The 244552-nt window shown below is 41.7% G+C and overlaps 5 protein-coding genes and 6 long non-coding RNA genes across 26 annotated transcripts in view; 7 read left to right on the top strand and 4 right to left on the bottom strand.

Annotated features, from left to right (window-relative positions):
• Window positions 1-15382, bottom strand: part of PDS5A (PDS5 cohesin associated factor A) — a 77790-nt gene extending 62408 nt beyond the window's left edge. The window contains exons 1-2 of one of the 2 annotated variants that reach the window (XM_059844962.1): window positions 15183-15382; window positions 14223-14393 (exon numbers count right to left, since the gene is read on the bottom strand). In XM_059844962.1, coding sequence (XP_059700945.1) covers window positions 14223-14393; window positions 15183-15209 — 198 coding nt within the window. In that variant the 5' untranslated portion in view covers window positions 15210-15382. The remainder of the gene's footprint in view (window positions 1-14222; window positions 14394-15182) is intronic. The other variant, XM_059844963.1, reaches the window with a different exon arrangement.
• A 9069-nt stretch (window positions 15383-24451) lies between these two features.
• LOC132326578 (uncharacterized) lies at window positions 24452-33094 on the top strand. The gene is made up of 2 exons (XR_009486268.1): window positions 24452-29431; window positions 32731-33094. It is a non-coding gene; the product is annotated as an uncharacterized LOC132326578 (long non-coding RNA).
• An 819-nt stretch (window positions 33095-33913) lies between these two features.
• N4BP2 (NEDD4 binding protein 2) lies at window positions 33914-69374 on the top strand. Of its 3 annotated transcripts, none has more exons than XM_059844960.1 (19): window positions 33914-34013; window positions 38046-38160; window positions 38457-38629; window positions 41114-41446; window positions 43252-44476; window positions 45321-45445; window positions 46577-46665; window positions 48208-48284; window positions 49825-49980; window positions 51278-53598; window positions 54998-55083; window positions 55791-55833; window positions 56820-57055; window positions 58476-58594; window positions 59887-60025; window positions 60129-60314; window positions 62526-62694; window positions 64381-64504; window positions 65270-69374. In XM_059844960.1, the coding sequence occupies exons 4-19, from the start codon at window positions 41230-41232 to the stop codon at window positions 65313-65315; spliced, it is 5358 nt and encodes a 1785-aa protein (XP_059700943.1). In that variant the 5' UTR covers window positions 33914-34013; window positions 38046-38160; window positions 38457-38629; window positions 41114-41229; the 3' UTR covers window positions 65316-69374. The 3 variants fall into 3 exon arrangements, with proteins under 3 accessions (XP_059700943.1, XP_059700944.1, XP_059700940.1); XM_059844961.1 differs by having other exon boundaries at window positions 43249-44476; window positions 60001-60025; XM_059844957.1 differs by having other exon boundaries at window positions 43249-44476.
• A 6095-nt stretch (window positions 69375-75469) lies between these two features.
• Window positions 75470-96131, top strand: RHOH (ras homolog family member H). Of its 7 annotated transcripts, none has more exons than XM_059844951.1 (3): window positions 75470-75547; window positions 79209-79313; window positions 91943-96131. In XM_059844951.1, the coding sequence occupies exon 3, from the start codon at window positions 92162-92164 to the stop codon at window positions 92735-92737; it is 576 nt and encodes a 191-aa protein (XP_059700934.1). In that variant the 5' UTR covers window positions 75470-75547; window positions 79209-79313; window positions 91943-92161; the 3' UTR covers window positions 92738-96131. The 7 variants fall into 7 exon arrangements, with proteins under 7 accessions (XP_059700934.1, XP_059700937.1, XP_059700939.1 ...); XM_059844950.1 differs by lacking the exon at window positions 75470-75547 and adding an exon at window positions 76918-78160; XM_059844954.1 differs by lacking the exon at window positions 79209-79313 and having other exon boundaries at window positions 75486-75611.
• Window positions 96132-120956: 24825 nt separating this feature from the next.
• LOC132326575 (uncharacterized) lies at window positions 120957-147147 on the bottom strand. 3 transcript variants are annotated; one of them, XR_009486266.1, is made up of 2 exons: window positions 146689-147147; window positions 120957-124877 (listed from the first exon to the last, which is right to left on the bottom strand). It is a non-coding gene; the product is annotated as an uncharacterized LOC132326575 (long non-coding RNA). The 3 variants fall into 3 exon arrangements; XR_009486265.1 differs by lacking the exon at window positions 120957-124877 and adding an exon at window positions 135820-139082; XR_009486267.1 differs by lacking the exon at window positions 120957-124877 and adding an exon at window positions 143778-146361.
• CHRNA9 (cholinergic receptor nicotinic alpha 9 subunit) lies at window positions 124282-132304 on the top strand. Its single transcript, XM_059844948.1, has 5 exons — window positions 124282-124351; window positions 126516-126661; window positions 127475-127629; window positions 128288-128820; window positions 130155-132304. The coding sequence occupies exons 1-5, from the start codon at window positions 124282-124284 to the stop codon at window positions 130709-130711; spliced, it is 1461 nt and encodes a 486-aa protein (XP_059700931.1). The 3' UTR covers window positions 130712-132304.
• On the top strand, window positions 140474-146555 carry LOC132326574 (uncharacterized). Its single transcript, XR_009486264.1, has 2 exons — window positions 140474-140650; window positions 146080-146555. It is a non-coding gene; the product is annotated as an uncharacterized LOC132326574 (long non-coding RNA).
• Window positions 147148-153260: 6113 nt separating the features above from the next.
• Window positions 153261-229396, bottom strand: RBM47 (RNA binding motif protein 47). Of its 5 annotated transcripts, none has more exons than XM_059844946.1 (5): window positions 229181-229396; window positions 161907-163066; window positions 160235-160441; window positions 156457-156659; window positions 153261-156088 (listed from the first exon to the last, which is right to left on the bottom strand). In XM_059844946.1, the coding sequence occupies exons 2-5, from the start codon at window positions 163033-163035 to the stop codon at window positions 155843-155845; spliced, it is 1785 nt and encodes a 594-aa protein (XP_059700929.1). In that variant the 5' UTR covers window positions 163036-163066; window positions 229181-229396; the 3' UTR covers window positions 153261-155842. The 5 variants fall into 5 exon arrangements, with proteins under 5 accessions (XP_059700929.1, XP_059700928.1, XP_059700930.1 ...); XM_059844945.1 differs by lacking the exon at window positions 229181-229396 and adding an exon at window positions 228121-228589; XM_059844947.1 differs by lacking the exon at window positions 229181-229396 and adding an exon at window positions 195009-195155.
• On the top strand, window positions 169324-171087 carry LOC132326573 (uncharacterized). The gene is made up of 2 exons (XR_009486263.1): window positions 169324-169500; window positions 170893-171087. It is a non-coding gene; the product is annotated as an uncharacterized LOC132326573 (long non-coding RNA).
• A 7381-nt stretch (window positions 229397-236777) lies between the features above and the next one.
• Window positions 236778-240855, bottom strand: LOC132326568 (uncharacterized). Its single transcript, XR_009486261.1, has 3 exons — window positions 240727-240855; window positions 237441-237510; window positions 236778-237205 (listed from the first exon to the last, which is right to left on the bottom strand). It is a non-coding gene; the product is annotated as an uncharacterized LOC132326568 (long non-coding RNA).
• On the top strand, window positions 237040-244292 carry LOC132326569 (uncharacterized). The gene is made up of 3 exons (XR_009486262.1): window positions 237040-237123; window positions 240730-241009; window positions 241148-244292. It is a non-coding gene; the product is annotated as an uncharacterized LOC132326569 (long non-coding RNA).
• Window positions 244293-244552: the final 260 nt, after the last annotated feature.

The following is a 244552-nucleotide window of genomic DNA, read 5'->3' as shown; positions in this document are numbered from 1 at the left end:
AAGCATTCTGGCCAGGATTAAGAGAGCACAAGGTAAGTTTAGAGTAAAATAGGTATTAATCTCCATCGACCTTCCCACAAATGTACCTGAATTTATTTGTGCTGGTCAAACCTTTGAACATTTGATCCACTGGTCATGAGTGGCATCAGTTACTTACAGATTTTTTTCATATACTATCAAAGACTTGCCAGGTACATTACAGATTTTAGAATCAAGAGTCACTTCAGGTCTCCAGAATTTATATACAAACAAAAAGACTGAACTCCAGGAATCCCAATTTACTACTCAGGTGTGAATATATGTAAAGCATGCCCATGCATTCATTTCTCAAGCATTATTTTGAAGTTTTCTGAACTGAAGAGTACCAATAAGAGCTTACTTCAATAATAATATAAAATGAAACAACTAAACCAAACAAGCCACAAACTAAACGATGTAAGATGAAATCAAATTATTTCAAAGTAAGGATTTGTATAATCAAAATTATCTACATACAAAAGTTTTTGGCAACATTCCCACACTATTTTCACAGAAGTTTCCATATACAAACAAATTTCTACTAGAAAAGTAGGCAAAATTCAGCTCTAACATTAGCTCAAGTTTGGTAACTACAGATTTTTGATGCATATAACCACTAAAATACTGCAAACTCCTTGCACACCTAGACTCTAAGACGCATAAACAAAATTATGTTCAAACATATTTCAACAGCAGCTAGATTTTTGGGACTCCTATCAAGGAGTCCTTAATACGTTCTGCACAACTCTCAGGTCCTGAAGTGTAAAAAATATTACTTAAATGAGTTAAAGAAGAGCTCTTATTTTCTATGAATAATTCAGGAAGTGCTTCACGTGCAAGAGTAAACTTGGAGTCTATTCCTGCTATAAGCCCTGTGGAATATAAATAACTGGCTTTGATATGACACACACACAAAAAGAAGATTCTACTACTTGCATTTTATCAGTTCATGCTTGAGGGAGAAAGCTATTTATGGTGCCTAGCTGCTGGATAGTAAATTTTTTTTTTTTTGCATTATGTGTGATTATGTGTTAATAAAAGATTCATCTCTGTCTACATGTAGGTATGCATGCAGTCACTCCCCTACAGACCAACACATCCTGGAAGTTAGCACACATCTTTGTTTAAAGAATGACTACAGCAGGCATTAGGAAGGGAAAACACATTAAGAATCAGAGCCAGCACGAAGACAAATCTGTTTGCAAGCACTGGCCTGTACCACCTACTCTAGTTCAACTCACAGCACAAGACTCAGTAGTTTGGATACAGAACAGGAGACCAGTCTAAACATCACAGACTGCATCTCATAACCATAATACTGGTACAGAACTGAGAGCCATCATGCTTACGGAGGCCTGAAAAAACTCTGAAACCTCAAATTCCTTCTTTTGTACAAATAGGACAGACAATAAAAGAGAAAACCAAACAATCCTAGAGAAATAAGAGGTATTATCTAAGTATTTCTCTCTACTATTACTACATCAATTCTGAATTCAAATATAAAACCAATAAATTTTAAAAGCAATTATGTATTAGGATGAATGGTATCTCTTACTGCAGCTACTCAGCTAAACATTAGAAAATTCATTGTGGATTTCCCAACATTCATGCTTGTTCAAAATTACTGGTGCCAGCAAAATCCACACATCTGTGTATAAACACAGCACTGATCTCAATTGTTTGTAACCAGAGAACATTCCCCTCTGTTTCTTAGCTTCCTTTTTCAGACATGGAAGGCCAGTACATCATTCACTGCACTGAGATTTGCAGCCCCCTGAAACAAGTGACACACTTCATTTTGTTTACAGATACTGCCTCACAAATAGAGGGCGTGGAGAGGTGTTTGTAGAATTTCTTACGGTGTAGTTTCAGGCTGTGAGTCAACCCAAATCTGCCAGATCTGTCCCTCCATTATGCCAGCCCGTAAATGGCTGATAAGTGACACTACTGAAAAATCCCATTTTCTCAGATATATCTGCTTCTTGAACCAGCTCATTACACGGCTGTAAAAATGACAGGGGAGGGTGAGATTACTTCAGCCCAATCTCAGGGTGCAGTTTAATGACTTGGAAGTTGATTTAGTAAGGTCTAACTCAATGAACACAGCGTCCCCAATTCAGCTGTCACTGCAAGTAATAGTTCACCCCAGTATTATCACAGAGCTTCTACGAAAGCAAGGAGTGGGTAGTAGGTGACTGCACAAGTCATGCTGATCCAAATGAAAATTTACCTGGAAAAACTGCTTTTGAATTGGGTCAATTCTACAATCCAGCACCCTGCAAGCCACAGATACACCTGGATAGGCATGGGGAAAAATATGGCCCACAAGTAGCAAGAGTATTTAACTGGCTCAAAGTGCTGGCTTTGGTTGTTTGTGCTTCCATACACCAGGGTTTGATTGAGGGCAATCCTCCACCTACTGGCGTAACAACTCCACCATTTCCATTTTCCCCTCTTTCCCTACAGTCACTATGTACCTCTATTTTTTTACTTTTTCTCCTCTCACTCTTCACAAACTTCATTTGTCTCTATGACTTTAGGAGTGCTGGTGACTCAAATAAAGGAAAATTACTTTGAACCATTATTCTTCCTGAACAGCAGTGAAAATTAGAAACTGTAGCTTCAGTAGCAGCATCACACTAGAAGTACCTGAAAGTATTTATATACAACAATGCCAGGATGACAAGCTTCTCAAACACAATTCTGGCAGACTATAAAGAAAACTAGCCTTTTAAAATTATTTATTTTTAAGATAAACGAAATTGATTTAGACTATGTTAGTATACCCACTATGCAGGTCAGCTCAGATCACTAAACTGACTTGCAGTACTCTACAAAACTAACAAGTAATTTCTTAACTCCTCCACATTGTTACATTCTTGACAAAATTTTTTTCCCCACAACTTTGTTTTTGAGCAGAATATTGATAAAGATGATGAAAAATTGTGGGAAAACTCTCAATCCTCTAAAACCACCAACAACTAATATTGTTCTTATTTCTAAAATTTTGAGGCTAGTTTTAAAATGAATTTTCTGGGGATCCTGCAGCATGCCAGGCTTTTAACAAAGTGTTGAGAGACATCAATTCAGATTCCGCACAGAAACAAATGCATGACAGCTCTCACACATACAGACTGAAGTTGGAGTAACTCTGAGGAGTCTCAAGACTGTGAATTAGGGCACAGCTCCACAGTATAAATTCTCAGGAGGCAGAGCCTGTGAGATAGAGTCCCTCAAGGCGTTTCTCAAACCAGCTCTACTGCTAGATAAAAATCTAATGGTGAACTCCATCCTCACAGACATACACAGGCATCAGAAACCAGTTTTAGCATCAAACACGGAGTGACACAGAGCTCCAATTCTTGAACGACTATTCTTTAATCTACATAGCATATCTAACTCAGGCCAGAATGCTCCAATTTGCACAAGAATCTAAACTAAGAATAGTATCTAAAAATGTCAAAGTGAAACAAAATTAAATGGCAGCTCTTTAATCTGTAATCTGACTGAAGATGATTTAACCTTTAAAGGGAAACATAGGCTAGGACTGAAAGACTGTAACTTTGGAAAACATTACACACCACCCCCGCTTTCCCAGTTGAGATTTAGAAACACAGGCACTAACTTGGTTTTTACTCCCATTTCAAAGTGATTTTTTTTATTAATGGCTTATTAAGTTTTCTACTGACCTACTTCCAGTTCTATTAATGTGTATATATTCTACAAAGATATCGTTTTTGGTGAACCCTCCATTTCCTAAAGCAAAATTCTCATAGTTTTACAGCAGTCTAGACTACCAGTTTCAAAAGGAACAAAGCTGAAATCTTATTTCCAGATTTCCCAATTTCCCTTCAGCTACAGTTATGCCTATTTTCATATTCTACATACATTTTCTAAGAAAAAAATGTTACTAACAGGTCACAAATGCAACTACTAGACCTTCATTTAGTGACTTCACATGAGCAAAAATAGTACTTCTTGCCACTGATATTCCACTGGTAATAGCAGAGGAAGGAGCTTTTGAGATGGATTAGAATTTTTCAAGAATAATGACACATGCCAACTACATTTATAAAGGATGATTGAATTAGGCATTCAAATAAACATTCATTTTCCAGGAAAAAAGCTTTAAGTTGCCTTACATTCTTTATTTGCCTTCTAGATAAATGAATGTTAACTCTGCAGCACCTCATTTATGACAAACAAACACCTGCTAAACCTCACACATATAGGGCCACCTCTCACAGATCACTGAGTTGTTTTCAACCATCATAACAAAGTACAGAGTTTACCTGCTCTATTTTTGTTACTGCAACAGCTTAAGAATTAAACCTCCTTCCACATACTCCACAATACATTCTGCCATTGTGCAAACAAAGCAGCAAAATTCCTGAATTATTTCTCTTCATGACTTAATGTAAACAAAGCTTCTAAAAGAAAAATTTTATCCTTCATGACTGACAGGAATAAGGCCCAGAGAAAAGCACTGCAGTCAGAGTTCAGCGAGTATCAGGTTTTACTCTCTTAAATCACAAGAAAAGAACAATTTTTATATTCTACAGAATTTACTTTCAAATAATTCCCAAATAAATTATGAATAGTTTGATTAAATTTCAGTAATGAGTTTATTACAGAGACTCATTACTGCATTTGGATAATTAAGTACATGCATGTATTTTCAAATGGTACCAGGAAAAAAGCACAGCTAAAACACAAAATTATGCTAAAATAACAGGATTTACTATACTTTGACTACCCTATGGACCAAAAGACAGAGTAAAAATTTTAAGATGAAATATGCAACCACATCCTTCCTTACACTGAACTTGTAACAGAAGTCAATTAGCTTATTTTTTTCAAGGAACAACTTATTATAACCAATTTCTTTTCATATCCACATACAAATTGGCATAATTTGTAACACTTTATATTAAGCACTTCCTAAGTGTAACTACAGTTTCATTGCACACATTCTTCTTCAGCACTTTTACCACAACCCTGATTCTAGTCGCCAGAAAAACCCAAAGAAGGTAATTACATAAAAAACCACTATACAAAACATCAATTAAAGAACTTTCTGTTTGTCTCTTGAGATTTTAAACTACTTCTGAGTGATTTGGGTTGTGTTGGGTTTTCAGATTAGCTTTTTTTATTATTACTTTACTCTTTCAGTGATACCATATTGTATACGCAATTTTCATCAAGCTGATCATGGAACACAAGTTTCATATTCAGTTGTTAAAAGCAACCACTTTTAAGTTTAAAAACTAGTAATACTTTTTAATACCACGAACCACCCACTACCAATTTGTGGGTTAAGAGAGTATTAAAAAAGCATTATTTTCCCTGTTTATCTCCTGTACTGCTGCTATTTGAAACTAATTTTATCACAGGCAGCAAAATTGCCACTGGCTGGTTGCCAATAGATCTCTTCCCCACCACTCTCCTCTCAGAGAGCTGCTGCATCCCTTGCCTTGCTCTCATCCTCCTGCACTACCTGTCCACTTTCCTTTGGGTGCCCTGTCCAGAAAGCTGGGGGGGGGGGCAGCAGATCCCCTAAAACGTTTGAAACATCCATGAAATGATTAGTTGAATTTATTCCAGCTAGGATATGAGCTGCTGCCTTTTGAAATGTTTAACAGTGCTGGTCCATGTTCCTTTGTGTAAACAGAATTTGGATGTCTCTATTCTGTTCAGCAGCAATTAGACAAGTGTTCCATCTCTGAAACCTTTGTCCAACTGCCAGCAAGTTTTGAACTAATGTAACTTCAGGGAAGATCAGTAACCAAAAAATTAGACTTATTTCATTAGAAAATAGAGATAAAAACATTTTCCCAGGCAAAGTTCTATCACATATACAAAATAAACTGAGACACACAAATGTTTCCCCCCAGTTTTTGAGAGACTGATTTTTGGGTACTTAAAACAATAGTAGTACGATTTCCATAGTAAGCACAAGTTTAGAGCTGGTCTTTTGATGGGCTTTCACACTAGATGAACAGATAAAACAGTTTTAAAAAATATTGTAAAATAAATAAGATAAAACAGTTTTAAAAATATTGTGAAACTGCAGATGTTAAGCTACTTCCTCATGGTCAATCAGGCTATTTCCACAGAGAGCCATAAGAAAGAGAGATAACAATTGCAGAAGAAGGGGAATTCTTTAATGACTGCAAGCAAATTCTACTACTAAATACTACTAACTACTAATCTAACTACTTTATCTTTAAGCATGCGCATTTTTCAGGTGGTGTAGACATCAAAGAATAGTGTGTGGGAAAACTCCAGAAATACAAGACTTCTCCAAAATCCCTTTTAAAAAAATGTTCTTTCTCCTTCTCTTTCCTCTTCAATATCTGTTCAAAAATTATTGGCAAATAGAATAGACATGTCTCTTTAATGCTTATGAATGTATTTTGCCAGTACAAAACCTTTTCTCTGTTGCAACAGTTTGGAAAGTTTTGGTAAATCTCATGGAGAGAGATGTCACAATTTCTACCATTAGAAACTGAAGACAGGAGGCCTAAAATGCTAATGACTACCAAACTGTATTCCAGTAAAACGTGACAGGCTGTACTCATGGAAGACAATAGAGTACCATTAAGATTAGGTAATATAACTGAACAACTAGAAAGAAACAGGAAATCACGCGAGGGTAAGACATTAAAAAAGCTGATCAGCCTTCACAGTAAATTTGAAAGCAAAACTGATCCTAACACTGACGCTCTGACACCTCCAACAGCTAAGTATGTACCTTCAGTCTCGCACAAGTAAAATGTATGTTTAGAATATCGCCATGCTATTCAGGTACCAGAAAGTTTTCCATCTTCATTCCTGAGCAGCAACTACATTGTGCCAATTTTATCTTTGTTTCTCCTTAGCAGTATTTCATCATGCTTAAGAGATCTTTACAACAGCCAAATTCTGATGTCAGCACAGCAGAGGGAATACGGTTCATTAGTTTACTGCAGCTGCAAAGCCAGCAAAACACACATTGCTTTGAGTAACACCAATAATAAGCATGTGTTTTAGATTTCTAGGTAACAATGGTGATTAACAAGATATTCCAGTCTGGGAAAAAACCTCCAGATACAAACAATGTTTAACATAGACTGGGGACTATGGAAAAGTCTGGTTTCTTTACCAAAATGGCTAAACGGCCATAGTATATACAGTGAACCAAAGATCTGCTAATTATTTTGTCTGTTGTTTTTTCTCTCTTCTCTCTTTATCATAGCAGGAGATGCACATTGACATTAAGCAGACAAAATAAATATGAAGTGATTCAAGTAGACAAGGTAGAAAAGTAACCACATATATATGTCTGATTTCCCTTTCTATCAGTCATCTCCATATTTCCATCTGCAAGCCCAGGGATAGTTTTTCTTTCACTTCATATCACTAGTAAGAGAATAACACTTCCTTTATGAGTCTTTGACCACAGTTAAAGCTCCTGCTGTTTTGCAAACTACAACAAACAAAGTCCTCATACGAATGCAGTATGTCACAAATTTTGTATCCAAACTTTATTTAAAATATTTAAATTCACAAAAAGTCTTCCATGTTGTACCATAAAAATACATACTGACTTGCATATCCACCTAAAGTGATTTATATGACTAAATCATGTCACTCATACTGAAGACAACATCAGTAGAGCTCTGGTCTGTCACAGACTTCCAGTATGCCCCTAAGTAATATTTAGCATTCAATAGTTTGTTTCAATTTTAGAAGAGGGGGACAAACTCAGAAATTTGTCATTTATTATTATCACAACAACTCTTAATCATCTCTTTTCCAAGGTAAATTATCCTGTACTTCTCAAACTTCTAGTCAGTCTTTGTAATACCAATGTTAATATAGTACTTGGTAAGATCACACACACACACAAAAGGAAACACCACAATCAAAATCCTGAAGCCATTACTTGGTTCCACTCACATTAAAAAACTTGTTCTGGAGTTAATCAAGGTTATTTAGTAGAGAAGTATTGCTCAAAGACCACCTTTCTTATTTATCAAAAATGGAATACTGTAACTGAAGGAAAATACTTGAAGAAAATTAATATTCTGTACTGTATTTTGAAATGGTAAAGTCTGAAGATTTGCATGCCAGCCTCCCACCTATTACAAAGTTACTATAAAATGCTTGCAAAACAACCTGTAAACAGTTTTCACAGAAAACATTTAGTAATTTTCTGGGGTTTTTAAGAGATATGATAAGGCCTCGTTTACAGAAGCCCTGGGCACTCAGAAATGTAGCTAAAATCTAAGAAACTTTCAGTCTGAACATATAAAGTACAAAAGAATACACTTCACTTCAGAAGACACAATTTAGAAATACCAAATCAGACATATGAAGCCAGCTTGTCTTTCTGGTATTAGGATTTGGTTTCTTCCTTTTCAGTAACTCTTCAGTTCCCCATCTCTTAACTGTGATTATCATCATGCCTCACAAACCTCAAGCATTAGCATAAGATTAAAAAAATCTTTGAAGCTTATAATAGAATAAATAAGGGCATAAAGACTTCTGAACTAGTCTGCTCTTTTCAGCGGTCAGACATCAGAAGTTATCATTTCTAATTCAGCAACCTTTTGGGTTTCCCCCCCTTTCAAATGGGGGCTTTTTTTCCTTTTCACAATACATTTAACTTGGTGTTGCTGGGATACCATTAGAATAATATTGTACATGTGAAATTGCCATTAATTACTGACGCACTTGTAACAAAAGAAAATTATCAGATACAAAAACAAAGGGTATCATCATCAATCAGTTTGAAATTCAGTAACATCTGGGTGAACTTCGTAAGCCCACATGGTCTGTTCCTCTAAGGCCTGAAAAAACTGGGACATTTACAAAGCAATTGGTTAATATTCCATTTGGAAAAAAAAAAAATCAGAACACAATTTCTTCTTCTCTGACTAGTGGCCTGTCCTAGTTAATGAAAAACTTGATTGTTACAAGACTCAAACTAATTAAAAAGATTAAACTATGAGCAAAATCAAATTAAAAATTTGGCTTTAGGCTTATGTGGCCAGCAATAGCTCAAGAACATTGCAACTTCAGTTTGCAGTTAAATACAATTAATGGAAGTTTAACATTATTAGAATAATTAACTGTGGATCATTTCTGTAACCTGGCTGTATGACCTCCAGAAAATTACTTAAAATTTTTAAATATAAGCATGTAAATACATGCAAGTCACCCCTGTCATACAAGACTTGCCAGCAAAGAGCATTTATTAGTTAATATACTATCCAACCTACTTACTATGTACATACCTTCTCCTCTCAAACATACCAAATTCTTGTGGGTGACACAACAGATTTACTTCTATCAGATGACATTTTAATTTGTATTTTCTAGTATTGTTTAATATAACTTCCTAGGTAAAATCCAGGTCAGATCAAAGGCCCATCTAACTCCACAACCACAGAGAACAGCCATTAACTTACGCAGAAATATCAGGTTTAGTTAAGAGAAACTTTTTTTCCACTGACAGCCTATTCCAAAACATTTAAATAGCATCAAGCAACCTTTCTCAATTTTAACATGATGTAACAGATGCCTAAAACTACCTGTGCATGATATGACAAATTGTTAGCATTACGTATTTCTAGTGGTATGGAAACACAACAGGCCAAACTACAAAACTACAAAGGGGCCAGTATCCGATAACCAGAGGAAGACACAGAAAGACAGTGGAAAGAAGGAGAGGGAGGGTGCTTGTTTCCTTCTCGCACAAATACATATAATCACTAAGAAATGCCAAGGGACAAGATGGGGAAGACCTCAAGGCACACCTGGAGTGCTAACTTCCCCAGATGATCATAAGCTAGGCCTCGGGGTGGGCATGGCAGGGGAAGAATTAGAGGATGAAAGGGTGTGGGGGGCATTGAAATCAAATGCAACTTTCACAGCAAATGCCTTGCCTGTCACCATGGAAAAAAGAATAAAACTATTGGACTGACTGAAAAACAAAAGGACAATCATTCCCCCAGAAAATCCAAACCCCCACAAAACAAAAACCAGAATCCTAACCCAGCCATGATACAGAACTTTATTTCCCTCGCTAAATTCTAACCTATAAAACTTAATTTCACAGAAACCTATTTAAACCCTGTGTTAAACCTTTGTTTAAAATGTCTATGCTGAAATAAATGTATTGCTTCTTTTCATTTGAAAAGTTTCAGAAAATTTTTTTTTACTTGTGTATATTTAGTGTCTGTTTAAATGTTTCATGTATTTGTGTTTACACTGATATGTCAAGGTAAAAGAAAATGCTGCACTGTAAGAAAATGCTTACACTGCAAGGTAAAAGAAAATATTGTAAGTATTTTCTTTTTGTCTACAGACTTTGTCTACGGTCTTACACTTTACCAAACTGTACAGTTTTTAGTACAAAGCTTTATCTGAACTCACCATCATGAATTCTGTCTTTTACATTAAAAACTCCAGCAGGCATGATGGCTTTCCAGAAACAATGTAAATGTCCCCATCTCTTCTCAAAAGAAAACATTTGCTAACTTTAACATTCGAATTGACTCTGAGGCTCCTTCAACACTCCAAGGCAGGACTGCCACAAAAAGAAGTTGGTTTTGCCCTGTGCCAGCCCAAGTATTTGTGAGTTTTCCTGATAAATTACATGAGAAAAGGGTTCAGGTTAAAATTAACTTAGTTGGAGAGGGTTGGGTGTTCTGTTGTTGGTTGGAGTTTTTTGCCCTGATAAGTTTTAACACGGTCAACCCTTCCATTTTGGTGCGCAGCAAACCAAAATGCTTGTAAAGAAGGTACAGAACAGAGGATGGGACAAGCACAAGAGAGCCCCACGTATTTCAGCAGATCTGGCTTTGCCTACAAGGGCTGTTTATGTCAGTCACTGAGAAAATCTGTCTCTATGCATTTTGGATTGATGGGGCTATTTGTAATGTTTCTGACAATTAAATACACTACTATTAATCTTACTCATAATGACTAAAAATGTTTTATATCAATGATATTTTATCATTCTCTTGTGATCAAAGTTATAGCTGAGATTTAATAGTTTACTGACAACAATATACAATTCTGCAGTTTAACATGGCAGTAAAATACAGTCAATTTTGAAAAAAATTTAATAGTCATAAAGAGGCTTTGCAGCAAAGCCAATGCCAAGATTCTAAAACTTCTTTCAATCCTCAACTATCTTATGGAAAGAAATATAATATTGCTAACAAAATTGCTCTCAATTTTTATTTAGGTCCTGGTTTGATCTTGGAACTGAAGGAGGGCTTCTTGGGTGCCTTACAATTGTTTGCCTTCTTCCCCTTCTATCACTTGGTTATGTCAAAGTTACCATCCCCCTTTAAATGCCTTACCCAAATTGTCAAGCATCTGACTTGCAGCTCTAAAATCAATCCCTACATAACCTGAACATCTGCCCTGTAAAGAGAAAAACTGACCTAAAAAAAAATTATCTCGTAGTCAAAAGTACGGTAAACCTCAACACTCTGCTACATGCTAGCTGCCTAGTTTGGTTAAACTTCCTTGGATCTATTGAATGGACACTTGACCCCAGCCACAGCACACCAGTTAAAATCAGTTCCTCAACAGCTGAAACTATACATCACATACTGTCCCACTCTAAGAAGGCACCAAATCATCAATGTAATCTAACACTCCAGAACCTATCTTTGACTCCATTAAGCACCTGATGAACTTATGTTTCATTTGCTATACATATGCAATCCTGACACATTTCCTTTCTACATCCCTCAAAAGATGCATGCTCATTTTAAAATTCTCAAGATTTTCATTTTCAGGACAATAATAATGTTATCATACAGACATATCAAAACACTTTAAAAGTATCTGGCCTACATTTTATTACCCACAACCCCAAGCAGAAGGAGGGAATGGATATAAAAACATTCTTTTTAAAAGTCCTTGGCACAAAAGCTGCTGCTCAGGCACTCTGGGACAGGTGCCCAGAACGTCTCAAGTTCCAATAATAAGAAAAGCTTTCATTAGAAGAGGTCTGGACAAAAAAATACAGATACAATACCAGAAAACTTGCTAATAAGGACACAAATTTGTAACCAGTTAAGTTGACCATGACTTCAACAAGCTAAAAGAACAAAAATTTGCAGGAACTGATCCACATCCTGGTGGTCAAAACTCTAAGTTGCAGGTTTTCTGTAAGAAACACCTTCTGTAAGAGCATCTTTGGCTGACACATGGTCAAGAAGACAAAAATCTACAGTTTCAAGAACTGATTCATGCCTGAGTTGGTACATTCTGTTAAAGCTGGCTTTTATCATTAAGTCACATTTAAAGTTCTGGAAAGTTATCTTTTGAAGAAAACTTGAACAAATTTAACAAAAGTTTTTCAAGCATTTCTATCCTAAGCACAGCATCATCATAATAGTCCACATTCCAAAATTAATTTGCTTTTGTAAATTAAGTTGATATAAAGAAGCTTGGACTTCATAAAGAACATACACATTATATAAAATCATAAAGAAAAATTTACTCGTTGGTTTAGTTCTAGAATGTACAGTACTTCCCATTTTCTTGATGCTTCAGTAAAGCCCATACCTGACAAAAAAAATTCCTCTAACTCAGATTAAACAGTACCAATACAGTAAGTAAAAAATCTTTCTCTGTCATTTCAGACAGAAAAAGAATGTCAGTAGGTGCAGTAGCAAAGTATTTGTTTCCATTTGAAGGTACTCTCAAATTTTTTGGCTGTCTGAATTCCGTAACAATAATTCATTAAAAAACAACAGAAAAAAATTCTGCTCTTAGCCTGGAAATTATGTCTAATACACACACACACAAACATGTGAATTCAGTAAAACATGTATACATGATTTTGAAGCTCCATTATTCCTATTACATAGGAATTACATAGTTCACCATTCCAAGTCCACTAACTGGGACAAAATAAAATACCTGTTTCAAGGATCAGCTCAAAACTGCATTCCTCTACATCCCACAGACTTTAATCTGAGGTATCTGTCTAAACAGTCACAACTCTAGTATCGTCTCCTGTAACTGGCAATATTCCACTGCAGTTTTGAAAATACTAGGCCAAACTTGTCCATTCAATAATTTTCAAAACTGTAAATGGACAACAAGGCTCATTTTCGAAAAAAAACCACTGATAGGTGCCTTGCTGCTTAAAAAACAAAGCACAAAGCCTATGTTCCCCTCACATTTATAGCAAAGAAAACTTTTCCATGTACTAACTGACCAGTCCAGACCATGATTTCTATTTTTCAGTCTTTGTGGAGTCACTGCTATCATAGGAAACAGATTATCAGATGATAGAATGTTTCACATCTCTAAAAAATATTACTCCACCCTGGGCATAGGACCAAATCCTAGGTTACAAAAACCTTTGGTCCAAAGACCATGGTGTTAACAAACGAGCTGTGTCAATATTTGATCAATGCTCAACTTAATTCTCTATTTTCAGCATAGACTTAAGAAATAATCCTACTGTAGCACAGTAACATTTAATTTTTTATCCACTGGAAGAAGGCATTAATAAAGTAAAAAAGAGGAAAAACTCGCACTCCCCCAGGATGCTGTCAAACAAGCAGAGAGGATGCTCCTCTAACAATCCCTTTCGCTCGAGAAAATCTAGCAATTTTGTCAATTATATTCAATAGGAAAAAAGCAGTATGCATTACACTAAGTTAAAAAATCTGAGGCAGGTTTTACATTTGAAACTATTTCGAAACTCCATCCATAAACTCCAGAAATTAAGCTTTATTTTCAACAAACAGTGTGATCTTTTCAATCAAAAATACCCCTATGTAGGCCTACTTGTTTCCTCCACTCAACTATACTTTCTTCAAATGCCGGAACCCAAAACACCACCTAGCTTGCCAAAAAATTTTGCTAGCATATCCTGTAATTACTACTTGTGATTCCACTTCAGACCTCTCCTCTAAACTGTGGATATGTTTCATGTACAAATTAGCAGTTAATGTTTCAATTCCAGCATTGAGAGAATGCACAAGAGAACAGTAATATATCACAAAAAATGGGAAAAATGGGTCCTCCACTTTTAAGGAAAAACAATGAAGTCATATTCCCTTAAAGGTCTGCAGGCAGGAAGGACAACAAAACTCTGGCAATTCTCCATTCCAGTGATAAAATGTTTACATTAACAAGCAAAAGTTTCAGAGAAGGGGATGGTGGTCAGAATTGCTCACCTTTAACCGTTTAACCACCTCATCGTTGGTAATTTTGTCCGTAATCTCCTTCACTCCAGGAGGATAGTAGATGATTTTACCGTCGGCAGCAGGTTTTGGTTGGGTAGCAGGGAAGTCCATCCTGGCGCTGCTGGTTATAAACTTTCCTTCTCCACAGTCCTCTACCGGCCTCTATCGGTCAGAAAACAAAAGTTCAGCAGAAAAGAAACGACTTTCTAACCCTCTTTTTCCATTCCTCACCCTCAATTCGCTGAAGGCCCCGGCTATCGCCCCGCCGGCCGCGCCCCCCAGCGCTGCCCCCGCCGCATCCCGGCGGGAGCGAGGCCCGGCCCGCCGCCGCTCCCCGCGACTCGGGCCTCTCCGCTCCCCTCCGGCGCCTCCTTTCATTGCGGGGCTGCTCCAGCCCAACACTGTTAGTTCGCAGCCGACGGTTTTACAATGAAATTTGGGGCCCAATCTAGGGACACCCCGCGGCCGAGGGCCCCTTACGGCCCGAGGGGTGGGCCGGGGACGCCGTTCCGGCCCCAGGCGGTGGTTCAGAGCCAACACACCGGCCCCGGAGCCGGGAGACGAGGCCTAAACAGTTAGGCCTCAAAACTATCGGGAGGCAGAGAAGCCAACAGGAGAGGGGGAGGGAGGGAGGAAAGGAGGGAGGCGGCGGCGAGCGCAAACAAAACCCCCCGGCGACCCCCCATTCCCTCAGAGCCCCCCACCCGCCCTCCCGCGCCTCCAGGAGCCCCCCCGGGGAGGGGGCCCGGCCACTCGCCACTTTCCATTTGTTCCCGCAACTTCATGTCCCCTCAGCCCTCGCCCCGCACCCCCCCCCACCCGCCCCGCCGCCCCGCATTCGGCCGGGCCCACAAAGAGCCCCCCGCAGCCCCGGCTCCGCGCACACACCCCCGCGGCCGTGGGCAGCGGGGAACGAGCACGGAGGGAAGCGGGACCCGGAGCCGCCTTTACCTCATGCAGCTCCGGAAGGTGCAGCATTGAGCAGCCTCCGTGCCGGGTGGTGCTCGCCGCTCCGCCGCCACCCCGCCGGCCGCTGCCCTAGGCGCTCCCGCCGCCTCCTGCTCCGCGGCGCGGCAGCTCCTGCTCGGGAGCGCTGGCTGGGGGAGGGGGAGCGGCTCGGTGGCGGCAGCAGCGGCGGCGGCGGCCGGGAGAGGGGGAGGCTCGGGCGGAGCGTGCGCCGCGGGGACCCAGCGCCGCTCTCCGCCCGCCCAGGGAAGCGCAGCCCGGGAGGAGCCTCCGCGCCGCCCCCGCCCCTTCCCCTTCCCCTGCCCGCCCGCGGCCGGCGGCGACGCCCCGCCAGGAGCCCCCAGCCCCCGCGCCGGGCAGAGGGCGAGGCCGCCCAGGAAGTCTGGCGCCGCGCGGAGCTCTGCGCAGGGTGTCGGGCAGTGCCGGGCGCGGGCAGCGCAGCGCAGCCTCAGCTTGGCGCCTAAAGCCCCGGAGCGGCCGGGTCGGGCAGACTCCTTCGGGGCGGCGAGGGCACGGCTGGCGCCGAGCGGCGATGCCCGGCTACCGGCAGTGTCAGCGAGCGAGCCTGCGGGTTCCTGGCTGCAGGGCAGGAAGGCGAGAGTTACTTTGCTGCTTCCTTACGGAGCCCGGGCCGCTCATGGCTGCGCGGGCTCGTCTGGCCGGTCCCTTAGGCATCTGGGGCCTGGTCAGCGTGATAGAGAAGACAGTGTGCACAAGCGGTGTGTGGGGTGGCACGGAGAGTGCGGTGGCAGGAGAGAGTGAGCAGTCCTTCTTCAGGCAGGTGAGGGTAAAGGGCAGTGTCGACACTTTGGTTATAAATCTTAAGGAGAAACTTGAATATGTAAACCAAAGGAGCCCTCGCCAGCCAACTCAGGAAATCCTTCCGTGCAAAATGTCTTTGTAATTTAATATTCATATTGCCAAGAGATGGGGTATGTCTGGAAAGTCAATAGCAAAGTGGGATAAATCTGTCTGGTTTGAATCTGCAGTATGTACCCTGTCTGAAGTGTAGGTGGCTATGAAATGTTTTCTAGATGCCCGTACTGCTCAGAGAAGGTATGTGACAGCTGAAAGATGACTTCTAGCTGATCAAGACTAATTTCGTGTCTTCAGCTGTTATTTTTGTTATTCAAACTAGCTAAAAGTATTATTTTTCTTTATTTTGGAAATCTCTAATGAATTTTCTTTAGAGCAAATTGAAGGTAGGAGGTCAGGACCAGCCTCCATGGGGGGGATATTGCTCTCTATGGGGGTTGCACGGGTAGCTAGGCACAGCAGCATGGTGGCTAGCATGGCCCGACAGTGGTGAAGGAAAGATGCAGGAGGGTGAGGAGATGAGAAAGGGGTAAGTAAGATTATGGTGAAGTATGCCAAATTCCAGCTTTATAAGATGTGGGTGGAAATTGTACAAAGACTGAGAAGCTCTTTGGAACTTTGGGTGTAATAGCATGTGAGTAGGAAATTGCTCTCCTGCACTTGTGTTCCTTGTCTCCCTGCAGTGTTGTCCTAGGGGAGTTAAAGCCTTGAATGTCCACAGCCACTATGAAACCAGCTTGGAAGGATTATAGAGAAAGTAACTGAGAGTTGCAATGAACACTTGGAGGATCTCAGACACTGATTTTGAAATTTAGAAGGCTGTCATCAGACCAGGCATTTAAATCTGGCTGTGGATCCAGACTTAGATGAAATTATTCTCTCCAAGCTTAAGGATCAATGGATTTGGGCATTCACAATAGACAGGTGACCCTAAGGTTGTACTGATTTTAGTAAATAAGTAAAGCCAATTCAAAGCATGTAATCTTTTTCCCAAATTTAAACTAAAGGGGCATTTAGATTTGCCTTAACGTTGAAGTACTCAGACTAGCTATCAACTTTAATTTGTTGTCAATCAAATAGGATGCAGTGTCAGAACTAATATACATTGAACACATTTGGGTCTTCTATCCTTAAATTTGTTACATAAGGTATTTCCTTCTCCAGTCAAATTACTAATATAAACCATTTGGTGTAGGTTCCTTATTTTTAATACACTTAGCATAATAAATTAGAAACAAATCCTAGAAGATTATTCTGTAACTAAATAAAGTATATATCAAAAACTATATGAGCTCATTTCAGTTTAAATAGAAAAAGATAGAATCTAAGTCAGTAAAAATAATGCAAGAAATAAATTTAAAGAGTCTGTTGCTAAGGTTTTTTTCATGAACCAAATATAAAGCTAGAAAGATGTTAGGCTGAGTCTTCTTTGGGCAGAATTGAAGTACTACAGGTTTTGCATTCCAGAAATTTCACCTAAGTCTCTGAACTTCATGGATTTTAATATTTGTTTTCAAATATTCTTTAGCTGTTATTGAAAAGCACTGTTTTCTGTATATCATTAGTGTGATCTACAATATCATAAGTTCTTGTAGTAACAAGGTTTTTTTTTCAAGCTTACACTGTCTTTACTTAGAGTTGTTTATACAATGGGTTGTGAGGTAGGACTAAGAATGTAATGGTCAAGGGCTACTCTCCCACAACTTGCTTTTAGTCTAAGTTAAGGACAAACACAGTGCAAAGCCTCTAGTATGCACTTCTAATCACTTTTATTTTTCACCAAAGAATAAGATAAAGTCTTGCATTGTAAGGAATATTTACATTGAAGGTAGCATGTAGTTAGACAAGGCAATTCAAAGATCTGACTTCAGAGTGCCAGGCAAGGTTTGCTCATTCAATTAAAATTCTGTTTCATCTTATGCAAGTTCTTCGTCAATCCCCACACTGAAGTTCTCTTGGTTGTGGACCAAGACCTCTCTGACTTCTTGCAGATTTCAGATAAACAGTGAAGTTAGAATAACACAGAAAGTCTTGAAAGGCATCAGTGGAAGGCTGACTATCAAGGACTTCACACAAGATTCCTGCTTTTAGGGGTAATGAGTGATTAGTCAGCAGTATGTTAGCCAGATTTGTAGTGTTTTGAGTGTCTTGGACAAATCATATCAGCAAAGTGGCTGAGAGGAGTGGTTGCAAATTCTGTGATCATGGGCTGATTAGGCAGTGGTTCTATCTTTTCTCAGAAGAGAAGCAGTGGGATTTGCACTTCTGCACTAAATTTGAAATTTTAAAGGGCTAAAACGGAGCATGTAGTTCTGATATCACACCCAATTAAGGGATGTATGAATGAAAACTTAACTGCCAATTAGCTTGAATATATACATGGCATTTTCAGAATGTAAAAACATAAAAGGTTTAGATAATCTGACCTGTGGTACTTCTTAATCTCAATAGTCCTGAAATCTGCTCTTATCAGATACAATTACAGCAGCTAGTGTCTGGTTTGTTGCTTTTGCTTGTTTGACCTTCACCCTTCTAATTTCAGCAAGCAGCTGAGATCTGACTTGGACTGTGCTTGTTCAGCTGTAGCCAGGTTCACATGATCCCTTGGGTTTTACTGGATGGCTCTGTCTAATAACATGACTGAGTCCTTTAGTCTTTACCCAGATTTTACTGTTTGCATCAGAATTTTATTACCTTCACTCACATTACTTATACTGGAATGTATTTGCTCCGATCTGCTCTTGTTTGTTTTGATTATATTTTAGACTACGATTGCAAGTGTTATTCATAAACAAACTGAAATAAAGGGTGCCAAACACCTGTGGGGCAACCTTGTGAGGTGCTTCTTTCTTTGTATTGTGATAGGACAGGTTCAAGGAAAGGATCAAGAAAGGAAAAATGTGTTTTTACTGGTAGGGAAAATAATGCAGCATGGGGTTTTCAGAACAAAACACTTTTTGGGTGAAACAGAAGAGAGTAAGAGGTGATTACTTGAAGCACAGAAAATCCTTTAATTCATGTTGATTAAATTAAGCTATGCTCACATGTTTCCAGGAGCTGCTTAGTGGTTCTCCTCAGGTCTTTATTAATACAGTAAACACGGATAGTAGCAATGACTAAGAAGTAACCAGTGACATTAAGACATGACACTGTGTTTTGAACTGCAATAAGTAGTATCTGTCATTGCAGTATAACATATCTTTGATAACACCACCTAATTGTTTTAACTGTTGTTTTAATTATTGATGTATTTTTCATCTCCTGTAAATTGAGGTGGGTCAGAGGTGAGTTTCTTGACAATGTGCATTGCTATAATGAAAAAGCTCCAAAAGGTGTTCCATTCCAGGGGATATTTACAGTGAAATTACTCTTAGAATAGCCTAGGAAGTGAGCTTTGTCAGAAAACCAGGGACTTGTGTATCTCCCATTTTCTACATTGCCAAGATAAAATCTATAAAAGGGGGCAGGAGGACTTATGTGTATTATGTCATAAAGACAATCAGATGGAGACACAAAGTGTTCCTGTGGAAGAGTCCCGCAGGTCACTGAGTCTTCATTGAGTAGTACCAGTTCTGAATAAAGGGAAGGACCAAATACTGTATGGATTATAAACTCTTTTCAAACTGATCCCTAGCCACGATTGTCTAAATGTTATTTTTGCTCTGGTTTTGGTAAGGAGGGCTTCTCCGTGTGCTGCCTAAAAATGTCTTTATTATGAATCATGCTTGGAAATAGGGCAGTTATCATAGGATTATATAATAGTTAGGGTAGAAGGGGACTTTAAAGGTCATCTAGTCAGTCCAGCCCTCCTGCAGTAAGCAGGGACATCTCCAACTAGATCAGGTTGCTCCAAGCCATGTCCAGCGTGACCTTGAATGTTACCACGGATAAGACATTCATAATCTTTCTGAGCAACCTGTTCCAGTGTTTCAGCACCCTCCTGGTAAAAAATATTTTCCTTATATCTAGATTAAATCTACACTCTTTTGGTTTAAAACCATCACCCCTTGTCTTATCTCAACAGGTTCTGCTAAAAAGTCTGTCACCATCATTCTTGTAAGTCCCTTTTAGGTACTGGAAGGCTGTTACAAGGTCACCCTGGAGTCTTCTTTCAGGCTGAATAACCTCAGATCTTTCAGCCTTTCCTCACAGGAAAGATGCTCCAGCCCTCTGCTCATCATCATGGCCCTTCTCTGGACCAGTTCCAAGAAGTGTCCTTCCTCTGCTGGAATCCCAGAGCTGGCTGCAGCACTGCAGGTGGGCTCTCACCAGAGCAGAGCAGGGGTGCAGAATCTGCTCAGCTGGGTCATGTCCAGCCTCTTACCCACCAGCATCCCCAAATAATTTTTGCGCAGGACTGCTCTTGAATCATTAGTTCCCCAGCATATATATACACACATATACATACACACACACACGCATATATGATACATATATCATACATTTTTTATATCTCTATCAAGACTATATATTCATTCAGAAATTGCGAAGCTTGTCACTGTACATAACATTTAAGCCATTGTGAAAAAGTATATATTAATACACTTTTAATTTACAAACCGCTCTATTGACAGAATGATTGCGCTTCTTTCATTTGCCTGCAAATGAAGTAAAATCAATTTATTGGCACCTACAGATTGGTGATTTCACAGGAGAATTTTTAGAAGCCTCCATGATCTATTGCTAGTTTTGAACATTCAGAAACTGAAGTTACAGCAGCCTACTGCATGTCATCTATCCACCTCCTTTCTAGCTGCTCTCAATTATGATGACTTGTCACCATTCACTCCATAATTACATTCTCAAGGTTATTTCCATCTCTGCTCCTGATGTGTCCAAAGCATATACATTTTCACCTATTCATTTCTGACAACCAAGTCTACTTTTCTCCAATAATATATTTAATATGTGCATTTATCATCCTTTCTGTCCAGAAGATATGTCTTTGCTTGCACCATATTGCAAAACCTTCAGTTTTCTTTGTCACAGTCAATAATTTCTCAAAAGTCACATTGATAAGTTGCTACAGCAAAAAATTAGGCATTTCACCAGTCAAATGTTTCTACTTCCGTGGTGATTTTTTTTTCCAGGCTTTTGTAAGGAAAGCTATGGATGGATCAACTATTCTTCAAAATTTTCTACTTTCTACTGGACAGATTCTGATTAGGTAAATTTGATCCCAGGTAAATTGAATTTAGAAACAGTCTCTACAGCTAGACCACTAATAATGAAGCAAGCTAATACACTTTTTTATTAAGTAAGGATATTTTATTTATGGCATACTCAAGAATACCCTGTGTTTTTCATTAGCCTTTTATTGTCTCTAATCCTTAGTGGACAGCAGATGTGGTTGTGACAGTGCTATGTCATCAGCTGAAGGTCATTTAAAAGAAGTCCATTTCAAACTCAACTTTTCCATTCTGTGAAGTCTTTCTGAGATATTTTTTTTTTGTCCCAGCCAGGCTACAAGGAAATTTGCAGTCACCTTCATTTTAATAGTAGCACATGGTTCTTTATATTCACTTCGTAATTTTTCAAATAACAAGGCAGATTTGGGGAAATTCTGAGTGTATGGGACTGCGTAGAGGAAATACTACTGGGAAAATTGGGAAAGTTTGGCAGTATATTTAGCCCATGGCAGCTGTTTTCTGGAGGTAAAACAATGAGTTTCTCCCTCTGCCTCTTTAAATAAGAACTATCCTATGATCTATTAAAAAATGAGAACATGTGTGGTACTAACAAGTTCTGATTAAGAGGCTCTTTTGTGAAAAGTATTGACTGTATTTATGATGCTGCTGTTGCTAATTCTTCTAACAGATATAATGTCTGCTGCTCGCAGTAAAGAAAAGAATGATATGAAATTTTACAAATTAATATGAACTTGGAATTTACCATTATGGTCAAAGAAAGACATTTGATGAATGGATGTGCAGCCTCGGAGCTGTGCTCTAATGACGGGGTCATTTCACATTGATGGATAGGTTATGTGGTGTATTCAGAGGCTTAAAAAAGGGTTGCATTTGTCAAACACAGGGAAGCATTGAAGTATGTGCATATGACTGTGTGAGCTTCAGAATCATTATAGTTTGCCTCTGAACAAAGTCAGGAAATATATTGATCATATAGGTTTATGCACTAGGGGAGCAACTAATGATGATCCAGTCAATGTGTTCCGTGAATGGCTCAAGGGGTAATCATTAAAACATTACACAACTATGCCATTTTGGAACCTGAATATGAAACCTGGAATTTCAAACCCTCATAAAGAACAATTTGCATTTAAATTTATGAAATAGAATTACTTCTTTGGTTTGTGCTGCTCCAGTCACTTCATCCTTACAATTCTACTTCAGTTAATGCACTGGATGTTCACATCCAGATCATTAGCCAGCATGACAGTAGCAGCACACTGACAACATAGTGATCCAGCAGCAGGGAATACTGAGTATCAGTGGAAGAAAATTTTCCGAAATTCAGGATATGTGGCAGCAGAGATGCTAAATAAGGTTATTTGAGCCAGTACTTGTGTGGGTGCTTAACAAAGCAGACATTGAATTGGTGTCTGAAGATAGCACAGAATATCAAGTATTGCGTAGACAAAGCCAGAAGTAACCCAGACAAGGCATGAGTAAATAGAGAAATGAGAAAAGTATAATCTTGGCAAAAATGCTTAGTAATATAAAAACTGTGTTAATAACATACAGATTTTTAGCCAAAAACTCTTCATGATGCAACATAAAAAAGTCCATGGTGATGAAGTCAACGAAGGTGATACTAATGCCAGCAGAGGGATTACTGTTTGTAAAGTAGACTGGTATCCACTTAGAATTTCACCAGCATGTAATACCACTATTTATAGGCTATCTGAATTTGGCAAGGCAGCTCATGTGTACTCTGTGTAATATACCATAACTACACTGTATCAAGCACATAAACACTTGCTTTCTTAAGTATATCTCTGTACTGTGCTTTTTATCATCCAGACACTGCATACTTATACCTAATCAATTATATTTTCAGGGAAGCACTTGCTAAAATTGTAAACTTCCTTTATCTAAATCCTTTAATACGGCAGGAAAAGACTTTTAGCCCCCATGTGAACATTTAAGTCACTGTTTTAGATGTAGTTAGGTTTTGTTTATGAAATGCCATTGACCTATATTTAATCATTTTTAAACCTTCAAGATCTACTCAGCAGCCACCTCTAATCCAGAAGAAAACTGGAGTGAACCATATTTTTCATCCATTTTCAATATCATTCAGCTGTCTGGATGCACTGTTAGGCATGAATTTTTTGATTTAAATGAAAAAACATGTTGACAAGTCTATCAGATTCTGAATATAGCAAGAACAGAATAATGTTACTTCTAGGGGAGGAAAGCAATAGATCCTTAAATCCCCTAAAGGAAGCTCCTTCATACAGCAGGTGCAAAATAACTCTAAAAGAAGTACACAAATGCTGACAAAATGTATGAGAAAAAAAAAACCCCAAAGTCTCTATAGTTTCCTGAATTTAAGCAAACTTGCAGTAATATTTTTTCTGTCTTACCAACACCTTATTTTGGTGTTTGTCTCTGTTCCTTTCTAAGAGATTTGTCCATTGACCTGCTGCTGGGTGCGGGAAATGGGAATTCAGGAAAAGGTATGAATGAACAGGAGAAATGGAATGAGCAAAGATGAACACGTGTTGTAGAAAATCTGCAGCTGGCTGGGCAGTAGGAGTTTCATGTGAGCAAATAAAAATGCAGAGATAGAAGGTGAAATAAATAACGCTGAGTGAATTGTAAGTATCTTTTAAATATCTTATTTGTAATCTATAAGTACAATTTTGCCAAATTCAAGATGAACTGGAGAAGCCAAATTCTAAGAACAATACAATTAAGTGTTCTGTTACATATCTTAAAATGAGTTACACCTACAGTTCTATTTACTTAATATAAAGGCTCTTTTCAATTTTGATTTTGGCTTTCCATATTTAACAGCCACTATAATAATCTCTTTGGAAACTAGCTGAACAAACTTGCGAGAAGATTTTTAAAAATAGAGCAAACTATTAAAATTCAAAGTTAAAATGAAGATTGTTGTGGATTTCTTTTGCCCCCTGTTTACATATGAAGGGGAGTTTCAGGTCAACTAGAGAGCTACATCAAAATATATTGGGAGCTTTTATTTCTGTATGTGTGTCCTGCTTGCTGTTCTGATGCTACATGGTTAGTCTTCTTGCTGAGACCTGGGAAGAACATATATGTGATAGTAGCTGCAGTCACTAAAGCAGTGACCCTGACAGTGTAAAGTTTTGAAAAATAAATGAAACAAGCTTTAATTATGGAAATGTTTGTTTTCTATTTCATCCCATTAATGGGTTTAAACAGAATTTAGATATGGATTTACTTGTATGCGCCTTTTATAACTGCTGAATTTGAAAAGTACATGTATAACCAGAAATAACTAGGAAAGTCCAAAAACACGTGTCTTTAAGAGTTGTCAGAGTCACAAACTGCATAATGCTGCAGAGGAAAATAATTACCAACATGTATATGGATGTTGTGGTTTAACCCCAGCCAACAACAAGTCCCACGCAGCTGCTCAATCTTTCTCTCACAGTGGAATGGGAAAGAGAATTGGATGGGTAAAAGTGAGAAAACTCATGGGTTGAGATAAAGACAGTTTACTAGGTAAAGCAAAAGTCTCACACACAAGCAAAGAAAACCAAGGAATCCATTTACCAGTTCCCATGGACAGGCAGATGTTCAGTCATCCGTAGGAAATCAAGGCTTCAGCACGTGTATTTGGGAAGTACAAATGCCATCACTCAAAATGTGCCCCCCTTTCTTGTTCTTCCCCCTGCTTTAAATACTGAGGATGGCACTGTATAATCTAGAAAATCCCTTTGGTCAGTTGGGGTCAGTTGCTCCCGCTGTATCCTTTCCCAACACCTTGTGCACCTCCAGCCTCCTCACAGAAGGTATCTTGAGTAAGGGCTGCTCAGCAATAACAAAACCAGCTCTGCTGTATTATCAACCCTGCTTCCAGCACAAATCCAAAACACAGCCCCATACCAGCCACTGCAAAGAAAATTAATTCTACCCCACCCAAACCCAGGACAGTGGTTGAGGGGGTAATTGGCAATTTGTTCTACTGAATGTGTAATATACAGTATAACTTTTCCTTTTCTACTCTTCTACCGTGTAGTATATTTAATTTATTTTTTTGTACATAGAAAATAGGCAAGTTCATATTAAAAACTGAGACAAAGACAAAACTTATTGAGTTTTAAGGTACACATTTTTGTGTCCTAACCATCACCACTGTACAGAAGAAGAAAGGCCCAACTGAGAAATTGAAGAACTACACAGAAAATATGAACTACTCCTCTTTCAATGTTCCTTCCAAGTTAGCTTGTTCATTCTTCCAGATCTTAGGCAATATAATCAGAGGAATAAAGCAGTTTAAAGAGTTCAGTGTTTGATCATCTATTTGAAAAAAGCTTAAACATGTTTTCAGGCTGGTTGTATCAACTTTTTGTTTAGGGTTGGTTTGTTTGTTTGTTTGGGTTTTTAATAAGTTGTCTATTACAGATGGGCCCAGATCCAAATGACACCACTTCTGCTCCATCCTGAATTGTGTGTATCAGGTTGCAGATACCAATCTGAATGTCATAAGCTAGAGCAGGGTGGAGTGGAGCTTGTCTTAAGATATGATTCCCTCATTCTTTCAACTTGGAATTGTCATGATTTTGACAGGTACAAGCTAATTATTTTTTGCATAGTCCTTAAATAAACTGGAAACTGTAGACTGTCCTGTTAGAAGGAGCAACTGTCCTTTTATGTCGCTGAAACTGTAAGATGGCCTGTGGCTTTCTAAATTTGAGTTTCTTTTGTTGCTGGTGTTATTCACTGGGAAAGAATGTGGCTCTGTTTCCAGTGAGAGAGGGTATGAAATGTTAAAAAATAGAAGTGATAGGTGGATTTTAAAGGGACTAAAAAACCCCAAAGAGGTCAAAATTTACAGGAAAGCAAAAGAAGGCCTTCCCCATTCAGCAACAACCAGCTACCTGTTCATTTCCTAGCTAAAGAATTAGATTCTATCATGTGACAGTTACAAAGAGGCACATAATAAACAAAGAATTTTCTTTAAAAATGGTCGTCTACACAGCTGTTTCTAAATGCACATCACTGACTTGCTGCTCCCTTCCCCCTCTCCTTGGCTTCAAGTTTCAGGATAAGACATCTGGCATACAAGTTATTCAAGTTCAGAAACTAGTTACTGAAATCCACTTAATAACTGCTAGTGGGTTTAGACCATAACAAGTTCCCTAATTTATTTTTACAAGCAGTTGGAGTAATCCACAGATGTTTATGACAGATGTCAAGCACAAGGATTGCTGTAACTAGCAGTTTTTGTGTAACAAATGGTGAGGTAAACTGATACTAAGCAGGATACCTGCAAGATATTTATATATTGTAGAATTTTGAAGCCATTGAGTTGTGGTATCAGAAAATTTTGTAAAATATTTATGTCTCAATAGGACATGTATTGTACATATCTGAACATGAGAATAAGGCCTCTATGAAGCTATTTTGGCAAAGAAATAAAATACATTTTTATATTGTTTGAATTTTCCATTAATTGAAGGTCAGTCACTGTGAAGAAAACAGGTCCTTAAATCACATGTGATTGGCAAGCAATTAACTTCTGGTAAATGAATTGCATGGGCAATGGAGTATAGTCTGTCTTGACAGGTAAAAGCATTTTTTCATTAGAGTAACATTAATAAATGATTGGAACTTGCCTAAGATTCAGCTTGTACTTAATATTAGATATACTTAGAAATTCTGTCCGGCAACCAGGTCCAATATTTTAACATTTAAAATTTCTGAATCAGAGCAAACAAGACATCTCGAAATTTCCAGTAGAATGAAAGTACTAGTTTTTGTTTAGAATCACTGAAGAATTACTTTTTTCCCAGAATTTAGTAAGGTAAAAGTGGACTGATAATTTAGTAAATGGACTGATAACTTGATATCACAAAACCTATAAAATACAAAATACATCAACTAAATTTTACTTATAGTATTACATAGTTGAAAGAAAATAACAACAGATAGGGGTTATTTTCTCCTTTTTCAAATTGACACTTTAAATTGTTTGTTTCCAAGTGTTTATTTCTGCATCTCAGGATGATGTGTACATTAAGTAAACTTGGGAATTAATATATTTGCAGAAATGCATCTCTTTTGCTTTGAGGAAAATATTTACTTTAGGAGATATAGAGTACCTTAAAGTGATAAAATACTAATATGAACAAGGTATTTTGTGGTTATTACATGCTATCTTGATGAAGATAAACAGGTAGGAGCATAAGATTATTTTAACCATCTAATACATATAATGAGATATTGTTCTAACTAAATGAAACAAGCTTCTTTTCCTTTCTGCCTCTACCCTAAGTTTTCCTTAGTGAAGACAAAGTCCAACATGGAATTGTTTGGATTCAGTTGCTATCACTTATGCTAGGGATCTGGCTCTTAGTAAGATATCCCAGGAGAAGCTCAGCTGCCCAAGAACATAAAATGCTGAAGTGTCACTGCAAATTCTTGAATTATATTAGTTCCGTCTTAATATAGAATATTTTAACCCAGTTCAAAATCAATGACATTTCTTCTGCAACTGTGCCTGTCCTCTTAACAACTGCCTGAAGGCAGATACCTTGTGGATTGGAAACCTGGAGATTTTCTGTCCAGGGGCAGTTTTGTTCTTACAACTCTGGCTTTATGAATGAATGGAGGCCATTAATGATACTGTTCCGTGGAAGTGTCCTCTATCTTAATCAGCAGAATATAATTGTTTTGTAAAAAAACAATAAGTAAATTTTCACATCCTGGTCAAATTCCGGTTTAGATAACAGCACCCTGCTGACAAAGTTCCTGCAATTTCAGATGGATAGTAACTGCCTATTAACGTACTCTGTATTATTGCATGGCATACTTAAGCAGCTGTTGCATTTTGTTTGATGTAGATGTATCAACTGAATCCTCCATGGTTTTGTTGTTTTGGTTTTTTTAACAACACATTTTGGGAATGATAGAAGTTGCAGAAGCATCAATGATTATTCATTTCTTTCCTGTTAGGTCTAATTCCTGCAGTGATATTCATGAAATCAGTTTTTAAAAAAAAAACCACAGAAATGCAATTTTACTACTAATCTTGTTCTTAAGCCATTTAAATATGCAGATCTCTAAGATATTTGATATTAAACTTACCATAGGATAGGATCAATGCAGTTTTTAAAAATAAAGTGGTATTCAACAGATAAAAACATGACAGTTACAATCAAAGTCAGCTTATTACTTTTTATCATATGCCAAGGTGGCATATTAAGGATTGTTTGTTCTCCATTTCTGCAGTTTAAACAGATTAGGGTGGATTTTTGGTATCTATTGAATTTGACATATCAGATTGATAAAAACAGCAGAGCAGAGAACATCCAATACAGGAATCAGATTCACCACAAATCAAATCTGTAGTGTGAGTTTATTCCAAATTCAGAAGGTCCTTGTAGCAGTGAGGATTCTCTCAGCTATATAAGCATGACGTCATTCTCTATGCCTGCAGAGAAGATACAATTAAGTACAATCCTTCAGTTCTTGGATAATAGCATTTATTGTCATTATCTCTCTGCACCTCCTTTCCTAAAATCCAAGGATCTTTATAGTTCATATATTCTGGAGATGTTTAGCACAACAGGTATAATGAGAAAATTTTATTTCTGTTCTGCAATATATCTGGAGTACCTCATTAAAGTGCAGGTACTTTAAATGAAGCCTAGTAATATGCTGCTTTAGCATGCGTTTAAACAAGAATTTGAAAATTTGCAACTATTAACCTTCAGTGGTAATGTTATAAACTCCTTGGATAATTTACTGATGGCTAGGTGAACCAAAGTACTGATTTGTTAAACGACTTCTTTAGTATTCATTAGTGGTAATGCTGGAATAGGTGTGACCTGTTTACTTAAAAATGCAATTCTATTGATATCAGCAGAATTTTTGCTATTGTCTAGTGAGGCAAAATCTGCCTAAATGATCTAGATTTCTGCTGCTTCTAAATACTGTTTTTACCTGTTTAAATTAATGCTGAAATAGAACCCTGTTTAGAGGGAACTGAGGCATTATTTTAATATAGATATAATAAATCTGCACTGTTTGGAATTAAAAAATGAATGTGTGAAATAACTAACATTACTGCAGTGATACCTCCCTGTTTCTTCAGTTAACTGTGCAATCGATCCCTATATGGAACAGAAGATCAATATCCTGCAAGTATAGAAGCCAGATATGGAGTTTCTTCATGGAGATAAAACACCAGCATTCACTATGCATTTGACTTAAATCTGGAGATGGGTGGAGAAGAGACAGGTATGTGAGATACTCTGCACACATTTCTTTTTATAAAACTTCTCCCTCTTTTTTTTTTTTTCTTAAGGAATTAAATTTCTACTTTGGACATCACATTCTGGCAGAGGGGAAGAGTTATCTTTTGTAGGAACACAAACTCTAAGATCATGGACAAAGTAATATTAACAAGAGACAGAGACATTCCAAGAAGCCAAGTTAAACATCTTAAATCAGCATGAAGGTAACTAGATTTAAAAAAAATAGGGAAGGATAGCTAACACTCTTTAGTTTCTGCAATGGTAAATGAAACCTAAAGCTGGCAATGAAATGTGGAAGGCTCCTTAGGAAGAGGATTACAGCATTGTGGGACTGGATCACCTTTTATGAAAATGGTTTCTGCAGGAACTAGATGAGGACTCTTTTCATCTCTCCTTTCTGAAGGAAGGAAGGAAGGAAAAAACCTATGATAGTTCAGGGCTTTAATATATTAATAGTCAAAAGTAAAGTTCTGAATAATTATAAAAACTGTACCTTAAGCTCCTGGAAAGGTAGCATATTTCAGATTTACCACAGCAGGCATTAATTTTTAATGCACACTTATTCCTCAGGCCTTTTCCTACAGTATTTTTTATTGTATATTCAACATGTTACTGTAAGTAATAACAAATCTTTAAAACTGGCAAAGTTAAACATGTCTTTCTTGCCACACCAGTACACTCTTCAAGCCAAAAGTTTAGCTGCAAATTGCTCTTGCAAATCAAAACCTAATTTTTCTTAAAACTAGAAAGACATTTTGAATGTAGGAGAAAGGAAATCACAATTTGCTGAGTAGATGTAGGCTGTATATAATCAGAAACATTACAAGGGACTTGCATTTCCTTGTTCTTTATGGCTCCACTCTGATAATATTGCTACTTTATTGTGATTTATAACAAAAGCAAAAACATACTAAAGTATTTTTTCTTTAAGAAGGCAGCACTAAAGAAATGAAAATGGAAATCTGTTGCTAAAGTATTCAGTGAAGACCAGACTAAATGCTTTAGCCAAACAGCACAGATTACATGCTGTATGTTCAAACCACTCCAAGTAAAAACAAGCCAAGTGTAGACATAAGGAGAGGAAAAGGAATGGAAAAAAAAACCAACCCAAACCAACAGCATATATAATAGGTGCTTATGGTGTTGTTTGAAAAAGTTATGTGAAAATTTTGAAGGACACAGATACTTGAAAGAGCCTCTATTACATGATTATAATTTTCTAATCAAAAATCCTTCCTATTTAAATCAAATCCCTCCTATTTACAGTGTTAAGTGTGACAGTGAGAAATCTGCCAGTGCCCAAATTAGTCTGGTATTTTCATGGTGTCAAATACTGTAATATGTACAACTGGCAAAGAACAGCATAGTTTCATGCATCAAGTGCCAGCAGCAACTCCCCTCTAGCAGTGTAGTTTAATGAAGGCTGTCAGACTAGAGCATACTGAAAACCTCTCTCCCTCTTTTTTTGGCAACCTTAAAAATATAAAGACACAGTCATTACACTGGAATTTACATGACCTATTTTTCCAAACGTATGATTAACACATTACCAGCATCACGCCCTTGAAGAAAAACGATTTTGTTTCTGATACTCGTCCAGACACTGAGCACGTGAAGTAAGGAAACAGCTCCCAGGACATGCATGAAACTGTCACTTGACATGACGCACACACACATAAGTTCCAATCAAGGCAAATTTTCCTCCAGATTTTTTGACTCATACAATGGCAGTGTATTGAATAATTATTTATTTTGCTTTTGTGAGTTATGGCAAGAGACAGCCTTTTTGAGGTTTATGAGCACATCCTCTGGATGACTATGTATAGGCTTTATGTATTGTATTAGAAGTGTAAATGTTTGTCCTTGTTTATTTAAATATTGCACACTGTGTCTCTACAAGATAAGTACTGAAATGGCAAAGTCGCAGGCAAACTACCAATGCCTAAATCAATTTATTTCCCAAAACATTAAATATTTTGAATACGAATTTCAAATTTTCTTACATTACTTTTATTGAGAAATATATACATTGAGAAATCCTACATCAAAAACTAATTTGCCTCTTTGTTGTTGTGCTACCAAATAGCCAGCACTTTGGGATTGTGATCCCTACAAGCTCTAGACAAATTACCCCAAGCAGCCTTCTGCAGTTTTCACAGGACAACTGTGTGGAGCTACCCATGTGTACATAGTTCACCCTAAAACCAAATATTATCTTTTGCACTTACTTATTCATTATTTGCCTTAAAAGTTACATCTATAGTGGAAACAGTAGGGTCCTGGTGGCAGAAGGAGGCTCCAGCAGGCCATTAAGGAATCAGAAGTGGGAGTATCTGTGATTGAGACACAAAGCTGCCAGTGACTTCTTGGTCTTTCTTGTGAAGCATCTAAGATTAGGTGCTAAATAAGCAGACCTTTAGTAATCTTCTGAAGGCCACATCTTCCATGTTTCCCTGTTTGAAGGGAAATGAAGGACAAATGAGGCTCAGGGATGAATCACACCATGAGGGATCTGCAGCTTAGGCGACAACCTTACTCCCCTCGTGGAGAACCAGGCATAAGCATGTAAGCATGTTTTGTCTCAAACATTCTGACTGTTGTGACAGGAAAGTTGAGACTGTAAAAGAGGGTCCTGTGGAGGTGGGGCCGTGTTGTATGAAGCCAACTTTCTTTGCTGCCTTGAGACTCATGCTTAGTGTGCCTGCATCAAGACAGGGGTTGAGTCCCCCACTACAAGGCACCTCACTACAAGGGGCTCCAGGATCCCCACAGAACTCATTTCCTGGAGGGCTCTAAAGGGCTTAGTATTGCATGCATGAACAAAAGAGTGTAAAAAATCTGTTTTATATAACACATGTGCACCAGATAAACTGTAAAAGAAAGTGGATTGGTCTGTCTCTTCCTCTTCTCTTACCCCTGATCCAGACCACTAGGGAACCTGAAATTTGTTAGGATTGGGAGCATCTTAAATTGTGAGTTCGTTAGCCAATACTTCCAAGACCTGAAATTTGTTGTGTGAGTTGGGAGCTTGCTGAAGTTTATTGTAAAAGTTAAGGGCTTGTTAGTCAACACTTATGAGACCAAATAGCTGGCTATTTGATGGAGTTAAGATGATGATACAGTATGACATAAAAGTTGCCTAACACATGGATTGGTGTGTTTGTTTAGCTTGATGAGAAGTCATAAAGAACATTGAGCACCCTACCAAGTGGGTCGTGACACCTCGGTTGGAGGGAAAGTGTTTCTCTCCTTTCACACAAGTGTCCTGTTTCTGTTCCCTAGGAAGATCACAGTGGCACATCTCCAGCAAAAGTCCTCCAGAGGCATTGTGCCCTGACGGGAGGCAGCTGCCTGCAGATGGCAGGGAGGTACCTCAAAACAATGGGGCACACGAATCCATCTCCTGAGAACTGGATGTTCAACATGAAGTAGTGGAGACCCTGCCTATTACCTTGCTGGGATAGCCATAAGACAGAGCCGACGAGGACGTGTATGGCAATGTAATGAAGTCCTGCTCTCAGACACCAGTAATGGGTAAACTTCATATGTAATTTTCCAACTATATTTTAAAGCCCATTTGGTGACAGTGAAATTTCTCAAATCAATGACCTTCTATAAAAACTACAAAAAAGTTCTCCCAGTAAAATCTTCTCAAGTGTTGTTTGGTTGGGGTTTTTTTGTTGTTTTAAAAATAATTTTATTTTAGGAGCTCTGCCCATAAAACCCTTTTGCACCTTACATATGAACACATGTTGATAAATTCAAAACTCTTGTTCACTTAGTTCCTCTCATGGTGACTTCACAACAGCTCTAATTTAGGGCTACTTATCATCATTTCAGTCCATCAAGAGCACATCTCTTTTTTTTTCATCTTCCACTGTCCATCTCCATCAAGTGTCAATTGCTTGTTGTAGACAAAAAGCTCTCTCCTCCTAATCAGCTGTTTTTCTACTCTGCTGCAGCTCGTAACTTCCACAGCAATCACTGATGCCAGACCTCACCAGACACCCCCCAGCTTCCTTGAAAACTCATTCTCCTCCGTCCTTTACAAGCCATTTGCCCCTCAGTATGAGCCTGCAGACCCACGGCATCATTCCAGACTGTAGGACCTATCCTCAACGTTTAAAATTGCTTAGTAAAACTGGGCAGCAGCAACTAAACATGCTTTTTGTTACAAGTGTGAAACCAGTCATTAGACGGCTGAGAGATGTCATCGCGCTAGCTGCCGGCGATCCCCCGCCGTTCCTGAACTCACCCCCGTAGCACCGTACCCAGCAGCGCGGCGCCCACCGCGCAGCTCTGCCGTCCCTCCCACGCAGGTTTCCCAGCCGGCTGAGCGGCCCCCAGCCGGCCGGGGCGGTGCCGCGGGCCCCGGGCGGGCAGCGGAAGGGCCGGGGGCGGTGCGGCGCCTCCTCCCGGGCTGCGCTTCCCCGGGCGGCCGGGGAGCGGCGCTGTATCCCCGCGGCGCACGCCCCGCCCGAGCCTCCCCTTCCCGCGGCCGCAGCCCCGCGCCCGCCACCGGCGGCAGCGAGCGAGCTGAGCTGAGCCGAGCTGAGCCGAGCGAGGTAACGGCCGGCGGGGTCTGGCGGCGGGACCGGGGAGGAGCTTCGCCCTCACCCTGCTCCCGATAGGGCGCGGAGCTGTTCGCCGCGGTCTCCCGGGGGCGGGAAGCGGGCGGCCGCCGCGACGCGTCCCGTATGGCGGCGGGCCCGGGGGACCCGGCCGCGGCGTCACGACAGAGGAGTTGCCTGCGGGTGGGAGGGGAGGTAGCGGGGCGGGGGCGGCGCAGCTTCACCGCCCGCCCGCGGCCGGGCTCTGGGCGCGGGTCGTCGCTGGCGAGAAGCGGCCGCGGCAGTGTGGTTGCGGGCGGGCCCTTCCGCCGCCGGGCTGGGGCCGCCGCTCGGGCCTGCTCTCCCCGGGGCCTTCGTGTGGGCTCGGCGCTCCCCGCCGCTGTGGCGAGCGCCGCGGTGCCGGCGGCCTGCCTCCCTCCGCCCGTCACCGAATTGCCCGGCCTTCTGCAGTAATCCCGACTGCTGCCCTGCCTGCAGCTGTGGCCGCTGAAGGAAGGGTCGGGGCCGGCGAGTCGGTGGAAAGGCTTCGGTCGCCCGCCCCGCAGCAAACAGTGCGGAGTGCTGGTGAACTTCGTCTCTTTGCGAAGATAAATTCACCCCGTTCAAAATGAAATCAAAAGATTGAGTGCTCTAAGGGCTTGTTCATTCTTAATAGTCGAGAGCCGCTGAAACGTGTTTATCGTGAGGTTGTTTGTGACCTTTGTAGCATAGTATCCCTCCGTGCTTTGGACAGGATTTGCACTTTTGCTTGTCAAGTACCTTAAGGTCACTGGGACTTTGGACGAGCCTGGCTTCAAAAGCGAGAAAAAAACCCCCATATTTACCAGTACTTCTCTTAACTCATCTACTGGAAGACTGAGGACAGCGTGGCTGTTAAGAGAGACTTATATGCTGTTTTATACAGTGCGTTGACAAAGTTAAGTCTGCATCTTAGTCTTGCAGGAGAACTTTACAGTGAAAAGTTGAGAGTAACTTCTTTAGAACTCCAAAGAACTCCAAGAGGAGTGAAAGTTTTAGATAACCCGTCTCTAGTTGTGATTGGAGAGCCAAAGGCTAAAATACAAACGGAGAAAATTAAAGAAAGGCAGAAAAAGTTAAGCATAGCATACGTTTCTAAGGTTGAAAGTTTTATCCCTCTATCTTCCCAGCACAGTCACCCTGACTGGGACGGGGCTTGCTTGTGTCACATGCTTGCAGCACGTGTTTGCAGTTCGGGTTCCTGTAGACTGTGTGAAGAACTGGTGAGGAAAATTTAACAGCATCAAAGCACGTGTTAAAATCCTGTATTTTATTTTTCAATAAATATAGGCTTCTTACTGTCTCTTGGTTTTTGTTTTGTTTTAGCTATGGAGTTGCTCTCTATTTCTTGTTGCCTTGTTTACACTTTTTTTTAAAAATCCTCTTAATTTGTTGAATTAACATTAATCTATTTCATCTGGGAAAGCCACTGATATAGAGGGAATATAAAAATGGTACTTTGGGGGATTTTAGGTCTGAGGTGTTGTGCAGTCTCTTGTCTTTCACTTCTGCCTGTGTACTAATTTGTAATCTATGCTAAATGGCTGACACAGTCGAATTACTATTTCAGGAATATTTATAGAGCTAAATTTACATGCAGAAGAACTCCATTAAAAAAACAGTCCTTGAATTTTAAGAGGTTGCTGCCTTAGTTTTTCTCACAGAGGCTCTGCTGCTATAAAAATGCCAGTAAGGCATTAATTAGTTGTCAGTTATAATGCCTGTGTAAGAACTGAGTAAAGCTGAGTTTTGAATAGTCTCTGAAAGCGTGATGTGGGCAAGTTGCAGCACTAGGACTTCTGGAGTTCTCTTTCCTCTTTCCAAATACCTCTCTGTGACTTGTAGTGGGGAGTTGGAATAAAATCTTAAGCATTAGTACTGATGTCAGATGTGGAATTGCAGAAGCACCAACATTACCACAAGATTCATCTTTGTTTCAGCCTGCAGCATCACTTCAGAGACTGGGCATAGGTCACAGTAACACAGCTGGGCTGTGTGGCATCTACACTGGGGACAGCCCAGGTAGCCCAAGACCTCAGCATCCTGGAAGGTCTCCCCTCAAAGCCAAATTTGCCATGGGAAACCCTTTCTTCAGCATGCTTTAGAGGGCTGTGAGCTATATGGGAGAAGGACATAGAAGGGAAGCTATAAAAGGATCAAATATCTCTAAATGCCCCTAGATGTGGAAAGATGCTTCCCAAGCAACATGCTGCATATCTGCACTTGCATAATACTAAGGCTACTTGCATTTTTTTTCGCCAAAATCCAAGCTTTGTCCTTCAGTGCCCAGCAAAAGGAAGTTCCTTTCAAGCAGACCTGGTGATGGAGAGCACGCTAGTGGGTTTCCTCCTCCCACTTCCCTGCTTTAATCGTGTTCATCCAGCAGATGTGACTGTCCCTTTCTGGGAGCTCTATGGAAGGGCTCTAGCAAGAGCAGCTTTGTGTCTTGAAAGTAAACTGCACAATGTGGAGTTTCACAGCTTCTATCGCCTGTGAAACCCCAGATGATTTCCACTGCAGGTTGACTTTTCATGACGTGGCGTGTGCAGAAGGGTTTTTGAGTCCTTCCTAGGAAACACAGCTGTGTTCTTCCTGCAGGCTGTGTTTGCTTCATAAGCATCTACTTTAGATGAGTTTGTGCTGGTTTTGTACTCTTGAACTTTATGTGTAGTTGGATGAAGCTTTTGTTTTGTTCTCAAAGGAGTACTTACTTTTTGCAACAGCATCAAAAGAATCTGTCTGACTTGGGACTGACTTAAAAATCACAAAAGTGGAAAAAAATCCTAGCAGAACAGATTGCATAAAGCAGGTGTATGTAAGTTAGGAATTAGACCTATTTGTCAGTGTATTGCACTTGGACAGAACTTGATATGACAGAGGAGGACCTTTGTTAAAACTGTTGAACGAGACCTTGGAACAACCCACAGAATGGAAGAAGAGTAGAAAAGATCCTTGAAGTGTTTCCAGAAGCACTGTCTTTAGCTGGGTATAGATTTTCACGTTCAATAATGAAGTGGCCTATTCCCTTGCTGACTGCTGGCAGAAATAAAAGACAATAAAAGGCTCCCAAACCATCTCCTTTGCTACTCCTACACTTACTGAGAAAAATCTGCTGGAAGGCATATCCTGGTTTTTTCTTTCCTTTTTTGCCTTCCAGTTTTTAGAGGCGTGACTCAAACATTGTCCAAAAAAGAAAAGCTTATTTTATAAATTCTAGAAAGCAAAATGAATTGCTGTCAGTTTGATTTCATTGGCTGCTTTTCCTCTTGTGCTTGTATTTAAATACTTAATAGTTTTTCTCCACTCAGGAAACCTCAAAGTGCAAATGAACAAATGTGGAAATTACCTTTGTTGGAAGGTTGTTCGGTAAAATAATTGAATGGCTTTTCAGCTTTTCCTGGTATGGTTTTTCTGAAGCCACTTTGTTGAGGTGAATAACTTTCTATGTCTGCAACATGTCCTTTGTTTTGTAAATTTGGATTCTCATCAAGTTCATGCTTAAGTGAAGTGCTTTGTGTGTTTTGATAGCAGTTTTTAATTCTTTGGAGCAGTGGAATGAAGTTAGATGTAAAATGTGAAATGGGTATCTCCATTTCTTGTGAAGAGTATTTAGGGCATCAACTTGTCATGTTAGGAGTGTGACAGAATAGTTGTTTCAAATTCTTTACCTAATTTAGGTATACACGTTCAGTTTGGTTTTGGTTTTTTTTTGTGCGTTTGGGTTTTTTGTTGTTGATGTTTATTCTTTATTTTATTTTGTTTGGTGGTTTTATTGCTGTTTGGGGTTTTTTAAAGTTTGTTTGGAAGCGCAAGACTTGTGAGGAGTAAGCTTTAGGCTAATATGTAAACTGGAATTGTCAGACTTTGAGTTGACCTAACGTCTTTGGTATGTACACAATGGATTAGGAGTTGGCAGATGCTTTGATGAACTGAAGTGCAGTTCTTTAGCATTAGTAGGACTTTACAAATAAGCTGTATAAGTAACATAATCTTACTTTGATGTGCCAGATTTTATTTGCCTAATTTCCCACATGGTGGAATGAAACTTGTCTTCACCAGCATGGATATGTAAACCTTTTCAAGATGGTTAAGAACTGTGGCGAAGAACCAAGTGGAATGACAAGTGAGGAAACTTTTATTTTACATTTATTTCTAGCTAATTCTTCTGCTATGTTATTTCCTTACCTGATGTAAGTCAGCTTTTTTAGATAAGAAGTCATCTAAAAACTAAATTCAGGTAGATGTTCTTATCCTTAGGAAAACTTACAGTTGAGCTCAGCTTGAAATGTTGGGTACTTATTTAAGATATTAGCTGTGCTTAATCTGGTCAAACCTATTAAATGTATTGCTCAGTGTTAAAACTGCTTAAAGTGACCAAAATACAGATTTTAATTTGTATTCTGATTATTCCTTTGTCAGGAGGAAGCAGCCACTTGTGCTGACATCTCATTTGTATATTAGAAAGTATGGTTTCCTGACAGAAGAGTGCATTATAGTTTTTAACAGCAAATCTTTATTAAATGTGCCATCAATGGTGGTTTTGGAAAGATGAGAAAGGATCCACTGTGGGGCAACTCAGTGAAGCTAAAGATGTAAGTCCTGTGCCATTACTATTTTATATGTATTACAAATAGGAATTTTTTTCCAGTCCCAGCTCGTAAGTATATATGTGCATGTGTTTGTTTGTTTTTTTAAAAAAGCCAGAAGGTTTGCTTGGACATTACATGATAAATATTTTATATAGCTTGAAATCAAGAAATTGTTCAAAAACCCCAAAAGTTAACCAGATTAAAAAGCTGTCACCACCACCACCCAACCAAAACCAAACCAACCTCTTTTATATGTTTGTAGTTAACCTTAAAGTAATCAGAGAAATTTAAAAATATACACAAATTGGGCAGCTTGATTCATATTGTTTGACTCTTGTGTTGTGTCAAGGCTAGAGACTTTCCTCTGTCCTTAAAAAGTGAAGAGAAGTAATATTGATAAATTTTTACCATTTGAACTTGGTCACAGTTAAACCAGAAGTGTCTCATGCTGCTTAATGCTTTTAGTAAACATTCAGTAGTGGTTAGGATACTTCTCTGATCTCTTTGCTTAAAAAATAAGGCCTTGTAATGACCTTGAAAAACTTTTATTTACTGCTGATGGTTTCCTAATGCAATCTTTTTGATTCAAAGAGTTTTGTGAATACTTGTTTGCTTCTTTTCCTATACCTGAGATGTGTAATAGGAATTGCAGTCAGAGTATGTTTTTCAGCAGCATGTCCTTACAGGATTGATCATTATAAAAGAGCTGGATTTAAACACTGGCAACACTTGAAGCATTCTGTTTAAGTCTGTTGCTGCATAGTAATGTCAAGGTGCATGAATAACTTCTCCCTTGCAGGGTCTTTCTTTTGTCAGTGAACCTCTTTGACTGAGGAACAATCACATTTTTTAGCACGGACAACATTGTTTAAGTTAGGGCAACCTTTTCTACTGGCTAGAGGATGAATCAATTAGATACAGAAGTTTGAAAAACAAGACCTACTGTAACTTTTTTTGTGATTGTTGAATACTTCTTCATGACAGTGAAGAATGGTGTAAGGATGGCTAATCAGACAAGCGAACCAAAAAAAGTGTGATGAAAAAAACAGCTGCAATTGTTCCAGCTCAGTCTGGCCAATTAGTATTTTCCACTATGGTTTCTCCTTTATTTTTGGAAGTCTGCTTCTTCCTTTTCCTGTGTATTGTTTTCCTTGTCCTGCATTTCAGACTTCCTTGACCTTGTTATTGTTTCAGACATCCATCTGGTTTGTCCGTCTAAAGTCCATATACACATAATAGAAACTCCGGGGATCCTAGAGTTGTCTGTTTTGCTTTCATAACTTTCTATGACTTGAGAACATAACAGTCAACATTCTGCTAAATGTTCAATCTCTTGGTTGTTGAAAGAGATGGAAAGAGGATAATGGAGAAGTGGTGTTTGAATCTGGCACTAATCTGGCATTGTCATTTGTGTGCCAGTGATCCAGGGAGGGAAGGACTAAGTGAAAATGGAAGTACTGCCTTTGATTTTTCTGCACATTTTGAATTGATCATCACTGGCAAAATACCTTATATAAAAAAAGGTATTTTATGGCTTACTCAGTAATTGTTATTGGTAAATAGTGACTCTGAAATTTCAGATTTCTGAGCCTTACTCAGGTTTGCTTCTGAGTAATTATTTGTAAAAAATATAAATTACTTTATGATGATCATAACAAGAACTCAACAGAGCTTTGATACTGATATAATAATAAAGGAGACCATGCTGCACTTCATGCTTGTATTTCAATTAATAAATGCTTTCCTTTTCTATACAAGATTTATGCAGTAATTGCAGTTATTATAGATGCTGTAATGTAACTAGATGTGTTCAAAGGCTTCACGGCAGAAGTGGTGGGGTGGACAGAGGCCTCTTCTTGCTTTATGGTTTATACAGTTGTAAAGTGTTTTTAACAATTAAAAAAAAAATCCACACAGGCTGTGGCACTTCTGGATGTCACTTAGTTCAACCCAGTAATCACATTAAGCAGGAGTGCCTGAAGCACATTACCAAGCCCTGAAATAGCCTGATTCAAGCAGGGCTGTTTGGTCAGGTTTTGAGAATATGTGGGGTTGCAGACTCCACAGCCTCTCTGCCAGTGTTTGAACACTGAAGAATGTCTTCCAGTACTTTCATAGGAGGAGAGTTTCTGAATGTTTACTGAATGTAGATGTTCCCTAATGTTAACTGATCCTCAGTAGCTGAGGAATATTTGTGAACTGGCCACCTGGCATTGCAAACTTTGCTTTTCTGGATTTCTCTTTTAAGTTACATTCTATTTGTTCTTTCTTCCAGATGCAGATTCCATGTCTAGTTAACTGGAAAATAAGGCTGTTCTAGCTGTTAGCCATTTGAAAAGAAAAAAGGCAGACATCTAGGAAATGCTTTCCTGTATGCTTATGTATATTTTTAATCTTTTAGCTACTTAAATAGAAGACATGGAAATGTGATTATGGATTTTATTAAAGTTTTTCTGTTGTTTTTTTTTTTTTTTTTTTTAATTTCAGGTCTGCAACTTCTATTCAGTCTATCCCAGTTAGGAGAGCTTTTTTTTGTGATTTTTAAGCTTGGTGCTGTCAGCCCCGTGTGAACAAACCAGAACAAAAAGCACACAAAAAACAAAATGCCACGGAAGAGGAAAACTGGTGGGAGTCCTTCTCAGAGGAATGGCAATTCTGACAGAACTGCTGTTGCAATATCCCAGGGGAACCCAAGCTACTTGGTGTCACAAGCAATGCATTATGTCAATAAGGAAGAGCTCTTCAACAGCATGTCAGAGATGTTTTCTGACTTAGATCCTAGTGTGGTTTATATGGTTCTGTCTGAATGTGATTTTAAAGGTAAATAATACACAGCTGGCATTACAATTTTGTTTCATGTGCAGATAGCTCTTAACTGGTGCAACACCAGGAAAGTTGGTGTGGGTGTTGCAATCATATTTGTGAGTTTAACTTTTTATAAGTAGGTGAGTAATAATGTTTTGAAGTTTTACAACCATGTATGATTCTCCAATTTTAACGATGTTTCTGTGAGCCTGATAAATGGAGCAGTGTGCTTCATAAATGGAGTTACTGTTTAGAGTGGATTGTTCTGTGACACAGAGCAGACAGTGGTGGAGTTGTGAGGGGAATCTGGTTTTTCTAATTAGTTTCTGTGCCATATTCTGCAAAATGCTTAAGCTTTTTCTGCGGGAGGGGTATTTTATGTTCTAGATCACAATTTTTTGATGGTATGCCATATGTGGTCCTGGCAGCATTTGCTTTTCCTTAAATACTGAGGTTTTGTTATACATTTATTATGCATTGTCATCTTGTCATGTCCACTAAGCATTAGTTTCTGCAGGATAAATTCTGTTTGCCATCTATAGTTTTCTGCAGCCTTGCTGGAACTAAAGCAAGGAACTAGTTTCTTTCCCTACATTCTGCCAACCTACATACCCAACTCTCCTGGCAGACTTTTTTCATATTTATGCCCAGTCCCTCCAATTCTTCTGTGGTTTTAAAATTCCTCTATATGTAAGGTCATTTGCTAATGATAAAAGTACTGCATGAGGTGCAGGGGAATAAGCCACATATGGAGCATTTAAATCAATTTGTATTCATATGATCAGATGGTATTAACTGAGATTATTGTAAGAATATGTACAAAGAAAGCAGATTTTGGCATTTTTTTGTATGTATGGAAGCTAGGTAACCATTAAAAGGACTGTTTTTATTCCCTAAATTGTACAGAGTTTAAAACTTAACAAATGTGAGAGAGTGCTGTTATAACTGTTGTTCATTTTAAAATTGAACTTGCTGGAATTACTGAGTCATGATTCGAACTCTTAATAAGATTCAACCTTTACCATAACAGTTTTATCTAAAGCTTATTGGAGAATGCTGTAAACATGTAGAATTCATAGTCTTGTACTGTAAGCAGTAGTTTAAAAATGGAAAGGTTAGCATATTTGAGTGCTAATAAGTTGTTTTCATACAGTACAGAAGCTGGAAGGATGACAAAGATTTTGTTTAATGAGTTCAGACAGAGTCATACTTAAATGAGCTTAAAGTTTTTGCTACACTTTCAGGAAAACAGAAGCTTAACATTAGGGCTCAGATGTTTGTGCTTGCTTTTCATTTTGTTCATGTTGATCACTGGTACCCTCTAGTCAATTCAGTGGCTTTACAAAGAATTAATGCAGATACTGGATTTTTCCGGGGATATTGGATAGGACATTTTAAAGTGGGCCATAGTGAACGTACTTTGCGTACTTCTATCTCTTTCATCCTTTGTAGAATTTTTAGTTCATTTTACACCATTTCAGCTATATGAGATAGATTAGAAATAAGTATCCATTTAAATATCCAGCTCTGACATTTTTTTCCAGTTAAAATTTGTAATTTTTAGACAGTATTTCCATAGTAATTTTTAAGTTTATTAGGTTGTTATTTTCAGTATGTCCATATTGAATTCTGCCTTTACTTCTAACGAAAAATGGATCAAGGGAGTTTCAGAAGTTGTGTTTAAAGGTGAATTGCTGAACTGTCTTTTGGTTGTTTAATTAGTTGTAATAAATGCTTCCTCAAGTGAAAAACTGCATGCACATCAGCTTGGATTTGTTTAGTTGAGTATGCTTCATTCTGTTTATCTTAACCAACAGTAGAAAACGCTATGGATCATCTCCTGGAGCTGTCCACCCATGCCAAAGGAGTAGCATCTTCAGAAACCTTGGGATTTGATTTAGCAGCATCATCATTACCTCTTGTTAATCAGCAAAGACCTGTTGCAAATGAAAGAATGGGGGAAGGTACTGCAGCACATAGTTATTGTGGAGCAGCAATAGAAGAGGTCCTGTCACCTGGTGTACAGCTGACTGGAGAACTGGATTCCCTTCTAGAAAATGCCTTTCAGAGTTACAGCTTGAGTGAGGAATTGCCTAATTCTGCAAATGACCAAATAGCACATGAGCACCCTATGGAACAGGATGGTTTTACCGAATTTCCTGAGTGGGAAAAACCTGATTCGGTTTGTGATGTCCTACTTTTTCCACAGCAAGCAGAGACAAATAATGAGGTTTTAGAAAACTGCTGTTCACAGCTGCCAGTGAGTCAGCTGAGCATCCAGACAAGCTCACCGTCTGCATCAGGCAGTTTTGCAGAGATACTGGAAGATTCTGATATGTTGGAAATACAAGTTCAACATGATGTGGCTTCGGAAGTATATAAACTATCAAATGGAGAAATATTGTGTGAAAATTCTGATCAGACACAAAATACTGTTTTGGATCAAAGTAGTATGACTGCTGCTTCTTGTGGGTCCTCCCAAAGACCTATGGAACTTGGAGCAGCTGTTTCTGGAGATCCTAATTCAAGGTGCCTGGAACAACATGAAGTTGCAGTGACTGCCTTTAGCAGTTACCAGAGTGCTTCTCTTCCAGAGGCGTGTATCTCTCCTGAAATATCCAGTTCCAAAACACAAAAACCTGCAGATAGTCAGCAAATTCAGCAGGGTTATAACTTAAATTTTCCTACACCATCAGGTCAATCTCAACAACACTGGAATCTCATGGCTCCCGTGTTTTACCCATCCAGTGGAAGTCACAGCTTTGTAATTCCTGTGGCTGCCAGTCCAGGGCAGTGGAGACCTGTTTCTGACTGTAGAACTTCGGAAAAAGGACTTTTTCTTTCCTCCCCAGTGGTTTCAAATGCCTGGGATGGCAGCTCTTCTCTGAAGGTATGGGGAAATCAAGATAGAAACTCAAAATTGAACCTCCCGCAAGCACAGCAACCACGTGTTTGTCACATGATGAGAAAAAAGATGCAACTAATAGGTCAAGTACTTGTTCTTCTCAGAGGTGTTCCAGGATCAGGAAAATCATATTTGGCAAGGTAGAACATTTATATTGTGAGCTTCTAAAAAACTTGCTTAATCATGTACAGGATTTGGCCTAGGCAGAGACAGTTTTTTTACAGTCTACTTGTAAATAGTAATGCACGAACCCTAATTGCAAGCTACGCAGTACATGCAGTGTGGTGGGTAATAATTGCTGAAAGCAGAGTTGTTTGCAGGTCCTTTCCTAGTGGAAATTGAAATAGGAATGATGAGCTTCAACTTCTGTCACTGAACAAAGGAGTTTGTCAGCAGAGCATCATTGCTGTAGTGTTAGGTCTTCTGTATTCTTTCAGTCCCAGTTTATTTCTAGTGTTTTCTTCAAATAACACTGATGGAAATATGCCAGCTCTTTACAGGCAGAAATTCCCCTTTCACTGTGTGACTTTTATTATATATGTATATGTTAAGCTTCTTGGGGGGAATTTTTGATTCCTTTTCTTACTCTCTGAAAGCCTAGATTGAACTAAGACTAATTTGACTGACACCTGAAACATGTGGTGCAATTAAGACAGGATATTTGTCAGTGTGAAGGTATGTCACTACATGTAGATGGAAAAATACTTCCCTTGATGTTTTGAAATGAGAGACATGTAGGGAAACTACATCAGCTCTCTCCCCTAGATAATCCTCAGCCTTTGGAAAAAACAAGGGAGGGAAATTATTATAGATCATATTGACTTAGAGGTTGATTTTTTTTTTCTTCCTCTTACCTACATTTGCTGCTTCCATTCTAAATAATTTTAGTATTGTGCAAGAGGCTAAAAAAATTATGTATGGTAGTTGACATTGCAGCTTGGGAGGAGAAGGGGAAAAAGCTGTTTAATTTTTGATCTCTCACAGGAATTTGCTTGAGGATAATCCAGGTGGAATCATTCTTAGTACTGATGATTACTTTTACAAACATGGACAATACCATTATGATCCTGATTGCTTAGGCGAAGCACATGACTGGAACAGGAAACGAGGTGAGATATAAATAAGGGATTAGCTTGCTCACAATTCAGTGCTTGTGTGCTGTTTAAAAATCTGCCTGGCTTGTTACATGACAAGTGTTTACCCCATTGTAGAAGTATTTTTTAATATGTGCAGAATAAAGAGTAAGAGCACAAACTCAGAAGTCATCTGTTCATTGAGTGTTTTGCAATTAGAAATGCTACTGTCTTTGTCAAGAGTATGTTTTGTCCTCAGATTTTATCATAGTATGTATTTTGGGTAGTGTCCCATTTCTAGAGTGGTTACCTACACCATCTCCCAGAAATATTTCTTCTGAGATGATCCATAATATACATATGTAGTAAGTAATGAATACACAAATAATACACAGATATCTTCCTACTCTTAGTTACCTTTTTTTTCTCTTGTACGCAAAACTGTTGTCAAATTTAAACAAAATTATAAGAGCAAGACAAAGTAAATTATTTTTTCCCCATTTCATAATTGGGTGGGGTTTTTTGACAGTGACCTGTGCTAAACCATAGAACAAGCTTTTAAACTTTTACTTGCTAAATTTGAACCATGATCCCTTTTCTGCTGTCAAATTTCTAGTAGTGGAGAAATGAAATAATAAATGTGGAATTGTTCAGACACATTGTAACATGTCTACAGAAACATGGTGCTGTGTCTCAAAGTTAGTGGCTCTATACATTTCATTATTGTGTATTTAAATTACAATAATTCTTTTGGTTTTTCATATTTTATACAGTTTACAGAGTGGACTAATCTTAAGACTGTTATAAAGCCAAGAATTTTGTATGCAACAAAGAAGTCCACTTTAAGGTGATCATGTAGTTTTTTTAGTTTAATTTACTGATTGATTAGTCATTTGATGCATTTTACATCTGCATTTTCATTCCTTGATTATCATACATATGTTAATTCAAAAGCTAATGCCATATCTCAGTAACTTTACATGTGAGGGGGGAAATAAAGGGCCTTGAAACAGATCAAGCTATGGCAAGAGTTGTTTACACAGTGGTTAATCATTATAGACTGTCTATGTGAAAATAGAAAAAATTTAGAGAATAAGTATTAATATGTTCACCCTATTGTAATGAAATTAACTGTATTACATTGTTTTGTGCATGTGTGTTTTTCAGCCAAAGAAGCGTTTGAAATGCAAATCTCTCCTATAATAATTGACAACACAAACATACAAGCATGGGAGATGAAGCCTTATGTTACTTTGGTTAGTATTACAATTTGACCAATGTGAAAAGAGGTTATTGTCTAGCATGGCAACAACGTATGTTTTAAATTGGGAGCGTCTTTCACAGTCTAGCTTCTATTCCACAAGGAAGTCTGGAGCAAAAAAGCCAGTGTTGCATGGAATCATATTGCCCAGTGTCATGTTGTGTTGCATGACTCAGTGTCATGTGGTATATGAGCATTAACCAGGCCCAGTTACCAAAAGCAAAAGCCAAGTGCTTTGTTCTTGGGGCCAAAAGCAAATGTTGTTGAAGAAACTGGATTTTGTTCCTCTTTTATATGATCAGTAAAGTTAGAAGCTGCTTTAGAAATGCAGTCAACACTAATGAACGAGTGATGTGTGATGCTCTGTAAAACTTGAAAACTCAGTTCCATCTCAAATATGACGTAGAGGCAGATACCAGTAGGAGGCTAGTGTTACCAAATGTTGCTAGCTTGCTTGAAGTTACGCAGATTTGCTTAATACTTTTTGTTGAAAAGATCCCACCTTTTCACATAATAGTTTTTAAATGGTCATCAACACTTGTAGAGTCTAGAGTGTATTTTGCTGTTGATCATTGACCATATTGGTTGGTAGTTAGAGCAACATTATTTTGTGAAATTGGTTCTGATTAACTGAAATAATACATTGCAAAAAAGTATTATAATGTAGATATGGGATTTCTCCTTGCCTGTTACAGAAACACAGCAGAGAGTGTAGTACATATAATTGACAGCTTTTGAGCAGATACCTTATATATGCTGCATGTGCAAATGGATTAATGAACAGTGAGACTTTGGCACACATCATTTTTGTTAATAAAATGTTTATTTTATTATCCTTGTATTTATTAGCAGCTGTCAGATTAGCAGTTCTTTTGTAAGTTATGTCTTTCATTTTGCTGTATACTGAAATCGAGATGCAACAAGAGTTCTTCCAGAAGTGCAGTGTTTGGTACAGTGATAAGAATTTTTTTCTGAAAACAAGAATGGGGAGAAACAGCACAGTACTTGCAGTGTTTCTCCTGATTAGACTTTAGGCTCCTTTTCTGTCATGATGAGACTGAACTATATAGAAACCATTTACTTGCAGCTTGGTCAAGTTCCCCATGTGGCAGGAGGGCTGTCCACAATAGCTGTGCTAATGTAACTGAATTGCTTGTTTTGGAGCTGGTTCACATCTGGTCAGCTCTGAATGTAAGCTGTGTGCTTTCCTCTGTCTTGGAGAGGCTGTGTAGACATGTGCATGCTGTATCTGGAAAGAGATGATGTTTTGTAGTATTGTCTCAGAGAAGACACGTCATGGCATACATTTAATTTTATGGTAAGAGATACATATATGTTTTTCTTTAAATCTCAGTTTATATAAACTGAAGTGCAACACTGAACAAAAATGTTTGTTCCAAATGTTTTATTCCATAGGTATCAAAAATACAAAAATCAGCTTTGAAGAAGCAAGCTTTGCATGTAGTGTGCTTTGTCATAGAAATAAGAAATGAGTGATGTGGCGTGTTCTGTTTCATATTACATCTCTTTTGTTCAGGCTCAGCAGTTCAAATACAAAGTAATGTTCCGAGAACCAGACACTTGGTGGAAGTTTAAACCAAAAGAACTTGAAAGGTAAGAATGTAAAGGAAAATAACATACTGGACAATACAAGCTATGGTTTTAAAAAAGGTGTTGTTTAGTACAATGGCTAATGAAGTAGCAAGGTATCTGTCAAAATTTTTGTGATAATAAGTAGCTTTTTAATGGTAGTTTGTGGACTTTTTTATGTATGTATTATAAGATCTTCTGTCACTTCAGTTACATTCAAAAGGTACTGTTAGCAATAGACACTGATGTTTTTATTATTAGAGTTCTTTGCATGTAAGGTGTAGTGACTGTTCCTTTGGGTCGCTGTGGTTGCAAAAATTATGTTGGGTTGGAGCTGGTTTTGCATAAAATATAAGAAAACATAATGAGAAAATTGGCTAGATGCCAGGTTCAAATGTTGTGTGTCCAAAGTGAAGGCCTATGTGTCTCTGGGGAGGGACTGCAGCTCTTAAATTCCTTTTTATGACTTGGATGCTGGGACAGAGTGCACTCTTAGCAAATTTGCAGTTGATATGGAACTGACCAAGAGTAGTTTATTCAGCCTTAAACAGAGATAATTAAAGAAGAATAATTGTGTTCTTTTCACTACCTTTTGAAACATTATAGAGAAGACTAAAAAGAGTTGTGCAGGGGTAGGACAAAACAAACATCATCAAGTTGGAGCTCTAGATTAGATAAAAGAAAAAACCCCAACATTTGCTTTAAAGGTGGTTAGGTACTGAAAGAATCTGCCCATAGAGTTTATAGACTTTCAGTCATTTTGGATATTCAAAATCAGACAAAAAGCTGTGGGCAACCTGATCTAGCTGTACTTCCTCTGAGTAGGAGACTGAAGTATGGAACTTCCAGAGGTCCCTTCCAGCAGAAGTTATTTTGTTATTTTATAGTATCTGTTGTCATCTGAATTTGCATGTTTAGCTTAAGGTTGGCTGCTTTTTAAGTGAGGTAAGGTAGATTATTTTCCTTCTTAAAATAAAAGTTAAACTTTTTCTTCTGTATTTTCAATTTCTCTTTTACTATCCTTGGCAAGATTCACTTGTTCTAGGTGTCACTGCAGCAGAATACAGTGCTAATTGGTGCTTAACAGAGTTAGTGAAAATTTCTGGCTGAAGGGTGTCTGGAATAATAGGTGAATAGGTTTTCTTCAAGGCTCAATGAGTTCTTAGTTTAGCAAAACTGAGGAAAAAAGGCTGAATTCAGAAGTCTTCTGTATCCTCTTTGGTATCGTGCATCACTGTCAGGATCTGATATAGTGTGTTTTCTGAAACTTATTTGAGGAAGATGCATTATTAGTACAGTTTTAGATTTTAGTACTATGCAAAACATCCAACTGCAGTACAGGGAGACCAGATGGGGTGGAGAAGTGGAGCAGCAATTTGTCTGATGTGTCCTCTTTGCAATGCCTTAGTGCACTGATACAGAAAAAATTGCTGTTTCACAGCTTTTCATCTGGCTCCCTGAATTCTTTGGTTAGTCTTACTGTAAATTTATTAAATTATTCTCCTTTGTCATTGTAATACAGAAATTTGAAATGGCTTAATTTTTGTTTGTTTTCAATTCATAGGAGAAACATTCATGGTGTATCTAAAGAAAAGATCAAAAGAATGTTGGAACGGTATGAACGCTGCCTCACTGTTAGATCAATATTGGATTCTTCAGTTCCAGACAAATCAGAAGCTGCTGGTTGGAGTGAAGATCCTTGTCAGGAGGAAAGCCAGAGGTTAGATTCTTTCACTAGCTTTGTAGCATCAAATAAAAGGCTAAAAATGTAGCCTTTTAGCTTCATAGCAACAAAACTTGGGTAATAATGTCAAACGGTGAATGCATTGAAAAAGACAGTTAAGAAACACAAAAAATCCCTACATAGTTTTTTAAATTTTTAAAAATTTCAGGATTTTCAGAAATGAGTAGTCAAGGGATCTAGTCAACTTTCCAATGCTTTTGAAAGCCTCCCATTATGTCTGTATTACTTTTCAAGAAGCCAATCTTGACTGACTGGCTGTTATCTTAGAAATGTATTATTGGGTGTATGCTATAGATACAAAGCGCTTAAAGTCTAGAAATTGTTTTTTAGAAGAATGTTGTCCCAAATAAGGGTAAATTGCTATTGCCAAGTTTGTATGTTGATATTAGATTATATCTTTGTGGTAGAAGGTGTATTCTCTGTGCAGTAGTAACAGGTTTTACTTGCTCTTCAGTATACTTGATTTAAACTTGCCTGGGTTTCCGTTGGCTGGATCCAGGACTGTTCTGTAGTTGCCAGTCTGGATTGTTCTGTGTATCTGTGTATTGTAGTGCACGGGAATGGCACTCCCCAGTTCAGTGCCCCCACTGAGGCTCCCAAACCACAAGCTGCTCGTTCGCTCCCCCTTCCTCTTCCCGCTTCTGCTCCAGCAGTAACGTGAGGTGGTATAGAATAACCTCTGTGTTCTGGCCAAAACTAGGACACATAGGAAATCAGATTTTATTTCAGTTATTATTTCACTTGGGTTTTGCATGTGTGATGTATTTGAAATGGTAATTAATGGAATGTAGTTGATTGTGAAAAACGGTTTGACGAGAAAAGGCACATTCTCTCCTAGTTAATGTCTAGATTGTCTTTAGCATTAAGCCCACAGGAGAGAGCAACAGTCATTAGTTAAAAGTATATTTACCAGACTTGCTGGTCTGAATGAGGAAGTGTCTGGCAGCAAAGTGCTTTGATACAAAACTGAATGCTGGAAATGGGATGGGGGGTGGGAGATTGACTCCTGAGAAAGTGTTCTTAGCACTGTGCTCTAGTAAGAAGAGCACAAAAGAAAGTTACTTAAGAAAGTACTTAGTAAAGAAAGTTCATCTTTGCTTAGCTCCTTTTTTGTTGAGGAGTGTTGGAGTTACAGCTAGTTATAGATTTGTTTTCCTTCTACTAGAAGTCTAACTAGGTTAAACTCTCTGTCTCTAACTGGAGTTTAAAATGTGGACAAATGTTTTAAGAAGGTTTCAAATGGGTTTATATTTCATTCCAATTTGTCTTTCAGAAAGAGAGAGGCACATTCTGATGTAAAGGAAGAAGAATGTTTTGCTTCTGAGGTGGAGCCTATTGAATTAGCTGAAGTTGATAAAACTTCTCCCAGTACTTCTCTAACATTAGAAAGTAGTTGTGACCCCGAGCATTTTCAGAAAGAGGAAAAAGAAATGGAAAATAACTCAGTGGAACACAATCCTGAGAAAAGCGCTGTTCAAGATGACTTGGAAATTAATTTATCAGATTGCATCAAAAGAGAGCTGCCCTTGGAGAAGAAAGAAGAAAAGGGATTAAAAACAGAAGAAGAAGAAAATACTGAAGCAGAAATGGATGAGGTTGATGTGATTCCAGCTGAAGAGACTGTGAACTTACACACAGGTGGAGCTGAGGAGCACAGTGATAACAGCAGTCTCAAAGTTCAAACTGCAGTTGAACAACTGGGCGGAATGTGTGTGGAGCCAAAATCAACACAAACGAGTAACATGGTGGAACCAAGCAGTTTGGCTTTTGATGCATCAGGAAAACCAGAACTACTAAACTTTCTGGGTGACTGGCCCATGGAACAAACAATGGGACAGAGAGTCAAAAGATCTAGAAGACTAGAAAAATCTCCTCTGAAGAGTGATAAGGAAGGTGAAACTCCCAGTCAGCAGCATTCTGAGATAGGTAAAGAGCAAGTGGGCCTGCCTGAGACATGTACTGTTGAGAAAGGACATGAAGATGAAAATCTACCCTGTAGCTGTTACTCTGTTAGTTCAGATAAAGTTACACCAGAATTGGAAATGTTAGGATATTGGCCTGTCTCAGCCTCATTAGAACAGAGACAGCTAAGGTCAAGGAGAATGAGAAGGACAAATTTAAATCAGTGTGATGAAGACAGAAATACTGAAGACGACACTAATATGAATGCTCTTGAAACTGTATGTGTGATTCATGGTTCACCTGTGAACACTGAAGGGCAACCAGATATAAGGAGTTTGCCTGTGCACCAAGAGGAAATAGTAGCTAGTGAAACAGTAAGTGAGGAAAAATCCCAGCAAAGTAAGAGAACAAAGAAATATCACAAATTAGCCCTCACTTTTACAAACAGCAGCTTGGCACATCCCAGAGAAGAGGACCACTTGTCTAAACTTAACCTGGCAGAAGAGAAACAGGAAACAGACTTATGTAGGCAAAAAAGTAGCCATTCACAGACTGAATCACAGGACTTTGCTCTTCTGTGGAGATTAGAAAAGAAAATGCTTTTTCCTGAGACAACAAAAATACTGCATGGCAGGTTAGATGGCTTCAAACCGAAAGACATAGATAATGTCTCAGATTCTCAGGATAAAATACCCTATCGAGTTACGTATGATAAAAGTACTTTTGTGGAGGAAAGTGAGCTTATCAATATTGATGAGTCTGAAAAACTAGATACACTCTGTAAGCTCTTTGAGTCTGTTTCATTTGAAGCTCTGAAAGATCTGTATGAAAGATGTAACAAAGACATAGACTGGGCCACAGGTCTGCTGTTAGACTGTGATGAAAAGTTACGTAAAGCTGTTGGTACTGAAAGCTTTCAGGTAAGCGAAGCTGAGCCAGTGGTCACAGATCTTGATTTCAAGGCAAGTAGAAACTATGATGAGAATCTCAAAGACTGCAAACGAGGCCCACAGCTCTCTGGGGCTGGTGATACCTTTGAGACTTTAGAAGGCAAGGACTCATCACTCAGCATTTCAGACAGTAGGGCTGCCAAGACAGCTGTGACAAGTGCTGATGTTTCTGACTCACTCACTGCTACCTCACTGGATAATTCAATGGAACTGAAAAATTCTGTGGATTCAGCCCCTAGAACCAACACAAGCAACTCAGCAGCAGGTGTCATTGAGCTGTCTGTTTCAGGAAAGCAGAAGGGAGGGAGTGAGAGTCCTCTTGAAGAAACTGCGAATAAGCCATCACTTTTACAACTTGATGCAGGTTTGCCTCATGATCCTAACACAACTTCTACCAATTTGAAATCTGAATTAAACAATGAAAGTGACAGTAACCCTTCAGAAAGCAATGCCAGAAATTCCAAAGGGACTGGTTTGTTACTGGAAATGGATTGTGCACCTCTGGTTGGTCCTAGGAGCAATAAAGAACTGGAGATGGATAAAGAAACTCAGGAGAATTCCAGGGAGATATGTGGTAAAGAAGAAGTTGACACTCCAAGCTGGGCTGCAACTAAAGCCAAGAGACAAAGCCCTATACCAGCATCACATGCAGCCTTCAGTATAGATTGCCTAGAACTAACATTGCCTCCTGAATTGGCACTCCAGCTGAAAGAGATATTTGGACCTGTTGGCATTGATGCAGGTATGATGTAATTATATAAATGTTTTTATGAAAAAAAATTATTTGGATAGGAAACCCTTTCTTTCTTTGCCTGTGCTTTTTTCCCTTCATGCTTAATTTTTAGGGAATAGATTCCTGTAATTCTTCATGATACTGGCAGTTGATGTTGTTATTGCAGAAATGAAACTGAACTAAGCATGGCATAAAATATAAGTGCAGTAGTGCTACCTTCTGCCTTTGTCTTTTTGTACATGGAGATACTTCAAAGTAAAAAGAAAATATATTGGCTTATTTGCATTCTGAACAACAGGCCTTTGAGCTTATATTCAAACTCTGAAGAGATATTTAAATGATAAGGAATATGCAAATTCTGGCTGATTAGGAAAGAAGAAAGGAAAAAAAAACCTTTAGGCATCACTTAAGTTGAGAACAAGAAGATGGATGGTTAAGGGAGATGAAGTTGGCTGTGTACTTAAAAGATGACAACAGACCCGTCTGCTGGCAGATTATGGTTAAGGAAGCCATAAACAGCTTGACCATGCTTCTCAAAAGTTAAAGAATGATAGAAAAAGGAAAAAAGGAAAATAGGAGGAATATACAGCTTGATGTTTTTCTCTCTTTTTCCCCCACACTTTTTCCTTTTTTTTCTTATTTCTGTCTTTCATCTTGAAGATTGCTTTATGTGAAATCCTGGATACCTGATTTATTGGTGGGTTTGAATACTGGCCTCTTTGCCTTACAGACATAGCTCCTTAAAAAAAAAGTTTGTTTTTTATAGCAGAAAAGTGTTTTATTGTGTCTGAAGTATGCCCAACATTTTTACTTGACACATACATACTTCTTGCTTTTTTTATTTTTGAAAGGGTGAGAAATACCCATTTTAGGAAAAAGAGCTTTTGTTATGATACCATGATAATTTCTGCTGTTTCCTTTAGAGTTTGGGGGGATGCCTGGAGTTTGTCTTTCTGAGTTTGTGTGTTGGAATGAAGGGACGTGGCTCATGTTGGGCTGTGGTGGGTATGTTGTACAGAAAAGGAGTTGCCATGTGGATTGCAATGGATCATGGGGAATCACAGTTTCATGGATGAAACTGTGGTTTTCAATCAACAACAGCTTTGTAAAAGAAAGGTCTGCTAGAAAAACTGAAAGCAGGAGGAAAAATACCATTGTCCAGGTAGTCATATTTCAACAATATACAGTTAATGTTAACTTGTTTCTTTCCTAGCCTTTCAGAGTTTTTGAACAGCTGAAAACAATTTCTGTGGAACGTGCTTTTTTGTTTAGGAGTTTTTTTTAGGCATGACCAGTTTATGTAAAATATCTAAAGTTAAAATTACTAAGTCTCGGATACTGTACTTTAATTGCTTACATAAGTTTTTATAGAATGCTTTTAATGAATATATTCTCTTTGTTCCTCAAGGTTCACTAACTGTTGAGGATTGTGTGGTTCATATTGATCTGAATTTGGCAAAAGTGATTCATGAAAAATGGAAAGAATCTATTCTGGTCAGTAGATTTCTTGCTTATGTTACATTGTGGCCTGCCTGTATTTTGTCAGACCATTTGTCTGCATAAGTCTTGGTCTAAAGGTGTTATCTTTGCAAGAACAATGATAAAATGTATAGTAGTTTGTAAATGAAATGTGTGGAGTGTATCAGTATGTCATAATCATTGGAGCTATTGAAAGATGTTCTAAGGGATGTTATGAATGCCTCATCATGAAAACAAGATTCTTAAAAAAGAACGATCATAGTGCACAATTTCACTACAAGATTGATGAAGAATTCCACAGGCCAAAAATCCTTATTGGTTTTTTGACCTGTAAAAACAATTATTTCATAAATTTTTGTGTATACAAAACATCTCCATGTGCAATAATTGAGATGAGTTCTCTAGCCTGTGTTCCTTTACAGCTCTATGAAATTTGGAATACCTTTTGGCAAAATTTTTTTTGGTTTATGTAATTAAGGCTGTGAAGTCTTAGCAGTGGGGCATGTTTCTCTGGTTTGATGTGTTTATAGAAAGATAATTCTAGCTTACAAATTCCACTTCAGAATTATTTTTCCTAAATATATTTCTTTTAAAATGCTGAATCTTTGAGAAATATTGCAAGACCTTATTTTGAAACTGCTTTAATTAGAAGCTAAGACTTGCAGAGTTTTCCTGCAGAATTCATAACTTATAGCATTCATGATTTTACTATTTTTATTTAGAAGCGTCAGAGGAGAGATGAATCATGTAAGTTGTCTGCAGAAGGTATGTTCATGTATTTCTTTTAATTGTAAAAATACTTAATGTTCATTATAAAAGCATTTAATTATTTGAAACTTAAAGTTGCAAATACTCCATCCATCGAAAAGTGATGTTTTTATTTATTGGGCTAAATTTCATTGCCTTTGGATCCATTTACCTATCTCTTATGATGTGTGTGGGGGGGGAGAGGAGTTAATTATAAGCAAATGACTAGTTACAGATAAAGCCTATAATTTTGTGTCATTCAGAAAACTTGGAGAAGCTCTGGTTGAAGCAGACAGTTGTTTGGTAGGAATTCTCTGTGGCAAGAAAAGGAGCAGGCAGAGAATTACTAGCAGAGTAAGATTTCTGCAGGTGAGGAAGGGAGGTCAGGAATACAACACTGACGTGTTGTTTGTCAGAGGTGATTTTAGCAGGAAGATGGATGCCTTGTTTAAAAAGTGTTAACATCTCTTGCAATCCAGTTTTCATTCAGCTCCCAGAAGAAATGTCCCTCTGTGGCAGAACCCCACCGCAGACTTGGACTGCAGTGTGGGTGCAAATTAGTGACCAAATAATGCTGTTGCCATTAACTTGTAGAAGTGGAAAACCAGATTGTTAAACATCTGTCCTTAAGTTGTAGAAGAAAGGCAGGTAAATAGATGAGTCAGTGATTATTTTATAAAAGCAAACAACCCCTCACTTAATGTGTGTGCAAGGTGATTTACAGCTGTAAGATACATCTTAGCACTTGAAAATTGGTGAGGAAGTCTGATGGTTTTCTTTTGTTTCATGAAATAGATAAAGATGATCAGACAGTCTTTGGAAAATGGAAGTGAAGAAGGTGGAAGCAATGTGTTGGTTTCTGGTTTAGCATTAATAATCTTGTTTTAACAAAATTCAAACTGTATAGGTTGAAAAATTTGTCTTAATTATTTTGGCATTGCATGTATATATAACATAATAAGTGTTTTGTCACCTTACTTTTACTGCTTTTGAATGTCCTACAGTGTTTCAGCAGATAGATACAGATGACTCAGAAGTGCTGCTGTCTCAGAATGCAGACAGCGAAATACAGAAGAAAAAATCGAGCTCGGCTGCAGACCCATCTAATGATATACAGACAAAAACCCCAGCAACGTCAGATGTTTTTCCATTTATGGATCACTGGAATGCTCAGATTCAGAAAGTTTCTCTCAGGCAAATAATTTCTGAGGAAATAGCAATGCAGGAGAGAGAGGACCTGGTATGGATAGCACCATTTTTAAAATGTCGTTTAGATTCATTACTTATAGTGAAATAGAGTATGTCTTATTTGGTAACTCATCCCTGTGCTGCTGCTGATTACAGCTTGAATTTCTGAGACAAATGCATGCCAATTAGTATTGTTGATAACTGTGATACAGGAGTGTGCTTGAGGTAGATGGTTCTGTTTGAAAAATACAGTCTCATTTAGAAAATTAAATTTTGGTTGTTTCACAAACAGATCATGCTGCATTTTACTATCCAAGTTAGCATTTGTGTTTGGTTTAATTGTTTTTTGGTTGCTCAGCTAAAACCAAAGATCAGTGTGATCTTCCATGCTTTTTATTGTGACAGCAGTATCCAAACAAGTCCTTAGTTGGCTTCATGCCTTGTTTAGAAGTGTACTGAATTGGTTGAATTTTTTTTTTTTTTTTTTTTGTTAGGAGAACCCACAACATTCCTAACAGATGAGACATTAAAATAAGTACTTGAAGTTAATCTCAAATAAGTTTCTGTACCTTCTTCTAAAGTAGTTCTTTAACAGATTTTACTAGTTCTTTGTTTTCCACACAGAATTCCTGTACCCTGCCTGTTTGGCTTGTGCCTGATACTGCCCTCTGCTGCCCCACTGATGTTCAGAACAGGCGTTCTTATTTGTAATAGTCTCTGATAAGCAGCTGTCCTAAAGTAGAGGAGCTCTGAACTGATGCAGAAAGTTGTATGAATTAGCCTATACTTGGAAAATGGCTTGTAGATTCTTTCTTTGAACTGCATGTATGTGCCCTACTGATAACAGCAAATGTCACGTCCACAGCTTTACTTTCAGTTTGAGTTCATGGAGCTTGGCTTTATTTTGATCACTTTTTTTTCTTTTCTTAAAAAAATCTGAATATTGGAATGACCAGTCCAATTGATTATAGGTTATAATTATGTCACCTTCTCAGATGACAAGAAAGAATATTTATTATAGACACAGCTTCAGATATATCAAACCGAAATTGTTTATGCTGCTTAATAATAAAGTATTGTTTCAACCCCATGCCCTCAGTATAGAGAAAATATGTGGACTTTGCACAAGCTTAGCACTGGACTGAATGGACTGGCAGGGAATAAATTCCAAAACTTAAACTCCTCCTAAAAATCTTCATTTTACTTTGTCCAAATTATGAGGGAGCTCCAGCTGCATTACTTCAAAAGACTGCAGAGTACTGCATGGTGTATGATACAACTCACCTGTCCTTACTGTATGCTGACTAGTGTGGCAGGCTGATATGGCACATTGTCATTGCTGTGGGTGCATACCAACTGAATAGATACTTTTAAAATCGTAACAAATAACAGAAAAGTTGGATTGCCTCCACCTTTACTGTATTCTTTTCTAATGAAGAACTTGTAATATATTTCTTTTGTCTTCTGCGTAGAATCGTGTTCCTTCTACAGCCAGGAAAGACTGTGCTGCTAAACTAAAGGAGAAGCAGCTTTTTGAGATGTTTCCAACTATTAATCAAAATTTCTTAATGGATGTCTTCAGGGACAACAAGTAAGAAATCCTTTTACTTCTTTGTAAAAGTGGTACTCAGTTACAGTCATAAATACTGAGAGTTAAGATACTACTAAAGAATGGCTTTTTGCACAGTAGCGCTTTTTGTTACTCTAAATAAACGCTAGCTGGTTTAAAGGCGAAAAGTGTATAAAACTCAGTTTAGACACATTTCTTTTTAGGGCAGAATAGACAGTTTGTTTCACTGGGAGAAGAATGTCTCTTGCTATTGACCACTGCCTGGCTGTCAGTGGAATTGCATATTTTCTTGAGATCTGGGGTTTAAATCTAGTGGGGAAAATGAGTGGGTGTGGTAATAGGAAATGGCATCTGCCCAAGAGGAAAACATGACCATCACCTGGTGTTACCTGTGAGTACTTTCCTGCTTACTGCTGCTCTGAGGGAATGAGCCATCTCTCTATGCCTTCCTGCTGACATTCTCTCTTCTGCATTATGTTTCTGGGATATATGTCTACCTTCTTAAATCCAAGTTTCTGAGAAGTGAACTTTTTTTTTTCAAGAGAAGCATCTTTTTTCACCTTGGCCATTTGAATGTCTCTCTGCATATGGGTTTGCATACCTGCTTGTCAGTCATGCTGCTTGTTCAGGTTGTTATAAAAATCTTTCCTGTTTAAAATACATCCTTCATCCATTTTTATAATTCAAACAGTTCACCATCTAATTTTTCACATTCAAAATTGTCCTCATAGTGTTGCCTTTCCCAAAATCTGTCTTTGCTTTTGATCAGTCAGCTCTTGTTAGCTTACTAAAGAGCAAGAATAAAGAAGAAAAATGGCTTATTAGAAAGCTCTTGGTAACTGATGTCTGACTTAATTAAATTTGATAACAAACTTTGACTAAAAATACAAGGAATTTCCCTCATTAGGATTTCAGAAAACTGAGCTAGTTTTAAATTAGTTTGAACTATCTAACCCTGACCAGAGAAGATTTGAGATTAACTATCTTACTCAGCCCAAAGGGCAGCATTTATTAATATCTCTTTGATTAAGGTAGGATGCAATTTATTTCAGTTATGTCATTTTCCTTTTAATGTTCAAGTGCCCCTCAGTTATGTTTCAGTCAACCAAGACTGCATGTTTGTTGATGCCAATAATGCTCTACAAGGAGCCTGCAAGCCTTTCTTTAATAAGCTGGAATATTCCATTCCAGTGTTTATTTTCATTGTAATCTAGTTCTGTAACAATATCAACATTTGTTATAATGAATTTAGTTAAATACAACAGCTATTAATATATATTTGTTAAGTCACAGATTTCATTTATCCTTTACAGCTACTCTTTAGAACAAACTGAACAGTTTCTGAACTGTGTTCTGGAGGCAGATCCTGTACAAACAGTTGTAGCTCAAGAAACTGCTCAGCAAAATGAAATTGTTTCTTCCTACAGTGCTGCAAAGAACCGTGAGAAGAAGGTATTTACATTTTTTTAAACCATAGTTACAAACATAGCCCAAACTGTGCTAATGAAAACAGCCTACAATGCACCGGTAACTTCAACAATGCGAATTCCTACAGGCAAAAAAAAGTAAGGAAGAGGATGATCCTTTATGTGAAATGTTTCAAGACTTTGAGTATCCACAATATGATGATTTAAGAGCAGAAGCTTTTTGTCACCAGCAGAAGAGACAGGAATGTTTGAAAAAGGCTGGAGAGGCCTATCGCATGGGTATGAAGCCTGTGGCGGCATTTTATGCACATCAGGTAAACAAAAATATTGTGCTTTTTGTCTGAACTTAGGGAGGTATTTAAACCCTGAATTGGAAGTGATAAGGAAAACATCTGGCCTGCTAGAGTTGATGAATTTGGTCACTGTTCCCTGTATGCTATATTGGCAATCACAAGTAAATTTGCTCCCACTAGTAATGAGAAGGAAGCTAACAGGAAGCTAATGTAACCAAATCTGGTGTGGGACCTCATGAAAGGTGATATCTAGTGCTTATTCACACATGCTTCTTTGTCTTAGATCTCACTCACATCACATCACATCCTTGTAAACACCAAGATTTGTGTCCAAGTGGTCTGGCTAGGTTCACTGGAGTGTGACATGGACTGCAACAAACATAATTTTTTTGAATCCTCTGTATATGTTGGTGCTGAACTGTTCTTAGACACATCTTCTGTACTTTATAGGAGTCAGACAGGTGTTAAGATGTCATCTTTTGCCACAGAATCTTGTTTGCTTCATCCTCCATAAATCTTGGGCAAGATTGCTGCCTGATGTCTTCGCTTCTTCATTCTATCTTTATGGCTACAGTCTGTCTTGGGTTGGGATAAATGAGGTGTGTATGTCATGCTTTTCACAATACATCTGGTTATGGATGCTAGATCTGCTGCTGATCAGTCTTGCATGCTCTGGCCTTGGAGCACAAGCTCTTTGGTCTTGATTCAGGCCCATTTCTTAGTATGCACCAGTTTGAGTACTGCTGATCAGTGCTGTTGATCCTACTCTTGGTTTTAAGTCTCATCTCTTTTTGTAATCAGAGTTCCTCTACATTGGCTTTTTAGTGCCTTCACAGGAGACCCCTCCCCAAATATCTTCAAAGGCTGTAGTTTTCCCCTGATCTAAGAGTATATAAAATTTCAGTAAGAATTCACATTATAGAAGCATTTAATTCTAAACTTTGATTATGACAGAACAAAAATGTAATACTAAATCACTTGAATTTGCTTATTCAAAAAGTTTTCATGCAGGTGGTGTAACTCTGAATGTTTAGATTGTTACTGTGCATGCAGGTAGTACAGATTATCAATTTTTATAATGATTTTTATGGTTTTTATGTGTTTTACTCTATTTCATACATTCTTGAAGTTTTGAGACAAAGATGTGTAGGATTTTAAATAGAAATATAATTTCAAGTCCTGTCTTACTTCTGTTCTTATCCATAAGAACAAATACAATCTGTTGTAAATCTATTGAAATTTATTTATTATATACTTTAGGTAATAAAAAGGCAAACTAAGCTACCTTTATTAATAAAAAATACTTTATGCTTGGTGGCCTTTGTCTTGGGAATCCTTTGCAAGTGGGTTACAGAGCTGCTGTCTTGGGTCTGACACTAACACACTTCAGGTGATCCACTTTAAAAAAGTGTAAGACAGATTTTCACTTTTGTTCTCTTGAGCCTTTGTCAGTCCAATACCTGGAGTTCCTTCCATTCCCTTTTAGACTGTGCCTACAGATCTTCAAGGACATAATTTGTTGCTTTGATCTCTCAGATATTACCATTGCAAGGTTCATGGGAAGGAGTTGGTACTTGTTCACATTGTAGTAAGGTGACTAACTGTACTGCTCCTCGCCCTCATTCCAGAAGAGACTTAGAGATGATAGACATCATCATCATCATCACTATTATTATTATTGTTGTTGTTGTTGTTGCTGTTGTTATTAATTATAATTATAATAATGTCATTTACCCTTGGCTTGTCTGAAGTTTTGGGAATGCATTCGGAAGAATTAACCTCAAATACAAATATCAGCAGGCTTTTCCTAATCTGTTGGGCAGTTTCTCTGACACTGTTTCATTATAATTTTAGCAAAATACTTGCAGGAAATAAAAAAATCTGTTGTTAGAAAAATAAATTTGCAACTCACTAGGCAGTGTAACTTTTTAGCTTATGTACAGACCTTATGATTTTGTGCCTTTTCTGCCTGTTTTTTCCTCCTTGTAAGGCTTTTGTTATAATGTCTTCTTTGTGCCAGCTTTGAGTAGTTTCTCACAAACAGATTTAATGAAATCTTCTGTGAGTAGGTCTCACTGAGCATCTTGCAGAAGTTCTGCTAGAATTATAAATTTTACTAGTTCAAACTTGAAGTAAAAGCACCCTGCCAGTGGTGTCATTTTGAAATCACTGAGCAGTGTGGAGCTTAAATTATTTCTTGGTGTGTAATAGTCACTGTGCTTATGAATAAAGGGTCGCCTTCATGAGCAGAAGATGAAAGAAGCTAACCATGCTGCTGCTGTACAAATCTTTGAGAGAGTAAATACTTCCTTGCTGCCTATGAACGTGTTGGATTTGCATGGTCTCCATGTGGATGAAGCTGTGAATCAGTTGTCCAGAGTACTGCAGGAAAAAAGTGAAGGTAGGGTTTAGGTAAAAATTCTTACCTCTAAAAATGATTCTCATTTTCTCTTAAGAAATCATGATACATGGCAATAGTAGAGGGAATTAATGTGCTTTAATAATATGTATGTTAAAAACAACTAGGCTTTGTGTTGTCTTGTTTTCAAAGTACACCAGTGGAATTGTTTTTCTTTGTCATGACAATGATTCTTGTTGCTTTCTGTCTTGCCCCCCTCCCCCTGCTTCTTTGTAAATGTTCTTTTTTGTGTTTTATCCCATTTTATTACTATTACTGAATACTTGGCCTGTCCTTCATGACATTTTTTACTGAGGTGATGATGCAAATATATGTGTCCCCATTGCATTGCTTTGTCACAACTATGTTACTTTTATAATCTTAAAAGAAAAATTACTGTGTTGGAATTCTAACAACAGTGATGATACTGTCTTCAACTTCTACATGAAAGTGTGAGATTTGAGCTACCTTTCAGAAACTTCAGTATCAGTTTGTTGGCAGCATCGCTTGAGATCAGAATATTGATGGTTCCAGAAATATCATTTTATGCAGTTTTGCTTGAGAGCTCATTTTTTCTCGTAGTGGAGAGTTCAAGTACTTCATGAGTGTCCATGCTGTAAAAAGATCAATTTTCTGCATTACTAGTTTACCCTCTAAATTTAAGCACACTGGGAATGCTTCTATAACAAATATTTCTTACGCAAGGTACTGCCACACAAACCGGATTTTTTTTGAAACAGTTCCTCCACAGAGTGTAAATAAAAGTGTTCAGTGAGGCTTTAGGTAACCCTTGTCTTTGAGTATGCATCAGAGATAATTAAATTCCATTATCTGGTGCAATTCCTGCAATGATATTTGTATAATTTAAACTGTAACCTAATGCTTTTTAGAACTAAATTTCCAGAACTGTACTTAAATCAGCAATGCTGAAATTGACAGTAGGGGCTCTCTGTTCAGTCTGTTTACCTAAATCTGAAAAAAAAAAGAAATTAATTTCACTGTATGTACAAGGGAAAAGGATCAATACTGGGAACTTTATTTTACTGGCAGAATTAACAGTAAATAAATATAAAACCTAAAAAAAGTTACGGTGTGGGGGAGAGTAGTTGAAAAAACACGTCATGTGAACTGATAATTCCAAACTGGCAGATCTAGTTGTGAGAATCCAATTTCATTTGTATTTCCTCTTTTTCAAACTCTTCATCAGTTTAGGTTGCTGTTATCTCTGGGAAGAGAGCAATTTCTTTTGTTATCATGGCTAAGTGCCCTAATAAAACTCATAGAATGTGTTGATCTGTTGATTTCCATGCTCCAACATAGCGGAAAATAGTCCAAATAATGTGGCATAAGTATCAAAAGCTGGATTTATATTTTATTTCTTCTAAATTTCTTTATTCAATAAAATGTTATTTCACATTAATTTAAGATAAAACAGTAAACCTTCTATGAAATTGGAAGGATTTTGTGATGATCACAATATGCATTTTGCAAGCAATCTAGATTTCAAAAGTTTGCCTTTTTCAGAATGGGGGAAAATTGCTATTTGTATCTAAAATATGCATATCATCATGGGAAAACAAAGCTCCAAATGAGTAGTGAGAGTTTTCAGAAGAATGCATGGAAGGCTTATACTGCATGCCAAGTCTCTGCTGAGGACAACTTTAACCGTTGCAATTCCTGCTGTTGCAGAGTACCAGCAGAGTGGTGGTAAACCATATCTCAGTGTTATCACGGGAAGAGGAAGCCATAGTCAGGGAGGAGTTGCTCGCATCAGACCAGCAGCAATCCGATACCTCACAAGCCACAATTTCAGGTGAGTTTAGATTTTTGTTACTGATAAATTTTTTTTTTTCTTAACCCACATTTAAATAACTGAAAATTAAAGTTTAGTTTTAGAATGCTGTTAAACTACTACACAGATGACAGCAGGTCTGCTGTTTCAGATTAAATTAACTCAGTTGTTTCACAAATCCAATGCAGTTGTGTTGCACCTATTAAATGTTAGATCCTTTCCTCTGAGATAGTTTAATTCCATATTTCCATTCAAGATCGCTAGCTTTACTGTGAAAAGTTGTTAATCCTGCTTTTTATTTGTTCCCAATACTTGCATTTTTGTTTATGAGGGATAGCAATTTAGTAAGTCTGGGCTGGCACCAGTGTGTTTGCTGCTTTTTATATAGAGCAGTGTAGGAAGGTGAGACACAAAACCAGCAATGACTTCCCATTTTCTTCTTGGCTTCTACAAAATAGAAGGATGAAAATCCATTTTGAAAGAAGAGGGAATGAAAGGGGAATAGGAATAGAGGAACAGAATTAATATAACCAGGAATATTGGGCAGCTTTTTCTTTGCACAAATCTTCATCTTAGTTTCTGCTTTTTCCAGGTCTTCATATTTCCAAACACTGATAAATCCTCCTTCAGTGTCACATCTGAGGACATAATGCTGATTTCCTGACTCTCACATGCACATACAATTTACTGAGGACCTTAGCACTTTCCATATGTTTGATGAGAATTGAAGGTGATGGCATCGCATATAGTTTACATGTTGAAGCTTTTTTTTTTCTTGTTTCATAGGTTCACAGAAATAAAACCAGGCTGCCTGAAAGTCATGCTGAATTGAGGAGTTATGGAAAGAGAAATACAGAAACTGAGGTGTCAGATGACTGCCGAGTAACAGAAAAAAAAACCCTGTTTTGAACTGCACTGGTATTTTTTAGTCTGTTTTAAAGGATGATATTTTATTAGAACTGGTCTCAATTTACAGCAAGTGGATTTGTCAGTATGTTTCCAATAAATTTTTGTGTGGAATAGAACTTTTTTTGAACCTGCAAAAGAAAGATACTTAAAAGGATTTGAAATCTCAGAAATGCAGATTAAGAATTTTGCTGAGAAATATATGATGTTTTTAACAGAAGTAAGGTACAATTTTTAATACAACTGTCTTCTTAGCATACCTAATCTGCCTCTTGACCCTTGCACTTCTTTTTTGCTGTGGCTTCTGTACTTCTAAAACATATTATCTTGTACAAAGTTATTTTGTAATTCAGAACTTTGTGCTAAACCCTTCAGAAGAGCAAAGGAGAGGCTGAAACTGAGCAACTACTGGTATTTCAAATCCAGTTACATCTGAGTGCTGAGTATTTCCAGGTTTCTTTAAAAATCTGGTGTCTTTTTAGTGGTTATGTTATGATTTGACCAGTTCTGTTATCCTTACTTCATTCTAAACTTCTCCAAATACTGAAGGAGGTGGCATATAAGGCCTGTGCATTAAGGCCAGCTGTGTGTTTGGTAATTTGGCAGTGTGATCTCTTAAAGAGATGCTGTTATTCAATCTCTTTTGGAGATCCACCTACTGGATTAAAATTGTTTCTTTCTTTGTGGCTTTTTAAATTCAGCAAATGCAGTACTATTTTACTTTACAAGTGTCTAATAATGATGTCTTCATTCTCTGTGTATTGTTTGGTGATTTCCTTGTAGAAAATATGATTATGAGACGTTTTAAAAGTATTTTTAACATCAAAGTGAATGTTAATATTGCAGAAGCAATTGCCTAACTGGAAAATCTGGGAGCACAAAAGTTACTCTGATTTCAGTGGTGTTGCATCAGCATCTAGAAATATCTATGTAAAAAACCAAAACGACATAAAAAGACCCCAAACAAAACCGTTCAAAAATTAAATACAAACATCTCTACTTATGCAAGTGTTTTCAGTAAACAATCAGAACACTTTTTTAATAGGAATATCTTCTAGAATACATCGCTATTTTTATTTATATCTTTGCTTCCTGAAAGGCATATGAATTTTTGTTGTACAGCTTTTTCAGAACAGCTGTGAGTTGTGTATTAGGAATAATATTAATGGATTAAGGATTAATGTGAGGAATTTTTAAATTTTAACCACTTTGCAGTAAATTTTATTGAGGAACTACATGCACATAAAATTTGTATATGAATCCATATGTGTGTGCAAGTTCTGCAGTTTGCATACATGAGTACCAATAAACAAAGAACTTGTGTGAGAAAAGCTATCCACAGAAATAGGTTTCACTTGAAAACGTGTCTGTATAAGTTGCAGACAGCCTGAAAGACGTGATGTTTCCTGAATATATCTGTATTTACTCTAATACATGCACAGTGACTGTGATGCATTGTAGACTTAAAAATAAGTTTGTCATGCTTCAGCAGATAGAGTAATCTTTTCCTGGTGATTTCAAGTGGAAGAATAGCTTGAGTAATACTTAATCAAAGGGATTCTTTCTATAATAATAGACTGCCATAATAAGTTTTATATTTTTTATGGGTACTTAGTTCATCTGAATTGTGTCCTTTCTCTGTTTCCTTCTCTCTGCCCTGCTCTGGGAATCAGTGAGTGAAATACAAAAGATCTGTGGTCCCCATACAGCACTAACAGAGTTTTTTCTGCCACTGCATGATGTCCTGTGTGAAGTCCACACTCCATCCTCTGTCACAGTGCCTAAAATGGATTGAGATGCTGTTTAGGCACTTGGCCTCAAGACAGCAGTTCAGACTATCAGCTGTACAGGGTTACAAATGCTAGAATTATCTCACCGGAGCCAAAATCTTTGTTTTGGACCAAGGGACTTCCTTCTGTTCCTGAACAGGTTTTCCTTAGTGCTGCTGTTTATACCAAATGGAATTGCAGCTCTCTGGGACAGCTCTTTGCAGTACAGTCCCTGTTGGTTGGCCTGGGTGGCTGTTGTGTGTTGAGCTGCTTGGGTGCCCAAGCCCTACAGAGATGTGCCTGTAAACAAGGAAGTGCCAACACTTCTGGTTGTTTTGGGAGGCAGCCTGATTCACTCAGCATATTCACACCATTCCTGACATGGACAAAGACAGCTTAGATTTCAGTTCAAAAGACAGGCAGAAAAAGTTGTCGTCTTGCCCATCTGTTCATCATAATCTAGTTGACAACTTTACCCTGGAGATGAGAAACACAGCTTTTTGCCTTCTTCTGGCTTAGCAAGTGGATGATAATGATTGAACTTGACTCTCACTTCCCCAGAACATGCTCTGACCAACATGCTGAGGAATATTTTTGAAGTTGCCACTTCCTGAGCCTCTTTCAGAATTACCACTGCACACTAAAGGGCAAGCTTAAGGGGACAAAAGAGATTAAAGAATTAAAAGTGCATACAGTGTCTGGGAGTGGGCTAAGACTTTTCAGAAAGGAACTGTTCCTGGTGAGCTTCAGTGTCCTTTCATACTATTTTTTCATCCTTTAGTCCTATTTGGATAAATACATTAAAAATGTTCAGGGTAAAATCAGCCTTTCCCAGTGCTAGGAGAATTTTTCTTCAGTCTGTCAAAGTGAGCAGAGAAATACACAGCTCAAGAGCCATCTGGAATACTTTCCTCTCTTGCTCTGTTCACTGGCTTTCCTTGGGGTGGAGGTTGAGGTTCACAAACGTACTCTGAATGCCCTGCCTGGGGTAGATTGGTCATTCACCTAGCATGTGTTGTTTGACTACCAGCTGAACTTTGATGGAGATGATGGCTTAAAATCATAACACTGGCAGAACCACTCTTGCCTCTATCTGCTTCAGCAGCTCAAAATAAGGCATTGCAGTTCTGACTCTGAGAAAATGTAATGATCCTCTGAAGGATCTCAAGCACTTGCTTAAAAGCTGTGCTGAGCTGGATATAGAATAGGTCTGAAGATCAGTGCACGGAGTAAAAATAAGTCGTTTTATCAGTAAGGCTCTCCATGCCTTCAGCTACTTGCCAGTATTTCAGAAAAACAACACCAGAGTTCTTGTATTTCTCTGAGTTATTTTATAATGTATTCTGGGATTAATTCTTTGAAATATAATTATTTCAAAATGGTATTTCAAAGTAGGTTATATTTTAGAAGTTCCAACCATTCTGATGTCTCTTGCAATGAGAAACCTGAGGTATCGTGTAAATTCTGTATCGTCTTAAAATTAAAATAGCAGTATTGCCACCAGCACTCTGAAATAATGTACAACTAGTTTGTGTAGCACTTTCTATTCTATTCTTCAGCAGCATGTGATGGTGATGAATGGTAGCCTTTATTATGTGACTTTTTGTGTCTTCTTTTACAAAACATTGTAATAGTTATTCCAAATTTTAATTTAGGAAAATTACCAATTTTTAATATACAAAATTAATACTTGTGCTAACATTGATGAGTGATCTTAGAGTAAAAAAGAAAGGCCAGAGGTGCAATGAAGAAACTTGTCTGAAGTAATGTGACTGTTGAAAACCATTTCAGTTGATTGTGAAAGTAGTAGGGCAAAAATATTTCAGGATACCTTGACAATACACAAAGACTTTGGCTTTTGCTTTTAATACCATGTGGTACATCCCCCCTCAAAACCCAACCAAAGCCCAACTGTTCATGCTATTTCAGCTAAATAACTTTGCAGAGGATTAAATGAGCATATGTGAATATGCATGTGAAAACACCTAGTATTGCAGCTACCAATTGTAAAAGCTCTTAGGACCAGTACATTGGAAGATACAAATTTCTATTTTTAAATTAAAACAAAAAATGATTTTTTTATTTGTATAAAGTTGTACTTTTGCTGTTAACTATAATTTTGTTTTTTACTGAAATAGTTTTGTAATTTGCATTTAAAATTTCTAATATGAAATGGAATTTACAAAATCTAGTTTAATAAAGGATTTTTGTCACAAGTATAGCCTTCTGTCTTTCCTTGGAAAATTATGTTGCAGCTTCTATCAAATTTTTTTCAACTAGTAGTCTTGGAGTTCTGCATGAAAGCCACTTGCTTGGCTTCAGGATACCATCTGTAGGGAGATGAAGCAACCATCTGCAGGCATAAAAAGGAACAGATTTGTGGCCTGAATTTCAGTGCTGTGAGTGCGAGCTGAATGCTCAAATTACTGAAAACGAGGGTCATGGTTTCAGACTATTTTTTGACCTGAAGTAGCTGAAGAGATGCTATTCTAGGCTGGCTTACTCGTGGGAGAGTGAGAGCAGCAGTGTACACCAAGGGGAGGGGCAGTCTGACCACTGCAACAGTGGGGGTTTGGGGGAGGGAAGTGTTCTGCAGAGACCTCATTTATCAGGAGCCCATAGGTCAGGGGCACTGAGAGGCTGGATGCTGAGGGAGCCCAGTGCTGTGCTGTGGTTGATACAGAGCTAGTAAGCCTGGCTCTTTCCTGCTCTGTTCTGGTCAGGTGCAGGTATTTTCCTGTGTATTGTCCTAGAAGTGTGGAATGACACCAAAGTGCTGACTGGAGTCTAACCTATTTTATTAGCTCAGTTTGAGGACAGCTTGCTGTGACCCAAGATGACTCCTGCAGAATCATTCCTATGGCTTCATTGCCTTGCAGCTTGGGTTGACTGCAGAAACAAGTCAGGCTTGTGCATTTCCACAGCAAAGCCCTAACTCATAAGCTGTTCAGGAGAGCAGGGAAAACAGGTTTTGGGTAGACGTGGAAGCTCAGCAGTGCTGGTTTAAATGTGACGTGGCTGATCCTGAGCCACAGTTATTAGGCCACAGCATTGGTAAATGTCTCATTGGTTGTGGGCTCCTTACAGGACTCCCTGCTCTGGCAGTGTGGCTGAGGTCTAGCTTGGACCTTAGTCACAGTCTCTCAGTCATTAGTCTCTCACAATGATGTTTTAAGGTGGAGGTACCACTGCTGGACTTGCCTTCTGTCTTGAGGCAGCTTAACTCCTACCCTTGCATTCCATCCTGACTCACCAGTTTCTGTTTCAGTTCATGTCCTTTTCTTCCTGAGTGCTGGGATAGTCTTGAGCAGTTCTCTGCTTCCAGATAGGAGTTGGTTCTTCCAAAGCAACCCTGTACACTTCTGAGAGTCTGCCTCCCTATTTCAATGAGAGTAATAGGGTATTGTAGTCTGTCCTTAGGAAAATTATTTGAACTTTAGGACTGAAAACTGTACTGTGGTAAAATAAAAATATTGCTTGAGACAAACAGTTTGTCAGCTTAAATTATTAAAGCATAATTGAATGTGTCTGCTGGTGGAACATGTCAGGTAGCCTGACAATAGGTGGTGCCCTTGCCAATGGCATAGAGTGATGGTGGCAGCAGTTGTTACTGTGCCCCTACCAGAGCAGAGCTGTTTCTCTGTGTGACAGGTGCTAAAGGATGTTATTACACATCACGTGCTGTTCATTTCTTCCTCAGAGGGAGATACTGTATTTGGAGTATTATTTTGGTGAATTTTTTTCTTCTTTACAGATGGGTGGGGTAGAGTTGGTTTTCAAAATATACTTGCTGCTCTGGGCTAGAGGTGGGCAAGACAAGTTCATTTTTGCACACAGGTTTGAAGATGGTAGTGTCAAGGTTTCTCCATCAGCTACCCTGGGTTAGTTTTTGCAGGTTGGATGATTGGACAGATCAGTCTGTTTGGAAACCAACATAAAGACATTGTGCTGTTTGGTGAAGTTCTGTGCCACTGTGGATATTACTGGTGGCACAGTCTTCTTGAATACTATGATAGGGAAGGTCCCCCTCGATGTTGCTTGACTTTGCATCTTGAGGCCTGGCTGGGCTAGCAGGGGCTTCTCATTAGTTGCCACTAATTGGTAAGCAACTGCATGGATCAGTGTTATTTTTGTATTATCTTGAGAAACAGCATTCTACTTCATAGACATCTGTGGCTAGTCATACACACTGGTCAGGAGAGCAAGCGGTGGAAATCCTCTGCCAGAGCCACAGATCTAATCAAGTTGGTCTGTAAATGGAGAAATGGTAGCCCATTGAAGTTGGTGTATGGGAGCTCTCCATAATAGTGTTTGCTCCATGTCTGCTAACTCACAAGGCATTGCCTTGGATTCCTGTCTCGAAATCAGAGTAAAAAGGGCACCTGTGTGCCCTTCTTGCCTTTCCTGATTATCTCCTTTTACTGTCTTGCAGTGCTGTAAAGACAGGCTTGGGCATTTATCAAGATAAACATGTAAAGTAGCTACTTTGATATGCTGTAGACAGCAGAACATCCTTGGAGGGAGGATGCACTCTGGCTGGCAGGGGGGCTTCCCTTTGGAGCAGGTCAGAGCACCTATGTCAGGCTTCTGTTCTGAGTCTTCTTTTGGGGTAACATCTCCATGTTTATGGACTACAAAGGAAAAACTAGCTGGTGAGGCAGAGCCTCAGACTCAGCAGTGTAACTATCCCTGTCTCCTTCGAAGCAGGAGCAAGTGGGAAAAGCACATTACAACAAAACCAGCTGCTGCCGTCAGATTGCTGAGTTTCCCAAGGGGAACCCCACTGGCCTCTCCCATAGCTGGGGCAGGAGGCCTGGTTTGTATTCTGTCCTGACAAGACCAATGTAGTCAGCAGCACCAACGGGGCATGGCAAGGCCGCGGGTGTGGGGCTGGAGCAGGCACTGCGGAGCAGGGAGCAGGGTGTCTGCTTCCTCTGTGGGTGCCAGGCCGTGTGTGCCTGGCGATTCCGCCGGGCCCTGAGCCGGGAGCCGCCGCTTCCAGGGCGCGGAGCCACCGGCGCCGCCCGGGGCTGCGGGAGCAGGGAAGGGGGAGCCCCGGGACGGCTGCAGCGGGGCTGCTGAGGGGAGAGGCTCCCTCCGCCACCTCCCTGCTGTGACACAGCGCAGCCCGGCGTCTCCCGGGCAGAGCCGAAGGAGGAGCCAGCCTTTCCCTCGGCGCTGGCTCCCGGCGCCGGCCTCTGCTGGCCCGGGCGGCCGCGCCGGGAGCGCCTCGGCGGCTCTGAGGTCTGGGCCGGGCCCCGGGCTCGCCTCGCAGCCGGGGCAGCCCCAGGTGAGGGGTGGATTCACAGAGAAAACAACTGGGGCCTCCTCCACGCTTACAGCAAAGCCACTGGCGTTAGTTTTGTATTCGATCCAGGTGGCGGAAGGAAGTGTGAATGTCCCCCCCGGGAGAGAGAAAATGGTAAAAGTCAGAGAGTTTAGAGAAACAGATGTGGGTTTGCACATTCTGCACGTTCTCCCTTTGAAAATTTAAGGAAAAAAAATAAAATTAGGCTCTTTTAAAACAAAACAAGCACACATTTTGTGTGTTGTTTATATCTGTGGTGCTAGACAAGCAGCAATTAGCTTTTTTTTATAATGATCATCTAGAACAAGAGAAAGGCTTGTAGGGTTAAATACAGTCTGTATCAAGATTTACTTCCACAGCACTGCACACATCATACCCTCTGAAGCAGACCAAAATCAGAGCTGAGCAAATCTGAAGACAAAAAGGAAATCAGGCAGGGGGGGCAGCCTGAGAGGTCTGCTCTTAGCCCTATGTCTGCCCCATGAGGTGACAAATGTCCTCCCAGAGTGCCAACAAAAAAAAACCACAACCAGACAAACACAGAAAGAATCTTGTTCCTTCAATAGGGCAGATGGGTATTTTGGAAATAGTACCTGATTTGGGGGAAGAAGATTGAATTAGTTATTAGACACTGAAGCAGGTTGCCAGGGAGGCTGTTGGACATCCCAAAACAGGCATTGTTCAGAGCCAGGTTGGATAAGGCCTGGGGCAAGCTGGTCTAGTGGGAGGTATCCCTGTCCGTGGCCTGGGAGGCTGGGACTGGATGATCTTTAAGGTCCATTCCAACCCGTAAACATTCTATGATTATGTGATGTGACTGCTTTTATGCTAGGCTTTCTCAGAATGAGAGACGGGGGAGTTAAGTAACCCTCAGTGCAGTTCCTAAGCACGCTTCACTTTCAAAAAAGGGGATGTAGCTTTCATGTCACTCTGGAGGAAATCACTTCCCATATATTGTCCACCAGTTCCACACTGACGTCACGGGAGGAATTGTGCTAGGAAGTTAGGACACCAGATTCTGTGTATCAGATTCCAAGAAAACATTCAGTATGTAAATGTTAGTTTCGTCACATAGCCCATGTTGCTGACAACCTGATCTCAAGAGAACTATCCCACAGAAATAACTAATTTGTAAACACTACACAGTGGGGAAACATGAAAGTAATAAAGAATAGCTCTGTAGTTGAGACAGCAGAAAGCTGTGGTGTCAGAAAGTGGGGAAATCTTTGCCAGCCTTCCCTCAGAAGTGTATGGGTTTAATGCGTGGAGCTGCAGCAGTCTTGAAAGAGGCTGGATGAATGGAGATGACCGCACCCAAATCTTGGCACCAAACCCAAGTTTGATCATTGTTTGCACAACTCAGGGTTTTCTGGTTTGGTCCTGAGAGGTCTGTGCTGCTCAGGCATGCCCAGTTCTGAGTTGCTTTGTGTAATGTACCCATCTCAGCCCTGCACCCAGAAACTGGGAAGCTCAGGGCCAAATCCTGCAGAGCAGGAGTAGCTGGAGGGCTGCTTTGTGGCCACCTGAAGCATAGGGCAAGCCTGTCACTGAAGAGGAAGAGGCAATGAATGGCATGGGAAGGGACTCAGGAGCTGAGTTGAGTTGAAAGTTGAACTTTGTAACTCAGGAAAGATGCAAGAGAGTCCACAGGGAGGGGGTGGCATTTTAAGCGTGTTCCTTCATTTAGGCTTCTCTGGAGGGCTTTGACTCACCTTCTGAAGGCCTCTAGTTCTGCCCACACAATGTGTCAGGAGACTGCCTTATGCTGGATTTCGGGTTCTGCTTTATCAGGCTTCAGTTTGTGCCCCTTCACTACCAAACCTGAGGGGTATCTAACCCACAATGTTAGGTTCATGAGGAGCCAAAACCTAAGCTCATGAAGGTGCAGTAAATAATGTGTGAGAGTTTTACCAAAATCCGTATAGGAAGTGCTTGTGAGACTGCGTTTTCATTTCCTCTTTCAGATTGAGTGCTCTCGCAATGCGTAATGCAGAAGTTACTGTGCCTGGTCTGCTTCAGAGACTCCCTTAGCAATGCTCTCTGCCATGCCGTGAGGAAGCCTCCCTTTTGCTGAGGTGTCTGTTCCTGGGAAGGGAATGACTTCACCCGCAGGCTGAAATGTGTCTGGGCGACCTACCTGATTTCCTCTATACGGCCCAGGAACTCAGGGGAAAGCAAATAGGCACATCCCAGTTTTCCCAACACACAGCAGGAATTCTGACCACATACATTTTTCCTGCCTCCCTTTGAAAATGATACCAAAATAGAATTAGGCTCTTTTTTCACAAAATAAGTGTATATCTTCTTGTGTTTTGTTTATATGTCTGTTGTTTATACATCTGTTGCAGTGGCTCGACATAAGCAACAATTTGCTTTATTTTGTGTAATTTAATGATCATCTGGGACAGGAGAAAGGCTTGTAGGGTTAGAGTGTCATGGTTTACTTGCTGAGCATTGCACATACCACACTATCCGACGCAGACCAAAATCTGAGCTGAGTGAATCTGAGAACTAAAAGGAAATCAGGCAGGAAGGAGAGGAGCAGCATCCTTCCTTAATCTCAACCCCCTTCCTAACACCAGCAGCTTTCTTTTTTCTCCAAGAGGTAGAAAAAGCAGTGGATTAAGAAGAAATGTGACTTTTCTTGTAGAGTGACCCATGTCAAGACCCTGGGTAATGTGATTTTACATAATTTCTTTTCTTGTAGACTGACCCGTGTCAAGACCCTGGGTAATGTTATTTTACATAATTTCTTTTCTTGTAGACTGACCCGTGTCAAGACCCTGGGTAATGTTATTTTACATAATTTCTTATAAACCCTTAGTTACTTGTGGTTTAAGATTTTATTTTTGCTGTCAGCCTACTCCTCAATGCAAAAATAAATCGCAAGCCTTTGCTCCGCCCCCATAAATATTTTCTGCAACAAGGTGTTTGTTTCTGAAAGTCACAGATAATGACTCATAATGAGTTTTTTAAAAAGGAGAAGCAGTGTATTTTCTAATGTATTCACTATTTTCTCACAGCCAGATGTTCCCCTTCATTGCACAGCATGAAGAGGTGGAAAGGAGCCGAAAAACTGCGGTAAGAAAGGCAAAAAAACTCCCAAAAGCCAATCCAACAAACAACCAAGGATCAAGAGAAACAGGTCAGGTGTCAGTTTTACATCTAACTTTGAAATTACCTACATGTGCATGGAGCTGAGGGTCTTTTGCTGGAGTTCCAGGTCTCTTAGAAGTGAAATAATGGATCAAATGCATAAAGTATGTGTATTACTGAGAAAGGTCTCAAATAAATAAAATTCAACTATTTTTGGGAAGTTATTGGGTCAAGATAATTCAGGAAATGTAGTGGAGGGAAATGGATATAAATCAAGACATGTTAGAATGTGTCTCTTACTCTACAGTTTTGTTTCTTTGCTGAGTTCACTCAATTAAAAGTTGTTTATGAAATATTTTACAGATGGATGCACTCTTTCCAAAATGCAAACTACTTAGCCAGATGGCTTCACATCTGGATTAATCTCAGCATGAAACAGAGAAGAGTAGTTGCATTTTAAGTATCTGCTCTCTGTAGCAGACCTAAAATCGGTGATGATCACCAAAGATATTTATATCAGTATAATTTGCAAATAGTGTTTATTTCTCTACTTCTGACAGTTCTGAATATTTCTGATGGAAACATTTCAGAATATTTGGGTGTCTGATTTGCTTTATCACAATTGCAATGGAAACTTACTGCCTGATTGCTTAGGCTGGTATTGAGAAACCCAAACCTAGTTAAAACCAGATGAATAGATGTTTAATGTGAAAATGAGGAAACACAAGTTCTCACATAAACTGGTGAAGCGCTGAAGCCCCTTATTCAAAATCTTGTCTCAAACTAAAAGGAGGATTGAAGATTTTAAGAAGATAGGATTCCCAAAAGGCCTTGTGTGAGCCTTCCTTAACTTCATCACTGTTGATAATCAACATAATTAATTTCATTTTGTAGGGAAAAGAAACAAATTGGTTCTCCAGCTTAACTGTGCAGCACTGCTCTACAAGCTTTGCATCAGCAGGTTTACAGCATGTTTACATAGGCTATATTCTTTTTTTTTTTTTGGCACAAACTGCCTTTCAGGTACACATAAATTGTCTTTTTGTTTCCTTTTTGTTTCCTTTTTGCTTTATCTTTTAAATTATTCTGTTGGTTTTTAATCTTTCTTGGAAGCAGTATGACTTTATCTTGGTATGCATTGTACTGTCATAATGTTAATGTGGACCAATTCATTAGCTGTCTTCAGAAAGTTTCCATCCTGCAATGAACATAAACTGCTTGGCGTTAGATCTGGATCAGGCAGTGTGTGCTACTGTTTCATGGTTAGACATGGTTAGAGATAATTTCACTGAGCCCAAAATACTTGCTGAAAAGGAATTGGTTTCCACTTCTGTACCTCTGGGTTTCAAGGCTGCTTGGGAAGCCAGTGCTCGTGCCTCTGCCTGAGGACCAGATGTTCCACTGCACTGGTCATCCGGGCCCTTCACCTTCAGCTCGGGGACAGCTCTCCTGCTGTGCCAGTGCACTTGGGCTGCTTCAGGAGAAAGGGACGGGAGTGCCCTCCCTGCAGTCTGATTGCCTGATCATACAAAGTGGACAACCTCTTGTGCTGATGTATCCTAAAGTATAGACCATAGACACTTGAAAACCTGAAACTACCATCACAGTTTTGCTTTCAGTGTTGTGGTAGTTGTGGTGGTAGCTGGAAGTGATGTGGATCTGGACAGCTCACTTTGTCTTTGCTGGGAAAGGTGGGAGTCTCAATGTCTGTGGTGTCTCCACCTGCTCAGCCTCCTTTTACTGGTAGAAGAGAGAACATATATGCTGATAAAATGATACTACTGATCAATCCTGACCAGAACTTCAGAGGGATCCTGACTGAATTACAACAAAACCATGCACACCAGTGTTGAATCAGCCCAAAGTGCCTGCCTTGGGTTTTTGCACAAAGTCAGTTAAACATGCACACTCTCCTCTGTAAAGGCAGGGCCATATTCCAGGCAGGGCCATTTTCCAGGTTGCAGAAAAATCCCAAATGTCGTTCTGCTACTGGAGTGTGAATCGCGTGTAGCCATGCTGGGCAGTTGTCAATCTGCTCCTTTTCTCCTTGCATGTATTGAGCTGCTGGGCTGCGCTGTAACATTAGCCCCTGTAGCAGGGAGGAGGCAGCTGCAGGAGCAGCAGAGTACAAAGAGAAAGCTTTCTGCAGCCTGGAGGGTTTGCGTCCCTCCCCCATCTACAAGGTTTTTACATCTGCTCCCATAGTCACCAAAGACAGAAAGATATAGCAACCCACAACAAACCCACAGAGGCAGAGCTGTGAAGCTCTCCCCAGAAAGCTGACTTACACTAAACCTCTCCACTCCTTCTCGTCACTCTGCATCTGGGTCTGCTGTGACTGCTGCCTTCAGATGAAGTAGACCCAGCTGCCAGGACTGCTTTGGCCTGTATGCGCAGGCATCTCTGGTTGCCTTTAGAGCTTTTGGATTTTTGTCTTCTCAGTTATAGAATTGTTCTAATTTGCTAAAAAAGAAGTCTGTCTGAAAAAGCCAGGAACACAGAACACCATTCTTCTTTTTTTTCTTCCCTTGTCTCATCTAGGATAGTTGACTTCTTTAACGTTCATTTTCAACAGCCTCTTTCAGCTTCCTGCCTCTGGTGAGTTCATTGCAATTTTTTTTTTCCTAGGAGTCTTAATGTGAATTGATAGTCTGAATCAAATTCAATATATTTTGGTTTACTTTTGTTAATTACTTTTATTGATAGGTTTGTGAAATTGGTTCACATAATCAGTTTTACTTTTCTGCTAAATACCATCTGTTAAATGCTTGGTGTTGAGATATACAATTACACACTGGCCTACATCTTGAATTTTCTGTATTTTCATTTGTTCCAGAGTTTTTTTCCACCTCAGTGTAAAAAGTCCTTATATAAAGTAGAAAAGGGGGTGTGAAAAGTTTCTTCCATGTTAACTGATATAAGAAAAAAGAAAAAAATGGGAGTTACTCTCAAGATGGTGGATCTGATTTTGACACTCTTTTCTGTTGCATGAACTATGAACGCAGGAGTGATAGGCATGTATAAATCTGCAACATTTAAAATGATGGTCTTCTTCCCTGTTTGTGAAGTACATCATGCTTGTGAGGAACCTGTTCTGCTTCATCTGAAATATTCCCAAACAAATTTAGGTGAAGATTTTATTGTGAGAATTTAAGAAACACATTCTTAGGACTGGAGTGAGATTCAAAGTATTTTTAATTTGACAGCATATCTGTGGCTGGCTCTGGCTCCAGCAGCTACCTGGCCCTGCTGGGTCTAACAAATGCCTGTGCCACCTTCTGAGTTGGAAGATTTCCATCTAAATGGCCATGTCTGTAACTCTGTGTTCAGTTCACTCCCATGGCTTCTTCTCTGCTTTCTGATTCAACTGTGGCATGCTTAGCGTGTGGAGTCCCCTTACAGAACAGTATGTGTGTATGTGTACATGTGCACATCTGTGCACACCCATTTCCAGATTCTCCTCACAAACCCTGCATCTTCTGATGCTCTAGTGTGATGGAATGGTCTTGTCACATTGCCAGTGAGATGCAGTTAATCTGAAAGGTGAATGAAGATAAAGCACATTGAGGCTGGAGCCATCTCTCTGACACAAGTCCCCACAAAAAATCTGAATGTGGATTTAAGATTATCTAACTTCTCATTTCAGCTGTGTTTCCACCTTTGGATGGGGCAGGAGTTGAACTGTGGCATCTGGCAGAAGCCAGCTTTAATGTGGGATTTATCCTGAATAAAATACTTGCAGAAGAAAAAGGTAGGGTAAATGAGAAAAGTTAGTTGTTAACAGGCACATCTGTCAGCAAATTTTGGTGTCTGTTGTTGTTGGAATAAGGTGGGATTGTGCTGCTTCATATTCCACATTTTCAGCCCCACCATTTATGTCAGTGTGTGGTGTGTTTGTGGTTTTCCAGTAGGAAGGACCATATGTGTATACTTACTTGACTTTAGAATGGGATTTGATGTCGTTTTTCTGAGACCAGTCTGAAGACCTATCATACAAATGGAGTCAAATCTACCAGGGAAAGTGGGTACAGACTTCATGTGAATACCATGTTTGAGACTTGGGCAGTAACTGCAGGGTCAAAAAACCACGTGTGCACTTGCTTCCTGCTAAGTTTAGAGAGTAGGTCTTAATGAGGCATAATACCAAGTTTTACATTCCCCAGATTAGGTGCTGCAAACCAGGAAAATCTGTAGGTTTGTAGTTATAAGGACTGGTGTTTTTATAAGTAACCTGTACTTTCTAAGTTCCAGAGCAAGGAATTAAATGGGTTAAATGGGTTAAACCAAATAAAAATGGGTTTGATTTTCATGTATAACAAGATTCATGGGCCATCAGCAGGGCAACATGGCTGTAAATTACTGTAATTTAATCTCATTTTAAGGTAATTTTACTGTGCCAAAGCCGTGTGAAATAATCTCACATCAGAAGAGCGTCAGGCCTCAAAATGTAGAGACTGGTGCTAAAGTCACATTGCTGGTAACAACTGCTAGTGCCAGTGATGTTAGGGAAGTAATCTCTTGTACAGTGAGGGGCAAGCCATATAAATCCTCAGAGAGGTACAGGGTGATCTGCAGCACACCCAGAGCACACAGGAAGTGAGCAGCCAGCGTGGTGGCGGTCTCACAGGCTGGCCTGTTTTGTAGAGCAGTGGGTCTGTACCAGCGGAAGCTCCAAGGAGCTTTTCTCAGTGATGCTTTCTGATAACCAGCCAGGAGGACACCCAGGCAGGGAGATTAAATTCTGCTGTTTCTCCTCTTGTTTTCGCTGTGCAGCTCTAGACGTATAGCAGCAGGTGAGTTTGGCACTTTAATGTAAAAAATTTTCATTGAAAATTACCTCTTAATCCATCATTTTCTTTACGAAATTTTGGTGCTGTGATTCTATAGTTTTCCCTAAGAAACACTAGAATGTTACTGAATGCACCATTCAAGTGATTAATTTGATTGACATTGACCATAAACTGAAAAATTTGAGATTTTTCTATAGTGCTTTTGATTATTGTTTGAAAAGAGATAAAATAAGTAACTGTAAAACTTGCATTTTTCAAAAGTCTTGGTGTAGCATTTTAGACATCACACCACATAGCTTCACATCATTCCCAAATTAGGTTCTTATGTTTTTGGCTAGTAGTGTGTGGTTTTATTTAATCTGCAGTTTTCAAATGTTTCCATGCTATGACACAACTAACAGCTGAAAAATATTTTGAGATAACCCCAGCACAACAATTAAGAAAGGAAGTCGGCTACAGCTGTCTCAAGGCCACTGTTAAAGCATTATGGCCTTAAGATGCTGGGCACAATCACACAAACACAACAAAGCAATGTAACAACAAAATTTGTGGGCTGTAGCCTACCATTAGCTCTTCTTCACCAAACCAAGTAGAGTTTCATATTTGCTTAGGATTTAGTTGTCCTTCAATTTTTATGTCAGTGAAGAACTGGAAAACCTTTCCGATCCACCAGAAGGATTAGTGTACAGTGGAAGAGGAGACTTTTGGAGCCTGAGAAACCTCTGTAATGCGGAGTGTGAGTACTGGAAATCATGGCTACAAACCTTGGTGTATCAGGTCTTTGCAGCTGGCAAAGTGGCAGGGAGCAATAGTGTTTATCACAGACCCTTTATTGCTCCCCCCTGCACAGTTGCCTGCTGCTGCATCTGCACTGTGTTGCTTTTGCACGAGCAATTGCATTTGGTCTTGGTATTACAGAAGCCAAGGAGAAGTGTAAATTTCTAAGGGATGAGGGTGGGGCTGAACTTGGCATGCTTCTCTTTACCTGACAAAACATATGAACCTGCTGGAAACCACATGAGGATTCTGCTATGGTTTGGGGATTTCTCTGTGGGGAGCCATAGTGACCTGTCACGTAGGAAAGACCCAGCATGTGCTGGAAAAGGAGCAAAGAGCTCTCCTGGCAGAAGCTGGCACAGTGGGCTGTGGATACATACTGTGCATGATGCTGCTTCTCACACACAAGCGTGAGTACCAGTAACTGACACTTGCCAGCTTGAGGTTGTTGTACCATCTGGTGATACCACTTCTCCTCATGACTGACAGTGTGTTGCTTTTGAAGGTTAGACTGATTTATGTCAAAATATAGGTATAACTGGCTCTCCTAATGTAAGAGCGTGAGACCAAGACCTCTGTGTAGCTGGGGGTCTCTTTTACTTGTTTCCTGTGCTATGGTCATTGAAAGAATATGAAACCTTTCAAACTTGCAAGAAAACAGTTCTTTCCTTTCATTGATAGGCATGCCAGTGGACACACAGTCTTCAGCTTGCCTCTTTTATTTCCACCAAAAGACTGTGCTTAAAAACCAGTAAAGACTTTGGAGTTTGAAGTTATTGGGCTACTGATATACCCAAAAATATATTAATTAACCTATCTATTAATTAGCTATCTAATTATCTGTGAGCTTTTGTTTTTCTCACTATAAAAATGTTATGAAACAGCTGTTGTAGAACACCTTCATATAATTTCTTTATTTTCTATCAATTTAAATGTGGGTTTTTAAATTCCCATCTCTTTCAGTGGAGGTTTAATTCTGGATGAAAAGCTGTTGGGTAAAGTATCTCTGAGTTTGAATCAAGTCCATCAGGATTCAAAAATAAAGCATGGGAAATGTTCTCATGATGTTCAAACATCTCTCTCCTAAAATGTCTCTCTTTTCATATGTGTGATTATTTCTATCCAAAATATGTAAAAATCAAGAAAATCAAGGAAAACTTTCGATGCTTCCCACTGAAGAACTCTGCATTGAGATTTACCATAGCATGGGGATTTGCATGATCTTTGACTGAAAGCCAAGTGGATGTCAGCTATAAATATATAAAATGGCTTCTCAAAATACTCAGCTGAAGAATGAGTGAGAAGAATTTATGTATTATGTTTGGTTGTAGAATCGTTTCTCCTCTTAACCTGTTCCATATGACTCACTGCTGTCTGCAGTATCATATGTTTTATATAAAGGTAGCAAGAGAACAAGATTGTAATGGAATCAGAGGAAAGTAAAGGAAATCAGGCACTAAAATATATATTCTGCTCTGGCATATGGTTGGTGTAAGATATAAATCAATATAAAATCTGAGCTACCAGGTATAACTTGTGCTAATTCCAGAAAAAAAAAAAAAAAAAAAAAAGAAAAGAAAGCTTGTTCCTTTGAAATTGGGCTTTAATCATAACTATGCATGGAACGTAGGCAGTTTGATGAAGGCAAGTATGCATACCCATTTTTTTAATCTAATTTTATCTGCTTCAATTAAGGCATTCTAGAGAGGCTGCATGGTAAGAAAAAAAATCCTGCTTGTATAATGGAAAGGTATTATTTCTTATTTTTATCTGTGTGCTGGATATAGTGCATGAATACTAAGTCATGGCATAGATTGTGGAAGACAACATCTTTTTAAAAATGTATTGAAAAAATCGAAAAGATAAAAAACGAAATTTATTGATTTATCGAAAAGATAAATCAATAAATGCAAGACAAGTTATGATAATTTATGTTTTACATCACACCTGCTACTTGAAAAGTAATTGAAATTATTTCAAAGCAAGCTCTTCAGATTTTTATGTACATGCGTGCACACAAAATTTAAGAACGATATTAAAGATGGCAGTTTCCCTGCTATGTGAAATCTGGACTATGATTTTAAACACTCTGATATATACAGAGACAAGAAAAAGGTTTTTGTTGCTGGCAATCCTAAGGGGGAGAAGCTAAAATTGTCAGGGAGGTTCTGTTTTATAAAATAAATACCCAACCAAATTATTGTTGCTTCTTTTGCTAGCTTTGCTCATGAACGTCCGAAGTTTGATGTTCATCACAGCAAAACGAATGGTGACGTGCAGTAAATATGAGTTCTTCCTGCATTAAAACCAAATCACTATGTTTTAGCAAGCGGTCATTACTGTGTATTGTTTGATTAACATAATTACTACTCAAAACACCTGTACATCCCACACTTTATTCTCACAAAATATATAAAAATAATCTTGCATGGAACACTGGCTAATTCTGTTCTAACATTTTCCTTCTCTGCCTTTACCTCCCACTGAAATCAAACCTGTGCAAATAACATAACTTAATGAACATGGAGAATCTCCTTCTTCTCCTGCTGATACTAGGGAGAGAAGATCTAGGCTTGAGAACCTCCTTATTTTGTGCTAGGCATTTTATAAAATCAGAGCTAAGTTAAACCTGAAGAGACTTTTTCTGAAAGTAAAGTTGGAGATCTTGCAAGGGATCCATTGAGGAAAATGGAGAAATGGAAGGGCAATTTTTTAAAGACGTTGTAACATTGAGGAGCATGTTATATCACCTGTAGCATTCATGTATTAGCTTGTAGCTATACTGATAATGTTGATTACTTCGTAGCATTTAAGGGAGCCAGTCAAGAAGGTCAAGTAGTGTGCAAGCAAGGGAGAGGAGTGCCGTCCTACCACAGGTTAGAGCCAAAACACACAGAAGTCAGCCTTCTCCACTGCAGTGGGATTGGCACAGGCTCTGAAAGAGGGGAAGCCCCTTGTGACTGCAAATGCAAGCGTGTCTATGGAGATGCCAGTTTGTTTTAACAATTTATCATGTCACGCATCTACGGGATTTAATATGAATCTATGCATCTCCTTAGCAAGTCATGGTAACATATTGTAAAGATGTGTCTAATAAATGTAATGGCTGCATACACAGCAGAAATATAACAGTTTACAATGGGTGACTATGTAATTTTATATGTAAAACTCTATCAATTAGATACCTAGGTTATTGCAAATCCCCATTTAGCACAGCAATCTCTGCTCATATGCATACAAATACATAGGTACCTGTATGTGGACCATGACCATTTCAAAATGCATCCATTTCACGCAAAATATGTATGTATGTTTTCAAATGGTGATAAGATACCTTGCCCACAATACATTGTTTCCTACAGAAATCTCTAGCAATGTCTTTTGCAATGAATTAATATCAAAGTGTCCATATATATATATATATGTATATGACGTACACATATGCATGTACCTATGTGTATGTCCATATACATCTATATACAAGTATAGACATATATATATGTATGTATGTATGTATATGTATATATATATATGTATATATTTTTTGTACACGACTGTGTTGATTCATCACTGAAATACTTCGATTTTAAATATGCACAGATTTCTTTTCAATATTTTTGTGTATCTGTATATGTGCTTGTACACTTCTATGCATCCAGTCTAGCAAATGCATCATTCTCTGAGAAATTATGAATGATTATTTAAAAGTAAGAAATGTTAGTTGTGTATGAAAGAGAAATGGATACCTGTGTCTGCAGATGGTAAAAATAAAGAACAAATAGAAATAGGGGTAGGGTCAGACTCCCTGGAAAGAAAACTAAATAATTGTTGAAGGTTGTAAATAAAAGAGTGCTTCAACAGCCAAAGAATACTTCAACAGCCATAAAAATTTGGGGAGATTTTGAAGAGTTAAATCTGTAAAAAAAAATCGTACAAAAAATGTTATCAAAATACGTTGACAAATCAAAAATATGCCTTTTTGATTTGTCTCAAACTTCAAGAAATTTAGCTCTGCTAAAAGAGGATGTGGCATGAAAAATTTGAAGTGGTTTGAGGTGCAAAGTTGCAAACATTTCTACGTGTCAATAATTCTATACCCACAGTAGTCTGATTAAAGTCAATTACTTAAATATAACACGTTTTATGTTATCAAGGGTTCCGTTTGGCTACAATGCAGTTAGAGTTGCTGAATATTTGCTTTTGACCTGTAAGTAATTCAGGTAGAAAAAGTATTTGTAGGTATGTGTGACAGCACTGGAGTCAGCACACAGCACTTTATCCATGTTCATCTGCAAGTGTGACTGTATCCCCATCTGGACCCAGGAGCAGTTTTGTGTCACTGTTAATATATATGTACATATATATATGTGTGTGTGTGTGTGTGTGTGTGTGTATGTGTATGTACAGAAACAGCCACTGTGAGGGACAGCAGATGCACAGATGGTTGATGAACTTCTGTGCTGGAACATACACGTGTGTGACATTTGCTCACCAGCTGCTCCATGTACAGCTGCGTCTGTAGTGAAACTCAAAAATTTCTTCTCTGTTTAAGCTCAAGGAGAAAGGACAGAGGAGGGTGGGAAAGAGAGGTGACATATGTCCAGTATCCTGCAGAAGGAGAAGGTTAGGCTTGCCTAACTTCAGGCATGACATGCTGCTCCATTTCTGGTGACTTTGAGGGTATTGGATCAGACTGAGAATGGTTTATGAGCTGATCTTCTCTGAAGGGATTACTTTCCTACCCTTGATTGACCCCAATTTTAATTTGTAGAGAACTTCTATACTGAAAATGGATCCCTTTTGAAAATGACCCATAATAACATTAATGCCACGTTGTTTGTAATTTACCATGTCACACCATAAACATGGAGAAAAATTACTTCAGACTAATGGCTTGAAGCTTTAAGTGGGTACTTAGCTTTGCCAGATCTCATTGAGTTCTATTTAGAGATTTAGAATCTCAGATCAGTACATGAGTCTTACAGGCTTTTTGTTAATTTTTGGAGTGGTTCTAATAGTCTGTGTTACTGTGTAATTTGTAAATTGCTGAATCAAGGTGTGATTAGCCACAGAAAGAGGATTCTTGAAGATAAAAGAAATATTTCTTTTGTCTAATTCTATAATTAGAATGAGAGTTAAATTGTTTTTCTCAGCAACTATAGTGAATTGAATAGATCTTTAGATACATTGTTATTCATTGCTTATATATTATTATAGGTACTATTACTAAAGAAATTAAATTGAATTTTTTAAAATATAAGATAGCTCATTAAGCAGTTTTATATGCATGTGCAATGTGTAAGCATGTGTTTCAGGACATATATTTCATTACACAAAAAGCTTTCATCCCTTTACTAGGACTTCACATCTGATTTAATCTTGTAAATAACATCGGTCTGTGTTCGTTGTTGTTTTATATCAAGATTTCACATTCTCAATATGAGGGAATTTGCTTTAAATCTGATAACTTGAGTTTCCTTGCTAATAATAAAGTTAACAAGATTACTGAATATTTGATCATAAATCTTTCTCTTCATTTGCAGTGGTTAAAACTGCCAGAGAAAGAAACAGAGGTATTTTCAGGTGTTGTCTTGATCCAGAAGTGATTTTTTGCAAAGGTTTCTAAAAAAGTGGTTCTCTAGTTTCTCAAAATTTCATAAATTAGAAATTAAACCTAAAATTTAGGTGGTTTTTGGTTGTTTTTTTTTTTTTTTTCAAAATAAAATACTGAGATTTGAAAGCAGGAACAGGATTCCAGTTTTGTGAACAAGGGAGTGAAAGAAAAATTTCCAAGTTTTTATGTCTGCAATTTTTTTTAATTCTGGAAGGAGATTGTTTTTGAGATGACAAGACATCCTGGCTTTGAAAATATGGGCTCATTGCATGTTGCTTGCTTTTCTAACTTTAGAAAGGCATTGAAGAAATTATTGTACTTAAGGATAAAATATCTGTATAAAAGCTCTCATCCAAGCTTCTAAGCATCCTTTCAATTCTTTAAAATATAAAAGCAACTTGAAAGATAATCTGGCACTTCATCTGTCACTATTACAAATGTATCAGATAGCTGAATTATTCTGCCAGTGGGTGACCTGCCACCTTGCTCTTGGGCCAAAGAGTAGCGATGACCCCTGTGGTAGCCACCTTAGGAAGTGAATGAGTTCAGTGGAGATTTTTTTTGTGGAGTAGTCTGGGGAAAAGATGCAGCACCTTGCAAAGGTACAGGCTGTGAGCCAGTGGTGCCACCACTGAATGCCACTATGGACTGAAATGCTGACACTCTCTGAGGTGGAGGGAGGCTGATCGGCAAGACAGGGCTATAGATCAAAATTGTCTTGAAAGGAGTTAAGAAAACAGGAGGCAGCTAATGCAGATGTCAGAGAATCAGCTGAGTGAATGCATGACAGGAGCTGTTTGCTTGCAGTCTCCAGACGGACTGCAGCTGATGGATTAATTTTCAGGAGACCTGTGCTGTGGAAGCAGTCTGGAGGTTTGTATCTGAATGGAGCAAGCATACCTCATCCACAGAGCTGAAAACCAGGTAGTGTGACCTTGACAACCTGGTGATCTAGCAGAGTGTCCAAACTGGAGTCACAACAGCCACAGTTTCTGTATCACAAGGGGCTGCATCTTCTGGGTGCTGTCACTAACCAGGCAGCAGTGTTTCTGCCCTGTGTTGATTCCTGCCAGCTTTCCTCCTCCTCCTCCTTCTGCTTGCAGGAGTTTTCTCAGGCCCTGTCCATGCCCTGCAGTGCCCACTGTGCCCATGGAGGTGAAGGTGTAAAGCTGCGCGCTCTTCTGGTCAGTGAGGATAGTCTTTGTCCCTCTTTCCTCTCCTTGAGGGTGTTCAGCTAAGGGATGTGAGGAGAGTTCTTACAAATCTGTGGTGCAATTGCAGGGGGCTGTGGTTACAGTCAGCACATTGGAGAAGAACTGTAGGCACTGTTTTGCAGACCCCACCTCTGTGTGAGGTGGGACTTACGAGAGTAGAGTAGGTAGGCAAAGACAGAATGTACATTCAAGTATTGCACAGCTAGTGGAAGTATCTCCTGTGGTTTCCACCTCTTCTATTAGTCTAAATATTTTAATTTCCTTGCCGTGTCAACTCTCTTCAAGAACTAACATACACAGTGTTCAAACTGAAAAATTAATCTGCTGTTATCCTGACATAAACAGGAGCTCTGCAGAGATGTAATTGAGGTAGGGAGTGGATAATGGCAGTAATAGTTAGCATGTTAACTGCTTTAACTCTCTGAACCATTTTGTGACTGATCCAAAAAGCTGGTTGTTTGCTTGCATGGTTTGTTTATGTATGAGCTAATTCCATTGAAATTCCAGCCTACCTGAGTGTGCGCTATCAGGATCTAAGAGACGTTTTGAAATTGGAGTTCCTGACTGTTTTTATTTTCCCCTATCATAAGATGCTGTCCATCCCCTGGAGATGTTTAGCCCTAGCAAGTCATGCTCACAATGATCTTATAGTTGATGCCAGAGATATTCTTGGCATAAATGAAAATCCCATTTGGTTCCGCTGATAAACTTACCCCTATTGGTACAGTAGTCCCGCTTTCCTTTGTTGGTAGAGCTCTTTCAAGCTCTTTCTCAGATAAGTTTTTCATGGGATGAATATTCACTTGAATACCTGCAAAGAGCTCAGTGCTGCTGTGCTCTGCTTTTCATCCCATCCCATTGCAGGTTGGCGACCCCATTCACCTTCTCCGTATTGTATTCTGCCAGGAGCAAGTGTGAGGTATTTTACCTGCATGAGATTGCTGAGGTGCAGCTCAGACACTGCCAAAGAGCAGTTGTTGTAGGGCTCCTTGTGCTCACATCTCCAGTGAAGTCCAAGATCTCTGTAACCCCGCACTAGTGTCTGTATTCCGAAGACAAAGGGAACAAAACCTGAAGTTTACTTAGCATGACCACACAAGAATAAGACATGCATTCCTATACCTAGTGATTTTATAAAAGGTCTTACCTTACTATTCAAATAATATCTTCTATTGTTATGAGTGATGATAGCATAAACCAAAAAAAGCATGAAAGAAGATTTATAGGTTTATATATTGAATTTCAGGGTTATATATTGAATTCCATATACAAAATGATCTTAATAAAGTTGGTAAATTTTTGAAAATCAATTTGTTGGAGGAAAAAAAAAGCCTCCTCAGCTTAGACTCCATCTCTGATTTGTGATCAGAAGGTTTTCTGCAATCTTGTAACGGTTGTAGCACACTGTGCTGTTGGACCAAGACAGAATATGAGAGAAGGGGACAAAAACTTTTGCAAATATTTATAAAACTGGTTGTATGCTGAGGCACAGAAGTGGCCAGTACTGTCTTTAAAGGACACTTTGAAGAACTGCTCTTTAAAGGACACTGCTTTTTATTGATGCTTAATCAAGCATTTTCCATCCAGTGAGGTGAACTTGTGTAATTATTTTAATACACTAATGATACTCTTATCCTGAGGCTGCAACAAGGACCAGCTATGTGCCTAATTACAGATAATACTTCAATATGCACATATGTAGTCCTGATTATATATGGAGGCAGATGAATTGTTGTTACCAAATGCAAGATCAGGGCCATTGAAGGCAATTTGTCCACAGGATCACAATATGGACCTTGTTATATACCAGGGTTTTTTATTATTCACTGATGGAATGAAGAACAATATCATTTGCTTTGAAAACAATTCTGCACTGTCACAGTGGAATATTTCAGTATCTTGTATTGTCTGTTAACTAGCCATATTCACTAGTCTTTAATATGTCTTTCAATCTTGAGTAATTTTTATACTTTCAAAATAACCAGCACGATTTGACCTGGTTATCAACAAGTTGAGTGCCAGAACAATCCTTTTGTCTTTCTCTGTTTTGGCATTTATGAAATTGCAAAAGTCATGCTTTGGACATCCTTATTTCCCCCCACATTCCAGTGTGCACAAAATAATGAACCTGAAGGTACTGAGGACTGCTCGCACCAAAGAAATGTTTGTTCTGAAAAGGTTACTTGGTACATGGAAACTTTCTCCTGAGAATATGCAGCTTTGTCTGAATAGGACACTACTGTCTTGTGGTGAAATTGAAGTGTTTTCAAGCTATATTGCTGACCCAATTTTGAAATAGAATACTCTGAGAGATTCTGATTCATATGAGCAATTTGAATATTTATCCTACATACACTTTTTGAATTTTTTATAGATGTGTTTTGTAAAGGTCTTGTTTAGTTCCCTTGAGAGCTTGTTTGGAGAACAGAGAAGGAAAAAGACTGAAGTTAGATCTAATGAATCTTTAAAAGCAAATTTTCATCTGCTGCCACTAAAACTTAAATTTACAGTGCAGCCTGTTTCCCGGCAGCCAGGAATGTCGTGAAGCAGCCTCAGCCTCCATCCCACTTCCTAGAAGCGAGCGGCAGTGCTGAGAGCACGGTGTCGCTGGCAGGCCAGGAAGCACCGTCTGTTGCAATGACTCCTGCAGATACTGTAACTCGAGCACGCACAGGGACAGCCCGCAGACCTGCGGCCACCTCTATAAAGCAGCGTGCTCCGGTCACGCGTCTTCCTGCAGCCGGGCCAGCTGGTGGGAGAGATGCAGGTGTGCCAGCAGCACCAGAGGAGGTAGGGCACGGCCTCCACACAAAATGAAAGCAGGGCGATAGCAGTTGTCGGTACCTGTAAAATGTTCTAAGTTCATCTAGCACTTTCCCTTTGTGTTCCCCCGTTTGTGGATTAAGCCAAAACTTGGAGTGTTCTCGAAATAAAGGGAGAGGGGGTGGTGTGTTAGGGTACTGAAAGTGGAGAGTGTTACAGTAAAATATAGTATATGCTCTTTGTGGCCATCATTTATATCTGTTCAAATAGCCTTCAGCTGTGATGTCTCTCCACATATATGAAGGAAACAGAAATATATTATTTATGTAACAAACACATGACATTTTGAAATTATGCAGTGATACTTTCTTTTTAATTACTCTTGTTCATCAGAACTAATTTGTTTTCAGTTTTGCTGTTAGTGATTTTCAGAGCATCTTGTGTGTCACCCTATGTGAGCAGTGAATCTTGCACACAGTTAGTGGGGAAGAAACAAATGCTTTCAAAATAGGCAAATTTGACTGAATGCTGGCAGGAGCTCAAAAGCAATTACATACTCTGAAGAGTACTCTTAGTTCAGTTTTACAAGAGAGTAAATGCCAGGACAGTTAAAATCCCTTCAAATGAAATTTTTACTGGGGCAAGCATTGATAGTAGGGTTTTCTTTGGCTTGTGCTTCTTGATTGTTGAAAGCAATTTGTAAGAAAAAAATTAACCTCTTTTGGTTCTGTGTTACTGTTTCATATGGGATTGTTTAAATTGTCAAATTGGTTAGCAAAGAGCTTTTTTTTTCTCCTGACTACCTCTAGAAAGCATGGCTATATTTTTAAGGGAATCTGAACTGATCATTTAGGGATTCAGGATTCCGTCAGTCTTGGTGAAAGTCAGAGGCAGGGAATGTCTCACAGCATATTAGTAGCAGTTATATCAAAGTTAAATTAATTTTATTAGTCTCTAGACTATTGGAAGGAAAAAATAGCTTGTGTCAGTGGAAAATGGTAATAGTGCTAAGACTGTTAGCCCCTGTGGAGCAGCAAGAAAGTTATTTATGTGAATGGCTGTTGCACACACAGCTGGCTGGGAGGAAATGGAAAAGTTCATCATCCTCAGTGAGGGATACTTGCCTTGCCTGTCCAAAGATGTGTCCAGGCATCTTCATCTTGATGAGGAATGGTTTGTTCTCTGTGGGTTATAAATGTTACATTTTATTTTTACTTTCCAGAAACGTCATTTGACTGATTGAAGATTTAAAACCAACAGAGTCATGTGGGAGAAAACGAAATTTTAGTCTCAAGTGGCAGAATCGAGCCATAAGAAGTAAAGAGATTTGGATGGTTTCTCACTAAATGGAAATTATATAGAAGGCTTCTAATACCACTGCATCTCTCCATCCCACTCCTGCTGCACAGAGACCGTACTCTTGGCCTTGGACGTTAATAAAATGCTGGATTCAGTCAAGTGTGTTCTGGTGGGAGACTCTGCCGTTGGGAAAACATCTCTCCTGGTACGTTTCACCTCTGAGACTTTTCCAGATGACTACAGACCCACTGTATATGAAAATACTGGAGTGGATGTCTTCATGGATGGCGTACAGATCAGCTTAGGTCTTTGGGACACGTCTGGCAGCGATGCCTTTAAAAGCATTCGCCCCCTCTCCTACCAACAGGCAGATGTGGTATTAATGTGCTACTCAGTGGCAAACCATAATTCCTTTCTGAACCTGAGGAACAAATGGATCAGTGAGATCCGCGGCCATTTGCCCCGCATCCCCGTTTTGGTGGTGGCCACTCAGACTGACCAGCGAGACATGGGTCCCTACAGTTCCTCCTGCATCAGCCCTATAGATGGAAAGCGGCTCGCCCAGGATGTGCGAGCCAAAGGCTATTTGGAGTGCTCTGCCCTCAGCAACAGGGGAGTGCAGCAGGTGTTTGAGTATGCTGTGAGGACAGCAGTCAATCAAGCCAAAAGGCAAAACAGGCGGAAGCTCTTCTCCATTAATGAGTGCAAGATCTTTTGAGGACTGTCAGCAGTGGTTTTGCTCACGTTTGTTCTTTCTGTTTTCTCACAAAGACGCTGCAGCAGAGAAAATGGGAGGTGAATCAAAGAAGGGCTCCTGGCAGGACGACAGTGCAGGTGCCTCTTATGAGACAGGTGTGCTCTTTATCTGAACCTCTTCCCTCCAAAACACGTGTGCTGTCTTGAAAAACAAAAGGTGCATACCCTTATTCACAAGCCTGTGTTTGGACTTTGCAAGCCTGAACTGCAGCAGGCCTAGCCTGCAGATCTGCAGATAACAGCAGTGCTGATTTTGGTTTTGTTTCTGTCAATGTTCCTCAGTTGTTGGTTTGTCTGCATCTGCATTTATTTAATGACAAAATTCTGCCTGAAACAGCCCCCACCTCTGTCCTTGTGGATTTTTTTTTTACTTAAGAATGTGGTATATAAAACCTGAGCAATGTGTATTTTATTTAGAGGACTCATGGATATGTTGTTGAAAATCACAAAAGTTGGTTTTAACATTTTGATGGTTCTCCCTTTAGCTAACCACAGAAATGAACTGTCCTATCCATGTAATAAATACCCTGCAGGCAGGCCTTGGACTTGCCTGAGTCATTGCATAATGATCATCAGTATGTCCAGCATAGGAGTAATCAAAACTTAGTGAAATTTGACAGCTGTCTCCTGCAGTTTTGTGAGATTTGTTACCTTAATATTGTTCCTCAACAATGTGGTCAAAGGTGGGAAACTAATCTGATTCTTCCTAGACTTCACTGGCTTACAACCTCACAGCTTGCAGACAGGGTTGGTTTAGGCATATGGTTGGGCTGGTAGGGATGAATCTGTGCTACCATCAACTCTGTTGTCCCTGCTGTAATTCTGGAGGCAAAAGATTTCAGTCTCCACAGATGGAAGATATTTTTTCATGAGCACTTATATTCTCATATATTTTTAGTACACTCTGTTTCAAAGCAGTGGTTTTAGTGGAACCAGTCACCAACATTAGTAAAAGATTGAGTACAAAGCAAGGTTGACTTTAGAATGGCTAAATGACATTTTTTTGAGTTTGCATGCTAAGTATAATTGCCTAGGTTGTATCCAAGTAAGACTGAAACAGACTTCACATCCTGGGGAGCCTGTCAAGTCTAGGAGCCAAATCCTGGTGGATGTACGGGGGCCAAGTTACCCTGCTACACAGAAAGGCAGGCTAAGGAAATGGAAACTTCAGGTGTGTAAGAGAACTCTGCTAGAAGATGAAGTGGGCTCAAGCCACGATGCTGTGCATTCCTTGTGAATTGTGGTGCTCCCCTCCTCCTCATATCTGTCCCCTCTGTCCTGCACCCCCTCTAAGGTCTTGCAGATCTGTCTCATCCCAAGAGAATTTCTTACTGCAGCAAGATTTTCTTTGTCTCTTTTCCTGTCCTTCAGCTAGCTAGGAACTAACCTTTGAGGGACTTATAGCATGGTGCCATAAAAGGTAGGTTTATCTCACCTGTGATGTAGGTGAGCAAGTATTTACACTGTGGGCACCTTGATTACCAGCGGGACACAGAACGTCCAGTGTTGTGATTGTCCCACGAGCTTCTAGACTGTTGAATATTTACCACTCATCAACCTGATTGTAAGGGAGGCTTCTGATCATAAAAACATCCCGGTCTCATCTGAGGTTTTTATATCATCTTTAAATCTTTACAAACTTCTGCACCTGAGCACACACTTCTGTCACCACCCATCTTCCCTGAATTCTTCTCTTTCCTACTTCTCTTTCTTCTCAAGTGTTGATTTGTCACTGAAACACTAAAACTGACATATTGGTAAAAGAATCTGAATGGCATTGTACTTGTGTAGAGTTATGCAAGTGGCCAAGTATTAGCAGTCCTGGTTAAAAATCTTTTGGCTTTTGGGAGAAATATTCTACATGTCAACTCTTGCAACACCTCTCCACTGGAAGTCTTAGGTTTTGTAACTCTAATTAAAAGTAGCCATTGTTACAGTTTGAACATTAAAGATTGCATGAAAAATGCTGTCTTTTTTTTTTTTCCTCAGTGTGTTAAAGTCTGTTTACAACAGTTCATGCAGTTTTTATGTGCTGAAGAGCAGTAATCACCAGGTGAGAATGCTGTGTTGTGGTATCTACCGCAAAGTGCCACATTTGGGCACCAGAAAGCTCCACAGAATTGTTATCACAGACAAAGCCAGACAAAATGTAACCGAAAATCTCATCTCATCTGTATTAGCTTCACAAAACTTGTTACGTTGTCTTGCAAAATTAAGAAATTGATGTCTGTTGCAATTGTGAAGCCAGGTGGATAGGCTTCTTTGAGATGTCTGAACTGACAATACAGGGTACACAGCAAATGTAGGGATGGCTTGATATACTCTTGATTGTGCATTCTAGAGCCAGTGCAAAGTGTGAGGCCACTGGAAGCCAGCTGATTTTTAAAATCAATTTGTAAAGAGTATAAAGTAATGGGGATTTTGATTTCCTGCTCTGTGAAAAAAACAGTTCAAATTTTCACAGCCTGTTTTTTTTCAGACTCTCAAAGCTAAAAGGCACTTTTCACTGGGAACAAGCTGTGAAGCTCATATATTTTAGTGCCTGTAATTATGTGGCTTTCCCTGATCTATAGAATCGATATGCTCAAAGGGTGTGGCAGCCCCAAACAGAGGTTGAAATCTAGACACAGCAGAACTCAGCTGAAGATTTGGCTGAATGGTATATTGGGGTTTGCTGCTTGCACAACTGCAGCCCTGTTCTCTGTGGTGGGAACAACAAGGGACTGCTGAGGTCTGCTGTGAAACCCTTCCAGGGTGGTTTTGCTTGTGTTTACTTGGGTAACGGGTCCCTGGGAACTGTTTAGAATTAAAATCTGGCTCTGGTATTTGAAATACATTAAAATGACACGTGGATTTTTAATTTCTTTTGCTCTGAAAACAGCAAAACAGAAAAAATGTGCAGCCCTGCCTCAGTTGAGTCAAGCTTTCAGCTGAGAGAAGAGACCTTGCCCAAATATTCTCCTGTTTTCTCGAACAGATCCCTTTCCATTTGATGTTCTGTTGCTAATATTCTTTTTGCTTGTTATTAAAACAGGTTAAAGTTTTATTTTAAAAAATTATTTTGAATACAGATTTCCCATGCTTTTAAATTTACATGATATGCAGAACACAATAGAAATATTTTCTACAAGTAAATAGTAAAAGTATGTTTCAAATCATCACTCTTGCCCCCCCCCAGTTTTTCATGCAGAAAATTATTCAAGCTTGGTAGATATAATTGATACTGTTTTGCCTGATATTTGCATTTAACAGTTTGCAAATTTTTGTGCAATTTTTGTGGGTACTCTGTGTTTACTAAAGTCTGTGGACACAAACTAGCTGATACTTGTGTTAATAAAGAAAATGTGTTTAAGGGATTCTATATATGGCACCATTATAAAAGAAAGCACCAGAAGAATCAGATATGGAGGAAAAAGAAATGTCAGCACTCTTTACCTCTCAGCCTTTTCTGTATTACTATAGCATTTGAGTGAATGCAGCCATAGAATAATTTCCAATAAATGGGGCAACCCATGTCTTTTTAGCACTTTCTCCTAGTGCTTTGGTTGCACACAGCTCAAGTTAATATAAAAGGAATAAAAAGCTTCATTTCAGAGCATCAGAATGCTTGTCTGCTCTTGCCTTTGTGAGCAAGTTAACTACCTTAACTTAATTACAAGTCAGTTCAGCTTCTTAAACAAGCCAGATATGACCACAATGGGATTAGCCAAACTCCCTTGCTCTGAAACGACAATAATGAATTTATGTCCCTGAATATGAGGAAATGTATTTTATGTCTCAGAGATTTCCTTTGCAATGGTAAGAGCTGACCAGTTATCAGCATGTACCTCTCGTAGCAGACCTGTGTGCCCTTCACCTTGTGCTCTGAGCAGCCAGTAATTGAAAACAAAATTCAGGGGGAAAACAACTGGTTGTGTGTGTCTAGGTGTTTATATTATATAGCTGCTTAACTACAGCTGTGGTGGCCTTTCCACTGCCTGTGAAAAGCCTCTTGCTGCATTGCAATGTGACACTGTAGCCTCTGTGTGTCAGCGGGGTCCCTGTCACTGAGGCAGAAGAGCATCATGACGAAGGACAGAAGAGATGCTCCTCGGGACTCCTCTTACCTGCATCACAGGCAACTGCAAACAGAGCTGGCCCTGCCTCAGTCAGGCTTCTGTCGCTTGCATGTGGCCTTACAGTAACACATTTTTTTGTGTGCCATTTCTAAAATCAGTGTCAGAATCCAAGTCATTGCCAAGGCCTGGCTTCTGCACCCACTGTTGTACTGGTAGCTGGGCTCCAGTTGCTGCATTTTGGAGGTGGGAGGAGGGGGGATGTCTCAAAGCACTGAGATGTCTCAAAGCAGTGATGTCTCAAAACACTAAACCCTGTGGCACATCCCTTCCTGAATGTGGGGAGCTGCCCAGCAGCATTGCATGAGCTGTGAGTTATTAGCAAGCAAAAGAATAGCTATTGCAGCCTTTCTGGTTATGAAGTGAATGAGTGACATGTCTGTCTCGGGTCTTTCACAACCGTCCTACACAAGGTTGGCAGGGGCATTTCTGTCGTTGCTCCTCTCAGCCTGGGTATGATTCATAGAGGGCGGAGCAGCAGAGCACGGGCTCTTTGTGGTGGTGGTGGTTGTTTCTGTCTCTGGAAAAGAGGAAGGAAACGACGATTGGTGTCTTCGCTTGGTGCGAGGCGCTCACTCGCCCGCGGTGTTTCTGAGAAGTCTCCAGTGGGCACTGGCTCCCACTGGCACCCCAGCAGCTCTGGCCTGTGCCTCAGAGGATGCAAGCTGAGCTGGGACAACTCTCATGCCAAGACCTGGGTGTCTCCATTCACTCCCTTGGCTGTCTTCCCAAAATGCTCCGTTGCTGTTCATCTACAGAAGGCTTAGACTTTCGAAGGAGATGGCTTTGCTTTGAAAAGCAAGATCCCTTGTGAATGTCAGCTGCTCAGGATGTGGCTGTGTCTGCTAGCTACAGTCAGGGCAGTGGTGGCTGAAGCTGCACAGCCACTCTCAGGGTGCAAGGGGAGAGGCCCAAGGCTGATACTTCTCGGCTTGGCTGATGAATTAAGTGTCTTATATGCCAAACCTCTTCTAATACATAAGCACTGCTGATTTTTCTCTTCCTTAGAAAGCCCAGTTTTTAAAATATATAAAATGCTAAGTGTCTTTCTGGCTATTGCCTTATCACTTTCATTTATCTGTCACTGTGACACCAGATCTGATGGTTAAAGGCCAGTGATGCAGTGTTCTGCACAGCATGTGTCTGAGGAAGGATTAAAGGTCACAGGATTCCACAAGAGACTAATTTAGAACTTATGTATCTTGGCCATTGAAATACATACAGATATTTTAAATTATTCTCTTGTATGTGGAATTAGTGCTGGTATCTGATCCATCATAGAATTATTGATCAGCTAAACCAGAGCTGCAACCTTTGGTCATAATTAGGCCATTGGCTTAGACAATGAACTTCGCTGTTCAGTCCCTCCCTCATTGTGCCGAGCTTGGCCCAAGCTCAGCCAGGTCAGGTGGGGAGCTTTTAAGTTTAACCAGGCTCTGGGCCAGGCCTGTGTAAGCCTGCACAATTAACTTTTAGATACACAACTCCAAACTGACTGGTAGCATGACTGACCAGTTTAGGATCAGCTTTAGGACCCGAATGAGTTCATTTTGCCTGAGCCTGTCGCTGTCTGGTGGATGGCAGGAGATGAACTGCAAGCATGAAATGCCACTGCACAGACCCACTGGGTGTCTCTGTCCCCACTTCTCAGCTGGGTGACACCAAGCAAGCCATGGCTCTAGTGGCCCCCCCACATGAGATGGACACAGGCCAGTGACCTTTTTTAAAGTGCTTTCATTTGGTCATGAAAGATTTTGGTGCTGATGGGTACTTTTCCATTTGTCAAGCCTGTCAGATGTTCCTTCTGGCAGGTTTGACCTGCAGGGTTTGCTCTGAATGGGTCTGTAGCTCATGAATTTGGACTAGGGCTTTCCAGAATTTCAACTCACTAAAGCCACAAGGAATGGGTAAGTATGAGGGACAGAAAGAGAAGGGACAAGGTATAAGAAAAAAATAATTGCTTTACTACTTTAACACTTTGTAATTAACATAATGCCCTTTATAATTTTACAGAGCATCAGTATGGGTTGAGTTAACATCTCATTCATCGGTGATATGTTTAGGAATCAAATTTTTCCTGAGACATTCCCAGCTGAATGCTGGGAAGATAGAGGGAAGGTCCCTCCATTGTTATTCCTATCCCTCTTTTTGGAGCATGCTCTTACATTCCCTGTAGTGACTGGACTCTGGGCTGGACTGATCTCAGTGTGTGCATCATGAGCATTCTTACAGCCCTTTGTGATGGTAAAGATTTATTTTCTGCAGAGGGAGCAGTCAAGAGTACTCATTTAGAGTCTCAGGCTCACAATGCAGTAGAAGACACAATTTAAGGAGATTAACTCAAGGGGAGGAGCATCTGACTCTGCTCCACTTCTTCCACAACTTTCCACCTGGCTGCCAAGAAAACCAATGCAGTGTCCTTGATTTGGAGCATTCTCAAATTTTTGTCTCTCTGTTGTGCAGGGGTATATCTCTGTTATTTTTCCCTAAATATCCAGAGACATTTAAAGAAAATGAGGCATCCTTACTGGAGATATTTCCCTCTTTCAAAGCTGACATGTGCTTCTGGCTCCCACAACAGATAGGTCACAATTTAACTTTTAGTTTACAGATGAAAGAAATTCCATGAGTCTTGCCTGGCAAAAAATTGCAACTTCCCACCCTACAAAGCATAGCTAGTTCTGGTGCAGCTCTTTGCAATAGGTGACAGCCAATGCTGGTGGAGTTAAGTCTTCATGAAACTGCACAGAAGAGACTGGAGGAATACCACTACATTGCTTATTAAATACATGAGGGATATGGCTTTGAGCTAAGAGCACAAATAGCATATGTATAGCATTTGCTGTACAAATAACAAACACACAAATAGCAAATACACAAATGAGTTTAAGATCCAAGCCAGAAGGGGTTGGTTAACTGGGTTAAAAGACTAAGTCCTGATTGGGATCCGGGACAAATCACTCAGGGATGCTATTGAACAATCCAGAATTAACAGGGCATTCACCAAGTATAGAATCTAGATGTGAGCAGGGTAGTGATCTGGTATGGTGCCTATGACAGAAGAATCAAAACAATGGGAAACCTAAAAGCTAAGGCAGGGTAGCATGAAAAAAACCTGCCTTTAAAATCACAAAATCAGTCTGCTGAGATGTGTGTACCATGGCAAACATGAGAAGCTGTAGGAGTGCCAGGCATGATGAGTGAAATATAGAAGCAGCAGTGAATCATGTGATTACATCATGTAATTGGAGTCTGCAAGCACCAAGAGAGGACGCCTGGCATGGGAAGAGGAGAAGGCAAAAGCCTTGGAGCTCAGAGGTGCTCTTCACAAGAGCAGTGAACGGAGCTTCAATAGGAGATGGGCCAAGTCAGCATGAATGTGAATGGAAATTACATTCATTTCTGTACAGTGCAGAGGTATGCAAGCAACTGCAGTGCTAAAGTACCCCCTGAAAAAGTCCCTGGGCTGTGGAAAAAAGTTATAACAGGGCCTCTGAGGACTTGCAGGTGCATAAGAAAATAGGGAAATAAAAGTCTTTGAATGTACCAGGGGGTTGCAAATCTGTTAGTGCTCTGTGGAGGTGATGCTGTGATTTTCTGGTGAGACTTATGGGCCAGTTTAGCGCAGCAGATTCCCATCTATTTCAGTCCAGAGGCCTCCACTGCTGATCTTCCAGCTTGTGCAGTACAGCCCTTGCAAAAATCTTTTCCCTTCACAGGCCGAATGCGCGTGTGGAACTGCTCACTAAGAGGCAGGCCTGCATCTCGTGCCTCCAGTGTGCACCAGGTCAATGAGAAAGCTCCCTCTTCATGTAGCAAATATTGATCAAATTGCAAAACCAATTAATTCTGTCAGAGGTGCTGCTTGGACACAGCAAGGCAACTCCCTTAAGACAAATATAAGCTCAGATATTTCTACTGTACGAAGAGGTTGAGGGTCACAGAATGAAAAATACCGTCAAGCTGAAGGATAGAGATGATGCAGTCTGCAAAAGCTGACACAAGCTGGATTTTGTGATCACTCCTCCATGCCCTTTGTAGGAAAGAACAAATGCTGCTGGAGGTGTAATGAGAATTCCGCCATGTACCTGTGCTTTAGGGAGTCTCAAGATTATTCAAGTCTGAGTAATTCCTGGATGATACAAGAATGCACAGATTTAGCATCAATGGCCATAAAATTAAGCCCAGAGTAAATGGCACAAACAAGAATAATCCTTTTTCTTTCACTGAAGTGTTCAGCAGTTTAACACTTGCTGTGTCCAAGCAGCAATTTGTTTAGCAAATTGTTTTTATTGGACCACAAACCTGCACTGAGTTTCAAATTCATGGACAGCTTGCACTTATTGCAAGGAATAATTTTACAATTTTGAGGTGTATATGGCGTTGTTAAGGAGAACTTAGTTCAAACATATGTAAAATAAGCTGGGATAGTCTGAACACCTGCAGACAAGAACATCTGAAGAGCACTTAGGTTCATAGCTGTGCTGAGACCACTTTATCAAAAAGTCATGAAGAACCATAACAGCAGCAGAGCTGGAGGCTCTAACAATGAGAAGACTGTAAGGATGTGGTTTGCTCTCAAGAAGGTCTTCAAAGAAGCTAGGAAGGGGAAAGAGAGGAGAGAGGTGGGCTGCTGTAAGCAGAACTGTAGGAGCTAGAGAGTAGCAAAGGGAAATAGCTGAGGCTGTAAGAAGTGAAAAAAGTTGCTGAGAACTGAAGAAAGCTGAGAAGAGACCATGTTGCTGAAGGGATCTTTTTGTCAGCCCTGCACTCCTGTTTTCAAAAGGTGTTCATGATGTGGTTTGCAGCACAAGAATGTATTTGAACAATTTATTCTGATGTTCGTACTAGGAGAAGACCAATGTGATATCCCAACTAGGAATTCCTAGGGAAAAAAAAAAGGCAACAAGATGAATGACCTGCATTTGGTGATCCATTTGAAGGACTCTTCAGTGAGGTCAAACTGCCATGCAGGAGAGTGCAGAAGGACATCTAAGGCCACCCCCAACCCAGGCAGAATTAAAGGTAAAGTTTAATATGCACCCTTAAAAAAGCAAATTTGCTTCGTACCTGCACTGCAACAGGCTGAGACATCCATGCATGGCCCTGTGTTCACCTCCCCACCTGCTCCTCTCTCAGTCTAGGCCTCAGAGCATGTGTCCTTGGCTCTGGGGACTGTGGCACGGGGAAGGTGCCCCTTGGCCTGTGCAGCTCTGCCCAGGGCCAGGAGCTTGGACCTGTGCCCACAAGAGGAAGTCTGAGCTTAGGAGAAGGTGAGGTGGCTGTTTCAGTGGTGGTGGGTCAGGGGAGCTGCAGAGAGAGGACAGAAGAACATCTGTGAATGCCCTGAGGTGTGGGATGGCACTAGAACTATGACAGCCAGTGACACCAAGTGGTAGCAGCCAGGGTGCAGTTGTGTTTGTGGCAGTGAAATTGCTGATATTTTCCTTGGTGCTTTGGAGCTTGCATATTTAATACAAACATTATAGAACTGGGAGGGAAACCCAAGGCTTGGTAGCCCTGTGTTGCTAAAGGAAAGGTTTCCAAGATACAGCCTCACCCAAAGAAAGTTTCGCATCATACGTAGAAGCTTTTTGCTCTACTGGGACTGGAGCTATGGGTTTGCTGCCTGGTTTGCTGAGAAGCAGCCTGACAAGCATGCAAAGGTCTCATTTGCCAGTTGAGTGATTGGAGTAAAAATCACCTTGTGCCTAAGATAAAGGGACACAGAGCCTTCAGAGCATGTGCTGAGGGACTGGCATTCTCCTATGAAGTCCTGCAGATGTTAGGTGCCTTCTGGTGGCACTGAGTCCCCCTGGAATTTGAACTCTGCGTACCAATGGGTTTTTGCAGGGTTTGCTTTTGGCACAGCATCACTCTGAGCGCAGCTTAGAGCAGAGCTGCTGGCCCAACAGGTGGCATTTCGACATGTTTCAGATCCACGTGTCCCTCCATGTAACACTGCAGAAGAATTGTCATGAAAGAAGCATTTGCAGAATTGGAGAAATGTGGGGTTAGCAATCAACAGCTGTTGGCAATGTGGTCATGGGCTGTGCTCTATTCTCTGCTTGCAGAAGTGTTCTCATGGGCTCCATCAGCACCAGCCGTTTGCAGATGTGCAGCAGTGTGGGCAGGAGTCTTCTTCTGCCTCCCACCCACTCTCCCAAAAAGCAAACCCAGAAGCGTAGCTGACATAAATATGTACTTCTGACATGTGATTCCCTTTGTCTGTTCCAGACATTGGTAGGGTGAACCATGCCCCAGAAAAATATGTTGCTCACTCTCAACTGTACAAGGAGTCTAAACAACTCGCTCAGCCTGAGGTGTCCATACTGTGACATCTGAAGGTGGGGAGATTCATTCCACCCTTGTCTACAGACACTGTCACAGACCACAGCACAGCTCTGGGACCCTCCCTGCCTTTTCTGACATGGGTCTGGTGAGTCCTGACACAGCTACTGCTGCTGTGGTGCCTCTATGTCACAGCAGAATGGGTGAAGCTGTGTTTCCCAGGGATCTGTGCCTCAGAAGTGGATGAGTCCAACTCAGATGACAGCTTTTTCACATTTCCATGACATTTTTAATACTTGAGTATCTCTGAGGTTTTTGCTCCTTCACTGAATTTAATTGAAATTTGCCAATGCATGAACAGGTTATTGAAGAGAAAACAAGCAGAAAGCAACCACATCAGCCTTGTTTTCTTAGGAATTAAGGGGAGTAGAGTGATCACCTTATTTTTGTGCTTAGTCTGATTCCTAGGGAAAAATCTTTCCAAACACTCTATTCCACAACATAATGCACAATTGAGACACTGCTATTGAAACTGTGAACACATATATAACAGATTTCGACTTGCATTTACACCTTATCTTATTATTACAATGCCATCAAGAGGGATGGAGCACTTATCACAGCTATTGTTTGTCTTTCTGAAGTTAATTGCACTTTAAAGGTTCTTTTTTCCCCACTAGAAGCAGAACTATAAACTGCCAGGAATGACTGTGCAAGAAAACAGCATAAAGGTATGATCATGTATATTTGATGTAGGAACAAATAAAACTCAGAGGAATTAGAGACAGAGATAAGTATATGGGACTAAATCTTTGGAGTTCAAATTCTGCATCGGGATCAAGACAGGGATATTCTGCTCTGTAGATTTCAGACATTTAATCTCACAGCAGCCACTTCAGAGCTTTCCTGTTGTGATGACTTGATGTCAGATTTAGGATTTATTGAGACAGGGATGGACATAGATGGGGTGTGAGGGATGTGCAGTGTGAGGGCACAGCCTGATGCTAATACCATCCCTGTGTCATCCCTGAGAGCCCTCCCTCTTTAGCTATCTTTTCTCATAAAAGAGTCCCTGTTAACTTTGCAGCTGGAATTACATCCAGAGAGAAATCCAGAGTTCATTTTAACACCGAATTAACAGTGAAATTTGTTGGTTCTTGGATTTTTAGCGGATGTGTTTTAAGTCTAACCATTTAAATGAAGAATTGTTCACCAGTCACTCATTAAGGTTAAGACTCTAAATTCTTTCACAACATGGTGCACAGTGTTTGGGCAGCTTGAGTACATCCCTCTGGAATGGAAATTACCAAACTCGGCACAGGTTTAGTGAGGTGCAGCATGGAGAGAGGTTCTGGCTCATCTATTCTGCAAACAACCGCATGAGACTGCAGGTTTACTTTTTGATGTGGTCTCATTGCAGAAGCATATGCCAGCTGAATGATCAAAATGAAATACTATTCCTTTTACCTGGCTTAGCACTTGGTAATTTTAATTGCGGTTCTGGGGGAGGAGAGCTGAAACTGCTGGAGTGGGCATCATACCCACAGCTCAAGCAATAATTTAGTCCACAGTACCTTCATGGAGGAGCTGAGGTCTCACAACTGGTATCCTGACCCCCTTCATGGAGGAGAAAAGGAGGACAAGACCTAGATCCAGAAAGGACTAGGTCTTGTCCTCTGAGGTCCACACACATAAGAAACTGCAGTGAACTATGGAGGCCTCTGCTGCCTGCATGCCTGACAATGTTTGCTGTGTAAAATCTTGGTGAGATTAGGGTGTGCTCCTGTTCTTTAATCAGAAGGATGTAATGAGAGAAGGGCAGCTCTCAGATGCAGAGCCCCTCCTTTGATAGCAGATGAACTTCCCTCTCCCTTACTGCATGCATCTGTAGATCACTGTGCTGGGCTGCTGCTTGGATGTGGGAATGGTTTTTATTATAAGCATGCCTGGTATGTACTTATAAATTATATTTATTTTGGCAACTTTCTTTCCTATACCAAAAGTTACTACCAGCAGCCACAGGGCTCTGACTACTGAAGACCTTCCCTGTTCTGTGGTCTCCAGCATATCCTCCTACTGCAAATAATATTCTCCCACTTTAACATTTACTAGTCCTTACATTCAACTTCTCCTGGAGTATTTCCTGGATGATGCTTTCAGAACAAAAACAACTTCACTGAAAAGTTTTTCACTGGCATTCTCGGCATTTGTCAACCCTCCTTCAGAGATAAATGCCATTGAGAAGATAGTGAGATGCCTCTGGGTTCAAAGGGATGAAAAAATTGTCTCTTTGACATAAATTAAAGTGACCTGGAAGTTTCTGACTTAGCGTGATCAATTGGAAGTGTGCATCTCCAAGTCTGAAGATAAGATTCTTGACTCAAGATAAGAGCTCTTGCCAGTGTAATCTTACTCCTCTTTTGAATTTTAAGTGCTGGTTCTTACCTAGGATGAGAGTACACACCAACATATAAATGAAACCTCTGGACAGCCCTGTGAAAGTCTGAGTTCAGCACTAACAAATATTTGGCTGCTGGGCCCTTTTATCTCCCACTTCACAGGAGATAATAGACCCTATTCAGTGGGAGCCTGACCATTTAAAAAGCAGTTAAGGTCTTTTTTAACCTATACCACAGAACAGAAATATGGCACCCCAAAACAGAGACAGATAATTCGATTAGAGGATGTGTGAAAGCTTTAGCTTTGCCGGGTAGCTAATTCCCTCAAAGGATACAATCTGGACCGGATCAGAGGCAAAGCTTACTGTGGAGTAAACTGCGTGGTTACAAACCTTTGGGTGAATGCTCTTGCTCTTTGATGAAGTGTGAAGTCATTTACACCTTTTTGCCATATGTTTTGCTGAGTAGGAGTGTGTATGCAAGGCTAGTTACCATGGAATATATGACATGCTGTAAAGTCACACTGTCAATTAAATTTATTTGTGTGCCCGTGCTTTTAGCCAGAGGAACACCCTGTTTCTGGGTGGCGGGTGAGGAGCAGCGTGAGGAAAATGCACTGTCAAAACAAAGCTGCCTCTGCGCAGATGTAGTAGGAAAATCAAGTGTTTTTGAAACATTATGGTCAGAAATGGTGTGCCTACAGGCTTCCCCGGGTTCTTGGCTGTCTCAGTCTGACTCAAAGGTAGCACATGGGGTCAGCCCTGGAGAGCAGCAAAGGGAAGAGGCTGCTGGCAGAAATGGGAGACCGAGTGTTTGAGATGATATCTTCAATTCACGTACCAATAAAAATTGATGGGCACCCAGATCCCTTCTTCAGGGTTTGTAGACACAAAAAGAACAATAAAAAATATTATTACTGGTTTCCGCAGGGCAAGGTGGGGAAGTTTTGTGAAAAAAAGAAAAAAATGTGGACTTGCTTCAGTGCTTGCTGTATGGTTAAAGGTGCAGTGGCAGGCATGCTCCTGAATCTTTGGCCCAGGAAGCCTTGCTTTGTATTCTGCACTCACACTGGGCTTGGCTGCACTCTGCCTGTGGGAGTATTACCATGTGTTGCATCACTGGATTTTTCAGTTTAATTTTGATGCTTAGTTTTCCTCCAGGAGTCTTCAGAGCTCTTTATTTTTCCTTTCTCCCTGATTAAAGGAGCTAGGTAGCGACACTTCCACTCAGGTTAGGATGAGCAAGTCCAGCAATGGGGATGTGCTCAAGGGGCTGGGGGAGGCTGGGAAGATTTTCCTGGCTCGTGAGAGCTGCTGGCAGCTCCTGATGCACCACTGCCCTTGCCTAGCTTTTGCAGCCACTGTCACAAAAAACTAAGTAAATGAATTGTGGGTTTGGTTTGTTCAGCTACCTTCTTTGGGTGATATTAAGTACAGAGGTTAGTGGTGGGTGTTAAAATACTCCCCTAGTTCTGGAGCTTTTTCACAGGGGCTCAGCTAAGGTGGGGGAGTTTCTTGTGTTCGGTGCCGATTGGAGAACAAACTCAAGTATGCTATGTGGCTTAACCACAGGGACCTGTTTTCTTTCTCTGCCGGAAACACCTGCCAAAAAAGCTGTGTTCACTTGGGCTGTATAAAGAAAAGCCCCAAATGAAACGTCCAGCCTTATAGCACCAGGTCAGGAGGTGATACTCACAGTACACTTGTTTAAATTCAAAGCATCTCACTGTGCCAACTGGATATGAAAAAATGATGGCTGTTAATTAAAATATCAACATAAAGGAACTAACAATGCTTTCCCTCTTATAATTACCAAAAAAATTCCTTTTACTCTAACTGAATTTGTTAAATTACAAGAAAAATATGGTTGCACTCAGAAAGAGTCAAACTAAATACATGTGGAGAGTCTCCCCTTACATGGGGAGAGTGATTTATGTTAACAGAAACAGAAGTTGAGGGCAAGTGAGGATCTGGGGTTTTCTTAACCACAGGAAGTAAGAGCTCCCTGGTCCCTCACCCAAAGAGCCATGTATTGGGCTGTGGGGTTGAGTTCCCCTGGAGATAGGCGATCCAGCTGCCATAGGAGCTTCTATGGGTCAGTTGACTGAGAGTGTCCAAAAGGCTGCCTGCCCCCAGGTAATGCATCAATGCATACTGGAACCTGATCAGGGCTCCCTGATAAGCATGCCAGGGGATCCAGATTCACATTCACCAGTATGACCAGGATGACTGGGACTACAGCTTGTAGTAAAGCTGTAGAAAGGGAGCTACCTTGTGTGCCAGGGAATTAACAGATTGTTGTCTACTATCACAGCTGTTTCTGCAGAGTGAGCTTCCTCTAACTAAAGATCGTCTTGGAAACTAGCTGCAGGGCTGTGGAGTGCAATATGATGCTGGCTGTTTTCTGAACACCCAGTTGTCACCCTGTTCAGTTGTGTCTTGAACACACTGATGGGAAGCACTACACAGGAAGCTGTTTCTTCAAACACCCTTATGTATGAGAGGTGACACTCAACCTTGTTATGATCATGCTTCTCAGACACTAGCCATGTAATCTGTGCTAAAAGTCTAACAAGTGCACCAATTACATTACAGAGTGAGTATTATTTATGTTAGCTCTCTCTTTTATGTCCTCTGCTGCTTTTGAGCAGAGCAGGGCCAGCTTTGATGTGTCAGCCGGGCTCCAATTAAAGGCTACTTTTGAACAGTATCCAGGTTTGATACATCCTTTCAAGAGAGATCAGTGAAGGATACTAGGAATTGTCAAGGGGAAGGCTTCTGCAGGTAAGGAGACAGACTACAGCAGTGACGGGTAAGGTTGGGTGCAGCTGTGATGGACCTGCAATCTGGACAATGGAGTAACTTTATTGATGGTGTCATCACCAGCTGTCAGTTAGCTTTACTTCTCATCACACTAGACAGCAAAAAGAGTGCAGGCTTGTATCAAGTTACATTGTCACCACTGCAAGGATTGGCCTTTGACCAGGGTGTAAAAAAAAAAAAAAAAAAAAACCCAACCTGGAGAAGTTCTCGAAAGAAAACACCATTTAATGTAAGATTACACAAGGTCAAAGCGCAGTTAGAGCAAACATGCTGAATACCAAGTGCGCTTCCCCGCAAGTCCCAGTTTTAAAATCATGACACTTCATTCTCAAAAGCACCACAGGTGTGAAATCACCTTCCACTCTTTCCTCTCATTCCCTCTAGCTTTACAGAGCACAGAAAATTTAGCCTGTATGAAGTATAAAATTTGTGCATTGCAGAAGATACTCTCTACTATGAAAGTGCAACAGAGACAGAAGTATGTCTTTTTCAGAATCTTCCCCACCACCTTGCCATTCTGTTAATCACTTTGTGGGAACACCCATGAGAAACTCCTGTTAGAGTTCCTCAGCCAGAAGGAATGCACAGCATACTGGTTTGAAGGAAGACCAGCAAACCTGAGGCCACGGCGGAGGACAGTGAGGAACTCCCTCCTGGTCACAGCCCTACTGTTTAAATGCACAAAGAGAGGGCCCTCCCCTGGTGGCCGTGCTCTCACATAGGTACGGAGAGCTTCAACAGGACAGACCCACATCTCTTTACGTAGTCTCAGTCGGACCAAACACCTCTGCTGGCCCACATGAGATGGATGCAGAAAAAGGGTTGCACTTCCTTCTCTCAGCTGGAGGTCACTCAAATACAGGAGGTCCGGCTGTGCAATATTTTGGTGATTTGCCACCATATCTTCTATGTGGAGTACACCAAAAAAAGCTACAGTAAAAATGGCATGAAACAGCAGACACTCATAAGGAGAGCTGCAGACAGACTCCAGAGTTCCCAGGAGAGATCTCAACACTTCAATTGTTACAGGAGAGTATTCATCATTTGAACGGCTACTCCTCCGTTTCAGCCTTGACATCATGTAACAGACAAGAGGATCTGGAGGAGGGTCAGGATGACCTACCATTCTGGAGATGAAGGACAGTCCTTCCATATACATTATTATTTTTGTGGCAGGCTGATCCTGGGACTCCATGGCGACCAGAAACTCTCTAATTTGTTCAACTGGAATTGGCCAGACTGCAGACAGAGACATGCTTTCTCTAAAGGAAAGAAAGTTTTTCAGGCCTTCATGGTAGACTTGCCATAAGTGTCCCTCTCTCGAGTCCTCCAGTAACAGCAGAGCCTTCAGGGGACAAGGGCCCAAGGAATTCTTCTCAGGAACCTGGCTGAGCTCATCTGCTGAAAGAAAACCATGTTAGTAATGGTAAACAAAAGCAGATAGAAGTTCTGTCCCTTTCAACATGCTTCAGCCTTTACTTGAACTTTTTTGAAAAAAAAAAAAACAAAAACACAAACCTGTCCCACACATTCTTATGATTCTCATCTGCAGAGTTTCCAACAGCCAGAGCACAGGAGGAGGATTACATTCTCAAAACCCATAAACCCCCACCTATTTGTCACTTTAAAGCAATATCTCAAGCTTGGTGACAGATCTGACACCCTACTGCAAGGTTTCTGTGACCACAGACCTCCACCAGTGGGCACGGGTGGCCGGGAGTGACAAGGGCACCACCAAGTACCAATATATTCAGGATTTCACAGAGGTCTCAGAAGTCTTTGAACAGTGTGGTCAGACCTCATGGAAGAACCTGGCAGGACCCTGCCCACCTCCCCCACCACTCAGCTGCCCACCGCCCCCCCTTGCCCCCCCAAGGGCACAGTTACCAGTTCCTTCCCCGCTGCCAGCCTCCAGTCCACTGGTACCCCTGGATCCGGAGCAGCCATCCGGACCACACGGCAGCCACCCCATGCCGGGCTCCCGCCGCAGCAGCGCCAGCAGCGACCAGAAGGGTGAAGGGGCAGCAGGCAGCTCAGCTGTTCTTCTCTCCATCACCAGCAAAACAGCAGCCACGCAGCGAGAAGCTCCACACAACCACTCCTCGATGGTGCCACAGTGCTGCCCTTTTACACCCTGGCCCTCCAATGCCAATCGGAACGCCCCCTTTACGTGCCCTTCTGCGGCCCAATCCGAGCCTGTGCCTTTGGGTCCCTGCGGGGGTCCCCCCATCCTGCCTCCTCCCCCCTCTTCCCAAGGAGAACTCTGCAGGGGGGCTACCTGGAAGGCGACACTTCCAGTGCCTGGCAACTGCTTAAGCGGCCCATTATCGCCTCCATTGTGCTGAGGGCTAAGGAAGGAGCAGAGAATGTGTCCGCGGGTGGCTTAATCTGTGTGTCCCTGGCCCTATTCTTCTGCCCTGCCACAAATCTGTGCCATTTTGTTGGTAAAAGGAGAGAGCCAGCAGCAGCGGGAGTTACAGAGGCAGTACAGGTCTCTAGGACGGCCAGGAGCAATGGTCAAATCTTGAAGGGGTGGAAGCTCCTAGCTATGAAAAGTGCATATTATATGGCTCAACGCAGATATTTACCATATATATTTTGCTGTATTAACATTTTAATAATATGATAAATGTAGTCGTGTAGTTAAAAAGGTAACTTTTGTAGTTAAAATAGAAACTATGCTATGTAGGATATATTTTTTTAAGAAAGGATTTGCAGCGAGATATCAGCCACAGGACACCGAAATCTTTCAGAGAAAAAGAATTTATTGCCCTCTTATCAGAAGAAACGAACTTCTTCCAGCCTCGAAGGTGCTGTTAGGGTTAGGAGGAAGAAGTTGACGATGACTAGACCGAATCCTTTGCTTGAATGAGATTTATACATCATGTATGAAGTGTATGAGTATGCAACAGGCTGTTGTTTTTATGGGTTAATCCTTAGTTAACGTGTGTCCTTTTTCGGGCTTGTGCTGCCCAGAAAAAGGTACCCGGACGTCGGTAACTCTTTGTTTCTATTGTCTCATATTGTCCTAATTCAAATTGTCCAAATTATTATTACTCTAATTGTGTTACTATTTTTATAACCATTTTATTACTATTAAACCTTTAAAATATTAAAAGCAAGTGATTGGCTTTTTTCACATAGGGAAGGCGGCCGCCGCGGTCCCTGTCAGCTTTCTACAAAGGGAGACCAAAAGCTTAAGTTGTCGGCTGAGGAGCCTGGTAGCTTTGGTTTTTCCTTAGGATTTTTCTGAGATATCTACTGCGGGAAGGTAGCTGTCTCGTTGAACTGTGCAAAAGCATCTCAGCCTGCACTTTACAGCGGAGGAAGGCTCTTGAATAATTCAGAACGGAGCCAGCTGCCCTCAGCGATTCTCTACCAAACCTGGAAACCACGTCTTTCAGAGCCCAGGAGGTAACTGGCTGGTAGCACAAGTACATTTCTCTCCTTTTTAACCTTTTCACTAAATCCAGTCACATTTCAGACTCTGGCCGAGGATGTAATAAAAGCCTGGCCGTTTCTCACCTTTCAGTTCTCAGACCGAGCCCGGTTTCCCATCCTCCACCCAATCACCCAGGGCAGAGCTCGGACCTGCAGGGCTGTTCCTAGGAGGGCCCTCGATAAAAGGGCCCCCAGCACCCGGCCCCGGCAGTCTCCGTCCGGCGCTCCGGCCGCTCGTCCCGCGGCCATGGCCTGCCCCTCCCGCGATCCGCCTGCCGCCTCGCTCTTCTGGGACATGCTGGCGCTGCTGGCCCGGGAGCCGGGGATGGAGTGGCTGGAGCCGAGCCTTGCCGGGCACAGAGGCGCCTCTCCGCCCCGCAGCCGGGAAGCCCCGCGGAGCGGTAAGTGCGGGCCGGGGCCGGGCGCTGCCGGGGGCACCGCACCGCTGGCGGCCGTGCCTCCGACCGGGCAGCTCTTTGGCTTTGCTCGGGTTCTTGTGTGAGGCCAGAGGGTGCGGAGGGATGGTGGGGAGAGTTCTCCCTCCTGGGCTGGGAAATAATGTTACCTACTGGAGGGAGTGCGCTGTGTGACCTTTCTTGTTGCTTCTGTATCCCCTTGGTTTAAAAATTGCTCTCTATTTTTCTTCATTACTACTCCGCAACCTTGTAAAGTCACGGCGCTTTACCACATGCAGTGACTGAAACGGGCCTGATATGTTGCTTGTTTCTCATTTGAAAAATCTCTCCGGTGCACCTGTGTGAGAGCTGTCTATCAGATAAACTCACAGCGTTATCTGGAGGTGTAATGCGCTCAGGAGTACTGGAGTCTTTACTGCCGCTGAAGCAGTGTGCTGATGCCTCTTGCCACCATGTGCTAATGTGGATCTTCTCTTGCAGGAAGCGAGATCAGTCATCAGAAGCATTCCTTGGGACCTTGGCCCCTGAAGACTTTGTCGTTGCTGGAGCACTCGGGGGATAGTAGGCTTTGGCAAGCCTACCTCGAAGGACTGAAGAAATTCCTTGTCTTCAGGGAAAGCATGGGAATGCCTGCAGCCTGGCCAATTCCAGTGGAGCAAATAAGAGGGTTTTTGGCTGTGGAATCTGATTATTCCTCCTCGAAGACACTCATATACATGGCAGCACTTTCTTATTTATCAAAATTGACTGGTAACTCTGATCCTCTGGAAGATCCCATAACCTGTTCCATGGTGACAGGGCTGAAACGTCGAGCGGGTATCCTGAGGGATAAACACTTGCCTGTAACGATTGAGATGTTGCGATCTCTCTTAGGAGTTCTGGAGTCTGCATGCATAACTCACTATGAATGCTTACTGTTTCGTGCATTATTTACTGTAGCTTTTTTTGGGGCACTTCGAGTAGGAGAGATGGTGGCAAAGCACCGTAATGTACTGCAGCCTGAGCTGCTGTACCTGAGTGATCTCCAGCTGATGGGGAGGAAAGTGCTGCTTTTCCTGCCTTATTCTCCCGTGGATCACGAGAGACACGTCATCAGCCTAGCCCTGTCTGGGGAGCCGTGGGTGTGCCCGGTTCTGGCCCTCCGCAGCTATTTGGCAGCTCGTCCACGGCAGGAAGGGCCGCTCTTTGTGCACTCGGACTTCAGGAGTGTGACGAGGAGGGAGTTCCTGGCGGTTCTCAGACGTGCCCTGTGCCTGCTGGGGCTGTCTCCAGAGCAGTACGGCGAGCATTCCTTCTGGCTGGGGACTGCCATCACGGCTGCGCGCTGCGGCTACCCTAGGGAAGATGTCACTCGCCTGGCAAGATGGCCCTGTATGATCCCAGGAAGATTCTTGCCAAGGAGACCAACAGGAGAATAGAAGCTAAGGAATCATCTTCTTTATGTAGAGTCAAATTTAGCTGTATAGTTTCTAGCTTTTGACGGGAATTTAGTATTAACACCTAAAGTTAATTTTCTACCTCACAGTGGGGTGATCCTAAATTAATGCAGAACTTGTTTGTTCTGTCTGTATTTGAAGGTAGGGGAAATGTCAAACCCTTGTACATGGACTGCATTTTTATCTTGTATAGTATCTTTATTATCTTGAGATAATAAATATTGCCTTTTTAAAACAGTTACTGCCTACTAGTACTATTGCTGTTATTTATTCAGAAATCATAATCTTGCCTTTAGAGCAAAGAATGACAAACTGACTTTTCTCAGTTTGTCATTCTTTGCTCTCAAAGAAAAACTGAGCTTTTAAAGTACTAGCTCTAAGGAGGAAGTAGTTAAATGGTATTATGTTTTGGCATAGCTCTACACGTTTTGACACAAACATTTCACTAAGGTCAAAAGGAAAGTATAGGCTACATTATTGGCCAAATAACAGACACCAAAGGATGATCTTCTTAAAATGTTGATCATCATAAAATGTTCAAAATGATACCTTTTACTGTTTAAATGGATGATAGTAACTTTTCATCAAGCTCTGCCTCTGAAAAGATTTAATTTAATCTTCTAGACTCAATTCCCTGTGAGCATAATTAGCTTAATCAGTATTTTAAATAACAAAAATAGCACATGGTTCACCTAACAGTTAATTATTTCCTTAGGATGTGATACATGCTGGCCTTAATTTGACCTGCTTTTTTCCTGAATTTTAAGTTACTTTTTTAAATTGAATTTTCAACCATAACCATAAAGTACAATGGCTTGAATATTTCTAATTTTTGTGCATTTGTTGCACATTGATAGCCTCTGGTGGAAAATGTTTTTCATCATATGGCTGGATGGGGACAGAAGTTGGTGAGTCAGACAGTCCTCTGTCTGAGAACTGTGTGAGCAAGCCTTTTAGATCACCCTTATTGCTATCACTGCTTCAATCCTACACTATGATTATAGCTTAACAGGGCGGTTTTGTACCTTGCTCTGCACTATACCTTTCTCTAACAAAATTATGGGGAACAGAAAGATGGTAGCTAGCTGATATTTAATGCTGGCTTGATCTCCATGTGGGTGATCAGCTGTGATTTCTGAGACTTTTTGTTTTTAGTTGAAATACACCCTGTCCATGCAGGGCAGCCCCTCCATCTCTACTGTGCACGTTGTTGGGCTCACTGTGGGAGTGAACCACAGCACAGCAACACTTCTGTGGTTATGCTGATATCAGAGATATCAGCTAAAAGCTGTCTTTTTCATTTCTTTCCTTTGTTCACCTGAATTGCTTGTTTGCACAGTTATTTCCATTTCTGTACATTAAACCTTAAGTGTAAATAGAGCTAAGCAAGTGTAGCATCTCCCCAGGAATTATTCTGAGGTGCCCACCAGCTGCTGCTACTCTTTAGGCTGAGCAGATACTTAGAACACACCTTCATAAGGAAGTGCTTTGTGCTCTGTGGAAGCTTTGGGTTTTTGCTGTCCCCTGTGTATGAGATGTGTCTGCTCCCGGGCTTGTGCTCTGTCTAGGCAGGTTTCTAGTGCTGTCTGTTCACCTTGCTGTGAAAGGTCTTTGTATTGGCATTATGCTGCACAGCTTTAGTCGTGGTGGGAGGGGGGACTGCAGGGGTGGCCTCTGCAGAAAGAAGTAAAAGGGGCTGCCCTATTCATATTTTTGTTTCCCAGAACTCAAATATTTTAACAGCTTGACCATTTAACTACCTGCTAGGACTCTTCCATTTAATTGATTTCAGCAATAAATTGTGTTTCCCAAATGGGGATACAGGAACATTTTTTGCAAGTATTTTGGGGGTATAAATAGTTGTCCTACCAGACAGGAATGGCTGTATTAATGCTTGCACCTTTAATCTAGGTGCTGTTATGAAAGCTCTTAGGTAAGTCTGTCTTCTGGGGAGACTGGTATTTGGCAAGCAAATGTCATGATGATTGCTCAGGAATACTGGGAAAATGGATGTCTGCCTTATCTGTAATTTCTATGTCTCTGATACATGAAGCAGAAAAGAGGATTACCTTTGGTCTTATTTTTGCCTACATTTTGTACCTATAGCAGAGTTTTGATCTTGTACCACTCCCAAGTGGAAGTAAAACCTCAGAAGTAGCACCTCCTGCCCCTCCTTCTCCACTGACCTGGGTGTTCACAGAGTTAATCCTTTCACATATTCTTGTCCCACTCTTCTCTGGCCACACTTACATCTGCACAATAACTTTCTTTCTCCCTCCTTAGATATGTTATCACAGAGTCATTACCACCATTTCTAACTGGCCCAGGCTTGGCCAGCAGCACGGCTGTCCTGGAGCCATCTGGCATCGGCTCTGCTGGACACAGGGAAAGCTTCTGGCAGCTTCTCACAGAAGCCACAGCTTTAGCCCCCTGCTACCAAAACCTGGCCATGCAAACCCAATACACCAGTTCTTTTCATTTAGCAGTTCTAAAGTATAGAAAAAGAATAGGCAATAAGAAGGGTATTTACTTCAAGGTGTAAAGTAGGGAACTATTTCAACTCACATTTTTCCCTATCATGTCAATTAATGGTTTCTTGCATTTTTATCATGTTAAGGGTGAGAAGGAAAGTGTACCGACTCTAGAAAAAGCTGAAAAACTCTTTGTCTTAGGTTGCAAGGCAAGATGTAACCAGAAGTATGTATTCCATCACCACCAGTTAAAACCAGGTAGAGCAGTGTTCTTTATCTCTTCCATGACCCACCCCTCATAACTCCAGCGGGGATATCCTCTGTGAAAAGCCCAGCTATCAAAACCAGGTAGGGTAGTTTTCTTTATCTTTTCCATGACCCATCCTTTGTCCAAGGAAATATCTTCTGTTAATAGGCTATTAGGTCTCACTACATCTACACCACCACTAGACCTTCAGAAGAAAACTACAGCCTTCTACAAGACCACTGCTTCAACAAAACTACATCTGGCACTCCAAAAAGACTGCAGCCACCATTTGATCAGACTGCTAGCAACATCCCGGCCAACAGGGTGTCAGATTGTATTCTGACTCTGTTAGTGTCGTTTTCTTGTATTACTGCATTTTAATTTTCATTTTCCTAATAAAAAATTGTTATTCCTACTCCCATATCTTTGCCTGAAAGCCCCTTAATTTCAAAATTATAATAAATCAGAAAGAGGGGGTTTACCTTTTCTATTTCAAGAGAAGCTCCTACCTTCCTTAACAGACACCTGTCTTTTCAAACCAAGACACTCCTGTACTACTGATGACTCTGCTGTGGGATTTCACTGTATTATGTGCAGATACTGGTGAATCATTCATGTGAAAGTTCAAACTCTTAAAATTTCCAGAATTTATAGCTGTTAATTTAAGTAGTTAGACTCTTCAAGAATAAAGGGGAAGTAGTAGAATAATAGAATCACAGAAATTTTTGTATTGAGATGTTTAAGACCATCCAGTTGCAGCCTCCCTGCCATAGGCAGGGACGCCTTTATTAACTTCACCAAGTTACTCAGAGCTCCATCCAGCCTGGCGCCTCCAGGAATGGGGCATCCACGAGTTCCCTGGGGAAACTCTGGGAGTACCTTACTGCTCACAAAATAAAATAAAATTCCTAATATCTAGACTTACTTTCCTAATATCTAGACCTACTGTCTTTTAGTAGGATCCATTTCCCATTGTCCTTGCACTACATGCTCCTGTAAAAAAATCCCTCTCAATCTTTCTTTTAGGCTCCATCCAGGTACTGAAAGGTCACAATAAGGTCACCTTGAAGCCTTTTCTTTTCTAGGCTGAACAATCACAGGTCTCTCAGCCTTTCCTCATAGGAGAGGTGCTCCATCTCTCTAATCAGCTTGGTGGCCCTCCTCTAACAGCTCCATGTTCTTCCTGTGCTGGGCCCCCAGAGCTGGCTGCAGCACTGCAGGTGGGCTCTCACCAGAGCAGAGGGGCTGAATCCCCTCCCTCCCCTGGTGCCCACGGGGCTCTAGGTGCAGCCCAGGACACCTTTGGCTCTCTGGGCAGTGACTGCTCATGGAAGGGTCATGTCCAGCCTCTCACTCACCAGCACCCCCAAATCCTTCTCAGCAGGGCTGCTCTGGATCTGTTCATCCCCCAGACTGGGCTGGTACCAGGGGCTGTCCTGACTGAGGTGCAGCACCCTGTACTTGGTCTTGTTAAACCACGAGGACCCACTTCTCAAGGTTGGCCAGGCCCTTCTGGATGGTACTGGATCCCTTGGGACTGTCAACAGCACCACTCAGTTTGGTGTCATCTGCAAATTTGCTGAGGGTGCACTTGATCCCTTCATCTATGTCCTTAATGAAGATATTAAGTGACACTGGCCCCAGTGCAGATCCCCGAGGGGCACCACTGATGACCATCAGGACTCTGAGCCATTGACCACTACCCTCTAAATGTGACCTTTCTACCAGTTTCTTATCCAACAGTCCACCCATAAAATCCATCTCTTTCCAATTTAGAGAGAAGGATGTTGTGGGGGAGTCTGTCAAAGCCTTTACAGAAATGCAGATAAATGATGTCTCTAGCCCTTCCCTTGTACTCTGAGGCAGTCACTCCATTGTAGAAGGCCACTGGCTTGGTCAGGCAGGAATTGCCCTTGGTAAAGCTGTGCTCAAATCACCTCCCTGTTCTCCATCTGCCCTAGCACAGCTTCTAAGAGGATCAGTTCCATGATTTTCCCAGGCACAGAGGTGAGGCTGACAGGTGTGCAGTTTCCAGGGTCTTCCTTTCTACCCTTTTTAAAGATGGGTATACAATGTTTCCCTTTTTCCAGTCATCTGGGACTTCACCTGACTTCCATGATTTTTCAAATATCACAGAATGTGGCTGAGTAACTCTATCAGCCAATCCTCTCCAGACTCTGGGATGCATCTCGTCAGGTCCCACAGACTTCTGTGAGTGCAGTTCTTCAGGGGGTCATAAACTTGATCTTCTCTTACAAGCACTCTGCTTCCCCACTCCCCATCCTGCTGTCCACCTCTCGAGAGGTGTGGGAAGAAAGGCTGAGATCAGACACTGAAGAAAAAAATTGTTGGGTACCTCAGCCTTTTCCTCGTCCATTTTTACCAATTTTCTAACACTGTTTTTCAGGGAGGCTACACCGTCTTTGAGGTTCCTTTCCTGGTCTACATATCTGTGCCTAGGGTTTTTCTTTCATTAAAAAGATCAAAAATTTTTCTTCTACACCTGGTTGGTATGCATTTGATTCCATTCTGATTATGATGCTTATATCAAATACATATTCCTTAGAATGACAGAACTAATTTCGCCTGCTCATAACTTCAGTACTAATCAAACACGTGTAAATCTTATGTCTTTATACATAATTTTAATTTTTTAAGTTGTTTAAATTTTAAAATTCAAAAAAGTTTTAAATTTTTAAATTTTAATTTTTAAATTAATTTTTTAATTGTTAAGAAATGCTGTATTCATACTGTTGATTTTCATCTGCAAAATTCCAAGCAATCTTCTAAAAACTTTATATTGTTTTCTTCTTTTCAACCCATTAAAAATGTATTGAAATGAAATTTCTTAACTGAGTCACTGTGCTTATAGATACTTCTGAAAAGGGATGCTGTCTTCAGCTGAAAAGGTGTTGCTTTGCTCCCAAGATACAAATGACTCTCTTGTGCCAGAATGAGTGTAGCTGCAGAGTTTGAATAAATCAGCAGGTTTACTACAATGTTTTGCTCAAGAGGAGATATTTTTGCTTAAACCATGGCATAATGTAGGTGTGTTCATGCTAGGACATTTTAAAGAATGTCCTTGCCCATGTACCACAAGATGTTTCAGTAGCTAAACCCATGGTTTATCAAAAGTTCTTTTCCCTCAGAGATGAGTAGTTGCTGCTTGTTTTATCCCACAGGGAGGTTTGTTTGGGCCTAAATGCACTGTGGTAATTTAGAGTTGTGTCCTCCTCTATGCAGTTGTGCCATAATTTGTGTTGTAAGGTGGATGTGAGTTTACCAGGAAAGCAAATGTTTTCAGGAAATGCTAAACCCTCTGTGCAGGTACTCCCTGGTCATGATGAGTTTTGGTAGTGTTTTCAAGGGGTGTTCCTATCAACCTCTAAATTTTGGAGAGAGTGAAACTTTAGTTTTGAATTAGCATCTAAACTGTTGCCTTTCAGTCTCGCCTCTTCCGACATCAGTTTAGTGTCTGGGGTTTTTTGTGATACACATACCAGCTGAGGCACCTAGAGCTGTCTTCAGCCTGCAGTGGGAGCTGGGAGACTTCCTTCTACTCCAGAAGCTGAGGTAGTGTGCTGCCTGCCATGGCTCAAGAGTGACCATCAGGAGGAAGATGTTTGAGTCTGTCAGCACACTTGTAACAGCCTTGTTATTTTTTCTCTAATTCAGTTTTCTTTGGAGCATCAGGCTGCCTATCAGAGCCAACTTGTGATTTGTGTCCAAGCCCAGAGGTAGCCTTTGTGTAGAGCTCTGATTCTGCAACTGGCCATTCAAAGGCATGTTACAAAGCTGGAAATTATCCCAATGAGAAAGAGCTGTGTATAAAATGGCTTTTGGATACCTACAATTATAAACTAGCTTTGTCCTTAACCCTGCCAGATACTGATGGACAAAATACTAATGAGCTTGTAAGCATTGTTCTGGGAAAGGGGTAACCTGCTGCATATTAGATCACATTAGGTAATACCAGACTTCTAGGTTCAGAAAGTTTATCTTCAGGGGCTGGGAGGTGATTGGCAGAGCTGCCTGTCTAAATGCACCAAAAAAATTTATATTCAGAAAACCCCAGAACTGTAACATGCAAATGAGGATTTCCCGCCTCTGGAAAATGAGGCTAATATTCTACATTGTCTCATGAGCTAGAATTGTGAGCTCTCCTAATGTATTTCCTATCTTCTGTGTCTACAGCAGGGTGGAAGAAAATATGAATGAGTATGTTGGTTTCGGGTGGTAGGGGATTTTTAGAGAGAAGGAAGGAGGAGGCAGTAGGTGGGTGAGAAAAAATGAGGTGGAGAGAAACATGTTGCATCTAAATGAAGTGCTGTGTTCTCTCAGCTGTTGTTACCCGTGCTGTTAAGACCAGTTAGTCTAAGGAGAGAAGTCTGACTCTGAACAGTTAGTGTGCTGCTTGACCCTATCACAAGATAATATTCAGTAGCAAATGCTGTGAAGAAAGTGAGCGCAACAGCTTCTGTGGGGAAAAATTGGCAGGAAGGCAAGTAGAAGCAGACTGTGAGACATTTCTTACAAACTGTGCTTAGAAACCAATCTGTTCTTCTTTATTGTTCTCTGATGAAGGGATGGATTATAAATGGTACAGACGGCCTTGAGGCCTGTGATAATACAGTATCTGCAGCTTTTCCAGTTGAAGGCTGAAAACTCTTAATGGTTTTTATGCAAAAAAGGGTAAGAATCCATTTAAAAAATCTGAAAATGTACATGTAAAAACCTTAGCCTCAAGAGCAAATTATTACTTTATGCAGGAGAAGAAGGACTGAGAGAACAAAATTCTAAATAGTTTTTACACTTCTTACCTACATTGCTTATAGTTTGGTTAAGATAAATATCTAGCTTTGGAAGTTTTAATATGAAAGAGGTCTCTCTTATGTAATCTCCACTTCAGTCTGACCTATTTAAACTTTTGATGATGTCTACATAATAGTATCCGTGTGTCTAGAAGTACAAAAAGTTACAGATGCCATGTGAGTGGTGTACAAGCTGAGTGCACCAACGAACGGTCCACTCTCGTCCCACTGAGTGTTAGCAGCTCTGTTAATAGCCCAGACTCAATCCCACGAAGTCAAACGTTCGAACGAAGTATGTGGGAGCGGGGTTGGATGCTGTGCCCTGGGCCTCAGCCGCTCTCCGCACGGGCAGAAGCAGCGTGTGCTCCAGCCGAGCCCTTGCACCGGCTCCCCGGGGTGGCACGGCTTGAGCTCGCTCCTTGGAGCCCCCCGAGGCTGGGCTCAGCCCTGCTGGTCCTGCCGAGAAGGATGTCCGGAAAGAGCCCGGATTCAGCCACCAAACGGTTTGGGTTCCTTCTGCTCATCTTTCTCTTTAAAAGAACATCTTGGCTCACCGTGACTTACGTCAAACGTAAGGCAAAAGATCCGCGGAGCTGACGGAAGCAGGCTGAAATGCGATGTGATTTTTGGGCGATGAGCCGCCTCGTGGCTCCCATCGGTAGGCTGGGTGACAGGGCCACCTGCTGGCACAGGGACTCCGACAGCATCCCGGGAGTCTGCTGGGAACGGCTCTCCTTCTGGGAGTGGTTAATGGCTTCATTCTAACTCCCCAACACCCGACACTGCTCTGAAATTATCTTTGTAAGCGGCTTCGTATCTTGTATTAATTTCTGATTTGGTAGCAGAACTTTTTACTGAGAAGAAAGACAACTCTCTAACTGTAAATTAGCTCCATTCAAAAGTTGAATGGGATGTTTGATCTGGGGCTAGTATTGCCTTAGATCATGCCAAAACTTGAAAGCTATGTTCTGAGGAAGTGTGGGTTTGTAGAAGAATCTCTCAGATCAGCGAGAAATTGATGTTAATGCTCGGCATTCATACAAAATATATACACTAGGGATATTTTGATTAAAAATACAAATCAGATATTTCGTGAACAAACATAAAGAAGCCAAATGGTCTGTTGTACTAACATTGTTAAATTTCTTGTGTCTTCAGTATTGAAAAGGCTTTTTTAGGTGTTTTAGTTTACTTTTGCAAGGACTGTGCAATCAATGCAGCATGTCAAACATGACAAACATGTCTAATAGATATGTGTGCTCATGTTTACCTGACTGTATGTTTAATTAAAGTACATTGGTCCAGGCTGCTTGACATGTGTGTATTGCTGATGAAACAGGGGACACGGCTGTCTCAAGCCTGTGGCAGAGCAAGGCTAGTCCTGGTTCCAGTAGTGTTTATAGCAACTCTCTTAAAGCAGTACCCCTCATCACCCTCGTGATTAGAGCAAGAGATGTTATGCAGTAGCTCCTTGCTGACAGACTGGCAATTTATTGTAGACTAAAATTATCCCCTGAGAATGCACTTCTCTGACTGTATCCAAAAATCTTTCATCTTCTGTCCACGACATTTGTTGTCTCTAGCATCACATACCTTCATCCCACAGAGAATGCAAGTTATTACATACTGCCTAGGGGCTGTTCTGACCCTTTTGACTTCTAAACAGTTTTCTACTTTTTAACTCCTTTGACAATTCTTCAAATGAAATGACAGAGATGGATTTCATTACAGGATCTTTGACCAAAATTATTTATTGCTTACCTAGGAAACCTGGCCATAAAGGTAAATGATTTATAAATCCCACAAAAGCACAAACATTAGCCAGTGACTGCTTGTAGTGCTGCTGTGTAGAAATTATGTGTATGGAGGGATAACTTTTCTTCTGGCCAAAAGACTGTGCAAGAGTAAAACAACAATATTTTATGACCTCTGTGGATCAGGACTATTCTGGACCAAATTTTTTCCTGGGAGATCATTCTATATTTTCACTTTCTCTTTTAGTGACTGTTTTCTGTTATCTGTTCTAAAAGGATGGCAGAATGGACTGCAGTATATCATGAATGATGGATTGGACTCTGGAGAGGAGGAAGTAATCTCCTCTTGTCTGAGAAACTTGGAAGAAAATATCTGCGGTACCAGGAAGCCAACCTGACAACATGAATAATATAGACAGAGATGTTGAAGTTCTGACTATCAGGGTGAGATGGAAGGCAAGGTAGGGTGTTGTGTCATGTTCATGTTTTTCTCCTGAAACTCTTTTGGCTAAATTTAAGTGTGTTCCAGTAACTGTAATTTTTTTTTTTGGACAAGTTCACCTGTGAAAAATTGTACTGTATAAGGGAAATTGTATTTTACCTGCAAAGTCCAGTTTTGCTCCTGATTTACTGTGTGGAGTACTGGTCTCTAAGGTGTTTACACCTGCTGAAGTTCTTGTTTGCACAGTGATATTGGATTACTGCAAATATTAAATGTGTTTTCTGCATCTCTTCCATGTGGCAACACATTGGTAATGAAAACCTTGTTTTATCAGCATGGAAGTGGCCATGAGTATTGGTTTTTTTCCTGTGTGACATTGGTTGTGTGATGTACAGTGCTAATATTCCTATTAATCAGACCACTTTCTTGTGAAGGTCCACAAATTCCATAGAACTGGTTCTGAGCGAGCTATTGCAGAATACAAGTGCAGTCAAACAAAGCCCTCCAAAGAACTGTAGAAGGACTTGTCGTAAATGGGACGAAATCTTGCATTTGTAGCAAAATTGCAATGGAATTCAATTTTTGCACTGATACCCAATCTGTTGTTTTCTGTCTCAGCCCTAGCTTGAGAGCAGGCAGCGCTCAGGTTACCCAGGGAGGGAGGGTTCAGCCGAGCCCAGGCGGTGGCAGGGACAGAGCCCATGATCGCTGCACGACTCCGACAGGGACCAACGAGCTGCTTCTGGAACCGCATCAGTGCATCAGCACTGATGTACAATTTGATTTACTTCTTTGGGTAGTTTTGGATGGTGGTAAACACTTCTGTGCCCTTGGGTGAACAGTTTTATTTAAGGTCCAGAAATGAAGATGAGGAGCCTCTTCTCCTTTTACGTCTCTCTCTGGTTGCTGTTCACAGCAGTGATACTCAAAGGTGAGAATACTGCTTGCTAGTTAAATGTTGCACCGAAGTTTATCTTATTCGCATAGGATCTTGTGACCTGATGGTCACCCTACGTGGCTGAGCCCCAGAAGTGTTTGACCTGTTTAGTTTAACTTTGTGTTTGATGCATAGACAAAACGATCAAGTACGACCAGAATTGCAGCGCTCTTCGGGAAGTTTTGATTTGTTGGGATATTTTTTCCGTCAGGAATATTTGCTTTAAACTCTTAATTAGCCCGGGAAGTAGGTGTGAATCACCAGCGATGTACTCCAAAGCACTTGTTCCTTACAAATTGCCCCCTGGCATTTGCTGGAGCCTGCAGCGCTGAAGCGATAACGACTCCAACAATTGGCCATTGCAAAAGCAGCGGGTGCTCTGATAAGGCCGGACTGCACCCCAGCACCTGGGGGAGGAAGGTAGGCACAAAGCGGGCGAGCAGCCATCACCAGAGATCACCATCACCAGAGATCACCGGGACGAATCAACCTTTGTTTAGCAACGAGCTGGGCTTCAAACCTGATAAGGGAGAAGACCGATAAAAAGTAGATCTCGTGAGACGGGATAATACTTCTTATCATGTATGGTGATACCGGTCCTCTCCAGTATCTACCCTTATCCTTTCTTTCTTTTTCTTTCTTCTTTATTTTCTTTATGCTTTTATATTGTTTCATTTCTATAGATAATAACCGATACCACTACGTACCTCTTTCCCATTGTTGGAATTGAGGCAACTTTTAAAATTTTCTTTTGTAATTTTAGTCAGGACTTTGCTCGCCTTTGCCCGGGAGGAAGGGAATTGAAGTTTGTCTTCAAAAGACTGTTCACCGGGTGAGGTTGATGAGTTTAACATCTACAGCTGGGGAGTAGCCAGAAGGTACCCAGGAAATAAAGGAACATTAACGGGCATTACTTCCCCGGAGACACTTGGTCTGGGGAAAGGTTGATAAGAGAGAACCAAGGAATGAGGGCTGAATTAGTATCGGCAGGCGAAGGGATCAATAACCAATAGAAGACTGAACTCTAAGAACTGTGCAATTTAAAACGAGTGAATGTGAATTACTTTGGGGTTTTTATATGTAAATAGGTGAAAAGTCTGGTAAAGAACCATGTAGGATGGAATGATTTTCACTGCACAACCCGGGCATGTGTAGATGAAATAATTTCTATCGCGTGTCCTGCTCAGAATAACATCTTGCCCAGAATAAAGTAATACCTAATTCTCTAACATGGAAAAGACTGAGTTGGAGAGTTGCTGTTTTCCCTGTGGTTTCAGTGACATCATTGCATCAAATTGTTCTAAAATAAACCTGCCATACATAAATATCTGTATTTATACACCACCAGTCGTTCAGTGCTGTTTCACTCCTACCCATCCCAAGGGATCAATTAAGAAGAACCTCAGTTACCCCACTTTCAGGAGTGGGCTGTAACAGATTGGTTCTGTTGTCCTTGCCCTTTGCTTGCAGAAATTTGTGTATCTGTGTAAAGAGGCTGCCTAGAGAAACTGTGATGTACAAGACAGTATGAAACAGCAAAAGTAAAATTTAAAACCTCAAGTTTCAGTCAATTATCTTTAGTACCTAAGTCTGGATAGCAAGCAGCATCTCCAAATACATGGTTTGGAAAAGACAGTGCACAGGTGTATTCACACATTAAGCAATTGCCAGCTTGTGAAGAAAAGCATCTCAGACATTTTACAGGTGTTAGTTTAAAAAGAAAAAGCCAAAATTCTGGAAGTAGCAGGAATCTTACCAGTGCTGCATTTGGGGGCATACCAAAAGCCATTACCCTGTGAGTAAGTGTAATTTCAGACCTTGCTGACTGGAAGGCAGTAATATCTGCCTGTGAGAGTCATTAGTAAAATAAAAGTAAGTATGTTCACTTTCAAAAAAATGTAAGGATTGCTATATACTATATATATGTAGTAGCTTTCAGTGGGTGTGGAAAACTTTAGTTAACTATTCACTTGTTCCAGGTGAACACTGTCTCTATTTGAATAACTTCATCAGGTACTCTTCTGTATCTGAACTAATGATATTCTACCATATATGAATGATAAATATGGTTATAGCAAATGCTGCTTGAAGCAGTAGAAAGAAGGTGTTTTCTGCTCAGTGCTTATTCTAATGTACTGAACAAGTCCATGTTTTCTAGCTGTAGAATCAGCCAAAGGAAAATATGCTCACATGCTGTTTAATGAACTGTTTGAAGACTACTCCAATGCTCTGAGACCAGTGGAAGACACAGATAAAGTACTGAATGTCACCCTTCAGATCACATTGTCCCAAATTAAAGACATGGTGAGTAAAAGTAGAGTTCTGTTTTTCTAAAAATATGCATGAATATACTAGATGTAAGCCTTTTGTTTGGAGCAGGAAAAGCAGCCTTCAGTTTGTTGTGACAACTTCAGGAATGCTTCCTCGGGGCAGGGGAGAGGGGGTGGCCTGAGGGACGGGGGGTGTGCTCTGTTCTCCAGACTCTTGTACATTCTTCTCTGGCTGCATCACATAAGACTTCCATTATAAGTCTGGAAACTTAGAGCTGCTGAATTTTTAAGACTTCTTTTGTAGTTAGGTGTTGGTATCACACCCTCCAGGCAGTTTTTGCTGAGCTTTAAATACAGCAAATGCTTTTTCTAAGCTGCAATTAATTTCTACATAAAATCCCTAAAATTAGTCTTCAGTAATTTTTATAAATATGGTTTTTTAGATACACTTTTAAGGAAAAAGAAAGTGTGTCTGGAAGGAGAAGGAAAGATTATTTTTGTAATTTCTGAATTACAATTTCAAGGCCTTGCCAAGCTCTCAAAGAATTTCTTAGCCTGGATCTGTTAGCTATTTGCTATTCTGAAGCTTGCAAAAGGAAATTAGGAAGAAGTGTGAGCATTAGATACTGTGATTAAAACTGGGAAGGGTGCTGAGAGATGAAGGTTTGCACAAGTGATTTTCCTCTACAGTGTATGGGCCTAGATGCCTGTCTGAGGATTATTTTGTGTCCTGTTAGTATTCTGGCCTGTTTTGAGCACTACATCAAAGCCACATCACAAATGCTGTCTGTGACTAAGACGGGATTTTGTCACCTTCAGCTAGAAATATTTCTACATTTTTATGCAGGATGAAAGGAACCAAATTTTGTCAGCTTACTTATGGATTCGACAGAGCTGGTATGATGCATACCTCAGATGGGACAAAGATAAATATGATGGGTTGGATTCTATCAGGATTCCAAGCAATTTGGTTTGGAGACCAGATATTGTCCTATATAACAAGTGAGTGTGGCTGGAGAAAATCAGCTTGCATATTTGAGGGAGGGAGGGGGTTAAAGGAGAAACTGTCCTACAGAGTCAGAACTTTCATCTCTACCTTACCTTAGCAAGGGGTATATTTGTTGTCTTAACATTTGTTGTTGATAATCTAAATATTTTGCAATAAAGCTATAGACAAGATCTGAAAGTTATGCTACACAACAAAGCTTTTTAGAATTTCTCTGCTCTGGGAATTGAATATCCTGGCTGTCTGAGGTGCTTTCTGCTGAGGCTTCTGAGAACTCTGGAAGATTGTCCACAAAAAGGTGATGTATAAAGGCTGCACTCCCTGTCTGCTCTCCCAGGCCAATACTGACCTGCAGACTGTTTTCATCTTTTAATGGACTCTTATCCTACTGTGCCCTGTTTGAGGTCAAGTTTGAAGGAACTATGGCCAAAAAACACAACATAATTCAGCAGCACTGATGTTTGTCATTCATGGGCATTCATACCTGTAAATAATGGTTAGTAGTTAGTTCCTACTAAAATTCAGTGTAAATATGATTTCAGAAGCATTCTTTTAATGGTGTGAAAGGAGGTTCTTCCCCATTGCCCACCTCCTCTGGCCCTCGCCCCTAAGTTTTTGTCTGTCAATCCTGATTGCCATTTTTCTGTCTTTCAGGGCTGATGATGACTTTTCAGAACCAGTAAATACAAATGTAGTGCTGAGATATGACGGAAAAATCACTTGGGATGCACCTGCTATCACAAAGAGCTCTTGTGTAGTGGATGTGTCTTATTTTCCTTTTGACAGCCAGCAGTGCAACCTCACCTTTGGGTCCTGGACCTATAATGGTAATCAGGTAGACCTCATCAATTCTCTTGATAGTGGTGACCTCTCTGACTTCATAGAAGATGTGGAGTGGGAGATTCATGGTATGCCAGCAGTTAAGAATGTCATCACTTATGGCTGCTGCTCTGAGCCTTATCCAGATGTGACCTTCACGCTGATTTTGAAAAGGAAGTCCTCTTTCTACATATTTAATCTGTTGCTTCCCTGCATCTTGATCTCTTTCCTGGCCCCGCTGGGATTCTATCTCCCTGCAGACTCTGGTGAGAAAGTGTCTCTGGGTGTTACAGTTCTTCTTGCTCTGACAGTGTTCCAGCTGATGGTTGCAGAGATCATGCCCCCATCTGAAAATGTGCCTTTGATAGGTGAGCTGCTTTACACACTTTGTCTTTAAGCATGACTTATTAACAGCAGGGCTGTATGTCAGGGAATCTTCATGTAATTTGTGATTTCTGGGAAGATAAATTTGCTACAGTTTTGAAACATAGTGAAGTACTTAAAATATGTGTGGAATCTGTACAGGTATGCTACAGTTTTTAGAAGTGATTTTGTGTTTATTTTAAATTATACATTAGCTAGCTGTTTTATATTTATTAAATATAGTTAGAGATTTTGAATTATGCTATCACATCTTGAAATAAAGCTGATAATGGAAAACAATTTTAGAGCTAACAAGTGAAGTATAATCAAATGCTATAAGCACGAGGTCAGACTGTTTCAAGATATGTTTCTGTCAGATCCAGACAGTTGGATGGCCTGGCTGGCATACTCACAGTTGACTTAATATCTGACAATTGCTACACTGGATTATAGTTCCTGGGAATTCATTATGCTGAAATTTAATTTATGCCTGGGAGTTCAGAAAGTTCATGTGCAATGAAAGGAACCGAGCCCAGTCTGTTTTCCCTATTCCCACGCTCTCCCTTGCCATCCCTTCCAATCCCTTTGGAACTGGGCTCAGTCACACTCGCCCGTGGCACGTCCTGTGTTGCTGTGTTGCTGCTGTCAGCTCTTGCTTCTCCTGCAGAGGCTGCAGAGCAGGGCTGGGAGCTGCTTCTCTGCACAGGCTGGTTGGGTGCTCAGCTGTGTGCCTCAGTTACCAAAAGCCAGGGCAGAGGAGCACAGCCACAGCCTGTGCTCTCTCCAGCTCTGTGCTCTGACCTCGGGGCTGGCAGCACACTGGTTGTGGATGCCAGCAAGGTCTGCCTATTCACTGACATGTGAGTGTGAGAGCACGGATCTGCTGGTGTGGGGTGCATCAATTGCTCAAACAAAGTGTGGTCATCACTGTTAATACCTCAGGAAATGGGACTTCTAAGGTGCCATGTGAAGCCATTGGCATGGGGATTTTGCAGATACTATGAAAAGAACAAGGCTCTTGAGAAACATTTTTGAGCTGCTTTCTGAATGGATGTGTTTCAAGTAATCAGAGGTTTTAGCCTGCAAATATTTACCATGCTAATACAGTAGTCACACACTCGTCTGATAAAGACATGCCAGTAATGAGTATGAGATTTTATTTTAATGGCTTTTATCTTTGTTTTTAAATGGTGAATCCTGATCTAAAAGAATTAAGGTGATTAAAATTTTATTTCCCTTGCATTTATGCTTAGCACTGTGTTGTCACACTGTTACTTCTCATTGATTTTTTTTTTAAATTAGAGTAACATCTTTAATATAATTTTATTTTGTGTTCTAGGGAAGTACTACATAGCAACTATGACCATGATCACAGCTTCCACTGCATTGACAATCATTATAATGAATCTCCATCATTGTGGCTCAGAAGCAAAGCCTGTTCCACAGTGGGCCAAGGTGCTTATTTTGGACTATATGTCAAAAATCTTTTTTGTTTATGATGTGGGTGAAAATTGCACTAGTCCAAAAAGAGAGAAGGAGGAAGAATGTAGGTTAGAGGGGGATGATGGGGGTCAGAGGGGGCACAAAGAGGTAAGGAGTCCTCTTTCCACTAGGAATGATGACTGCAATCTCAAGGAGAAGCTCAATGGAAATTGGAATAAAGGCTATGGAGTTCATGGTGAAAATGTTAGGGAGACTGTTAATTGCTGTTCTTGTTACAAAATGCTGATTAAAAATATTGAGTATATTGCTAATTGTGTTAGAGACCATAAAGCAAACCGGGCCAAAGGAATCGAGTGGAAAAAAGTTGCAAAAGTGATGGACAGGTTTTTCATGTGGATTTTCTTTATCATGGTGTTTTTTATGAGTGTGCTGATCATTGGGAAAGCTGCTTAACTGAAAATGAATATGTTCCTTTTGTAAATCTGAATATTCTATGTTAGTTTGTTTAGGAGGAGTTCAGTCATAGGGGTGCTTTTGAGATCTTTGTCTTGCATTCTGTAACAATAAACAAATTGATTCTGTAGGCTGTGACAGTGAGTTGAGACATGGCATAACTGAGGACTTTGCTGGTGACTGCCCTTGCCTTTTAGTATGGGTGTGCTGATGAGGCTGCAGGAGAAGCAGTCAGTGTTCCACCTTGGATGTTGTGGCCATGACTTCAGGCTTTCTGGGCCAGACTATTGCAGCAGTGGAGCAGACAGCCTAGCAGGGAGTTGAGTATTCACAGGGCTGCATCTCTGCACCCTGCAATTTGATCAGCCCTTTCTCTTTTCCAGGAAAAAAAAAAAGTGTATTTATGATATGGTGACATTTTCTGGACATCATCCTTCATGATATTGCCTTTTTCCCTTTTATTTTAGCTTGACTTGAAAACTTATGTTTTTTGATTCCAGCTCACTGATCATGTTCATTTCACAGGCTCTACATGCTGTGCCTTTAGTTTCTAATGTGGTTGAGCTTACTGAATATGATCTTCCTCTTTATCATCTTCTGCTGCAAAATATTACTGTATTGTCACCAAGGCTCAAGTAAGACAGATTCCCAGGGTTTCTTCCTCACTGAGTCAGAGGGCCTCTTTTCAATTCTTTCTCTTGAGCCTAATAATAGGAAGAACTTCTCCAGTCCTTCCTACATGTCTCATTGCCCTGGGCATTTGTTCAAGAGGTGCCTTTAAATGTTACTTGAGACTGCTAAAATAGGAGGCTGTGACTTCTGTCTTCTCTCACTGTATTTACCTGCCAGTGTTCACCCTTTGTGTCCCTTGTTCACTCTTACAAGCTCTTTAATATTTAAATTTTAAACAGTTTACAGGAATGCCAAGGTTGCTCTGTGCATTACTTAGCACAAAATTATGGTTTCCAGACTCCTTAAAGCAGTGCCATAATCAACACTCCTTGCTCAACACCTTAGTTCTTACATATATGGGGAAATGTTTGTTGCTGAGAACACCAAAATCTCCAGTTCTGTGTGTTAATTTCTGTTAACCCTCTCAGAGTGATAGAGCTCTGGAGGATGTCTCTGGTAGTAAAGTAAGAAACCAGCAACTGGGGCATGCCCATGGCAAATAAATTGCTTTTGCAAAGCACCCTGAACTTTGAAACCATGATATTCTAGATGCAGTGGGAGAGGCAGAATGGCATTGTAATGGATCCCAGTCAAAAGTTCATGTGATAAAACTAATTTTCATAATTGTTGCAGTTAATAGGAGCATACCTGCAAATCAGTAACTTAAGAGCAAGGAGCTAAACTGGTAAAGTGATGCAGTTGTTATGCCCAAATTTATTAGAAGAAAGGGAATTGTTCTTTTTATTTTGATGATGTAAATGATGCATTGAATTGTTAATGGCAGGTTTTCTTTTGTGTGGAATAATTAACACTGTAAACTTATCTGGATTCTCATACATAATGCAAGCCTAAAGTCCAGGTTTTAATGTAAAGCTAAACTGGGTGTCTAGCCAAGAATAAACTCAGTATGTGGAAAAAGTCTCAAGTGTGTTCCCTGTGTATTATCAGTTCCCACTTAACCAGGGTAACTCTGAGTAGCTCCTTTAGAAGACAAGCTGTTCATTTTCGTTCGCTGTGCAGAAAAACGATTGCATCCATTTGCCACGTAGTTCAGGGTCTGGCACTTACACTGCCTGCTTGAGGAAACTGGTTTGCTCTTCCTTGTGGAAAAAAATATTGTCTGGAAAGCTGAGGGAGTAAGGTATTTAAAGATAAGGGTAAAATATTCAGAACAGGAGTCTTCAGCATGGAAAACTGATGGCCAAGGGTTTATTTAAGGCTAATGGATGGCATAAAGAGCTACTGTTCACAGTCTCTTACAGTATAGGAACAGGGTACATGAAATGTACACGGTGCGTGGCAGTGGAAGAGTTTGTACAACATGTGATAAGGCTGAAGAACTCCTTGGAACAGGATGGGTGGAGGCCAAAGGATTATATGGATTTCAATACTTAAGGGAAAAAATAAAAGAAACATCTACTGGCATACTTTTAAATATAGTCACCAAGCATTTAAAGGAGGAGCAATATTTTAGGGATTCATGACTACATGTTCTTCAAAGCTTTTCATCCCACTGGTGGCATCCACTGGAGGCAGCTTCAAGATTTCGACAGCTCTTTAGTCTGATTCAGAATATCTTTCATAGAAATTCAGATTTTGTCCATGTCACTCTGTTCAAAACAAACTGCTGCAGTTGTGGGCTTTCCATGTGTAAGGGAAAGTTTGCAATCTTAGGTGGATTGTGGGCCTCTGTCATGCTGATGCTTTTCAGTACTCTGCATACTTGGATGATGATGTTGAAATCATGCTTTGCAATTCCCTAATACTTTTTATGTGAAGATGTGATGATATAAGAAATACCTTCCTTGCAAGAATATGATTTGAAAAGTAGTTCTAATGATTCAGCTTATGAACTATTAAATTTGCTGTTAAATTTTTATCCTTTTCTTTGTGCCACCAGACATTCTCAAGTGTTTCTTTCACCCTTTATTTACATTAGGTGATTTTTCTCGATCTTGTAAGAAAGACTTTTCCATTTTGAGTTCATAAGAGCTCTGGATTTGATAAAGATTGTGAGTAGCAGATGGTGAGTGCCAGTAGAATCTGGTCCCTGAATTTTTTTGATGCTAGGACCCTTGAGTCATGTCCCTGGACTTGATCATCCTTCAGGGTAAAAAACATGATGTGACACTGCATGCCATGATTCTGGTGACAAGGCTGACCCAAGGCCCATGCTACTGCCAGGCAAGGGCTGCCTGGTTTAAAGCTAGCTCAGGAGCTTCTGACTAAACTGTAGGAACAGTAGCTTAGATCTTAATGCTTGCAGAATCACAGAATCATTTAGACTCAGAGGAAAAGACTTCTGAGATCATCACGTAATGTCCAGTCATTTCTTGAACACCTCTAGAGATTGTGGCTGCACCACCTCCCTGGGCAGTTCATGCCAACCCTTTCCATGAAGAAATTTCATCAAGATGAAATCTGTTCTAAATCAGCCTTGAGTGTGACTAGGCAGAACTGTTCATGACAGCTGTAGTGCTGAGTGAGACAGGACTGTTTAATCTATCTGTCTTGGCCTCTTCCTCCTTCCTTTGTGTGCCTTGTGCTTAGATCCAGTAATCTTTGAGGAAGAAATTATTAGAAAATAGAGAAATTATTAATAACTACGATTCTAGTAATGGAAAATTAGCTATTTATGCACTGAGTAACTCTGTTTACCATGAAGGCAGCAGAGTGACTTAATATTTACTGAGGAGAACAATGATGCTGTAAAAATACTGTTTTAGATCTGTGTGCTGCAGAGGCCTTCGAGGGATGAGCTGACAGATTCTTTTGTTGCACCATAGCTTGGCAGAGAGATCGACTCTTCTTTCTTGTACTGAGTCACTGCACTGTTGAAATGAGAAAAAATAGAAACTGTCTTGTGATGCCTTCACTGCTCTTTTCACAAGCAAAATTACAGAGCTCAAGTGTAACGGGATGTTGGGGTGTTGAATTTTCAACAGTGCAGAAAGGTAGAAGATGGTCTTTCCTAACCTAGGAAAGCTGTTGTTGTTCATGGAAATTGGGGCAAGAGGGTTCAGACTAAACCAAAAAGGATCATCCTGAACGATAAATGACATTCTGAGAGAGAAATTTTTTTCCCATGTTTCAGGAATTCAGATGTCACATTTTAAGCATCTACGTCTTTTGTCCACTGATTAGCAGAGCTTGGTTCTCTGACACTGCCAGGATTATGATACATGCCTCACAGTCATTTCTCAAGAAATGCAGGAGTGTGGCCAGAATTCCTGATTGTGCACCGGTCCCAGTTTGAGAAGCTGACGACCTCAGTGTGATTGTTTTGGAGGCAAGAAAAGGAGACTATGGGCTGAAAGGCAACTCCTCTCATTTGGTTTACAAAAGTGTGAAGAATCCATATTTTCTTACAAATTTCTGTTATTCATTTGAAAAAGAATATATTGACTCTTGTTTTCTTTCTTAATATGTTTTCATCAGTGGCAAAATATAGGACCAAAGGTGACCTCTGTAGTTTGTGTGCAGCCACCTCCTTTGTACTTGCAGGCAGAGTGAGTGACCTAGAGCTCAATTAAAGGCTGAACATCTATTTCCTCACTGTTCTCTGAAGTCTACTAAAAAGGAGAAATCTTTCTTCTTTGTTAGAGGCAAGTCCAGCTCTGTGAAGGGACACAGAAGGTAGTGAAGGTGTTTGTATCTAGTTTGTGTTGTGCAAATTAGGGCTTCATTGTCAACAGACACTTTTAAAGAACTCCATTTTACCTTTGCAGTAAGGAGGAGCAGAGATAGCGAGTACCTAGCTCACTTTTGTTCTTACGTCTGTCTATCTAAACACTTTTGTACATTTAATTGCCAGTCTGCAGGCCACCAGGAGGACACTGCACCACAAAGGTGAGCATCTCATGTGGTGCCTTCTGGTTACCTGGGGTGCAGGGGGGGACATTGGGGGTGAGCTCAGTCATGCCTAAGCCACATCAGTTGCTCTGTCTGGCCATGACAGTACTGGATCTCCTGTCAGGTGTAGTTCTACCATGGGTGTTGAGAAGGCAACCCAGAGGCACCTTTGCATCAGGATGAAATACAAATCTAACTGTGGAGGGTGGGATGTGAGTTTATGGGGAGCATAGCAGGGTGGAAAATTTGGTCTGTGAAAAAGCTGGCATCTGGAACTGCTGTGGTCTCTTCTTGGGTGTTCCTGCTTCAGAGTAGAAATCCATCTACTGAACATCCAGAAAATGCAAATTGAGATTAAAAAAGGGCATCTGCAATTTCAAGGAGGGTTTCTATTCTACTTTCTGAAAACATTTATTTTAAAAGTGATCCAGTACTACTTTTTAAGTAACCCATCTAGGATTATGGATTTTTCTGGGGGGCAGGTGTTGTTTTTTATCTCTGCCATTGTCATGTTCTGTGTCTTGGCATTCACAGAGCTACTCACAACAAATCTTTATCTCTATTTTAAAAGAACTTGAAACAGATTTTCATAGGTCATTATTTTTATTCATATCACTCTTCACTGAACAAGATTTTATCAATGGTGTTGGGTGTGCTGGGGAGAGTGCACACTACAGTCTTTCCTACTTTTCACTTTTGTTTGAAGAGTGCACTAGTTTTGATTAATTTAAATACAATGATGCCAGAGATGTCAAAAGAAGAGTGGAGCAAAAAATCACATGCTTTTAAAAAATTACTTAATTTTAACCCAGATTATTGTAGGCAGAGTGTTTCACTGAATAGAATTATTCAACTGGATTCACTGGGTATTTGCTTTTTATGTGTCTGTCATCACTAACAGACAACTTGATTAACAGCAGTCTTAAATACTGTATAATCACATCACACTCTGGTTTTGTTTCCTTTTGAATTCTCCATTAGCATGCTTAACAACAAGTTAGCAGGAAATTTTCTGAGGCAATATAATATGAACAAATAAAGAATGATAGTATCATTAGTGCCCACATCTGCATGCTTCTGTTGTTAGTGTGCCATAGATAAGTAATAGATCTGGCTCTTTTATTCATTCTGTATTTTCAGGTCCAGCTGAGCACAACCAAGCTGCTCACAACTTTTCAGTTACAAGAGTGTCTTTTGTTAATGTTACATTGGAGCAAAAGCATACCCTAACAATAAACTTAAATAGATGGTAAAGTCGTCTAGAGTAATCTCCAGCAGTTAGAAAAGACCTTTACAGAGAAAGCATTTGGCTGGAATGTGGAGTCCATGTTCAATGGGGATGGAAGTGTTGGTTTGGCTTCCACAGGGCCACAATTGATTAGGGGATGGTAGCAGACACAGCTGTGCTGCAAAATAATGCTACAGAAGGTTAAATGAGGAAGAGGAAAGAGATGGGAAAAGCTAATTAAACATGAATTGAAAAATGTAAAATTACTGAGACTATTGTTCAGCACCTGTGAGCTCACTAGAGCACGTGGGATAGCTCCTTTAATTCTACATGTCCCATTCACTGGGCAGCCTGTGTCCAGGGGTGGGCTGCTGGCAACCCTGGGGCTGCATCACAGCAGTGGGTCTGCTGTGGGGTAAGGGGTGACTGTCTCAGTCATGCACAAGGCTGCCAGCTTACCCTGAATCACAATGAGGTGTCCAAGCCTTGACTAGCTTGATGGATTTGTGGGACCCTGAGGACCTGTCATCACCTACTGGGAAAGCACATCTGCTTCATTCTCTCTGCTCAGTTCCCAAAAGTAAGTGTCTGGTGGCCTTCAGCAGGAGAATTGTCACTTCTACAGTCTGGAAGGTTGGCTTACTCTTCATAGCACTGAGTTCCTTCTGGCACCATGACTATTCAAATAATTTTCTGTCCAGCTCACCCACGTTTTCACAGGAAGCTGGTAGCTTCCTCCACAGGAGGCCTGACATGGTTCATAGCTGTTAAAGGTGTATTTTCTTGTCCTGCAGGCTGTGCCTACTTTTGATTAGCATTTTAATATTCCAGGTGAATGTCAGGAAGATATCTGTGGTGAATTAAACCTCTGTTGCTTTTATCTACTGTTTGCAACAAAGCTGAAAACAGAATGGTGGTCACAAGATAATCTCTTTCCTCATAGTCAAAGGATGAGAGTTCACGAAAAACTTTCTGAAAAAGGCTTACCACTAACATCCCAAACCCAAGGGTGGACTGGCTTCTTACTCCCTCACTCTGAAACAGTAGTGGAGTGCAAATGACCTCAGGGGTATGCTGCTCAGGTATGGGCGAAACTTAGTCACCTTCAGGTGCAGCGTCTCCGTTCTGCTTTGGAATGCCATGCCCACTGCCCTCCAGAGGCTGTTTGATCTGCAACAAAGAGCATTTTCAACAGCTTGGTTCAAAGTGGACTGGGCTGGATAAGTGTGTTATTTGGAACAGCACCCTTGAGCTGCAGGAATTCTCAGCAGTGCTTCAAGCCAGCAAGTTTTGAGTCTCCAGGAGCATTATACTGGACCCTACATTCCTGAGGGACCAGCAGCAAACCAGTCTGGGGGTCCTGCCCTCAGGGGAATGGTAGAGAGCTTTCAGGGTGTTGGAAAGAATAAGGGCCCAAGTGTCTGCTGTGAAAGCAGCTTGCAAAAGTTCCTTCTGAGGAGTTAGTTCCTCATCTGAATCCTGAGACCTCTAGGGGTCATACAAGTACTGTTCTAGTTCCTGGGGTGCTTCAAGGCCATGCTTGTAGGCAATTAAAAAAAAAAAAAAAAAAAGGCAGCTCTTAACCCTAAATGTGCTGTTTTCTCCAAAATGCAGCAAGTGATGCAGCCTTGCTAGCACACCTGCTCCTGTTAATCCTTTATTAAGGACTAAGTAAATGAAGCATTCTCTCCTATGGTACGAGCAAAGATTGCTATTCTGAAAGGCTCCTTCATTACTTCCTCAGAAGCCATGCTTTAATTCAAAGTGTGATTCAGGGGAGAACAGTCTTAGGAAGAGATCTGATTTGAGGTAGGCTGTTGGTCCTTGCAGTACTGCAGGTTGGAGGTTTCATGAGCAGTGGAGGTTGATCCCTACACTTGGTCAGAACAGTCTGGTGTATTGCTGGGACCAAGAGAAAATGCCTGCTGGAGGCACTGGGAGCTATGACAGGAGAAACCTGAGCCCTTGACCAGGTTGTGGAGGTAATTTTCTCCAGAAGAGCCCTCACAAAGCTGTGCTTTGCATTGGTAGCTAGAAAAGTGTGGCTAACACCCCAGAGCTTTGGCTGTCACTGAGCAGTGCTTCACTGCATCAAGTCTGTCTCTCCAACATTCCTCTTGCCAAGAAGGCTGGAGCTGGGCATGATTTTGGGAAAGGACACAGCCAGGACAGCTGACCTACTGATCAAAGGGTATTCCATAATATAAGACATCTGCTCATCTATAAAAACTATGAGAGAAGAGGAAAGGAGGATGGTGGTGGGGAGGGTGTGGGGAATTTTTCTTCCATGGCAACTGCTATGTGTACTGAAGCCCTTCTCCCCAGGAAGAAGCTAATCTCCTGATGGGAAGTAGAGAATAAATCTTTTGGTTCCCTTTTCTTCCATGCACAGTCTTTGCTTTTGCTTTATTAATCTGCCTTTATCCTTATCCATGAGGGGTTTTTTTCCACCTTATTTCTCCCTCCCTGTTCTGCTGAGGAGGGGAATGGTAAGAGTGACTTAATGGGTACCTGGTGTCCAGTGAGGGTCAACCCACCATAACAACTTAAACTTTCACTGTTCCATCAGATTACCATCCTCTGGAGAATTCCTGAAGCGTAGAGACTGTGCAACTCCTCCTGTGAGGTAATAGATGCAATAAGACTGTGTTGGAGGTAATTTGGTCCAGCTCAAGAGACCCAGAGCACCCTAACTGGAGCCTGGGCCTGGTTTATGCTCTAACCTTCCCCCATGACACGGCTTCCATTTACATTTTCCTTATGTGCTTTCTAGGTGGTCCTCTTGAGCCCAGCCCAGCAGTGATTCCTTCCCCTTCCCTCTCCATCCCAGAGGACTCATACCTGGAGCTCTCTGTGCACCTGGCAGAGGGGAGGAGGCAGTGCTGCTGAGCAGGCAGAGTGGCTGCAGACTCTGCCAGGCTCTGCCATCAGTCTAGCTGTGTTTGCTGGAATGGTGATATCACCATCTTGGGGGGAAGGACTTCATCTTGTGCAGCAGCAAAACATCAGTCACTGCTCACTCCCACTGTGCTGCTGCTGTGACTGCTACATTGCTCTTTTGAGACTTGTATTTTCTTTAAAAAACCCACAAACAGAAAAAAAAATAGCTGGAACAAGAAGGTAAATGTTAATCAGACCTGTATCAATACTGTCTTCAATCCATGAAATACACAAAGCCCTGCCTATAGAGAAGGAACAAGGCACAATTACTGATTTCAGAAATTCCTGACATCAGAAAAGTTACAAGCAATTAACTCAAAGAAGGGAAACCTTGTGAGGATGCCGTGGGACCTAAAATTACAGGTTTTGCACATAGATGATGAGGCTTTATCACAGACTGGAGAGAACCAGTGGGCAGATCTGCAGTGGTGTAGCATCTAGTTTTAATGAGATGCTTGTTTAAAGATGAGGCAGCAAAGTATTATTATAGCTCTGGGCCATGCTCCTGCTGCTGCTTGTCTTTCTGGGACTGAGGCCTGTTCTTGTGGCTTGTACATCAGCAAGCAACCTATGGTATTTTTCTTTAGGAAGTTGTATGAATAAATTGCTCTAGATGGGGGTGAATACAAGACAGAACAGAATGATACTGGATTTTTCTTCATTGCCTGCTTCACTGTGTTTAGTGGGGGTGCTTAGCTAGGACCCTGTGTATTGGTAGTGATTTCCCAATTGCTTTTACTTAATGACTGTAGCTGTTTTTTCTTTCAAAATTAAGCATCTCTTGACAAGTTTAGAGAAGGCATTTGTACAAGAAGAGCATTGTGCTAGAATAGCTGCTTTGGTTAAGTTCTGGGTCCTGCTGAGGTGCTTCATGCCCTGGTAGCAGGACCACCACTTTGGAACTACCCCAAAAGTGTGGCAGGCTTTCCTACAGCTCTGTAGTTTTCACTGTCAACCCTTCAGGTGCACCCAGGCATTACTGATGAATAAACAAACACAGGCAATTTCTATTACAGAGATAAAGATTTCTCTTAAAAGGGATTAAATCTGTAGGGAAAGGGAATAGACACTTTATTTAGTCCAGGAAGAGCTGTGGTGGGGAGTGGATGTTGAACAAAACAGAGCTCTGTAAGAATTTTCTGACTTTTTACCTGGTACGTGAGCCTCCCCTCTTTTTATTGCTCCTGTGGATCATGCTGTCTCACTGTAAGTAGGATCTCTCCAAAGAGCAGCTTTATCTATACCAGGTAATTCACCTAATTGCACGCTATTGAAAGAAAAGGGTTTTACTCTGGTAGGGAGCTAGAAGTTCCAAGGTTCATGGCAAAACTAAGAGAAAAAGTATCTTATCAAGGATCTATACAATCACTTGCAATTTGCTTCTGTTCTCTTAAATACTGTCCAGCAACTCTGGGTCCCATGTGAAGTAAGTGTGTTTACTTTTATGACCTCAGAATACAACAACTGATGTTTTGCATGCCTCTTCTGACACCACTGCTAATTCCTTTTGCTGCTCTTGGTGGAAGTTGCACAGCCCAACTTCTGTCTTGGCTTTTTTGCTTTCAACCTTGCTGACTTAAATGCCTGAGGTTTATTACATGCTCTCTGTCTGAGTTATTTTTTTTGGCCTCTGAATCTACTAATTGCCATTTGTAAATTTTCCTGGTGGTAAAGGTCACATAGATAAAGACTGGCCCCCATAGCTCAGCCTCTTGGCACATCTCAGGTTATGAAAGGCGGTGTTGAAGTCTGCTGATTAAATTAATTACTCTTCTGAGGTTTCATCATAAAGAAAAACTCTTTTGCCTTTGTAGTTCACTTCCATAAAATTTTTGCATCATATCTCAGAGCTAGGTTAGGAACCTCTAATTTTACTGGAGCACAATCAGATGGTAGAGAGAGTTTATGTTTGTCAAACATAAACCTGATCCTGAACTGGGTGTTGCATAGATGCTTTCCTCTGCTTCATAAGACTGGAAGGCAGGCTGCTGCTTTTGCTTCCCCTCTAAACTTTCTGCCTTTGCTGAGAATATCTCTGGGCAGAAAAAGCCTGAGAATAAAACTGGGAAAAGCTTGAGAATAAAGCAACAGTGTTTTCGTGTCACAAACCAGCACTCAGGGTTCACTCTATCCCCTGCAGAAAACTCACCCATGAAAGTGCATGCTTCTGAGCATAAGATACACTTTCCAAAGTTATGCCTGAGTGCCAACTGGGGATCTGGTGCCTTAAATTAACCAATTCCTATTTGAGGGAGCCAGGAGCAAGCTAGTACCAGGAGGTTGTCATAGAAAGCTGTTCCTTACATCCAGCACTCCTGGTTAGCCTTTGCTCCCTTGCACTGAAATGCCACCTCCACTGCTGTTCCTGACGGTCACACTGGCAGAGTCCAGCAGGGTGGGGACAGCTGAGTTAATACCAGATCATGCAGAATAGCCCTTGACATGAGCTGTTGGGGAGGATGTGTAAGAGCAAGTGCCCCTGTCCCTTCTGCAGGCTGTCCCCTCCTCCTTTTCTTTGCTGAGGTGGCTCTTACTGTGTTTATTCACTGGGCACAGCATTGCAAAGCTGGCATTGCAGCTCTTCTGGAATTGTTGGATTATAGCTGATTGTGATGTGCTGACACTTACTGAAGCTTAGAAAGCTCCCCAGAGGCACTGCAGCAGAGAAGGCCACTATCTGCAGAGGTTATCAACCCAGGGACTTCTCAAATATCTCCTTGCTGTAGTCTGGTGTCCCTATGGACTAGCATTGCAGCCTTGCCTTTCCTACCAAGATCACCTGCAAGGCAGTTGCAGCAAAGCCATTGTGGTACCTCTGAAATGTAGGTTATAATTTTTAAAATAAGCAATACAGTATACATGTGGCTATATAAATCACAAGGCAAGCTATAATCATTGCATTTATAGAATTATAGAATGGTTTGGGTTGGAAAGGACATAAAAGATCATCTACTTCCAAGCCCCTGCCACAGGTAGAGGTACCTCCCACTAGACCAAGTTGCTGAATTCCCTATCCAGCCTGGCCTTGAACATTTCCAGGGATGGGTCATTCACAATTTCCCTGGACAACCTGTTTCAGTGCCTCACCACCCTCACAGTGAAGAATTTCTTCCTAATACCTAATTTAAATTAATCCTTTCTCAGTCCAAAGCCATTTCCCCTTTTCCTGTCACTACATGCCCTTGTGAAAAGTCCCTCTACAGCTCTCTTGCTCATCCAATTCTCAGTGTTGAACCCTGGCTCAGGCAGAGGGGCTGAGGCCAGAGTACTGCAGCTGCCTGACCACCCCTGGCTGCTCTTCTCCATGCAAGTCCAAGCCTTTGGGCCTTTTGCAGAGCATTTGGAGAAGAAACGTACCCTATAACATCTCTGTCCTGTTGTACTGGGGAAAAACTGACTTCAGCTGTTTCCAGGGCCTTTGCTGGATTATGTTTTAGCACAGAATTTATGAATACAATAATTATATGTACTTTTGAAGCAGCTTTTCTGGCACTTCACTGTAGTGAAAGTAAAAGCAGCTTTAGAACAAAAAGACCCTCCAAGCAAGATCTAAAGGCAACATTCAAAATTTCACTTCAGATGCAATTGCCTTCTCTTTCCAGAACACGCACTCCTCCTTTTTTACTTAGTCACTGCACTTCACTTTTGCAAAGCCCACCTTCACAGCTCCTCTGCTCTATCACTTCCCAGCTTGGAAATCCTTGATCTTGGATACATGATATTCCCAGCTGGAGCCAGACTTTGTTGCCTGTTGTGCACAGGACATACTTGACACATTAGCAGTACTATGCCCAGTATGTCCATCACATCTGCTGCATTTCTGCCAGATGTCAGGCTGTCTTCCTAACCTGTACAGTGTTTGGGCATGATCTGAATAGCCTGAGCACCTCTGGCAACCCCCGGCACTGAAGTTGCCACCTGCCTGCCAACACAAATTGCTTTTGTAAGCTTTATTTGCTCCTGTGGACTGTCTGCTGTTTCTCAGTCTGAATTGCCTTGTGGAAAGTAGCTCTTTCATCCATAACTCCTTCCTTAAAATCAATGATAGCAAATGCCAACAATTTCAGAAATGCTCAAGATGAGATTTTCAAGGGCACATTGCTCTAAACTGAGTTTAGTGCCTCAAAAGCCAAGATAGAATGAGGGCTAAATCTTCAGTACTGCAGAGGAAATGCTGCTAGATGGGTAAGCATGCCAGAGTAACTGCCTCAGTCTCCAAAGGTGAACGTTCCTTCCCACCTTCCCCACAATAGGACATTATTCTCCTTCTATGCTTCAGTTTCTAAGTTCTGTATAGTTTAAATTGAAGTAATGACAGGAAGGTGAAGGGAGTGTACAAAGTACCTATGCAAAATAAAAAGGAACCATGTCTGGTTGATCTTCCATCTGTTTTATTAGAGAGGGAGGGTACTTGTGTGTTGACAGTTACTAAATAAACAGAAAACATGTTCATCTGCAGAAATCCCCCAAGCTGGAAGTGCCTGGAAGTCGAAGGGATGCTGGGGAACTGTAGATAAACTTGTCCTGTTCTTTCTCTTCTCTGGTTATTGACTTCTGACACTAAATCTTGGGCTAAATGGATTCTGCATCAGACTTAGCACAAAACCCCATAAATTCTAACTGTGCAGCTGCTAAAGAGATGGAAAGATGCTCCTGGAGAGTTAATATATTTCCTCCTAGGTTGTAAAAGGTGTGGAAGCAAATCCATCACTCTGCTTCTTCTCCACTATTCATCTTGGGCTACCCTGAAACACCATCTTCTCTCTTAGCATTTCTTTTAGTAGCAAGCAAGTTGAGTAAATTCAAATTGCTTTGCAGTTTGGGCTCAGCAACTGTAGAAATAAGAATTCAAGGTAGTCACGGTTGTCTCTGCTCTGGCAGAGAGCCCCCATAGTACACTGGACCAGAACAGCCAGTGCATGAGGCTCCTTATAATGGGAATGTCCAACCAAAAATCAAAATTTCACACAAGCAGTTGCTTTGGCAACAGCCTGTTAGCAAGCTGTCATCTAGCAAGCTGCCAGGATAACTCTTTACCAAGTGTGGAGGTGTTGGCAGCTTAAACCCAGGGGAGCAGAAATGATGGGTCAGGGCTGTAGCACGGGGCCGACGCTACGGCAGCCCAGTGCAGCACTGCTCACTCAACGTGTCTGTCCTGCTTGGGATGCAGCTCAAGTGGATGCCTCTGAACAGCTTTTTGGCAGAAATTTTACAATGATTTGCCCAGCTTTATCATTTGTATCATAGTTCCTGTATCAGCTCATCCTTGTTATTGAGCCGTTTATGTCAACTTACATGTATCTATTTCTAGCTTTCATCAGTTTGAGCCTCTTATGCCATCTGCTATATGTCCAAAAGTTGCTTTCTTACTAGGAAATTGTGATCTGCTATATTTACTCTTCAATCAGATATTAGCTCATTTGGACTTGGTTTTTGTCTTTGATCAATGGATCCTATAACAGTCATCAAAAGCTTTTGTTCCTTCTGATCAAAGTGGAAAAGTAAGATGTAGAGAATCACCTCCGTTTTCCTTAGCATTCCTCTGCTTTTTGAGAAGAGCCTTATTCCTTGTCTATTTTCTCTCCACCCTCTTAAGCTTCATCACTATTAAATCTTGTCTTTTGGGTTGCCATTATCTTTTTTGCAACAAGCAAAGCCCTAATTAAATTGAATTTCTATATTAAAAACACTGGGTAGCAGCTCTTTAGCCTGCTCTGCCATTTCTGGAGTGAAATATCTGCTTCATAAAGCTGCCCTTTGTTTTCCTTGTTGACCTCTTGCAGGTTTTTCCACTCTGCCTTCACTTTTTTCCTTCCCCCTTCTGATTTCATTAAAAGAGTAGCTTTCATCTTTTGTTTTGGGAGGTGTGTGTTTCCATGGGCACTCATGTGCTGGCCCTTTTATGCTGCTTTCACATCAAACTCAACAAAAGCAGAAAACTTACAGAGAACAAGACCTGAGATCTCTAAGCCCCGTCCAACCCTGTGCCATTGTCCTGCTCATTACACCGAGGTTGTAATGTCAGACTGCAAGGAGAAGCATTCTGGAAGAGCATATAGATAGAATTTTGTCAGATGATGACTATACTTCCACCCCCTCCCACTCATTTTGGGGCTTATGGATTGGCCAATTAAGAAATAGCCAGGTAACAACTAATTAATAAAAAAAGAAAAAGAAAAAGGACTCTACTGGTAAGACTGGAATCGACAATGGGAAAACAGGAAAGACTCTAAGAAAGCCTGCCAAGATTAATTTATAATAATGCTTTTAAATTTATAATTGAAGTATCAAAAAGCTGTTTTGAAACATCTTTTTGGCAGGCATGTTCTCTTTTTTCCCCAGCATAACATGTGGTGCTAGGATGTCTTAGTAATCTCTTCTTAAAGACTTGTCATGAAATACACGAAGTCATTGAGTTATGTGTATCTAAGACTATTACATGTGAGCCCTTATCTTATACAATCTGTTCCAGGGTGTTCCTAAGTTCTGCCAAAGTCAAATCCTGAAATGCTTCTTGGTAGGAATTTTCCACGGTTGTGGTAAGATGAGAAGAATGTACCTCTGCGCAGGTGCAGACTGATATCCCAGTCAAATCAGGCCCGCGGAGGAGCGATGCCACAGGAGGCCAGCTCATCCTTTGTTTTTCCTTAATATTTTTGTCTGTTCCCTATTACAGGCGACGTAGCCTCTGTGGATCACAACAGCCAGGCCCGGTCTCCCCATAGCTTTCCCTGTTTGCAGACGTGAAAATCCATTTCTCCAGTGAACTGGAGGTGAACCTCTGGAAGGCGAGCGGTGGTCGCGGGGTGTGTGGGAGCACTGCCATCGTTCGGATGCGGACACCACGGCAGGAGTAAGCTGGGGCAGCAGCCGCCGGGGCAGCGCCCACGTGTGGAAAAGCTATTGGAGCTCGGTCCTTCTCTCCCTGGTGGCTCCTGCTGCCGGCCCCTCCTAAGCCCTGAGGAGATGCGCAATGCCGTTGTGCAAGCAGCGGGCGAGCCAGCAGAGGAGATGAGAGGAGCCTGGTGGAGTAAGTCGTCGGGGAACGGGGGCTGTGTCGGGCCCAAGAATTATCTTAGCAATAAACCTACTCACGAGAATAAATGGGAGCAGGAGAGCTGCCAGTTAATAAAAAAGGCTCATTGCAGAAAATATTGGGGCTGAGCACCAGAAGCAGCCTGACAGGCAGAGTCACCGTGCATTGTGGCGTTGCCCAATTTTATGTACAAGATGTTTTCTGTGCCAAAGGTGGGGCTCTCACATTGCTCTGCCGTGCCGTGCTTACCTGCCAGGGCATCGCTAGGTGTGCTGCTGCTGCTGCTGCTGTGCCCTCAGCATCGCCCTGTGGATGCAGGCAGGCTGAGACGGGAGCAGACGCGGGGCTGATCCTGCAGAACTCCCTTGGGCTGCACAGCTCAGCCCTTTGCCTCCTGCCTGGGCCAGTGCCATGGCTCCTGTGGGGACGTGGCCGACCCGCACCGGGGAGCTGAGCCTGGTTACCGGCAAGCCCTCGCTCCTCCCCTTGGGTCCGTGCTGGCCGGTGGGAGCTGGCTCAGCCAGACTGGGGCAGGCAGCAGCCCTTCTCCGGGGCTGGGCACAGGTACTTGGGCTGTGTGGCCCACCTGCCACTGCTCTGGGCTGGTCCAAGCTGAGTCAGCTCCAGCCTGGAAACATGGATGTCTTTCTCTCATAACACCTGAGGTGAAAAGCCCTGCTTAGCCTGTATGGGTCCCAGCTGGCAGGTCCCAGGAGATTGCAGCAGTGCCTTTACAAAGGTACGTTTCATCTTTTGCTGCTATCGCGCTTGGGCCAACATGCCCATGGATTGAGCAGACTGCAACAAAAAGCTGTTTGAATAACATGATAAGACTAATGTTGCCCTAAAGAAGATGTTGGCATGCGTTAGCATGTGGGAGTGAAGCCAAACAAAAACGCCAAAAGCAAAAAGCCACAGTTCTCAGAAATCACACCACCCTAGGTGCTGAAGAAGACAATCTCCAGTGCCCAGCACTCTGACAACTGCTATTGCACCCCTCAGTCATTTGAGCTCTGTTCTTTGTGCTAATAGGAAAATCAGACCATACCCTCCAGACAGCACCAGGCCAAGTCATGGGCACAGTCTGCAGAGTTTCTTGAACACCTTCTGTCCCCATTCAGGTTACCCCAGCCTGTCCTCATCTCAGCTGACAATGCTGACTAAACATTGCCTTGCCAAGGGCTCATAACCCCACCTACTGTGTCTCAGGGGCCAAGACTGCCCTTGTCACTTCTGGGCGGCATGCTGGTCCCTGGGGAAGCTCCATTGGGAGGGATTTGCTGAGTGTACCCAGGCATCTCTACTCATTCTTGGAGCATGCTCCTGATCCAGGGTGGTGGCAGACCTGTGCCTCTGGTTGGTCTGAACTGGATTTCCCTGTCACAGTATAACAGTGTGCAGCTCACCAAACACCCAGCTGTCATTTCAACAGTTTATGATATTCTGGAGATGAAGCAGGAGTTATAGTAATTGCTGCTGCTCTATCTCAAAACGTAATTGGCTTTGGGGAAGCTGTTATTCATACTCTGGTTGCAAAAGCAAATGGTGGGCAATCCTCACCTGTGATGAGCTGACATGTCCCTAAATGCCATAGCCAGGGAGAAATAGTGAAGCTCACTGAGAGTTTTCAAGGTAGGAAAGAGTATTTGGTCACAAACAGATGCCCAGTCCCAGCCTTACCTATGTTAAACAACTCTGTAATATTTTTTTTCCTCTCTTGTGAGCAAATAATTTACTGTAATTTAACAACAACCACATGAAATTCACTTCCTTCTGTTGAAAAAAAAAAAAAAAGACAAGAAAAATAGGATTAAACATCTCAGTTTATCTTTCCACATAGGTCACATGGCCAAAGTTGATTGTAAAATGTTGAAATACTAGTTTGAGGTGTAGCCAGTGCCAAGTGTTGTACATTTCCGTGTTCTCCCTGCCCTCCTATCGCTCACAAAGATGTCACAGAAAGACAAGGAAGTTCATTTTCTCAGGAGGCAGATTTTTTTCTTTTAGTGTAAGTTTAAAATACCATTTATTATCCTTAAATCTAATCCTTTTAGACCTTAGTGCTGTCCTAGTCCCAAATCCAAAAGGAACAGTCTGAAAAAACCTCGTACAAAAGCCAAAGTGTGTAATGAACTCACTTCATCTAAGAGTGTCTCAAAACCCAGATGAGCTGCAAGGAGTGGGTCCAGAAATGTGAGGTGAGACCCTCATACACTATGTAGCCTTTTGTGGAAAGAGCAGTGCAGGTCCCTGTGTTTTTGGGGTGTCTACAGACCCAGGCAGGGGGCTCAGGCAAAGGTGAGCTGGCTGAACCTGGTGAACACCTGCCTGGCAGAATGCAGGTGGGGGTTTGAATCAGCATTTGGGAATTTGGCTCCTAAGGGTCATGGGTGTGGAAGAGTTTGGACTCAGAGACAGTACAGTGCCATACAAGACTTGATTTTTCTTCCCAGCTACAAATTACAGCAGACCTCCATTACTTCTTTTCCCATGAGCAGCAGCTTATGTTCACTATGGTGGAAGCAGCTTCAGTGCTCCAGTGCTCTGCCAAACCCTTGTTAGCTTCCCCATTGCTGCCTGGGTGCCAGCATTGCAGCTGCTGACTAGGATTGTGTCCCTCTGTGTCCTGCACAAAGGCTGATGAGCCAAGGGATCCATCTACTGGAGTGAAGGCAAGCTTTAAGGGAATACTTAGCTCATCCACATGGCCAGAAAGCCTCCTGCCAGGGACAGCATCTGAAATGTCAAAGACTCAAGAAGCTAAGGATGCCCTGTGCAGGGCCAATGCATGCATAACAACTTTAATAAGTAATCCCTTGTCATTACATGCCCTTTGGAAGACACCTTGGTCCATAACCTATGGATTTGTTACAGGAGTGAGAATTGCTTATTGTAGTTATTGCTTCAAAGATTTGGAACAAAGGACCTGCTTTAAGGGTAGGGTGTTTTGCCTCTGACTGCCTTAAGTGCATTTTTCTCTCTGCTGGTTAGCTTGAGGTCACTTCTGTGGGTTGTGTAGGCTGTTTGCCGGGGTTTATTTCATGCTTCATGAAGATCTCTGGGTTTACCTGTGGCTTCCTGCTTCCCACCAGCGCACAGATTGCAGGCAGTGGCTGAGCTATGATGAGCTTCTGTAACATTGCAAAAACATGCAAGGATGGGCTCAAAGTGCAACCTGGCTGGCAGAAATTACATGCATGTGTTTGGAAAGAGGTGAAAGACAAAAAAGAACAAAAGCATATTTTTCTTCACAGTAAAAGTACTACGGTGTCAGCCAAAACATGAAAAGTGACCCAGCTCCCTCCAGGGCAGCCACCACCCCACAAACCAACTGCATGCAGAAGCACAGGAACAGACAGTGTGAGCACCAGGTTTGTGATGGTGTGTCTCCAAATGCCCTGGGGAAGGGTGGCTGTGGGGAGCCCTGGTCAGAGGAGGTGAAGCCCCAGGGCCCACTGTGGGGCAGAGTTTTAACTTTCACAGTCTGTTAGATGGAGATGTCTGACAGCTGACACAGCCTGTTTAGAGAAAGACATCTGACACTATGGTGGGAAGACACAGGCATTTGGTACATGTAGGACAAAGCTGAGCACACCTGAGCATTTTTCCCTGTAAAGTTTTCTGGTGCAGACAGTCCTTGACTGGTTGCCTCCCATGCGCAGGATTTACAGTTTTGCCTGAGTGAGGACTGTGAGACAGAACTTCTATCTTTGATTAGGAACCAAGTGAACTCCAGTTCTTGTCTTCTGGCTGAAGGAAAAAAAAAATCTGATCTAATTCATCAGCTTGACAGAAAATATTTCATGTGGAAGTACTTCTACAGTTCCAAATTTCTAAAACTTTCCGTCGTCTCTTTCCTCTTTGGCAACTTGAACAATCATAATTGCATGGCACAGCCTGTCTTTGTGCCAAAAAGGGAGGGACTTGGTGCCACAAAGCTACCTTTTTTTTATTCCCTAGCTTGCAGCTTCTCCCTGCAACACCGTGCTGACCATTTTGCTGCCAGGCAGGACTTGGCTCTAAAACTCAGTCAAGTGTGATTCAGCGTTTAATTGACACACTGAAGCATAAAACCTGAATATTGCTGGCTTTTAGATGCACAGCAGAGGTAGTTTCCCTTGTTACAATGTAGGTCTTCGGTTTATTTATTTTACAGGTCAGCATGATGGGCCAGTTTTGTGGCTGATTGGCATCCAGGGAGCAGAGAGTCCTGTAAATGCTCAGGACTCATTCAGACCAGAAGTGTTAGGGGTGTAACACCAGCCACAGAAAAGGGGATGAAGTACTGCATCTACCTTTTTGTTTGTATGAAAAATGCTTTTTACATATACTCTGAGTGTTTTTATAGATGAAATGTTGCCAAATCAGAGTGGTGAACTTGAATTTCTTCTAAATCAGTTAATGTAATAGTTGTATCACAGTTGTGCTGCTGGATGGTGTTTCCTGAAGAAAGCTAAAGCTGGTTTTTAGCATGTTTTTTAGGATGATACCAGCCAGGGAAGAACACACCTGTTCTTCAAGACTATGAAGAAAGACATTCAAAAAGGAATGGGATCACCTTGATCCCAGCATTCTCAGTTGTCACAGTGCCCAGGGCCTCAGCGGAGCTCCTGACATTCCCAAGGCAGCAAGGTCATCTCGAAAGCACAATTGCATTTCTCTGGCATTGTTTATGTTAATATCCTGAGAATGACTTGCATATTTCAACCTTACAATGAGTTAATAATTAATTAAGATCTTACAAAACTGAAGACAGTTTTGTAAACCAACAGTCTAGAAAAATAAAGAAATAATCTTGTAAAGTGTATGTTTAGAGAAAGTTGTGTAGATTAATTTTAATCTTGGGTAGCTTGGGTAAAGGGAAAAAGGAAAGAGCAGAAACATTTCAATGTGGCACAGTTCATCTCATTTGGAAAACATTGCTTTTTGTGAGGGTCATGTCTCATGTTTAAACTATAAAGAGACGGGGTTTGCTGGTGGTTTCTTTCTCATCCAAGTGAATTATTGAATCATTAAGGCTGGAAAATACCTTTGAAATCATCGAATTTTGCTAACCTAGCACTGCCATGTCCCCTAGTAAACCATGTCCCCAGGTGCCACACCCATATACTTTGTTAACACTACCAGGAATCCACTTCCTTGGATTCCACCACTTCCTTGGACAGCCTTTCCAATGCTTGACCACCCTTTCAGCGAAGAAGTTTTTCCTAATATCCAATCTAAATCTTACCTGGCACATCTTCAGGCCATTTCCCCTCCCCCTGTCACTTGTTACTTGGGAGAAGAGAACAACCCCCACCTGGTTACAATCTCCTTTCAGGCAGTTGTAGAGAGTGATCAGGTCTCCTGTAGCCTCCTTTTCTCCAGGCTAAACACCCCCAGCTCCCTCAGCTGCTCCCCATAAGCCTTGTGCTCCAGACCCTTCCCCAGCTCTGTTGCCCTTCTCTGGACCTGCTCCAGCCCCTCAATGTCCTTCCTGTGGTGAGGGGTCCAGAACTAGACACAGGATTTGAGATGTGTCAGTGCTGGGTACTGGGGGAACAGCCACTGCCCTGCTCCTGCTGGCCACACTGTTGCTGACACAGGCCAGGATGCCACTGGCCTCCTTGGCCACCTGGGCACACCCTGGCTCATGTTCAGCAGCTCTCAGCCGGTGCTCCCAGCTCCTTTTCCACTGGGCAGCTTTCCAGCCACTCTGCCCCAGCCTGTAGCACTGCCCAGGGTTGTTGTGACCCAAGTGCAGGACCTGGCACTTGGCCTTGGCCCATGGATCCAGCTTGTCCAGGTCTCTCTGCAGAGCCTTCCTGCCCACCAGCAGATCAGCACTCCCACCCGACTTGGTGTCACCTATGAACAGACTGATGGGCCCTTGGTCCCTTTGTTCAGGTCATCAGCAAAGACTTTTAACAGGCCTGGCCCCGGTACTGAGACCTGGAGAACACTGCTCTTGACTGGCTGTCAGCTGGATGTAACTCCAACATGGGTGTAACTCTGGGCTTGGCCGTTCAGACAGCTTTTTACCTAGTGAACGCAGTGCTCCTTCATGCCATGGGAAGCCAGTTTCTCCACGAGAATACTGTGAGAGACAGTGTCAAAGGCTTTACTAAAATAAAGTTAGACAAATTCCACAGCCTTTGCCTCACCAGCTAAGTGGGTCACTCCTGATAGTTCCCTTTTGTAAGGTTTCTCCTTCCACTCCTTGTAGATAACTGTCAGATTTGATATAGTCCAGCAACTGGGACCTCTCTGGTTAGCCAGGACTAGTGCCTCAGACTTCTCTTCTCCACAGACTTGGTATTTGCAGCAAATTTTCTCCAGGTATATTTACACTAAGGAAACAGCCAGGGAGTCTAGAACACTGCAAATGAGGTGCAGCTTAGCTTTCTGTGTCTTTGAAGCATGGAGCATGCTGAAATGAAAAGGATGAAACAGTTCCCAGTGCTCCTGCCTGGCAGTGAGGACATACAAGAGGGATAAAGGAATTTGTGCACTGGGTGGATGGAAAGCACAGAGAGATATGAGCTCCAGCTCCATCCACATCTAGGCACCGACTCTAAACTGCATACAAGGAGAGATTTAGGTTGTTCAGAGGATGCTGGAAGAACAGCGAGATGTCCAGTGTGCATGCTGGGAGGGTCACTGTCCTCTGCAGGTGGTGGGACAGAGGAGTCAGTGGGACAGTTCGTCTCCTCTCCCTGCAGGAGCCTGCAGGGATGCTGGCTGCGGTGCCCTGCTTCCCTCCTGCCCTGAAAACCCTCTTCCCAGCTTGGAGGGGAGCACAGCCTTGGCAGAGTGGGATGTTGCAATGAAGTAACAGTCTCTGTTTTTAAAGAATGCTTTATTCACTACATCCTAGAAATGTACCATAAATGGAGCAAGAACTAAATAAACTCAGAGGCTTCTGACAATACAGAGAAGAGAGATACAATAAAATATCTAAAATATCAGCTCTTTTGAGAATAAGGCACACTAGCTTTGTTTTTTTTTATATATACTTTTTTTTCTTAGAATAGTTTGTTCTTAACCTAAAGATGTTCACATTTCAAGTTATTAAACTTACCTCAGTAGTAGTGTACATGAAATGGTTTAGAAGTAAATGTCAAGACAGGCATGGGCAGGAGGCTCAGCATGACCTGGCTGTCTGCATGCCTGGGTCCTGCCTCCACCCCTGGGTACTGCCTGCTACTACTCTGGCATGGGCAGCACCCACTGTTGGCTGGGGACACCTCACGGTTTTCCCTCATTGGCTCCTTTCTTCCTGCCATCTCTGTGAGCAGCAGGTCCCTTGTCCTGTTGGCAGGGAGAGGATTAGTGGGAAGGGAGCCATCACCCTTCCTCTCTCCTCTGGGGGTCAGCCATGGCGTGGGGCTGGAAGTGGGCCAGCAGAGGCCCAGACCACTGGAGTGCCTTTTTCTGGCCCCAGGGCTGTTTGGGCATGGCCCAAGGACCCACGCTGGTGTTTGGTGTTGAGCCATGTAAGACCTTAGGCTGGAGGAGGCAGTGCTGGACTCTGGCTGGGGTCTTGTCCCTCGGGCTTTGCCCAGATCTCCTCCTCTCTCTCCCTACACAAGGGCAGGACCTTGGGGCTGAGGTCTGGGTGTGCTTTCAGATGTGCAGGTACAGGCAATAAAAGTTTCCTGTGAAGGGGCGTGGAGGGGCAGAGTCCAACCTAATGGGTAACCTCACAGTGCTTTTGCTAATGGGTTGACAGGGTCGAGGGGAGCTCAGCTTGTCTGAGCAAGAGCACCTAAAATACAACTGCTCAATTCTGAGGCGAGAAAAAGCAGTGTATTAAAAAGGTCACTTAACTGAGCTCAATGCGGTCTGGAAGTGGTTCAGTTGTCAAAATATGGCCAAACCCCTTTGGTATGTACTTATACCTCAAAAAGTAAAGGAACATTGTTTACTGACTCCCTGCTTCTCACCTTTTGTCACCAGACTTGTGTTTGTAGAGCTGATGCACTTCATACAAAGGGCAAGATATTTTTTACCATTTTACTCTATTTTACATTCACCGCACTACTAAATAAAAGCCTTTAAACAGGCCACAAAACACTGCAAGAATATATTTACTTCTTAATAAAACAAACTTTTTTATAACATTGCAATAAAAGGTTTTTGTTTTGTGGCAAACCACATACCATGTAAATTTGCAACATAAAATGACTTTAAAAATGTATATTAAAAGATATTTACAAGCTCTATGTCTTAAAATCATTGGGTCTAATCACTCCCACCCCTGATGTGCATGTACAACTCCAGTTGTGGAGAAGGGGAATTAAGAGTGGAGGGGAGGCTGGGAGGGAGGCTAGCCCCATTTCACTAATTCCAGTATCACTACCACCCCTAGTACCTTTGAAATTTCTCATGGAACATGATGGAGCAATGAGTAAATAATGCTGCACATCCTCTTGGCAAGAGCGTGGCTACTCTTGCTAACAGGGACACACGTTCTCAGTCACTACAACATATACTTCAAAGAATAAAATGAAGAGCATTGAGAAAAAGCCTTGGCTTTATACTGGATGAAGTTCTAAGTCAAGACACCTCACGCGAAACGTCAGCTACTCGTTTCTGTACGTGCTGCAACTACAAGTAGCTTCAATAAATAGAAAATCCAGTTGCTAAGGAAAACTTGGAGCCTTTCTTTAGCTAAAAACAAGCCTGCAAATCACACTGTGAAGAGGTATGTGTGAGGAGGCTTTTTTCTTTTCTCTTCCAAACAGGCAATATTAGTTACTTGTGATTTCAAATGAGAATGAGCAGATTGTATTAATGCCAGCAAAAAATGCAGAGGTCTTGCACATTTTTTAAATTGCACTTTCCAGTATAATTCTTAAATAAGATACTTGTTGTTTTCTTCTTAAAAAACAAAACAAAACAAACCAAAAAACCTAAGGTATGTATTCTTTAAATATTGAATATACTTTTCAAAATATATTGTTAAAACTTTCCCTAGCTGCTCAGGTGTGCTTTTTAATATATAGCTGATATATTATTAAAGGCACTACAAAATAGACATCTCTGGAGTGCAGAAATTACTAAAAAATAACCTTCATACCACAAATATATTGAAAATATAACTGCTAAAAAAAAAAAAAAAAGACCCTATGCAACCCTACTGCAGTGCATATAAATGCATGTCAGTGGTGGGCTGGATGCACCGAGGTCCTTTGGAAATGTATGAATAAAGGCATGTTAAATTTTTAAAAATAGCCTACAAAAGTTAGTGAAAACTTCAAGCATAGAAAATATTTCAAACATGTTTTTCTATGACATTCTTCACTTTCTGCATTGTTTACCAAGCCCACATGTTAATTCTTTCGCAGACAGTTCTTTCTTCATAAATAGTAAAGAGTTCCTTCCGCGTGTGTTTCTGCACCACGCTCCTCTGCCGACAGTTTCAGTACGTCTGGTAGACGTCGTGGATGGGCACCTGGATGGTGGCGGCTGGGAATGCCGGCGGGATGTAGCCGGCGTACCCCCCGTAGGCGGCAGCGGCAGCGGCAGCGTTCTTCTGTAGCGTGGCTATTGTTGCTGTGGCCGCGGCAGGCGCCGCAAAGGGCACGTAACTTGTCCCGTAAATCCCAGCGGCAGGGATCCGCTGCACGCTGGGAGTCATGGTGTACACCGGTGTGATGGGGCGGCCCTGGAAGGAAAGGGTCCAGACCTCAAAAAATGTGCTTTGTTGTGACATCCCACTTCCATGCCCTGAATGGCAAAGCCCTGAGAAGGGAAGGAGGTAATAGAGAGGGTAGGCAGTACATGCCCTGTTGATTGAGAGCTATGCTCCCATGGGAAGCTGCTCCCCCCCTTAAATTTGGGTCCCCTGCAGTGGGGAAAGCAACGGCCTGGTATGCAGATGTCTAAGGTCAGATGAACTGTGGGGCTCTTGGGCGCTGTGACATCCTCAAGAGCCTGTCCTGAATGGAAGCAGGGCAAGAGACCAGGCTTTCCCCCCACCCTGGGTATGCATAGCAGGGTGTATGGGAAGCAGGATTTCTGTGCTGAGCTCACCTGGAAGGGAGGAGGTGTTGAGACAGCCGGTATTACAGCTGCGGCTGCGGCTGCTGCAGCAGCTGCTGCACTAGCTGGGTCCTGCTGGACAGCTATAGGGTTGATGATGTGCTCAACAGTGTGGATTTTGCCATCTTCCATCATCTTGGCTGGTGGTGCGGCCTGGAACATGGAGTACTGGGCACCAATGGCGGGGATGGCCACTAGGAGAGACCAGACATATCAGACACATCAGGAGAGAGTTTCCAGGACCTCTTGTCACAGACTCTCCCTCCCAGCTGTGCCAAATCTCCAGCAGTGATGCTGTGCTGCTCTTACCAGGGAGGTATCCTTCTGTGCAGGCAGGGGATCTGGGACACCTCTTCCCTCCCATGCATGGGAGCACCATAGCTGACGCACAGTGACAACAGGCTCAGTGCTGTTTGGTCTAGCATTTTCCCCCATGCTCCTGCCATGAATATCCTAGGGCCAGAGTCCTCCTGGGGACTGGGAGCTGTGACTCAGATTTACACAACCCCTTCTGACCACTGCTGTCCTTCCCTCTGCCTGAGAGTGTGGCCTGAGCACAAGGGGTAAGAGCATGTAATGTCCCAGTGAGGTGCCTGTTCTAGCTGTGGACATCAAGGAATATGTAGCTGCCATAGGAAGAGCTGCTCCAGGACAGAAAGTTGTGGTTTGTACTGCAGAAGTTACAGGCAGCAATGGGGCTGCTTTACATGCCATCCTTTGGCCAACCCTGTGAAAATATGAGCTCTTTGACTAACATTTCTCAGGACTAGCTTGGCTAAATATGTTTTATCCCACCTGTCTGCTACAGGATCAATCTACTTAATGACATTAAAAAAAAACCAAACAAACTTCTGTTTAGGGAATTCTCCCTCATACCAGAATTGGACAACATGATGTAATTAGAGCCATGGTCTTTCAGACAAAGGGCTTTGGTCACAATAATAGTGTCTGGGATAGTGAGTTTGTACATGGTCCAAAACGGAGCTTCATGGCTTGCTTAGGGAAGAAACATTCTTTGCTGAACATTCCCAGTAATCACAATAATGGCACGTGGCCTGGCAAGGTGCACTTGTAGCCCAGAAACACCAGCTGTATTCTGGGCTGTACCAAAAGCAGTGTGGCCAGCAGGTTGAGGGAGGTGATTCTGCCCCTCTATTCTGCTCAGGTGAGACTCCACCTGGAGTGCTGCGTCCAGTTCTGGAGCCCCCAGTACAAGAAGGATGTGAACCTGTTGGGGCAGGTTCAGAGCATGTTAAAGGAGATGGAGCACCTCTGCTAAGTCAGTCTGAGGGAGCTGGGGTTTTTCAGCCTGAAGAAAAGATGCCTCTGGGATAAAGACCTCTCCTGGAGCTTTTCAGTACTTAAAGGGGGCCTATAAGAAAGACTTTATGGTAAGGCCTGTAGTGGTAGGACAAGGGGTAACAGGGTTAAACTGAAAAGGGGCACTAGCATAAGAAAGGAATACTTTATAATGAAGGTAATGAGACACTGGTCTGGTTGTCCAGAAAAGTTTTGTGTGGCTCATTATTGGAAGTGTTCAAGTTCAGGTTGGAAAGGTCTTTGAGCAACCTGATCTAGTTTAAGACATCTCCGCCCATGACAGGGGTGTTGGATTAGATGATCTTTAAAGTCCCTTCCAATAGAAACCATTCTATGATGCTATGATTTCCATCATTGGCTCATATTGCAACTTCATCATTCATTTTGTGAGCTTTTTAGCAGTAAGGTTATTCACAAGGAAAACAAAGTAATTGATAAATAATAGATGACTAAGATGTGGCGTTGGCATTTATGGGAGGTGCAGCTACTAAGCCAGAAATGAAGACTAATATGTACACAGAGTAATTGCTGTGCAAGGAAACTTTGCAATGTTAGAGTGTGCAGTTATGCCTGGTGGAAGGAAGTGACAGAAAGCAGTACTCTTGTTCTGATCCTGGAGACTGTGCAAGGAAGCTGATCAGATATCTTTCAGGCAGAAATGTGTCCTCCACCAGTGGACTACCACTGTTTCCTCAAGCAGAAACCCCCAACTCATGAGGTTTTCCAGTTCTTCTTTTACACAGAGTCCACCCAGTCAGGTCAAACTGGTTTTATCTCTAGTTTAAATAGCCTGGATAATTTCTCACCAAGGCAAAGAGCTCACATGCTCCATTCTGCAATAACTTCTGGCAGAAAAACAGTAGCAGGCACCTGGGGTATTGGGGTGACCTCCCAGGAGTATTCCAACTATTTGCAAGAAATGAGCTTTAAGGTTGGTCTAAACAGTAGGCAGGAAACTTAGCAGTCAATACATTTCTACTCCTCTGTTCTGGTAATGTGCTTTCAAAGTCATACCCTCTTAATAACACAGGTAACTCTTGTGTGTGGTACCTCTTATTAGATCAGCTGATCTGACTGGGGAAAACAGACCAGGTGCTGCTGTGTTCAGAGGCTGTGCTGGAACCCTACGAGAGGGCAAAGTCTGATAAAAAAAAATCAGAATCTCAACATGCTTCAAATGTAGAAACATTTTGACTTGAGCTTCAAGCTTTTGTTTGGCAGTGGAATAAAATATAGACACCACTAATAAGCATGCATTTCCAAGCTCACTTTTCAAGCATCCCTTAGTAATACCTGGAATTCCTAAAGTATCTTTGCAAACACACATAGCGGTAATATTTTCTGGTGGCGAGTGGGCAGTTTTCTCAGGAAGTCTGATCTTTCTCCAGCTTTAATCTTAACAGCCTTCCTTTGTCTCTAGACTTCTGATATTGTCTCATCCGGCTGTTATGAGGAACTCTTCAGAGACTTCAATAGATGCAAGCTGTAATTTTCACTGGCATAAATGAAACATGTTTTGGGAAACCACAATAGCTCTATTATTAAGGAATGCTTACATCTTGCCATTTACAGTTTACTTGGAAAGAAAAATGGAGAGAAGACATCAGGACTTCAGGATGGGGTCCCCATCCCCTTCAAGGACCATCTTCCTCAGGCTACTTTTTCAAATAAAAATCGTTCCAAACAGGATCTTGAGGAATTGCAGAGCTTCAGCTTTCCTCTTGTTCATTTGGGAATAGCAAGGGCTGGGTACTCAGCTGACAAAGCAGCAGAAGGGGGCAATCGCTGCCCCAGCCCTTGGACTGGCCCATCAGAGCCTAGCAGAGATGTGAGCACTCCTGTAGGCACTGCACAGCTGCAAAGATGGACCCTGAGGGCTCCCTGCCTTGCTCCCTCCTCATGCCGCTGATGGAGATGGAGGAGCTGGCCTCACCCAGGGACTTTCCTGCAATGGGAAAGCCCCAGATCCTTTTCTCAGCCTCGTACCACTGGAGCAAGATGGACTAAATAGGGCAGGGCTCCAGCCTGGCTGGAAATCTAGGATAGGAATCTTCCAGGGTGAAATTAGCATTGAAGACATTAAAAGAGAGGAAGATTGATCTTAGTCACCATGTTCTGGTTTCCAGGACAAGAAGGAGAGGAAAGTCTGCTTCCTCCTAAACAAATGCAAAAGGCAAGAGGAGGAGTGGGAGTTGCTTCAGTCCTTTTTACTTTGGCCTGAAGAACTCCCAGATATTTGTGTCCCCTATCCCGCTGTGTGTCTCTTGTGTGAAGAAAGTCTGGCCAGGGCCAGGAGGCACTCAGCACAAGGGAGCACTGAGTCCCAACCCTGGGGCCACCCCCATTGTTGCAGTTGCAGTTGTGGACTGGCCCTGGAGGGGTCCTCATGTGCTTGAGACAGGGCTTGGAGTGGGGGCTGCCCTTTCCTCCCCTCCTTACACATACTAACCTGCACCAGGCTTGATGGCCACTGGATTGACTGCAGGTAACTCCAAGTTGGGAACCAGTTCAAATCCTTTCTCTTGCTGTTTGCCTTTGCCTTCATGGTACCTGCTGTAGATTCCACGGCCGGCGGAGTATCCCCCCAGGTAGGAGCCCCTGGGACCCGGAGCTCTGTTGCCAGCTGCACCTCGCCCTCTGCCTCGTATGCTGCCTGCTTATGATAACAACACAGAAGAGGGTGAATAATGGAGAGTGACAGCCCCGTGGGGAGCACAAGTGACCCCAGGCTGAAATCTGGAGGCTTGCATTTAGAAATGTGGCTGCTTAAGTCAGCATGGTTGAGTCTTAGTGACCCTGCTTAGGAAAACAGAAGTGCACAAGAAGCATCCAGTAAGCTTATGCTTGCCTAGATTTTGATGTTTGTGAGCATATATTAACTGCTCATTTATATTGATGGAACTCTTCTGGCAAGTGTTACAGGTTCAATGCAGTCCATAGAGAGTGAGGGGATCCTCTGGCTGATTTCTGTGCATCTGGAACAGCTTCTGCTTTCAGCTGTGCTCCAGAGGAGACCCAACTTGTCAACTGGCTACAATGGGACTCTGCCAAGTGGCACAAGGTCGCACCTGCCCTTTAATCAACTTTGTCCCATGACTGCATATATTTTCACTTATGTTGTTTAATTGTTTTCTCTGCTATTTTATTAGGTGCATATAACCCATTTAAAAAATATTGCCTTTATTAATCTTAGCGACTCCACATGTGCTATAACAGTACTTTGAACACTGCAGTATTGATGTACTTTATGATGGTCTAATTGAATATTTAGACTGTTACTCAACTCTGTCACAGTTCATTGCAAGTACTTATCTGGAAATTGAGAAGAAGCTGAAATTCTTAAACTACTAGGGTTAAAAATACTTCTCTGTTTACGTGGGTACCTTAAGAATATATTTATGCTAAGTTGCTTCTTCTGTGGTAATACACATCAAATGTCAGGAAACTCTAATTCCTGTAAGTACAGGATAATTGTAATTATAATACCATTTATAGCTGTTAGGGGTTTTTTATGAATAAGTGATTTTTAGTTAATTTTTAATGACTGCAACCAATAACTAATTAAGATATACATAATAAAAGAATTATTTTTCACTCACGTGATTCCTTCTGCTTGTAGTTCTCAAATGACTTTATGAAGGACAGCATTGCTGTCATTTTAATGTGGAAGGTAAATGACACCTAGAGAACTCCTAACTAAGGCTTTCCCTAACCTCCTTCCCTTTGGATAGGTCACCATACCCATGCCTCCAGAGCACTCTGTTATAGGATCCCACTCTTTGAAAAGAGACATCAGACGATGGAATCCTTAGACTTAGTACATCACTCCTAAAACCCAGACCCCTCTGTTCCCCATCCCATGCTTGGTTTTTACCTGTTCTTAACCCTATATATTTGATGCTTCTCTCATACTATCTTGTACATTTGCAGTTATTTATAGATTAACACACTTTGTGTAGTCATAAACTAAAGTAAGACCCAACAGGAATATGACAAAAAGGCCTATACAAGAGTATTAAGAAAAAATTGCGTGGCGCTAGCTGTCGTTTGGCTGAGGCAGACCTCTGGCATCAGCCCAAGATCAAACCTGCCCATCACACCCCCTAATTGTGCTTACTAACCTTTCACAAAGTAATCTCTGTTGGGCCCGATCAAGGCATTGTATGGATATCCATAGTATGCTAGTGTGTATGGATCACAAGAGTAAACATAGTTAGGTTGCTGCGTTACTTCGGAGGTTGCTGCAGCCCCTCCTTTGGCTGCTTTCTGGTAGCGAGTGTACTGCTCCTTGTCTACCGGCTTGGCCAAGGTAACCTCCAGGCACGAGCCCTCTAGTTCAACACCATTAAGGTTGTTCATGGCATGAATGGCATCTTCCCTGGTTGTAAAGTGCACAAAGGCGTAATCACGTATTTTTTTCACTCTCTCTACACAGCCAGGGTTAAACTGACCAAACACCTTTTTAATGGTGTCCTCTGTGGTCTCAATCATTAAATTCCTCACATATAAGATTTTAACAGTCTCCATGACATCTTCATCCACATCTATCTCTGGTTCTGCCCAGTCAACAGCAATTTGATGTCCCCACAGCTGGATCCTTCCTGGCATGAGTTTTCTCCTGGCCATGGCTGCTGCTCGGTGGCTCTCATACTCCACAAAGGCAAAGCCTCTGTTCTTCATCTTGTCTGCGGCACTGGCATACACGATGACATCCAGCACGCCTTCTGTCACCTTGGCAATCTCTTCCAGGATCTCCTCTCTCTTCTTCATCTTGGGAATGCCTCCGATGAAGAGCCGGCAGTTATCCACGCTGCAGCAGACACCCAGCAGCCTGCCGGGGCGGATCTCATAGTTGTTCAGCTCCCTGACGGCGCGCTTCGCCTCGTGCTTCTGCGTGTACATCACAAAGGCATAGCCACGGTTCTTCCCATCAAAGTCCATCATCAGGCGCATCTCGTAGATGCGGCCCACAGACTCGAAGACGGGGACAAGCTCATCCTCGTAGACGTCGCGGGGGATTTTGCCCACAAAGACTTCGCAGCCCCGAGGAGGGTGCAGGCCCTCCCAGCCGGGAGGAGGGCCTCCGTACTTGCGCTGCCCGTTCTCCTGGATCATGCTGTATCCAGTGCGGGCCATGAGGGCCAGCAGAGCTGACTCGTTGGGCGCGCCGGCGACACCTTCAGGGACTTTTGTGGTGGCCACATTAGTGGAGTCATTGCTCATCCTTGCAGTGGAATCCTCAGCGGTCATGGTGTCAAACTCATTCACAGCGTGATAAAACCTGGGCAAATGAAGAAGGAAGGAACTTGTTAAAAGCTATTAGCTACTGTGAGAATTCCACCTCTCTCTTTTATTTTCCTGTAGTTGTCCTGCAAGTTTGTTTTTCAAACTGGGACTAAGGCTGCAGAAAAACTGAGGAACGAGCCACACCAACCTGAAGAGTGATACTGCAGGGACAGTGCATCCTGGACACAGGCAAAGCTCCTCTTTGAGGGAATGGTCAAGGATCACCTGCCCACACATCCCAGGCATCAAGAGCTGCTGTCACAAGACACCAAAGGCACATGAATGGATGCCATCAAGTACCTCAAAATCTCAAGACCTCTTTGAAATGGTAGGAAGGAAATTACACAGAATTGGGAGATAGAAGATACTGACAGGACAGAGGTACCCTACAGAGCCTTCTCCTCCCTCTCAGTCACTCATCAGTTAATCCATTTACTCCTGAACAGCACAAGCACCACGTGCCATATTCCATGGTGAAAGGTGGCAAATGCATGAGAAGCACCAGACAGTTTCCATTTGATAACAACCCCTTGCTCCTCTAGACCTCTGCAGTAACTGTCAAGTAGGAAATAATAAATACACTTTAGCAGTGGGGGTGGGGGGGACAAGTCTTTTTATTTTGTGCAAAGAGTGATCTGACAAGCCTCTGAGTTGCCTACTGCTTGTGTTACAATGCCTGACGTGTTTGTCTCTTCCACTATTACAGCAGGACTTGACAAAAGCTAAAGAGCAGCACAGCCTCCTTTATGAGAGGCTCTTTAAACCAAGCACAGCACTGCAAGCCTGCAAGAGGAAGGCAAATCTCAGAAACCTTATTCTGCATTTGAACAGAGGCAGAGAGCAGGAAATGTAGACATACAGGAAATGACCATGCTAACAACCAAAACTGCAAGACAGTGGGCTTTCTTTCTGAGCACAATTAAATAAGACACCTTGGACTCTGAGAGTAGTTAGTTCATTGACTTTTAAAGCTGCAGTGGTCCACCAGACAATTTAATACAGGTGATTGTATATGACATGGACCATTACATTTTAGTGTTATTTGCACATTAGGTGCTATAGCATTTATGTGAGCATTTATTATTTATAAATTGTATCTTCCACAAGGATCTTGGCTGTAAGGAATCAGAGAGCTGTGGACCACACATCCCTGTATGGCTTCTTTGCTAACCACTCCATCATACAAGCAAGTGTGCAGTATTTCTCATGAGAATTTCTCTAGCTTTTGCTTCTAGATAGGATTAGATATACTAATGAGTCTTTCAAGACCTCTGCTTATGTCTTGTAGTGATATTTAAGTCACTTAATCATGACACAACTCTCTCTTTTGAAACTTGCAGGCTAAGCTCACAATTAGTCATTTTTTTGTCTAAAATTATTGGGTTTTGGTCTTTGGACAGTTCTCTAGAGCTTCAGCCTTTTTCACCTTTGCTATATACAGGGATGAAGATCATCCCTCCTTCTTCTCCCCAAGTTTCTGTCTGGCCAAAGCCTGCTTCTTCACACCTTCTCACTAGCAAATCACATGGAATGGGTGGGTTTTTTTCAATTCTAACCTCAAATCCTTTATAGAAGCACTACTTTCTCTGGTTATGTCCCACATACAGGCATGACTTGTGTTTGTTACTCTGAATGCCCCAACCTTGCATTCAGCCCTGTCCCAACTGCCTTTTGAGCAGATCCCACCTATTGAATGTTACACAATTGGCTCCTCCCCATTGTGTTTTACAACTCCATCAGCCTTTCCTTCACTGATTTATTTGTCATGACTTGCATTCATCACCAGTCTGTTGATAGAACTGTCAAAATACACTGACCCTTGTAGGACACTGCAAAGCACTGTAAGAAATGTTCCCAATGGATGGGTTTGACAGGGTTATTTTTTATTTTAAATAAAAAAAGACAAAGCTTCAGAGAGATTTATTTATTCTATACAGTTTTCTTATTCAGTGAGACACAAGTTTCTCTCTGTCCCATAATTGCATTGGTGACCACCAAGGAAAATTTTTCATTAGTGCAGCAAGCCCAAGTTCACAAAAATATCGGCACAAATTTTAGGGACCAACGTCTGATTTGTATGGTTCACAAAATCCATTAAAATCCTAGTAACCTCAGCACCTCAGATTTTTTTCAGTAAAGCTCCTGATCTGTCCAGAATTGTGCTGGTCTATAACCAGAGGTGCCTCTGCACAAGCCAGGGCAAACACTGTTGAGCCTGGTTCATCTCCTAAATGCATTTGGGATTGGGAAACCAGACCTCTGAGCTTTGGTCTGTGGTAGGACCTGATCCTGCACGTGTTTTTGGGCTGTGAGTGTTGCATGCTGATGCTTTTGAGTAATTTTAATTTAAAAATATGGGGAGCAGAGGAGAAGATAAAGAAAGTGGAGGGCAGTAAAAGTGATGCTGTTGCTCAGGTAATACTTTACTAAACACAATTCCTTTGAAGCCAGATCTGTCATAGATAGGTTCTTGAACACATTTCTCTCAGATTCAAATACTACCCTTTAACAGTTAGACATTTTAATTTTATTCCTGGGGATTATTTGAAATAATTAAGAAAGTTAAGGCAGAGTAAAACAGCTTCATTTTTCACTTGACAATTTGCTCCTAGAAGTCTAACTTCACCTTTCTTGGAAAAAAGAAAAATTGGTTATACAAACACTTTGGTGGGAAATAATCATTACCTTTACATGAGCCACCTGTTGGCAAGTCAAGTACTTATCACCCCAAGATTGGCTAAGTTAAAAAATTACCAATTCCATTCAAACCACCTGTTTGAAAATAAGTCTCTCTAGCTCTGTTATCTGCAGGGCTCTCTGTCTGAGGCTATAGTCTGGAAAGCTACAGATGACTACTGGGTTTGTGGAGTGAGGGGAGATGAAACAATCTCCCCTGACCCCCAGAAAGCAGTTGGTAATTCAATGGCCATGCAGGTGATTGCATGTTCTCCAGCACTTTGCATTGCACCAGCAAGATGATTTCTCATATTGAAAGTTGTACCTGAAGCTGTTTCCAAGTGCTGCTGGCCACCTTTGCTGCAGACACTGCCATACACCATTTGTGATGGTGCATAATTAAAAATTCCTTATGAACCTAAAATGCATTTATCACTATGTAATTTATTTTGAATCAAGATTCTTGATCAAATGTGGTTTGGGCTTTTTTTCCTGTGCAGCTACATAGAGCTGGATTTCATAAGTAACTACTACCTAAGAAAGTTATAGAGCCCATAGAGCCCTAATTTTTGTAACTAAATACACACTTAACAACTTGTTCATTGCCATGTTATACAATCAACACCTTGACTAAGTTCATACAATCAACATGTTGATAAATGTTACCAGAACATTTATCATCAGTGATCATCTGTAGCTTGATGAGAAAATGCACAGACTCTCTGGTCTGAGAGCTCTTCTCTCCTGCTGTTACTGCCTTTCAAAATGGGCTACCAACACAATTTAACCCTTTTCAGACTGAAATGCAATCCCTCTGAAGAAAACAGTTTTTGAAAATACCAGTTTCCAAAGTGTTCAAACTTGTTTGTGCATTTTTTAAGTCAGTAAAACTGGTCATGAAAACCTGCTACCCTGTGTTGCAGGTCTACACAAGGCAAGGGCTGATAATATGGGTCTAGTGGCCTTAATAAAGCCAAACTGATTTCCAGCATCCAATAAGTGAGATTAATGCTAGAAAAGGCAAAAATTTAATCTCCATTAAAATGCAGTGTCTTATGAAATATAAGTGCTTGGTTTCTAGACTCTGAGGAGGAAGGCACGCCTGATCTTGATAACATAGATTCGAAAAAAGAGAGACAGACAAATATATTTTTAGCAAGAAAGCTTGTGTTTTGGAGACAGCCAAGTTTTAAATGACTCACTATCAGGACTGAAACAAGTCCTTGGCTTCTTTTTAGAAAAAGGTAAATCCTGCTTGATTGTTCACACCATGTTAGATGGATGCTAACACCTGCCAGCCTCTCAGGAGTGAGGCGTACAAGCCCCTCAGTCTTCTCTTCCAAGGACTCTTCCTTGCACAGGTGAGCTCACAGACATATATGTTTCACTGAAACCATTCAAATTTCACTTCACCTTGCTTGTGAAACTCCTCTGCTGCCAGTAGGAAAGGTGTAAATAGTTGTTGCCCAAAACATTAATTGCCTTCTCTTTAAAGGTACTTTTTCCCACATCCCAGAATATTAAATGGCAAGCTTACTGTGTTAGCAGTGACTGACCTAAAGCATACTGTGAGCAGGCTGATTAACAGAGGCAGGTATTTTATTAAGTAGAAATACCACACCTTGATCAACAACAATACAGGGCCAAATGGTGATGTCCCTTGTCCCAGGGCAAAGGCAGCTTGGGGCCCCATCAAGAAAGCAATGCCCAAAGTCCACAAAGGAACTTATCCCTGTTAGTCCAGCACTGGGCAGTGCCCTGCGGAGTTAGGCAGACACGCTCTCCTCTGTTGATCCTAGCGTGGTCAAACAGGCTTTTACAAACACAGGGACACAGCCTGTGTCCTTGTGGCAGTAACTGCGTGTCCGCTTCACTCACGTGAGCCTATAAAATGACGTTGTTTATGTCTGGACTTAATTCATCCCTCCAGTTTTGTGTTACATGGATTTAGTGGCATCATCCGTGGGTGACACAACTGCTGGCTGTCACAAAGCCCTGGGACAGGTGCCAGCACCTGCACAGGCAACAGGAGAGACCAGGGAGATGTGCTGTCTCTGTGATAACTGTCCAGGGGAGGGATGGGGACACCTGTGCCCCACCTGCAGACCCTACACTGCACAAACTCCCACTGAGCTGACAGGGCATGTCCTCATGGACTCTGCACAGCTACTGCTTCCTTCAAGAAACTGCCACAGTTTTGCATTTTTAACCACAGAGGGAAAGACAGTTGCTGAAATTTCAAATACACCCAGTTGGCAGAGGAAAATAACAGCTACTGGTTTAAATGTGACCTTCCTAGTATTTTACTTGAAATAATAAGGGAAAATGTTGATCCTCATGATGATGATAGGCAGCCGCTCTAAAAGCACGGCTGTCATTAAAGTTCTTTATTTTCAAATCCTGACTCTATTCTCATGACAACTTCATATTCATAAAATGCATACAAAATCAACAGCTCACTAAGAACAGCTGTGTAACTTTATCACAAACATCAGACACCCCAGAAATGCTCCTGCTGAAAACCCAGTCTGCCTGTTTAGAGATCTATTGGCTGAACAGGAAAATTCAGCGGCCTCATCAATTCTAAATAAGGTAGTGACTTGTGCATTGCTTCAAGTGTCACGTGCAAGTTACCTCCCTGCTTAAGGATGATTACAGTATCATTATACATCACTTTGCTCTTTCTTGACAAGTCTGCTGCTCTTTTCCTCCTCATTAATTTCATAAAGGAGCTGAACAAAGAAGGTGTCTTTGAGACTGTTGCCAAAGCAGAGCCGTGGCATGCCCAGCTGCAGGATCTGAGGCCAGTGTAGAGATCAACAGGAATTGGATCACACCTGGTTTCCTACATTCTGCCATTTATGAAATTCAGGTGTCCAAAGCTGAAATTTGTGGTGGGGCAGTGCAAGAGAGTGCAGCATTTCAGGACAGCTTTTTAGCCGAGGCCCTTTTCTGCAAGTCTTTTAGGCAGGAAAGAGAAGGTTACATGGGATGGATGATGCCTTCACCCTTTTACAAAAAAGCCATACCTGAGGCCAACAGGCCATGACAATGCCTGCAGTGTGTCAGACACAGATCTTTACCTGCAGCTGAACTGAGTGAAGAAGTTGCCCCAGGCTAGGTGAAACATTTTAAAAAGGTGAATTTTCATAATCTGGACCATTTTGGGAAAACTCAGTGGAAAAAGTGGTGAACTGTGTCAGCAGATCTGAAGGGGCAGGAACAAAGGCTGGCAAGAGACTTGATGAGTAGCTTGTGATGAACGGCTTGGAAGAAAGTAACCTCAGAGATCACTGACAATGACATGTCTGTCTGCTGTGCAATTTATCCTCCTGCCAGCACTGCTAAAGAACTGCTTATTCTCATCATCATCTGCCTGCTTCACCTGGGTCATTGAACTTGTCCCTCTCCAGCCAGGGTCAGGGTTTTGGCTCAGGTGCTGCACGAAACACAACGAGATGTGCGTGGAGCAGCATTTGCTGCATCACGTATTTCCCATGTATGCTCAGACAAGAACATGCACAAGCAGAGGCTCTCCACCCACTAGAAGTACTATACTTAAATATAGAGAGCAACAGTGCCTGAGAGGTAGGATAAAACCAGCCTACTAAATCCTGAGGCTAGCTGCTGAAATTAGGACAAAAGGAAACGAGCCGCAAGTTGCACCAGGGAAGCAAAGATTTCTTCATCAAAAGGACTGTCAAGCATTGGAATAGGCTGCTCAGGGATGTGGTTGAGTCACCATCTCCAGAGGTATTTAAAAGACATGCAGATGTGGCACTTAGCAACCTGGTTTAATGGTGGACTTTGCAGTGTTCGGCTAATGGCTGGATTCAACGATCTTAGAGGTCTTTTCCAACTTAGAGATTCCATGATTTTATGAAATTCCTACTGCTACTATAGAGACAAGTGGCATTATAATCCAGAGCCTATCATCATAGTTCTGATTGATTGCAAGAGTTCGTATTTCATGCTTGAACTTCAGTTTTATTCTGGGCAGTTAGTTATGTTCACTTTGTATGGGCCAAGTTAATGTTCAAGGCCTGAAAAGCAGTCTTCAGGGTGGATTTACTGCAGGGAGGGTCTGTGCATGGTTTTCAGTTGCTTAAATTTGTCTTAAGTGGCTAAACATGTTAAAAATTGTTGGTTCCATTTAAAACTCACCAAAATCTGTTGATTTTGACTTTTGATTGTACTAGGTTCAAAGAAAGAAACAGAAAATAAAGTGTGATATTTCTGACAGTACTCACATGTAGCATGACATCAGTTAGGAGACTCTAATGGCTGTCAGAGGGATATATTTAAGATAGGGATGAGCACTACAGAAAATCCTGCTTTAAAGGTCTTGCAGGGACAGGTTATATTCTCAGGCACCAATCAAAAGCAATGTATTTGACTTAAAAAATTGTAACAAAATTACTAGAAATTTGTTCTTTTACTTCTTGCTCCTTTTTAGGAGGAAAACACCTGAAATTACTCTGTAAATTAATATACTGGAATTTCCCAGTTTAAAACTTGAATGCTAGTCAGATAATTTAACAAGGAATTTGTACAGTCAGCAATTGGCTACAGCTTCAACTAGGATTTGAAGGTTAAACTTCTTATTTTCACCACTATAATTAGAAAAATAACAATCACATATCTAATTCCCTTAACCATATTGTATCAGCTCCTTTGGTGTATTAATCTTACCTCACAGAAATTTAATGAACAATTTTAAAAATGGAGCTAAAATTATAATCCCCACACAAAATAAAGTCACCTTGTGTTGTGCAAACATCCTGCCTATCCTGTTACGGACCCTCTCTGCATCTTTCTATGGTGTATTTAATCTTGTGTGTGATCCACTTGCATTTTATGTAAGCACTATCCATGCTTAGCAGTGAACATTCCCAGGAGGAAGGTCCCTCAATGACCTGACCTCCTGCCTAAAAACTGCAAAAATTGTATTCAATGAGATATGAGTAATAAATTTGGGTAAGCAAAACCTAGTCTCCCCCCCTTATTTTATAATGCACTTTTCTGCAAGTCATTCAGAACTTTGTTCAACAAGTTGTGTCACCCCTGTGTTATCCTGTTTGCCCCAGCTCCATCCTTTATCCACTCCAGTTGATACTAATTCATAACTCTCCCCTATTTTGATAGGACTTGTTACTGGCTGAGGCTGAAGTCATTACCCTGCAATGTATTGAAGCCACACGTTGAGGAAGGCTGAGAAGATGAGACGTGGTTTGTGTAATCACTAGTATCAGCTGTCTGAATCAGGAAGCAGCACAACCATCCCCTTTGCCCCAAATTCCCATATTTCTGTCTAGTCAATAAAGTCTATCATTACCATGATCAGACAGGAAAATGTGTCATATATAAATTTTACTGCACTCTTTCCTATTCTCGATGAACTGTACTCGATAGGAAATTTTTGCAGTGTTTCTTTACCAAAAATGAAATTAAACACTGTTCTCTGCAGAAATTCTGATACAGGTAAGTATGTCCTCCTCATTAACTATCTGCTTGAGAAAGCATTCTGCTTGGAAAGGGAGAAAGTTTCATTCAGGATGGACTAGAAGTGCACAAGGTTCTGTCATAGAAGGACAGGAGAAGCAATGCTCTGCAACTGAAAAACAAAACCACAACTAGACTCATCTGTTAATCATTACACGGGAAAGATAACACATTCACTTATTTCACTTCTTGTCCTTCCGAAGAAAAATCTTATATATGAGCACAGCGATTTGATTCAATTATTGAAAATGTCTGTCAAAATCTTTGCTGAACTCTGTGGTGCAGGAATTTATTACACAGTATCTATCTGTCTGTCTATATAAATATTACAGTAATGTGTTCCACTCTGTAGTGCTACCAACAGTATCTTAAAAACCTTCATAACCTACAGTTGTCATTTCAGCTATTCTGATCAAACTTTTTTCTCTGACTCTTCTGGAGATTCCAGAGTGAAACATAACACATGCTGCCTGCTCATATAAAGTCTACTTGCTTCTCAAATTTATTACGATAAAAGTAGCTTCAGAATTTTGAGTTGCATGCACTACTTTTATTGCAACATTCTGAGCTTTGTGTATACCACGTGAACACTGCAACAACAGGGGGCCCAACCTGCAACCCTGCTTTCAGCAGGAGGCAGATTCCAGGAAAAGCTGAAAGTGGCTCAACGTGTTCCCTCCCCCTCAGGTCACTGAGACGAAAATCAACATAAAGCAAACCACAGTTGGGATGTGAATGTTCGCTGCTAAAAGTACATTAAACTCAAAGCATTTGGCTTAGTCGGTGGCTGGGGTTTTGTCCTTTTTTTTTTTTTTTTTTTTTTTTCCCTTTGTGCACTGACATTTGACCCTTTTTATAATATGCACCTTGCACCGCTGAAACCCAGTTAGTTATTAATTAAACTGAGGTACCAATGGCTGACTTGCACATATCACCATTTTAACTGCCTGGCACTGCGGTGCGCTGAGGAGTGGGGGCTGGCAGGCAGTGTCTCTCCCGTGAAATTCTGTCATATCGGCAGAAAGGAGCTGCAAAGTGCAGCAATTTGTACCTGACCTCTGATCTAAGGAGCTTGTACAGACCTTTGAACGTTGGGTTGGAGAATTGAGAAACAAGGTTTACAAGTACAAGGAAGAGATTTTCATCACTTGTTACCCGTGCCCAGTGTTAATATTATAAATTAAAAAAAATGTTTAACCAAGGCAGGAAATCTCTCAGAGGGCAGCTCTCCTGTGCTGGGTTAATTCAAGACAATTTAAGTCTACTGAAACTACAGCTCACTTGGAAATATCTATGGTTTTGAAATGGAATTTCTGTTCACTCCAGAAAAGGAGTGGGGTTTGAGACACATATAATTTGAAATTCACCTTTTGCTGACCTTAAGTGAGATTATTTCTCTTTTAATTAGAAGCTGAAGAAAGAAGACAAGGATCATTTGATTCAATAATTTTTTTCAGCGAAGACTGGAGGTGAAATGCAGAACTGAATGGAAATCATTAAAAAGAGTAGCAAAATGGTGACTCCTTTGTTAACTTTATTTTAATGCAACATATTATCTAACCTGGATTATAAAGTGCAAAGCTATATGAGAAACCTATGGAAAAGTAATGAGACCAACAACATTACAACAAGCTCTTGACAGACAGTCATGTGGCCTTGACAAACACAAAGGGCACGTTTCGATGTTCTGTTGGATTAACCATGTCAATTGAATTAGAAACCTCTCTCAGCTCTTACACACACTGACAAGGTCTTTGGTGCAAAACCATCAGCTAACACCAACTGCAGACTGCATTGGGTGTGAAAGCCTTCAGAGATCAGCTGTGATAACACGACTGACAAAGATGTCCTTTCTACAACCTGGTCTGCCAGGCCATGGAGCACTGCAGGGGACAGCAGTAACATTTGCCATGACATCCCCCAGATGTTCTGAGCACAGGCTGTCATCCATGGCAAGCTTGAGTGTGCAAGGGGAGACGGGGTACTCACAGATGCATTTTGAATCATGGTTTCCATCCCACCTAGCTCAGGACCGGACGCCATTATGTACAGCTGCTGCATCTGGTCCACACGTAAATTGACATTTTTGTCATTGGTTTTAATTGAACCTCATTTCAACAACTGCATTTATTTTTTTTTCCTGCTTTAAGTTCAAACTTCACTACTGTTATCAGCACTGACCCCAATAAAACAATAAATTAATAATTAAATAAATAAGGGTGAACAGGTTAGCGTCATGTGTCCAATGTCACATACAAGTCTTACACATTTCACATGCTGCTTAAGTAGAATATGAATATCAAAGCTCACTTTCTTTAATGCTTTCAAATTTTCAGTATGCAGACTGAGCTATATAGATTAATTTGTATTAATAATACTTGCATATATACCCTGTTTACTTTAATCTTCCTAGCCATCTTCAATCTACAAACCCCAAATTCTGCACCAAAAACTGATAATCCACTTTTAAAGTTTGATTTTTAATGCTGATTTCTTGAAAAAGCAGAACAAAATGCCAGGCGGCACAGGCAATGGCAGAGACAGACTGATTGGAAACACAATGTCATGCAGTTGCAGTTGGCTACCTTTTGCTTCATTAATTTAAGACAGCAGAAAAGATATCTCAGAAACATGATTTTGTTTTCTTCTGTCTAAAATATCAGTGGTTTAGTGTTCATTGTTCTGACATTTGTTTTGGTATTTTCTATGCAAATTCTCTTAGATATTCACATATTGATCTCACAGCTCAGTCTTACAAGCAGTTGCTTAATTGTCAAACATCCCCTTAGGACCCTCTAAAGGAAGGCAAACCCCTGAACCCATACCCTGATGATGATGACATACTTTTGGTCTCAACTCCCTGATAAATGAAAACCAGATAAAAAGCCCTACAGAGCAAACAAGATTTCCCTTACCTCTCCACTCCTGCGATCGAAGTGCAACAGGTTAAGGGGACTCGCGCCTTTGCCCGAGCAACCTTTCTTCCTAATGGCAAGGGCTGTGCAACCTGGTTATAGAGTTTATGCATCTCTTTATTGGCCAGCGAGCGTTAGCCATTTAAATTCCTTGGGAGTCATTTGTTAAGGGCTCTTAGGCTGAGGCTAAGTGGGTGGGACGGGAGGGAGAGGGGATGTTAGTGCTGCCAGACGCGGCGAGCTCTCCAAAGTGGTTTGAAGATTAATAGAAAACTATCTGCAACGAAGGGATCTTTGGAGGGAGGGCTGGGTCCAACCTTCAGGGAAGCATAGGAACGAGAAACTGTAACATTTTCACAGGTAAAAAGAATTCGAAGAGAAAGATTTCATTCAAAATTCAAAACTTGGAAAAAAAGGAGTGAAACATGTACAAACAACTCCTTCCTAGCACAAGGCGTTGTGCAAATAGCTTGGGTTACTCACAACAGATAAGATAAGAAAAGGGCATATTTTGCTTGACTGCAAGAGGCTTTTTCAGTGAAAAATTTCTTTTTCTTTATGTGTGTCTGGCAAAATTATTTCAGGCTGCGCTGAGTCAATTTACCTTTGGTTGTAGGAAAAACAAAGGGTCTGCAGCTCCTGGAGTGAGAAGCAGATTTACTGAACATGTCGGCGGCGGGACGGTAGGAATAACTCAGCCTGTGCCGTGTACCCGACATGCACTGTGTCAGCAGTAAACACGGAAACTCCAGTGTGTTTGCTCAAAAGGAAAAAAAGCACCTGGTGCAGAAGTAAAGGCATAGGGGTGGTAAAACATGATTCATGACAGTAGAAATGGTCTGTACATAACAACGGAGCATTAGGCCCTGGGAGCACTTAGGCAAAGCAAACAACACACCTTCTCGAGCAGCCAAGAGGAGGAACTGCTCCGAAACACTCTCTGGATGATAGATTTGCCCAGTTGGCAAGCAGCGTGCACAGCCAGACAGCGGGAGAAGAGGGAGCAGGGCATACCTTGGGAGATGGCTCATTTCTGGGAAAGGAGACAGCCTGAAGAAGGTGAAAAGCAAACAGCATATTGCAGTGGAAAAACAACTACAGTTTTCAGTCCTTTCCCAGGTGTTTTTTACAGGCATAACCATTCCTTTCTTCTTTCTCTCCTTTTTTACTGTTTTTTCCTTCCCCAAAAAGAAAGCTTGATCCAAACCTCCATCCTAAGCACACAAGCAGTAACCTCAGGGCATCCACAAGTGCAAGGAAAAGTGTCTTAAGCTGTCAGTGACAAATCAGAAATGCAAGTATATTCTGCAGAGTCACTTTGTTTGAGATGGCCCTACATAATAATTTATTCTTGTCCTTTGAGTCCTTTAGTCTGGGCATGTAAAACTTAAGAAATAACCTTATATTGCCAAATCAGAGGCTGGTCAATAGGGAAGAGGGGTAAGGGAGTCAGTTGGTGTAGAGATAAGCACTCTAATATTAGAAGGCTCCAAGTTTGAGAGAAAAATGTGGAGGGTGGCAAAGACTGGCAAAAGAAGCATCCTTGTGGTGGTTTCTGAAAGCAAACAGGAAGGAGACCTATTCTACTTACACTGCAAACCAATGGGTGATTACAATCACTCTGTTCTGGATTTTTATTCTTGTTTATCCTCTGTGCTGGGCTGTGGTGTGTTGGGCACTGTACAAACACACCTGGAGCCTGGATCCTGGTCCCAGAGTGCTGGCAGCCCAAGTCTACTGTGCAAGACTTTCATCTTCAGAATTCATCCCTGCAAATGTTAAACTGTAAGAGCTGCAGAGAAGCAGGTACTGCCCTGCGGGCAGGGAAGATGCAGCATGGAAATTTAAATAGTAGGGAAGCTGCAGCATGGAAATTCCAAAACTATGGAAAAAATTAGTATCAGAACTGGGGAAAAATCTAGGTGATTCCGCAAAAATAAGATCCATGCCTCAATCCCACTGATCTCTATAAGAAAGTGAATATAAAAAATCAGCAGTTATGGATTTGCAAAACTCCAACAAATTAATTAATTTTTAAAATTCAGTATATTTCTCTTACTTCATATTTTTCTGTTGGAAAACAAACCAAACTTAAAGCTAAAAATATTGTAAAGTGCATCCTATCAGCTACAATTGTGTGTGTACTTGAATGCCTAGAGAAGAGTCCTCTGAAGTAAGTGAAAAAGCACTGATGCTAGTGAGCTGATGGGCTCATTTTTAGAAGGCTATTCAAATGCTGTGTCAATTAGGATCAGGTAGGGAGGCCTCTCGAACCCATGGCTTTCATTTCATATGTTCAGTTTCAGCTGCATCCTGTTGTTAGTTTTCAAGTTATTTTTCCATTATTGTTTAAAGCAAGGATCATCAACAGATCATCTGTGGCTGGGTATTCTGAGGTGTTACCATTCCCAGTGGCAGGGAATATATTAAAAATATATTTTTAAATATATTTTTAATATATTTAAAAATACATTAGTTTTTTCCTGCAGACGGTGCTTTTATAAGAAACTTCAGAAATTAGGGCAGAATTCTGCAGTGTGTCTCCCAGCTTTCCCTGACATTAGACACCTGGTTTCCTTTGACTTCAAAACCACTGTGTTCATAATGATTGCACAACTCTTTATATACCCCTTTATGATGGCACGTTAGGAAGAGTGGAAAAGTGTTAAGGGCAGAGCCATGCAAAGAGCAGGGAGAATGGATTGTATATACACCACATGTTCCTCTCTTCATACAGCATCCATTGCTCTGGGCCAATATAAGCACTTCTTTCCTAATGGACAGCTGACTACAATGAATAAAACCCACCCACTGTTACAGTAATAACATATATATTTAGTTGTTTTGTCATTTTAATTATCGACAGTGAATTGGGGGCTAAATCCTCAGAGATGTGAAAGGGAAAAGTACAGACCAGTCCATGCCCATGTTTCCCTCAAACCTTCCATTGCCTTTTATTCTTTCCTGTAGTAGGATTACAGGTGGAAGGTTTTTCCTAAATAATTATTCTCCTGAACACAGCCATAGAAAAGGCTGGAAATGTAAAGGAGAAAAGTGATGTTGGAATATGGTAACACCTGTGAATGGGGACCTTCTCCCTGATGCAGAAAAGACTTCCAACGAGTTGGTGTGCTCCCCTTAGCTGTCTCTCTTCTACAAGTAGACACAACTGGCCTTTACAGAGGGAGTGCACCGGGCTCCTCAGTGTGATGTTGTCTAATGAAGCATTGGATCTGCTTCTGAGATTTTTAGAAAGATCAAACCCAAATGCTTTGGGAGAGCCAGAGGCTGAGCACAGGCTCATCATTTTATTGGCAGGATGTCATTGTCCAGATAAGAGTGAGTATTTTTGATGATTATAGTAGTAAAAGGTTTTTCAGGAGATATTTCATGATGGAAACTTAGCATTATGTGACAGTGCAGACACGTGAGCAAGTGAACTGAGAAGAGAGAGTAAGGAGTGAGCAATGGGTTGGCCTTTATGATTTTATTTGCTCTTCAAAAACTACTGAGAGACTGCAGTAGAAAGAGAAGGGACTGTACCGAGTAAAGTATTTCACTGAAAGGACACATGACTCTAAGGGTGACCCACAAGGTCTCTACTCTCAGTCTCAGAAAGTCTTGATCACTATATTCACACATAAACCTAGTACCAGTCACAATACAGCTTCAAAAATTGGGATCTCATAATGCAATAAACAGCATTCTTTTTTCCTTTTCGATCCTTTCCTTCTCTTTTTAACAAAGCCACTCTGTATTTGGTGAAACAGATTCCCACATGTTTATAGAACAATTTTATTGCCTATTTGAATGTTTAAATGGACAACACCACTTTATTTAAATTAATAACATGTTATTTTACACGTGTTCTTTTACAATGTGAGTTAATAGAGCAGATTTTGTCATTTCCTGACTTCCCTAAGCTATTGGAGACCAAAACCTGGGGAGATCCTTCATAGAACACAAAGTCTGTAACAAACACAGCTTTCCAAGTTCTCTCACACCCAAGCTTCTTCTGTGCATAACCTATGTCAATGTTTTGATCTCTACCTTACAACATCACAGAGAATTACCTTTTTAAAGATGGACTCCCCATCTGCTCTGCCAGCCCCATGCCTTTTCCCTCCATGGAGATGACAAAGTCACAGACCTGAAGGTGGAGTACCAACAGGGGGAAATTTGGCCAAGGACACCTTTGGTTTTCCCATTTTGTTTTTTAGTCTTAGGCTTTTCTAGTTCATGGGCAGTACGATTTGCTCTGATAACGTTTATGGTCACTAGGCAAAGGTTTTGTTCTATTTTTAGCAAAAATCCATTTTATTGTCATTCTGCAATGAAAGTCAGCACAGAGGATCACTGTAACAGTCAAGCTCAGTTTCCCCATGTAGAATTTTGTGCTTTCATTTAAACTTGAAAGCAGGCTTTAGGTTCCAAAATGTCAGACAGATACTGAATAAACCCATGGAGTGTAATAGCTTTTTAATTAGCACACAAAACAGAAGGAAACCAGCAAAACACAATGTAGGGTTTTTTGTTTTTATATAGCCACAGCCATTACATTTCTGTGGCATGCTTGCTTTCCATTAAAATAAATACAGGGTGGGTTCTGGATAGACATATCTACAAGGGAGGTTAATACAATAATTGCCTTTCAGTCCTAGGGTAAATAAAACACTCCATAGGAAAAAGGTTTTGCCCTTGCTAGCCTGATGTGGCTGCACCAGACCACTCTCCACACCACAGCTTCCCCAACAGGCTAAACTGCTGCTGTCTGCACAGGGTCCCTCTCCATCCTTACTGCAGCCTCTGCAGGTGCTGCCACAGGCTTCTGTGCAGCTGCACTGTGCACCCACCCACACCACCTGAGCACCTGTGCTGGCAGAGGGGTAAAAGAGGGTGGGACCTGTCCCTCTGCCAGCATTGCTGGCTTAATGCATTTATCAAGTCACCAGCATTGAGCAAATTCATGGGAAAACAGGGGAAGTGTTTCTTTTAAAACCTGCTGAATGAAGTTTCAGAGCACAGCTCCTCCTCTGAAGAGGCCAATGAGATTCCACAGTGAGGCAAATGACAGCCTTTCTGTGATGCCAAGGAGCTCACTGAATCATTGAGGGAGACCAGAGGGTAGAACAGCAAATTGCAACTATTTATAAGTCTGTATGCAGCTGGTGAGTTTTAGCAGTGTAGCTATTGAGGGGCTGAAGGTCCTGGAGGAACCAAGGAAGGAGGGGCAGCACAGTAGTGTGAGCTCAATGGGTCCCCAAAAAGTCCCCAATGGCCACCTCCTGTGGCTAGCAGAGATAGCCAACCAGCCCAAGCCAACCATGTACCAACCAATTTTGACACTTAAAAGGTTCCTGGCAAACAACATTCTTGCTGGTTCCTTGCAGGGCCTTTCTGCAAAGGAAACCACAGGGTTATGTGATACATGTCCACAAGAAGGAGAATAAAGGCCTCCAAACATTTACTGTATATTTACAGGAGCTTTCAGAATCAGGGTATGAAAATTAGTGTGGTGAGCACACACAGTCTCTTCTAGTAATTGCTCTGCTTTTTTACAGCTCACAGTAGAATATAAGGATACTAAGGGAAAAACTCTTCCTCCAGCCAACAGACATCTTCTTTGGTCAGGGCATAAGCTTTTCTATTTTCATTCTAAATGAATGAAAATAAAAAACTTCTATTTTCAATCTTATTGAAAATGAAACAATAAGCATCACATGGAAATTGTGTGTAAAAAGAGGTTATCCAATAAGGAAACTGACAGAGTTTCCTTTAGGAAGGCAAATTTATTTTTCTGCTTCCCAGTAACATAAAGGAAAAGTTTAGATTACAGGAGACTGAATGATCTGCTGGGGAATTTTAAATATCCATTAACTTCAGCATCTCTAATATTGTATTTTATTACATGTCCACCACTTCAATTTTTTAGAAAACTGATTTACTGTCAGGATTAGAAAAAGCAGCTTTTGAAGATGTTGGCAGAGTCTGAGCTGGCATGCACAGCAAAGGCACCAATACCAGAGAAGTCTGCCTTCAGCAGGCTGTGATGGGGCCTCACAAGCAAGGAATTTGCTGTGCCTCAGTCACCCATCAGTGGTGGGTGCTGCCATGTGGCAGGAGTGGGGTCACATCTCTTGGCCCATGGCAGGGCAGATTTGTCCATGTGGTCCAGCACAGATTTATCCACGCTGTCACATGCCTTACCTGAGCTCAGCCCAGCACTCTGGCTCCTCCTCTGCCAAGCTCTGCATCCTGTCTGCTCCTCTCCTCTGCTGACCTCCCTAGGGCAGGCAGGGCTGGGGCTGCAAACCTGCCTCCAGCTGAGCTTTCTTCTCTGCAGCCAGCATTGTACCAGAACCAAGCTGCAGGCATGCTGTTCCTGAGCCACTCTTTTGGGGTGACTTGAGCTATGTTGCCAGTCTAAGGTGTGCTTCTGCAGTGCAGGAAAGAGGGTGGATTTGCCTGTTATTCCACCAAATGTCATCCACAGCACAGGCAAGTGCTGGAGCTACATCTATCCCCAGCCAGCTGCTTGGCACACAAACAGAAGTGCAACATAAGCAACTCTTGACAGAAACTTTGCAACCTTGTGGTAAAAGCACTCACCTTAAAGAAACATGCTTAAATAGTAAAAGGGCACTTTCACCTCTGCAGCTGCACCTGGGCCAGGGCCCACTGCTGGTGTGGGACCCTCAGGCATCATCCCCCTGACTGCCAGAGCTGCCCAGGTCACCTGTGGGGTAGAGCCAGTCTAATAAAACTGGAAAGTGCTCAAAGGTTGTGTTAATGGGCAGCTCTCAATAACCACAGTGAGGTCATTTTTTTCACAGAACTGCACTTCTGCTATAAAATGCTTCTTTCTCAAAGAAAAATCTCAGAGTGCTGGTGACATACCTCAACAGATATCTGGCAAGATAAACCAGGCAAAGTGTCTGGGTTTTCGAGGACTATAATAGCTGAAATAGCTAGGAATGAAAAGAATGGTCTGAAGGGCAGTAATTATTAAAACCACTAGCTAAATTGCTCTTTCCCTTTCTTGGCAAAGAAAATATCTCTACAATGACCCAGGATCTGCTACTCTTGAGCCATTGATAACACCTAAGCAGGAGTTATGTCTCATTCAGGAAGAACCTAAGTCCCACACTTCCTATCTCCAAGAGAAGGTTTGTATTTTCAAGAGGACGTTTCCCAACTGGCAGTAACTAAATCCTTAAGTTCAGGCTTGAAAGCTACATGAAATGGTCCTAAGACAGGGAGATATTTTTACTTTGGTTAAAGGAGGGACAGGAGCCACAAAATGAGATGCTCTGAGCAGTATCTGCACTCTCAGCCCTGCTGTGTTTCTCAGATTTCTTCTCTTCTGCAGGATGGATGCAGACACTTGGACTGCCCAAGCTAGGCCCTGTGGTCGAGGCCACCTTGTTTTGGGGGGGAAGGAGAAGGGTTTATCTAAAGGCTGTCTGCTGTGCTGTCTTTGGGTTCAGGGAAGACAGCACAGCAGACAACCTTTTAGATGAAGCCTTCTCCTTCCCTCCCAGCATGTTTTATTTGTTAGCAGAGATATAACACATGTGATGAACTGTTCTGCTGTGGGGCAGAAGTAATGCTCACCATGTACCTGAGATATGAGCTGTTTGCAAGGATGCATCTGCAATTAAGCAGGAAATTGCAGTTTGTCACTGTGTTAAAAGAGTGACAAAATGCAGTTAGTATGCAGAGATACTCCATTTCTTCGGAAAAAAATCAAAAATCTTCTCAGGAACTTTAAAAGGTCAGTGACTTTGCCTTTCCTAAAAATAAGTAAGATAAACTCACTCCTAAAGGAAGAACAATTAATTGGTGGGAATACATATAGGTTACATCTTCAAAGTACCCATTTCACCATATATCCAGAGAAGGAACTGCAACAGTCCCTATGCAAGCTAAAATGGTTGAAATGTGACCTTTGTATAGCTGTGTGCTGTCCTCAGAGAACCAAAGGAGGTAGGCAGAGACTTATGCAGGAGGACATTGTCCCTCCTGCTGCCTCACCAGTGAGTATTCCGTAAGATTAGCACAGAATGTCTGAATGTGAATATGTAATCTATTGCTATCTAGCACATTGATTAATGTGGCAACCACCGGGTTGTCATCTGTCCAAATACTTAGACTTTCATGTCACCTCTGAGGTCTGAATTTTCTATCTGTAGGAGAAAGTATTTGTTCTGTTTACATTTAGGGGTGTATATGAAGAGGTGGTTGAAATTTTGTTGGAGTATTATTTGAATGAAACCAATACACTCTTGGTGCCACATCATCATGCTTGACATGAACTGTGTCATATCAGGACTTTAATTTGACTTCTTGTATGCTTCATGGTATGAAACCGGTGGTATGAAAAGAGAGCACATTCCAGAAAAAGCATATAAAGCTGTCAGGTGGTGAGGTTTGCCTTTGAAAAGTGAAGAAAAATTATTTTCTGAAGATGTACCACAAGACCAATGAAGGTCTTGTGGTACATCTTCAGAAGGTTATTCTAAGGCTTTAAACTGTTTTTCTTTGGAAACTCTCAATTCTTTGGGGAACAGTTATTGCTAGAAATGAAATCTAAGAAGATTAAAATTGCCTTGATGATGCCAACAAAAGAAAAGTAATTTTTTTATGTAGTTACTGAGCTGTATCATTTCAGAGAGGAAAAAATGTAGTATTTTGTCTTTGTATATTTACTCCAAAAAAGATCATTTTATACACTTGAAAAGGTTACTTTTGGTCTGTAATTGATCACCTTAGAACATGAAACATAACACTAAAAGAGCTTTTGGGGAGCACAGCACAGGGGGTGCGGTACATGCTGTGGCACCGGTGACCTGGAAGAACAGGAGCCTCCACAATGCCTGCCTGTTTCTAACAGGGATGCTCAGTCATGCTCAGAGCACAGCTTCACAACTTTCCTATCTAAAGCATAAGACAGTCTCTTGCATTTAGTAGCTAAGAAGACAGATTTCTGAAACAAGATTTTCCATAACCACCTCCTCAATGGACATTGTGTTTTAGGGCATCTATACTTCCCAAGAGAGTGAAACAGGTCTCTCACTGTCCAGGCTCCCTTTGACACAGCCTGGACCCCTTCTAAATACCACAGGAAATATAACCATGACCACAATACTGCCATGGGTTATGGTGACTAACCTACAGGTCGTTCCTCAGCTGGCTGCCAGAAGAGGTTCATGCCCAGCTAAGCTGTCACACAGCTGGTGCCTCTGTCAACGGGTGTCCCCAGCACCAGGCCATCCACTGCTTCAAGACCTCAGCCAGGGACTTTGGAGGTCACAGAGAAGCAGCAGGACAGACCTTGTGCTTTCAGATGCTCTTTTACTGAAACTATCAACGAAACCTAAATCATTACAACCCCTAACAATGACTGGAACTGATTAAAGGGCATTTTACAAAAGGTTCCTCCCTGGGTACACCGTGATCATGTTTCGCCGGGAGCAGCCAGCTTCTCTGCTACTTCAGCTGGCCAAAGGTTAGCGCGTCAATACGAACAAAGTCCAGCAGTAGTTCGTGGCTAAAAGGCTAAAGCCACGCTGGCTTATGGCAGGTGCTCTAGCAGTAAAGCTGCTGTGACACTGAAAACATACACATGGAAACGACTGCAAAATTTGGAAGAGGAGAGAGTGCATTTCGGCACAGAAGACAAACAACGTTTGCAGCTGTAACTGCACAAACGGGCAATAATAGACTCGTTGTCTTTGCCTGAGTTAATTTCCCTGTTTGCACATCCTAACACTTGCATGCTCTTCCTGGTTTTGCTGAATGTGTGGTGCTCCCATCCTGGTTTCCTAAAAATGGTCCCATACTCCGCCCCTGCAGGGCCTACAAACGTGACATGCCTTCCAATCTTTTGTCTCCACGTTCCCACTTGTGGATCTCTGCACCAGGTGCAGTCAAACCACTCATGGGTGGAGAGAGGTCTCAGGGAGTTCGTGCAGCCTTGGGAAAGCCAGGACTAGCTCTGAGATTACATTTATATGAAGCTGAGGGAGAAGCAGTCAGAGCTGAGCTTTTCCCCAACGCTGTTTGGGGAAGCAGTGGCCAGCAGGGCTGTACAAGGTGCAGGTGATGGCACCCATGGCCCTCAGCAGCCACACAGCCTGCAGGACAGGGGAGAGGCTGGGAGGATGGGAATTACTGGGAACCTGGACTAAAACTGGAATTGCTCAGTAATCCTACAGTGGTATTGTAGAGAAGCAGACTCAATAAGTTGTGTTAGTCATTGACCAGACTGCTATAATAATTTTAAATCCTCTAGTCCTTGTCTGTCAAATACACACTGAGATAAGTAGGAACTAAGCATGCTCAAGAGCCTTTGAAGACTGTATGGGTGCCTAGATACTGGGCTTGGGAGGTCTGACTTCAATTACTCATGTCTTAAAACAGCAACATATAAAAAACCAGTTCTGTCTCACAAACACAAACTCGAATCACTCACATATTGCCCGGGTCACAGAAACTTTATTGAAAAAAAGCACACAGTAACATTCTAACCCTGAGTAAAAAGCAATTTTCTGAGATTATGCTGTACTTTATTTCATTAGGCATAATTTTTAAATTAACCTAGCCTTAAAGAAACACATTCTGGAAGAGCTGACCTTATCATGAAACAAGGAAGAAACACCAAGGACAGGTAGAAATCTGAAGAGCAGAGGGTATCTTCTGATAAGGAGGTATAAGGGAACAATCCCATTGCTTGTCTGCCTGTTGGTTTGGAAACCTCTGACAGCTAATGTACTGCACGCTACTGTGCCCTTATTTCAGCAAGGGGAAAACACAGTTTATTTATTATCCCATTACAGGGCTTTGTTCCTGATGTCCTTACACTCAAAAGCAGCAAAAGCACCAAAACAACACACTGTTTAATATCAAACAGTGCTCTTGTTTCTCATCAGAACAGGGAAGTCAATGCTTCCTCAGCTGCACAGCCAGAATGAATATAATTACATGTTTAGACTGGGATTATCAAAGAAAACAAGGAACAGTGTGAAAGCAGAGCAAATTTATGATAGCAGCAAAACCTGTTAGGAGTTTCTCTAAGTGCCTGTCCAGCTATGAACTTGACAATGTTTTATAAAACTCAGTGTCAGTTCTTAGCTCAGAAAAGGGAACCAACAACTGCAGATGTGGCATGGGGAAAAAGGAATATGTTGCATTTCAGAGCAGAGTGGTATACAAGAGCCCCAACTTTTGTAGCTGGGATAGAGGTTACTGCTGGCATCTCACAACTCAGATAGATTCTCTGCCCTGCTTTGCAGCAGTTCTTTCTCTTGGTTTGGCCCATAAATTACATTCTGGACATGAAAGTTCAATTGAAACTTAGTTCTTAAAAGGACGTTTTGGTTCTAATCATGTATGCTCTGCACCAAAACTGTGTTTTGCTTAAAAAAAATTCTCAACAGGTCATAACATAAGCACATCACCTGGACTTTAGCTTTCATATCTTGAGGAGGAGCTGCAGAAACTCCCTTCTGAACAAGGATCACTTTTACTCCTAGGAGGAGATTCCTGGTAAAGGAAGGACTTGCCCACTGCCTGTGCTGCGCCTCCATTTGATCTGTGAGACAGCAAGGCATGGTACACATGTCCTGTCCAGTCCCAGCCAATGAACCCCTCTCCTCTCTTCTAGGCCCTATTTTAGAGAGAATCAGCTTATTCTTCCTGACCAAAATTGAAATGTGGCTGCAGGGACAGACAATGGATCAGTGCCAGGAATGGCTGCTGGGCTGATGCAGCAGAATCTTCTAAGAGGATTGTTGCACTCCCAGGTGACCCTGTGTGACCCTATGCTCTGGTCAAATGCACATTTTCAGTTTCATGACACCCCTAGGCTATACTTCAGGAGCTGACAGCAAAGAAAAAGCATATGAGAAATTATAATTATGCCTTAGATCTAGGAGGGTCATCACATGTACTAGAGAAGACATGGGATACCTGTTATATGGATGAGCCAGCCTGCTCCAGTGAGGTTAGCAGGCCACCCCCAGGTTCTGACACAAATAATACATTGATAGTAATTTAAATTAATAAACTGTCTGCTACCTACTTTTATTTTCCTTAAGCATAGTTAGTAAATATAAGTGAAAACTGTTGGTTACAAAAGTTACTCTAAACAAAAACAATATCTAGCAGGCAAAATAAATTTGGAAGTCTGAGATGCAAGCTGCACATGTTTGGTGTCATACCTCCAAATGACTTTGTGTGATTCTACTGAAACCTGCCAGGAAAAACCTAACCTTGGGGTCAGGTGAGGCAAAATTTATTTTCCTTCTGGTTTCTCAGAAGTGGAGCAGTTGTATGAAATGTGGGCCTATAACTAAAAGGTTATTTAATTTATAAATGTGCAGAAACTTGCAGCTTGCATTGGACCAATTAGAGGATGCTGCAAACGTTTCTATGTCTGCCCCTCTCTCACAGGCATTTGCAGTGCAAATGGTCAAAAAAACCCCACACAAATGGAAATGGCATCTTCTCCTGGGAAGAGACAGGCAAGCAGAAGGGAGAGAGGCACATCATGGCACAGCCTGCTGCTGACAGCCTTAAGTCACCAAACAGGAATGAAATACTGTGCCGTTGCACCCAACTTGCACAGAAAGCATCCCACTGCTAGCAGGTGAATGGGAAAGTCGTATTTCACAACCAGATTTCAGCAAGGAGGTCATGCTTTGAAGATGAGAGGCTGTGCAAAAGAACCAGGCTATTTTTAAAAGTCAAGCCCAACGCTTGGAGAAACCCTTTTAAAAGGTAGCCGCCAGCACAGCTGTGTTTATGGGTCTGCTCAGCCAGCGAGCTGGCTCGTAGGACTGGAGTGCAAGCAATGATTCAACATCATGACCCAAGCAAGAAACTGGAACACTCCAGAAACAATTTTGGCAAGGGCCCATTTAATGAGTCAGAGTGTCCTGTTATCTGATGGCATGCTTTTACATGGGGGCAGCTATTTTAATTGCTGTATAATAATCTGAGAGGCTGCAAAGGGTTGAACGCTTCCCCCTTCCGTACCTGCCCAGTCAACATCCATCATGGTTGTGCATTGTGCCCTCCTCAGCAAAGCAAAACTGCTCTTTCTCCACTGGACCTATCTGGTCGTGGGCCAGGGTATGGAGTCACCCTGCACATGCCCTCTGGACAGCTGGGACTGTGACCCGGGCTGCAGCTCTCCTGTCCTTTCCTGTGAACTTTGCTTGCTTTTATGGTTGGGGAAGGGGTCCCATCTTCCTGGTATTTGTGTCTGTTCTTTTTCACATGAGCAGCAAGAAGAATAAATGAGAAATAGAGCACGTTCAGGAATCAGAAATAAATCCTATTTGAAAGTGGAAGAGATGAATCAGATGGGTACATTTGTTCTGGTGATGGTTTTCATAAAAAACCACCTCCCAGCCTCTTTACTCAGTTCCACATTTATTTTCCAAAAAGCCCCCAGCAAAACCCAAATATTTGATCCTTTTGATCTGTTACTGGTAGAGCTGACAGGAGACTTATAGACACTATGAATCAACTATATGACTAAAAACTGCCAGTGCCAGGTATTTTTATAAGCAAACAGGAAAATCTATTGCATGTAAGAAAACCACCAATGTAATATGCTAATCAAAAAGCTGCCCTCACAGCTAAAAATATTTCATTTGTAAAGTTGCTTAATTAAAAAAATAGTGTTTTTTTTTCTTTTTTGATCAGGTGAAAGTTAAATCTGGAATGGTCAAATGCCAGTTGCTGTACTATGTGCAATTGCTTTTCTGTCAGAAATTGCCATAATCTCTAATACCAAAACTCCACCTGCAGATATAGGAATATTGAATATTAACTGCCTTCCAGAGTCAAGGTGAACAGAAGGATTAAAGAGGGGGAGCAGAGGGCCTTGCTTGCTCATCTGTTTGTCAGGTCCTTGCTTATTGCCTCCTCACACAAACTCGCAGATCTTACTTGCTAACAGCTTGAAGGACACAAACCAGAGATGTTTCCAGTGCCTGCTCTCTTGACACAGGAACTAATCTACATAAGTAATTTAAATAATTTCAAGTCTGGAAAACCTGAGTTTAAACAAAACAGCAAAATCCCTGGAACTGGATTGGACAAGCAAGGAAAAAAAAAAAAGAAAAAATAAAGAAGCCACAGATCCTCTCTCCCATAGCCTGGCATGTGACAACTCAATTCCAGAAAATTTACTTCCTTAAAATCCTGCAAAAAATCTGACCTCTTGAAAAGAACCCTCCTGCTCCTTTCCCCCTCCCCCCCCGCCCTTTTTGTGTAATGTACCTTTATGGTATATTCAAGAACAAAACAATCAGGCCTCAAAGTTCAGCACCATTATAAAATTAAGTGCCAGTTAATAACTTGCCAAGGAGAGCAATCATGGACTCTGGACACAAAGTCTAGTGGGGTCACTGGAGTGTCCTACATACCCAGGGCTAATGGAGATCTGCACCATGAAGTTCTGTTACGTGGTGCTAGCACAGACTCCCTTCACTTCATCAGGTAGGAGTTTAGGAAGGCTGCTCATCACCATAAGGGAAGAGAGGGAAGAATTCATGAAAGCATGAGTTTACCAGTTTTGCTATTGTCCATCAGAAATTCTGAAATTTGACTAAGAATGATTATTATGCATGTTTTTGAAATAATTCCTTCTTGACCTGTTTTTAACCTAGTTCTTTAATTTAGCACAAAACAAAGCTCTAATAGACTCCTGATGCAACAAAATATCTAAGCAAGTGCAAACAGCTTAAATTTCATCACATGAACAAAATTATGCTGTGTCTAAAACCACACATTTGCTGTTGGGGGTGGATCCTCTCTGCATCTCCCAAAATGTAGCTAGAAGTCTCAGTAAACTTCCTACCACTGTGTTTAATGAACAGAAGAGTTTCACTGTCTTTTCACACTGCCCTAAAGACACTCCCCAGTAATTCAACAATTCCTTTATTGAAACTTCCTTGTTTAAATGCAAATGAAGAGCAGAGCTGAGCCTACAGTGTTGAATGAACATAAATTGAAATGCCTTAACCGGATCTAATTTTCATGCCTTCTCTCTTTTCTTCTGTCAGGAGAATGTGTCATCATAAAGTTTAAAAGAAATCTCACTATGTATCCTCTTTCTATTTAGAGAGGGCTGCTCACCTTTCCATTTGCCATCTTTAAGATGAACTAAAAAAACCCACATTCTTCATGGAAACATGTCCTTTACACCTGTGCAGGAAGCAGCCACTTTGAAAAACGCTCAGTTGCAGACATGTACATTATTCCAGTTAGTGAAAGTCATAGCATTTGTATCCAAAATCAACACTAACTTCCCATTTACATCAAAATATTCTGCGACACAAAAGGCAGTACTCCTAGAGTCAAAAGCTTAGCATATAGAACAGTACCATATTCAACAGCTGTGCATGACTCTAGCTTTAAAGTGGGCTGTTATTATGGTGGTAGTACAGAATTACAGTGGTGGCTTTCACTCTGGCTGGTCAGAAAGAAATTTTTGTGCTGTGCAGTTGCTCCTCATTGGAGCAACTACACAGCACAAAATGGATCAGGAATGTCATTGCTGACTTTTGTTCAGGGTGAAACCCCATCAGGGCTTTGAGGAAGAGGACTGTAGCCTGTTGAGCCTGTCAAAATAGATTTGCACTGGATGTACTGAACATTCTCTTTATCTCTAGATTGTGAAAAGGAGGAGCCTGTTGCCTGTTGTCAAGAAGACAGGCTTGTATATTGCTCCTCAGCATTCTAGTCCTGGATTTCCAGCCAAATGACACCTTTCTGCTATGGGGTGTGATACATCCCTGAAACAGGCAGCTCTTCTGAAGTCCAGGTTGCTGTTCACCAGCCCATCTTACTGCCCCCTCACTCCCTTCTCCCATTCTCCCTGCTTGTTTCTGTGACATTGCTCCCTTCCATGGAATTTTTCTCAATGTTGTTCTGATACACCAGGTGTCCAGAGCCCTTTTCCTGCCTTTCAGCCTTCTCTCAGCCAAAGGCAGCAGGGTTCCCCCATGCCCACCACCATATCAAGTCCTCTCCACAGAGATCTCTGGGATCAGTGGTGCTCATTTGGATAGATGTACTTGATCATCTCCCACTCTCCCCTCTGATATTGGTTTTGCAGGCACTGTGGTATGATAATGACAGCATTACTCAATTTCAAACAGTGTCCCCTCTGCTGAGAGATTCCCACCTGACTGCTGACACAGAGCTAAGCTTTGTACTTCTGTACTGATTGACAAGAAATTGTAATAAAAATATTGAGTAGATGAAAATATAGGAATTTATAGAATGGGATGCACATGGGCACATCCTATGAATTTTTTGGTACTACAGCCTGTTCTTCCCTGGCAATCCATTCAGAGCTATCCTTGATGTTATGTCCATATAACGACCCAGGCATGCATTGCCCTTTCAGATTTACTCATGAGCACAGTCCCTTCAGTATGTGGGATGTAATTGCAATGTAGGTCCCCAGGATAAAGTTAACAGGTATAAACCTGCCACCTGATAGAGGAGGGTTTGCAGAATCAAAATTTAATCTATTATTCCAATTGATTAATACCAATGGAGCAAGTAATCCTGTTGAATTCATCCTGAAGATGGCTATCCACAAATTTTCTATTGTCAAGTCCTTAGTTTCAGATTTATAAAGTTGTCTGCCCATAGAGAGCTAATTACAGGTGTGGTTTGATCATTTCTGGGAACCATTCAAGGAAGAGCTTTGTGATAGAGTGGCTGTGACTTGGAGAAGCATGAACAAAAGTGCCATAAACGAGGGTGGCAAAAGCTGTTTCTGTGAATTACAGAATGTTTACATAGCAATGTTCCTTTTAAAGTATCCCAAATTTTTCAGGTGAAAGTATTCTGCTCAGTAAAGCTCAGTATGATCCCAACCAACAGTTTGTTTAAAGGCTGTTGTGGGGGCTGTTTCCAGTTGCAGTAATAGAGACTTCCCAGAGGAAAGAAGATAAGAGCAAGAGGTGCAATTTTTCTGGAGGCCATTAAAAACTACAGTGCTGCTAAAGTACCACAGAATTTTGTCTGATAATATCTTCGCAGGAGGTAGGAAAGACTGGAATAATGACTGTTTTCTGCAGTTCTTCAAGAGGGATGAGAAGTTGGTAGAGGCTGACTCTTCACTCAAAAACCAAAAAGATTTGGTTTGAACAATGCATTTTCATTTGCAATCCAAATACTTATTAGATGCAAGAGATACAATCTGATGACCTCCCAAAGTTGTTTCTTTCAAAACACAAAGGTTCAATGGCACTAGGGCACTTTTGCTCAGTCTTTTTGCTTTTCACCCTTACAGCCTGAGAGTTGCAGGGAGTCAGAATACTGGGCTATGAGATGTAAGCCTTGGTTTAGTTCAGCCATTAAAAAACATCTATGTACAATTATTTGTTATTACTTCTACTTCTGCCTTCTAATGTGCAAGCAAATGGTGTTTGATACTGACAGTTGTTTAATGCTGGAATTAAAAGGAAACATTGTGGCCCAGAACCAGGGAGGGGCAGGCAGAGCTGCCATTCATCTGGATAGATATGCTTAATCATCAACTCTATACTGCACTCTGATCTGTGAAACATCTGACTTTGGAGGAAATAAAAGTTCTGAAAATTATTACAGGAAGCAAAAATTGCATAAAGAAATATCACTGAAAGCACACATTGCAAAGAAGGAAAAACTACATCAAGATATAAGCACTCATTCCTCTTTGGCACCATTGGGAACCACATATACACGCATGCAGCACAAAATAATTTTTGTAATTAAAATAATTAAAGCTACTTCATTTTATGGAAATTGTATTTCATATTCAGCTGCAACTCATAGGTTAACTTTGTGTTATTTTGGCAAAATTGAAAAGCTGGGGTTTTAATGCATCACTAGTACTTCTGCTCAGCTAGAAATGTGCAAAGGTAAGTTTGCTTGTCTCTAATCACTGTCTTTTAATGTTTGCATTTTACCTGATAATTTCATTCACTGCAACAGAAAGAGAAAAGTCAGCTTATTCTCTCAAAATATGCTTCTTCAATTGGCTCTGAAAAAATAAATAGCTTCCCTCAGAAAACTCTTACTCCTATAAAAGAAAGTGTCCCCCCAGCAAGATTTACACTTCTGCCTTAAGGAAATAAACTACTGAAATGCCAGTGTTTTAAATTGCTGCCAAAGTGACACAAAGAGGTTTTTTCTGGTCATGTGGGTCGTGTACAAGTAGACTTCTATAGAAAAGATTGTCCAATATTTAGAAAGAAAAGCCAGTAGCTTTTCTTTATAGAAGGAATGAGTCTTCTGCCAGAGACTGCAGAGCTCTTGCTCTTCAGCCCCAAGCCCAAAGCACCTGCAGTGGCCATCATCAGCTGCCATGTGCCTGTCGGGGGTAAAAAAGTAACTACAAAGTTCTCATTTGGGGTAGGCTCTTAAACAAGGAGGTCCAGCACAGCAAGACACAAGTAACCCAACAGATCCAGGCGATATCTTTGTAAGGGGGAATCTCACCAGTGGTGTGATAGCTGCTACACAAACAAGTACAGTAAGCAAATGTAAACCCCTGGAACAAGTGCTTGAGTGCAGGAGGTCACGGATAACAGTGCCTGGATGCTCCTCTTGGCACCCTCCCAGTGGCAGCCCTGTCACTCATCCACAGAGAGCAGGCACTGAGGCTATCCCAGCCTTGGAAGGGGCACTGCTGCACACCTTGTGGGGCCCTGCCAAGCATGGGCAAGCTGGGAAATCCTGATACCTTCCGGGGAGGAGACAGCAGAGTTTTGCAATGCCCATGCTGCAATCCTGGTTGCATGGGGGTTTTTGTTAGGCAGGGTTTCTTTTTTTGCCATTCAAATATCTGGCCCTTACATTGGGAGCATCACTCCCAAAGTATCTGAAGAGATCATTTCCACTTAATATACCCCTTTACCATGGTAATTTCTGGTTCAAATATAACTTAGAAATTTAAAATAGCAGCATTTTTTGAACTTAGTGAGATCCAGGACATTTTATTTCATATAGGTTTAGCATTAATGCCTGTGTCACAGGAACTGCCTTCAAGGGTGAAGAGAGAGTTGTTTTTAACTAGCAACTCTATAACTAGCCCAGTCTAAACACTAGTCTCAGTCTTTTTTGCCTTGTATATCCAGAAAATTTTTTGCAGACCAGATTGTCCTCGTGCTCCCTGTGCAGCCCTGCTCCTTTCAGTCTATGTACACAGGTTCAACCAACCGAAACTTGGTAAACAGCTGTGCTGAAAATCAAGAACAGGGGATGAAACCGGTTTGCTTCATTGATATGTTACTATTTACTGAAACAATTTAAATTGTTCACAATTTACGGATTGTCATGGCTCCCTTATCCTGAAAGATGTCTCAAACAAGACTTAAAGACTGAACAGATTTTGTCTGTGAGCTGTCAGATAAGATTTCACCACTTTTTTTTTTTTTTTTTTTTTTTTTTTTTTTTTTTTGTTACTGCAAAAGAAGCTTTTACATCAGTCCAAATTTACTGGTAAATACTGTTCCTGGGAGGAGAGGGCAAGAATCCCACAACACTGTGACACAGATGAAAATCACAGGTTTTAATCATAGTCATGCTTTATGTCTACAAATTCACCAACAGACTGAAACTATGATGCAGCCTTTACCAAAATTTTTATTGAATCATATTTCAGTCCATTAAAGCAGCCTTTTGTGGGAATCCGGTTGCTTTTTTCTCCAGCAACCTTTCCTTGCACTTTTCTCTAGGAGTTTTAGTACTGCTCAGAGTTGGAGCCACACTTAGACTACTTTTAATAAAGTAAATATGTTGCCACACTCTACTACAACTTTACACCACAGAGCATGTACTGAGCATAAATTTCATGTAGTGTGCAAGCACAGTTAGCAAACACATCAAGAAAATCTCTGTCACATCAGGAAGGATCTAAACATGAAGCAAGCACAGCCAGGGCCAGACACTGATAAACTGGAAGCAACAGGTTATTTTTTTAAAAAAACTCTTGCATTTTGTTTAGCACACAAAACATACTGATGATAAATCATGAGTACAGAAAACATGTAATTCACTTCACACTGAGCCCTCTTCAGGATTATTTTACAGCTGCCTGGGGTGTAAAAAGTAATTTCTGAGGAGTCATGATATGTACTCTTATAAAGACACATCCAGATCAGCAAAGCACACATGGAGGATGGCTCCTGCATGAATGAGTCAGTTTCCACTGCCTGGCAGAAACTTTCAGTCACTGAGCAAAATTAGAACAATTATTCTAATCCATTCGTCTAAACCTCTCTGGGTGGCATATGCATACTAGGAACTTAAGTCCTGGCATTTTTTCTGTGTCTAGTGTCCATGTTCCATGTTCCAAGGAACATGGAAATAATCTTGAAAAAATTAGTCACTTTGCCTATTTTTGCAAAGCTTGGTCAAAAATCAGCAAGTGTTTTTCAGCATGAGTCACAACCCACATCCCTGTTGAAATAATTGGATTACATATTTTCATTAAAATCCCTGACTATAATTCCTACTCTTCAGTTAGAAGATGAGCAGAAGTCAGGTTTGAGTTTTATTAATGACAGTGACATTTTTGAATGCAATTATGCACTAATTTTGTTTATTTGAAGACACAACAAAATCCAAACAACTAGCTAATCAAGCATGAGTTAATCAACCCATGCTCCCAACGACACCGTTCAGCCAACTACAGTTGAAAAAAGCAAACTGCAAAATAACAAGGCTAACTCCTCTGACTACTTCCAGGGAGCATTGGCAAACCCCACAACCCAGCACCATTGCCCTTCTGCCTTTCAAGGCTGGGAAAATGAAAGTGGAAAACGGTACCTGGGGAGAAGCTGCTGAGTTCCCGTGGGCACTGCTACCGCTGGGCTCTCGCTGCCTGCCTGCCTGCCTGCCTGGGCAGCCCTGTGCTCCCAGCACCTCGCCTGCCCGCTGGTCAATGTTTTACCAGGCTGTGAGCAGCCCGTGTCCCACCCTCCTGGCAAACATCTGTGCGAGAAGGCAGTGCCGGGGCAGAGCCAGTGCTGGAAAGGTCGCTCCTCTCCTACCTGCCCTGTTCTCCACAGGGAAAACAAAGCACTCAAGAAAGCGAAAACTTGCTAAGAGGGAGATCTAGGGAAAGCATGTCATGAAGGGTGAAAAAAAAAGTACATAAGTGGTGCTATTAATAGATAATTTGTGGCAGGTAAGTCATGATAACCTTTCTCTGTATTGTTCTAATGTTGCAGGCAAGCCTAGGCGTGCCTTGCTGAGGGCTGAGTAAATGCTTAATTTGTGGGAGTACATAAATTTCCAAGTAAATCTTTTGCAAAAGAGAGCACTCAGACAAATGACAGCTAAAACTCCAACATTATAACAAAAAGACCAGAACTGCATAATGAAATAATCCAAAGGGAGCCTAAACACAATGACAGGGGAAAGAAATGACCAAAGCAATCTGCAGCACCTCGTTCTACTCCTGTGTCTTGGCTTTTCAGGAGTGCCTCAGAGTTAAAGCTCCACCTGCGCTAAACAGAGGTTTCCTGTTCTCAGAAAGTTAACAATTACAAGCAGAGGGCAGATGAAATGGGCTGGCAACGAAGCACAGTGCTGATAAGGTGACACTGCTGCTCCCTCAGGAGGAAAGGGTAGCTGCTGAACTTGGGAAGCACCCAGAGGCTGGGACTCAACATGGAATGGCTGCTTCCAACATGGGAGACATTTTCTGGACCTGGTACACAGATGCTTGCTCCTGGAGGAACAATGGGAAAATCTAGGCTATCATGTATGTTCGGGTTTTGTGATATTGCCTTGTCTGTCATGAGATTTTAATCCTGGTTTGGGGAAGAGCAATTAATTTCATCTCATTTGGATCCCCAGCCTAAACAGTATGTATTTTAAAGCACATGTTTAAGGAGAAAATCTACACCACAGCTTCTCCAGCTAGTCAGATTAGCTGCTAAAACCTGCCACATGGTGCAACAGTGATCGCTGTAATGGGGTCCATGTGATGGGGTTGCTGTTGATCTGGATCTTGTACAGCCTTGCAAAGGTTTGGGGATGTCCATACCCTGTGATGCTGGGCTGAGGGACACCATCTGGGTCCAGACAGGTTGGAGAGGCACTCTCTGCCTGCTCGGTACGCTGCTGTGTGTATATTCACAGGTGGCCAGCAGCACAGCTCCGTCCAGCTCAACAGCTTGCACACACACGTGACACTGTTGCTTCAGCAGTGGGTTGTGGCTTGACCCAAGCAGATGTGTCACTGAAATCAGGAGTGCCTTCCCTGAGCCAGGACTGCCCAGGGCACACCTGCAGGGGCTGATGCATGGCCACTTGCTGCAGTAACACTAGCCCTGTGGCTACATCCTATTCCAGTTGCCCAGTGTACCCAGCGCACAAAAGTCTGCTCAGCTCTCCAAGGTCCATTTGCTCTGTGTGTTTTCAGGTGTGTTGCTCCCTCCTGCATTCACCTACCTCCCCTTTAACCTGGAAAAGGAGAGGCAGAAGGGGAATGTCTCATGCATTTGGCACTACGCCACCATGGCAGCAGCTTGTGACTGCCTGCTAGGATGGTTCTTTACTGGGAATGGGCAGGATGCTGGCATGATTAGAAAAGGCATGTGGACTTCCCTACAGCTACTAGACACAATGCTGCTGCTGTAGGGCAACTTGCAAGACTGATCAATACCTTTTGCATGAACCTCATGAATTCCCAGCACCAATTTTTATACCCTCTGGATGAAAATCCCTCCCATCTGCTTTACAGCATCTGCTCTCAACCTGTAAGGAAAAGTGTAATAATTGTGCAGGGGAGAGAGAGACACATCTTCTTCTGCCAGCTTCTCAGCCTTGTAAGCCACATCATGATAACCTCTTTGTGCCTGGCTGATACTGCAGTAGGAGTAAGAACACCCTGCTATTCCTCAGAGCTCCTTGGAGTCTCAGCTGCGGCTATCAACTCCGAGACCCCCAGGCAGAAGGAGGGGATTTATCTGAAAGAGCTTATCTAGGCTTAAGACCCTGCCTAACCAGATTCAGGGAGCAGGAACTTCTCATGGCAGTCTTGCTCCACCTGGTAACGAATGCTGCTCTCAGAGAGGTGCACTAGATAGGCAAGGGAGAAGGTCCAGCCAAGCTGTTTGTCTCTTCAGTTTGGATAAGGAGCCCATTCAAGATCTCTCAGATTTTCCCAACAAAACCTAGTTGGAAAAGACCCAGTTTCTGTGAAAAGATTTACTTTTGCCAGTTTGATGTTTCCTGGTTGCAGTAGTATTTCACAGAAGATGCTGGAGGAGACCTGGCCACACATCTCCATCAGACATAGTTTTTGTCACTGCTGTATTCCATGTCATGGTCTGGTCTTTGGCAAGTTGAAAACTGAGGCTGCAGTGGTGAGATTTGGGAGCAGAAGAGCAGCACACTGGTACCTGGGTTATGGAGCCAGCTAGTTTAGTTTGCCTGGCAGCATGGGCAAGGTTACTGCCTGTTATGGGAAGGTTGTACAAATACTCAATTTTCCACAGTGCTAGCACTTCTACAAATCATGTCAGCCTGGTACAAGCCTAAGAGAGTCAAATAGTGAATTGTATTGACACTCTGAGGCCAGAGGACTTTGAAGAAACTCAGTTATCATTTGTAGCTGCCAGGTATAGCTACCACAGAAAAATGGTGGCTCTACTACAGCACACCTGAAGTTGCATCATGTCCCCCATGGCAAACAGAGCAGTGGAAAATTTGATGGGTCCTTCCTCTGAATCTGCCCTTGTAGATTAGCTGTTATAAAGCAACAGAAACCAAACCTTTTTTTCATTGTTGCACAAGAAATAAAAAAAAGAGCCTTCCCTGTATAGCCATCACCTTGAGAAAACTCAGTCTGTTATTCACACATTTTCCTCCCTCAGAGAGGAGGTTTCCACAGGGCTCAGAGAGAGGCGGATGCTTCTGAGAAGGCCAAGTCTGCCCTGGTGTCACCCGGTCCCAAGTGTGCTGCACGTCTCTGGGGGTGGGCTTCTGATTAACACATGGCTCACAGAAGGGACTGGGGCCCATGGAAACTTGGCATTTCAGTCTCTTTTCAGCCTGCAACCTTTGCCACAGAGCACAGGTTTCAAGGGCAAGGTAACACTTGCATATTTACTCACTGCGAATGGAGGAGGTGCCGGGTTGGACAGCATACAGACGGTAAAGTCAAACATTAATTTGATACAGACATCCTATAACTTTGTACTGGCTTGGGAGCAACTAATACAGAGGGATATTAAAAGTGAGAAAGCACCTAAAATTCACAAATCTCTTTCAACGAAACATCAATTTACTTACAAATTGTTAACAACCTTAACAACACAGAGACCAAACAACAAAACTAAAACACGAGTATCAGGTAACAGAGGGGAAATTTCTGTGAATCTTAAATAGGGCTTAATTTTGTTCCAGTTCTCTTTCAACAGATGCATTTGTATTTCATCCTGCAGGGCCACACTTGCTTTGGAAAAGAGTACAGGCAGATCCAGAGGGGCTGCTGCGGAGGCTTTGAAAATTTTCCATTCCCAGTAAAGAACCTGCATCTGAGCACACGGGGCTATTAGGAATATGTTTAGACCCATCCCTAAGCAACGTGTCGAAACCACCTCCCCAGGAAATACTGGTACAGCACTGATCTCCTCCGACACGAGCTACATCCCCCCTCTGGAGCAGAAGGACTAGCAACTACCTGCTGCTGCTAAAAGGCAGGTGGGAGGGGGGAAATAATTGCTGTGAGCTGTGGAAGATCTTTATCACAGTAAAACAGCAGAGACCTGAAGTATGAATTGAGAGCACTATTTCAACAGTGGCCTGAATGCTGCACACATGAGGACACCTCTCCAGCTGTGGGTTTGATTGGGTGTCTGAGCTCTTGGAAATCCTACCTGGACATGCCAGCAGTGCAAGATCTACAGTCCTGCCAAACCTACTCATCCTTTTGGTCCATAATTTAGTATCTTGTGCTGAGCTTTCAGATCCAAATGCCCTATAGATATTAATCTATCAGAGAATGAGTCCTCAGCACTTGACAAAATACTCCTCTGGATGATAAAAGAGATGGTAAGGAAACTGAAACATTGCTGCTAGCTGATCCCAGAGCTGTTTGGCTTGTGGTTTCGCTGGATAGGAGTTGAAGTCATCACTATTCCCTTAGAGGGAGCAGACCTTGCAAAATACACAAGATACGTAAGAAAAGTTGCTCATGATTCACAGAGAAACCAAATGTTGGTGGGAAAGAACATTTGCAAGCAGTTTCTGTAGAGCTGCTAACAAAAAATGGGCAACACTGATACAAAATTATATATCAGGCTAGAAAACACCCTACAAAAAGAGGCCTTTTTTCAAGAAACAAAACAACATATCCCACCTTTCTTGTTCGCTCCCTTATTTGTAGGGCTTTTTTTTCAAAAATAGTATTACGAAACATTACATCCAAAGCTTTCAGGGAGTATTGCCTATTTTTACTCTATCTTGTTTTGTAAGACCACACTACACTTGTGATTTGGCAACTTCACACTGTGGACAAGTATTTCAAAACATTCCCTTCTTCTGAACACAGAGCTGTTAAACCACTTTTACATGTATTGCTGCTTTTTGTGATGCCACCCACAGTCCCTCTTAGGAAAGGACCTGGGAAACTCAGTGGTTTAAAATCAGGGATGTATATACCCCATGGGTTTGATTTTAATGCAAAAATCTCTCATCTAAGCTACTTCTGGGATTTGCTGATGGGACAATTTTATGTAAACAGGGAGAAGCTCGGGCTTTGGTGGTGCTGATTTAGTTGGGATCCTCACTAGACAGCTGGGAGGGGTATTTGTGATCTGGATGCTTTAACAATGTTCTCATCTTATCCCTGGATAAGTATCCTGTTGTGGAGACCAGGTGCAGAGGGGCAAATGGACAGGTCTGGGAGGAGATGCCTTCAGGAGCACTGTGCCACCACAACTGCCTGGCAGGCACACCTGCCCTGGCAGCCATTGGGATGGCACTGGCTGCAGTGTCTGTGGGGCATTGGTGTGTGGGAACCATGACATTAATTTATTCATTATCTATTATCTATTATCTATCCTTATGTTAAGATACATTAGGTTTTAAAATGCTTTGTAAGAGCTGACTGGACACGTGGAGCCCAAAAAAATTAGGGTTATTCTAATAAAAGAGAATACATGTGCTGCTAACAATACTTTAATTCTACTTTCTTGTGCATTACCATTGGAACTGAAACTAGCCGGTAGCCATTTCAGCATTAAGCATTCTTCTTACACTGTCCTTTGCAGTTTATGTTAAATTTGGGCAAATATTTGCTCTCAAATTCAGTTCCTAACATTTGATGACATAAAGAACCTTCATTAGACTCCACAAGTGCAGCTAGTTGCTTTGAATGAATCCCAGGAGACAAATAATGTTTCTAATTTAAAATAACAGTTAAGAAGATAGAACATACAGAGACTTTATAGCTGAATGGAAAAGAAAGGGTCTGAATCAGCCTTTCCAGAACATACTGCCAAGATGATGAATGAAATATTTTTATTCTTATTTGCTTTACTCAAAATCTCAGAGGAGATATTGATACGGATCTCTGCGAGGCCAGTTCCCGAGGACTGTACTTACGTATTTGGAAGCTATTATTTACTTAATTATCTCCATGCAGCCCAAAACAGCCCAAAGCTTCAGTACACAGATGCCTTTCACAGCACATGCACCTCATCACCACAATAAAGGAACAAGGAAAAAGACTTGTAGAGGAATGGGAAGAAGATCTGAAGGTTGGACCCACACAGTGGACCTCTTGCTTTGTAGTTTTCCTATCAGCTGCGGGTAAGAGGTGTCTGGCTGCCTCTCATTTCCCTCTCTTGGTGGAACTCAATAAAGAGTTCCTGCCTAGAAATAGCAGAATCGCTAAGACACAGCTGGAGGTAGATGGGTTACCACAAAAACACGAGTTAGTGAGGATGCCACGGATACAGTGACTTGATAATTGTCTGAAAGGAATTGGGAAAGAGAAAAGGAAAGATAAAATAATGGAGATTAATGGACATATGGTTCAGGAGGAGCAGGATATTGGAAACGGCTTACAGGGTGAATGGTAAAAGCCGAGGAAGGTGGGATAGAGCTGGAAGGTATCTTGTGAGTAGAAGAGATAAGAGGAAATCCACAGCTTCTGAAGGGAAAAAAATAGGATGGGACAACCCAGTTGCTGGCGTGAAGTAAGTTGTTTTGGAGGGACAGCTGATGAGACAGAGTGATGCTTGTGAGAAGGGAGAAAATGAGGGTTGAATTGGAAAGAGGAAGTAGCAAATACAGGATGTGCAGATGATGGCTCTGGAGGAGTGCCTGTGAGTCAAGTAAAATAATAGTGTACTGGAAGAACATAACCAAAAGAACATCTAGTCTCTGAGTGAAGGGAGAATTGGTGGGTAGTGTGCTTCCAAGCCATGCATCTGGCACCACTGCACTGGGTGCTGGAAGCCACACTGCTCAAAAGTTGAAGAAATTGAGTCCATCTAGAGAGAGAAATGGGAAAGGGTCAGAGTGGACAGTGCAACAGAGCCTGACCACATTAAAAAAGGGATATTAGGGACAAAATCCTTCATGTGGTGAAGCTGGAAGGATGCCAACTGTTCAAGAGGGACTTGAATTCGGTGGGAAAACCAAAGTGATGAGAGCTCAGAGGTTTAAAGTTCAGAACATAAACTGCCTATGGGGATCTGATCACTTAGGGTGCATTTTTGTAACCAGGGTGAAGTCTTGCTTCACTTTCAAGAAGTCAAGCAAGGCTGTGAGGCTGAGAAGGTAGAAAGCTAACAGGGACATGGGACATTGAATGACAGTCACTGTGCTGAGAAATGAGAGACCTTTGGGGCAGCAAGAGGTGCAAAATTTTGGGAGGAAAACAATGGGGAGCAGAGTGTTGGCAGGTGGTCGAGCAGAGGGAGGAAAGAGAGGCAGTGCTGGGTGCAATCTGCAGGGACTGGAGCTTGTTAACCCTTGCTGGCAATCAGCGGTGCAGTGTCAGAAATGGGCGAGCACTGCGGCTGCGGCTGGGGATGGGGCTGGGGCTGGGGCTGGGCATGGGGATGGGGCTGGGGCGGGGGATGGGGATGGGGATGGAGATGGGGATGGGAATGGGGCTGGGGATGGGGATGGGGATGGGGCTGGGGCTGGGGATGGGCATGGGGATGGGGATGGGCCCCTGCCAGAGCAGCAGGGAGGACCGGGGAGGGCAAGGCCGGCTGGTCCAGGGCGAAGGGAGGAGCGGGAACTGCAGGGAGAACAGTTGAGGAAGAAAAATGTCAAATGAACCTTTTTACTGTTTATGATGAAAATACCCCCAAGCAGATTTTCATACTAATTAAAAATATTCATATAAAAGGCTCCTAGGAGAACGAGCGATACCCTCTCTACAATAGCTACATCACATGTGCAAACAAAATATGTTGTTAAACTTGGTTTTTTCTATATAAGGACTAAAACCAGGTATCATTTATACCTACACATACACAACCAGTAATTGTTTATGCTTGTAGAGTTCCCATCTATTGTATGAAAACTAGAGAGCTGAGTAACACAATGTCTTGTACCAGAAAACTGCAGCATTTAGCCATTCTATCAGCTCCCCAGAGTAATTTATGGTACTTCTAGTTTTTAAACCTTCTAGTAACAGTGCAAGTGGATTTATTTTTCCATGCAAAGAAATTATTTAAGAGCAAATCTGTAATGCCTACTCTGGCAAGCACATTGATGCATTTTCTGAGCTCAGTAGCAAATTGATCTTCAATCTGGCTGTTCTGAGGCAAGCAGCATGGCTAGTGAGAAAATCATGATTCCCAAGTTACAAAATTCATCTTGCTCCTGCTTAAGATTTTGGAATTTAAAAACCTTTCACCAGATTATTCAGAATTCACTTTATAGCATTTCATCTTCGTCAGACAATGTATTTTGAGAGCTGATATACAGAACCCTGCTCTACTCACTACTATGAAATCAGGAGCTATTCTATACATGTATTTCAGTGAAAAAAACTGCTATCTACTTATAAGCACAGTCACAGATATTCGTGGTTGGCTGGGTCTCAGTCTGGCTTAGCTGCAGGCTACAGTACAGATTGGAGGCTTGGACTTAATTTATGTTAGAACTGGAGTTACACATTATGATCTCACTAATCTTTGCACAAGATGAAGGGACTCTCAGAACCAGCTTGTTCTTGGAAGCCTTTTGCTGAGAGAAAATCTTCTCAGAGAACAAGAGTTTGCATTGAGTTTAGCTTCATCTGTACTAAAGCAAGATCTTATAATACTAGAATTATAGAATTATAGAATAATTTTGGTTGGAGGGGACCTTTAAAGGACACCTAGTCCAGCCCCTCCAGTGAATAGATATATCAACTTGATCAGGTGAGTCAGATCCCTCTCCAATCTGAACTTGAACACTTGCAGGGATGAAGCATCTAACATCTCTCTGGGTAACATCTTCCAGCATTTTACCACCATCATCATAAAATGTTTTTTCCTTATATCTAGTCTGCATATTTTATCTATAGATATATCTATATTATATATAGATATAGATATCTGTAGATACAGATACATCTATTTACCCTCTTTTACTTTAAAAGCATTTCCCTTGTCCTTTTGCAACAGGCCCTGATAAAAATCTGTCCCCATCTTTCTCCCTTTAGCTACTGGAAGATGCTATAAGACCTCCCCAGAGCCTTTTCTTCTGAACCAACTGAACTCTCAGATTTTCTTCACAGGAGAGGTGATCCAACCCTCTGATCATCTTCATGGCTTTCCTCTGGACTTGCTCCAACAGGTCCATGTCCTCCCTTTGCTGAGACCTCCAGAAATGAATGCAGCACTCCAGGTGTGGTTTCACAGGAGTGGAGAGGGAGAATCTCCCTTGGCCTGTTGGCCACATTTCTCCTGATATAGCCCAGCCTGTGGCTGGCTTACTGGTCTTTAAGAGGACATTGCCAGCTCATGTCCAGCCTCTCATCCAGCAGCACCCCCAAGCCCTTCTCCACAGAGCCATTCTCAATTCCTTCATCCCCCAGCCTGTCTTGATGCCAGGGGCTTGCCTTACCCAGGTGCAGTACTTGCACTCAGCCTTGTGCCTTGTGAGGTTCCTGTGGACCCACTTCTTCGTCCCTAGGGATGGCATCGCATCCCAGCGTGGCGCCAGCTGCAAATGTGCTGAGAGTGCACTCTTTGGCTTTTTGCTTTCAAAACAGTCCCCTAATCAGAGAGGACTTAAACACCTGAAAGTACTTGATTTGATTCAACACAAGTCCATTTGTTACATGAGGATATTGAAGAGCACTAAAATGTTGCCTTTGTTGCCGACCCCTGGCTGGCTCGTTTTTATGGTACTCCACATCAGTCATGGAAAGCTGTTTTTTTCCTGTTTTTTTAACAACAGAGTAGATACATGAAAACATCCATTCAGAAATAACATACAAAGAGTCCTAAATGGTTGTCATACACCACCGTGAAGGGAGATAAAGAATCATATTTTAATGATTGCCAAGACTCCAAGCATCACCAGATTATGAGAAAGGTCTTAGAAGACGCCTTAGTAAAGATTTCTAGGCAGAGTCTAAGTCACTCAGTTAACACCACCAAAATACCAAATTCTGAACCCAAACTGTTAGTGTCCTGTTCCCAAGTGTGAGAACAATGCTACAAACCTGTTAGCAGGGGTTTTTCATGATTGATTACTTTCCTTTTTTTTTTTTTTTTTTTTACTATTTATCACCTGCATCTAGACTGAAACTTGATTGGTATTTTGAAACAATCCTGAAGCATTCTGCAGTGATAGCTGGTATTTCATGTTACACCTATGTTCTTGTGGGCTTTCAAATCCTCTTAACAGTGTACATTTCCTTAGCCTTCCCCTGAAGGAATCCCAATCACTTGTTCTTCACATGGTGCTTTCACCTCCTTTGACATACAGTCAGCTCTGAAGGAGAACACTGGAATGATTAAAGTCAGAAATTAAAAAATAATACTTGGTTTCACTAAGCTTACTGTGATCATTTTGAGTGATAAGATAGCCATTTATCTGATCTCTCATGTTAGTCAGATACTGGTTAAAAAGGAAAGGATGGGAAACTGACTGTCTTGGCCACTTCCAAAGATTTTTCTTCTTAGTAAAGGACAATAGTGTCTCCAGACAAAACGTACCAGCAGCAAGCACCATTCACCACAGGAAAAGTCAGAATGCTGTCATATATTTAATTATTAAAATTGAAAGTGGCTCTAGATCATGAAAAGTGTTTCCATACCTTCACCCATTGCTTGGGGTGGCGGTGGGGACACCAGACTTCTCAAAAGCAAAGAACTGCAGAGAACAAGAACAGGTCCAGCACAAAAAAGAGCAATGGCTCTGCTGTGTTTTGTCTGGGGCCAGCCAAAGCTGCTAAAAATTTCCTGTGTGCCACTTACACATGCTTCATTAGAAGAAATAGATTATCTCCTGCTAGGCACTGGGCCTGTTTGAGCCAAGGTAAGAATTGCCATTGCAGCATCTTGTGCAGAGATCCAGCACATATCTGGTGTGAGGCTGTCCTCCCAGCTGAGCTCTGACAGCCTCACTCCTCTCGGCAAGCTCACTTCCAGGCTGGAGCACCGCTTCCAGAGCTGGACCTGCCAGCCTGCCACCAGGCAGATCTCCTGGGATCCTCCCCCCAGCCGGCATTCCCTCCCAGCACGGCCTGAGGAGGCTGGGAGAGCAGCCAGAGCTGGGGAGTGCCTGCTGCCCGCCTGGGCTGAGGTGTAACCCCAGCACACCCAGGGCAAAGGTAAAGGTGTTTCTTCACCAGAGGCCGCTCTCGGGAACAGAGGCGACGGCATGTTGGAACACCCTCACTCCTTGACACAAACAAGTGAGGGCAACTCAGACAGTCTAAATAAACAAATAGAAGAACAGAGGGAGGAAAAAAATACATCTTTTGAATTTGCTGCTATTCTTCATGTGTACATTTGACAGATAGATGTTATTACAGTGGATGCCGTGGTTCAGTTATTGGTTGAATTCAAGGTGCCCATTTCTTGGTCTTCACTGATGTCACTTTACTAATAGGTTGAATATAATTTCAATTTTGCTTGTGGTTAAGTAAATCATCAGTGAAGTTCTTTATTTTCTTGCAATGCTAAACCCACTAAAAACATGAAGAAGGCAGAGCATCAATGAATATAAGCTGAGATCACACTGTGTATGAGCCTGAAATTCCAGACTGTGAATCTGTCTGGCAGAGCCTTTAGCGATCCTTTGTACAAAAATGGAGTAAGCCTTGTTGAAACGCCATTCTCCTCAGAGTGTTAGTCAATGTTTTGGGTGTTAGCATCTTGCTGATTGCTTGATTTGTTAAGGAACAGTAAATAAAATGGTGGTGTGTGACTCCTTTGCTGTGTAGATCTATCACCTGTGATGCTGTATCTCTGAGGCGAGAAGCAAAGGAGAGATGGATATATAAGCCCAGAGTTGTACCAAGGAATTGCTACTCTTAAAACAAAGTTCACTCCATCCCTGTTCCTTCTATGATAATAGGAAATGGAGGCAAGGGGTTGCATTTTCTCAGCTCTGCTAAAATCCTTCCCTTGCCACCTGCAGACCTATGTGAAGAAGTATATGCAAGGAAGGAAAGAAGTTAAATGATGTTCCAGAGAAGCTGAAAGGAGTTCTCATGGCCCCATTAAAAACACATTCCTGGGAAACAGGCTGCTAGAAAATAAATTTTCTATTGATATCATTCCAGTTGAGTGAAGAAGGAAAAGGTGGGACTATGGGAGTCACTCAAAAAGAGTTTCAGCCCTATCATATTTTGGTGACATTCTTTTAGAAGCCTGTGTCTCCAAGGTCCTTTTTGCCTTGTGAATAAGATGCTGAAGGAATATCCAAGCTAAATGTCTGCATTTCTAACCTAAAGAAAAATTTCATGCTCAGTCATGAAAATTCATATGTCTGTCAGAACCCACTGACATCCCTGGGATATCAGATCATGGGTTGACACAACTTCTTTTAACCTAATGAGTCTGCATTCTTCATTAAAACAAATTAGTACAGTTCCACTAGAATCAAGGTAGAGGTACTGTTTCACAGGGCTTCACAGCAGAGCCTCAAGCAATTGCCTAATATCAGAATTAAGTGGCTTTATCCCCTCTGAAACAAAACCTAGAAGTGCTATAGCAATTAATGCTTATATAAGACCTTTAATAATGCATATACCATTTATAAAACTTTTATTAAAGCCTTTATTCCAGGCAGTACAGATATGTACATATGTCAAAAAAAGCCCATGTGAAAACATGCCTTAGCTCCCTGCAGCCACAGAAAAGCTCACATCTTATGACTACATGCATCTCTGCACACATTTGACACATTTCTCATGATTTCGTGTATATATGTGTGCACAAAACCCTTTTTGAAAAAGTATTTGTAAATAAATATATTTATTATATTTTTTAAATTTTAGAATGTTTATTTAAATGATTTTTTACAGTTACTAAGCCATAGGAGTATCAGAGTGTTTTTTCCTTCATAACACATATTGCATGTACTTTGCCACATTGTCAGTCAGATGATAAACCCACAAAACACAGTGGGCCAGAAACAGCTTGTCAGAGCTTCCCCTCCTCACAGCTTCAGACTTTAAGGCAATGGAATTGCACTGATGTTTTTAACTAAGTGTTTATCTTTCCTGCTCTATAAGGGAAGGGGATAAATAATACATTTTTTTCTGGTAGTCTGAAGATAAGCAAGTTAATTTAAACTACCCAGTATAATGTTTCTTGCTATGTATTCTCAAGTACAAGGGCAATCCAAGTTTGCTCTATTGCTGTGACCTGTTTTTACTTATTTGGAAAACAAAGGAAGAACTTGGGGTCATTTCTTTATCCACAAACTTTTCAAAAATTATTTTAGTTTCATAAAAGAAAGCACAGATCTCAGTTCTGAGTCTTCCTATGCACAAAAAGAGGGACAAAATGGAACAGAAAAGACAGAGAAGGTCCTCTTGGCTAGGGCAGTCTTGTCAGGCCAGTTTAACGGGGTTAAAAAACCATTCTAGTGTAAATAAATGGGAGCACTATAGCACATGGCTTCACAAAGCATAGCCTGCAATTTATTGGACCCCAGACAAAATACACTATCATGCAATGCTGCCCTTGCCACTGAGCCCTACTGCTGTGTCTTCCCATGTATCTGGTACCTATGGCCATGGTGTAGCTGACAGAATTATCTGCTTCCCAGAGGTACTGTGGCACCACTGCTCCCTGCAGTGCTCTCCCCTCCAGCTCAGGCATAGATGGGAAGTCAGAGCACCTAAATTAATCTACACATCAGAAAACTGATATACAATTGGCTCACAATTCAAATAAAAATATAAGAAGAGTGTTATTATTTCAGATTTTTGGGGCTCATGTAGCCCAGTAACCTGTTTGCAGCAGAGACAAAAAACTGACCCTTGAAGAATAGCAACAATACAATGAACATAATTGATCTTTTCTGCAGGTTGTCTCCTAGCCTCCAACGATTTTCAGCTCAGGGGTCTCCTCCAGCCTGATCTAGATTGCCGAGTGGTGGACCTCTCTTCCAAGTAGTTGCCCAGTCTTCCCTTGAGTGTCTGAAAAAAATTGCTGCAACTGTCATACCCTTTGGTAAAGAGTTTCACAAATCCAGTATTTGCTGCATGAAGAAATATCTCCTGTTGTTCTGAAAAGGGCTCCTAAAACTTTGTCTAACAGTCACTACCTCTTGCATTGGGAGAGATTGTGAATAGCTCACCCAAAACCACCCTGGATTTTATAGACCTGAATCAAAGAAACCCCGGTGGTGATCTCTGCCTGAGCCTGAGCCTACTCAGCCAGAGGCTGACAATCACATGTGTTTTGGCTGCTTTTTTCCAAGAGATTAGGGGATTTACTACAGTGTTCTTGTTGCCCAGGGTCTCAGCACATCCTTGTGGCAAAACTTCAGCCCTCACCCACTTGCTGGACATTGAGCACGCTGAGCACAACAGCCACGCAAAGCTTGGTGTGGGCCACTGGTCTCAAATATTTCATTGTCAGAGTGTGAGTGCTGAATTGGTCCCTTCATGGTACTTTGCAAAGTACCAAAGATTTTGCTTTACCTGTTGTATTGAGTTTTGGATATTATGGGTAAGATCCCCTCATTACTTAGGTGCAGTCAGTAGATTTTCATTGTATTGCCTAACATCATATTTCCCTTCCATCACATCATTCTGCCACATTTTAATTTGCCTTATGGCTTGCTTTCAGTTGGTTGTAAGTAAGCCAGAAAAACAGAACTTTTAATGGTCATCAGCATTGCAAGCACTCATATATTTATTGCTTCCTGCAAATATTTGCATGTGATGCTACTGAGTACGTTTTTCAGTTGCCCTCTGAAAGCAAAAAATTAATGAGCTCAGTCAGCAGACTTCTTTAAAAGCTGGCTTCCTAAGGAACAATTTCTAATGCTCCATGTTTTTGCTAGTTTAACTTCTCTCAGTATGTGGGCTGGAATGGAAATACTGCCTGATCAAGCAGATCTTGTTCAGGCAACATACCTTCATAAATTGATTTTACATCCATTCATCAGAATAATTTGCTTTAAAAATTGATTTTATGTCTAGCTAGAACACAAACAAATATGTTTAAACCGGGTACCCCGTGTTTACATGTGCACCATATGGCTACCTGGTTTACCTCCCATACTGGGGCAGGAGGGCCTTTTTTGTTGTTTACAGCAGCTCATCATAACCACATCTGTAAAAATCAGCTTGGCCAGTCATATTCCTCACAGGTCTGTGAGGTATCCCAAAAGCATATCCTGCCCTGCTCACTATGCAGACCTTCCAGACATCTCCTCCCCTGCTGAGGCAGGGGAGGGCAGGCAGGGCTCCCCAGCCCTGAGAATAAGTAATGACATCCCGAAGAAGAGCAGCTGGAGCCAGGAATAAATATGTGCAGAATGGTGGGACAAATGTATCAAATACCTCAGGTTAATTGACAATCAATTAAAGCTAATGCCTAGGAAAGCTTTCATGATATTGCAGACTCAGGGCTGAAAGTGGTAGATATAGAAGGCTTACATCTCTGCAACTTTAAATAGAAGATGCTGATATCTTTTCTCACTTATTTACTTACTTATGTTTACTATGTTCAGCGATTTTCCAAAGCAAATTTAGGATGATAGTATAGACCAGAAATAACCCCATGGCAGCACACTCGATGGGGGTGACTTGATCAGCATCACTTCTACTGACACAGGTGTTTCCAAAACACCACAGTGGCAGCAGACAGAGCAGAGGAAGATAACACTGCTGTAAAAGTGCAATGAAGTGATACCCCTGTGAGTCACCACTCATGGTCTTTCCCTCCATTCTCAATGATCACAGTACTGCTCTGGTTTCCCCAGGGATCTGCTGGAGGAGCACTCTCAAATACTTCACATAGCCCCCCAGGATCCCTCTGAGAGAGACTGCTGGAGAAAGAGCTTGCACCTGGGAATCATTTATGGATGGGCTCATGGGTGGGCTTTGCGCAGCCAGGGCCCTGGTTCTATGGCAGAGCTAGTCTCAAGTTAGTAATTGCACATTTAGCATATTATGCAAGCATTTATTCCTGCTTTTTTACAAGCATCAATTCTTCTGCTTTGTGATAGCCACTCCTTTTCTCACTGATTTCACGCACCACAGGAGCACAGGTCCTGTTGGCATCAGCATTCTCCCCCCCAGCCTTGCCTGCCCTGCAGGAGTGACCCTGTGCTTCCTGGGTTAGGACCCATGTCCTGCTCAAGCCATGTTTCTCCTGGATTCAAATTACTAAGATCAAAAGTTCAGCAGGTTCTGTGCTCAGTCAGTCTGTTTATGTGTTTATTTGTTCCAGTAACCTGCCAGCTCTTCACAGGTCTTAACGATCCCGTGAGAAGATCCTTGACTTGTGCAAGCACAAACTGAGGGGCTGCTTTGGAGGGAGAGCAGAGATGAGGGGTCAGTGAAAGATCATGAAATGCTGTTTGGAGCCAGCAAATTGCCACTAAAGAATGCTGCCCACTTATGTAGAAAAACTGGGTGCCAGCCACTCACCAACCTTGTTATTCAAGTTCTGCAGCCTGCAGCAAAAGGCTCCTTGAATTAGCTCTCCCAATCTGGTGGTGAGACACCTCTGAAATGGGCTTGCCTTGGGGTTGGTAAATACCTGCTCCATGTGATTGGGCTAATTAAAAGTTTTTAGCCAAACAAACCCCTGTTTGTGAGGGTATAAGAGCTAAGAAGATTAGGTGTTAGCTAAACTAGACATAACTGAGAAAACAAAGTTGCTGCTGTTAATTCTTAAAAATGCTACCCCACTGTGTGCGGGTGAAAGGAGTGGATAACAAAATTAATAGGTGAAACAGAAGTCTCAGATGACAGGTATGTCCCATCAGAAAAAGTTCTTCCTTGGATTCAATATTGTGGTGTAACAGGGGAATATATTTATTCTACACAGAGATGGCAAAACCTGCTTTAGCAAAAATTAGTCTTGATCTCCTGTATTCTTCTTGCAAAGGACATGTAGGTATTTTCCATTATTCTATAGGTTTACTACTATAGCTCATCGACTAAACAGGTATATACAAATAGCCCCAGGAGCTGGCTAAGCACAACACAACTCCACACTTTGATCAGAAAGATTGTCTTTTACTACACTGAGAAACTCTACAAGTCTCATTGTTGTACTGACCAGCTGGGAAGTCAGTGCCTCTCAAAGACTTTCTGCCTTGTCCTTCCAGGGGAGTCTCAGTTAAAAAGAACCAGCTTCTTTGACATTTTCATAGGAATCAGAAGTGAACTGTTTTCTTCTTCCAGTAGGGAACTGCTTGCAATTGCATCCCCAGTAAGAATAGGTTAGGGAAAATTGAACTTGGATCCACAGCATATTTGTGCCGAACAAATATTTCCTCCCTACAAGAAAAACCCCACAAAAAATTACAAACCCCAGGCCATTAGAGCCTCCAGACTCCTCCTTCTCCCCCTCTGCAAATAGATTCATGTCTTATGCTTGCTTAGAAATTCTTGACTTTATTCCCAGTGAAACTGTTCAGTTCAGCAGCAGCCAGCAGCCCTCTCCATCAGCATCTGCTGCTACCTGTCATTTTTGCCTTGTTTCACTCCTTCCTGGGCAGACATCCCATGGATCCCAGGTTTTTCTCTTGATGGCTTCATCCTCTCTTCCACCAGCCTCATTCTAGAACACCTGCTAAAGCTGCTAGCACTAATTATACTTTTATTTGAATGCAAATACTTTGCTTGGGGACATAATAAGTATACACCTGATTTTGGAGCCTCTGAAAGAAGGCTGTTGAGCTGATCAGTGCCAATGAGGAAGGGAGAGGTGTAAGAACTACCTCCACAGAAGTAGGTGAAGCCAAACTACGTCAGCGAGCGTTCCTAGGTGCTGGAATGGAAACCAATTGCACCTTTTAAGGTTCAGAACAGCTGACACATTTCAGACCCACGTCATTTAAATCCAGTTGCCCAAACCAGAAGGCAGATCATCACTGTCCCAGGCGCACACGGAGGGTTAGGGTGAGCTCTGGATCGTACCTTACACACAGCGTGGGTGCAGTCATTGGGTTTTGGCAGGTGACACAGCATCCTCCTCTGGAGGCAGCCAGCCCCCGTGCCAGAGAGCAATTCTGGGCACATTTGATTTACTAGCAGAGATGTAGCTAATGGGGAACAGAGATAGAAAACCAAACTCCTTATTTAACAAGTAAAATAAAGAAATCTTTTACATCTGGAAATACTGAGGCGGATGATCAAATAATTAGCACTGCAAGTTTGTACTGCCTGCAGCTAGAAGAACTGCTCTCTGTGGAAGCAGGAATGTGGTTGAGCCTGCAAAAACGTGATAAGGGATCTGCACCTAAGATTTTTGGATGGTCTGCATACTCACAGGTAAGTTTCCACAGAGTTGAAGGAGCATTAAGGACTGGACTCCCATGGAAAAACTCCCTACTCTACCCAGCTGAGGATGGCTCGGCAAGCAAGTGCCAGTGCCACATTTTTACTCCTTCTGAGGAGGTGTAGCAAAACTAAAGGTGTAGAAACAACCTTTCTTTTTTTTATATCACAAGTTGACCCCAGAAACAACAATAAGAAAAAGTCTTTTTACTTGCTTTTCTCAACCAAATAAAAAATCAATTTCAGTTTAATATTTTTCCCCAGCACTTTAGAGGTTCCTTCAATTTCCACATAAAATGCTCACTATTGAAAATTGGAAATATTTTCCTTGGAATTTTAATTTTTATACAGATAGTCTGTTTTGCAAACTTGACCCAAATAGTTTTATTTTTACAAAATCTTCACTTTTGGTAAGTATGTAAGCTGTTTACACATTTTTATCCTAGTTGGAATCCTGATGAGCTTGCATATTATAATGAAAAAAGTACAGGTATGGATTTCTATGCTGATGTTTCATCACATGTGTGGGCTGAGGCTGGCTGTAGCTATGAAATACAAATGTTGTATATACAGATCTTGCTGATCTAGTAGAAGTATTAAATAACAAATCTCCTGGCCCTCTTACAGAAGATGATTCAAGCAATCCATAGGTTCCTAGGCTGCTGCACAAGATCACAGCCTGATCACACGTGTATGATGGCATAAACAGATGAATAATAGCAACTGCATTTTCAGTCCCACCCACATTTCATCTAATTTTTTTTTAAATCACGTTACACCTACACACAATGCTTGGCTAAGACTGACAAACACGGACTACAAGAAAATCAATATGTTGTTTTCTGTACATATGTATTTTAGGAGGAAATAATACCTGGGATTTTTTCCCTCTTTTTTCTTGTTTTCATTTTCAAGGAAATAAATCTGAGAAAACAAGCGACAAAACTCATTAGTTGTCATGGGATTTCAAATGCTGAACCCTAACACAAGTGCAGGTAAGATTGGACCAGAGTAGGAGACAGCTGACCTATTCCAAAATAGTGCTGCCTGGCTTCCCCATTGGGCTGCTGTCAGCTCTGGCACATGCCATGACCTTGGCTCTGTTGAGAACTGGAAGAGTACTGGCCTTGACTTGAATGGCAGCAGGACCAAGCCCTGCTCAGCCAGTTTCACACCCTGCGTGTCGGATGTGCGTGCCAGCGTTACGCAACGTGGCGAAAAACGAAAACCTGTCAGGCACAGAACTGGTGCACCCAAGGACATACTGTTATTTGTCTTGCAGCTTTGCCACTCTACACTCTGCCTTGCCACAGGGGTTAACCATGTGCCACTGATAGCTGCCATGATAAAGTCAACCAAAACACTTCATTTTTTAAACTTTCAGTACGTGATCTAAACTTTTGAGGGAAATGGCTTGCTTGGCATCAAGTTTTTGTTAGAAAAAAAGAATTAAACTGGGAAATTTACATTTACTTTTTCCAGTCTTCTTTCCGCAATTTTCCCCTCCTTTGTCCCTCAGCTAACAAAGCAGCAGATTGAATTCCCATCCCAATTCCTTTATTAATTATTTTTTCAACCAAGTGAGTAGGCATTGTAAGTTGCCAACCTTTGCTTTCTGGAAATTCTTTGGTGTATTACTGCATAGCAGAGTGGTGTGACAAGGATAAAGAGATTAGAAGTAATTTCATTTAACTCCTTCTGTCAAAATCTGCAGAGGGCTTTTACTGGTAACTCTGAGTGTTGCTGAAATTCTTCATTAAAAACTTTCAATATATGGGTAGGAAATCTCTAAGCTCTAAGACACAAAGTAACCAAAACAGAGGGAGAGAAGGAATATTAAATCCAAGTCTGAATAGAGAGGGAATACAAAAGGAAAAAAAAAACAAACCTCACCCCAGTCAAGTACTACAGTAATAATGCATGTTATCTCCAGGGGGTTTGACAGCAATTTAACTTTGAAAGCCAGAGAGCCACATGCTGATTTTCACCAGTTTCAAGTAAGTGGGCATAACCTGTGCAGACACAGGCTCTCCTTACCAGCCTTAGTCTGCCCAGGTGGCTGTGACCTGCTTGATGGTCAGTACTGCAAGCTGCCTTGGCTCACACTAAACTTAGGCTGTGTTTTCCCAGTTTGTTGTATCAGCATACTTCACATCTGGCCTAGACAAGTGAAATCTGGCCAGTAGACAAAGAATGTTTCCTGGCATGGTGGTCAGGTATTGCCCCTAGGACTGTCCATGTGAGAGACACAGAGAAGAAGGATCTAAATATGATCTGGCCAACACAGCTGGGCCAGCCTACAGACCTGATGAAAAAGCTTTAGAGATAAAAAGAGGGTGGTTTGAATTCTCTATGGTGGCTCTAATAATTGAACAGAGGAATAGACAGACATTAGATGATAATGTCAGTCCTGCATCTTTTCACAAGTTGCTATTGTGTTACAAAGCAATCACCAGGTATTGCAGGTCCTTCTCAGAGCCTGTGGCCTTGCAGGAGAACAGGGAAAGTGCAGATAAGCATGAGCACAGGTGCATGAAAGGGAATGTACTGCTCCCACCATGGATTAGGAGAGGAGTATAATTGCTGCGTCCCCTATTCAAGGTGCATACTCTTCTACTTTTTTGGGAGGTCCTTTTCTCTCTTTGTGAATCATTCACCCATGTTCACATCTCAGGTTTGCTCAATGAAGGCTGTAGCATAATCTGCTATGTTGCAGCCCACCCAGGACGGGAGTTTTCATCCTTATCTTCAGCCATTTGCTATGAATGAGGGGGATTGCTCTGTGTGCTTCATTTCTGATCCTGGATTTCAAGCTGGTTGATTAGGGGATGATTTCCCTCTGCTATGTGCAGCACCCAGTGCAACAAGTGTTTCTCAGATGTCCATTTCTGCTTTAAAAAGAACCAAAGCTTTGCCAATATGCACTGGCTAGGAAATGTAATGCATTCAGGTTTTGATCCTGCACCTTTCCTGAGTCAGCTTTTGGTATGGGAGGGGAAGCAGCCCCATTGTATAGCTGTGCATCAGCCCTAGGCTGCCTGAAGGTGAACTGTGAAGAAGAAACACAGCCCTGTGTGGTGGGCAGCCCTGAGCCCACAGTCCCACCATCTCAGTCTGACCAATCTCCTGTTCCTCTCCTGAAAACAGCTTAACTTCAAGCAGCTATCACTTGTAACTGTCATCCACCAGGAAAGGGAGAGTAAAACACCACAACAGCACGGGGTGAATTGCTACATTTGACTTCTGCCACCTTACAGGACACTTTAATAAATAGATCCCTAGAAGAGGTGCACTGTGGTGGCCAGAGCCATGCTGAACATATTCCCTAAGGCAGGAAATGTCTAACCCTAGTACACCTAGCATGGGTAATATCCCAGTCCTCAGCACACTCCTCGTTATAAGTCTTCCTTCTTTACCCCCCTATCTTTTCTTACCATGCAGAGGACACCAGCCTCATTTATGTTTTCATGTTTTTTCAGCTGCAATGCTGTCAGAAAAGAGGACAATTTGTTTTGCCTTGAGGCAAACATTAAATTTCTAAACTCTTTACCCCATTTTTATTGTTAAATTTGGTGATATTTTCTAAATGAAATTCCACTCTAAAGCAAAAAAAAAAAAAAAAAAAAAAAAAAAGCAACTGCACAATTTTGAAAAGATGGAAATAACACATCAACTGATTTGTGTACGTGTATTTATGACCACCCAAAACAACCTCTTAGCTTGACACAAGCCTATAGCTGGAGCTTGTTTACCCTTAAGAGCACTGTTCAGTAAAGATGACCTTTATCTAAGCAAGTTCACCTGTGCCTGGCCCTGGCATCCTAAACTGTATAATCAAAAACTATGGCAAGCTTCTTCATTTATATCCTGTGTCCCTATTTTTTAGTAAGTAAATATCAAATGGTTGTTATGCAGGTTATTTCCTTACTGTTTGTAAGTATTTAAATATTATAGTAATGAGCACTACTAAAAAGCCAAAGAGTAATAAATCTCTCTTCAGAGCAAAGGAATTCAAGAGCATGAACCATTTACATCCCAAACAGCAGGAGAAAAAAAAACTGAATATTTAAAGTTCATTGTCCACCCTTATTTTTATGGGTGGCATATTTCAAGGCTCCTTCAAAAAACCTCATCAGCACTGAATGTGTCAAAAAGCCACAATCATACTATAATAATATATATAACAGAAGGCAAACTAGGATTGTGCAAGCTATAAATCTGGCACTTCATATTTTTATGAGCAGGATATAGCTGCGCACGGTTTCCTAAGTTTCCCTGTATTTTTTGGTTTTTTTTGATGAAAACTGAAAGCCAACCCCAAATTCCATCATGAGGCATCCTACTGATGTGTGTGTCACCAGAGGGGTAGCACATGATATTTACTGCTTGGACTTCTGTTTCACAAAGGAACAGTAAATGACAAGGGCAGGACAGCAGCAGAGAAAGAAGGAAGAGCCATGAGTGGGGTACTCCTTACAGCTTCTTGAGGGAAAGTTGGAGTGGTGAAAACCCTTGAATTCACATCCCAAAGTGCTTTGGCTTGGGCTGCATCAGTCACCTTGGATGACTTGCCCTTTCTTCTGCTCCTGCCCTTGTCCAGTAGCAGTGCCTCAAACTCCCACATTTCCTCCCTCCTGTCATTGTCTCTAGCCCTGAGAACCCCTGCTTGGCTGGCTCTGAGTGCAGCCCCCCATGTCAGACCTTGCTCCCAAATGTGCTGTCTCCCTGCCCAGCCACTGCTTCTCATTCATTTCTGAGTTATCAAATCCTCTTTTCCATCAGCCTTCTGACTCTTCATCAGCTTCAAGGCAGACAGTGGTCTACTCTCTCCTGCCTCTTTGTCTCTCTTCTCCCTCTTCCCTTCCCACCAGGCTCAACCTGTTCTTCAGGAGCCCCACGGCCCAGTACCTGTTTCTTTGCTTTCTTTATCTTTAGGTGCCCTATAGACTAGTCTTGAACACAGGGCAGAGAACCCAGCAGGCTCATGCTAGAACTCCCACTCAAGTTTTCTCAGAGTATAGGCAAGTGTCAACAGTGGGTTTGGGGACTTGGAAGTTAAAAGTTGAAGTTTCCAGTAAACACATGGAAACTCAGTTTTCAAAGGCTCATATCCTGCTTTGACCACTCCACAAGAGCTACTTCCCTGCTTGAGGTCAAGCACTTAGGAAACCTTAGGAAGAAGTTGCAAAAGTTTGAAAAAAAGTAAATTCTCTAGCTTTGATTTTCAGAAATTGTCAAGCACTTTTAGGCTAAGTGACTCTTGGGTCTCTATACAGGTAAATGCAGAACAATTCACAGGCCTCAGGTATCTTGCCATGCAATGCAAATCTTTGCAAAATCATGAACAAATAAAAATAGTCTCCTAATAAAAAATGCCGAACATTCTTATTAACCAAAGTTGCTCTGTCTTCTTCCTTTTACATCTGCTTGTACAATGGAAACTTCTGGATGCTTGATATCATGCACCTGGAGGAGTTACAGTCCCAGTTCTCTGTAGGTTATATTGTGTGGACACTTTTTTCCAGAGTGGGCTACAACAGTTATATCTACTTACCAACACTAAAGCTACAGGCCCTTTAGCAGTACACTTCAAACTGCCTTTTCAAAACCACTGATCTGAAGCAGAAACCTGGGGCTTGTCCCACCAGCATCCTGGGGACTCCCAGCTCTCCTCTGTCCCTGGAGTTTCACAGCAGGTGCTGCTCACTGCTCTGTCACAGGACCTTGCTCTGTCTTCACAGGGACACAACTGGATCATGAAATGCTGGCAGTGCCCCCTTCCCATCCCTTGACAGCCTGTGCCATTGCAGTGATTCATAGGGCCCTCCTCACCCCAGGGCTGTGGGACTGAAAGAAGGGGAGCTGAGGCCAGGAGCCCAGGGGCTGCCAGATGTTCAGGTTAGGTGTCCAGCTGTGACTGGCACCTTCCCTTATCCTTCCCCAGGACTTGCACAGCACAACAGCCCAACCTTATCAAAATGAAGGCATGAGCCAAACACAGAAAAATCCCTGAGATTTGCTGAAATTCCCCAGAGAGTGGCCATAGCAGACCTCACAACCCGATGGGATGTTCAGCTACACCAGCAGAGACCAGCAACCACAAAACAGATATCCACAAAAACCACTGGACTGTACCGTTGTTAACTCATGTGTGTTATTTCCTATGGCAAGGCAGGGACATGAACCCAGGTTTCCTAAGTTTTATACTGGTGCTTTTCCTGAAAAACCAGTAATTTGTATACTTTTTGCCTCTTGCCTGGCTTGTTCTACACCCTGTTGCACATACGCATACAATAGTACGTGTGAGCCCAGAAGAAACATTTCTTTAATAGTGATTGACATTTGCAGGAGCTTCAAGAATGCAATGATTTTGGCATCAGTTCCTTTCCAGGTAAGGATTAATGAACCAATGTGTCAAATACCACCTGATGTTCTTTGTTTGAAAAAGGCCACGTTTCAAAATGGCAGCAGCTTTCAGATTTTTTTTCAGAAAGATTGTGCTTTGGTTTGGAAATAGGGAAGCACAGCAAGGATTGCAACACAAAACAGACAAGATTAGATGAAGAGGAAATGTGATATAAGTGGTTTGGATCTACAGAAGGATGAACAAAATTATGTTCATCTCACAGTGTTCATGTTACAGTGCTTGATTTAGAAGGCACAAAAGCAGTGTCCCCTCATCAGAGCTCAGGCAGAAGATTAGCCCTCTCTGTGTCTTGGTATTGTGGCTGAAACCCACATTCAAACAATGTAGAAATGCAGTGAAAAGGAAAGTCTGGTTCATCCACCTTGTCTGTCATTCAAAGCTCCTGATGTTGGCCAGAAGGGGGTTCACCCCTTTTGCTTTTCCATGGCTCTAACATCTCTACATCCAGCTGTTTGCAAGGATGCAGAGTGGGTGGTCTGTGGAGCACCAGGGCACACACAAGCCAGTTCAGAGCACGTATCCTGTGCCAGGATCCCTGGCCACAGTGCCAGACTCACTGGCTGACACAGACAGAGCATGCAGAGAGCATGGAGACCCAGAAACTGGCACCAGTGCCAGAAGGCAAAGGTGAACCTCTGAAGATGGGAAAGCAGTGAGCCAGCTTTGAACACAGAACTCCAAAAGAAACTTGCATAGCAGCAACAACTACAAGCTTATCTAATGCTCTTTGCACCAGCCTTAGCTCTGCAAAGGGGTTGTCAGACCCATTTGTGGGTATTCCTGGGGCACAGGGGACAGATAACCTTGTATCCACAATTACAACACAATTACAGCTCCCAAACTGCAGCAGGATCCTTTGCGCTTGCTTTGGAGTACAACAAAAAAGAGAACATACAGTTGCCTATGTATTAAAAACATGAAGGTGCATCCAGAGATACTATAAACTTACACCCCAGCTTACAAGCCCCCTGTTCAGTCCATGTCTTGTGTACTGGCAGAATGCACTGAGAGTTGAGGTCTTTAACTGATTTTCACTATTACCAGTATGAAGCTTTATTGAGAACTTAACCTTCTAGGCTTACAGATGGATGGCATTTTCCATAAAATTAAGTTTCTTACACTGCCCATGGGTAAGTGGGCCTCACTGTTAGCAATTTGGCTTAAATTTCCTTTGGATAACCTGTATTTTTTACACAATTTATTTATTTAGAAAAAAAAACCCTGCTGTATCTGTTGGAAAATACAGAGGCAGAGATGCTTCATGCTTCACCTCTTTTATATGTGTAGTGTATTCTTTAACAGCTCATCTCTTGTGGCACTCCTCAAGGGTGTATTTCTGGTATACAGAGGAAGAGAAAAAAATATGACACAGTGGGCAAAATGATCCTATAAGATCATCTCCCTGAAACAGAGACAAAAATTGTAACTGACTATGCTTTAGGAGTGGAAAATCCAGCACTGAGACTGATTTGTGTTGATACCTCTAGTGCACATACTGTTTATACATATGTACAAATATACAAATATAAATAATAGATTTTCCTTTTAAAAACAAACAACCCAAAACCTCAGTGATCTACAGATGGAAATGCTAGGATTCGGCTCAGATTTCAGTCTCCTTGGTAAAGGCCAATGAGATGGACGCCACAACCTGCTCTCAGCAACCCCACAGCCCAGGGACTAGCAGGATCACTGCTAACACCTCTCAAATTCCTGTGTTTTTTTAAAGGTGCCTCTCTTCCCACTGGCACACCACCATAAACCTATCTTTGAGAGATGACAGGAATCAAAAAGGCATTGTTGAAACTCCAGATACTGCTCTAGATAGAGGAGGGGGGAAAAGCCCTGAAACTCTTCTGTAAGCAAAATGCTTGCCCTGGGCTTTTCTCATTCTGATGGGAAAGCCAACAGACAAGACCACCAGTGCCTTTGGTTTAGCAATACTTGCTGTATTTACTCAGGGCTTCTGGCACTTCATTCCACATTCCTGTAGGTTTTATACAGTGCCCTGTATATCAACCAGACAGTGTACCTGATAAACTTCCCCTGAGGCAGGTGGCCATGGGAATGGCCAGGAATCTGTGCAGGAATTTGCACAGGAATTTTCTTACTTAGATTCATAAGGCTAGCAAACAGTAAAAACTGAAATTGTTCACCAGCCGGTCTAGCTGCTTACCAAAAGTGTAAGCTGGCAGACGACTCCCTGCAGAAAACCAGAGCTTTCCAAGAGAAATAAAAAGTGACCATGGGAAGACACCCTCTCACCACCTCCAGCAAGGACCTGCAAACACCTGTGGTGAAACACAGGTCAGAGAACAGCCCTCAAGATATCAGAGTGGGCTCCCAGCTGGCAAGGCAGAGAAGGGCAGAGCAGCACAGACACAGCTGTGTTCAAGAGCTATTGCCTGTCTCAGCCCCTCTTCCCACTGATCACACACCACGGGAGGCAGGACACTGCTGACATCCCAGATACCTCTTGCCACCCCTGTGGTGCTTAGGAAGATTTATTCTGCACACGTACAGTCTGACCTGTGACTCACATTGGTAAGTTGAGACTTGGGACTTCAGTATGTGGAAGAAACTTGTAAAAGCTTTTTTGTTCATTGTTGCTCAATACAATTATCCTCTCTGAAAATAACATTTTTTCCTTCCGTGCAGAACAGCTGTGGCCTGTTTGAGCCCTGCCCAGGCTGAAGCTTGCTTCTGGGCCCTGGGGGTGTGCAAAGCTGCTGGGTACATCTGCAGCCACCCTCAGCTTGGGTGCTCAGGGTGAGCAGACAGCTTTGTCAGTAGCATCTACTCATCCCATTTACTTTGTAAACACTGACTAAGGCACCACAAATGGCAGCAACAGCAAGCACATTCAGATCTCCTTGACCCAGCCAGGGGCATCTCCACGTTCATCAAAAATGTGCACTCAGTATGTCAGATAAGTTGTGTCTTTTCTTGCCTGCTTCATGAGGCCAAGAAGCCAAAGGCAGAATCCACCTTCAAGAGCCACAGATTATAGTCCAGTCCCAAAAGTTTGAATGCAGTCACCAACTAAGTCTAGGTCTGCTTGCAGCCTTAACTGTGACTATGCTCCTGTGAGCTTCCGGCGCCGTATTAGTGCTACCTCTAATGGAAATGCTAATGACAGTGAAAGGCTTCCTGTGAGGACTAACACTCACAATTAGGATGGGGATAATAGTGTATGAACTCTGGTGAAATTTCAGCATACAGTCAACAGAAATTTTACTGCCAGAAACATGGCCTTAAGTCATGGTAATAATGTTAATATTTAATTGAGGTGAGTTGAACGTGCTCTTTTGTTGCAAAAACATCTAGAGGACATGTCCCTGCGTGCATGATCGTGTTTGACTCTTTCTTCCCTCCTTGCCTTTCATGATTTTTTCCCTGCTCTGGATCTTCCTCCCTCCCCAGCCACAAGAGCTCCCACAGTCACACCCTGCGTACTGCTCACACCTCATACCCCCTGTTTGTCACCCCAACACAACTTCCAGCTTTAAAGACCTCTTAGCCACAGTCTCTTCATAATTCCACCCTTACAGGTCCTGAAATCTTGAGCACAGCTTTCAAACCCTAATAAAGCACCTCTGTCTCAGCTTTTCTGATCTCAACTGGGGATCAGACTCAGTGAGCTGACCTTTTCCTCCCGTCTCCTTCCTCCTCCGCCTCTTCCTCCTCCTCCTCTTTTCAAGGATTGCTCATTTGTCATTTTCTCCCTTCCCTTCTCTTCCCAGCCCTGAAAATGCCTCCCCTTCACCCAACAGCTTCCTCCTTGGGTTTTGATTCCCCATTTTTTCTCTTATTGCAGCTGATTTATGCTGATGACCCATATCGCCCTCTTTGTCATGCTACATCCATTTTACCAATTCTGTTCCTCTTCTGCCAGGATCCTTTTCTTTTCCTCATTAAAAAAGACTGTTTGTTTGGCATGCACTGTCCAGAGGCTATCTTCTGCTGAGTTTTTCCTGCACTAACCTACAAGTGGTCCCATTCAGCACCATCCATTAGCCTCCCCCATTATGTCCATCATTCAGCCTTTTTGCAATTTCTGTTCCATCAACCCTTGTGACTTCTCTTTTCCTTTTAGCCCTGACCAAGTTAAATTGCAAGATTCTCCCTACATTTCAATTTTCTTCCCTATAATATCCAGCCCAACCAACATCCCTCAGTTGTTTCTCTTCTGCTAGAAATGTTGAAGCACTGTTTGCTGAAAGCCCAGCCATCACTTCCAGCTATATGTGGATAAAGCAGAGCCTCTAATACTGCCCCCCCCCCCTTCAAGGAGTACCCAAAGTCTCTTTTCTCTCCTTTCCACAGTGACCATTACTGCTCTGTTTGCAGGAAGGGCACAATTTTTATTTGGGCAGCCTTTCTTTCAAGGTTTAGCTAAGACCTGTTGATGCTTTCTGCATGCATGTCAAAGACATTGGCTATTCTATCTGCCCTAAAAACTTAAATGCTTCCCTGGAGTCTCACCCTCACATTAGCTCATTAATGGGGACATTCCTTTTTGCTCTTTCATAATTTGATCCACTGTTGATCTACAATCTTGATCCACTGTTTTATCTTCCAAATATTATTTCAAGAGTCATTTTCATAGCTTTGAATGTGCCACTCATTTTCATAGCTTTGAATGTGCCACTCATTTTCTGTGCTCCTGTGGATCCTCTTTCCATCTTCTAACAAATAAAATAGAAGGTCCTTACACACAATACTTGTCTAGGCAGGCAGAGCTGAATAGTACAATCAGGTGTCTTTTGCAGCTTACGAACACCCACTTTATGCTTCCCATCATATGTCCTTCTGTTTTCCTTCATCATTCCTCACTGGGACTGCTTCCCTGGTCACAGCTGCAGAGGATCTTCGCTCACCTCTCCTAAATTCCTTCTAAAATCTCTCCCTTGCTGCTGAGATAGCCCAACAGCAGCCAGTCTGCTGGCATGCTGCTCTGGCTCTGCACCCAGCTGACCCCTCACCATTTCCTTGAGCTCCACCTGCATCCATCCCATCCCTTGCCTCTCAGCAGCTATTTTGTGCACAAACCCCACGTGGCAGTGGCAGCCCGTCCGCTCTGCCTGTATGAGCAGCTGCACGCAGCAGAAACACCCAGGTCAGGAATCCCAGCTCTGTGACACAGCAGTCATAAATGACATCTTGAACGTTACTGGGAGCTCAACTTGCTGAAACTCAGCCTACACCCTGACTTGTGGTGGAGCTAAGTTTCTCTGGTAAAAGACAAAAAGGAAGGCAGAAGCAGTACCTCAGATTATTTCTATGACACAACTCCAGCCTATCCACTGGGTACTCAAAAGGCCAAAACATGAAAGCAAACTCTGAGCTACATCACTTGGGGTGTTGCTTTTCCAGAGTAAACCTTCCAATGGCTCTCCCATTGGTAAATGGGATAGAAAGCCTCTCAGTTGTTAGAGGCAGGTTATGCTGTCCTCCCTTTGAAAACACATGAAAGTTACTGTTGTCACATTATTATTGGTTGAGGATTCTCATGCCTTTGTAGTTTCTTTCCATCTCATGGCAAATAAGCCCATCTGTGCTGACTCAGTCTCAGCTTTATGACCTACCTAAACAAAAGTAACATCCAGACTCTAAGCATATTTTGTAAAACACAGTTTAAAAATATCAGAAACCTCTTTCTTCTTTTCAAATAAAATCTTACTTGGGATCAGGGCAAATGAAAGCCTGGAAAGGACAAAAATGCCCTCAAGTATCAGGTAGTCAGCTCTGGAGTTACTAAAAAGTTGCTTTTCTCTGTTGAGTTTACTGTGTCACCAAAGCCCTACCAGCCATAGCTATACAATGCCTGCATTGTCTCAGCAAGGCTGCTGAGATGTTCCTGATCTTGGCAAGAGCTAGGTGTACCCAGAAGCATTTTATTGAAAAAAAAAATCACTACAGCAGAAAGAAATATTATTTTAGGCCTCATACTGGAAAGATAAAGGTCAGAGTCCTTCCCCCTGCAAAGGGAGCAGACAAAAATATCCTGTTCATGGGATCCATTTTACAAACTTGAAAATTGCACCTAAAAATCCCCTTACGAAACAAATCTCCAAGTGACTACAATATAAGGAAGGATTTGTTGGTTTAAGTCATCAGTAATTTGGAGATTTCAACTTCGTGACAGAAGAGGCAACTACTTACAGCCATATACAAGCATGGCATAGTCTCTTTATACTCTTTATGTTAGATCTGCTTCCTTGCTACAAAGCAAACCTGATCTTTATGTTCACCTTTATGTTCATCATTGATTTTTTTTTTTAAACAGGAACAGGATCTGCCCACATTTCTTCACAAAGAGCACATACTTGCCCCTACTAAATTTTTCAGTAAATCACAGCAATATTGGTTCAGGAAACTACATACAAGTGATCAGGGCCATTTGAATGAAAAATGTCTTTTTGTTTCACCCATAAATGTGGTGTCACCTCTGCTGGAGTTTGTCACCCTAGCAGTGCAGTGGGCCCCTATGGTAACCCAACAGGTACTCTCACACCACTCCATGGTAACCCCTGGCCTTCTCTAGCTGTCAGATGCTCTCACAGCTTTCACAGAAGAGGGTGTAGCATTTCACAGAGTGCTAGCAAAATGAGGGGTCTCTGCCATGTGGAGGAGGCCAAGACTCCAAAATGTGGGAAGCAGCAAAAGCAGGCCCCAGTGGCAGGGATAACTTTGCTGAAGCCAGCCAGGTGAGGGCCACACAAGATCAAGGGTTCAAACTGACCAAACTGACATAGAAACAGTATTTCCTGAAGGATCTACCATCTCCACTGCCTATATTAAATATTTTTATTACAGTGTTTTCAACTTTTAAAAAATCTGTTGTGTTGAAGGCAGCACAATCTTTTATTTTTTAAATCTTCAAAGGAAGATTTTTCATCCTCAGCTGCAGCAGGGACACTCCGAAATTATTAGCAACCCTATTTACATGCCAGTCAACGCCAAATATTTCCCTAGCAACACTGAGGGCCCGGAGCCTGTGTCTCAGAAGAGGTCAGACCCCAAAAGCAGCAGAGGGACTCTCCCCGGGCTACGAGGTGAGGTGGGAACAGCTGCCCTCAGCTCTCGGCAGGATGCACAGCTTTGGAACAGGCCCGGAGAAGAACCTCTCTCAGGACGGGAGTATGCAGGGGAGTGGCGGGAGAGAGAACGAATGTGCAAAAGGAGTGCTTGTCTCTTGGTTTATCTCGCAGACAGCAGTCTGTCAGCTTTAGCTTCGAGCCTGCCGGACACCAAGCAGCGGCCCATTCCTGCCGTTATCTCCACCTCCTCTCTGAGAGTGCACGCTGCCTTCCAGATTTCCAGCTGTATACCAGGCTCCGCTTAACACCGCGGGCGACCTCTGGCCCCAGGCCTGGCAGCTGCGCGGGCGCGCACGGCACGGCACGGCACGGCACCGCACCGCACCGCACAGCACCGCACAGCACCGCACCGCACCGCACCGCACCGCCCACACCGCACCGCACCGCCCACACCGCACCGCACCGCACCGCACGGCAGCGCAGCGCTCCCCGCGCCCGCGCCTTGCGAAACGCGCGGCTCCCCTCTCATCGTGGGAGCTCGGCCGGACTGGGAGAGAGTAATTGCGGGCTCGTCCAAATTATCGTTTGCACAGTCTGGGAGACACATCAGGGCACGGATACTCAGTTTGCGTTAGCCTCAGGCGGCTCATTTCAGCCCCGTCTAATGCCCCGTCCTGCCTTCTGCCAGGTCAGCCCAGTTGAGCCGATAAAAATTAGTAGGGATTTTGCGACCTGTAAGGTCCCAGCCCATCTTTAACCATTACAATAGATTGGCTTTAGCTCAAAGTTTTATTTCAAGCTCCTGAGAAGAAATGAGCTGGGCAGCCTTACCTCTAAAAAAAATTTAAATCTGCTGCTTCTTTTAACATGAACCCTACTATTTCTCATCTAATCACGCATATCTCAGCGTGAAGAAGATGCTTGACCTCCTGATGGATACATGTATTCTAGATGGTCTTCAGAAGCTTTTCACAGATAAGATCCCATTCTTATGCTAATGTCTATAAGAGATTGGCAGACAACAGGCTCTTGTCACCTCCCTGTCACTTGTGCCTAGGCTCTGTGTACAAACTACAGCATTTTAAGTGTTCAAAAAGAAAAAACAGCTATGAAATGAAACACTACTTCCGAAATTGACTCCAAAGACACTAGGCAAGTCATGCTGTGCTTTTTCTTTGACATGGAGAAACGCATATTTTAAATTAAAACTCTCAGATCTGCAAATCACTTCTCAATCTGTTCTTTTTTAGTACCTGCCTGTGCCTCTCACCTGTCATCTTTCTTCAGAATCACCAGAAATCTGTCAGTTGGAAAGAGTCACCAAAACTCCACCGAAAACCTCTGCAGTTCTCTCCACTTGCCTTTCCCCCTTAAAAGTACTTTAAAATGTATTTTCGGAGTGAACTTCTGGTCGCTTACATTGTCAACCCAATCACAGAAGAGTAAGTACAATCCAATGCACAGCTAGGGACTCAGGAAGTGCAGAGCAAACCGAAAAGCGACGGTACCTACCTGGAGCCCACCTCAGCGCCCAGCACCATTCGCAGCAGCGGCAGCGTTTTGGGGTAGCGACCTTAATGCATTGTCCTTCCTACCGCGCTGCTAAGTGAGAGTTGAGCAACTCCTTGCACTGCTGCTTGGAGCAACAGCTCTCCCAATCTCAACCCCCTCTCTTGGCTCCTCGCTTCTTTGCTCGGATTTTTTTTTTTTTTTTAAACAGAGTTTTTGAGCACTGAAACTTGCAATTAGCACCAGCTAAGCCAAAGCCCCTGCTCGCCCCTGCCCTAAGCCGCACATTCCAGGGCGCTGAGCGGGGCGCTGAGCTCTTTGCCGGCACCCCAGACCCGGCTTTCTGCCTGCAAACTCGATAAGGCTGCAGGAGCTCAGCAACACGCACTGAAACTCGGACAGGGGAAAAATTGGTCTCTAATCTCCAGCCTGGGTGGTTTTTATTATCCTCCTCCCCCCCTCCTCTCTTTCTCTCCGCACTCACAGTAGCAAGGTTGTCTCCGGACTACTCCCTGCCTTAAACTCACCAAACCAGATTTTTACTCCCAACACCTTCCCGTAAATGTGAACTGAAATTTTACCCTGCTTGTGGAGTTCAGGCTGGCTGAGGGCCAGTCAGCATTCCTGTTGTTTTAAGAGGGCAGATTAAAAAAAACTAAGCCAAACAAACAAAAACCCCAAAAAACACCAACAGCAAACCCCTCCCCCAATAAACAAACAAAAAAACCCAACCCAAACCCCAAAAACAAAACCAGAAACAGAAACAAAACAAAACAACAACAACTAACCAAAAAAACCCCAAAAATCAAACCCCCAAAAGCCAGAGAAGAAAACTTGGAGAGATGCAAGGGCTGGAAGGAAGCAAACTTTTAGAGCAGCTTTACTAAAAATACTGTGGGAGGGAGTGATTTATCTCTAAAGGGCTAAAACAGTGATTTTTTTCTGTTGGTTTTTTTTTTTGTTGGTTTTTTTTAGCAGTGTCAGTCATGAGAAAATACTCTTAGCCATCTGCCTCCTTCAGGTGGATGGATATTTAAAAAGAAAAGAAACCTCTGGTACTCACCTGAAGGACGGCAGCAGGCATCAGCAGAGCAGGGAGAGAAGCCTGCACCTTTGCCTGATCGAGTTACCCCGGGGCAGCGGTAACGCTGGTTTAAGAAGTGCCACATTTTACACTTTTCTGACCTAAAGTTACATGTGGTTTCTAGAAAAGGAACAAAAGAGAAACCAGTTTACATTGACAAAAAACCAGCAACCAAGCCTTCTTTAAACTCCGTGTGATCCCTCTGACCGTTGTCTGGAACGCTTAAAGAAACAATGAAGCAAGACTGTAAACTTTCTTACCCCCTTTTACGTTACCTGTCTGTGCCTGGCTTAGGGCTTTGATGTATTGAAACAAAGCACAAGACCTGTTTAGAGTAAATGAAAGCAACCAACAGAGAGATCTGACTTGTGACTAAACAAACTGGAACAGGAAGCACACACCAGATTTTTTTTAAAGTAGTAATTCCTGCTTGCATTGTCATGAAACAGAAAAAAAAAAAAAAAAAAAAAGGTTTTGCTTCTCCCTTCAATCACTTTTGTTCAAATGCAGGAGTTTTTTGTGTTTTTTTTTTTTTTTTTTTTTGTTCTTGTTGTTGGGTGGCTTTTTTTTTTTTAACCTGGAGAGCAAAAACCCAACCAACCAAACAAAATCCCAAAACAAACAAGCAATGTTCCATCTGTGTATGCAAATATTTAACAGAGCAATATTTACCACTAGTGGTGACCTGGAGATATTATTCATCTATTTGTTTCCCCATGTAGGTCATTTGTGCAACTGATTAGTATCATGACCCTCACCCCAATTAACATCTGTAACTGATGAGTAGACAGAGGATCTTCATCTAGGCTAGTTTAAGTCCCCAACAGTAGATTAGAAGTCCTGCAAGTTAAATTTTTAAAGAATAAAAAATATTTGAGCTCAAAAGTAGTGAAATAAATTGATTTCCATAATTCTTCGTAATTAAAAAAATTGTTCTTAATTAATTCTTAGCAATTCTTAATTGAGAATTCTTCTTAATTCTTCTAAATTTTTAAGAGATTTATTCAGAGCTGGGTACCCGCTATGCTGTCTTTTTTCTGTAATATTACCTATATTTTTGAAAGCAGTTTGTCCTTCTAAACAATTGTAAATCTAATTTTATTCTTTTTCAAGTATAGAAAAATCTCACAGGTTTTACCTAAGCAAATCCACATTCACTTCCAAAGAGAGTTTTTCTGCAGATAGAAACCAGTTAATCAAACTACTATTGGTATAATATGCAAAGCTCACAGTCAAATGTTGCAAAGTTCAAGTTAACAGTGTGTTCTCTCCAAACTATTGCAATTCAAAAGTTGATAAAAGCATGTGATTCCAGTTTTAGTAAATGCATCAAGAGCAACAACAACAAAAAAAATCTTTCAGAATTTACCTGCATTAATGAGCAAATAATCATGGGGAAAATTTTCATTAAATACTTGAATTTAAATGGGAGTTCAGCACTAGCAGCAAATATTATGCAGTTAAATTCTTCAAGAAAAAATAGCCCAGAATAGTAAATAATAATCCAGAACAGTAAATAATGAGTGGTGTAGTGGTACAAAAACCTCTTAAGTATTCTTTAGTACTCTTCTTTAAAATCATGACCCATTCACCGAAAGGGAGGTTTTCCCATAGAATCCTCATCTGATAACTTTGCCAACAAAGTTCTCAGGCAATCCATCTCAAGCAGAGAGAACCTATGCTCCATTTGCTCCATTTAGAGGAGCAAATTGGCTTTATTGGCAGAAGCTGTTCCTTGCCAACGTTTACAGACTACTTCTAAATGAGCGTCTCTGTAAAAAAATGACCAGTACAGAAAATGGAAAGACATGTGAGTGCATTGTCCTGCATGTCCAGAACACAGGTATACTATCAAAAGCCATGGTTGCACCACTGTGGTAAAGTCAACTACTTTAAGGTATGCTGCTAAAGGTGTAATTCTGCCTGTTCTACTGACTCTGCACATGTGCTTGTGAGTCTTACCTCTGAAAGCCAGTTCATGCCTTTCTGGTTCAGGATGCAAATAGGTTTCCTTGGAAGATACCAATGATAGGAAAGAGTTTGGCTTTGTTCTTAATTCAGTTCAGCTGCAGGTGAAGTGTGTGGCAGCAGTAGAGATTGTCTAGTTAGATCTAATCCCTGGCAGTAGCTCATCCAGCAATTAAAATACTCCTTACTGCTCACCATCTGTGTGAGGAGACATGTTCCATGGACCCAGGTGAGACTGCAAGGTACCACATCTGCTTGCATTCTTCTGCAGGTGTAGGGATGATCGTGACACATCTGCTCGCAACTTTTTAATGGACTGCCAAACTTTGGTGAAGAAAGCAAATTTTACCTTTCTCATCTGCCAGCAAAACAATAGTGCAAAACCTCTACTATTTATTGCTTGTGCTTTATTCTGATTCACAGATTCCAGATCAAATAATAAGTAATGTTGCCAGGTTGTTCCTTAAGTGCACTTTCTCAGCACAAAGGAGAGTAGCAATTCAGGAAAGTCTCTTCTTGACCACCAAATGCTGAATCTATCACAAGCTGAGATAGGATAAAAGCAGCCTCAACAATTAGTTTTAGGAATTGTTGCCATTGAGTTCCAGGTAACCTAAAATGAAACATTAGATCTAACTGATAGAATGGCAATCTGAGACATTTTTGACACAAGGATTATTTTTCTCCCTTTTGTCCCAGCTGTCCAGCTAACAAAGTGTTTTGAGGGGTTGTGAGCTCCTTACATAGGAAGGAATGAGTGACCCACATGTAATTTGCTGCAGCTCTCTCCAGTCTGTGTGTTAAAATGAAAGAGCAGTCACAACCCTCCAACATGGAGAAGAAATTTTCTGTTTCTCTGCCAAGCCATGGCAGGGTTTCTGACCAAAAGAAAGAATTTAATGAGACCATAGCAAAGCAAATTAAGCTAAGTGCAGCATGATTAGGCTGTGAACACTAATCTTTAAAGGCAATAGTATTTGATTAAAAAAGGTGTCCTCCAAAACCGATCTTAAAGTTGCAATAAAAAATGTCAGGAGGTTTGGGGTGTTTTTTGGAAGGCTGTGTCTCCTGAACTGTAATTTTTCCTTCTGAATATGGCTTACTGTATTATCAGTTATGTGAAATATCTATTGTAGAGTTTGTCACTCCTGCCCAATAGCTGACTTCACTGCAGCAAGAAAACTGCATGTTGAAAGTTTGGTGACTGCATTTCATTAAGGAGATTATGGCAAAATGGTTTTTCACCCCTCTCTCTAATTGGGAAACTATGAAAAAGTGAGAGTATGTTACTCAAGAATGAATTTCTAATTATCAGAAAAGTAATTGGAGAAGTAGAACACCTGCTACTTTTGTCAAAAATTAAAAAGCCTTTACTTCAACTCTAAATTTTGTTTAAGTTTTCTAACACAGAATGTTTCCTACTACAGGTTAAACATTTGAATATAGTTCAGTAATCAAAGAGTCTGTAAATAAGTCTGTAATCATACAGCATTTGATTTTTTCCCAATTAAAGCTGAAGTTTCAGAGTGAGCATTTCTGACAGTGGCCTGTGAAACTGTGTCCCTCCCTACATAAAAGACTTGAATATGTTTAGTCTGTAACACAGCACCTTCTTCTTCAGAAAGATCTTGTTTTCTTTGTGATGCTTCCATGAAGTCTGTTTGTGACCTCTGTCGCTGTGGCCCCCCCATCATCTCCTCCCAGTCTATACCTCTTGCTTTCCTACTTGGTTTGCCCATCCTACCCCTCTCAAAAGCTGCTTCCCCTACACACATTTCAGATCCAGGCTTTCATTTAAACTCTTTATTTCTCAGCCCTTCTTATTCATGTTTCCATCTCACACTTTGCCTCTGTCTTTCCACAGCTCCAGCAGCACCAGCCCAAGTCATGGTAATATTTTCTTTTCTACAAATAACTTCATGTGTTCTTCCATGCTGTCCTCACACCCCATACAATCTCCCCAAAAAAGAAGGAGGTAAAGCCACTGCTGTCTTTTCTTTGAGTCTCTCCTAAAGGCTACCTGTTGTGACAGCAGTGAGACTCCCAGTGTCGTGTTTTGGGAGGTGGATAACAAGCCTGGAGGCGTGTCTTCACCTGGCCCTGGCAGAAGCTCTGTTGCTGTGCTGTGCCTGGTTGTGCTGAAGCTGCTGTCTTCTCTTTGCCCTTCATCTCACTGCAGTAACTCTCCTCCACCCCAGTCCCCAGCTCCAGGTCGCTGTGCCTGCTGTGCAGCCATTTACACCTGTGGGAGCTGGGCACAAAGCAGTGGGTTTGCATCTGCTGTGTGCAGGAGCCCCCAGCAGAGGTGCAGCCGCAGCGGCTCCACGGCTGCTCCCCTTGGCCCAGGGTCTGCGAGCTGCCAGGGGCTCTGTCCCCATCAGCCCGGGCTGGGGATGTCAGCTCCAGCTGTTTCTCTTTGATGTAAGCCCTTCACTCAGGGCAGCTGGCATGTTGGTATATATGCCACGTGTTCCTGCTGCAAATTGTTTGCCTAGCAAATAGCCTTTGGGGGTTTCTGGCCAGAGGCATATATTGGGGTGTTTTAGTTCAGGGGTGTCTGCACGATGCACCTTGGCTGTATGCAAACACGCCCTTACATAACCCTCCAACCAAACCTACAACTCACAGAGTAATGCAACAAGTGTTGCTCTCATTGCCTCTTGATTTTATTAAAGCTTTGGAGGGAAGAGAGCTCCACGCTTTCACAGAGCCACACGCAGCAAAGAGAGCTCCACGCTTTCACAGAGCCACAGGCAGCATCACCTCCAGCACAGAAATAACGATAGTCATGTCATTTCCATTGTTACTATGCTGACCTCTCTCACACTTACAAAGTGGTTTTCCAGTCCTCATAATAAAATGAGGACCTGAAAAAGCAAGGGCAAACCACTCTGACTGTAGTATTACCCTTCTCTCACAGTTTTACAGCTCAGAAGAGTAGATAGTTTGCATGGGTTATCTTCTTCTTTGCATACTGTTGAGAATTTGCAGCTGAAAACTTGGGTGCTCTCCTCACAGCAAACATACTTTAGCCCAAAACTGGAAGCCATTGCTGGTGAAATCAGAAGCTGGGTAAAATCACAAGGCTCTGTGGTCAGATTTAACCCTGGCTGGGAGTCACACTGTTCTGGTCCGGTATTTACTCTGCAGTCACTTCTTTTGGAAGGGAAGTGAAACAGGCAAAGTGCAGCAGAAGCAGTTCAGCAGGAAATTATCGTTATGTACTGAAGCAAGACCTAAGAACAGAACAAAAGTCAAGCCAAGAATTCAGCTATTTATCAATCCTTGTAAAAAGCGGGAGGAGAGGAAAGACATGGCCTAAATTCACTTCTGTCTCTCAGCACAGATAAGCAGCAAGGTCTGAGAGGCCACCAAGACAACATCAGATATCACTGTGGTGCATGTGGACATTTATGTGCTCGTCTGGGTGTGAGCTTGAGTGGAGGCCAAGGGAACAACCAGGAAGGTTTGTGACTGTGGGAGGGAGGGAGTGTTCACACACATCCCGTAATAGCCATGGGTGGTTACCAGAAAAAAAAGGACTCAGATGACTCAGGGACTTGAAAATAATGGTGAGAGCTGAACGCCTTCCACAGTCCAATGGACAGAAGTACTCCAGCAGGACACAGGACACGGGCTGTGGGACTATAATGCAGAAAAGGAAGCCATCAAACAGGAAGGTCACCCAGATACACAAGGTCTCTTGTACCACATAAGCCTTATGTGATATTCTTTTTGACTTAAATAGGCAGGTAATTTTTTTTTTTTTAATTAGCAATTTGCAACAAACCCAGGAATTTTCTAGATGCAGGAAGAATCAGATGCTGAAATAAACATATAATCATGAAATAGTTTATTTCAGCAACAGATGATGCTGAATCAGAAGGCTCCTCCACAGGCTTTCAGTAGGACTGTTCACCTGCACTGCTGTAACCTGTTGCTTTCTCTGTTCTGTGCATTGGCTTGGAGCTTCTGAGCCCTCATTGTCTCCAGTCTACCCACCCATGAGTAATCAAGGCACTATAGAATGTTTTGGGTTGGAAAGAGCCTTAAAGACCATCTTCAATTCCAAACCCCTGTCACAGGCAGGGACATCTTTCACTAGATACACCAGGTTGCTCCAGGGATGGGTCATCCACAACTTCTGTGGGCAACCTACTCCAGTGCCCCAACACCCTCATTGTGAGGAACTGCTTCCTAAAATCTAGTCTAAATGTACCCTCTTTCCATTTAAAACTCTTTCTGAAACTTTCGAACACTTTTAAGTAACACTTTTTGTAAAAATGTTCAGTTTTCATGTTCTTGACCATCTAACCCTGGGAGAACATATGCCCAAAGACAATTTTCAGCAGGAAATTATGGTTACCTTTACATTTGCCTTGACTTTCATCAAAGTTCTGGGTCACTATTTAAATTTGGAGATTATTTGGGTTTCTAATACCTACTCTGTTACAGGAGCTCCTTCAATACTGAGTGACAGATGTCAGAAACCAACTTCCATGAAATCAAACAAATTTTTAAAATGATTCCTTAAAATATTCCCGTGATGCCATGATAGGACAAAGTGAAAAGTAAGATTGGGCCCTTGGCCACCTTTGATTGAGCATTACTCATGTTTTCTCATCCCAGGCTTTGGGCTGCTACTGCCTTCTCCCACTGCTGAGTAAGCCTCAAACACCAAGAGCCAGCATCCAGTTCCATGGCTCTTACCCTCCAAAAATGACACAATAATTAAAAATTGGTAATGCACAAGGAAAAAAGAGGATGCAGACTACTAGGAAAGATAAGCATTAGCAATGGGGGCACAAGGAGCAATTAATCATGACAAAAAATCCACACACCCATCTGGGAAATAGGAGCAGAAGGCTTTGTGACAGGAAAATAGTTGAGGCCACAATATTTTTTCTGTTCTCTCTCTTTTTTTAAATTTTTTTTTTTTAAGAGAAAGACAAAACGCACAAAAACCCCACATTATGTCAAAAAACTAATTGAACTGTAAGCCATTATAGGAGTTTTGCACTGAGTAGTCTCAATGGGTGTAGCCTCAAAATTGGATAGAGGAAATCTAAAAACATTCTGCTTGCCTTTCTAGTCCGCTTGAAACCTAGAGAGAGTGACCAGCTCAGGCAGGGATACCCTGAGCAGTGCTGAAGTCCAGCTTTGAAAATTTCTATGATAATAATTTCATAGCTGATCATCATATAACAGCAGCACAATGTGTTTTGCTGCAATATTTGAAGAAGATGCCTACACTTACCAGCCCCTTCAGCATTCCTAGCAGCAAGATGAACAGTACAACACGGATTTCAGGTGTTATACAGAAGGCATATTTATCAGCTTAATTTCCTTACTTGCAGTGTTGTGCAGTTAGCTAATGATGAACATTTATATGTTTCTGTTTCTTCCTTTTTTTGCAATGTTTCGCAGCATCTTTTCAGCTTAACTTGAGAGTTCAAACAAGTCAGTTCTAGAGAGCAAGTAAATCCTCCCCAGCTGAAAATTAATTACAAATGTTCAGAGTAAAGAAAAAATTCATCCAGCCTATGTGAAAAATTCAGACTGTATATGCTTGAATGAAAGACATGGCACATTAAAATTCATGCTTTATTTTAGTCTTAGTTGCAACATTCTAAGTAATTCAGTGTTCTTTAAAAAATTAATCTAGAAGCAAATGTTTAGCACTGCATATATCAATTCATGAATAAGAACAAGATCAAAATAAAACTATGAATTCTGATTATACATAACATGGCAAGTAGAAGAATTTGGAACACAGTCACAAAGAGGGGCACAGATACAGTTCGTTTCACTTTTAAATAAGTATGACTTTTTAAGTTATATTTATATTTTTTGAGTATAACTCACAACAAAAAAGGCAATTCTTGTTGTTTAATCTTTCCAGTCCAGATGTACTCTACCCTAAGGAAGATCTGTTGATGCAGTCTATTCAGATGGTAAGTTCTGTGGGGAAAACCACGGGATGTGATCCACATTTGGCATAACAGGATCCTGATCCATGACCAAGTCCATGCAGATCTATAGTAAGATAAGCTACATTAGTGACCATAATAAACATTTGCTCTTCTGTAGGTTTTCCCATCAGGGACTCTGATGAGATATTTGGCAGGTTAATTAATGGAATTCATCAGAAGAAAAACTAATGGCTTTGTCTGATGTTAGTAAGTGAAGGTCAAATAAATCTGTGCACCCTAAAATTGTCTCTTAACAACAGCAGTAAGAAGTACAAGTTGCCACAGAGCTGATGACTTACCCTGATGAGTTGGAAGCCAGCCACCCTCTGTGCCATGCAATAGGGCTCTGCCATCCCTGCCAGGCTGCTCCTACAAAATTAGAGAGATTATATGAATTTTATAGGCCTTAATTGTGGGGTGTTTCTTTTAATTCTATTAGCTTAGCAATTAGTGGTTTGCTAATAGTAATCTTGACACAGCCAAAATATCTACTGGTATTGTTTTAAGCAGGAGTGATGGAGAGGAATGGCACAGAGTCAGGAGCACCTTCCCTCTAGCCAATGCTGCTGATATGACTGGGTTTTTAGCAGCACTTTCTACTACAAGGTCCTTCCTTCCTTCCTTCCTTCCTTCCTTCCTTCCTTCCTTCCTTCCTTCCTTCCTTCCTTCCTTCCTTCCTTCCTTCCTTCCTTCCTTCCTTCCTTCCTTCCTTCCTTCCTTCCTTCCTTCCTTCCTTCCTTCCTTCCTTCCCTCCCTCCTTCCCTCCTTCCCTCCTTCCTTCCTTCCCTCCTTCCTTCCTTCCTTCCTTCCTTCCTTCCTTCCTTCCTTCCTTCCTTCCTCCCTTCCTTCCTTCCTCCCTTCCTCCCTCCCTTCCTCAATTCAAACTGCAGGTAGAAAAAAAAATCATAGATTCTACCCAGTGTGCAGGAGCAAGTGGAGAAATCTAGAAGCAGGCTTTAAGCACCCAAGAAACATTTCAGATAGAAGCCACACAAAAACCTAGAGTGCTCTGATCCTATTCTTTCCCATCTTCTACCACTTTGTTAGTACAAGCTGAAGCTGAGCTGACAAAGACATCATGTATGCACTCCCAAAATGTAGTTCTGGTCAGAGCCATCTTATTCAGCATAAATAGCCCCTGAGCCACCAGGGAGATGTTACTGAGGGCAGCAGGGGAGGAAATACCCAGTTATCAAGGGATGGTCTCCACTTGGGAACAAACGTGTTCATGCCCACAAGCTACTGCAATGGCACCAGTTTCATGCCATCACACTTCCATTCACATTAGCATCATGAAAAGGTTCACCAGGTGAAGTAATTTTTCCCTTCCAAGGTGAGAGTCTTTACTAAAAATTGAAATTTTCATTGACTTGTGTGCCGTTCCTAGTTTTCTTGTGGAAGGTAGAAGAGCAGTGATGAAAATGGCTGTGCAAAAATCTAAATCTCTAAGATATGGTGTCTCCATTCTTCTCTAGTATAAACCTGTTTCCATTGAAACAGGTAAGAAAATAGTAATTTTACTATATATCATTGGACTGAATTCTAAAAAAGTTAATTGGGCTGATGTCTCTAAGCTATCAAGGCAGCAGGACATCCCCTGCAATTGGGGCTCCATTTCCAGATCCATACATTACAGCTGTCACAAAAAGCATAATTTTGAACTGAGATCCTGCCATTAGCAGCTAGCATCATAGTACAATTGTGGTAATAATTGGAAGAAAATAAACAAATGTTTATAGAAATGTTGCATGGCAGGAGAGTTTTGCATACCTATCAATGAGCTCTGTTTGCAGATGGAAGGATGTTTTTTCCTAGCTGTTAGCTGCAGCTCTGCAAAGAGCTGACTACTAGAAAAACAAGCTGGGGGACTTTCAGCTGTGTTGTCACAGAGTCACAGTGCTGGAAGAGACTTTGAGAGGTCATCCTGTGCATCCCCCTTCCTTAAGGGATGAACAGTTATTCCCACAGTTTCTGACATACTTTGCCATTAACCATCACTGTTAATTATGAGTCTGAAGACTATGTTGTGCACACAGTGCTTGCAGTGGGGGTTGTACTTGCAGTGCAGATGCATGATATAGCAAAAAAAAGAGATCCAGCTTTCTGCTCCTTACCTGTGCTGGCTTAGAGGATCAAAGAAATCCAGAGGAGAAGGGAAACAAACAATAATTTACAGTAGCAAACTATCAGGATTCTGAACACAAAGGTGCTTTTTGTGGTTTGGGTTTCTTTTAATTAGGATCATACTTTGTAATAGTGATCATGAGAGCTATGCATGACACTTCCTAGCAAAATGACTCAAATTCCTGCACGAATTTTTGCTGTATGCAGTGCTTTCAAGCATAATGGGCTTAGCTCCACAAATTTGCAGCTTGTAAACTATTGAGACTATAGCAGAGAGATTCAGAATACCAGAAAGAAAACTCACTTGCTATCATTTCAGCTGATGTTTAAGCAAAATTCTATAACCACTGTGTGTGTGATGGATCTAAGCAGAAGACTTGGCCATGCCCATCAGTGCAAGGCAGGAGCAAATCCAGAGGTGTTTTGAACAGTCCAAGGAGCTGACTATGTAAGGGAAAAAATAGTGAACAAATGTGCTAGACAGGATGGCAAATGGCTGAAGAAAGATCCTTTGCAGAGGCAGAAGGCCTAGAGGGTAAGGAGAAGAAAGGAAGGAAGGTCAAGTGACTTATTCAGCTTCTTCTGCTGCTTTGGATAAGAAAAATATTTTCTTCACACCAAGTCAGCAAAAGCATTTCCTGACATCTTGATCTCTTTGCTGCTGTTTCTTTTTTCAGTGAAAGCCTCTTTCTAAAAGGCATTGAAAAATGTGGGTGCTGGTCAAAGGAATGTATTCAACTGTCTCCAAGCTTCATGCTGACTCTGATGCCAGAACACCCAGGCACTTTCCTTCCCGCTCCTGTGCCAAGGGTGAGCTTCACTTAGGCAAAGCACACTGTGCAGAGCAGGTGGAGAGCGTAGGGAACCGAGCAGCATGAGCCAGCAGCCAAGCAGAACCTGGGAGGGCTGGCATCAGGAACTCTGATGTGTACAAAGCCAGGTGTGGGCGCTTGATTTAAACCAAACCCTTAGACAGCTTTTCTTCAACCATTCCAGCCTGTAGAGTGCTTTTGGGTTTTCCTCCTTTCCTGCAGGCGAGTCTGTAGCTGGGTACTGTTCAGGGTTGTGCTCTCAACGCCGTTCAGCTGCTGTGAACCCACTGAGTTTTAAACTCATTAGTGCTGTGTGGAACAACAGTGAAAATATTTCTCTGAGTAAATCAAGCGGCAAAGGAAATCTGAGGCAAGACTTGCCAGTGCTCTCTCTGAAATGTAAAAGGTAAATGGGGACTTCCCTCTGCACTCAGGTAGAGCTGGTTTTACTTTTATGGGATGAGTTGTTAATAATTCCAAATCTTTCCTATTTACGTCTTTTCATATGCTTTTAGTGAGAACAGGTGAAGATCTGCAGTGCAACTGCCTAAACTGCAAAAATCTGATTGCATGATTTGCAGAACTCTAGGAAAACAAGCTTGAGAAAAAACTGTAAATATTTTGTATAAATGTAAACTACTCCACTCACCAGCAGGATTCGGACCCAGGATTCACCCTGCTCCTAAGCCTGGACGAGGACAGCCGGGAGGGGAAGGAGCGGTGGGTGCCCGGGCGGGAGCAGCGGAGGGCAGGGGAGCCGCGCTGCCACAGAGCGGAGCGCAGGATGGCCGTGCCGGGGACGGCTGCCGCAGGGCCACTTGTGCCGGCCTCCGCAGGGGGTAGTTTGGCAATGGCCAGTGTCAGTGCACCTTTCAGAACCTGCGGTGAAGCCACGGTCCCTGCACAGTATTTCTTGCTCGGATTGCAAAGTGGTGAGCGTCCTCCTTACCTCCCCCTCACAACGATTGCTGCAATTCCGTCCTGTTAGGACACTCCAAACAGACAAATTATCACGAGCCCTGGATGACCCGAGTGAACTCATCACAGCAGACTTGTATTTTGTTTTTCAGGGTGCAGAGCAGTCCCTCCAAGGCTGGACAGCACACGGCAGCTGCGGTAGCTCTCCCCTGCCACCGAAGCGAGGCATGGCTAATGCACATCCAGCCAGACAAACGGACCGGGCTGATTCCGAACTTGGAGTGACCCTGGGTCAACTGCACCTTCGTACTTTGTGTTACAAGGAAATGCCGTGCAGCAGCACCCCATGACCTGGTGTTCGCAGGAGATGGCCATCAATGAAAAACTCTAATGAAAACACAGCGTCCACCGAGTCTCTCCATTATGTGCTCATTCTTTTTATGCTCTCAAACTAGTTTTTCCCCTTCGTTTTTTTTTTCCTTTTTTCTTTTTTTTTTTTTTTTCTTGTTCTTTTTTCTTTCTCTCCTGTTGCTAATGAGCACTTGAGAATTTGATTTAGCTCCTTGGAATGACTGCCACTTACTGCTAGAATGTTAATCTGTCTAAACCCATTCAGCTCCTCTTACTTGGAAGTCAATCACCTGGAGCCTGCATTTTAAAGAGACGCTGGCTAAAGCAGTAGTAACAGCAGAGATGTTTTGGGACAATTCCCACAGTTGGGAGCAATCTCGGGAAGCTCATAGCTACTTGACGGCAGACAGTGTTGAATCTCCGGCATAAGCAGAAGTGGAGCAAACCCCGACAAAGAGCAGAAGGGCAAATGGAAGGGAGACAGGAGGCTGTTGAGCTGCAGCTCCCACACGGGATACTGTACTGGCGTGTTTTGGGGAACAACCTTTAGTTAATGGTGAGAATATACCCAAGGAGGGCATAGGCAAACGAGGTCAGAGGAGGTACTCCAAAACACAGCTGGAGATAAAGCTTTAAAGTCTCAGAGGAGGAGTTTGGCTTTCCAGAAGTAATCAGAGAGAGAATTTAATTTGTCTTGTGGTGGCCATTTTTTAAACCCCTGTTTGGAGGGGTTTAAAATGCACAGAATTCCATATTAAATGTAGGACACATGGACATCACTTGGGATAGTTGATGTTGTAGTGGAGCTGTGTACCTGTAAATCATCCCACTGTGCTATTCTGGAAATGTTTCTGTTTTAGCTTCCTTAGCACGCTTAGAAACCCCTGTCTGTCAGACCATGCTGCCCAGGCCAGAGGGGCAGCCACTGCTGGCCGCGAGTAGGAGAGCCAGGATCTGGGGGGTGCACTCGGAGTGGAGGGGACAATGAGGTCCCTGACTACCAGAATTGCTCCTGGGTATTGCTTTGCATTTTTGAAATGGGAAGAAGTGTGTTTTACCTGTGGTACACCCCACCTCTTTCACTGTCCCTTCACTCCCTCTGCAGTTCTCTGATGGCAAACTTTGCAGAGAGAAGATGTAATAACTTAACAGCAAGAAAGGTTGCTTTGCTGCTGCTATGGAGGAGCAGACTGCTCCTGTGATCCCATGTGGAAAAGCACATTTTTGGAATAAGTAAAATGTTCAGAGACATTATTTGCTCTTTCAATAAAATTTTCCCTTCTAAATAAGAAATGCATCTTTGGAGTGCATCTCCAGAACCTTATAAATAAGAAATGAAGAAGGAAGGTCACAGTATATATTTTGTCAGCATATGCAATCTTTTATGAAGAGACAGTTGGAGATGGAACTGGGACTCCTTTAGGTACTTGTACATTTATCTGCTGTCCTAGTTCTGAAACAAAAGAACATAAAAAATTAAAAGTCCAATGCACCACTATAATTGATTTATAAGCCAAATGGAAGATTGTGTCCATAAGGTTTAGGAGACTTATCTTACATGACACCTAATGCTGTATGACCAGCCTGATACGCTTGCTACAGCGTATGATCAGAAGAATATTTTAGCAGTTGCATTTAAGCCTGCAGTATGCAGGCACAGTAATATCCTAGTACCTAAGTTTTGATGTAAACTTTCTTTAAATTACTTATTAATTAGCAAAAGTGGTTTGAGGGATCAAGTACAGCAATATCAATGTGGTTTCAAGTTCTCCTCAAAAGGGATTTTTGTTGTCTATAATGGAAGAGCTACTTTAGTGAATTTGCTTCTAATTTTCCATAGACTTCAATAGGAAAAATGGTAGGAAGAGCAATATATTCTGTTTCTGAAAATTTCAAAAGAAAATGATGGACTCAATCTGTTGCAGTTACCAGCAATGCACCCACTGCAGAGTGCCTCAGGGGAAAGCCTAGTACCCAGTAGCACTAGCAACTGGGTAAGCCTAAGACCATCAAAGAAAAACATCCAAAAATGGCCATTATTCAAAGAATGAGATGTTTTCAGGTACTTTGCTGGAAAAAAGAAGGAGCATTAAGTGCAGCCAGGTTCCTAAGCTAATGTGGATGGCTGGCTTTGTATTGTGAAGCCAGAAAAATTTGCCCCTGTTCATGTGGCAGTCCTGTGGCAACATGAGTCTTTGTGTGTGAAGAAATTAATGTCTTCTCCATTTATTAACATCAATTCTTTGTAAAAAAATTAAGAGATGGACAGATTGTAGGTACCTGAAGAAGATTTCTAATCTCCTGTCAACTGGGGAAGCCATTTCTTAAAAATGAATAAATCTCCAGCTTATTTCAGCTCACAGGTTTTAAGCTTTAAAAAAAAAAGTTTTAATGATTTCTATTTTATTTTAATTATCTGAGGTCTAAAGGAAAACTGGTTTTTGACACACAAGAGTATTCAGAGCTTTTGGCAGTGATGGGAAGATAAAATAAAGCTATTTAATGTCTGGATGAAATAACCAGACCTGCCAAAAAAATTCCTTAGGGAGGTAGAGGAAGAGCAATCTTCAGGCTTTTCTTCATCGATTATTGTGGCTGAGGGACAGATGAACACCTGTACGAGTTGTGACTGTGGAACCTCTGCCTTGCACCCCTCTGCACAGGGGCAGTCACCCTGGGCTCAGAAGCGTAGAGGGGACGCAAGTCTTCCAAGCCTGGCCAAGACTTGGTCATGCTGCCAATGTAGCCCCTGCAGGATTAAAAAACCTTTTGTCTTTTAATTCACTCTGCAAGGATACCTGAGGTATCTAATTTTAAAAATCTTTAAAAAGTATGTCAGCCACGAGTTTGATCTTTCAATAATTTGCATGAGTCCCATTCCCCGAAAAGTAGAGGTTTGTTATTATAAATGGTTGTCAATGACTGGGGTTAAGCTGTAAGCTGATCTGGAATGTTTTTAATAAAGTGGCAATTATTTGTAGAAAACTGCTGAGTAAAGTTGTTGTAATGCTACCCTATATTTAAAACCACTGTCACAGTGTTTTAATTAGTTAGCCATACATTTAGCTGTGGGGCCTGGCAGAAGACATGTACCAGTTGAACTCCAGCATACAGCACTGGTACAAGATATACTCCACTTGTATGTGTGGCTGCTACAAGAACTGAAATTCCATCACAGTCTAACATGACTGCCTACATTTTGCACG

This window comes from Haemorhous mexicanus, chromosome 4 (assembly GCF_027477595.1).
Source record: "Haemorhous mexicanus isolate bHaeMex1 chromosome 4, bHaeMex1.pri, whole genome shotgun sequence".
NCBI lineage: Eukaryota > Metazoa > Chordata > Aves > Passeriformes > Fringillidae > Haemorhous > Haemorhous mexicanus.
Note: the sequence above shows the minus strand (reverse complement) of the source record. Positions and strands in the feature narration are given on the sequence as shown.

Bases quoted from the DNA above. Each gene is read 5' to 3' on its own strand.
- RHOH (XM_059844951.1), top strand. From the start codon at position 92,162: ATGCTGGATTCAGTCAAGTGTGTTCTGGTGGGAGACTCTGCCGTTGGG.
- N4BP2 (XM_059844957.1), top strand. From the start codon at position 41,230: ATGCCACGGAAGAGGAAAACTGGTGGGAGTCCTTCTCAGAGGAATGGC. The intron at 46,666-48,207 runs GTTAGTATTACA...TCTTTTGTTCAG, and splicing joins TGAAGCCTTATGTTACTTTG to GCTCAGCAGTTCAAATACAA. The intron at 60,315-62,525 runs GTAAACAAAAAT...TTATGAATAAAG, and splicing joins CGGCATTTTATGCACATCAG to GGTCGCCTTCATGAGCAGAA.
- RBM47 (XM_059844944.1), bottom strand. From the start codon at position 180,418: ATGCAGAGCTTGGCAGAGGAGGAGCCAGAGTGCTGGGCTGAGCTCAG. The intron at 163,067-180,371 runs GTAAGGCATGTG...TCATTTGCCCAG, and splicing joins GAGTGCTGGGCTGAGCTCAG to GTTTTATCACGCTGTGAATG. The intron at 160,442-161,906 runs GTTAGTAAGCAC...TGTTATCATAAG, and splicing joins CAGAGATTACTTTGTGAAAG to CAGGCAGCATACGAGGCAGA.
- CHRNA9 (XM_059844948.1), top strand. From the start codon at position 124,282: ATGAAGATGAGGAGCCTCTTCTCCTTTTACGTCTCTCTCTGGTTGCTG. The intron at 126,662-127,474 runs GTGAGTAAAAGT...ATTTTTATGCAG, and splicing joins TGTCCCAAATTAAAGACATG to GATGAAAGGAACCAAATTTT. The intron at 128,821-130,154 runs GTGAGCTGCTTT...TTTGTGTTCTAG, and splicing joins TGAAAATGTGCCTTTGATAG to GGAAGTACTACATAGCAACT.